General features: G+C 52.4%; 9 protein-coding genes, 2 long non-coding RNA genes, 1 other non-coding gene and 1 pseudogene across 26 annotated transcripts; 8 read left to right on the top strand and 5 right to left on the bottom strand.

The window, feature by feature from the left end:
* Nucleotides 1-25627: 25627 nt before the first annotated feature.
* Nucleotides 25628-26463, bottom strand: LOC123642177 (putative uncharacterized protein DDB_G0291608). The gene is given in 3 exon segments (XM_045557080.1): nt 25628-25708; nt 25710-26010; nt 26042-26463. Coding segments are annotated over 3 exon segments (804 nt in total).
* Nucleotides 26464-29937: 3474 nt separating this feature from the next.
* On the bottom strand, nt 29938-37871 carry LOC123642902. Of its 3 annotated transcripts, XR_006736552.1 has the most exons (6): nt 37026-37871; nt 34971-36814; nt 34664-34800; nt 33198-33551; nt 32516-32906; nt 29938-30856 (listed from the first exon to the last, which is right to left on the bottom strand). It is a non-coding gene; the product is annotated as an uncharacterized LOC123642902 (long non-coding RNA). The 3 variants fall into 3 exon arrangements; XR_006736551.1 differs by having other exon boundaries at nt 33198-34800; XR_006736553.1 differs by lacking the exon at nt 34664-34800 and having other exon boundaries at nt 36703-36814.
* A 14592-nt stretch (nt 37872-52463) lies between these two features.
* Nucleotides 52464-56695, bottom strand: LOC123642176 (annotated as a pseudogene).
* An 18282-nt stretch (nt 56696-74977) lies between these two features.
* On the bottom strand, nt 74978-82186 carry GAL3ST3 (galactose-3-O-sulfotransferase 3). The gene is made up of 3 exons (XM_045556838.1): nt 82022-82186; nt 78380-78615; nt 74978-76713 (listed from the first exon to the last, which is right to left on the bottom strand). The coding sequence occupies exons 2-3, from the start codon at nt 78502-78504 to the stop codon at nt 75543-75545; spliced, it is 1296 nt and encodes a 431-aa protein (XP_045412794.1). The 5' UTR covers nt 78505-78615; nt 82022-82186; the 3' UTR covers nt 74978-75542.
* Nucleotides 82187-85363: 3177 nt separating this feature from the next.
* SF3B2 (splicing factor 3b subunit 2) lies at nt 85364-99470 on the top strand. Of its 2 annotated transcripts, none has more exons than XM_045558429.1 (22): nt 85364-85552; nt 85709-85755; nt 86041-86118; nt 86892-87131; nt 87366-87416; nt 88517-88634; nt 89270-89376; nt 89709-89805; nt 89997-90088; nt 90477-90692; nt 90805-90942; nt 91117-91197; nt 91416-91643; nt 92279-92428; nt 93070-93159; nt 93272-93379; nt 94163-94270; nt 94556-94698; nt 94781-94882; nt 98546-98645; nt 98750-98935; nt 99246-99470. In XM_045558429.1, the coding sequence occupies exons 1-22, from the start codon at nt 85420-85422 to the stop codon at nt 99315-99317; spliced, it is 2685 nt and encodes an 894-aa protein (XP_045414385.1). In that variant the 5' UTR covers nt 85364-85419; the 3' UTR covers nt 99318-99470. The 2 variants fall into 2 exon arrangements, with proteins under 2 accessions (XP_045414385.1, XP_045414384.1); XM_045558428.1 differs by having other exon boundaries at nt 89267-89376.
* A 1322-nt stretch (nt 99471-100792) lies between these two features.
* PACS1 (phosphofurin acidic cluster sorting protein 1) lies at nt 100793-225029 on the top strand. 3 transcript variants are annotated; one of them, XM_045558426.1, is made up of 25 exons: nt 101069-101226; nt 101436-101444; nt 189729-189816; nt 198453-198542; nt 199320-199445; nt 200202-200346; nt 200556-200647; nt 200735-200815; nt 203431-203490; nt 204270-204430; nt 205106-205199; nt 210566-210646; nt 213185-213300; nt 213437-213572; nt 214699-214803; nt 215431-215537; nt 216240-216394; nt 216515-216625; nt 217344-217446; nt 217902-217944; nt 220184-220226; nt 220484-220619; nt 222140-222366; nt 223471-223590; nt 223703-225029. In XM_045558426.1, the coding sequence occupies exons 1-25, from the start codon at nt 101171-101173 to the stop codon at nt 223816-223818; spliced, it is 2601 nt and encodes an 866-aa protein (XP_045414382.1). In that variant the 5' UTR covers nt 101069-101170; the 3' UTR covers nt 223819-225029. The 3 variants fall into 3 exon arrangements, with proteins under 3 accessions (XP_045414381.1, XP_045414382.1, XP_045414383.1); XM_045558425.1 differs by lacking the exon at nt 101436-101444 and having other exon boundaries at nt 100793-101226; XM_045558427.1 differs by lacking the exons at nt 101069-101226; nt 101436-101444 and adding an exon at nt 143512-143576.
* A 5182-nt stretch (nt 225030-230211) lies between these two features.
* On the top strand, nt 230212-230273 carry LOC123643101. The gene has a single exon (XR_006736665.1). It is a non-coding gene; the product is annotated as a U7 small nuclear RNA (small nuclear RNA).
* A 2908-nt stretch (nt 230274-233181) lies between these two features.
* Nucleotides 233182-235063, top strand: LOC123642899. Its single transcript, XR_006736550.1, has 3 exons — nt 233182-233423; nt 234234-234341; nt 235049-235063. It is a non-coding gene; the product is annotated as an uncharacterized LOC123642899 (long non-coding RNA).
* A 411-nt stretch (nt 235064-235474) lies between these two features.
* On the top strand, nt 235475-245022 carry KLC2 (kinesin light chain 2). Of its 5 annotated transcripts, none has more exons than XM_045558422.1 (16): nt 235475-235540; nt 236297-236571; nt 238809-239039; nt 239184-239253; nt 239869-240091; nt 241052-241139; nt 241248-241349; nt 241444-241617; nt 241726-241825; nt 242433-242482; nt 242568-242635; nt 242976-243084; nt 243169-243327; nt 243403-243527; nt 243757-243814; nt 244151-245022. In XM_045558422.1, exons 2-16 carry the CDS (start codon nt 236344-236346, stop codon nt 244232-244234), a joined length of 1869 nt encoding a protein of 622 aa, XP_045414378.1. In that variant the 5' UTR covers nt 235475-235540; nt 236297-236343; the 3' UTR covers nt 244235-245022. The 5 variants fall into 5 exon arrangements, with proteins under 5 accessions (XP_045414378.1, XP_045414376.1, XP_045414377.1 ...); XM_045558420.1 differs by having other exon boundaries at nt 235521-235687; nt 236333-236571; XM_045558421.1 differs by having other exon boundaries at nt 235521-235687.
* Nucleotides 245023-245603: 581 nt separating this feature from the next.
* RAB1B (RAB1B, member RAS oncogene family) lies at nt 245604-252703 on the top strand. 2 transcript variants are annotated; one of them, XM_045558419.1, is made up of 6 exons: nt 245604-245771; nt 247362-247434; nt 247724-247819; nt 247930-248025; nt 251051-251182; nt 251277-252703. In XM_045558419.1, the coding sequence occupies exons 1-6, from the start codon at nt 245758-245760 to the stop codon at nt 251469-251471; spliced, it is 606 nt and encodes a 201-aa protein (XP_045414375.1). In that variant the 5' UTR covers nt 245604-245757; the 3' UTR covers nt 251472-252703. The 2 variants fall into 2 exon arrangements, with proteins under 2 accessions (XP_045414375.1, XP_045414374.1); XM_045558418.1 differs by lacking the exon at nt 245604-245771 and adding an exon at nt 245835-247240.
* Nucleotides 252704-253419: 716 nt separating this feature from the next.
* Nucleotides 253420-259297, top strand: CNIH2 (cornichon family AMPA receptor auxiliary protein 2). Of its 2 annotated transcripts, XM_045558417.1 has the most exons (6): nt 253420-253782; nt 257389-257457; nt 257842-257889; nt 258134-258246; nt 258342-258485; nt 258664-259297. In XM_045558417.1, exons 1-6 carry the CDS (start codon nt 253702-253704, stop codon nt 258689-258691), a joined length of 483 nt encoding a protein of 160 aa, XP_045414373.1. In that variant the 5' UTR covers nt 253420-253701; the 3' UTR covers nt 258692-259297. The 2 variants fall into 2 exon arrangements, with proteins under 2 accessions (XP_045414373.1, XP_045414372.1); XM_045558416.1 differs by lacking the exons at nt 253420-253782; nt 257389-257457 and having other exon boundaries at nt 257466-257889.
* A 361-nt stretch (nt 259298-259658) lies between these two features.
* On the bottom strand, nt 259659-263926 carry YIF1A (Yip1 interacting factor homolog A, membrane trafficking protein). Of its 3 annotated transcripts, XM_045558414.1 has the most exons (8): nt 263715-263926; nt 262814-263025; nt 262556-262660; nt 262352-262430; nt 260800-260857; nt 260479-260634; nt 259958-260051; nt 259659-259861 (listed from the first exon to the last, which is right to left on the bottom strand). In XM_045558414.1, exons 1-8 carry the CDS (start codon nt 263743-263745, stop codon nt 259715-259717), a joined length of 882 nt encoding a protein of 293 aa, XP_045414370.1. In that variant the 5' UTR covers nt 263746-263926; the 3' UTR covers nt 259659-259714. The 3 variants fall into 3 exon arrangements, with proteins under 3 accessions (XP_045414370.1, XP_045414369.1, XP_045414371.1); XM_045558413.1 differs by having other exon boundaries at nt 259659-260051; XM_045558415.1 differs by lacking the exon at nt 260479-260634.
* A 2231-nt stretch (nt 263927-266157) lies between these two features.
* Nucleotides 266158-270926, top strand: TMEM151A (transmembrane protein 151A). Of its 2 annotated transcripts, none has more exons than XM_045556836.1 (2): nt 266158-266365; nt 268552-270926. In XM_045556836.1, the coding sequence occupies exons 1-2, from the start codon at nt 266294-266296 to the stop codon at nt 269881-269883; spliced, it is 1404 nt and encodes a 467-aa protein (XP_045412792.1). In that variant the 5' UTR covers nt 266158-266293; the 3' UTR covers nt 269884-270926. The 2 variants fall into 2 exon arrangements, with proteins under 2 accessions (XP_045412792.1, XP_045412793.1); XM_045556837.1 differs by lacking the exon at nt 266158-266365 and adding an exon at nt 267500-268071 and having other exon boundaries at nt 268269-270926.
* The last annotated feature ends 7958 nt before the right edge of the window (nt 270927-278884 follow it).

The following is a 278884-nucleotide window of genomic DNA, read 5'->3' as shown; positions in this document are numbered from 1 at the left end:
AAACCCCATTGCAGCCCCTCAGTAAAGCCCGCCTCACTGTCTTAGATGAAGAGAAAAAAGAAAAACCCGAGAGGGAAGACCCAGGACCTGTGTGTGTAACAAAGCATCCTTTTCCCAAGAGAAAACGTTATTTAAAATGGCCAAGTTTTACCATGGAAGCAGGAAAACTTGCTTTTAGGCTTGAGAAATGTTTCCCGGCAGGAGTGAGAGTTGGTAGACGAGAGCTAGAAACACTGTTACTGTCCTCGGACTCTACTGTCGCCCACTCCTCGCAGGACACAGTGCCTTCTGCCATGGCCGTAACCTGTCTTCGCGTGCCCCGAGAGCACCTGCCATGCCCGGTCTCAACACACGCCTGCCTCTGCCTCTCAGAACACGCACATGGGCTTCTCCCCGCACCCCGCGGCTGAGCCCCCTCCAGGCGGCGGGTCACACCCCTCTACAAGTAGCAGCTGCAGGGTGGGTGGTTCTTAGGATGAAATGGTGTATTTTCACTTAAGACAAAATGTTTCAAGACACAAATTTTAAATATAATGTAATATAAAGTTCCAAAAGTCACCTTGTTGGAAGGCGTTGTGGCCTTTATAGCTCAGTGCAGGTGGTGGCTAAAACATATCAACAGCTGAGCATGTCTGAGCTTCCAAGCGCAGGTAGAAGCCAACGTGGGGTCACTGCAGGATTCTCAGAAGGAGGATGAATCTGAGTGGTGTCCCCAAATTTCCACTCTGCCTGCATGGTGGGAAATGCTTGGGAAGAAGACATTAAGGTCAGCTCATCTTGAAACCAATTTTCTATCTTGAAAAAATTAAAAGAAACAATGATTCTTTTGTACAAAGGAGACGTTACCATTAACGCATTGGTGGATGTCCTGTGCACACACACAAGCACACACACACGTGAACACGCACACGCACATGCACACACGCACATGCAGCATTTCAAGCTGCTGTCACTTGTCAGGATTGGACTATTGCCTCATAATCAATTAACAGTCTTCGTAATTATGGGGAAACATCTGCTGTCTAATACTGCGGCTTGACTAACAGGCTGATTCCTGGGATAGCAAATCACTCAGATTTTAATATTCTAATGTAAGCTCTAAGAGTTTAGAAAACATCATTTTGATGTGATGAGTAAGTCTGTAATGTTTAAAACTCCTTGTAGAATCTACAAAATGCAGATTTCGAGGGGAAAGGGATTGGGAAAAAGGCAAAGAAAGATGCCATTGGACGTCCGCATCCAGGCATGACAGAGCGACAGGAAGACAAAACCTCCCAGGTAGACAAGGTGCACAGCCGCTGTGCTCGGACACTGGCAGCACAGCACAGTCGAAGGTTTGCCTAAGAGAGGGTGGCCTTTTGTCGTCCCAGCTTTCTCCCTGGAGTCAGACTGTGGACTCTGGGTACAGGGAGGGGACCCTTGAAAGAGGCCCTGAATCAAGTCCATGCTGAGTCGAGGCAGGAGGACTCAGAGCTCTGGCGGCCACAGTGGCCGGCAGTGCTGTGCAGGGCAGAGCTTGCGAGACCTCGGAGTGTCCCGACCGCGCGGGCCAGGAGTGGGACTACACCCGTGTGGCCAGCCCGGGCACACGGAGACGTGTGCTGAACAACCCCAGAGCTCACGCAGGACAAAAAGACGTTCAAGGTTGACCCATGAGAGCGGAGAGTCCCTGGTGGCCACCCGCTATTAATACAACTGAATTAGCCCTAAAGTAAAGGCAGTTCTAGAACCACCCTCACAATGGTGAGAAAATCAGCGGCAAAAAGCCACGGTGATTTGCAAGTAGCTTAACCGCCTGACAAGACGATTCCAACAGTCTCTGAAGACAGACGAGACACAGAATGGAGCAATGCTGTCCCACCTCTCCAGGGCGCAGAGTCATGTCGTGTGGTGTCTCCTCGCTGTCCCTTTTGTGTCAGCAGGACCAGCGTCAACGTCCCTGCTCCATTCGCTGTGTCTTCCCTCCTCTCTCGCCGGTCAGCCTGGCCCGGTACTTACCAACTTTGTGGCTCCTACTCAGAGCCAACCTTTGGTTTCATGGACATTTTCCATTTTCCTGTTTTCAATTTTATTGGTTCTGTCCTAATCTTTATTTTTTCCTTCCTTCAGCTTGCTGCAATTTAATACTCTCCTTTCGTTGGCCTCCTTATCGGTGTGAATCTTTCTTCCTTTCTAATTCACACATTCAGTGCTAGAAATTTCCCTCTGAGCACACCTGTAGCTGCATTTCACAGATTTTGATATGTTACATTTTCATTTTTACTTAGTTCAACATATCTTTAAAATTTCCACTGAGACTCCGTCTTTGACACCTGGGTTATTTAGAAGTGTGTTGGTTATTAATAGTTTCCAAATAGGTGGAGATGTCTTTATGTTATCAATTTTAAGTTTAATTCTGTTATGATCTGAGAACGTACTTTGTATAATTTCTGTTTCTGAAATTCTGTGAGGTTGGTTTTATGGTCCGGAATATGGCCTGCCTGTGTGAAGTCTCCGTGTGCTTGAGCAGAATGTGTTGTCGGATAGAATGTTCTGCAAGGTCAAGCAGGTAAATTCCTTGACGGCGCTATTTGGGTTTTTATGTTCTTGCTGATTTCCATGCACTTGTCCTGCCAGGGGCGGCGCTGAGAGAGGAGGGCTCACAACCCCAGCGATGACTGTGGCTGTGCCTGTCACTCCCTTCGGATCCAGTTTTTGTCTCTTGTATTTATTTCAAAGCGATTATCACGTACACAAATGTTTGTGGTCACTTTGTCTGCTTGGTGACTCCATCCTCTGTCTCTCTAACACCCCTCGTAGCATATTCTCACCCTGTGTCTCTTGGCACCCCTTTGCTTTTGGCCTCACTCAGGTGTGACGCTGAAGTGAGTTTCTGGTGGGCGGCATGTGAGAGGGTGACAATCCGTCTTTAACTGCCATGTTTAGGACACTCGCAGTTACAGAAGTTACAGACCTGGTCACATTAAAATGTGTTATCTTGGTAGCTGTTTTGTATTTGTTACATTTGTTCTTTGTTTATTTTCCTTTTTCTGACTTCTTTAAATTTAATTGAGCATTTTTCCCATTTTATCTCTTCTACTGACTTATTTCTCTCTCTTTCTGTCTCTGTTTGGGGATGGGATCTTGCTATCATGCCCAGGCTGCAGTGGCTGCTCACAGGCGCCATCACGGCTCACTGCAGCCTCCAACTCCTGGGGGCACAAGCCCTTCCCACATCAGCCTCCCTGGTGGCAGCAACCACAGGCCCACCCCACCACACCTGGCTCGACTATTCACATCTCTTTTTTAAAAACCTTTTTTCGCGGTTGTCCTAGGGTTTGCAATACACATTTCCAAATTCTGAGTCCACTAACACGTGACATTATCCCGTGTCGTGTACAGGGCGAGGATCCTGTGTTCCCGCAGTTATCACATGTGCTTTCATGGTTCCACTTTCACATGTGCTGTCCTCATTCAGTTCATGGCTACTGTCATTCGTGTAAATAGTCAGTTACCTTCCAGAACAATTAAAAACAAAGAAAATACATTTACCTTGGTTTTTTCCATTTTTGACACTCTTTCTTTTTATACTTCTACAATTTTGACCTCTGTCGTGTTTCTTCTGCTAAAAGAATTTCCTGACACATTTCTTGTAGCGTCCATGGTCTGCCGGCAATAAACTCTCTCTGTCTCTAGGGGTCTGAGAAAGTCTTTCTCCCCTACTTCTGAAGGCGTGTGCGTGGGTGTGCGTGGGAGTGAGTGGGTGTGCGTGGGTGTGCGTGGGAGTGAATGGGTGTTATTCCATTTCTGCATTATTAAACCAGCCGTGCACACCTGGAATCAATCCCACTCACACCGGAGCCCTGTCGATGTCGTGGTGAAGTGTGGGGACAGGAAGTCTTCTAGTCTTTTGCTTCAATCTCAGTGTATTAGTGGGCCTGTATCCTGGGACCGGGACCCTCACAAGTATTTCCCAGTGGTGTCGCCTTTACCCCTTGGGGGGACAGGAAGGTTAGAGGGGCTGGAGCTGGGGCAAACCCCATCTCGCAGGTGGAACAAGGCTCTGGAAAACTCCAGACGCCAGCTCTGTGAGTGAGGACACGGAGGGCGGCCTGGGAGGCCCGGTGGAGAGAGAAATCGGAACAGCCTCGGGTGGGGCGGCGAGAGGAGGCTTCGGGAGTTAGAGAGGGTGGGAAGGAAAGACCACAGGCCAGGGGCTTATGCTACACAGTGTTTATTCAGGGGTCCAGGGCCAGGTCCTGACACGCAGAGGGCCGCAGAGATTCAGGGTTGGCCAAACTCCTGAAAGATGGGGCAGCTCTCGGGGTCCCAGGAGTCTGAGCCACCTCCAAGGCCTCTGCGGGCCAGTTTGGATCTTCAGTGAGGGGGAGCAGGGAGGGAAGTTCAGGAGGAGACGTGGGCGAATGAGCCAGAAGGGGCGTCAGCCAGTAGGCAGGCAGCCCTGCGCCCGCCGCATCTCGACGACGTGTTGCAGGAGCTGCTGCGTGGAGAGGACGACACCAGGGAGTGAGGGAGGAGCAGCACGAGCCCAGGGCAAGGACGGGTGGCCTGGCACCTGCATGAGTGCGGGCCACCTGGGGCCTGGGGTCAGAGCCTCAGATCTTGCATTGGCAGCACACGGGGACACAGCAGCTGGACTGGCAACAGGGCTTGCAGCAGCTGGACTGGCAGCAGCTGGACTGGGAGCAGCAGGGTTTGCAGCAGCTGGACTGGCAGCAGCTGGACTGGGAGCAGCAGGGTTGGCAGCAGCTGGACTGGCAGCAGCTGGACTGGGAGCAGCAGGGTTTGCAGCAGCTGGACTGGCAGCAGCTGGACTGGCAGCAGCAGGGTTGGCAGCAGCTGGACTGGCAGCAGGATGACCCACAGCCCCCCTTGGAGCCCCCACAGGACCCACAGCCCCCTTTGCCAGAGCCGGAGCAGGAACAGGCTGGCACACAGCAGCACACGGGCTTGCAGCAGCAGACAGGGACACAGCAGCTGGAGCCACAGCCCCCACAGCCGGAGCTGCAGCCCCCACAGGACCCACAGCCCCCTTTAGAGCCTCCGCAAGACCCACAGCCCCCCTTGGAGCCCCCACATGAGCCACAGCCCCCCTTGGAGCCCCCACAGGACCCACAGCCCCCTTTGCCAGAGCTAGAGCAGGAACAGGCTGGCACACAGCAGCACACGGGCTTGCAGCAGCAGACAGGGACACAGCAGCTGGAGCCGCAGCCCCCACAGCTGGAACTGCAGCCCCCTTTAGAGCCTCCGCAGGAGCCCCCCTTGGAGCCCCCACATGAGCCACAGCCCCCCTTGGAGCCCCCACAGGAGCCACATCCCCCTTTGCCAGAGCTGGAGCAGGAATAGGCTGGCACACAGCAGCACACGGGCTTGCAGCAGCAGACAGGGACACAGCAGCTGGAGCCGCAGCCCCCGGAACAGCTAGAGCAGCCCATGGTTCTGGTGGGTGAGGAGGAGCAGGTGGGAGGAGCAGGTGGGAGGACGGTGCAGGTGTGGAGCCTCCTGAGCCCGGGCCCTTTATACCCCGGCCCAGGGTCAGGTGTGAGGCTGGCACATGATCACTTCCTGGTTCCTGTTTGTGCCCCGGGTCCAGGGCTCTCTCCTGCCTTGCTTTCCTGAGCACTCCTGTTGTCACTGTGCTTTTCTGGAATGTGCTGCCAGGTGGGTCCCGAGCACTGCTCCTCCGTAAACAGTCGCAAGGGCGCAGCTGCCACGGCCCCTCCTCACGGCACCGTGAGCCGCACAGGGAAGCCGCCCCGCCCTGGGGACGTGGGTCCTGCTCAGGGACTCTGGGCCCAGGGCTCTGGACCCGCCTGGGCTGTGCCGTCTCCGGAAGCCAGTCCCGCGCTGGGGAAGAGCCCGCGTGTCCCTCCTCTCAGGGGGGCCTGGCGGGGCTGTTTCTTCGGATCCGGGGACCCGGGCTCAGCTCTCAGGTCGGCAGCGTCCTTTTCCGTGTAAGGCTGGGCTGGAAGATTCCAGAACTGACTGAGACAACGGACTGTAAGTGCTTTTGCCAAAACGTTGCTAGTTGTTCCCCGAGGAAGGTCCGCTCCTGTGATAACAGGTGTCCGTTCCAGGGCTTTCCCACAGTCACCGGGTGGGAGGGTGGACAGACAAACACAGGATGCCCAGTGACACTCGAGTCTCAGATAAGCAAAGAATACCTTTGAGTATAACTGTGTCCCGAGTGTGACATGGGGAACTATCACATCTGCACTCAGGACAGTGGGACCCGGCAACGCGCCCAGTGCTGTTCCTCCTGTCGCCGCCTGGCGTCACTGTTGGGAGCCGTCCCCACAGTCCCGCAGCTGAGGGGGCTTCCAGGCAGCTGCAGGGACCCTGGCAGAGGCCCTCCAGGGAAGAAGAGAGGGTGCCCCGCCGGGCTCCCTGCCCGCAGATCCTTGCCACCTGCCCTCCAGGTCCGCTCACGCTGAGGAACGCCCCTGGGGAGCAAGTTCCCAAACGGCCATTGCCCGAGGTCAAGCAGTCTCGGTGAGCCCCCCTGGACCCAGGCCAGCAGGCTCGGGAAGGGGTGTAGACACTAGCTGGCAGGGGTGACTACCTCCTGCGGGGTACGTTGGGGACCCCCGCCCCCGTGCCCTGGGGCCGGATCTCAGGGAGGGACACAGCTGACCAGAGAGCAGTCCTGGGTCTGCCCCACTGGGGCCGAGGCAGTTTCCTGCAGCCCCTGTGCCGCGGGCACGGCAGGTGCGTGGGGGTCCGGGCTGGACACAGCTCGTTACACGCTGCAGCCGACTCCGGGAACGGCCCGCGGTCAGCCCCTCCCTGGGTCAGGGGAGGACTTACTGACTGACTTACTTTTTCACTTCGGGGACTTCTTGACATTTGTGGGCCTTTGTTCTTCTCAGTCCATTGTTTACCTGTAGGGTCACCACCTTGCACAAAGTGGACCAGGACAGAGCAGGCAGGAGGGACTCCCAGAACCTTCCAGCCACTCCATCAGCACAGCAGCGTCCTGGTACCCCCACCAGCGAGCAGTGTTGGAGCGTGTCCCCTGAAATGCGTGCACAGGAGTAACGCACCCGCATGCCTTTCTAGTCAGGCTACATATTGCTAATTTAGTTTTCTCATCTTTTTGGCTGAGAACACACATAAATTTTTTCAGATGTTCTCCTGTGCTCCACTTAGGGATGAAGCAGGGAGACCCTTCCTTAACTGTTGTCGGTCACAAATTGTTCTTTGACATTTTGATGAGCCTCCTCTGAGCAGGTGCACACGAATGCACACACGCACACAGCTCTGCACAAAGTCGCGAGTGTTCACACAGGGCCTGAGTCCAGGCTTGGCCCGTGGATCCCAGAATACGAACCCAGTAGAAGAGGGGCCCCTGGGAAGACAGAGCGGAAGTATTCCTGCTCAGCATTCGTGGTGGCCGTCCCAGGAGGGGGGGACAGATCACAGGGTTCTCCCTCCTCCACCCCCTGACACCACAGCACAGTGGCCGACAGGCGCAAGGGCAGCGTTTTTCTACACAGTAAAGGGCTCAGTGCTTGAGCACAGAGAGTGACAGTGTAAGGACCCGCAGACAGAGCTGCATGTGACAACGTCAGCGACACAGACTTGCGTGTAATGGAGGGAACAGATGGCACTGATGGCATGGGGCTGGACGCTGGGTCACAGAAGGAGTGTGACACCTCTCTCTCCCCCTGTCATCAGGCCCCTTCTGTGTGAAACCAGGTGCCACGCCAGGCCCACCCGCCAGCACCCACGGAGGCGCATCAGGGAAGCGGGTCCCAGCCCCCTCGTGCCCGCAGGAGATGCAGCCCCTGCGACATCTTGACTAGAACCTCGGGAGAGACCCCAAGCCGGGACCCCCAGGAACACAGAGAGCTTGACAGAAAAGACCGAGAAGGAGGTGAGCGCCCACAGGCAGAAGCTAGAAACAGCAGCACACGGGGAAGCCAAGGATGAGAAGGAAGGAGAACAAACGTGACAGACTGGAACAAAGTGGGAGCTGCTACCTGACAAAAGGTAACAGACAAGTCTCTAAAAATCTGCGCTGTGAGAAGGAAGCAAGATACAGACAAACAACACGCCAACTGGGAAAGGATAAATAATCCCTATGCACCAGTGTTTATAAAAAGGAACACTGGGAACAACTTTTGCCAGTCATTTTGAAAATCAGAGGAAATGGATGACCTCCGAAAAAAGGTAAAATGGTAAGGTTTATACAAATAGATATTGAAAACTGGACCAGACCGATAACCACTAAGGACGTTGATGACCAGGACGTGTCCTGTGCTCCCAGCGTCCAGGCCCGGATGGTTACAGGTGGATCCAACACAGCCTCCTCCCTTCTTTCAATCTCGGGGTAAAACAAAAGGCAAAGCTGAGCACGTCCTTCCACGAGGCTCCTCTGCCTCAGATTTCAAAACTCAGTAAGGACCATAAAACAAAGAAAATTCATCATTAACAATGCACAATTTCTAAACCGAATATGAGAAGAACCGATATGGTCATTAAAAATGACATCAGAATCAAACAGTGTTCACTCCAATAATACCAGGGTGGCTCAGCACCAGATCATGTGATTCGTAACAGCAGAAAAATGGCTTGAGGGACAGAAGAATTCGCATGATCCCTCTCAGCAGGTGTAGCAGAAAGTTTGATAAAATCCGCTGTGACGTCCCTGCCCAGAAGCTGAGGGACAAAAGGTCCCTTTAACTTGATAAAATCTATCAATCAAACCCCCATAGCAAGCATCATGTTTAATTAAGGAACTTTAGACACATTCTCTCTAAATTTTTAAATAAGATCTAGATACCTTCGTCACCGCTGTGGGAAAGGACAGATTATTAGTCACTTGCAGATGACAAGTTCACCTATGAAGGAGACCCTCAGAATGGACAGAGATAAAATTAGAACAGGAATTCAACAAGTTTACAGAAAAGCAGGTCAATATCCAACAACCAACAGTCTCCTACAGAAGGGACTAAAAATGAGATAATGTCGAGCTGAAAAAAAGGACAATTGTCCTCTGTGTAGCAATGTTCCTAATCTGCCAAGACCTCACCCGAACTGCTGGGCAGGGCAGAGACCTTCAGGGATGGGATGCACCTGGTGAGAGACGTTGCCACAGAGACAGCAGGAAGCATGTGTGACGGGGGACATCGCCAGTCCGCGACGATAGCTATGGTGACAGCTCACAGACACGGCGTTCCCCTCCCCCCCTCCCCCGGCAGGAATTCTGACTGTGTTTGTGCATTGCCTCGTTTAATCCTCACAGCAAACCCCCCAGACAGGTGCTGTCTTTACTCCTTTCTTACAGATGGGAAGACTGTGGCACCCCAAAAGCCTGCACCCCAGTCACACGATGCCACAGGAGGGAGGTCACGCTGGCGTGGACCTCGCGGCGGGCTGGTGGGGGCCCGAGTGGGCCCGTGACTCAGGGTAAGGAGAGCGTGGGGTCGCCTGTGTCGGCCAGCGCCACACACGAGGGAGAAATGGGACTAGGTTTATAGAAAGATGTGATTTAATTTTTAGGAATGTAAATTCAGTATTCTGCAAGAGAAAGGAATGAAATAAGATCTGTTGCACAACACGTATATCAATTTAAAGCTAAATTTTAAAAACAAAATGTTTTTGAGGATGTACAAATACATACGGATGTATTTGAAATATATTAGAGTCGGTTATTGGGTTCATTTTTAGGGCAGAAAGGGGCAGGAGTAGGGACTGGGGAAGACAGGGGGACCATGGAGTGAGAGACCTTGCGAGGACAGCGAGCCCCAAATGGCAGGGGTGGTAATTAGGGAGCGTTAAAGGTGTCTTGCTCCTGCTCTCCTGGGGACAGTGAGATGGCAAGGGGCCCTTCCAGAAGCCCCTGCTGGGCGTGGCCATGTGATTGGCACGAGGCAGTGGGCGGAGAGCCCGTTGTGCCTCTGCAGTTTCCCACATTCTCTTTCTCGCCCACGGGGACCAGCCGTGTGCCCAGCAGAGGCTGCAGCTCTGGTCTGAGTCCCAGAGTGAGGAAGCCCAGAGCAGGGCCACCAGCTGACCTGCAGTGGCTGTCACATGAGCAGAAGGAAACCTGTGTTGTGGGAAGTCACTGAAATGTGGAGGTGGCTTGTTTGGGCGGCATAATTGGTCTGTCCTCATTGACCCAGAAACCTCCCAGACAAAGCACAGCGCGGTGGCTGCAGTTACTGGCAGGAGGTGGGTGGAAGGGAAACCGCCCAGAGGCTGGAAGGTGGTTGTGATGCACTTGGGGAGACTGTCACAGGCCACGCATCTCTCGGGAGAGGTCAGAAGGCATGGTGCCACTTCTGTGTCAGTTGTTGCAGCTGCACTTGTCAACGCATTCTGAGAAAGGGGCTGGCAGAGAAGAACTGGCTGCTTTGCAGGCAGAAGGAAAGATTAGAGAACACCTAGAAGTTTGGGAACCCACAGAGTTGGCAGTCCTGGCTGGTGCAGGGTGACACTGAGAAGCCTTTGAGCATCATAGGACAATGGTTGTGGTGTTAATTAGTCATTCCTGTGCCTAAGGACGAGGGACATCCTAGCCCGAGCCCAGGGCTGTCCGTACGTCCTCCTCGGTCTAAGGTCTCTGCACGTCTTTGCCGTTTCCTCATTGGGTTGTTTTAGTTTGTTGATTTGTTTGTTTTCATGCATGTTTTGCTTTTGAGTGTGAGAGTTCCTTGTATATTCTAGACTTACATATTCTAGGCCTTTGTCAGAGATGTGCCTTGTGACTGTTTTGGCCGTGGGGCCATGGTGACGGGCTGCCCGAGTCACAGAGTAGGAAGCAGACCCCAGGTGTCTCGTGACGGGAGGAGCAGGAGCCGTTTCCACCTCTGAGGTCGTGTCTGGCTTGTTCTGCAGCATAACCACCCGCCCTGCGGGCACTGGGCAGGCCACGGGCTGGCAGAGACGGTGCCAGGAAAGGCGCTTGCCATGTGGATCTACAGCAGCCTACACTGTGTGAGAAAGCGTTCTCCAGAAAGCCAGAACACGTCGCAGTGTGACAGGTAGATGACAGATTTACTGTGGGGAAGGACCTCATGCAGCCCCCGAGGCTGAGGAGTCCCGTGCCCTGCTGTCTGCAGCCAAAGACATGGGTCGGCTGGGGTGTAACTGAGCTCGGGTCCAGGGGCACCAGGGCAGTGGGTGGTGCGAGTCTCCATCCACGGGGAGGAGAAGACGGATGTCCCTGCGCAAACAGTCAGGCAGAGGCCACGTTGTCCCTTCCTCTGCTTCTGTTCTGTTCAGGCCCCCATGGATGGGACGAGGTCTGCCCACGTGGGGACCATCTGCTTCACTGCATCACGGACCCAAATGCTTATCTCATCCAGAGACACCGTCACACCCCATAGACAACGGTTGGCTCGATACCTGGGCACGCCACCATTCACTCAAGTTGACAGGTGGACGTATCCATTACATACACCACCCTGATCAAAGACTTCAATATGGATGACAGAAGTTTATAACTCATATAGAAAAATGCATTTATCATCTCAGAGAAGTATATCCTAAGTAAGGCCCCAAATTTTCTAATTATGAAAATAAAGATGGATGAATTGGTAAATTAAAATTTAAAAAACTCAAGAGTTTCTGTTCGACAAAGGAAACGGTCAAAGGAACGTCAAGACCAGCCGTCAAGTAGGAGGTTCTTGCATAGAAACCACCAACGCTGGCTCAGCACGCAGACGGCACGCTGAGCTCATGCAAACCAGCAGGAAAGGAAACAACTCAACAAAAAAACAAGGAACAGATGTGGGCAGGCAACGTCCACAAGAGACAAAGGCCTTGTTACTGTGGTCACTGTCCCTGAGCCAGACTCCATCTCCCCGGGTGCAGGGCTGCAGGGAGACCGTAGTCCTCAGTCAGAGCTCCAGCCCCGCTCCGGCCTTCTCTGCCAGGTGCACCACTGAGGCTCTCTCCGGGCCCTACCGTGTGGCTGGTCACATGTCCCTGTGTCTGGTGCACCATGCTGGGCTCAGGGTGGAGACAGGAAGGGCTCTCTGCTGTCATGGTCCAGCCACAGGCCTAGGGGGGCTATCGGTACCTGAGCCTCAAGAATGGGGCTTTTAGAGCAGCTCTTGACATCCAGCCTTTGTCCTAGTTCTCCACGTGGCCCTGGGCAGCAGTGTCCACCCTTCCCATGGCACTAGGACATTACCATTTGGCATTAGGGTTGGGTCCTGGCCCAGGACCCGTTCCTGTCCTATCTCAGGCATTGAGAACTTTTCCATTTTCTGGTATGTCCCTGTCCTCAGCACATGTGCCTGTGCTGGTGCCTTATGGAAAAGATAAAAAGACCCAAATTGAACTTCCGGGATGAAAATGACAATGTGTGAACTTAAAAATACATTGGATGGAACTAACGGCAGATTCTATTTTGCTTAAAGAAAAATACATGGATCTTGCAGAAAGCAATAGAAACTGCCCAGAATGAATCACGGAGACAAAAGAGAATAAAATATCTGAAAATGCAATCAATAGGCTGTGTAACAACTGCAGTCTATCTAATGCACTGGGAGTTGGACCCGGCAAAAAAAGAAAAGACAGAAAATATATTTAAGGAAATGTTCCTACATGCTCCAATATTCATGAAAACAGCAAACCCATAGTTCAAATAAGTTTGGGAAACCCAAACACTAAAAACATGAAGGAAAAAAACTTCAGGCACAAAATGATTAAATTCTTTAAAACTGGTGACACAGAGAAAACCCTACGGGCAGCGGGGGAAAGGCATGAGGCCGTGGGAGGCGGGGCAAAGGCACAGGACAGCAGACGTCTTCACGGAAACAGTGCCAATAGCAGGACGCTGGAACCCGGTCTCCAAAATACTGAAGGAGAAAGTGGCAACCTAGAATCTGACACTAAGCAGACGTGTCTTTCAAACGCAGGTGACAAGGACTTTCCAGACACTGAAATGCTGAATTCGTCATCAGATTTACATTTCCAGAAACAACGACAGATGCAAATATGGTCCACACAGTGACAGACAGACCTAACATGATAATTATGTGGGAAACACATGAGAATTCTCTTGCTACTTAAACATCTCCTTAAAATGTGATTGTTTAAACAACAGCAACCATGAGGAGTGTGGGTTTATAACATGTGCACGTAATGTGTACGCCAAGATAGCACAGAGGCATAGCAAGGACAAGGGCAGGTGTGTACAGGAAATGCATGGCGCCGTGTGCGAACTCATGTAGGAATACTTGGCGCTGGGCTGAGATGAATTAAAGATAAATGCGTTCAAATTTCCATCAGGAATTTTGTTTCTTTAAAAGTTCGTTGAGACTCCCACTTCTGCCCAGAGAGGGAGAAACAGAGACCAGCTTCTCAGAACATCTCAGCCAGTGTCCTCCATCGCGTTCATACCCCAAAAAGAAAACTCCCATGATGCTCTCAATGTCTGCAGAAAAATCCATTCCTGATAAACACTCTCAGCTGACCAGGAGGAGAAGAAAAGTCCTCAACTTGATAAACGGCCTCTATGAGAGGACCCCAGCTGAGGTCCCCACCCGCTGTGACAGCCAAATGCCGTCACCACGACAGCGGGAACAGGGCCAGGACGTCTGCTCCCCCCCATCTGCTCCAGGCTGCACTGGGGCCCGGCCGGCGCGGTGGGGAAGGACAGAAGCAGGTTGGGAAGCCCCAAGGCTGTCTCCACAGCAGACACGTCAATCTGTAGAAACTCCCACCCTCTCTGTTCAACACCTGTTAGAACCAATAACAGCAAAACCAGAGGGTACAAAGTCAAGACCCAAGAACAAATGCTATTTCTACGTACTAACAATCAACCTAGGAAAATAAAACTCTAAAACGATATAAAATACTTAGGAAAAAAATTAACAAGGTACGTGCAAGAACTCTATATTAAGAAGCCCCAACAATTGCTGAGAGAAGTTTCAAAAGACGGAAATGAATGGACAGAGACACATCTCGTGCCGTGTGGAGGGCTCCTTGTTGCTAAGATGTCATTTCCCTGGTTGACACGTAGACTCCACACAATGCTGCCCTAAGTCACAGATGGATTTTGGGGGGTGAGATTGGCCAGTGGGTTGTAAAATTTAGTTAGAAAAGCACAGGAACTGGAAGAACGTAACAATCTGGAGAAAGAAGAGTGCGGGTGAAGGTCTCAGAGTCCTCGACCCCACAGCTTCCCATGGCGTCTCAGGACAGCGTGTCCTGGCAACCCCACAGCTTCCCATGGCATCTCGGGACAGCGTGTCCAGGCGCCGGGAAGGGGCGAGTGCATGTGCGGAACAGAAACAGGCTCACACGTGTGTCCTCACCTTCCTTGAAGGCCCTCAGGACTTCAGTGGGACAAGGAAGTTCTTGTCCTCAAATGCCGCGGAAACAATTGGATAAATGTGGCAACACGAACACCGGCTGCCTCCCACGGCACACAAGAATTAGTTTCAGATCCATCCTAGGACGAAACACGAAACCCAAACTCCACCGTTTCTAGAAGCAAAGCTAGGAGATTTTTCAGAGAGGTCACATCAAAGACAAAGTGTTCAATCACACTTCACAATCAAAAACTCTTCCCTATCAGAAGAAATTATTAATAAGCTACTAATAAGGTAACCCCCTTCGAGGAGAAAATCACCTGTGTGTGTATCTATCTATCTTTGCCAAAGCGCTTTATGTTGCCAGAACTAAGAGCTCCAACTCATCAATAACAAAAGTGGACAGTTTTAACAACCCTATTTAACAAGAAATTTGTATACATAATAACCACGCGAGAAGATTCCCACAAACATGACTCATCAGAGAAAGGCAAACCGACACCACCGTGTGACACGGTTTCACCCCCACGCAGACGCTGGAATGTCAAAAGCCGACGGCAGCCACGCTGACAGCCACATGGAACAACCGCGGCTCCACCCGTGGCTGGGCACAGTCGGAAACGGCATCACCAGTTTGAAAACCGTCAGTGTCCCATAAAGTTAAACTCACGCCCGCTACGGTCCAGCAAGTCCAGTCCTACGTATTTACCCAAAGAAATAAAAACTAAGTTCACAAAAGGACTTGCACACAGATGTTTCATCTGTCACAGCCCCGAAACCGAGAGCAATTCACGTGTCTGTGCACAGGACACGGGAACACTACTCAGTGATTAAATGACGAAGGACACGTCACGGATGTGCAGAACAACGTGACAATGTCACGAGATAGAAACCAGCGCGAATGTGTGGAGATCTCACGCACACGGTGCTGGGTGGCAGACCAAAGGCGGCAGAGGGCCTGGCCTGGCTGGGCAGGAGGGGGACCTTCCGGGTGACGAAATGGTCGGGGTCCCGTGAAGGCCACATAGGACACGGTTCGCCAAACTCATGAGCTGTGTTCTCGAAAGATGTGCACCTCATGGATGTAAGTTTTAACTCAAATAAAAATTAAAAGTGTGTTTTTGGAAAACTAAAGTCATTAGAAGGGTTGGCTGATCACACATTGTCCCTTCAAAGACAGTGAATCTCAAGTGCGCGAGTTGACTCATGGCATTTGCAAACATTCCAAGGAAAACTGCCACTCCCAAGCCTGGAAGGCGGGTTCGCACCTGCGCGGAGCTGCCACGAGCAGGTGAGTCTGCTCCTGCCTGGGATGGGGGGCCAGCCAGGAGGGAGGGAAGAGGAGCCGGGAATGTGCGATTGGAGTAAAGCCCACATTCCTCAAAGTTTTGTTTTGCAAGTTTAGCAAAACAGGTACACAAGTAGTGTGGAGTGCCGGAACTAGAGATCGTCTTCTTCCAGCTTAACGCCTTTTTGATTTTTTACAAAAATGATAACGAATTGATTTTTAAGGAGGGAAATAAAAACACCGTGCCCAGGAGTTAGAGGATCTATTTCAATAAGGAGAAATGGGACACTGAGGACAGTGGGTCACCAGCCAGCCCAGCCACGACCGTCCCAGGGGTCCGGGCAGCCCCTGAATGGGCAGCTCAGCCGCTTCTCCAAAGGGAAACAGCTTCCAGGAAAAGCCCAAATTTAGACACGAAAGACAGCGGTCATGGCAGCTGACGCCACAGTGAAGAGACAAAAATAACACTTGTGCAGGTGAAATGGCGTAAACACAAGAGGGAAGTAATCATGGGTTCAGTGTAAACACCTGGGCCGGGGTATAAAGGGCCCGGGCTCAGGAGGCTCCACACCTGCATCCTTCTCCCACCTGCTCCTCCTACCTGCTCCTCCCAACTGCTCCTCCTCCACCCACCAGAACCATGGGCTGCTCTGGCTGTTCCGGGGGCTGCGGCTCCAGCTGTGGGGGCTGCGGCTCCAGCTGTGGAGGCTGCGGCTCCAGCTGCTGTGTCCCTGTCTGCTGCTGCAAGCCCGTGTGCTGCTGTGTGCCAGCCTGTTCCTGCTCCAGCTCTGGCAAAGGGGGCTGTGGCTCCTGTGGGGGCTCCAAGGGGGGCTGTGGCTCATGTGGGGGCTCCAAGGGGGGCTGTGGTTCTTGCGGAGGCTCTAAAGGGGGCTGCAGTTCCAGCTGTGGGGGCTGCGGCTCCAGCTGTGGGGGCTGTGGCTCCAGCTGCTGTGTCCCTGTCTGCTGCTGCAAGCCCGTGTGCTGCTGTGTGCCAGCCTGTTCCTGCTCTGGCTCTGGCAAAGGGGGCTGTGGGTCCTGTGGGGGCTCTAAGGGGGAGTGTGGGTCATCCTGCTGCCAGTCCAGCTGCTCCCAGTCCAGCTGTTGCAAACCCTGCTGTTCCCAGTCTAGTTGTTGCCAGAACAGCTGCTCCCAGTCCAGCTGCTGCAAGCCCTGCTGTTCCCAGTCCAGCTGCTGCAAGCCCTGCTGCTCCCAGTCCAGCTGTTGCCAGCCCTGCTGCTCCCAGTCCAGCTGTTGCCAGCCCTGCTGCTCCCAGTCCAGCTGTTGCCAGCCCTGCTGCTCCCAGTCCAGCTGTTGCCAGCCCTGCTGCTCCCAGTCCAGCTGTTGCAAGCCCTGCTGCTCCCAGTCCAGCTGTTGCCAGCCCTGCTGCTCCCAGTCCAGCTGTTGCAAGCCCTGCTGCTCCCAGTCCAGCTGTTGTAAGCCCTGCTGCTCCCAGTCCAGCTGCTGTGTCCCCATCTGCTGCCAGTGCAAGATCTGAGGCTCTGGCCCCAGCCCTCGATGTCCCCTGCGAGTCCACATCTCCCGACAATGGCAGGAGACCCCCAAGACCCCTCCAGCTCACCTCTGGAGCCTTCCTCTGCCAGCATGTGAAAGCTGAATCTCTGCACTGAGGGAGACCCAGTGCTCCTGCTGTAGGAGACAGACAGTGTTCACCTGGCGGGGTCAGGCGTCTCCTGTCCTCAGGGAATCAGGAGTCCCATTTCTTGGCTCCCCATGTCCTGCCTCTGAGGCCCCGGGCCCTGCACCCTGCCGAGCTCTGGCTGGACCTGGACTCAGGGACATGAGGGGCTCCCGGCCACGCACCCTCTGGAGCTGCTCCACCTCCCAGACCTCCTCCCCGCCTGCCTGCCCTGGGACACCAGCGAGACCCCCGTGCTGGGGCAGGCGGCAGCCAGTGGAGCCCCCAAACCTGGGACCCCCGGAGCTGTCAGCCCCTTTTGCCACAAGAGCTGGTCGAGCCCCAGGACATCTCTGCTCGCCCTGCCCTTTCTGCCTGTGTCTGTTGCGGCAGGAGCCGCAGCCTTGAGTCCTTAATAAACCTCCTGCGCCCACACTGCTGTCTCCTCCTTGTTGGTTATTCTAATGTCTTCTGCGGAAGTCGCCAGATTCAAAGTAGCACCACTTGTATGAAACTGGCAAATGCAGCCAGGCGGCCATCAGGGGGTGGGGGCTGTTGAGCCCAGTTTTCCCGATAACAGGGACTAGTTCTAGATCCCAAACCGCAGGACCCTGCGTGAGTCACACGGCACAGCTGGCAGCTCAGGGACAGCTCACCGCTGGGCAGGACACTTGCCCACAGAGTTCCTGACGCCGGGGTTCCACGTCCTGCCCAGCAGCTGCCGACTGTCCCCAGGCAGCAGCCCTCGGCCCCGTGCGTCACTGTTGGCGCCAACGAGCTTCCTTTAGAACAACCTGTGCAACCTCCTCCTTCCCACCGAAACCCCACGGAGCTCTGGCTTCTCTGCACTGACCGGAGCACCCTGGTCGGTGCGGGCGTCCCGGACGCCCCCTGCTTCCTGGGTCCTGTCCCAGATGAAACGCATCTTCCTTGGGGATTTGTCTTTCTCTGTCTTTATATCGACATTGATCAGAGTCCTCCCGTCCCCGGCCTGATTCCGCCCGTGACGCTCCGTGTGCAAGGCACGTCACGAAGCCTCCGCCGGCCCCTCCGCTCCTGTGACCGCCCTCACGGCACCTGCACGGGGCAGGCAGAGGACGGGGCCGGGGAGGAAGGAGCAACACCACCTTGCGCCAGAATCTCAGGGCGTTCGGGAGAATCTGGAAACTGAGGCAGCAGAGAGAGCACAGGAGACCAGTAGCCCCGTGCTGTGTGGAGGAGGTTTGCCAAGAGAATGTGCGGTTCAGGCTCCAAATGACCTCCGTCTGGCGGGGGACAGGGCCCTGGGCCACGTCTCGGCAGAGAAGTTCCACCTGTGGCCTGAGGGCTGCGGAGGGTTTGGCCAAGCAAAGGGAGGCCGAGTGTGGCGCGGGGTGGGGGCTGCAAGCTCTGGGGGCGTTTGACTTGTCATGAGGGGTCGGGCAGAGTCTGAACAGGCTCCTTCTCATGGATCGGGAGCCTTGGTGTCACAGGAAGGTGTCCTGAGAACTAGAATCCAACCCGTGGAGAGCACTGAGAAACTGAGGCGTGGCACCGAGGTGACCAGGTGCAGCCGTGCAGACGCCAAGCTGGGGGCCGGTGGGGAACGGAGCAGAGACGCTGCAGGGACACGGAGGTCAGCGGGGGCACAGTTTGAGCAGCCAATAACCGACAGGACCAGGAGAGGTGGCAGGAGGTAAGCGCAACCCAGCAGGACAGACCGCAGGCTGCTTCGTGTGTGGCCGGGTCCCGCCAGAGGGGCAGAAGCAGGAGAAGGACATACGTGGACACACACACTGTATTACTGACAGGTGGATATGCACCCTGTACTATAGCACGTGAACACGCACCCTGTACGGTAGACACATGGACACGCACACTGTACTACAGACACGTGGACACACACCCTGTACGATAGACACGTGGACACACACACTGTACGATAGACACGTGGACACACACACTGTACTACAGACACGTGGACACACACACTGTACGATAGACACGTGGACACACACACTGTACTACAGACACGTGGACACACACACTGTACGATAGACACGTGGACACACACACTGTACTACAGACACGTGGACACGCACACTGTACTATAGACATCTGGATACACACACTGTGTTGTAGACACCTGGACATGTGCACTGTACTACAGATACGTGGACATGCACACTACAGTATAGACACACGGATACACACACTGGACTACAAACACGTGGACACACACACTGTACTACAGACACGTGGACACACACACTGTATTGCAGACACACTCACACACGTGCATACATAAATATACACTCACTTATGTATATGCATTTTGCTACAGGACGTTGACTTCCACAGTCTTGGGTGTGGTTAAGCAGTGTCCCTAAGGCTGTCCCCATAGCCGACGTGGAACACGGGGTCCAGAGGAGGACCTGTTTTAAGACATTCAGTTTGCAGGCATGTGTGACGGCAGCCACGTAAAGGCATCCGTGCATCACGGCTGGTGGCTCTGCAGCCAGCTCCCTGCTCACGTGACGGAGGATGTCTGTGCCCACGATGGAGACAGTGGCCCTGACCCCAGGAACGATGGCATCCTCAAAACTTACTCAAAGTGTTTAACTCATTTCATTTTATTTTTTTACTTTTAAAAAAAATTTTAATCATTATCTTACCATTTAAACATCAAAGTTATGTCAATGTTTAAGGATAAAGAGGGTATTTAAAATAACACATCTTGGAAACGGAACCACAGTTTTAATTGCCAACACTATGGTTTGCTCTTGGTAGAGTCGTCTGTGTTTCTTCTTTTACATCCCAGTTACCAACTGTGGCCATGCTGACTGCTGTGGTAGTAAATCGATCTCAAGGAAAGTCAGGTCTTCCTCAAGAGAGTCAACATTCGCTGTGGCAGTCGATGAATCCTTTCCAGCAATGCCTGAGCTCCATGGATGCCACAGTGCAGCGTTACACTGGCCCCAACCACGGACAGGCTGTGTCGGCAGGAGCCCAGCTCTGCAGCCCAGCTCTGCCAGCGAGAGCCTGCTCTCCAGTGGGCTGGTGGACTCTTCTCTTGTGCATGCAGTTTAGAATTCCCAAAGTCTGTTTAATTTCAGCAATCTGACCTTTTAGCCTCCTTTTCTTGAGCAAGGTTGAGCCACAGACTTACACTTCTGTTACTGCTCGTCTCCCTCCCAGGAGTTTCACGAAGCATCTGCGTCTTCCACCAACACGGCCGCAGGAACCCCCAGGTGGAGCCGCCGCCCGTTCCCGCAGCCACCTGTCCTGGGCCACAGCCGTCCTTCTCCACCGCCATCTTGGGGGTGCGGGCGCGCGACTCACTGCACTTAATTTAATCCATTTGAATTCAACCCACCCGGGTGGCCAGTGCAGACCACGTGGGCAGCACACGCAGCCCCTGAAGCGCCTTAAGTCTGCCCTCAACGGGATTGAGAAGCTTCCAGAACAAGGACTGGGAATTTAGATGCCCCAAGGTGTGTGCTCAGGCCCCACATTGTAGAGCCAGACGAACACGGTCATGTGAGACACCAGGAGGTGCCGCGAGGCTGCACGCGTGGCTCCGTGGGACTCCGTGACACACACTGGACTTGCGGTGCTTGCTTTTGACTCACTGAATTTTTAAAAATTCCCCGTGGGCTGCGTCTCAGTTTCCACATTCTCCAAAGGTCCCCAACACCCTTGAAGCAGGTGCCGTGTCCCCTGTCCCCTCTGCCCGGGTCCTCAGCCTGTGCACGGCAGGTGTCGTGAGGGTGGTCACAGGAGTGGACGAGCACACAGAGGAATCGTGGCTGAACTAGGACACGGGGCTCCACAGGCAGGACTGAGGCGAGGGCGGCGGGAGGAAAGTCGCTAATCGATACCAGAACAAGGATCCACCGTGAGAACAGCAGTGTGGGCGCAGGAGGTTTATTAAGGACTCAAGGCTGCGGCTCCTGCCGCAACAGACACAGGCAGAAAGGGCAGGGCGAGCAGAGACGTGCTGGGGCTCGACCAGCTCTTGTGGCAAAAGGAGGTGACAGCTCTGGGGCTCCCAGGTTTGGGGGCTCCACTGGCTGCCGCCTGCCCCAGCACGGGGGTCTCGCTGGCGTCCCAGGGCAGGCAGGCAGGGAGGAGGTCTGGGAGGTGGAGCAGCTCCAAGGACGCGTGGCCGGGAGCCCCTCATGTCCCTGAGTCCAGGTCCAGCCAGAGCTCGGCAGGGTGCAGGGGCCGGGGCCTCGGAGGCAGGACATGGGGAGCCAAGAAATGGGACTCCTGATTCCCTGAGGACAGGAGACGCCTGACCCCGCCGGGTGAACGCTGTCTGTCTCCTACAGCAGGAGCACTGGGTCTCCCTCAGTGCAGAGATTCAGCTTCCACACGCTGGCAGAGGAAGGCTCCAGAGGTGAGCTGGAGGGGTCTTGGGGGGCCTCCTGCCATTGTCCGTAGATGTGGGCCAGCAGGGGACATCGAGGGCGGGGGCCAGAACTTCAGATCTTTTACTGGCAGCAGATGGGGACACAGCAGCTGGACTGGGAGCAGCAGGGCTTGCAACAGCTGGACTGGGAGCAGCAGGGCTTACAACAGCTGGACTGGGAGCAGCAGGGCTTGCAACAGCTGGACTGGGAGCAGCAGGGCTGGCAACAGCTGGACTGGGAGCAGCAGGGCTTGCAACAGCTGGACTGGGAGCAGCAGGGCTGGCAACAGCTGGACTGGGAGCAGCAGGGCTGGCAACAGCTGGACTGGGAGCAGCAGGGCTGGCAACAGCTGGACTGGGAGCAGCAGGGCTTGCAACAGCTAGACTGGGAGCAGCTGTTCTGGCAACAGCTGGACTGGCAGCAGCAGGGTTGGCAGCAGCTGGACTGACAGCAGGATGACCCACAGCCTCCCTTGGAGCCCCCACATGAGCCACATCCCCCTTTGCCAGAGCTGGAGCAGGAACAGGCTGGCACACAGCAGCACATGGGCTTGCAGCAGCAGACAGGGACACAGCAGCTGGAGCTGCAGCCCCCACAGCTGGAGCCACAGCTCCCCTTGGAGCCCCCACAAGACCCACAGCCCCCCTTGGAGCCCCCACAAGACCCACAGCCCCCTTTGCCAGAGCTGGAGCAGGAACAGGCTGGCACACAGCAGCACACGGGCTTGCAGCAGCAGACAGGGACACAGCAGCTGGAGCCGCAGCCCCCACAGCCGGAGCCGCAGCCCTCGGAACAGCCAGAGCAGCCCATGATTCTGGTGGGTTGAGCAGGAGCAGGTGGGAGGAGCAGGTGGGAGGAGCAGGTGAGAGGAGGATGCAGGTGTGGAGCTCCCTGAGCCTGGAGCCTTTATATCCCTGCCCAGGGGTCCTCGTGGCCACAGTGGCCCTTCCTTGTGTCTATTTTTGTACTTTCCCAGGAGAAACTGTGTCTCATTTAAAATAACAAAAACATTCCTCTGTCCTTGTGACCCACTTCCTCCTGACAGGTTGCTCTGCTGTCTGAACCCTCAAGGCCCCTCTGCTCTGGGCTCTGGGGACCCTGGGAACAAGGTGAGCTTGACAAGTTCCTGCCGTGTCCAACCTGCATCTCCTGCTTTGGGGGCTCCGGTGGGGTGGTCTGCATTTCTGTTCCTTCAGACCTGAGATATTCAGGCCCTGGCGTGGGTGCGTAGGGCGGTCGCGTGGGGCTGAAGCCAGAATATTCTCCAGACCGGCTGCCTCAGGGGGTGTCCTGCAGGAGGGAAGGCAGCCCACTCAGGGACCCTCCTCTTCCCACCTCCTGTCCTTGTCCTTGACGTTCAGAGTTTGCTGCAAAGAAATGCTGTGCGTGTCTGAGGAGCAGCCCTGGGGTGCGGGGCCAGGCCCGTCCCAGCCTCCCGTGCAGGAAGCCCCGGGTCCGCTCTGGGCGCGTGGACTAGGTGTTCACAGCCTGCGCTTCGGAACCCTCTCCTGCCTGTTTCTCAGGGCGCAGAAATAGCCTGTTTAGTGCAGAAAATATGGAGTCACTCACCTGAGCCCAGCGAGAACGCGCACACCTGCAGGTTCCCGGCTCAGAGCCCAAGTCCTCCTTCCCTCCAGGATGTGCCCCAGACTCTGGGACCTTGGTCCTTGTGCTGCTGTAGCCCCTGTGTCCTGCCTGGGGGACTGGGGACATGGCGGGTCTGCCCAGGATGCAGGCTCCACCCCCTGCTTGCAGACTGGGGTCTTCCTGTCACTGCTGTGCTGCTCAGAGCCCCGGGCTGCTGGGGAGGGAGCCTGAGTCCTGTCGCTGCCCCACATTGGACACCGCGTCCCTTTGCAGGGGCGTGGGGGGCACCCGCTCCGCTGGCAGCACCGACCCAAGGATCGGGGACAGTGCAGGGGACGGGCCCACAGCCCCGTAGCGCTCTGTGAGGGACCCCTGGCCATTACCACGCCCCTCCCCTTGGCCTCAGGGTCCTCACCAGGGTCCTCCCTCAGGCCTCCCGGACTCTGTCCCCTCCTCGTCCGAGCCTCCGCTCTGGGGCCTCCTGGTGCTCTGAGAAGTGAGAGGTGGGAGAAACGTCATCGCATAAGATGGGAAGTCAGGCCACCCCCAGGGATCACTCACGCCTGGTGCCATCGGACGCCCATCTTGGTTGCAAGGAAAAGAGGTTTCAGGCCAGGGCCGAGGGTGTCGACCCCCCGGCCATGCCAGGGCTGAGGCTTCAGCCTCCTGTTGCTCTCTGCATGCCGAGGGGCCGAGGCGTGAAGGCTCGCAGCGTGGACTTGCACCTGCAGCAGGGCGCAGGGGACAGGGGACCCTCCCGAGGCTCAGAGGAGCCCTCCTCTGAGACAGGAGCCTTCTCCCAGGGCTCCTGCGTCCTTCCTCTCCCCGTGGTGGGCAGGTTCAAGGCCAGGTGCCCGGGACAGGCCCTGGCTCGCAGGCGTGTGCTCCATATGGGGGTGGAGCCCGTCCACCCGCCAGAGCGGACAGCGCTTGGGGGAGAGGGGAGGACACGAAGTCCCTCCTCCATCCAGCCCAGCGCACGGATGGGACTGGGCTGTACTGCGGGGATGGCTCACAGGTCCCCCAGGGACAAGGACAGCCAGGGCAGGCTGGCTGTGGGGACGGAAGCAGGGCTGTGGGTGCAGGCCAGAGTCGGGGGAGCCGCTGGCTGTGCGCGGAGAGGCCCAGAGAGGGGACAGCCCCTGCTGGGCTCTGAGCGGAGCAGGGAGGCGCCAAATCCCTCGTCCTGCAAAGCCGAGACAGTTCACACACACTTGCGTTTGGAGGTCACCTCGCAGGGCACGTTGCGAAGACGGTGCAGACCCCTGTGCCCCCTCCCAGGCACCGTGACCATCTCCTTTTCTTGGTGCTAAAGCTCAGCTCCCCTAAGGTTTCCCGTCTTAACCGTTTCTAACCGTGCGTCCAGCTCCGTGGCCTCAAGCACAGCCTCGGTGCTGCGCCGCCACCTGCATCTGCAGAGCTTCCTCATCGTCCCACACTGAGACTCTGTCCCCTGGAGACACCAGCCCCACCTCCCCACTATCACCTCTTCCAGCACCCCAGCACGCGTCCCTCCTGGGAGCTGGGCTTGGGGACAGCACTGTCAACGCCATCGCAGAGCGGACGTGGGTCCCCCCAGGGTTCACGTGCATGTTCTTAGGCATCGTTCCGTGAAATTTGGTCACATGTGAGGATTCAAGGAACCATCAGCACAGTCCCAACACTTAACTGTTTGCCACCTGAAAGAAACTCCTTGTCCTCAGGGTCCTGGCTGGAGTGTCCTCTGTCCCTCGGCTACTCTTTCACCTCCTGCCAGGGCCCGGCACCACCTCCGGGGCTGTTCCTCAGAGGGAAGGGCTGGACCACGCAGTGGCTCCAAAGCAGGACGCAGATCTGCTCACGTGTCCGCTGGCAGTGCACTGTGTCAACTGCCCTTCTGGGGTCGCAGAGCCACTGGCCGGCCAGGGGGCCTGGTCCCGGCGTGGGGAGGAGGGAACAAAGGCTCCTCCCTGCTGCTGAGAACTTGCCCTCGGCTGCCGCAGGGCAGACACTGCAGCCCTGGGCAGGCAGCAGGAATCAGGTGCGGAGGGCCCGGCCCTGCAGGGGAGGGACGGCCGAGGACCCTGAGCACCGTCCTGCAGAGGCCGAGGGGACTGTGGAGGGCTCAGGGCAGAGGTGGTCTCGGTGATTCCCACGCAGCCCTCGGGGGCTGGTGTTACCAGCACCACCCTGCAGAAGAGGAAACTGAGGCTGGGACCTATGGGACCCACCCAAAGGCACAGGGAGACTAAGAGGTGGCCAGGGACGCTGTCTGGGCCGAGGGGAGGCCACACATCCCGCGAAGGTGAGCCTACCTTGGAGCTGCCTTTTCTTTCAACAGGAATTCCATGAGGAAATGTCTCATGGGGAAAAGCCCATGTTGGATTCCAGAAAACACCGACGTAGCCAAAGAAAAACAAGGAACATGTGCCTCCTGGACATGCTGCCAACAATAACAGGGAAGAGACACTGGTCACGGGGTCTTCCCAGTGGGGTATAAAGGGCTCGGGCTCAGGAGGCTCCACACCTGAACCTCCCTTCCACCTGCTCCTCCCACCTGCTCCTCCCACCTGCTCCTCCTCAACCCACCAGAACCATGGGCTGCTCTGGCTGTTCTGGGGGCTGCGGCTCCGGCTGTGGGGGCTGCGGATCCAGCTGTGGGGGCTGTGGCTCCGGCTGTGGGGGCTGCAGCTCCAGCTGCTGTGTCCCTGTCTGCTGCTGCAAGCCCGTGTGCTGCTGTGTGCCAGCCTGTTCCTGCTCCAGCTCTGGCAAAGGGGGCTGTGGGTCCTGTGGGGGCTCCAAGGGGGGCTGTGGGTCCTGTGGGGGCTCCAAGGGGGGCTGTGGGTCCTGTGGGGGCTCCAAGGGGGGCTGTGGGTCTTGTGGGGGCTCCAAGGGGGGCTGTGGGTCCTCTGGGGGCTCCAAGGGGGGCTGTGGGTCTTGTGGAGGCTCTAAGGGGGGCTGTGGCTCTAGCTGTGGGGGCTGCGGCTCCAGCTGCTGTGTCCCTGTCTGCTGCTGCAAGCCCGTGTGCTGCTGTGTGCCAGCCTGTTCCTGCTCCAGCTCTGGCAAAGGGGGCTGTGGGTCCTGTGGGGGTTCCAAGGGGGGCTGTGGGTCATCCTGCTGCCAGTCCAGCTGCTGCAAACCCTGCTGCTCCCAGTCCAGCTGTTCCCAGTCCAGCTGCTGCCAGAACAGCTGCTGCCAGTCCAGCTGTTGCAAGCCCTGCTGTTCACAGTCCAGCTGCTGCAAGCCCTGCTGTTCCCAGTCTAGCTGCTGCAAGCCCTGCTGCTCCCAGTCCAGCTGCTGTGTCCCCATCTGCTGTCAGTGCAAGATTTGATGCTCAGCCCCAGATCTCAGGTGGCGCTGGCTGAGCTGCAGTCCCCAGGTGAAGGCCATCCACACGCCGAGACCCGCGGTGTGAAGTCCTTAGCCTGCAGTCCTCTGCATCTCTCAAGCCAGAAACCGAGCTCTCCAGCTCATGCTCTGGCTTCACCCTGGAAATCCACCCCCGTGTGTCACTTCCCATCACTGCTGCAGTGATTCTGGGGTGGGCTGTGTCCTTTGCTAGTCATGACAAGGTTCACACCACTGACCGGGACCAAGCTGACCCTGCCCTTCCCAGCCCCTCCTGCCGCCTACCTCCTCCTCCCCTCCACCCCAGAGAGAGGCCCAGGAAGGGGCGGGCACAGGCCCAGCCTAGACCTGTGGACCCTCCGGAGAGACCCTGTTCACCCTGTCCCTCGGGAGCTGCCACTTGTGTCCTGGTCATCTTCCCCAGAACATTCTGTTATTCAGCATCTGCCAGAGCCCAGCTGGCTTCTCTGACCCTCTGAATAAAGACACCCCCTCCCGAGCCCTCTTCTCCACGAGGTTCTTTCCCCACCGGCTCCTCCACTGAGCAGGCGCCCCCAGGACCATGGCACTTTCCAGCACTGCCGAGTGCCTGGCAGTGGGCAGGGGGTGCCCGTTACACTAGAGTTCAGATCAGGAGGTATCTGTACCCTAAAATACGTATGGGGGAGGGGCTTGTCGTGAAAAGGTTCTGGACCCACCTGGGCATGTCTGCTCTGCTCAAGGGGCCCCTGGGATCCACCCGGGAGAGGGGGTGTGTGTGAACAAAAGCCCCGTCTCCAGACAGTACAGGAAGCTCCACCCCATCCTGTAGCCGGGAGTGGACCCCTGTCTCAGAGTGACCCTGCAGGGGCAGGGGGCGGCTGGAACATGCCCTGCCGTGGTGATTTTCGTGTGTCACCGTGGCCAGGCTATGCTGCCCAGCTGTTTGGTCAAACACTCATCCAGCTGTGGCCATGAAGGCATTTTGCAGATGGGATTAACATTTCCAGCGGCAAACCTCAAGCGAGGCAGACTGCCCTCTGTGCCATGAGCTGGCCTCGTGCACTCTGCTGCGGGGCTCAGGGTAGGTGAGTGTCCCCAGGCAAGAAGGCCTGCCTCGAGACTAGCACAGGGACCTTGCCCATGTCTCCAGCTCACCGAGCCTGCAGGTAGCGCACTCCCCAGGGCCACGATCGAATGGCTAACTCCTTTGCACATGTGTACGGTTATGCATCCATATACACACACCAACCCTAGTGGCTCCTTTCAATCTGAAAACAGAGATTTTAGAAAGTATCACATTCACAGAAGAGGAGCAGGTAGCTGTGTGATCAGGGAGACCGGGAGCAAGGTTTCCACAGGTGAAAAACCTGGCAGCTGAGGAAGACCCCAGACCCTCCCCCGAGGGGCTCAGACCCAGTAGGGCGGCGGGACCGCGGAGGCACGAAGGCTGCCTGAGAGTGCAGGGGGCTGAGGGACACGCCCACAAGGCAAAGGCAGAAGCCATCACGTTCTGAGGCCCATGGGGACCCCTCCACCCCCCCACCCTGTAGCCTTCCTGGGACCCAGGACACTGGATGCTGTGAGAGGCAGTGACCTGCTCGAGGTCCTTCTCCGCAAACCGTGAATTATTGTCACACCCTTCTCACCAGGAAGAGCACTCAGGACCGTCCATCTGAAGGGTCCTGCCACACCGCGCCCCGGGGGGCCCTCCAGGGAGAGTGGGGAGGAGAGTATAGTGGCTGCAGGTCTCCCGGGGGGAGCTCCAGGATTCAGTGACCCCGGATGTGTAAGGAGCCTTCCCTCCCGCATGCCCCCTGGCAAAGCCTCGGTAGAGGATGAGTTCTCAGGGACAATGCGCCCCCTTCTGCTGATGGCCCACTAGTCACCCCCTTCTGGAGCTGGCCTTTTGGAAACGTCTTTCTTCCAGACTTCTATGTTGAGTTGCGTCGACTAAAGGAAAAAATCTACCTTTTAAAGAATTAAGCTTAGCTTTATTTAGAAGTCTTGCTGAGGACCACAGATGGAGGCGCAGGGCCTGGGAGCAGCCCTTCGGAGAGGCCCTTTCGGGCTGCTCTGGGAGCACACAGGTGGCACCGCCTCATCGTGTGCTCAGACGGCTTGAGAAAGCAGTCGCATCAGGTGTGGGAGTGAGACTACATCCGGTTAGAGGTTACGGAGGCAGGACCCCTTGCCCATCAGACCTCGTCTCCAGGGTAGGAAAAGGTGAGGACCACAGTCCTGTGTCCTTTAAGGAATACGGTGACCAGGGCAAGAGACGTGGGGCTGTGTGCTCTGTCCTGTCTTCAAAGCGTCTTTCTGGAGAGCTGCATGTGGCCACAGAGCTGGGGCTTCAAGCAGACATGAGGAAACGTAGCTTCTTACTTGTGCTGTCTTGTCTCACAAATTGTCCCTTTTGGTGGTAAATGTATTGTCAGGTTGCACTTACAAGACCAAAGCTCGTGGTCCCCCGTGGCCAGGAAGGCTCTCCCAGGAGGCCAACAGCCTTCACTGTGGTTGTGGGGGATGGGTGCCGGGTGCCACGAGCACACTTGCCTGTTTACTGGAAGACAGTTTGGATCCCACCTAATTTTCTAATTAGGATGATCTGGGTTCCCCAGATGTTGCCTTTTCCTGTACCCAACACGACCCCTCAACAGGACGATCACGAGGATACTACAGATTGTACGTAGCACGGCACACTTAATAGTGTCAAAGTGAGTTACAGGTCGAGAAAGACATCACAACCATTTAACAATACCAGAACGTGCATTTGTGTATTCTTTTATTAATTGTATTATTTTTCCTCCTTGTATGCATACTTTAATTAGAGTCTTTTCCATGAAATGCAATTTTGGACGAGAGCTAATTGCAAATGTTTTTAGAGAAGAATTTAGAACAATATTGTGGGTACAAAACTTAGAATAGCCACGGTTAAAATGTGCTGGGAGCGGCTGGGCGCGGTGGCTCACGCCTGTAATCCTAGCACTCTGGGAGGCCGAGGTGGGTGGATCGCTCAAGGTCAGGAGTTCGAGACCAGCCTGAGCAAGAGCAAGACCCCCGTCTCTACTAAAAAAAAATGGAAAGAAATTATCTGGCCAACTAAAATATATATATAGAAAAAAATTAGCCGGGCATGGTGGTGCATGTCTGTAGTCCCAGCTACTCGGAAGGGTGAGGCAGGAGGATCACTTAAGCCCAGGAGTTTGAGGTTGCTGTGGACTAGGCTGACGCCACGGCACTCACTCTAGCCCGGGCAACAGAGCGAGACTCTGTCTCAAAAAAAAAAAAAAAAAATGTGCTGGGAGCTTTCAATTGATAAGGAAATTTAGTTGTTTCTGTTACATGAAGCATTTTAAGATAACAACCAGAATTATGACTCACAGCATCACATCACAGTCATCAGACTTTTATAAATTTAATCTTTAATAACATATCCACATAAATATAATTTTAGAAAAGATTTAACATAATAATCAAAATTATGGCAACACACTTTGATGAATTTATATATTTTTTGAACATTTATATCAATCACACACCAGTTAACTGTAACTGAAGGAGTATATACTATCCTTCTCCATTTGACAGTGCTTCCTATACAATTTTATCAAGTAACTATGGTCATTTAACCTAAAAAGACTGAATTTAGAATTCTGATCCTGGGGACAAGCACTCGATCCCAAGTCACGGAGCGCCGTGAAACAAGGTCGTTCTTGCGGCCGCACTGAAAGTTGCGTGGGTGTCCAACCGCAAGCCTTTTGAAGCTCAGTTTCCCTAAGTAATCAAAAACCTAATAAAGACAACACAGGAATTACCTTCCTAAAACATAACATCTTTGTTTTTTGGGCCAGTTGCCCAGAGGCAAAGAGCCCTGCCGCGCCGCGCCGGCGGCTCACGGGAGGCCCAGCTGGGTAACCCGGAAGTGAAACCCGACGGCGACGGCGCTGCCGGAAGTGATCAGGCGCAGGGAGAACAAGCCCAGGGTCGCGAGCGCGCGGTGTGTTATAAAGGGACCCAACAAGGACGCGGGTCCTCGAGGGCGAGAGCGCGGCTCGGCTCGCGGTGTCGGAGCGACTGAGACCCGCCAGGACGAGCCGGGCACAGGGTCGCGCCGCGGAGACCGTCGCCGACGGGCGGCCTCGTGCTTTGTCCCGTGCGGCTTCCTTCTTAACCAGCCGGTCGCGTTACTGCAGGACAGACATTTACCGTGCACGGTTCTTTCTCACACAAAATTATTCTCTTTCCTTTTTAACCGTTCTTACCAAATGACATCCCCATGGCCGTGACTTTCTCCACCTCTCTCCGCTCGCTGCTCCCTTCTGGCTTCATGTCTCCTTCCTAAGTCCACATGCTGAATCAGCCTTTAAATAACCTTGCAATTAAACAAAAGGATGCTTTTGCTCAATAAGGGACACATTTTTGTGCCTTTCTTATAATTTTTTCTCATTAAAACCACATCTCATTTTGGCATATTTTACATCTAGAGTTATCTGTATTAAGAATTGTAATTCTTATTCCTGGTAACCGTAAATTTTGGTGAAAACCTAGGGAGCAAGATCTTGGTATCAATATTTTATAGATGGGAGCCATTTTATAATTTCCAGAAACATGTTTCCTTTTAACATACGGAACGTCATTTCCTCTTGGAAATGACTCAGATATTGAATGAATGTTTTTAATTTATCATAACGTCGAGATTTCAAATTATATGAAAAGTTCATTTATAAGCATTTATCCTATTTACATTTACCTAATTTATTTATTTTTAACAGTTTACATAGATTACTTATGAAAATGGAGACATTAGATAAATCTAGTCATCATTTCAAGTCATTTATTTCCCTATAAACCACTTTTATAGCCTGTGAATGTTCACAGTATAGAACTGTGAATGTTCAGTGTTCACCTAAGGAAGGGCCTTAGAGCTAAACATGTGATATCTGCTAATCACGCAGAGATACAGCCGTTTCATTAAACCAACTGATAAATTCATCTCACTTATCAAAAATTACACAAAGATCATTCTGGTTTTAGCTGGGTTTATAGTTTTATAATCTTCATGCCAAACCCTGACTCCTTGAGATAGTTAGCAGAAACAAATATAAAACCATCTGGTAAGTAAACCAGGTAAAAATGTGTGCTGACAATTTTGAGGATGTTTCAATTTTTATCGATGATTTTAAAGCTATTTCATTTTTTAAAAATTTACTTGAAAATCATGTAAACATGGAAAGTATTTGGGCTGACTAATTTATGAGCACTCATTTATTTATAAGTTAATATGGTACCGTGTAGACACAACATATGACAATACTTGTACATATATGTAAACACACCTAAACATACACACCTTATTCATTTTTGAATTTTAGCCATGAGATAATAATACAAACTCACTGGCTTATAAAAGACAGATGGGTCCAAATTATTTCTGACAAAATCGAGACCTGTTCACACGGCTAAATTTTATCTGTCTGGATGGGTAATAAGGTGAAGGCAATGAACCAAAATTTTGGGTAAAGCACTTTCTATGGTTTTGATTTTAAAAACCTCATTTACCTTTTTTTCTTCCATTTCAAATGAGTTTAGGATTAAATTTTCAGGGTTTACATTTTGACTAGAAGTGACTACATTGTATAAGAAAAACAAAATCTCCAAGTAACTTTGAATTAGTAATACCACAAACAGTGAGTTTTACCTCCACACCAGTAGAAAAGTCAGCAGATCTGACATAGACAGAAACAAAATAGAGAACTTAGAAGATTTTACATTTTAACTCTATGGTTGTAGGTGGGCCATCTGGGCTCTGAAATTTTTTGATATAATTTGCTGGTCGGTTTAAAATGTGCACAAGAACAAGCCGCAACACGTAGGCAGCTGGAGTCCCAGAAATCCTGGCTTGCTTAATGTTTGCGGATCCCACCTTGGCCATTTCAGGGTTAAATCTCCTTCAGCCCACCCCTCCCATCCAGGGGGGCACTTGCATGTGCAGGCTGTGTACACACACATCATACATGTCATACATACGTACGTGCACGGCACACAGGCATGTCATACATGAAGCCTGCTGAGTGCTGCTGCGGGCGGTTGCCTTCTCCCTGTTGGGCCAGTGCTGGGTGGTTTATTTCCCTCCGTGAGTAAATCGAGAGGGGAAGCAGCGGCCCCACCTGCCAGCCAGGCCCACTCCTTCCTGGTGGTCCTTCTCGGGAAGGACTCGCCCCTTTGTCCGGGAGTGAGACCAGCTATCTGAAAACAGCTCAGGCCCGTCAACCTTGCGGGAGGTCCCAGACTGCTCAGGAGGGAACCCCGGTCCTCTGCGGCTGGAGGGGCTGGAGGGGCTGAAACGTGGGCGGGTGCCAGGTCCCTGCCATGTTCCAGACGGTCCCGGGCAGTCTGTGCCGAGTCCCTCAGGGTCACCATGACTGTCAATTAAAGAAAAAGAATCAGGCTTTTAAAGAGCTAAACTTAATTTCAGTAGGAGTCTCACAGGACGGCACACCGAGGCCCGCGGCCCAGGAGCAGTGTGTCAGGCGGCCCCGGGTGGCGCACAGGCGGTGGGTGGCAGCACCTGCTCCTCGGGTCACTGGCGCAGAGTCGCAGGAAGCAGGGCCACATCAGGGTTTGCGTGAGAGCACACCTGGTTACAGACTGGGGGCATAACCACCAGCCTTGTCGGACGCTGTGCAGGAAAAGGCAGGGACGGGACCACGTACCTTGTAAGGAGCACAGTGACTCGGGCGAGAGACGGGGGCATCAGCTCTACCCAGGTTTGTCTTCAGAGCACCTTTTCGGAGAGCGTTACGTCACCACGGCGCCCGGGGTTTGTGAATTCTGCAGGCTTCTACATCTGTGGCTTTGTCTCACAGGTCATTTCTTCCGTCCCATCACAGTCGGGGAGGAAATGACGGGGCAAGAACAGGCAGCAGCCTGGACGCTCGTGTGGGGCCGGTCCCCTGGGGCCGTGTCTCGGGGGCTCACTGGGCAGCTCCGGGAAACATCCAGGACTCGTGCAGCACCGGGGGTGAGTTTCCTGTGGCTGCTGTAATGAGCCACCACAAAGCCTGTGGCTTAAAACAATAGAAATTTCTCCTCACGGCTCTGGAGGCCAGAAGTCGGACACCAAGTTGTGAGCAGAGCCACGTCCCCTCTGGAGGCTTTAGGGGAGCGTCCTCCCCGCCCTCAGCCTCCGGGGCCCAGGCTTCCCTTGGCTTGTGGCCGCATCGCTCCAACCTCTGCCTCTGTCCCCGCGGCACCTGCTCCCCTGCCTGTGTCTGTCCCTTCGTCCCACAAGGCACCAATCCTGTTGGATTTGGGGCCACCCTAAGGGCTTCGTGTTAGTTATATCCACCAAGTCCCATTTCCATATGAGGTCACAGTCCCCTGTGCAGGGCTGAGGACATCAGTACGTATTTGGGAGGGGCACAGTCCAGCCCCGGCACCTGGCATGTGGCTCACAAACCCCCTTCTGTCCCGCAGGGAAGGTTCTTGGGCTCATGGTGACCACAGGACAACTGCCTGGCTCTGCTCTTTCTTTCCCAACCTCGGAGAGCCCGCACCACCGGCTGAGATGGCTTCAGGCGGGTGGCTCCCCCCGGAGCGCCCTCAGGCCAGACAAGGGCCCTGTGGCCACCCCCAGCCCCCTGACACTTGTGCACCCCAGTAGAGCCCGTGGCCTGGGTTTTGCGTCCTTGTTGGGACCCAGGAAACAAGCAAATAAACATCCTCGCAGGGCCGTGCGGGGAGGGGAAGAAACCTGGGGCCCCGCAGGCGCGAGCGCCAGGCTGGAGCCTCGGCCGCCGCTCGGCGGCTGTTCTGACCCACAGACGGCAAGGCCGCGTGGGCCGACCGCCCGTCTGGGTGTTCCAAGGGCAGAAACGTCTGATTCCGAGGACACACGCAGGGAAGGTCCAACACAGGGACATCTGAGTGGGGGCCTGAGACAACGAGGGAGCAGGACAGAGACGTCTGGGACAGACCCAGCGTGGCATCAGTCAGACCACAAGCCACACCCCGACGCGTGGACAGGCCACGAACCGCGAAACACACCAGTGAAACGCAAACAGCAATACAGCAGAGGCCACACTGGGCGGGGGTGGGGGGAGACAGAGACAGAGAGACACAGAGACGGGGAGAGACAGACAGGAAGGGCGACTGTGGTGCCACGCTAACGGTCTCATACCTCAGGGCAGGGCGGTGGGGAGAGCCCCTGGCAGGCAGAGTCTGACCGCCGGCACCGCCACGCCGTCCCGGGGGTGCCCTGGGCTGGCTGGCACCCCAGCAACCTTTCCTTGGCCTTGCACGGCCGGGGTCGCGGGGCTGGCACGAGGGACTCGCGTTACCGTCGGAGGCCGTGGGCCATTCTCCCCAGCGTGACACCTGCATGTGTGCTCCAGGCCACCCGACTGCGAGTGAGGGGACATCCGCCCGGGAAACTCTACATCAACCGTTAGCTGTGCAGCCCTGCACCCGCGGCTCCCCCAAAACACCTGGATTTCTGTCCGCTGACGCTCTGACGTTGGCATGTCCCAGGAGGTGACGGGGTTTCCACGCACGTGTGGGGGGCTGCTCGGACTTGCACAGGATGTGCCCAACACGCACGGGAGGAATCCCCGCCGGCAGGAAGCAGCGGCCAAGCCCAGGGCCTGCAGGGCCTGTCACTGCTGACGGTGCCAGCCGGCCCGCGGGCAGGGCTGCGGTGCCCACGGGTCCCTCAGGTAAGGGGCTTTGTGTTGGAGCCGCCTCCCCGTGGCAGGGCTTGTAGGTGGACGTGATTGAGGCCCTTTTCCCGGATCCCTCTCTGCTGTCCTGTTCCCAAGGCTGAGACCCAGGCCGCTGTGCCCAGGGACCAGCGCCCAGCCCATCTGAGCTACAGGACTCCCGCCGCCCTGCTGCTGCCACTGTGTCCTTCTCTGCATCACCCCCCCCACCATGGTGCCCCCAGCTGCAGCCGGCGCCTGGGGCCGCAAGGGTCTCTGGTCCCCAAGGCTGGGCTCTGTTAGTGCTCAGCCCCCAGGGCAGCGCCCATCCTCCCTCTGCTGGCAGCTTCCCTCACCTGCTCTCGGTCTGGGTGCCCCCCCCAGTTCACCCCTGAGGCTCCACCAGGTGCTCTGTCCTCGGGGGCGGGGGGAGGAGGGCTGTCCTGACTCGCTCACCTGAGGGCTGCCCAAGCAGGCCTGCAGTGTATCCCGATGGCAGCTGGCTGACCTGGTTGGTGTCCGTGGGGACAGGGCTGGCCACACGTGTGTCCACTGACCTCCCTGTCCTGGGCTCGCTGCCTGGCACTGGGGGCTCTCAGAGCGTCCCCCACCCTCAGGGAGGGAACACATGTGAGGCCCAGGCAGCGTGGTGAGGAACATGCCCAAGGCCACTCCCCGGCAGCAGGGACCCAGAGTCCAGGTGTGGGCGATCGAGCTGGGACGCCCCTACCCTCCACACCACCCAGCCCGGCCACAGCCGGGAGAGGAGCGGGAGGGGAGGTGAGAGGCTGAGGCCACACACTTCCCAGGGACCCCCGCCCCAGCCGGGCCCCTCGTCTCTCCACCCTTCCCACAGCTTCGTTGCCCCCGAGGGGGACTGCAGCAGCTTCCCCCAAACACTCCGGGTCACTGCCTCGTCTGGACCCTGTGAACAGAGGGCTTCCCCAGCCCACGTGCAGAGGGGCCAGGGTGGCCGAGGGAATGGGCTCAGGCAGATGACAGAGGAGCTGGTCCCTCCAGCCCAGCCCACGGGGGACCACAAGGACACTTTGGCGGGGAGGGAGGGGCTGCAGGTCCCCAGGTCCCGTTGGGGCCCAGGAGAGAGCCTGCGGATGGGCACAGTCGCACCAGAGAGCGGGAACACCACGGGGAGTAATGTCACCGAGGCTGGGTGGGAGGGTAAATGCATTATACTAACATACACACACCCCGCGCTTTTCTCTGTGTGGTGTGTTTCCGCATCTCAAAACCCTTTCTGGCTGGAGAGGCCGCGCCCCTCCCTGGACTGCCTGGTTCTGGGGTGGCCGGAACCCACCTTCCCTGTGCAGACCAGCCCAGCGCCGGGACCCCCGGGCCCCACCTCAACCCTCCCCTGTCCCCCAGGGCCAGGTGCCAGGCACCCCGTGGTTAGCGCCATCCAGAACGACTCCAAGGAGCCTGTCGAAGCTGCTTGCCCCCGCTGCTGTGTGGCCCTGCCCGTCTGCTGAGCACCTGCTGTCCCCCAGGGCACGGTATGTCCTACCTCCTGTGTCCAGAACCTGGGAGTAAGATTAACTTTGCTGCGTCTCTCTTGTGGCCACACCTGACTCGCTGTCTCACGGAAGAATGCAGAGCGGTAAACACACCAGAGCTTCCTGTGGACGAAATGTTTATGTGGTTGTTTTAAAGCATAGAAGGAAAAAAAAACGAATTTCCCTGAAGAAATGGCGTTAATAGCAACAGGGAAGTGACCATGTGACCCTGGGTAGGAGTATAAAGGGCCCGTGCTCAGGAGGCTCCACACCTGCATCCTCCTCCCACCTGCTCCTCCCACCTGCTCCTCCCACCTGCTCCTCCTCAACCCACCAGAACCATGGGCTGCTCTGGCTGTTCCGGGGGCTGTGGCTCCAGCTGTGGGGGCTGCGGATCCAGCTGTGGGGGCTGCGGCTCTGGCTGTTCTGGGGGCTGCAGCTCTGGCTGTGGGGGCTGTGGCTCCAGCTGCTGTGTCCCTGTCTGCTGCTGCAAGCCCGTGTGCTGCTGTGTGCCAGCCTGTTCCTGCTCCAGCTCTGGCAAAGGGGGCTGTGGGTCCTGTGGGGGCTCCAAGGGGGGCTGTGGGTCATCCTGCTGCCAGTCTAGCTGTTGCAAGCCCTGCTGCTGCCAGTCCAGCTGCTGCCAGTCCAGCTGCTGCAAGCCCTGCTGCTGCCAGTCCAGCTGCTCCCAGTCCAGCTGCTGCAAGCCCTGTTGCTGCCAGTCCAGCTGCTGCAAGCCCTGTTGCTCCCAGTCCAGCTGCTGCAAGCCCTGTTGCTCCCAGTCCAGCTGCTGCAAGCCCTGTTGCTGCCAGTCCAGCTGCTGTCAGAACAGCTGCTGCCAGTCCAGCTGCTGCAAGCCCTGTTGCTCCCAGTCCAGCTGCTGCAAGCCCTGTTGCTGCCAGTCCAGCTGCTGTCAGAACAGCTGCTGCCAGTCCAGCTGCTGCAAGCCCTGCTGCTCCCAGTCCAGCTGCTGTGTCCCCATCTGCTGCCAGTGCAAGATCTGAGCTCTGACTGCAGACCCAGGTAACACTATCTAGTTCAGATTTCTCGAGCTGTGTTCCAAGGTGCATCTCATAGCCTTGAAGCTCTAATCCCATCCTACCCTCCAGAATATTCTTCCCTCAGTGCACAGAGCTGGGCACTGCACAGTCTGGCTACAGAGCAGGGCAGATAAAGGGAGGACACTGGCTTGCGCCCAGCAACCCCCCATGGGAGGCGCAAGTCCCCATCCCCGTGCTCCCCACCCCCACCCCGAGGCCAGTGCGAGTTCCTCCTGTCCTGTCTTCAGATCCGCAGCCTCTTCAGTGCCCCAGCCCCTGAGCCCCCGGCCGTCCCTGACTGTGGCCTCCCCTACCAGCCATGCCCCACACTGGCCCGACACCTGCTTTCTTTTCCTCCCTGCATATTTTGGCCCCAAACAGGCATTGTGAAATGCAAAAATAAAGACTTTTCCTCTGCAGCAGACACAGTTCTCATGGTGAATCTTTTCCAGCTCCTGTCTAATAAATGAAATCCACCAGCTCTGCCTACACCCTGGCGCCCGACTCCCTCCTTCCCCACAACTGTCCAAGACTGCTGCATGCAGGCCCCGCACACGCCACGGGGGAACGGAGGCCGGGAGTCCGGACCAGGGGAGGGGACTCCGGGGAGACACCAGCTCCTTCTGGGAGGAGGTGGGAGCCCCAAGGGAGGTGAGCGGGGAGTGGGTGGAGGGAGAGGCTCTGCTCAGGTAAAGGACGCCGTGAAGGTGTGCGGGGCTTGGGGACAGTGCCACGTGCGGTACCAACATGTTGGCAGCTAATTGTCCTCTGGGGGCCTCGGTTTCCTCCCTTGTAAAATGGGGATATGGGCCCACCTCCCGGCGTCATTTGCGGTCCGTGCACTGAGCTTCCCGTGCCGTCCCACACGCACAAAGCATGGGGTAGAGTCGGCATCGTTGACACCACGGCTCACGGAAGGTGCATGCGTGGGGGCTGGGGGGCCGTGTGGAGGGGTACGCAGGACATGCAGACAAAGGAGTTCCATCTTTTTTCTGGACGTGAGGAGCCCGGAAGGATCCCAAGCAGGGGGTGTCTGGAAGCTCCACGGGGCTGGGCGGGATCGCTGAGCTGCTAAAGGGGGCAGTGCCGTCCCAGGCAGAGCAGCAGGACAAACAGAGACCCAGGACGGGGCTTGACGGGGCTGTAGTGGGATGCGGCAGGGTGTCCAGGAAGCTTCCGGGGTCCGTTGGGGTGACTGAGTGGAGGGTGCGGGTCCTGAAATGCGGGACACCGAGTGGCGCATCTTCTTCACCTGTGTGACAGATCACTGAAAACCCAGAGACCTGAACCCACAACAGTTACCACTGCACAGTGTCTGCAGGGCCCAGGCCCAGGCACGGTGCAGCGGGGTCCTCTCCTCGGGGTGTCCCAAAGCCACAGTTCAGGCGTCAGCCTTGCTTGGGCTCCTGTCTGGAGTTCAGGCCTCTCCAAAGCTCATCCAGGTCGTTTAAACCATTGAGATCCCTGGGCTATGGGCCCGGGGCCCCCAACTTCTTGTGTGCAGAGCCAGTGACTGTCTCAGCTGCTGAAGGCCTCAGTCCCTTGCCCTGCGGCCCCATGGGGCATTCCCAGCACGGCTGTCGCTCCTGCCTGGACCACAGGGACACGTCTCTGATGCTGGGTGTCGCCAACATGCAGACTCCCTTCGTAAGAACTCACGGGATCAGGACGTTCCACCCAGGACAATCTCCCTCTCGGGTCACTGGACTGATGAGGGGCCTGAGCCACGTCTGCAAACGTGCCCTGCCGTGGCGGAAGAGGACCACAGCAGTGCCGTCTGGCCACGACCCCAGGGTCCGCCCAGGCCCAGGGGAGGATTCCAGAGGACGAGGGTCTGTGAGGGCCCTTCTGCGGTTCTGCTTGTCACGGGAGGGGAGGCAAGTCTGGGGAGAGGAGGACAGGACACGGCCACGGGACATCCAGACGAAGCAGGGCAGACGTGCAGGTCTGCAGGGCGAGTTCCACACTGATCCGGCGCCACCACCGAGACAGAGCGGCACCCGGCACGAGGACGAGGGTGCAGCGTGCCGGCTGCAGGGCAGACCGCAGGGCCTAGGGCAGAGCAGCACGGACAGAGCCTCGGGAGCGTGGACGGTGAGAACACGAGCCGGGGAAAGCCGGCCCCGGGGCCTGGGAGAGGGCCGGGCTCCTGGACCCCACACAGGGAAGACATGCTCGCTCGTCTGCGTAAAAACTGCTAGCGACTCTATAAAAACAAACCCCGGAAAACAAAACAAAACAAAAACAAACAAACAAAAAACCCTCTTGAAATTAACCAGTAAGTTTGAGTTTAGCAAAGTCGCAGAATGCAAGGTCAACACACAAAATACAACACACTTCTATATATCAGCAATGCATAATTAGAAACCAAAATTTAAAGCACGATATCATTTACCCCCACTGCAAAAATTAAAATATATAAGCATAAATTTCACAAAAACCACATGGAATCTGCATGTTCAAAACTACAAAATGTTCCTAAAAAAATCAAAGACCTATGTAACTAGAGAGACACACCATACTCATGGATGGGAAGACACAACACAGTACCTATACCAATCTCTCAAATTGGCCTATAGTTCTAAAGAACTTTCCATCAAAATCTGAGCAGAATTCTTTGTAGATATAGAAAAACTGAATCTAAAATTTATATAAAGAAGATAAAGGAATTAGAGTAGCCAAAGCAATTTTGAAAAAGAACAGAGAGGAAAAACACTACCTGATTTTAAGACTCAATGTGTGGCTCCAAAAGCCAAGACCCTTGGCAAAGCGAAGCCACGTAGGCCAGTGTCACAGAGCAGAGGACGCAGGGACGGCCAGGGCACAGCAAGAGCAGTTCCGTGGTAGGAGGGTCTTTCCAACAGTAGTGCTGGAACAGGTGAACGTTTGCAGGGCGAAACGAAGCCCGACCCAAACCTCATTCACTTAATATCAAATATTAAATTGAATTAACATTAAATAGTAACTCAAAACAGATCATGAGATGTAAAACATAAAACCATAGGACATTTAGGAGATGACATAGGAGAAATATCTCCGTGACCTAGGGTTAGGCGAGGTGTTCCTAGACATGGCACCAAAGACACAATTCACAAAAGAAAAAATTGAACTGGACGTCGTGAAAATTAAAAAGTGCTGCCCTGGAAAAGACCCTGTTAAGAGGGTGAAAAAAGAAGTTGGACTGGGAAAAAGTATTTGAAAGTCACATATGTAACAAAAGATTTGGATCCAAAATATAAAAATGACTCTCCAGACTCAAGAGTGGGAGACACTCTCCACTCGGAAAGCAAAGACAGGAGGAGATGAGCCCCGTGAACAGGCGGCCACTCAGTGGCCAGCAGGACGGTGCAGACCCACGGGTGTGGTGGGACACACGACGCACCAGACCCTGCGGGAATGCCGGGCGCTGGCGAGGGTGCGCAGCCATGGGCGGGAGCGCCCAGCAGTCCAGCCACTCTGGAAAACGGTGTGGCAGTGTCCCGTAAAGTCAAACACTTCCTATGCGACCCAGCAGTCACATTGTGAGTATTTGTATCCTAAGAAAGAAAAACCTCCGTGCACATAGGAACCTGTACGTAAGTGTGGAGACCTGTTTCACATGTTGGCCCATCGGAGACAACATGACCGTCCTTCGGTGAGTGAGCGGCACACACACCGCGAGAGCCCGGCTTCACTTTCCACTCGAGACGCCGACAGATTTTTAGACCCCCCCCCACCTCCCCCCGGTTCTGCCCCCAAACCTGCACAGGCTTACAAGAAAGCCAGGGCCCCTCCTCTGGTGCCGGCAAGAACGGTAGCCCCCGGGAGCCCTCAGGCCGACCCCCACCTCTCAACCACCGTCAGCCCAAGCCTAAGTCCCCCCCTGCTCCTCGAGCCACGTCAGCTCTGCATGGAGCCACCTGCGCCCACCAGAAAGCCTCGTCACGGAGTGGCAGGCCTTGTCACATGCTATGTGTGGGGCTTCATTAGTCTTGACATCCCAGCTGAATCTGGGGTGGCCGTCTACCCTGTCTCTGTGGGGCTGGGGAAGGAACAAAAATTGCCAAGAATCCACATGACAGATGCCACCTGGCAAGGAATGGGAGACCCACTGGTACCCCTGACAGTGCGGACAGATCCCAGGGATGTCACTGCAAGAGCCGATCTCAGAGAGTCACTGTTGTTCTACCCAATGACGTGACACTCGTGCTGAGACACAGCCACACTGAGATCACCCGCATGATGGCCAGGGGTCAGGACTGAGGCAGGGTTTGACTATTAAGGGCTAAAACAAGGGACTTTCTTTCAGGTGACAAATAGTTAAGTGTTGGGACTGTGCTGATGGTTCCTTGAATCCTCACATGTGACCAAATTTCACGGAACGATGCCTAAGAACATGCACCTGAACCCTGGTGGGACCCACGTCCGCTCTGCAACGGTGTTGACAGTGCTGTCCCCAAGCCCAGCTCCTAGGAGGGACGCGTGCTGGGGTGCTGGAAGAGGTGGCAGTGGGGAGGTGGGGCTGGTGTCTCGCGGGGACAGAGTCTCAGTGTGGGACGATGAGGAAGCTCTGCAGATGCAGTTGGCGGCGCAGCACCGAGGCTGTGCTTGAGGCCACGGAGCTGGACGCACGGTTAGAAATGGTTAAGACGGGAAACCTTAGGGGAGCTGAGCTTTAGCCCCAAGAAAAGGAGATGGTCACGGTGCCTGGGAGGGGGCACAGGGGTCTGCACCGTCTTCGCAACGTGCCCTGCGAGGTGACCTCCAAACGCAAGTGTGTGTGAACTGTCTCGGCTTTGCAGGACGAGGGATTTGGCGCCTCCCTGCTCCGCTCAGAGCCCAGCAGGGGCTGTCCCCTCTCTGGGCCTCTCTGCATACAGCCAGCGGCTCCCCCCACTCTGGCCTGCACCCATGGCCCTGCTTCCGTCCCCACAGCCAGCCTGCCCTGGCTGTCCTTGTCCCTGGGGTACCTGTGAGCCGTCCCCGCAGTACAGCCCAGTCCCATCCGTGCGTGGGGCTGGATGGAGCAGGGACTTCGTGTCCTCCCCCGTCCCCCAAGCGCTGTCCGCTCTGGCGGGTGGACGGGCTCCACCCCCATATGGAGCACACGCCTGCGAGCCAGGGCCTGTCCCAGGCACCTGGCCTTGAACCTGCCCACCACGGGGAGAGGAAGGATGCAGGAGCCCTGGGAGAAGTCTCCTGTCTCGGAGGAGGGCTCCTCTGAGCCTTGGGGGTGTCCCCTGTCCCCTGCGCCCTGCTGCAGGTGCAAGTCCACGCTGCGAGCCTTCACGCCTCGGCCCCTCGGCATGCAGAGAGCAACAGGAGGCTGAAGCCTCAGCCCTGGCATGGCCGGGGGGTCGACACCCTCGGCCCTGGCCTGAAACCTCTTTTCCTTGCAACCAAGATGGGCGTCCGATGGCACCAGGCCTGAGTGATCCCTGGGGGTGGCCTGACTTCCCATCTTATGCAATGACGTTTCTCCCACCACTCACTTCTCAGAGCACCAGGAGGCCCCAGAGCGGAGGCTCGGAGGAGGAGGGGGCGGCAGAGTCGGGGAGACCTGAGGGAGGACCCTGGTGAGGACCCTGGGGCTGGGGGAGAGACAAGGCCAAGGGGAGGGGCGTGGTAACGGCCAGGGGTCCCTCACAGAGCGCTACGGGGCTATGGGCCCGTCCCCTGCACTGTCCCTGATCCTTGGGTCGGTGCTGCCAGCGGAGCGGGTGCCCCCCACGCCCCTGCAAAGGGACGCGGTGTCCAATGTGGGGCAGCGACAGGACTCAGGCTCCCTTCCCAGCAGCCCGGGGCTCTGAGCAGCACAGCAGTGACAGGAAGACCCCAGTCTGCAAGCAGGGGGTGGAGCCTGCATCCTGGGCAGACCCGCCCTGTCCCCAGTCCCCCGGGCAGGACACAGGGGCTGCAGCAGCACAAGGACCAAGGTCCCAGAGTCTGGGGCACATCCTGGAGGGAAGGAGGACTTGGGCTCTGAGCCGGGAACCTGCCGGTATGCGCGTTCTCGCTGGGCTCAGGTGAGTGACTCCGTATTTTCTGCACTAAACAGGCTATTTCTGCGCCCTGAGAAACAGGCAGGAGAGGGTTCCGAAGCGCAGGCTGTGAACACCTAGTCCACGCGCCCAGAGCGGACCTGGGGCTTCCCGCACGGGAGGCTGGGACGGGCCTGGCCCCGCACCCCAGGGCTGCTCCTCAGACACGCACAGCGATTTCTTTGCAGCAAACTCTGAACGTCAAGGACAAGGACAGGAGGTGGGAAGAGGAGGGTCCCTGAGTGGGCTGCCTTCCCTCCTGCAGGACACCCCCTGAGGCGGCCGGTCTGGAGAATATTCTGGCTTCAGCCCCATGCGACCGCCCTACGCACCCACGCCAGGGCCTGAATATCTCAGGTCTGAAGGAACAGAAATGCAGACCACCCCACCAGAGCCCCCAAAGCAGGAGATGCAGGTTGGACACGGCAGGAACTTGTCAAGCTCACCTTGTTCCCAGGGTCCCCAGAGCCCAGAGCAGAGGGGCCTTGAGGGTTCAGACAGCAGAGCAACCTGTCAGGAGGAAGTGGGTCACAAGGACAGAGGAATGTTTTTGTTATTTTAAATGACACAGTTTCTCCTGGGAAAGTACAAAAATAGACACAAGGAAGGGCCACTGTGGCCACCAGGACCCCTGGGCAGGGATATAAAGGCTCCAGGCTCAGGGAGCTCCACACCTGCATCCTCCTCTCACCTGCTCCTCCCACCTGCTCCTCCCACCTGCTCCTCCTCAACCCACCAGAATCATGGGCTGCTCTGGCTATTCGGAGGGCTGCGGCTCCGGCTGTGGGGGCTGCGGATCCAGCTGTGGGGGCTGCGGCTCCAGCTGTGTCCCTGTCTGCTGCTGCAAGCCCGTGTGCTGCTGTGTGCCAGCCTGTTCCTGCTCCAGCTCTGGCAAAGGGGGCTGTGGGTCCTGTGGGGGCTCCAAGGGGGGCTGTGGCTCATGTGGGGGCTCCAAGGGGGGCTGTGGGTCTTGTGGGGGCTCCAAGGGGGGCTGCGGCTCCAGCTGTGGGGGCTGCGGCTCCAGCTGCTGTGTCCCTGTCTGCTGCTGCAAGCCCGTGTGCTGCTGTGTGCCAGCCTGTTCCTGCTCCAGCTCTGGCAAAGGGGGATGTGGCTCATGTGGGGGCTCCAAGGGGGGCTGTGGGTCGTCCTGCTGTCAGTCCAGCTGCTGCCAACCCTGCTGCTGCCAGTCCAGCTGTTGCCAGAACAGCTGCTCCCAGTCCAGCTGTTGCCAGCCCTGCTGCTCCCAGTCCAGCTGTTGCAAGCCCTGCTGCTCCCAGTCCAGCTGTTGCCAGCCCTGCTGCTCCCAGTCCAGCTGTTGCAAGCCCTGCTGCTGCCAGTCCAGCTGTTGCCAGAACAGCTGCTCCCAGTCCAGCTGTTGCAAGCCCTGCTGCTCCCAGTCTAGCTGCTGTGTCCCCATATGGTGCCAATAAAAGATCTGAGGTTCTGGCCCCAGCCCTCGATGTCCCCTGCTGGCCCACATCTACGGACAATGGCAGGAGGCCCCCCAAGACCCCTCCAGCTCACCTCTGGAGCCTTCCTCTGCCAGCGTGTGGAAGCTGAATCTCTGCACTGAGGGAGACCCAGTGCTCCTGCTGTAGGAGACAGACAGCGTTCACCCGGCGGGGTCAGGCGTCTCCTGTCCTCAGGGAATCAGGAGTCCCATTTCTTGGCTCCCCATGTCCTGCCTCCGAGGCCCCGGCCCCTGCACCCTGCCGAGCTCTGGCTGGACCTGGACTCAGGGACATGAGGGGCTCCCGGCCACGCGTCCTTGGAGCTGCTCCACCTCCCAGACCTCCTCCCTGCCTGCCTGCCCTGGGACGCCAGCGAGACCCCCGTGCTGGGGCAGGCGGCAGCCAGTGGAGCCCCCAAACCTGGGAGCCCCAGAGCTGTCACCTCCTTTTGCCACAAGAGCTGGTCGAGCCCCAGCACGTCTCTGCTCGCCCTGCCCTTTCTGCCTGTGTCTGTTGCGGCAGGAGCCGCAGCCTTGAGTCCTTAATAAACCTCCTGCGCCCACACTGCTGTTCTCACGGTGGATCCTTGTTCTGGTATCGATTAGCGACTTTCCTCCCGCCGCCCTCGCCTCAGTCCTGCCTGTGGAGCCCCGTGTCCTAGTTCAGCCACGATTCCTCTGTGTGCTCGTCCACTCCTGTGACCACCCTCACGACACCTGCCGTGCACAGGCTGAGGACCCGGGCAGAGGGGACAGGGGACACGGCACCTGCTTCAGGGGTGTTGGGGACCTTTGGAGAATGTGGAAACTGAGACGCAGCCCACGGGGAATTTTTAGAAATTCAGTGAGTCAAAAGCAAGCACCGCAAGTCCAGCGTGTGTCACGGAGTCCCACGGAGCCACGCGTGCAGCCTCGCGGCACCTCCTGGTGTCTCACATGACCGTGTTCGTCTGGCTCTACAATGTGGGGCCTGAGCACGCGCCTTGGGGCATCTAAATTCCCAGTCCTTGTTCTGGAAGCTTCTCAATCCCATTGGGGGCAGACTTAAGGCGCTTCAGGGGCTGCGTGTGCCGCCCACGTGGTCTGCACTGGCCACCCGGGTGGGTTGAATTCAAATGGATTAAATTAAGTGCAGTGAGTCGCGCGCCCGCACCCCCAAGATGGCAGTGGAGAAGGACGGCTGTGGCCCAGGACAGGTGGCTGCGGGAACGGGCGGCGGCTCCACCTGGGGGTTCCTGCGGCCGTGTTGGTGGAAGACGCAGATGCTTCGTGAAACTCCTGGGAGGGAGACGAGCAGTAACAGAAGTGTAAGTCTGTGGCTCAACCTTGCTCAAGAAAAGGAGGCTAAAAGGTCAGATTGCTGAAATTAAACAGACTTTGGGAATTCTAAACTGCATGCACAAGAGAAGAGTCCACCAGCCCACTGGAGAGCGGGCTCTCGCTGGCAGAGCTGGGCTGCAGAGCTGGGCTCCTGCCGACACAGCCTGTCCGTGGTCGGGGCCAGTGTAACGTTGCACTGTGGCATCCATGGAGCTCAGGCATTGCTGGAAAGGATTCATCGACTGCCACAGCGAATGTTGACTCTCTTGAGGAAGACCTGACTTTCCTTGAGATCTATTTACTACCACAGCAGTCAGCATGGCCACAGTTGGTAACTGGGATGTAAAAGAAGAAACACAGAGGACTCTGCCAAGAACAGAGCGTAGTGCTGGCGGTTAAAACTGTGGCTCAGTTTCCAAGACATGTTATTTTAAATACCCTCTTTATCCTTAAACATTGACATAACTTTGATGTTTAAACGGCAAGATGATGATTAAAATTTTTTTTAAAGTAAAAAAATAAAATAAAATGAAATGAGTTAAACACTTCAAGTAAGTTTTGAGGATGCCATGATTCCTGGGGTCAGGGCCACTGTCTCCATCGTGGGCACAGACATCCTCCGTCACGTGAGCAGGGAGCTGGCTGCAGAGCCACCAGCCGTGATGCACGGATCCGTTTACGTGGCTGCCGTCACACATGCCTGCAAACTGAATGCCTTAAAACAGGTCCTGCTCTGGACCCCGTGTTCCACGTCGGCTATGGGGACAGCCTTAGGGACACTGCTTAACCACACCCAAGACTGTGGAAGTCAACGTCCTGTAGCAAAATGCATATACATAAGTGAGTGTATATGTATGCACGTGTGTGAGTGTGTCTGTAATACAGTGTGTGTGTCCACGTGTCTGTAGTACAGTGTGTGTGTCCACGTGTTTGTAGGACAGTGTGTGTATCCGTGTGTCTATACTGTAGTGTGCATGTCCACGTATCTGTAGTACAGTGCGCATGTCCAGGTGTCTACAATACGGTGTGTGTATCCACATGTCTATAGTACAGTGTGCGTGTCCATGTGTCTGTAATACAGTGTGAATATCCATGTGTCAGTCATAGAGTGTGCATGTCCACGTGTCTGTAGTACAGTGTGCCTGTCCATGCATCTATCGTACAGGGTGTGTGTCCACGTGTCTGTAGTATAGTGTGTGTCCATGTGTCTGTAGCACAGTGTGCATGTCCATGTGCCTATAATACAGTGTGTATGTCCACGCGTCTATCGTACAGGGTGTGTGTCCATGTGTCTGTAGTACAGTCTGCGTGTCCATGTGTCTGTAGTACAGTATGCATGTCCACGTGTCTATAATACAGTGTGTGTGTCCATGTGTCTATAATACAGTGTGTGTGTGTCCATGTGCCTATAATACAGTGTGTATGTCCACGCGTCTATCGTACAGGGTGTGTGTCCATGTGTCTGTAGTATAGTGTGTGTCCATGTGTCTGTAGCACAGTGTGCGTGTCCATGTGCCTATAATACAGTGTGTATGTCCATGCATCTACCGTACAGGGTGTGTGTCCACCTGTCTGTAGCACAGTCTGCGTGTCCATGTGTCTGTAGTACAGTCTGCGTGTCCACGTGTCTATAATACAGTGTGTGTGTCCACGTGTCTATAATACAGTGTGTGTGTCCACGTGTCTACCATACAGGGTGTGTGTCCACGTGTCTGTAGTACAGTGTGGGTGTCCATGTGTCTGTAATACAGTGTGTGTGTCCACGTGTCTGTAATACAGTGTGCATGTCCATGTATCTGTAGTACAGGGTGTGTGTCCACGTGTCTATCGTACAGTGTGTGTGTCCACGTGTCTGTAATAGAGTGTGCGTGTCCATGTATCTGTAGTACAGGGTGTGTGTCCACGTGTCTATTGTACAGGGTGTGTGTCCACGTGTCTGTAGTACAGTGTGCGTGTCCATGTGTCTACCGTACAGGGTGCGTGTCCACGTGCTATAGTACAGGGTGCATATCCACCTGTCAGTAATACAGTGTGTGTGTCCACGTATGTCCTTCTCCTGCTTCTGCCCCTCTGGCGGGACCCGGCCACACACGAAGCAGCCTGCGGTCCGTCCTGCTGGGTTGCGCTTACCTCCTGCCACCTCTCCTGGTCCTGTCGGTTATTGGCTGCTCAAACTGTCGCCCCCCGCTGACCTCCGTGTCCCTGCAGCGTCTCTGCTCCGTTCCCCACTGGCCCCCAGCTTGGCGTCTGCACGGCTGCACCTGGTCACCTCGGTGCCACGCCTCCGTTTCTCAGCACTCTCCACGGGTTGGATTCTAGTTCTCAGGACACCTTCCCGTGACACCAAGGCTCCCGATCCATGAGAAGGAGCCTGTTCAGACTCTGCCCGACCCCTCATGACAAGTCAAACGCCCCCAGCGCTTGCAGCCCCCACCCCGCGCCACACTCGGCCTCCCTTTGCTTGGCCAAACCCTCCGCAGCCCTCAGGCCGCAGGTGGAACTTCTCTGCCGAGACGTGGCCCAGGGCCCTGTTCCCCGCCAGACAGAGGTCATTTGGAGCCTGAACCGCACATTCTCTTGGCAAACCTGCTCCACACGGCACGGGGCTACTGGTCTCCTGTGCTCTCTCTGCTGCCTCAGTTTCCAGATTCTCCCGAACGCCCTGAGATTCTGGCGCAAGGTGGTGTTGCTCCTTCCTCCCCGGCCCCATCCTCTGCCTGCCCCGTGCAGGTGCCGTGAGGGCGGTCACAGGAGCGGAGGGGCCGGCGGAGGCTTCGTGACGTGCCTTGCACACGGAGCGTCACGGGCGGAATCAGGCCGGGGACGGGAGGACTCTGATCAATGTCGATACAAAGACAGAGAAAGACAAATCCCCAAGGAAGATGCGTTTCATCTGGGACAGGACGCAGGAAGCAGGGGGCGTCCGGGACGCCCGCACCGACCAGGGTGCTCCGGTCAGTGCAGAGAAGCCAGAGCTCCGTGGGGTTTCGGGGGGAAGGAGGAGGCTGCACAGGTTGTTCTAAAGGAAGCTCGTTGGCGCCAACAGTGACGCACAGGGCCGAGGGCTGCTGCCTGGGGACAGTCGGCAGCTGCTGGGCAGGACGTGGAACCCCGGCGTCAGGAACTCTGTGGGCAAGTGTCCTGCCCAGCGGTGAGCTGTCCCTGAGCTGCCAGCTGTGCCGTGTGACTCACGCAGGGTCCTGCGGTTTGGGATCTAGAACTAGTCCCTGTTATCGGGAAAACTGGGCTCAACAGCCCCCACCCCCTGATGGCCACCTGGCTGCATTTGCCAGTTTCATACAAGTGGTGCTACTTTGAATCTGGCGACTTCCGCAGAAGACATTAGAATAACCAACAAGGAGGAGACAGCAGTGTGGGTGCAGGAGGTTTATTAAGGACTCAAGGCTGCGGCTCCTGCCGCAACAGACACAGGCAGAAAGGGCATGGCGAGCAGAGACGTCCTGGGGCTCGACCAGCTCTTGTGGCAAAAGGGGCTGACAGCTCCGGGGGCCCCAGGTTTGGGGGCTCCACTGGCTGCCGCCTGCCCTAGCACGGGGGTCTTGCTGGCGTCCCAGGACAGGCAGGCGAGGAGGAGGTCTGGGAGGTGGAGCAGCTCCAGAGGGTGCGTGGCCGGGAGGCCCTCATGTCCCTGAGTCCAGGTCCAGCCAGAGCTCAGCAGGGTGCAGGGGCCGGGGCCTCGGAGGCAGGACATGGGGAGCCAAGAAATGGGACTCCTGATTCCCTGAGGACAGGAGATGCCTGACCCTGCCAGGTGAACGCTGTCTGTCTCCTACAGCAGGAGCACTGGGTCTCCCTCAGTGCAGAGATTCAGCTTCCACACGCTGGCAGAGGAAGACTCCAGAGGTGAGCTGGAGGGGTCTTGGGGGGGCTCCTGCCATTGTCGGGAGATATGGACTCGCAGGGGACATCGAAGGCTGGGGCCAGAGCCTCAGATCTTGCACTGGCAGCAGATGGGGACACAGCAGCTGGACTGGGAGCAGCAGGGCTTGCAACAGCTGGACTGGGAACAGCAGGGCTTGCAACAGCTGGACTGGGAGCAGGTGTTCTGGCAACAACTAGACTGGGAACAGCAGGGTTTGCAGCAGCTGGACTGGGAGCAGCAGGATTTGCAGCAGCTGGACTGGCAGCAGCTAGACTGAGAGCAACAGGGTTTGCAGCAGCTAGACTGGCAGCAGCAGGACTGGCAGCAGGGTGATCCACAGCCCCCCTTGGAGCCCCCACAGGACCCACAGCCCCCTTTGCCAGAGCTGGAGCAGGAACAGGCTGGCACACAGCAGCACACAGGCTTGCAGCAGCAGACAGGGACACAGCAGCTGGAGCCACAGCCCCCACAGCTGGAGCCGCAGCCCCCACAGCCGGAGCCGCAGCCCCCCTTAGAGCCTCCACAAGACCCACAACCCCCCTTGGAGCCCCCACAGGACCCACAGCCCCCCTTGGAGCCCCCACAGGACCCACAGCCTCCCTTGGAGCCCCCACATGAGCCACAGCCCCCTTTGCCAGAGCTGGAGCAGGAACAGGCTGGCACACAGCAGCACACGGGCTTGCAGCAGCAGACAGGGACACAGCAGCTGGAGCCGCAGCCCCCACAGCTGGAGCCGCAGCCCCCAGAGCAGCCACAGCAGCCCATGGTTCTGGTGGGTGGAGCAGGAGCAGTTGGGAGGAGCAGGTGGGAGGAGCAGGTGGGAGAAGGATGCAGGTGTGGAGCCTCCTGAGCCCGGGCCCTTTATACCCCGGCCCAGGTGTTTACACTGAACACATGATTACTTCCCTCTTGTGTTTACGCCATTTCACCTGCACAAGTGTTATTTTTGTCTCTTCACTGTGGCGTCAGCTGCCATAAGCTCCACCAAGGTCCGCTGTCTTTCGTGTCTAAATTTGGGCTTTTCCTGGAAGCTGTTTCCCTTTGGAGAAGCAGCTGAGCTGCCCATTCAGGGGCTGCCCGGACCCCTGGGACGGTCGTGGCTGGGCTGGCTGGTGACCCGCTGTCCTCAGTGTCCCATTTCTCCTTATTGAAATAGATCCTCTAACTCCTGGGCACGGTGTTTTTATTTCCCTCCTTAAAAATCAATTCGTTATCATTTTTGTAAAAAATCAAAAAGACGTTAAGCTGGAAGAAGACGATCTCTAGTTCCGGCACTCCACACTACTTGTGTACCTGTTTTGCTAAACTTGCAAAACAAAACTTTGAGGAACGTGGGCTTTACTCCAATCGCACATTCCCGGCTCCTCTTCCCTCCCTCCTGGCTGGCCCCCCATCCCAGGCAGGAGCAGACCCACCTGCTCGTGGCAGCTCCGCGCAGGTGCGAACCCGCCTTCCAGGCTTGGGAGTGGCAGTTTTCCTTGGAATGTTTGCAAAATGCCACGAGTCAACTCGCGCACTTGAGATTCACTGTCTTTGAAGGGACAATGTGTGATCAGCCAACCCTTCTAATGACTTCAGTTTTCCAAAAACACACTTTTAATTTTTATTCGAGGTAAAACTTACATCTATGAGGTGCACATCTTTCGAGAACACAGCTCATGAGTTTGGCAAACCGTGTCTTGTGTGGCCTTCATGGGACCCCAACCATTTCGTCACCCGGAAGGTCCCCCTCCTGCCCAGCCAGGCCAGGCCCTGGGCACACGCTCCTCTGCCGCCTTTGGTCTGCCACCCAGCACTGTGTGAGTGACATCTCCACGCATTCGAGCTGGTTTCTATCTCGTGACATTGTCACATTGTTCTGCACATCCGTGACGTGTCCTTCGTCATTTAATCACTGAGTAGTGTTCCCCTGTCCTGTGCACAGACACGTGAATTGCTCTCGGTTTCGGGGCTGTGACAGATGAAACATCTGCGTGCAATCCTTTTGTGAACTTAGTTTTTATTTCTTTGGGTAAATACGTAGGACTGGACTTGCTGGATCGTAGCGGGCGTGTGTTTAACTTTATGTGACACTGACGGTTTTCAAACTGGTGATGCCGTTTCCGACTGTGCCCAGCCACGGGTGGAGCCGCGGTTGTTCCATGCGGCTGTCAGCGTGGCTGCCGTCGGCTTTTGACATTCCCGCGTCTGCGTGGGGGTGAAATCGTGTCACACGGTGGTGTTGGTTTGCCTTTCTCTGATGAGTCATGTTTGTGGGAATCTTCTCGCGTGGTTATTATGTATACAAATTTCTTGTTAAATAGGGTTGTTAAAACTGTCCACTTTTGTTATTGATGAGTTGGAGCTCTTAGTTCTGGCAACATAAAATGCTTTGGCAAAGATAGATAGATACACACACAGGTGATTTTCTCCTCGAAGGGGGTTACCTTATCAGTAGCTTATTAATAATTTCTTTTGATAGGGAAGAGTTTTTGATTGTGAAGTGTGATTGAACACTTTGTCTTTGATGTGACCTCTCTGAAAAATCTCCTAGCTTTGCTTCTAGAAACGGTGGAGTTTGGGTTTCGTGTTTCGTCCTAGGATGGATCTGAAACTAATTCTTGTGTGCCGTGGGAGGCAGCCGGGGTTCATGTTGCCACATTTATCCAATTGTTTCCGCGGCATTTGAGGACAAGAACTTCCTTGTCCCACTGAAGTCCTGAGGGCCTTCAAGGAAGGTGAGGACACACGTGTGAGCCTGTTTCTGTTCCGCACATGCACTCGCCCCTTCCCGGCGCCAGGACACACTGTCCCGAGACGCCATGGGAAGCTGTGGGGTCAAGGACTCTGAGACCTTCACCCGCACTCTTCTTTCTCCAGATTGTTCCGTTCTTCCAGTTCCTGTGCTTTTCTAACTAAATTTTACAACCCACTGGCCAATCTCTACCCCAAAAATCCATCTGTGACTTAGGGCAGCATTGTGTGGAGTCTACGTGTCAACCGGGGGAAATGACATCTTAGCCACAAGGAGCCCTCCACAGGGCATGAGATGTGTCTCTGTCCATTCATTTCCGTCTTTTGAAACTTCTCTCAGCAATTGGTGGGGCTTCTTAATGTAGAGTTCTTGCACGTACCTTGTTAATTTTTTTCCTAAGTATTTTACATTGTTTTAGAGTTTTATTTTCCTAGATTGATTGTTAGTACGTAGAAATAGCATTTGTTCTTGGGTCTTGACTTTGTACCCTCTGGTTTTGCTGAGTTATTGGTTCTAACAGGTGTTGAACAGAGAGGGTGGGAGTTTCTACAGATTGACGTGTCTGCTGTGGAGACAGCCTTGGGGCTTCCCAACCTGCTTCCGTCCTTCCCCACCGCGCCAGCCGGGCCCCAGTGCAGCCTGGAGCAGATGGGGGGGAGCAGACGTCCTGGCCCTGTTCCCTCTGTCCTAGTAATGGCATTTGGCCGTCACAGCGGGTGGTGACTTCCCATGTGAGCCGACATTATTCCGTCCACAGGGGCCTGAACAGAACAGAAGCAGAGGAAGGGACAGCGTAGCCTCTGCCTGATTGCGCAGGGACATCCATCTTCTGCCCGTGGATGGAGACTCGCACCACCTGCTGCCCTGGTGCCCCTGGACTCGAGCTCAGTTACGCCCCAGCCGACCCACGTCTTCGGCTGCAGACAGCAGGGCACGGGACTCCTCAGCCTCGGGGGCTGCGTGAGGTCCTTCCCCACAGTAAATCTGTCATCTACCTGTCACACTCCGACGTGTTCTGGCTTTCTGGAGAACGCTTTCTCACACAGTGTAGGCTGCTGTAGATCCCAGAATGGGCACCGCCTTTCCTGGCACCGTCTCTGCCAGCCCGTGGCCTGCCCAGTGCCCGCAGGGCGGGTCGTTACGCTGCAGAACAAGCCACACACGACCTCAGAGGTGGAAACGGCTCCTGCTCCTCCCGTCACGAGACACCTGGGGTCTGCTTCCTACTCTGTGACTCGGGCAGCCCGTCACCATGGCCCCACGGCCAAAACAGTCACAAGGCACATCTCTGACAAAGGCCTAGAATATGTAAGTCTAGAATATACAAGGAACTCTCACACTCAAAAGCAAAACATGCATGAAAACAAACAAATCAACAAACTAAAACAACCCAATGAGGAAACGGCAAAGACGTGCAGAGACCTTAGACCCAGGAGGATGTACAGACAGCCCTGGGCTCGGGCTAGGATGTCCCTCGTCCTTAGGCACAGGAAAGACTAATTAACACCACAACCATTGTCCTATGATGCTCAAAGGCTTCTCAGTGTCACCCTGCACCAGCCAGGACTGCCAACTCTGTGGGTTCCCAAACTTCTAGGTGTTCTCTAATCTTTCCTTCTGCCTGCAAAGCAGCCAGTTCATCTCTGCCAGCCGCTGGCAAGGAGCTGCGGGCAGGGAGCCCGGCGGGGCACCCTCTCTTCTTCCCTGGAGGGCCTCTGCCAGGGTCCCTGCAGCTGCCCGGAAGCCCCCTCAGCTGCGGGACTGCGGGGACGGCTCCCAACAGTGACGCCAGGCGGCGGCAGGAGGAACAGCACTGGGCGCGTTGCCGGGTCCCACTGTCCTGAGTGCAGATGTGATAGTTCCCCATGTCACACTCGGGACACAGTTATACTCAAAGGTATTCTTTGCTTATCTGAGACTCGAGTGTCACTGGGCATCCTGTGTTTGTCTGTCCACCCTCCCACCCGGTGACTGTGGGAAAGCCCTGGAACGGACACCTGTTATCACAGGAGCGGACCTTCCACGGGGAACAACTAGCAAGGTTTTGGCAAAAGCACTTACAGTCCGTTGTCTCAGTCAGTTCTGGAATCTTCCAGCCCAGTCTTACACGGAAAAGGACGCTGCCGACCTGAGAGCTGAGCCCGGGTCCCCGGACCCGAAGAAACAGCCCCGCCAGGCCCCCCTGAGAGAAGGGACACGCGGGTTCTTCCCCAGAGCGGGAGTGGCTTCCGGAGACGGCACAGCCCAGGCGGGTCCAGAGCCCTGGGCCCAGAGTCCCTGAGCAGGACCCACGTCCCCAGGGCGGGGCGGCTTCCCTGTGCGGCTCACGGTGCCGTGAGGAGGGGCCGTGGCAGCTGCGCCCTTGCGACTGTTTACGGAGGAGCAGCGCTCTGGACCCACCTGGCAGCACATTCCAGAAAAGCACAGTGACAACAGGAGTGCTCAGGAAAGCAAGGCAGGAGAGAGCCCTGGACCTGGGGCACAAACAGGAACCAGGAAGTGATCATGTGCCAGCCTCACACCTGACCCTGGGCCGGGGTATAAAGGGCTCGGGCTCAGGAGGCTCCACACCTGCACCGTCCTCCCACCTGCTCCTCCCACCTGCTCCTCCCACCTGCTCCTCCTCACCCACCAGAACCATGGGCTGCTCTAGCTGTTCCGGGGGCTGCGGCTCCAGCTGTGGGGGCTGCGGCTCCAGCTGCTGTGTCCCTGTCTGCTGCTGCAAGCCCGTGTGCTGCTGTGTGCCAGCCTGTTCCTGTTCTAGCTCTGGCAAAGGGGGCTGTGGGTCCTGTGGGAGCTCTAAGGGGGGCTGTGGCTCCTGTGGGGGTTCCAAGGGGGGCTGTGGCTCCAGCTGTGGGGGCTGTGGCTCCAGCTCTGGGGGCTGTAGCTCCAGCTGCTGTGTCCCTGTCTGCTGCTGCAAGCCCGTGTGCTGCTGTGTGTCAGCCTGTTCCTGCTGCAGCTCTGGCAAAGGGGGCTGTGGGTCCTGTGGGGGCTCTAAGGGGGGCTGTGGGTCCTGTGGGGGTTCCCAGGGGGGCTGTGGCTCCAGCTGTGGGGGCTGTGACTCCAGCTGCTGTGTCTGTTGCTGCAAGCCTGTGTGCTGCTGTGTGCCAGCCTGTTCCTGCTCTGGCTCTGGCAAAGGGGGCTGTGGGTCCTGTGGGGGCTCCAAGGGGGGCTGTGCGTCCTGTGGGGGCTCCAAGGGGGGCTGTGGGTCCTGTGGGGGCTCCAAGGGGGGCTGTGGGTCATCCTGCTGCCAGTCCAGCTGCTGCAAGCCCTGCTGCTCCCAGTCTAGCTGCTGCCAGTCCAGCTGCTGCAAGCCCTGTTGCCAGTCCAGCTGCTGTGTCCCCGTGTGCTGCCAATGCAAGATCTGAGGCTCTGACCCCAGGCCCCAGGTGGCCCGCACTCATGCAGGTGCCAGGCCACCCGTCCTTGCCCTGGGCTCGTGCTGCTCCTCCCTCACTCCCTGGTGTCGTCCTCTCCACGCAGCAGCTCCTGCAACACGTCGTCGAGATGCGGCGGGCGCAGGGCTGCCTGCCTACTGGCTGACGCCCCTTCTGGCTCATTCGCCCACGTCTCCTCCTGAACTTCCCTCCCTGCTCCCCCTCACTGAAGATCCAAACTGGCCCGCAGAGGCCTTGGAGGTGGCTCAGACTCCTGGGACCCCGAGAGCTGCCCCATCTTTCAGGAGTTTGGCCAACCCTGAATCTCTGCGGCCCTCTGCGTGTCAGGACCTGGCCCTGGACCCCTGAATAAACACTGTGTAGCATAAGCCCCTGGCCTGTGGTCTTTCCTTCCCACCCTCTCTAACTCCTGAAGCCTCCTCTCGCCGCCCCACCCGAGGCTGTTCCGATTTCTCTCTCCACCGGGCCTCCCAGGCCGCCCTCCGCGTCCTCACTCACAGAACTGGCGTCTGGAGTTTTCCAGAGCCTTGTTCCACCTGCGAGATGGGGTTTGCCCCAGCTCCAGCCCCTCTAACCTTCCTGTCCCCCCAAGGGGTAAAGGCGACACCACTGGGAAATACTTGTGACGGTCCCGGTCCCGGGATACAGGCCCACTAATACACTGAGATTGAAGCAAAAGACTAGAAGACTTCCTGTCCCCACACTTCACCACGACATCGACAGGGCTCCGGTGTGAGTGGGATTGATTCCACTCCGGTGTGCATGGCTGGTTTAATAATGCAGAAATGGAATAATGTCGTCCGTCAAGCCAACACATTACAGAACAAATGTCATCTGATCATGTCCGTTGATGCAGAAAAGTACCCACTCGTGGTGACATTTCTTAGCAGCCTGGGGTCAAAGGGAGCCTTTCCTCAGCTTGGTGAAGAACATCCGTGAAAACAAACACAACAGCTCACGTCATAATTAACTGTGACAAACTAGGTCCCTTCTCCCTAAGACCGAGCACAAAACAAAGACGCCCTCTTGCCGTTCCTGTCAACATCGTACTAGAAGCCCTGGCTCTTGCAATAAGCTTAGAAAACAGAAATAAAAGACATACCAAATGAGGAGGAAGAAATAAAAACTGTGCTTTTTGTTGTTGTTGTTGTTGATGATGACAGGATTATCTCTATAGAAAATCCCCAAAAAATGGCTAAAAACTCCCACCTCCTCCTGGAACTAATAAGTGATTATAGCAGGGTTACAGGAAACAGGTTTATATACGAGAATCAATTGCTTTGCAATATACCAATGTTAATGGAGGAAAAAATTAACTCTGTAAAATAATTTAAAGAGGTTTATTCTGAGCTGAGCTGAGTGACTGGGGTCTGGGGACCGTGTCCAGGAAGCCTTGAGTAAGTGGTCCCGAGGCGGGCAGGGTACAGTTTGGTTTTATCCATTTCAGGGAGACGGGAATTGCAGCTACAATCACTAATCAACACAGGGAAGGTGCACATTGGCTTGACCCGAAAGGTGGGACATTCGAAGTGGGGGCTTTTATCATAGACCTAAGTTAAAGCACAAAGTTATAAAACTCCATAAGAAAAAGGAGAAAACCTAGGTGACCTTAGGCTTAGCAATAAGGTTTTAGATACAAAACCAAACCCAAAATCATGAAAGCAAACAATTGTTGAGTGAGACTTTATTAAAGTTACAAACTTCCGCTCTGCAAAAGACACGGGTGAAGAGGATGAAAGGACAATGGTCCCCCGTAACCGGGGGGACATTTACAAAGCACATATCTGACAAGGACGCACATCCACGGTATTCAAGGAGCTCTCACAGCTCAACAATGCAAACACAAACAACCCAGTTGTGAAAATGGGCAAAAGCTGAACAGACACCTCACCAGGCAGGATATTCAGACACACAGAGAAGCAGCTAGGAGAAGCTCCGCGTCCTGCATAACCGGGGAATTTCAAATAAAAGAACAACGCGCGCTCACTGCCCCAATGGCCAAACTTCAAAGCACCGACAGCGGCGAGTGCGGCGGGGACGCGGAGCGGCGGGGACGCGCGTGGCCGGCGGGGACGCGGAGCGGCGGGGACGCGCGTGGTCGGCGGGAAGACGAGAGGGCGCGGAGGCTGGGAGCAGGCTGCGGTTTCCTATAAAGCTACACGTGTTCTTCCCACGCGATGCGGCCGTCGTGCGCCGAGGCGTGTACCCAGCTCCCGCGAAGGCTTCAGCGCGCCGCCAAACCTGCGCAGCAATGTTCACGCCAAACAGCAACCCTACTGCTGGTCCCCGGCTCGGGACGCGCCACCGCGGCCATCCGCGGGCCAGTGGGTCGGCGGACTGCGGTTCGCCCGGGCCTCGCGACGCTGCTCCGCGACGGAAAATGCGCTACCAGGACTCGAGCGACAGGGGCGCACCGCAAATGCGCTTTGCAGAGGGAAAGAAGCCGGTCTGGGGGGCCGCGGTCTGCGTGACTCCCGCTCCCTGTGACGCGCTGGGACAGCAAAGCTGCGGAGAGTGGACAGACCGGCGGCTGCCGAGGACTCACGGAGCGAGGACTCAGGAGGGGAAGCGCGCGGGACTTTAGGTGCTGAGACATTCCGCATGTCACAGCAATGTGGCGTACGTGACACTGCGCTCTGTCAACCCACAGTGCCTCACAGCGCAAGGAGCGAAACTCGGTGTTTGCAAATGTTAGAAAAACCCATTTAGCAGATCAGGGTCCCAGGACGGAACACAAAACGTGACAAAACAGTCCCACTGCACTGATGGATCAAATGCCCCCACTGAAGGGCGGGGACAGGCGCCGCCTCAGCGACGTTAGGGCGAGCGCGTGTGCAGCACCGCAGGAGGAGGAGCTGTGTCCTGGGTGCTGGGCTGTGTCGGTACCGCCGCCCGTCGGGGGGCTGGGTGGAACCCAGGCAGGGAGCACGGGGCGACCTGAGCAGCCCTGGTCCCAGGAAGACGTGCTCACACCCACTCACTCACACTCACTCCCACTCACACCCGCTCACTCCCACTCACTCCCACTCACACCCGCTCACTCACACTCATGCCCACTCACTCCCACCGACACCCCTCACACCCACTGACACCTGCTCACTCCCGCTCACACCGACTCACACCCGCTCACTCCCACTCACTCCCACTCACTCCCACCGACACCCCTCACACCCACTGACACCTGCTCACTCCCACTCACACCGACTCACACCCGCTCACTCCCACTCACTCCCACTCACTCCCACCGACACCCCTCACACCCACTGACACCTGCTCACACCCGCTCACTCACACTCATGCCCACCGACACCCCTCACACCCTCTGACACCTGCTCACTCCCACTCACACCAACTCACACCCGCTCACTCCCACTCACTCACACTCATGCCCACCGACACCCCTCACACCCACTGACACCTGCTCACTCCCACTCACACCGACTCACACCCGCTCACTCCCACTCACTCACACTCATGCCCACCGACACCCCTCACACCCACTGACACCTGCTCACTCCCGCTCACTCCCGCTCACACCCACTCACTCCCACTCACTCCGGCTCACTCCCACTCACACCCACCGACACCCGCTCACACCCACTCACTCCCACTCACACCCACCGACACCCCCTCACACCCACCGACACCCGCTCACACCCACTCACTCCCACTCACACCCACCGACACCCCCTCACACCCACCGACACCCCCTCACACCCACTCACTCCCACTCACACCCATGCACACTCACACCATCTCACCCACTCACACCCACTGACACCTGCTCACTCCCACTCCCACTCACACCCACTCACTCCCACTCACACCCACCAACACCCGCTCACACCCACTCACTCCCACTCACACCCACCAACACCCACTCACTCCCACTCACACCCACTGACATGCCCTCACACCCACCGACACCCCCTCACACCCACTGACACCTGCTCACACCCACTCACTCCCACTCACACCCACTCACTCCCACTCACACCCACCAACACCCACTCACACCCACTCACTCCCACTCACACCCACTGACATGCCCTCACACCCACCGACACCCCCTCACACCCACTGACACCTGCTCACACCCACTCACTCCCACTCACACCCATGCACACTCACACCATCTCACCCACTCACACCTATGCACTCCCACTCACACCCTCACACACCCTAACACAGACTGTCACACACACATGCACACGCTCATACACACACACAAACTCAGACACCCTAACATACTCTCTCACAGTCACACACATGCCCTCACACACTCTCACACGCTGCACTCACAGGCACACACGTGCACACACACACACACAATCTCTCACACACGTACACACACATGCACACACATGTGCACACACACGGATGGGAACATGCCACAGGGCACAGGAGCCAAAGGAAAGAGCTCCCAGTGCCCCAAAATGAAACAATTAGATCAACAAAATAAAGCGTTATTGGATTCTCACCCAACATGAGAAATAAATATCCCTGAGTCCAAATTAGTATAAATAAGTGATCAGATAAATGAATTGGAAAGGACAGACAGACCTCCCACACGGAACCCCAATAATTGAGGAGCCTCTGCCCTGCGGGAAGACGAGGTCCAGCCCCCGTGGGCTGCACAGTGTGACATCCTCCCGGAGAGCACAGCACGGGAGGAGGAGGCTGAGCGCAGCGCCACAGCCGAGAATCCACAGACGACCTCGGCCAGGAGGTCAAGGTCACCATCAGCAGTGGCAAGTGGTGTCCGTAGCGCGGACCCTGAAGAAGGTGTGATGAGAAGGGCAGGTCACCACTGGGGTCGGAAAACTCCCAGTGAAGCGGCATCCTGCAAAGTACTGCTCAGTCCTCCCCAAACTGTCACCGTCACCGAAACAAGACAAGCCTGAGAAACCGTCACACCCAGGAGGGGCCTGAGCAGACAGGGTAATGGCGAGGCTCGCAGAGTCTGCTCGGTCCTGGTGCAGAAAAGGAGCAGGAAACACCATGAAATGCTTCGGGAGTGTGGACGGTGGCTGACAGTAATGTCTCAATGTGGGTCCGTGTGGCACAGGCACCGCGAGTGCCGGGTCTCAGTAAGAGATGAAACTGGGTGTGAGGCACATAGAAACCTTTGTAATTTCTCCGTAAATCTAAAACTACTCCAAAACCTGAAGTTTATTAGCAAAATTAATTTAGACCCACATGAAACTGATTTATATGAAGGCAATTTTTTTAAGAAAATTTTTTCCACAAGAAACATCCCATCTAGGTGTAGTAACATTTATATTTTGAAACAACATGTCAGAAACTTGTCCTAATGTGGTCACAGCCTATAAAATACCTAAAATGGCCCCAGTAACGTTGCATCTGCAGAAAGAGCCTCGTCAGACGCCACCAGAAACTACTTGAGCTCTCGCCTCTGCCGAGAGAGGCTGCAATCACTTGAGTCATAGCAACTGAAGATGAAATTGCTAAAAGTATGACCAACACCTAATAAATAAATCTGTAGCAAAGTGAACCAAAAAGTCTTAAGATCAAACGAGATATCACACTAATAAGTTATAATTCATTGTATTATATAAAATTGACCCCAAAGTTATTGTGATGTTGTCGTTATGCAGTTTGTCAGTTTACGTTGTCCCTTGGGCATCACTATTGCCCCTGTGACTTTTTTTTTTTTTTTTTTTTTGAGACAGAGTCTCACTCTGTTGCCCAGCCTAGAGTGCCATGGTGTCAGCCTAGCTCACAGCAACCTCAAACTCCTGGGCTCAAGTGATCCTCCTGCCTCATTCATACGGGACAAAGTGGTTTCTAAGGGGAAGAGCGTTCAGCGCAGTCCTGGCTGCCTTTTGAGCACGGACTGGCAGGACGTGTGTGCCAGGCGTCCCTCCGTCCCAAACATCCACTAGAGAGAAATCCCCAACACATTTGCTTGGAGCTTGGCTGTAGCTACTGCACAGGCACCCAAAAATTAAAAGTAAAGAAAGAAGAAAATAATGAAACGTCTGAATCAGTTGCAACAAGTTTGAACTGTATGTAGCAGAAGAAATCGTTGCTGTGGCTAAACCTACCGGCTTTATTCCACCAGGACCAAGACAGTGGCTGCGTGGCCGGCCAGTCAGAATGACCACAGCACACAGGGCAGCATAGGAGGAGCCGGGAAAATGGAAGCAGAAATCTGTGAATCCCAGAGCAAATGTGAAGACTAATACATAACCCAGGAGTTGTTGCTTTGTTGTTCTGAAAAATAAAGTCAGGAGAGGTGCGGTGGCTCTCGCCTGTAATCCCAGCACTCTGGGAGGCTGAGGCAGGAGGATCGCTTGAGGTCAGGGGTTCGAGACCAACCTGAGCAAGGGCAAGACCCCGTCTCTACAATAAATACAAACGTCTTCCAGATGGCACAGCCCATATGGGAAAAAAATGTGACAGATGTGTTCCCAAATTTGATGATAATGCTAAAAGTTCATGTAGTCATCCCTAGTAAGTGATGAAATTAAAAGCAACTGTCGTCTGCAGAGGTGGACCGGAGGGAGAGGGCTGGGGCTGCCAGCCCCGGTGCGGAGGGCGGGGACACACTTGGAACTGGAAACAGCTCGCGAGCCAGGACAGCAGTCAGGCCGTTCCGAATGGACTCGTAGGAGCACGTGCCTCGGAGGGCTGGAAAACGTGGCGACCGTGGACAGTGGACACGGAGATCAGGAGAGCCGCCCACTGCAGAAAGGTTGGTGACATCGACCAAAATGTGAGCACTCGAGGGATTGGGATAACAGGTGATTTACTTTCTTCTCTCATCTTCTCCTAGCATTTAACTAAGACCTCAATGTTAATATTAAAATGTTGAAATTTTAAAACAGGAAATGTTTTGGTGCAGAAAACAGAGAAGCCGGGATAGGCACCCAGGTCCGTCAAACACAGGTGGCCCAAGATGATCGGCCCCAAGAGACAAGAAGAAGCTTCCTGGAGCTGGAGCTGTCCTCACACAGGACAAGCAGATGGAGAGGACGCCAGCTTTAGAGCCTCCGGTAGAATGTGCTGGATTAAAGCCAACAGGAGCCCACGGACTCTAGAATCACAAACAACACGTGGCTGCAGAGAAATGGCTCAAACAGGAACCAGGAAGTGATCATGTGCCAGCCTCACGCCTGACCCTGGGCCGGGGTATAAAGGGCCCGGGCTCAGGAGGCTCCACACCTGCATCCTTCTCCCACCTGCTCCTCCCACCTGCTCCTCCCACCTGCTCCTCCTCCACCCACCAGAACCATGGGCTGCTCTGGCTGTTCCGGGGGCTGCGGCTCCAGCTGTGGGGGCTGCAGTTCCAGCTGTGGGGGCTGCGGCTCCAGCTGTAGGGGCTGCGGCTCCAGCTGTGGGGGCTGTGACTCCAGCTGCTGTGTCCCTGTCTGCTGCTGCAAGCCCGTGTGCTGCTGTGTGCCAGCCTGTTCCTGCTCTGGCTCTGGCAAAGGGGGCTGTGGGTCCTGTGAGGGCTCCAAGGGGGGCTGTGGGTCCTGTGGGGGCTCCAAGGGGCGCTGTGGGTCCTGTGGGGGTTCCAAGGGGGGCTGTGGGTCCTGTGGGGGCTCCAAGGGGGGCTGTGGCTCCTGTGGGGGTTCCAAGGGGGGCTGTGGCTCCTGTGGAGGCTGCAAGGGTGGCTGTGGATCATCCTGCTCCCAGTCCAGCTGCTGCAAACCCTGCTGTTGCCAGTCCAGCTGCTGCCAGCCCTGCTGCTGCCAATCCAGCTGCTGCAAACCCTGCTGCTGCCAGTCCAGCTGCTGCCAACCCTGCTGCTGCCAGTCCAGCTGCTGCCAGCCCTGCTGCTGCCAGTCCAGCTGCTGCAAACCCTGCTGCTGCCAGTCCAGCTGCTGTGTCCCTGTGTGCTGCCAGTGCAAGATCTGAGGTTCTAAGCACAGACCCCAGCGGCTCCAGCAGATTGGGATCACTTGAAAGTAACAGTGCCTCCTATCAGAGTCCCAAACTGCAATCTGGCCCCCTCTCTTTCAGAACGGATGCCCCAAACTGGCATCCCCGGTGCTCTGGCTTCCCACATCCTCAAGGAGAAGAGGGACCTCCTCGTACACATTCTGGAGCCCCCGCCCCATTTGCTTTGGGGATGAGGAATTCCCCCTCCCCATGCTCCCTCAACAATTACAGTCCCTTGAGGACTGACACCCAAAGCTCAGTGTCCCTCCACGGCGCTAGGTCAACCCCATGAGGCTCAATGTCCGATGCGTAGCCCGGGAGCTGCACCCCACATGTCCCTGGCACAACCCTGGTGCCTCCTTCCCTGGCGAGTCCCGACTGGCCCCGGTGACAGCTCTGGGTAAGCACATTCCTGACTGAGGACCGTCCCCAGAACACCTCCCAAACAGACACTCCAACGGGGGGTTCCAAATGTGACTCAACGTGGTGGGTGTAACAGCAGATGAAATTTCTTTTTCTGAAGATAAATTTGGCAATATTTACTAACATTTCTCTCGTGTCACTATTATTTGACTTGCTTCGGTGGCTTATCCAATACAATCATAGAAGAGAATGACACAGAACATGTAACAACTGGAAGGAGAAAGCAAAGTGCCACTATCTCTGATGGATCCACGGCACACCGGGGGGAGAACACAAGACAGTCAAATGGAAACATGAGAAAGAGCAAGTGATCACAGGGGGAGGGCCGGGCACGTAAGCCCCGCATGGAATCCACAGGCTTTCTACACACGCATGACACACGCCACCCCAGCGTGAACTTGGGAAGGAACGTAAATCCGTGTGAAGCATTTCTAGTGCTAACAACTGGGAACTGCCCAAATGCCCATTAATAGTAGAAAAGAAAAATTCATTGTGGTAAATGCACTGAATGAAACACGACGCAGCGACGAGAATCTCAGGGACACGCTGGGTGGAAGCCTCGAGCGCAGGACACTCATCTACGCCACGGGGTCAGCATGGGGCCTTTGGGGCAGGGAGGGGACACAGAAGGGCTTCTACCCTCTGGGGACATTGCTTCTGGGTGCCAGCGACATAGGGGTTCCGTTTGTGAAAACTCATCAGGCTGTGATCCCACATGCATTTTTCTCCATAAAATTAGACCTCAATAAAATTTTTAATTAAAAAAATCTCTAAAAATCTACTTGAAGAAAACTTTAAAATGCTGAGAGACACAAAAGAAGTTGTGAATAAATAAATAATTCCTATTTGGGTAGCATATTCAAAAGTACAGGCTGGGTGTCGTGGCTCACGCCTGTGATCCCAGCACTCTGGGAGGCCGAGATGGGAGGATCGCTTGAGCTCAGGAGTTGGAGACCAGCCTGAGCAAGAGTGAGACCCCGTCTCTACTAAAAAATAGAAAGAAATTATCTGGATAACTAAAAATATATATAAAAAATTAGCCGGGCATGGTGGCGCGTGCCTGTAGCCCCAGCTACTCAGGGAGAGGCTGAGGCAGGAGGATCGCTTGAGCCCAGGAGTTTGAGGTTGCTGTGAGCTAAGCTGACGCCACGGCACTCTAGCCAGGGTGACAGAGTGGGACTTTGTCTCAAAAAATTAAAAAAAAAAAAAAAAAGCAAGGAGGTTCTGACACACGCTACACTGATGAACTGTACACATTGGCTAAGTGAAGTGAGCCAGACACCAACAAACAAATAGTCCGTGAATCGACGCGACTGCACACCTGGAATAGGCAAATCCGCAGAGCTGGAAAGCTGAAAAGTAGTTGCCAAGGGCAGGGGGGAGGGGAGTGGGGAGTTGTTGTTAAATGGATGGATTTTATGCTATGTATATTTCACCACAATACATTTCTTTTTAATTTTAAAAACCTTTTAAAAAGTGATGCATAAAAACACGGACAAGGAGCACAGACATTTCCTACCACACATGGAAATCTGGCAGCTCAGCATTTCGTACGTGAGTCCATTGAGAAAGCACCGCTTTGGCCGGGGAGAGAGGCTGCGTGATTCTGTCGCAAGTGGTCTTACCTGGTCACTGAGGGCCCTGCACAGACCGCCCTCGGCTGGTCACGTATGTGGGCATCTTTCCATTCTGTGAGCATCTCGAGAAGCCGTCCGCATGCCTCTCGTCCAGACCGTCTTGCCATCCCGCTCCGAGTTGTGTTCTTCCCAAACCTCTGCCGTGGGCCAGCCCGTCAGATACTGCTGCTGAGTCCGTGTAAATCTGCATGTCAGACCCCTTTCCTTCCGCACAGAGTATCCACAGATGTACGGCCACCACGTCCTGCCCTCTGGGAGGATTTTCCTTCGCCGCTGTCTCGTAGGGCCACGTCTGAATGGGGCTGCAGAGCAGCAGTTGTCCACTCCTGGCTGTCACTGTCTCATGGTGCAGTAACAGGTAAATCGTGCCGGCACTTTTTCCTTCTCCCCTTGATGCCGGGACTGTAGGCTGAGTAGAGGAGGTGAAGGCAGAAGCAGATCCCACGGGAGCACGAACCGTCTGCTGGGACTCACCGCGCAGGGTATTTGTGCCCTCTAGATCTGCCTGAGCCCGGTACCGTAGACACCACGTCACTGTCTAGTGAGATAGAGCAACTTTATGACTCTGTGGGTCGCGATGAGTATTTGGGGCCTATAATCACGTGGCGTTCCATAGGTCAGGCAGCCGGTCGTCACCAAGGCCCAGCAGCAAGACAGAGTTGCTTTTCTGAATGAAGAGTAGTCACCGGTACTATTAGGATAGCGTGGCCACCACCCCCAAGTAGAAGCGAAACAGGAGTCGCCTCCTTTTTCCAATAGAAAAGTGGGTGTGGAGGCACCCGAGGCAGCTCACACGCGTGGCCCTTGGTGGCCAGCTCGCCGTGTTGGCATGGAGCAGCCGCTGGGCCCACAGTCCTGCCAGCGTGGGCCGGACCTCTCTCAGCGTCCGTGAGTCCTGGCCCAGGAGTGTGTTTAGCTCCTTGTCAGCGTGCCAGCTCCTTGTCAGCGTGCCAGCTCCTCCGCCCGTCATCCGAGTCGTCAGAGTTGGAGGCTCAGGGAACAGAGAGACTGACATGGGTTCTGGTCCATCCTGTGGGTTCTAGCTCATCCTCAGGTTCTAGTGTGTTCTTGCCTGTCCCAACTCACATCCATTCCAACTGCCTGCCTGCTGTCTTTAGGCTCCGGCACCAGATAAAAAGAACAACAGTATTTTGTTTTGTTTTATATGCTGTTTTATTTTATTTATTTTTTAAATTTTATTTTAGGGCCTCGGACTCCTGGCCCCAAGTGATCCTCCTGCCTCGGCCTCCCAAAGTGCTGGGATTACAGGAGTGAGCCACCACGCTCAACCTAAAAAGAGACATTTGGATTGGATTTTGCTAAGGCATTTTGAGCAGATGAGAGAGCATTTGCAAAAATGAAAGTGTAAATGGGCCTGCGCTGCAGGCAGTGGTGTGCACTTCTCCGTAGGTCTGATGTGAATGTTGGTTGATATTTTTGTTTTTGTTAATAAGTGAGGTGAAATGAAACAAAGACGACGTATGTCAGAACTTTGCTCATGGCTGGGTGCGGTGGCTCACACCTGTAATCCCAGCACTCTGGGAGGCTGAGGCAGAAGGATCACTTGAGGTCAGTAGTTGTAGACCAGCCTGAGCAAGAGTGAGACCCTGTCTCTACAAAACATAGAAAAATTAGCCAGGTGTGGTGGTGCAAGCCTATAGTCCCAGCTACTTGGGAGGCTGAAGCAGGAGGATTGCTGGAGCCCAGGAATTTGAGGTTGCTGTGAGCTATGATGACGCCACGGCATTCTAGTATGGGCAACAGAGCAAGCTCTGTCTGAAATAAAAAAAATTCTCTCATTTGTCAGTGATGTGAATGACTTCTTTGTTGACGAGGATAATAGTTTCAAGTATTGAAGACAACTTCCCCTACTTTTTTTGTACTAGTCACAAAGTAACAGCTACAGACATGACATACTTTAAGTTTAATCTGCATTATTAACATTTTCTCCATAGTTTTCTTAAAGTGCAGGCCAGGGGTTAGCAAACTTCTTCCATGAAGTGGTCAATGTTTTAGGCTTTGAGAGCCACGTGGTCCGTCTCGCAGCTACTCAACGTGGCTCTTGCAGTGCGTGAATCGCCGTGGACAGTGAGGAATGGATGGACGCTGCTGTGTCCCAGTAGAGCTTTATGTACAAAAGCAGGTCGTCGGACAGCGTTGGCTTGTGTTAGTAGTTTGCTGATCCCTGATCTAGACAATCAGCAAAACAGTAAATCAACCTCTAATTTATAATGTTTGTTGATCTGTCATGTAGACAGTCCCAGCACGGCTGATGTCAGGCTAGGGATGTGACATGACTGTGTGGTAAACAGCACACGGTTACATAGGATCCCACCGGACGAACACAGTAGACACAGAGAACCTTAGGAGCATAAATAATAGTGAAATGTAGTAAACTCATTAGAAAGTGATGAGTTTTGAGTATTCATTATCTTTATTCTCAATATAGTCTACTTAATTGTAATTTTGTATAATTTAGTTTTTAATAATAGTTATGTTCAACTATTCAAAATTCAGTTTTCAAAAGCCAGTAAGAGCCAGCCCCAGCATGGCATGCACTGGGATCACACTGCGTCACCCAGGGTGGCTGGAATATGCTGGGGGGGCAATGGAGATACAGCTGGAAGGTTTTGGGGGATCAGATTAGGCTGGCCCTTGTGGGCCTGGTGAAAAGGCTGGCTCGGGGACAGGCGGTGATGGGATCAGACTGCTTAAAGAAGGATCACTCTGAAAGCAGAGTGGAAAGTGTTTGCTGTGGGGAGCTCAGAGGGGCGGGCGGATCCACTGGGGGCTGTTGATGTAACCAGGGAGAAACTGCTGGACTAAGGCAGATGTAGGGAAAGAGAGGTGTGCAGATGCCAGAATTACTCCGGAGTCGGGATCCACAGACGTGGTGACAGGTGGCGCCGAGGGAAAGGTGAGTCAGGCATTAGGCAACAGGAAGGTGTGCTGTTCAGTCTGCTCGAATGAGGACACGGGTCACCGAACCCGAGAGCGCTGGAGATGGAGCCAGTGTGGGTAGATCAGATGTTTGGCTGTGAACACTGGGTTTGGTGAACCTAGGGGACGCCCACGACGGGAACTCTGGGCTGGAGACAAAGTTGGGTCAGAGGACCCAGCATCCTGACCCTACAGGCCCCACTCATGGGACTGTCCTCACTTCCAGGGCCCTGGGCCACCTCTGGAAGCCACATCCCCTCTCTAGGGCTCAGTCTTCCCATTTGTATTACCGTCTGACTCCTTCACCCGCTGCTGCCTGGGTGTTGTGAAAAACCATGAGCTTAGCATGGGGGTGGAGGATATGGGGGAGCATTCCTGTCCCGTCCTTCACCCACTGGAGCGTACCAGTGGGACTCCCGGGGAGGAGATGGCGGCCGGCTGGGATCCTCAGATTCCCGTAGCCCTGCTGGGCCAGAGGCGCTAATCCAGGGTCTGTGAGGCTGGGAAAGGGGCTGCCACGCTGCCCCCTCCCCCGTGCCCTCCTCTGGCTGGGGCTGAGGGTCTCCCCCTGTCCTCAGACACCCCTGCCTTGCTTCCTCCCCTCCCATGGCGCATCCTGGGAAGCCGCCCAGTCGTGTTGGCAGATCACCAGCTTCTCTCTCCGTGCCCTGCCTTGCCTCGGGCCCCGCAGCGCTCGGGCTCTCTGCCCTCCCTCCCACTCCAGCCCACTCTCAGGAGGCTCTTTAATGAGGAGGCCGCAGGGACTGCTGGACGTGTGTTTGAGGGTGCCAGGCAACGTCTTCCGATGGCAGGAATTGGGCCTCGGCGCCTGAGCACTCCGGCTTCTGTCCTAGCTCGGCTTCTCCTGGCTGGGGAAGCCTGGGCGCTTCAGCTTCCTGTACCTCAGTTTCCTCTTGTACAAGAGACGGACAAGAGTAACACCCACCTCTGAGGGCGGCTGTGAGAATCGGGCAAGTTAAAATACCTAAAGCACAGAGAAGAGTACTTAGCATATAGTAAGTGCTCAATAATGTTAGCTAGCATCATTGTTCTTATTTTTTTATTTTTATTTTTTACACACAGAATCTCACTCTGTCACCCAGGCTACAGTGCAGTGGCATCATCATAGCTCACTGCAGCCTCCAACTCAAGCGATCCCCCTGCCTCAGCCTCCCGAGTAGCTAGGACTCCAGGCGTGGGCTCATTGTTCTTGTTAACATGCCTTCTCCTACAGACATTTGCAGCTGCTTATTAAAGGCCTTTCTCCTGCCTACCTCACTGACTTCCCATCACCTACAGCAGAGGTCCCCACCTGGTGTGCCAAGGCACAATGCTGTCCAGGAACGGGCTACGGATGGGCCGAGGCAGTGACCCCGCAGCCCTGGGGACGGCCCGGCCCCCTGCTGCTCATCTCTGCCGATTCCACTTGTTTCAGAGTCCCATGCAAGACAACCTGAACTTCAAAACAATTTTTACAAATCTCCCTCCAGATTTGGTCCAGCAAATGAGGTTGAGTGACATATTATAGCCCTTTGACTCCTTTCTGAGGAATTGGGCTGGGGTGGGAGGACCTCTGGGGTCTGGCGGTGACTCGGTTGGGGGAATGGATTAGTGACTTTGGGGAGAAGAGATGGTGCCTGGGGTAAGAGCCTACCCTCAATGAAAAGGATGTCTTAAATGTTCACAGTTCCTTCTTTTGCCTCAAAAAGTGACATTTACTAAAAAAAAAAGGTAAAAGAAAAACAATGGCAAGAGTCCATCCCTTGGCTCCCTTCCCTCCCACCTCCTGCTGCTTCTCACACCCCCAGGATCGAACCCCGGCCGGGGCTGGGGAGCAGAACAGTCCCTCTCAGATGAGGTCAGCAACCCCAAGGGGCATCTCCCCAGTGGGGGTGTTGAAGAAGGTCTCAGTGTCATGAAGAGTCCTCTTCTTCTGTCACCAGGTTCAGAGCCGTACTCTCACGACCAGAATGCCCACATGACTGATTCTGTGGACACTGTTTTCCCCGTTGGTGGGAAGGTCGCAGCTGATGACCAAAGAGACCTGCTGTACATCGCTGCCCCTGGCCAGCGGGACTCTGCTAGAGGCAGGACGGGACTCCCGCACGAGCACATCTTGTTCCTTTTGGTCCACATCTCCGTGCAGGGCAGAGACACACACGGAGGTTAGGTCTCAGGGGAGCATCTTCTCAGTGAGCCAGTCGACCTTCCTGCAGGTGGAGACGAAGAGGACTGCCTGGGCGACCGTCAGCGTTTCACGTGAGTCACACGGTGTGTCCAGCTTCCACTCCTCTCATTCCACGTGTGACAGGAGACCCACATGTAATCTCCTAGTGGCATGGCCACCTTTTCTGTCTACTGAGCCAATTGTCCAGTGGGTGCCAGAACCAAGGCCTGGGTGGCCTTAAGATCCAATTCAATCTGCTACAGAATGGATGTCACAAATGTGGCTGTCTTCCCAGTTCCAGACTGCGCTTGAGCGATCACACCATACCCTCGATACAAGGATGAATCACTCGCAGTTGGATAGCAGGGGGCGTCTCAAAACCACGGGCACAGATGCCACAGAGGAGGGACCCCTGAGAGGTTCATGTCATCAAAGCTGGTGACAATCTCGTTCCAATTATCCTTGATGACCCCTTTAGGCGCCATCCCACGGGGGCCATTGTCTCTGGATCGGGACTCTTGACTCACAGACATGATGCTTAGAAAGTAGCCAATCTAATCTTGACATTCAAGGCCTTTGATAACCTGACACGGGTGTATTTCTCCCCCCCCAGATGGCCCCGCTCCCTGTCTCACAAGTGCCCCGGCTTTCTCACATTCGGTACCTCTGCATGTGCTGTTCCTGCTGCCTGGGGCACCATCCCAGTTCTCAGCCAGGATGTCCCTCCTCCAGGAGCCTCTCCTGACCTGACACCCTGTCCTCCCCTCCCCCTCTTTGTGCACCCTTTTACATTCATAAAAACTGAGGATGCTCGTGGCCCACACTGCGCCTTTGGGCAAAGTGGGAAAAGGTGCTCCTTCCTCAAAATGTTTTCTTCCATCTGCTAGGAAACTCTTGCAATAGATGTGCCAATTTGTAATGTCTAAACTATGAAGGAGGAGCCCTTCTGTAGAAACCAGAGATGCCACCTGGGGAGCACTTCCATAGGCCAGGCACTGTGCTAGGTGCCTTATCTCAAATATTGTTCACCAAGCCATGCAGGAAACTGTTTATTTCACAGCTAAGGAAAGTGGAGCTCAAAGGCTGAGTTCAAAGTGTGTAATCAGTAGGTGGCAGAACCAGAGTTTGAACTCCAGAGCGCCTGTGGTTAATCACTGGGCAAGATTGTCACCATAGTGTTGTTGCCCAGACTGCTGTCTCCACATCTGCTCTAGACCTTAGAGTGAGCTCCTTTTTTTAAATATGTTCCAGAGAGAGTGGAATAGGTCAGTCTCCACAAGTGGAGAAAGACCTAGGGTGAGCTCCTTGAGGCAGGGACCACGTTTCACCCACTGCCAAAGCTCTGGGACCATGCACAGTAGGCACAGATGGGGCAGCACCAAGTGTGTGCTGGTGGAAGGAGCCTCTCCGCAGGGCGTGAGGTTCCAGGGGCTGGGGCTTGTTCCGCTGGGTTGTGGCCAAAGCTGGAGATGTTTGGACCAAAGAGCCCCTGCTTAGGCCTTAGGGCCTGCCCTTGCCCCAAGTCACACAGAGAAACCCTGTCTTAGTGCCCAGTAATTCCGTTAGTCCCTGAATCCAGGTTTTTCTGAGTCCACAGTTGTGCTGTCTGCTGAAGTGGGGTGAGGTTTATAAAGGGGGCTCACCTGCCTGAGGGTTGGGAAGCCAGCAGAGGCCTATAGCTATGGTTTGGATGTTTGTCCTCTCCAAACCTCATGTTGAAATTTGATCCCAAGTGTTGGGGTGTCCAGTGGGAGGTATCTGGGTCACGGGGATGGATCTCTCATGAATAGATTAATCTTCTCCCTTGGGGGTGAGCTCTCACTCTTAGTTCCTGAGAGCTGGTTGTTACAAAGAGCTTGGCACCTCCTGTCCCTCTTTTGCTTCCTCTCTCATCACGTGATCTCTGCACACACCCGCTCCCCTTCACCTTCCCCATGAGTGGAAGCAGCCTGAGGCCCTCACCAGGTGCAGATGCCCAATCTTGAACTTTCCAGCCATCAGAATGGTGAGCCAAATAAACTTTTTACTTGTTAATTATCCAGCCCCTGGTATTCCTTTATAGCAACACAAAACATAAAGGCATGTCTGAGTTTCCCAGGCAGACCCGGGGCAAGGTGAAGGATGTTCCTGGCAACGGTAGAGCCAGAGGCTAGGGCAGGGGGTGGGGGGAGTGGTAGATACCTTCTTGTCCTGGGGGCCAGAGGACACCTGGCTTTGGATAGCTGATTCCGAGTCTAGTACAATTCTTTACTGCTGCTTGATGCCAGAAACCTAATTATGCCTTTGCATGATTCTAATTATCATCTTTTCCAGAGCTCTGCCAGTAAAAAGTGGGGAGCTATGCAAAGAGCCCCTTTCAAGGCCAGGGTGCGTCTCACAACCTGCCAACCGAGCGCCCCCATTGCAATCTCCACTGCCCAAACAGGCAACGCCGTCTCCGTGAAAAATAAGAGAAAGAGGAGCTGAAGGCATTGTGCAGGTCTCTATATTTTCGGGAGGAAGGTCCTGGAGTCAGCCGTGTGATCTTTCTAAGTTGAATGGCACTATGCACAGCACTTACAAGCACAGGCTCAGAAGCCACACTGTCTGGGATCAAAGCCTAGTGGTCACTTTCTGGCTGTGTGACCTTGATGTCACCTAACCTCTTCAAGCTTCAGTCCGTCACCAGAAAATGGCACCTATCTCATAAGTTAATGTGTATAAAGCCCTTAAACAGCGGCTGGCACATAGTAGACCGGGACAGCTATTACTTTTATTACTTGTCCAGATATGTCAATGTAGCTCTGAAGAAAGTGACAGAAAAAGTCCTTATCCTCTGCTGGTCTTCAGGGAGATTCCATTTGAAAGTGCTGGGTATCTTGCTGTGCTGAAGGAAACTGGGGGGAGGGATTGGTCCTCACCTGAGTCAGAGTTGTCTCCTCCTTGAGAGGGAGGACGGCAGTGGTGAGGTCATGACTCACAGCAGGAGGAAAATTCTGAGTTAAGCACCTCCCTACCTGAAATGACCCGCCTGCCAGCCTTGCTCTGCCCAAGAAGGTGCAGTTTTGTTCTAACCCCTCCAGTGCTTCCTTTGCTTACGTCTTGCTCCTATTTCAACATCTCCCCATGCGCTCCATGAGACAAAAGCCCCATCTGCCTGTTCACGTGTATCTCCAAATTATAGACATGATGCTCAGTACATGTTGATGAATGAATGAAAAGGAACAACTTAGAAAATGAGTGGGGTTGAGGAAGGTTGGAGGCCTTTGCGGAGGGCGGGCAGCAGGGAAGCCCCCATCCTCATTGCTACAGCCACAGTTCCTCCTGGCAGCTGCTGCATCCGCAAACATGGGGAATCTGGCTTTCAATGACTGACATACAACTTGCATGTTTTAAAGATGTTTTATTAAAAAACAGAAAAACCAAACAAACAAAAAACCCAACCCAAGAACTCTGGGTTCTGGGAGTCTGGGAGCAGCTTAGGTCTGTGGGGAGGGCAGAACCTGGAAGACACAGTACAGGGGCCTCTGAAGCCCTGGGAGGAGAGCAAGAGCCCCGCACAGCAGACAGGAAGAGCAGCCTCTCCTCGGGGCTCAGCCTGTCTCTGGGGCCTGGGCTTTTCCCACTTGCAAAAGACACGTGTGGGGCTCAGCCCCCAGAAAAAGGCAGGGGGGCAGTTCTGGACGGCCCTCAGGCCTTTTGTCAAAGTCACCAATCACTTGGGAAGGAGAGGGTGGCCCAGGGCTCGATCCAGCCTATCAGCGCCATCCCCGACGACGGGGCTCAGCCCATGATAGGAAGGTGGGCTCAGAGACACCCCAAAGTTCAACATGGGGCTCAATCAATCCCCTTGGAAAGACAGGGCCCTGACGGGGGGGGGGGGGGCCTTGGAGGCAACCCCAGGCCGACTCCTGGCGGGCAGGGCAGGCCCTGGGCTCCTGGAGGCCGGCCGCGCTCAGGGGCCCTGGGGGCTGCGGGGCAGCGCTCGGATGGGCCGCGGCGGGGGGTTGTCCAGGACCGGCTCGGGCCGGGCCCGCGCGCCGCCGCGGCGCTTCTGCTTGCGCAGCAGGTAGTTGGAGTACTGCACCTCGGGCATGGCCAGCTTGAGGCAGGCCTCGGTGGCCGGGCCGGCGCCGCCGCTGGGCAGGTCGTAGCCCATGATGTCCACCTTGCGGCTGGGCTGCCACGGCTGCAGCTGCTTGGTGCGGATCTGCGCGGCCGGCCGCAGCGCGGGCTCGTCGCCGAAGCAGCGGCGCAGCAGGCGCTGGCGGGCCTCGCGCAGCTCGCGCGCCTCGCGCTCCACGCACGCGCGGCCGGCGCGCGCCACGCGCCGCCAGAAGGTGGCGTTGAAGTGGTCGTAGAGCCCGGCGTCCAGGGCGTTCCACGCGCGCGCCGCCCGCGCCAGCGCCGCGGGGATGGCGGCCAGGCGCGAGCTGGCGGCGCGCGCGTTGAGCTTGGCGTAGAGCACGTCGTCCAGGTCCCAGGCCAGCAGGCGCCGCAGCAGCACGAGCGACTCGTCGAAGTACTCGGCGATCATGACGAGCGAGAACACCTCCTCCACCTGGCGTATGAGGCGCGCCAGGTAGGCGGCGTCGTCGCGCGGGCTGCGCTCGTTGTCGCCGCCCAGGTCGTAGGCCAGCGTGTTGTGCGCGAACATGGCGAAGTGCTCGCCCGCGCGGTAGTAGGCCTCGGGCGCGCGCAGGAAGGCGGCGAGCGACGCGTTGGGCACGCGCCGGAAGGCCGGGCAGTACTGGTTGTAGTAGCTGAAGAGCGACTCGAACATGGCGGCCGGCTCGCGCAGGATGGTGACGTAGACCGTGCCGGGCGGCATGAGGCGCGCGAGCTCGTCGCGGTCGAAGCGCAGGTGGCTGGCCAGCACGTGCGGCGGCCGCGTGGCCGGGTGCACGAAGTGCGCCGAGAAGTTGCGCGGGTAGCAGAACTGGTGCTCGCAGCTCGGGTGCGGCAGGGCCACCGTCAGGTTGTGGCGCTCGGCGAAGCGGAACAGGATGTTCTGCACCGTCGTGCCGGCCGTCTTGTGCGTCTTCAGGAAGGCCACGGTCGTGTGCTTGGGGCGCAGCGGCGAGTCCCGCAGAGGCGGGCAGCTCAGGGGGAACAGCTTGGGGTACCTGCCGGGCCGGGGGGTGTGCGGGGAGGAGGGTGTGAGGCGGGTGCTGCTCGCCCCCTGCCCCTCCCCGAGGGGCGCCCGTCGTGGGCTTTGCTCGTGCAACAGTAGAGGGCAGTGGCCGGGAGCCTCAGAGATGACCCCATGGCCCCTGCTGGCCTCCTGGTAGTCACGCCCTCGTGTCTTCCCCTCCCCTGAGTCTGAGCCGGGCTTACTGGTGCTTCTAAGGAATAGAAGAGGGCCGGGATGATGGGATGTCACTTCTGAGATTATACCGTAAAGACTGTGGCTTCTATCTTGGTCTCTCTCAATCTCACTCAAAACAGGGTAACTCACGCTGAGGGAAGCAAGCTGCCATATTGTGTGCGGCCCTATGGGGAGGTGCCACAGTGGCAACAGCCCCGGAGGAACTGGCCCCTCAGCCCCTCAGCCTGCTAGAACTGAAGTCTGCCAAAACCACGAGTGAGCTTGGAAGCAGGTCCCTTCCAGTCAAGCCTTCAGATGAGACTGCATCCCCAACAGACACGGTGGTTGCAACCCAGGAAAGGCCTTGATCCAGAGGGACCCAGTAAAGCCACCCCTGGATTCCTGACCCACAGAAACTGTGAGATAATGTTCGTTGTTTTCAGCTGCTAAGTTTGTTTATGCAGAAATTGATACTATTTAACAAAAGGACAAAGGCCTCTGGAGATCCTTGAGGAATCCCACTTTACGAATGTAGAAACCGAGGACTGGAAAGAGAAAAATCACCTACATAAAATCTGGAGACAACTCAGTCACCAAATTCTCTTGCTGTCTTTCTGTTTTACTCTTTAACTGGCCCCTCACTTTGTAGATGGGTGGCACTGGGCTTTGCAGCAACCCATCTGTTATGTTTTTGTTAAAGCGTCTGGAGCCTCATTCATTCATTTAATAAATAGGTTTCAGTTGTCCACTATGTACCAGCCACTGTTCTAGGCTCAAGAAATACAGTAGTATATAAAAACAGATAAAAACCTTGGCCCTCTCGAAGCTTCTGTTTCTGTTCCTTGTTCTTGAAACAGGGATGTTTGGGATTTCAAACCAGCAAATCATCTGGCAAGGGGGCTGGACCCATTCGCACCATTTGCAGGGGCAGACAGTGTAGAAAATGGGGAGTCGGAAGCCTTGAGAGGTGCAGGGATTTGTTGGGTTCACACAGTGAGTCAGGAGCAGGGTCAGGGTTCCCCTTAGTTACCACTTGGTCTCTTGTGTCAGGGTGACCAGCTGGGCCACACATGGCATCAGTCCCACTTTATAGATGATTAGACCGAGAGAAATGAGGGGCCTTGCCCTCACCCAGCACAAGAGAAGCGGTGAGAAGTTGTTTGAAGTCCACGGGGGAGGCGCTCAGCTGTGTGCTGTGGGATTCGGGCTGGATTTGAATCCCAGGTAACCCTAACTACGACTTTGAGTAAGTCACTCCACCCTTTCAGTGAAGACCTGTCCTGTGTGGCTCTAGAGGGATGTAAGGAAACACTTTCAGAGTAGGGGGAAGGAGCAAAGCCCAGCAGGAGGCTCTGCTGGCAGGTGGAAGGATGGGAGGAGGCGCTCCCAGTTTGCTAAGCCAGGCAGCAGCCGCTGGAGGAACCGCCTCCCTGGGCCCCGCCCCTCGCCGAGGCCCCGCCCCTCGCCGAGGCCCCGCCCCTTACCAGCTGAGCTGCGCCCCCTGGTGGACAAGGAGGCTCACAGTGCTGCACCCCAGCACCAGCAGCAGGACTTTCCTGCGGCTCATCATCTTGGTGGCCTGCTGCAGGCGCTGTACGATGGCTGGCATGGTGGAATGTCCACCCTGGACAAGCCAGGGACTTGCTATCCAGGACTCCCTTTGCAGGCACTCATGGGGGCTCCTGCGGCTCTGGTAGCAGGGCCAGTGTTCCTGAGAAGCCTGGCAGGAGAAGGAGGCAGACAGGTTTGCAGTGGGCAGGGGCGATGGGCTCCGTGCCCCAGCAGGACTGCCGCGAAGGCGAGCTCCAGTGGGTGGGGTGAGCAGAGAGGCCAGGGCAGATCAGATTCCTCCCTCTCATTACCAAGAACCTATCTCCTCACTGCTCCAGATAACCTAGTCTTGGGTGGAATTACAGGGTCTGGGGTGTGGCCAGGCCTTCAGGTTTGTAGCCGCTCCCTCCCTTGAGTCCTGTCTCTGCCCCTCCACCTGCCCCTAACTCTTCGCTGTCTTGTGGTCATCTGTTTCCCCGGTAGATTGGCCTCGACACCAGGGCCTGGCTCAGAACACAGAAGTCTCCACTCAAGGTTTCCCCCTCTCCAGGACGCCCTGCCTGATTGCTTCGGCCAAGAGTTGGTCCTGACCCCAGAGAGACTGAGCTCCTCAGAAACACTGAGCAGGCCATCACCTCCTCGAGTCTCAGAGCAGTACTGCGGGTGTACTCTGAGTGTCACTCTGCCACATGCTTAATCCCATTCAGTATTCACTACACATTCCCATATTCCCTAACATATTCCCACTTTACAGATGAGGAAATTGAGCCTGTAAGAGATGATGTCACTTGTTCGTGGTTACACAGCTGGTAGCAGTAGAACTAGGATTCATACCTGCTTTTTGTGGCTCCAAAGTCTGTGCCCTTAGATGCCACGTGTGCTGTCTCCATAAAGAACTGATTTCCCCATCCCTGCCCTAGACTCTGGCAGTTCTGCATGCTTCTAGCCTTAAGCCCTCCCAGGTGGGCTCCAGCCCTGGGGGCCTAAGAGCAAGAAATCCACAAAGGAAAGGGGGACTTGAAATCCTGGAACTCTATCTGGATTCCATCCCCAGACACCTGAAACCCAGGCGGCCGTCAGCTGACTGCTGAGGTGCTCGGCCAAAGCAATGGGCCGGCAGCCTGGGACAGGAGCCGGGTCGGGTGGGGAGGGGTAAACAAGTGGCTCCTGCTTGTCGCCCTGCTGAGAATCTCCAGGATAAGGTGAGCCTCCATCTCAGGTGAGCAGCAGGAGCCAGGGCGGGAGAAGGGCTGGTTTCCAGCCATGGCTTAAGGGTGGCCCAGCCCTTGGGAAGTCAGCTTAAGCAGAGATGCCTGTCCCCCGGCTAGGGTGCGGTCACTGTCTCAGAAGCCTCAGTCTCCAGGTTCAAGTTCAGCTTCATCTGTCACAGACACCCCTCTCCAAAGGGCAGGGAGGGGGGACTGGAAACGTACGGGAATGTGCATGTATGTGGAACTGGAACTAGGACACACCTGGGTCCCAGGAGGGGTGAGGTAATATGAAAACCCTTTTGACCATCACCTTCCCCTGGGGCCCTCGGCTTGGCTTCCAGTCTCTCCTCTTGCCCCCCCCCTGCATTAATCCTGGATTACACTTAAACCTGTTTGGGTGGAAAGATGTCCTGGTTGTGCCTCACCTTCTCTCTGGGCCATACCTCTGGTTTCCTCCACCAGCCTACAGACAGACTTAATCCGCCTGGAGCCGAGTGGTGAAGGGTCCAGCTGCAGAGGGCAGGCAGGGGCATAGTGGAGGAAGCCTAAGGCCCTCCTGTCTTTTCAAGGATTGCTGGGCACAGAAGGGCTGGCCCGGCCTGGTTGGGGCAGCCTGTGGGACGGAGCGAGAGCCCTTGGCTCTCTAAGGATACACACCTTCTTCCTTTGTGTCACTCCTCCTGCCTAGAGGACTTGGTGACCAGAGGGAAGTTTCCCAAGGGGACAAAGTAGGGGACAAGTCAGTTCCCACCTCTGCTAAACTTGCTGAAACCACCTTATTTCTTGGAGGAGTCAGGGTCAGCCAAGGAGGCCAAGCCTGTGGGGCACTACAGCCAACCTCTCCTGGGGAGAAGCTTCCCCCGGCCACAGAGTGCCTGGTGCCCCTGCACCCCGCTCCAGATCTTTCCCCTCTCCCCTCCATGGCTTCACTCTGGGGAGACAGGCAGACCCCAGTCCGAGGCCCACTCGGGGACACCAGCCCTTGGAGGTGGGCACCAGCTTCTGTTTGTCTCCCCCCAATGACAGGCTGCTCATCACCTCTGTACACAGCCTGGTCCATTTCCGAGCAGCTTCAGCTGTTCCAGTTCTTTCTGGGACAGCTAGGAGCACCCTGCTACTCACCGTGCCCTCCTCAGCCTGCCCTTTCCACCTCTCTGCACTGCTGCGTGTGCTGCCCTCCTAGGGCACACACATTTTTCTCCATGACGGACCTTCAGGTATTTGGAAGCAGTAACCCTCTGCTCTGGGTGGGCACTCAGCCAGGCTAAACATTCCAGGTCCTGAGAGAGGTGCCCTTGGACCCTGGAGGAGGCCTTCCTTCCCTTGGCAAGTGCACTCCGGGATGCCGCTTTTGGAGACCGGGTCAAGGCAGTGGTACCCGGGGAGGGGCTGCCTGGGGCTGGGTTTCCCTCTGACCTTTAGGCTGCTGTGGGATGGGTGGCCTTGCTGCTGGGGCCAGGCTTTAGAGCGGTGGCCCTGGCCCCTGCCCTCGGATGCTTCCAACTATTCCCCATTCTTCCTGATGTCTTCTCCATGGAGAGAGGTCCCCACAGGTCCCCAGGCAGGTCAGACTGCCCAGCCTCATCAGAGTGTCAGTGCTAATTTTAGTCAGAACAATCTACCTCAGGCTGCTGTCCCGTTTTGCAAATCGCTTTCCTTTCTCCAGGGAACCGAAGAAGACATGTGGAAGACATGGTGTAGCCAGCTGGAGCTTTGAAAACGGCTGGGGTGCCCACCCACTCCTAAATGAGCCCTTTCTCCTCTGTCCCCTCTGAGTTCTGGACTGACGCTGATGTGCTTAGAGGAGGGGCGCCCGGACCACTCAGACCTGCCGCGCCGTGACCTGGAGACTCCCTCCTGACTCGCGGGGTGCCACGGCCCAGTGAGGAGGCAAACTGACCCAGGGCACTTGAGAGGCAGGGGTGAAGGTCTGAGGGGGTCTACAAATTAAAGGCCTGGGAAAGCAGACATCTTTCCACCTCCCTCTTTTTCCTCCTCTCTCCCCTCCAAGCCAGCACTAGGTCCCCCCCACCCCCCAGCCCTTCTCTGTCATCCACCCCCGCGTCATCCCTGCCTCCGAATTTCTTTCATCCTCTTCTCTCCATCACTACCCACCCCCACCCCACCTCCCATTCCCTCGATTTCATCCCACCCTCACCCAGGGATCCAGCCACCAGGATCTGGTCACCCTTCGGGATAGGCCAGATTCACCCTCCCGCCGGGTCCTCTCCTGCTCCGCAGGGGTAGCGCGCCCCCCGTCCTCGTGCTCGCCAGCGCTAGGCCCCCAAGACACTCTCCCACCCCCTCGGCCCCCATCCCGCTGTGGTACACCCCCAGCCCCAGGCCGGTCACTGCAGTACTCACTCCCCACGCGCGGGCTCTGCCTCCAGCCCGGGTGCGGGCGGCCGCTGCTGCCTTTCGCCCCTAGTGCCGAAATCCGCACCTGGTCCGAGGGCGCTGGAGGCCCTGCGCGCCAAGTGCCGGCGGCTCCTCGCTGCGCCTGGATGGGATCAGGTGGCGGCGTCCGCTCCGCTCCCTTCTCCCCGCTCCGCCCGCCCCCTGCCCCCCGTAGCACACTGGAGGCAGGGCAGGGGCGGGGCCAGGCTGGGAGCAGGGGAGAGGGAGGGGAAAGAAAGCGGGAAGGGGAGAGGGATTCCCTGGCTTGCTGCTGCCAGTGAACACTCTCCCCGTGGTGGCTTCGGAAGCAAGCATCTTCCTCCCGCAGCCTTGCAGCGTCCGGCGCCGATGTGGCCAGCGCCCTTCTCTCACTCAACAGAAGGGGAAACTGAGGCCAGGAAAGTGTTTGGAGACTCTGGCATTGCTGGGTATTCCTGGGCCCCACTGGTCATCCTTGGGCTAGTGGAGCCTTTTTCCTGGTTGAGTTAGAGACACGGGTACACTTACAGGCACCCACATCTTCCCTCCCTCCTCTCCTCCTCTGTCCATCTCCCTAGAGGAGCACAACCCCAGCCTTGTCTGGTCCCATCTGCCCTCGTGCACGAGTTTCCTTCCAGCCTGTCCCCAACACCCTCCAAGGCCACCCCATGCTGCTTACCCACTCCTCCTCACTGGGACTCCAGACCCACTCACTAGTGACTAGAGCTTTGGTGAGACTGGAAGGGACCCTTGCCCAGGCACCTTGTACCAGGAATCAAGAGAACCCAAGTTCAATGCTGGTTCTGCTATTAAGTCTCAGAGTCAAGAGGCAACTCCCTGAGCCCTGTTGCTTCCAGCTCTAAAATGGGAAGCTGTTCTTGGAGCTGTTCAGAGACAGCAGAGGTGATGCTCATGAAGGCTCCTTGTGAATTCCCATCTTGGTCCTTAGGTCCTATCACCTGGGAGCTCAGCAGCAGCACCTCCCAAAGCCATGCCAGACACCAAGAGCCCCACATTTAGTTCTGTGGCACCCCTGCTTTCTCCTTCACTCTGGGCCTGGTAAGTCAAGGATCCTGGAGTGGGGGCAGCCACCCAAAGCTGGGACTGGAGGGGGCTGGATGCCACCTTTTAGGCCCACAGGCTATAGGTAGGTATTTTATGAGGGTCCTTGTTAGGGAGGGGAAGGGAATGGAGACTCTCAGCAGAAGGAAATGCTCGTGGCCCCAGTTTGGCCCCTAGGGCAGGTCGTCTTCTCTGTGCCCCTCAATCTTCCCCTCTGTGCAATGGGGAGCAGGGTACCCTGCCTGCCTCCCAGGGCTGTGGTGATAAAATGAGGCCCCACCCTTAGCCCGTAGTTTATTCTGCCTCAGAGACCCCTCCCACTTCCCCAGCACCTACTTGTACCTTGGGGACTCCAGCCTCAGGTGACCTGCCCTGCGCTGACCCAGGTACAGGGAGCAGAAGAGCCTTCCTTTGGGCTACAAAGGGTCTGCCTGAGTGGGCTGACAAGCTGGAGGGAAGGCACTGTTCTTTCTTCTGTGCTGTCCTTTCTGGGTTTGGCTTCTCCTCTGGGAGTGGCAGCAGGATCCTGGGATAGTGATGTTGACAGAAGCGGGCGGGAGGGGGGGGGTCAAGTCTTGGGTAGGAGGAAGAGAACTTCCCAGTCAGTGCTAGGATGTGAGCCACCCTTTGCTGCTTTCTGCTCCAATACCTCACCTTCCCTAGATCTGGTGCCCTATTTTTTTTCCAAAATATTGAGGGGGTACAAATAGTTTTGGTTACATGGATTGCTTTTGTAATGCTTGAGTCATGGCTACAGGTGTGCCCATCACCCAAATAGTGTTTATTGTACCCATTAGGTAGGTTTTTGCCCCTTCTCTCCTCCCCCCTCTGCCCCATTCTTTTTTTTTTTTTTTTTTTTTTTTTGAGATAAGGTCTCATTCTAGCCCTGGCTAGAGTGCAGTGGTGTCATCATAGCTCACTACAACCTCAAATTCCTGGGCTCAAAGGAGCCTCCTGCTTCAGCCTCCCAAGTAGCTGAGACTATGCCATGTGCCACCATGCATGGCTAATTTTCCTATTTTTTGTAGAGACAGGGTCTCGATATGGTATCCAGGCTGGTCTCAAGTGATCCTCCCACCTTGGCCTCCTGTAATGCTGGGATTACAGGTGCGAGCCCCTGCACCTGGCCGGATGCCCCACTCTTTTTTCCTTGCTCCCAGCTACTTCAGTTGGTGAAAAGAAGCTAGCTAGAAAAAAGATCTGAAGGGTGTGAGTGTGGAGGAAATGAGACCATTTCACTTGAGTCTCGCAGCTCCTTAACCCAACCTAACACACACACAGTGAGCCTGGCTGTCAGTCAGAGGACAGGGCTAGTGGCAGAGGTGGGGAGGCAAGGATCAACGGCAGATGCCACCTCGGCCCCAAAGGCCACAGGGAGTGGAGCGGGGAGTGGGAGGCAGAAGGGGCCAAGCAAAGAAAAAGGTCCAGATGTATTTTCGAGACAAAAAAAAAAAAAAGACACAAATTCTGTCGCCAGAAAGTTTCTTTCTTTCAGTGATCATTTATTGGGCGCCTTTTGAACGGCAGGTGCTGCGAGACAGAAAAGATCAAGTCCCTGCTCAAACGTTTTGCAGGTGGAGCTAGGGAGGAAGGGCAAGAAAGACCTAACGAATGGCGATTTGAATGTATTACGGGAGCTCCAAGGAAGGAGAGGAAAGCGGGAGAAGGCTTAGCGTAGGAGACCACATTTGAGCCGGCCTGGGCAGTGGAAAAAGGGGCTTTAGTGTCGCCCTTCCCCCCGGTCGGCAGCTGGAGCTCAGCCCGGGCGGGCCGCTCCTCTCGCGGCTCCGATCCCCTTTCAGCCCATTCATACATGCGTGGGCCGGGGTGCGCGGGAGGACAATCGCACACTGTTTTGCCACAGGCGTCGGCTCCAACCTCCCGCCTGGCGCCCGCAACGCGCGGCCGCCGGGGGACGCGTCCCTCGGGACTCGCAGGGCGCGCCAGGGCCCGGGCCTCCCTCGCCCGGCGGGGAGTCGCGCCGGAAGGCCGAGCCTGCGCCCCGGCCAGTGAGCCGCCGAGAGCGCCCCCTCCGGGGGGACCGGCTTTCCCGGCCCGGCCGGCAGCGCTCGGGTGCCGCAGCCCGGCGGTGGACCCGCAGGGGCTCCCGGAAGGGTACGCGACCGGGCCGCCGAGGGGCCATCAGCGAAAGGGCGTCGGGGACGAATCTCGCCTGTCCGCGGACGGCAGGAGGCAGGCCTCGGTGCGCACAGCCCTCCAACCATAGAGACGAGGCGGCGTACGCCGCCGCCGGAAGTTCCGGGAAGTGGGCCCGGAGGTTGGTCTGAGCTTCCGGGTGGGGAGCGCGCCTTCCTGCGGCTAAGATGGCGACCGAGCTTCCCGAGCCCCCGAAAGCCGAATTGCAGTTGCCGCCGCCGCCACCTCCCGGGCATTATGGCGCCTGGGCTGCCCAGGAGCTTCAGGCCAAGTTGGCAGAGATCGGAGCTCCGATCCAGGGTGAGGAGCACGGGCGGTCAGGAGGGGGCTGCGTGGGCCTGCGGAGAAGCGGAGCCCGGTTACCCGGGAGACCCGGGGGCGGGGGGCGGAGGCGGGCTGCTGGGCCCTGACCTGGCCAGTCCGCCTGCCCCGTTGATCCTGAGCTTTGTTCCGCAGGGAGTCGCGAGGAGCTGGTGGAGCGGCTGCAGACCTACACTCGGCAGGTAAGTGTTGGCGGGACGTCAGGATAGACCGAGCTTCTGCAGTAGGCCTTCAGCACCCCTCCCGCCTCTGTTTTCGTTCTTCCCTCGGCACAGCAAGCAGAGGCTTGCCTTTTTTCCCTTGTTCTTGCCTTTGCCAGCTTTATTGTAATCACTTCTATCTATCTTGGTCGTTTCCAGCGCTCAGTCCGAGACAGGCACCGGTAAATTTTGTTGAATGAGAGAGAATGACACTTAGGGGAAGAGCTCCTTTTGGGCTGACCTAGAGTCCTCTTTTCTCTTTTGCAGACTGGCATCGTGCTGAATCGGCCGGTTTTGAGAGGGGAAGATGGGGACAAAGCTGCTCCCCCTCCCATGTCAGCACAGGTAGAGAGGTTGTTCCTCTTCATGGGATCCCTTCCGAGCCCCTCCTCTCACATGCAGTGTACTTGGGATGTGTAATAAGTAGCAGATGGCACAGGGAAGAACAGAATTGGAAGCTCTTCAGTTCTCTCTTTAGTGCTGATGTTTGTCTTCTTACTGTCTGCTCCTCAAATTCTGTCATTTAAAATTCAGTTTGAATATCAGGAAGCCTGATTTGATCCTCCCTCACCTGAAAGCAGTCACTCTCTTCTTTGCCCTCCCAGGGTACAAGTCCCATGTTATTCAATGAGACATAGAGGGCTTCCTGATTTGATTTCGTACCCCTGCATTTAATAAGTCATTGGGGTTTGCATTGCCCTAGCACAGTGATTTCTATTTATTTAAGTCCTCTCAACTTCCATATTTCTTTCAATTCAGGATTTGAGTCTTTTTTTCTAAAGCAGCAGCTCTGACCTGGGATCCACTGATCTCTGTGTGTGGGTTGAGGAGTTCCTAGATGGCCTTTAGAAGTGTCCCCAAGTCTCCTGGAATTCTTTGCAAAATCTGTGTTCATAATATTTTTCTGGGGAGACAGTCGATAGCTTTGTTTGGTTGGTGCCCCAAAGTTAACATTCTCTTCTCTTATACTGCTATGGAGTGTGTTGTCTCTTATGGAGCAAAAACTATGTATCATTTGACTTTGAATCCCAACACCTGGCTCATAGTAGATCCCCAGCAAATGTTTGTGGAATGAATACATAAATATTTCCTAGTTTATGGTGATATTTTCTCCACAGCTCTCTGGCATTCCCATGCCACCACCACCAATGGGACTCCCCCCTCTGCAACCTCCTCCGCCACCCCCACCACCTCCACCAGGCCTTGGCCTTGGCTTTCCTATGGCCCACCCCCCAAACTTGGGGCCCCCACCTCCCCTCCGTGTGGGTGAGCCTGTGGCATTGTCAGAGGAGGAGCGGCTGAAGCTAGCACAGCAGCAGGCGGCGTTGCTGATGCAGCAAGAGGAGCGTGCCAAGCAGGTAGGGCGGGTAGAAACCTGGGCCTGGGCCTCATCATTAGGTCCCCAGAGGGGGAGTGGAGTCTCAGGGCTGAATCCTGGGGCCAAGTCTTCTGGGAAGGTCTGGACTAGAGACTAGAACATAGGCCCTTGGCTAGAAAAAGATCTCAAGAAGTGAGAGTTGTAGCACATCATCCTAGTGGAGTATTGGCATTGGTATGAGTTTGTTTTTTTGTGTTTTTGTTTTGTTTTTTAGCAGGGAGATCATTCACTGAAGGAACATGAGCTTTTGGAGCAGCAGAAGCGGGTAATGCCCCTCCCCCTAACCTTTGACCCCCAACATCAAATCCGTTGACTATCACTAATTATGCTTAGTGATCAAAACGAGGTGCACCATTCATGTTTTCCTTGGAGGTTAACTCATCCCTCACTAAGTTTCAGTGTCTCTCAAAGAATTCCATTTTTCCCATGCAGGGGTGGAAAACCTGCAGTCTTCTGGTTTCAAGATATTTCTTTTTTAAGCACCAAAGGAGGCAAGAAAAGCTTCATCTTTCTCTGCTGCACCCTTTTTAATAAACGGTTTGTTCTGTAAAACTTGGATTCAGTCAAAAGGCTGCACTTAAGGATCTAGAAGGCCACATGGTTCCCCACCCCTGATTGGTGGACTATGACCTATGGCTTGTTTTTGTATGGCCTCTGAACTAAAAATGATTTTTATATCTTTAAAGCGTTATAAGAAAAAAAAAACTCAAGCCGAGAATATGTAACAATCCATACAATAACCCATAAAGCCTAAAATATTTGCTATTTGGCCCATTACACAGAATGTTTGCTAACCCCAGCTGGTCCTACGTGATGTCATTCTAGGTGCTCTGAGGAGGTCTCTGAGCTAGTTCAGTCATTCATATTGTTGTTAGACAAAATATGATGAGTGTAAGTTTGAGAATGTTATATAAGATGTTTGGTCCCAGAGGTGTGTTGTGTCAGTTGTTACCCAGTGGATTACTCAGGAGTATTGAAAAGTAAGTGTGAGAAGCAACAAGTACGGAAATAGGTATGAAGTACTGTCTGTGCTTAGAATGTGCTGGATATTGAAGGGTAGATATAAGAAAACGACCCAAAAGTTTCTTCTATATAATTTAATCTTCTAAGGAAGAAAGCTGTCATTGAAAAAGAGAAGGTAGTGTTTTCCTTGGCGTTAGTTCTAGGACTTGCCCATTGTGATGAGAGGTCTGCTCCATTTGGATCCGCAGCTTGGGAGTGTGGGGGTAGAGGGGATGTCAGAACCCCAAGTGGTTCCTGATTATTCTCCTTGGGCCCATTAACCCAGCCGAGAGAATGCATTTGCCAGGGGCTGCCTGCCACATGCATGTTCAAGCTGTTTTCACTCCCACTTCCCTCCCCTAGGCAGCTGTGTTACTGGAGCAGGAACGGCAGCAGGAGATAGCCAAAATGGGCACCCCCGTCCCTCGGCCCCCACAAGACCTAGGCCAGATGGGTGTGCGCACTCCTCTGGGTCCTCGAGGTGAGTGAGGCCCTGGAATGGAAGGGAGGGGCAAAGAAGGTGATTTAAAAGTTTACAAAAAAAAACCTTTTTTTTTTTTTTTTTTTTTGAGACACGGTCTCTCTCTGTTGCCCAGACTGGAGTGCAGTGGCATCATCATAGCTCACTGCAACCTCAAATTGCTGGGCTCAAGCAATCATCTGGCCTCAACCTCCCAAGTAGCTGGGACTACAGGCAGGTGCCACCATGCCTGGCTAACTTTTAATTTTTTTTTTTGTAGAGGCTTTGTTACCCAAGCTGGTCTTGAACTCCTGGCCTCAAATGATCCTCTCACCTCGGCCTCCCAAAGTGCTGGGATTACAGGCATGAGCCACGGCACCCAGCCTAAAAATCTTTTTAAGTATCTATCACATTTTAAAGAGTGCACATGTTGTAAATGTACAGTTCAGTGAATTTTCACGAACTGAACACAGCATATAACCAGCACCTGGACCAAGACCCAAAACATTACCAGGACCCCAAAAGCCTCCCAGGCTCCCTTCTCATCGCCCGTCCCCCTGCACGGTAACCACCGTGACTTTCAGCAAGGAGGGTAGTTTTTAGATAGGTGTTTTGTTTCTTCTGACATTGTATTTCTTTATCCGGTCTCTCAGTAGCTGCTCCGGTGGGCCCAGTGGGCCCCACTCCCACTGTTTTGCCCATGGGAGCCCCTGTTCCTCGGCCTCGTGGTCCCCCACCACCCCCTGGAGATGAGAATAGAGAGGTGAGACTGATGATTTCTTCCTAGGGACAGGAGAGTGGTGGTTCAGATTGGGGCTATTTCTGGATTTTTAGAGAAGGATTCTATGTGAAGAGGGGGGACTTAAGTTTTTGGGGGCAGGAGGAAGCCCTACTTAGTTAAAATACATTTAGAGTAGGGCAGAGGGATTGGCGAGACATTTCTGGGGCAGAGTTCCGGGGTCCTCCCTGAGGGATGCCAGACCTCACTGAGTCCAGCTGGCGTAGCCCACTGCTGCTGCTCACCTGGTAGGAGAGTGGACATCAGAGGGAAAGGGCATTGCGACTCCCCTCTTCTGACTGGATGGTCTCTGGCAGATGGATGACCCCTCTGTGGGCCCCAAGATTCCCCAGGCTCTGGAGAAGATCCTGCAGCTGAAGGAGAGCCGCCAGGAGGAGATGAACTCTCAGCAGGGTGAGTGCGAGGTGTCCTGAGGCTGCCACGGCAGAGCCTGGAGAGGCTGAGGCCGAGTCCTCGCTCCTCCACCCCTTCCCCGAGGAGGGTTTAGAGAGAGAATGGCTCTCGGGAAAGGTAGGTTAATGTGGCCAAGTGTCAGGTCAGTGGCACTGAGAAGAGACTCTGATCACCACCGTCCTTCCTTGCAGAGGAAGAAGAAATGGAAACAGACACTCGCTCATCCCTGGGCCAGTCAGCGTCAGAGACTGAGGAGGACACAGTGTCCGTATCCAAAAAAGAGGTATGTGCCGGAGCTGGGTCTGGACTGCGTGTCAGGAGTCGGGGCTTGGGTGCTGAACACCAGCCGTCAGTGTTCAGGGAGTAGCAGCTGCTGTTTCATGCCAGTTCCTGTCCTAAGCATCTTAGATGTTTTTCACGTAACTGCCCTTTAGATTCTGAGTGCCATACACACCTACATTTTACAGCTGAAAAAGCTGGGGTTCCAAGAGGCACGCAGCTTGAGAGGGGCAGAACTCTGGAGTCTGACCATGAGGCCCCTTCCCGAGACTGCCTCCTGGGGAAGAGACTGGGCATCCAACTGTTGGGGACGCTGAGTGAGGAGCTTGGCGTTGGAAGGCAGGCACGGTGCTTAGATTCTCTGACCCAGCTGGTTTGTCTTGTCTCAACAGAAAAACCGGAAGCGTCGGAACCGAAAGAAGAAGAAAAAGCCCCAGCGGGTGCGGGGGATGTCATCTGAGAGCTCTGGGGACCGAGAGAAAGACTCAGCCCGGTCCCGGGGCTCTGACTCCTCAGCTGCCGATGTTGAGATCGAGTATGTGACTGAAGAACCTGAAATCTACGAGCCCAATTTCATCTTCTTCAAGAGGATCTTTGAGGCTTTCAAGGTACAAGGAGCAGCGCTCTGAAGGGGCGCAGCTAAACAGGGAAGGCGCGGGGACGAGGTGAGAGAGGAGACATCTTGCAGGGTTGGGGTTCCCATATGGTCTGCCTCCTCAGCTCACCGATGATGTGAAGAAGGAGAAAGAGAAGGAGCCAGAGAAACTTGACAAACTGGAGAATTCTGCAGCCCCCAAGAAGAAGGGCTTTGAGGAGGAGCACAAGGACAGTGATGATGACAGCAGTGATGACGAACAGGTCAGGTCCAGCCCTCATGGTGGCAACGGGCTCTGGGCACTGGTGGCTAAGATACATCCTGAGAGGGACCGTGCAAAGTCTTGTGGGCTTTGATGGCTTAAGTTTTGGGGTGGCCAGGGCAGTTTGATTCACACCTAAGAGTCCTGCTCGAAAGAGGTGATTGTTCTGTTCTAGGAAAAGAAGCCAGAAGCCCCCAAGCTGTCCAAGAAGAAGATGCGCCGAATGAATCGCTTCACTGTGGCTGAACTTAAGCAGGTGAGGCCCGAGACCACCCGGCAGGCCCTGGATGGAGCCTGGCCGGGAGACCGTGTGAGGAGTCCCTGGAACCCCACAGTGGCTTTGCTTTGGGAGGTGTCGAGGAGGCCTTTGAGCAGCTTGGGTGATTCGGGTGTGGGTTTATTGAGGAAGAGAAGGAGAGCTTTAGACCTGAGAGGTTGGGGCTTTCTAGAGACGTGTTGCTGTGTGTTTTCCAGCTGGTGGCTCGGCCTGATGTCGTGGAGATGCATGATGTGACGGCACAGGACCCTAAGCTCTTGGTTCACCTCAAGGCCACCCGGAACTCCGTGCCTGTGCCACGCCACTGGTGTTTTAAGCGCAAGTACCTGCAGGGGAAACGGGGCATTGAGAAGCCCCCCTTCGAGCTGCCAGACTTCATCAAACGCACAGGCATCCAGGAGATGCGGGAGGCCCTGCAGGAAAAGGTGGGGCTGGCTGGGGCTCGGACCTGCCCTCGGGATCTCTGCCGTTCACAGCAGCCTCCTTCAGAACTGGAGCCTGGTTCCCAAAACCCACCTACTTTTACTTGTCTCATTATCCTTTTGTTTTCCTCCCCCTCTCTTCCTCCCCTGCCTTCACTCTGCCAGCTCACCTGGTGACTCCTTTCCCTGATGTGCTTTGTGGCTGGAAATTCATGGTGGTTGTGTAACTTCTTAAATGTAAAGGTTTTGATTAGGTACTCTGAGCAATAATACTTGCCTGTAGTGCAAAAATTTGGGAGTTAACAAAAGAACATGGGAAGCCTCTGCCTTCCAGTTAGACACCAGTCAGCCAGTCCTTTCCAGAGACAACTGATGAGCTCCATCTCTTGATGAGATGGCTTAAAAAGTAGTTACTGACTATCATTGACTGTATAGCCAAGGCTGATTTTGTAAGATCTATCCTGTTCAGTATGGATTATGTAATTCTGGGGGGGTTGGGCAGGAAGGATTTTGATGACTTTCAGAGTGAGAGAATTGAGGTTTCCCCTGATCTCTTTTGGGAGTTGGGAGCCAGGTTTCTCTAATGAGGTGAACTTGGCGAGCACCTGTTAAGGCTTGTCTCCTGCCATTCTCCACAGGAAGAACAGAAGACCATGAAGTCAAAAATGCGAGAGAAGGTTCGACCCAAGATGGGCAAGATTGACATTGACTACCAGAAACTGCATGATGCCTTCTTCAAGTGGCAGACCAAGCCAAAGCTCACCATCCACGGGGACCTGTACTATGAGGTTCGGGAGGGGCCTAGGGGAGGCCTGCTGGGCCGTGGGGTCATGACAGGCTAACCCTGGGTCAGAAGGGCTTTTGAAGCTGGTAGAGCAGCTCCTCTGCCTTAGAATTGCCCATAACTACCCTTGGATGAGATGGAATTTGCAATTTTAAAGTGAAGTCCTTTTTTGGAGAAGCAATGCAGACCATGTCTTTGAAATGATAATACTTTGTGGTGAGTGCATTAGGGACAAGGGGCCAAGTGGCAGATGCTTTTAGGAAACATTTAATATTGGGGGTGGGAGAAAAGTTTTTATTTTTTCTGGTCCTTGAAATATTAATCACTATGATGTCATGGAATTTTGGGGGTGCAAGGATCCTGGAGACCATCCTACCGAAGGCCCTCATTTTATAGTGGAGAAAGCCCGTCGTAGCGGGCCATGTTCTCATGGTGGGTCAGTAACAGCACTGGGGGTCTGGCCTTTCCCCTCAGCACTGACCTTTATTCCTCCCCCCTGGCTTGGCCCGGGAAAGAGCAATGAGCAGCGGGGTGGGAGCCTGGCAGCACAGAGGGACTGTCATCCTCGTTCTCATGTCCTCTTGCCAGTGAGCGGCCAGCATGTGCCTGGCGTCCACAACACAGCTCGCTCTTCCTTTTCCTCAGGGGAAGGAGTTTGAGACGCGACTGAAGGAGAAGAAGCCCGGAGATCTGTCCGATGAGCTAAGGATTTCCTTGGGGATGCCAGTAGGACCAGTGAGTGTCAGTCAGCTGGCTGGGGAAGCAAGGAAGAAGGTGGCAGTTGGGGCGGAAGGGAGAGCCAGGGATAGGGTTAGGCAGACGGTATCCTGTTCCCTTTCTCCTGCAGAATGCCCACAAGGTCCCTCCCCCGTGGCTGATTGCCATGCAGCGATACGGGCCACCCCCGTCCTACCCCAACCTGAAAATACCTGGCCTGAACTCGCCCATTCCCGAGGTGAGTGTTGTCCTCCCCTTCATTCTCGGCTGCCTCTGCTTTGTAACTGGAGAATGATTTTATTTATTTTTCAAATTTTTTATTGACATAATATTTGTATACTATGTCTCTCTTAAAAAAAAACAGTAATGGTTTTTGTTCTTTAAAAACATTACATGGTTATGATAAAGGATTCAATCAGAATTGACAGGTACAAAGAGGAAAACAATCACCCACAGTTTCACCACTCAGAAACAGTGAAATTTAACATTTGGTGGATATGTTTGCAAGTGTCTCTGGTAGATACATGGACAGACAGAAATGATTTTCTCTCAATGGCATCAAATTTATTCTTATTTTTAAATAAAAAGTATTAAGTTAAAAAAATTAACAGCCAATAAAATCATTAAAGTGAAAAAGTAGTATTGTTAAACTTCAGATAAAAATTTCTGCTCTTTAAGAGAAATAGATTCTAAACAAGCCAGCTTCCCAAAGTTAGGAAAAATCAATAAGAAATTGGAGTCATGTTTTTAAAGTACATGTTTTGGTTTCAGACAGCATAGATTTTAACGTGAAAAATGGTTATTAGTATACTTCTGCCTCCTGTCTCCCCATCATGTTGCCTGCAGATTTTAATTGCTTATTAATTTTGCTTTCTAATGCTTTCTGACATTTACTTCTATTCTGCAATCATAATTTCCAGAGTTCTCAAGTGTGTGTTCTGTACTTTGGAGTGTGACTTTCCTCTAGGGCTTCCGTGTTCTGGAGCCTCAGTGGAACCAATTCGTGCTCCTTCTCTTGCAGAGCTGTTCCTTTGGGTACCACGCTGGTGGCTGGGGCAAACCCCCAGTAGATGAGACTGGGAAACCACTCTATGGAGACGTGTTTGGAACCAATGCTGCTGAATTTCAGGTATGGGGTGTGGACTGGCAAGCTTGGTTTTATTTAATGTCATGAAGGTTAGAGGTAGTTGGTTTAATGGCTTCATTATCAGGGAGCTGGGTGTTCTGAGATTTCAAAGTCTGAAAACGGGTGTACATTCTCCTGAGATATTAATGCAAGCTCCCGACTAGAATATGAGCCCTAGGTAAGTAGGGCTTATTATTTGTGTTTACTCTTATATCCCTTCAGCTTACAAGCCTTCACATAATAGGTGCTTAGTAAACATTTGTTGAATGAATGAGTGATCTCTTTCAGACCAAGACTGAGGAAGAAGAGATTGATCGGACCCCTTGGGGGGAACTGGAGCCATCTGACGAAGAGTCTTCAGAAGAAGAGGAGGAGGAGGAAAGTGATGAAGACAAACCAGATGAGACAGGCTTTATTACCCCTGCAGACAGGTGGGGAAACAGAGTCTGCCTTTCTGAAGTGGCCTCTTTGGGGGCTTTCTCTGTACTCCAGCACTTGTTTCTCTCTTTACAGTGGCCTCATCACTCCCGGAGGGTTCTCATCAGTCCCAGCTGGAATGGAGACCCCTGAACTCATTGAGCTGAGGAAGAAGAAGATTGAGGAGGCAATGGATGGGTGAGAAAACCAGGCAGGCTGAGAGGGGAGGACTTTTACTTCCCTTCAGCTTCTAGGTTGGCTGGCTTTCATTCCTTTTTTCTCCTTCTTTAACAATTATTGAACACCAATTCTGTGCCAGGCACTACTCTAGGCAATTGGGAGTCAGTGGTGAAAGAGACAGTTGAGGTAAACAGGTAATCAGAGAACCAGGTAATTTCAGGTATGGATGAGGACGGTGAAGCAGAGGAAACTGGGTAATGGGCTATAGAGGGAGGTGGTGGTGGGAAGGCCTCATTGAGGAGGTGGTGTTCGAGCTGAGACCTGAAGGTTAGGAAAGAGCCAGCCACAGGGTGACCTGGGGGCAGGGGTAGCAATAAGCGTGAGCAGGGGCAGAGGCGCTCAGACAGGCCCCGCGTCGTGCAGTCATGCATTTTGAAGCTCTATTTTTAGGTACATTAACATGCAGGATTGTTAAGTCTTCTTCATGAGTTAATCCCTTTATTATGAAATGACCTCTTTATCCATTCTGTTCTTTGTTCCCTTTTTCCTGGCTTTTTTTTTTTTTTTTTTACCTTTTGAATTAATTGCACATTTCTTTATGATTCCATTTTATCTTCATTGTCAGCTTATTAACTGTAAGACCTCGTTTTGTTATTTTAGTGGTTGCTTTAGGGTCTATATATGCATTTTTATCATGATCTAACTTCCTGTGATAGTAAACCACTTCTGGGTAGTAGTAAGAGTCTTACAACACTATACTTCATTTCTGTCCTCCCACCTTTGCACTATTGTCATATATTTTACTTTTATATGTGTTATAAGTCCTATACTATGTGGTTGTTATTTTTGTTTAACTGGTCAGTTATCTTTAGAGAGATTTAAATAAGAATCGTGTATGAACCCATGTAGTTACCATTTTTCGTTCTTTCATTTCTTTGTGTATATCCAGGTTTCTATTTGGCACCGTTTTCCTTCTGCCTGAAAAGCCTCCTTTAACATGTCTTGGTGTATGGGTCTGCTGGTTTTGAAATCTTTCAGCCTTTGTACTCTTAAAAAGTTCTTTATTTAACCTTCATTTTTGAAAGATTTTTGCTAAGTATAGGATTCTAGGTTGACAATTTATTTTTCCCTTTCAGTGCTTTTAATATGTTGCTCTAGTGTCTTTCTTGCATTGATTCTGATGAGAAATGTGTTATTATTCTTACCTTCGTTCCTTTGTATATAATGTGTCATTTCTTTTTTTCTTTTTTTGAGACAGAGTCTTGTTCTGTTGCCCGGGCTAGAGTGAGTGCCGTGGCGTCAGCCTAGCTCACAGCAAGCTCAAACTCAAGCTCAAACTCCTGGGCTTAAGCGATCCTCCTGCCTCAGCCTCCTGGGTAGCTGGGACTACAGGCATGCGCAACCATGCCCGGCTAATTTTTTCTGTATATGTTTTAGTTGGCCAGATAATTTCTTTCTATTTTTTAGTAGAGATGGGGTCTCGCTCTTGCTCAGGCTGGTCTCGAACTCCTGACCTTGAACGATCCACCCGCCTTGACCTCCCAGAGTGCTAGGATTACAGGCATTAGCCACTGCGCCCGGCCTATAAATGTGTCATTTTTATCCAGCTGTTTTTAAGATTTTATTGCTGGTTCTGAACAATTTGACTATGATGTACTTTGGTGTGGTTTTCTGAATGTTTCTTTGCTTGGGGTTTGTTGAGCATCTTGGATCTATGGGTTTATAGTTTTTATTCATTTTGGAAAAATTTAGGCAATTGTTTCTCCAAATATTTTTTCTAGTCCCTTTTTCTTCTCTCCTTTGGGAACTCCAGTTACACATCTGTTAGGTCTGTTGAAGTTGTCACATTCTTCACCGAAGCTCTTCTTTTTTCTTTTTTTGAGACAGGGTCTCACTCTGTTGCCCAGGCTGGAGTGCAGTGGCACCATTCTAGCTCACTGCAACCTCAAACGGGGCTCAAGCGATCCTCCTGCCTCAGCCTCCTGGGTAGCTGAGACTACAGATGCATGCCACCACGCTGGGCTAATTTTTTCTATTTTTGGTAGAGACGAGGTTTCACTCTTGCTCAGGCTGGTCTCAAATTCCTGACCTCAAGCGATCCTTCTTAGCCTTCCAGAGTGCTAGGATTATAGGCGTAAGCCACGGCGCCCAGCCATGCCCAGTAATTTTTGATTGAATGCTAGGCTTTGTGAAATTTACCTGCTTGGGTCCAGGATATTTTTGTACTCCTGTACATCTTCACCTTTGTTCAGGGAGACAGTTATTTTTAAACAGTTTGGTCCTTTCATGTCTTGCTTTTTGGGTTCATCAGGTGGGACTGAAGCAGTGCTCAGTCCTCCCTGCTACAGGCACAAGGCTCTTCTGTAAGCTCTACCCAGTGCCTTGTGAATGAGGTTTTTCTTTCTGGCTAGTGGGAATCATCACTATTACCAGTGCTGACTGAGTGGCAGGTACTGTTACTGCTAATCCTTTTGGGCGATTCTTTCCCCAGCCTTGGTAGTTTCCTCATAGGCACATGCTGCCCAGTACTCACCTGAATACTTTAGGACACTCTGTAGGTCTCTCAAGTTCTCTCTCTCTGCTGTGTTCTCCATTACTCTGTCTGCAAATTCTAGCCGCCTTCCTCTCCCTGGACTTTCAGCTTCATCTTAACTCACCGAGAGCCCTCTGGGCTCTAGGTGGGTCTTGTTTGTTCTGTGGCTTAGAAACTCTCAATGCAGGATGCTGGGCAACTGAAGGGCTCACCTGGAGTGTTTCCTGTCTTGCAGGAATCACTGTCCTTCCTTGCCCTATGTCTAATGTTTTGAAAACCACTCTTTCATATATTTTGCCCATTTTTTGGTTGTTTCAGACAGGAGGGTGAATCTGGTTCCTGTGAGACTTCTCAGAAGTCTCAAGCTTTGCATATTTAAGGAAGAAAAAGAAGCGTAGTGAGGAGGGAAATGACCTCTTTAGGGCAAAGGCCCAGACTATGAACTCTTTAGGTCTTGCATGGTAAGGAGCTTAGATTTTATTCAAGCAATGATCAGAAGCCTCAGGGTTTTGAGCAGAGGCCTGACTGGATCTGAATGCTGTTTTAAGGCATGCACTGTGGCTTTTTTAAGGAGAATGTCACCTCTTCCAGTGGGAGAGGTAGAGATGAGGACATAGTCTGGGGTGATAGTGGTAGATTTGCTCATGTTCCCAGTGTAATCCCTGACATTGGTGAAACTGGCTGGGGATGGCTCTTGCAGCATAGGAAGGGCTGGAGTGTGGGTCACCTGTTAATACATTAGCACTCCACAGGCCAGGTTTGGGCAGGAACTGTTGTAGCCTATTCTCTCTTGCCAGCTTCGCTGGACCAAAGTTCTCTTGTAAACTTGCCGCCTCTCTTACCTTTAGCCTTTCGTTGCAGGCAGCATTCCTGATCTCTGATCCCCTAACTTGGTTCAGGGGGCCCCTTAGCTCTGTCTCTGTATCCCTTCCAGGCTCTGTCCCCTGGAATTAGCACTGTGCCTCCACTCCCCGACCCAATTCTTTTCTCTCATGGGCCTCCATGAACTGCAGAGGCTGCACCCCTGGGTATTGCTAAATTTCTCCAAGGAGCAGTGTGGAGGTGCCACCTATGTTTTTTTTAGCTTCCCCTCCTGGAGACCCTTTTGTCTCTTCCTTTTTTGGGCTTGACCCCATTGTCCTTTGCAGAAGTGAGACACCTCAGCTGTTCACTGTGTTGCCAGAGAAGAGAACAGCCACCGTTGGGGGAGCTATGATGGGATCAACCCACATTTATGACATGTCCACGGTGAGCACTTGGAGGACACTGATTTGGGGGGACATGAAAGGGGGCAGAAGCTAGGGCTTCTGGGACTCTCTTTGGAGATGATAAGGCCCTGGTCTCCTTTCCAGGTTATGAGCCGGAAGGGCCCGGCCCCTGAGCTGCAAGGTGTGGAAGTGGCCCTGGCACCTGAAGAGTTGGAGTTGGATCCCATGGCCATGACTCAGAAGTATGAGGAGCATGTGCGGGAGCAGCAGGCACAAGTGGAGAAGGAAGACTTCAGTGACATGGTGGCGGAGCATGCTGCCAAGCAGAAGGTGGGTGCTTCTGGGGAACTGGGCTGGGAGAGTGCCCAGGGCAGGGTCTGCCTTTCCAGCGGAGTGGTGCCCTCTGGTGGTGAGAGCGGGGAGACTCCATGCTTGCTGCCTTGGAAACCTGCCCTTTAAGGATGGTTAAACTGAGTCACAGGGAGAGAAGGGACTCATCCCAGTCGGAGAGGGAGGTAGAAAATCCAGATTCAGCACTTCCTCCAGAGACTTCTATAACTATGTGAGGCTGCCCACTCTTGTTTTGGGATTCAGGGGATTGTTCAACCTGTTGTAACCTGTTTCTCTTTCTCCCCTTTAGCAAAAGAAGCGGAAAGCTCAGCCCCAGGACAGCCGTGGGGGCAGCAAGAAATACAAGGAGTTCAAATTTTAGGTCCCTGTCACACACCTGGCCCTCCTTTAGGCCCTTTGGATGTCGGGGCTTCACACATGGGTCCCCAAGAGCCACCTTGCCTGCATTTCCCAAAAGCTTGTCATTTCATGTTATTTTAGACCTGTTTTGTAAATAAAGCTGTTTCCAAGGAAAGAGATGAATATGTAGCACTTCTGATCCTCCCTCATCTCCTTTTATCCCCTTCTGCAAAAGGACTAAAATAGCCTCTTCCTGCAGCCGCTGGGCTGCCCCAGTGACCACAGGCCTGTACCGGATCCGATGCTGCAGTCAAGAGTGGTGGCGGAGCCAAAGCCACGCTGAAATTGTGTGTTTGCCCCTGCCCGCCTTGGTAGGAAGGCTCTGGGGAAGGCATCTCTAGGTCTGGTTTGACCTTACTATTTTGTCCTTGGGGAGTAAAAATAGCCAGCTTAGCGCCCCGGCTGGGCTGGGGAAGTAACAGTGGGCTCGGGAAGTAGGCCAGGTCGGCCTTGCTCGTTGACCTTGTGGCCAGAAGTCCAAGTCCTCACCTGTGAGAGCACAGCTCAAAAGCCAAGTTTCTGAGTCCGTGTGAGCCCGTGGTGGGTTCAGCAACACCAGTCCCTAGGATTTGGGGCGTATGCGGGTGTTGAGAGGACTTGCTTTCTCCAGGTTCTAATCCCCCGGTCCTGAGAAGTCTCCCTGACAGGCGGGCTAGACGGGCCACCGCGCCCCGCGGGCATTTGCTGACAGTGGGGAGAGAAGTCACGTGCTGCCTCTACGGCTGGAGGCTTCAAGGTGGTTTCTGTGGGAGACCCCGGGGAGGACGTGGCTAGGCCTTGGCAGGAACGGAGTTTAGAAATTCAGTAAGCAAGGGGCTCTCTGGGACTCTGTAAGGAAGGTGTTTTGGGGAGGGGAGCCGCAGGGAAAAAAGGGTTGGCTCCAGACGGCCAGGGCTTAGCTTGAGAATCCGCCGCGGGGAGGCCTTTTGGACTAGGTCCCTGAGCCCCGGCCGGCCCTCGGGCGGGAACCCAGCATCACTGGCACCGCGGCGGCGGCGGCGCCCGGCCTGGCCGACCGCGCTCTGGGGCCGCCGGGGTCAACAGGCTTCGGCGCAGGCGCCCACTGCAGGCGGCCGGCAGCCCCTTCCGCGCCGCGCGGGCCCGAGGGGCCGAGGCGCGCTCCCGCGGCAGCCCCCTCCCTGCCGGGCGCGCCCGGGAACAGCGGAGCTTCGCGAGGGGCGCGGGGCGGGCAGAGCGCCGGCCGCGGCCCGCGCGTCGGATTCGAGGGCAGCGCGCGCGCGCCGGCCGCGAACCCCCCGCGGGAGCGAGGGCGCGCGCCACAGCCCCGTGCGAGCGAGCGCCCGGCCCGCCCCCCGGCGCTGGGTGGGGCCGCGCGTGCCCGCCGGCCGCCCCGCCCCGGACACGCCCCCCGAGGCGCGGCGGGGCCGCAACAGGCGGCGGCGCGGACCGCGCGTGCGTGCAGCCGGCCGCGCGGCGGGCCGAGGGAGCAGTCGCGCCGCCGCGGGAAGCCAGGGCGCCCGCCCGGCGTCGCCGTCCCCGAAGCCCCGCACCCCCGGCCGGGCCATGGCGGAGCGCGGAGGGGCGGGCGGTGGCCCCGGAGGCGCCGGGGGCGGCAGCAGCCAGCGGGGATCTGGGGTCGCCCAGTCCCCGCAGCAGCCGCCGCCGCAGCCGCAGCCGCCGCAGCAGCCGACGCCCCCCAAGCTGGCCCAGGCCGCCTCGTCGTCCTCGTCCACCTCGGCGGCCGCCGCCGCCTCCTCGTCCTCGTCCACCTCCACCTCCGTGGCCGTAGCGGTGGCCTCGGGCTCCGCGCCTCCCGGCGGCCCGGGGCCAGGCCGCACCCCCGCCCCGGTGCAGATGAACCTGTACGCCACCTGGGAGGTGGACCGGAGCTCGTCCAGCTGCGTGCCCAGGTGAGCGGCGGGCGGGGCCTCCCACCCCCGCGTCCCGGCGCCGGCCCCCGCCCCGGCCTCCCCCGCGGCCCGCCTGGCTCCCGCCGGGCCTCTCCCGCAGCCCCGCCTCGCCCGGCCGGGACCACCCCTTCCCTCCCCGAGCGGGAGGGTCCTTCTGGCCTCGGCCCAGGGCTTTCTCTGAGTCTGGCCGAGCCTGGCCTTCCTGACAGTTTTCTCGAGTAAGTCACTCTTTCCTGCCTCGCCGGCGCCCGTGGGCTGTACATATGTTCCACAGATGGGGTGTAGATGGTCTTGACATTGTTTCCCAATGTACTCGGCATGTGCCAAACTCCGTTGTCACCCCTTCCAGGTAAAGCCTGTGTAGTAACCCCGGGGCTTCCAGTTAGCTTTCCGTACACATGTTCTTTCCCACTTGGTATCACCCACAGCTGTCCGGCACTCTGTGCCCGTAGTTTTTGAGTCCTGTTTAATGTGTCCTCAAAGTGTATTTTTTACCCCCTCCCCTGTCTGGAGACTGGTCGCACATTCTCCCAGCCCTGCAGGGCCCTATGAAATTCCTGCCTTGTTCCTACATTCAATGCATCCCTCTGTCTGTGGGAGCCATCTGGGGACTTTCCTTCCATTGGCAAAGTAGGCCTGAGTTTGGGGATATTTCCTGTGTCTGTATTGGCAGGGCAGTCTGTCTCCAACTGTTTGAGGACAGTGCACAGGGTCCCATAGTGACCCCTTGAATAGACAGCCTGTGGAGCTGGTTTCACCCAGTAGGCCCAGAGAAGTGCCTGGAGGTGTTCTTTCTGTCACCGCAAAACTGATTGTGTTGCCTTGAAGTCTTGGGCGCTCTCCTTACTGTGTTAGCCCAGCCGGGCAGATGGGTGTGTGAGTCAGAGGCGGGGAGCGTTGCTGCCTTCCACCCGCAACTCTGTTTTCCTCCCCCCTCTTAATGTTATTTCATATATATATCTCCTAGATAGGATGTGAAAAATGATGAGAAGTACATCTTTATATTTCACTCAGCTTAAGAAACAGCATTACCAATTCTGCTGAAGCCCTCACAGGCCTCCCCTCCTCCCCTACCAGGTAAACACGCTTCTGAATTGTGTTTATCATTTCTCTTGTCTTTTAAAAAAAATTGTAGTTTTACTAAGTACATGTATCGCTAAACAACATTCTTTGTAGTTCTGAATGCGCTTAAAGTTTGTGTAAATGCCTATCATACAGTAATATGTTCCGTGACTTGTTTTTTTCTTAAACTTAACATTAATTTGTGAGAACCATCGCTGTTGTAGCTCTAGTTTGAATATTTTCCCTAATGGATAGTATTCTGTTGTGTGAATGAATATATCATAATTCTCCTCTGGATGAACATTTAGGTGGTTTCCTGTTTGTTGACGCCAACAGTAATGCTTAAGTATTTTTTCCCAGGATTCCTCGTGCTCTCGTGCAAAAGTTTCTTGAGGGTGTGCTTGTGCGTAGGGGTGGCACTGCGCTAGCAGGGCACAGACCGGGGACTCCACTGCACTATGCTGGGTTGTTTTTCACTTGCCTCTGCTCTTCATGCTCTTTGTGTTTCAGCATTCACTCCGCTGATTTACGCTTGCTTTTTCCTCTGTCCTTCCTTTAGGGAAATGAGGAGCCACATTGGTTTGGTTTGCTTTGGCCAGAGCCCTGGCACAACACCAGACTCAGGTGGGAGTCCATGTGTGATGGTGTTGCTCTCTCAGTCCTCAGCAGGCCTCTCTTCCTCTTTCTGTATAGGCCATCGATCGCCTAAGTATTCTAATCCACCTCTTTCAAACGTAAAAGTATCGTGTGCCTTCCTGTGTGGGTCCAATGTTAGTAATACCTGCTTGCCTGTTATTCCTTCATATCCGTCACTGCGTTTGACTGGTGACGTTTGGACAGCTGCCTTCTAGCTTGTTAGACTGAAAAAGCATGAGCCGACTGGCAAGAAGCTGCAACAGAGGGGGTTAAATAAAATCACTGATTGCTGTTAATTTTTGCCCCTAGATCTCTTGGTCACTGAAAAGTCCACATTATAAATTATTAGCCCAAGAAACAGCCAGGCATCCTGATCAAATGAAGAGTTATTATGGTGACTGGGTGTGAGAAGCTTAGGCTGGCCTGTTTTCATGTGCGGAGAGCGTGCAGTTGTGTCGCGTTCACTGACCAGTCCTTGAGCCTGACTGCTGTCCTGCTCCGACTTTATTTTCCAGCCATCACCCTTGTACCTCCCCGCTCCTTGCGGAGCACTTGTGCTCTTTGGAGCATGCTGTGGGTTGGAAAATAATACCCTGTGGGGAGAAAATGCCTGCTGTTGGCCCTTCCAGTTATTAGAGTCATCTGGTTAATTTGAGGTCTCCCAGGGAAACTTGTTCATGTTGTTTCATATATATCACAAGGAGCAGCACTCTGAGTCGAGTGTAGGAGTAAAATTCTTGTCTTGTTTCAAATGAAACACAGACAGATAAATGCACTTAAGAAACATAAACAGGATTGTGGCTCTGCAGTTGGTATGCGTAAGAATGTCATGGGATTCAGTCTCCCTAGTGCGTGGAAGAAGGGGTTGAACAGTAGAGTGTTAGGAACATCATGCATCTTTTCTTGACGCCTATAGAAATATAACTTGCTTTTGAAAAAAAATACTGTTTCCTTTATTAGCAGTCAAGGTTATTAAGTATGAAACGTCCGATTTCCTTACGTACTAAGTTTGACAGTTGATATCTCTGACATTTCACTTTGACACTTCTTGTTTTATTTTTACTGCGAAGGTATATCCTCAGTCTTTCAAATGCAGATTTTGGCTTGTGATTATCTTTCAAATTTTTTTTTAGAGCAACTTTTGTGAAACCACGGATAAGTCAAAAATTCCTGTTATTTTCAAATATGAGTTCCCTTGTGGAATCAATGCAGCGCAGACAGCTCAAAATATCAATGAAGTGTTTGAGAAGGATGTAGCTAATGAACGCACAGTACCTCGACAGTTTGAGAAGTTCCATTCTGGTGATTTTAATCTTGAAAATGAGCCACGTGGGTGACCTGAGACCAAGGTGGATAATGATGAGCCGAAAGCTATAATGGAAGCGAATCCATCTCAGCCTAATCGTGACTTAGCAACAAGGTTTGATGTTACTATTTCAATAATATTGGACCATTTGAAACAAATGGGCAAGGTAAAGAAGCTGGATAGATGGGTTCTGCATGAATTAAACGAGCATCAGAGAAATCATCTCAAAGCTTGCCTTTCTTTGCTGTCACAACATAAAGGCCAACCATTTCTACACCGTATTGTTACATGTGATGGAAAATGGATTGTTCTTGACAATGGCAAGCGTTCAGCACAATGGTTGGATGCAGATGAAGTGCCGAAACACAGTCCAAAACCCAGTATTCATCCAAAGAAGCTAATGGTGTCTGTTTGGTGGTCCAGCACTGGTATTATCCACTACAGCTTCATGAAACCTCCGTCAGTCCTTTACAGCAGATGTCTGCTGCAACCAGTTGGATGAAATGATGTGGATGCTTGCGATTAAGCAGCCAAGATTGGTCAATAGAGACAACCCAATCCTCTTGCAAGACAGTGGTTGAGCTCATGTGGCACAAACAAGTCGCACAAACAACGCTGCTCAAACTACAGAAGCTGGACTTAGAAACTCTCTGTCATCCACCATATTCACCAGACCTTGCACCAACTGACTGCCACTTCTTCCAGGCTTTGGACCACTTCTTGCAAGGAAAAATACTCAGTTCTCAACAAGCTGTGGAAAACGCCTTTCGTGATTGCATCGCCACTCATTCTCCAGGCTGCTTTGCTGCTGGCATAAACAAGCTACCGTTAAGATGACAAAACTGTGTTGACAGTTTAGGTGCATACTTTGATTAATTGTACTGCTTCTTGTTTGAGAGATAATAAACTGCACTTTTGATTCAAGATCAGACATTACATATTTAATGACCTAAATATTTAAATAAAGATGAGCATTGTAGTTATTTCTCAGGTACGTCTCTGCTCTTATTTAACATCTACTAAATTCCCTCGGAATCCATAGTATTTTTTTAACTTTTTATAGATTAATAGCATACCTACAATTGGTTTTAAAATGACTAAGTTAAGCTGGTATCCTAGCTACTTGAGAAACTGAGGTGGGAGAATTCCTTGAGTCCAAGAATTTAAGGCCAGCCTGGGCAACATAGCAAGACCCTGTCTCTGTAAAAAAAAAAAAAAAAAAGTTTTTAAATTAGGTGGGCATGGTGGCAGGGGCCTGTAGTCCCAGCTACTTGGGAGACTGAGGTGGGAGAATCACTTGAGCCCAAGAGTTTGAGGCTGCAGTGAGTTATGACAGTGTCACTGCACTGCCACCTGGGTGACAGAGCTAGACCCCATCTCTAAAAAAAAAAAAAAATGAAATGAAGTAACTAAATTGTTCAATTGACTGCCATTTTTACCAACTTTTTTTAAAAAACAAAATACATGTCCGTGATTACAAATTTGAGCAGTATGGAAACATGGAAAATGTAGAGGAAAAATACCCCAATCCCATCCCTGTTCTCACTCCTCAGAAGTAATCACTGTGAAATACAGTTGGCTTTTAGCATTCTGTTACAAGAAGCCAGTTCTACTATGGTCCCTTTATGAAATTCAAGCTTTCGAAGTTGGCATTGTTCTCCCACCATGCTAGGCAGCACTTCCTCTGCTATGGTCTGATACGGCGTGAACAGTGTGTGGGGTTGTGGGGACCAGGTGCGTGTTGCTTGATGTAGAAGGAAGGGTTTTAGAGTCTCACTGTTGATCCCTTCCCTACAGTCTTTGTATGGTGAGGTTTTCCCTGATATTCTTTTCTCTTTTTCTAAGAGAGGCAGAAAAAATTATTAACTTTTGGAAGCGTGCAAAATTTCCTTAGTGGTTCAAAAGTGATTATTAAGAGCTGAAATGTGCTGTGCTGTATCGCTCACAAACCACATCACCATTCATGTCTGTCTCTCACTACAGAGCACATTTGCGTGTCTTTGTATGTGTACTTAGGGAAGGAGTTCAGCAGTTATCGGTCACATTTCTCCTTCAACCATTTTATTTAAGCAAGTACTAAGATTATGCCTTATCGGACAAAAGTGTTGGAGCCGAAGGAGGTGGTCCTAGCTGAGGTGGCATAACTGGCGTGCACACTTGGGGGCAATTGCCCTGTAACCACAAAAGCACTGGGCAAGCCGGGCTGTATCGCTGTGTGTTCTTACTGTAGACGGGGACAAACACTTTCATGCCTTAGTTTTTTCATCTGTTCATTGGGAATACTTTTACTTTATCCATTCTGAGATACAGAAGAAATAAATATAAAATATGACTTACAGAGCCACAGGAGAAAGTACTTCTTAAATGATAGGTATAAAGTAAGTGTAATTGACCAAATAAGAAAGACCTAGAGAAATTTCTGTTATTTCCCTAGCATGAAAAGTCTTAAAAGCATGTTTGTACCTTAGGAGATTCGAATTTCACGTTGTGAGTGTTGTAATAGAATATCCTCTCTGTCGGGGTAATATTATCTGTCGTCCCCGTGGAAGCTCAGATTCCTTAAGTTAGAAAGAGAATGACTTTCACAGAGTCCATTTTACGCGTATCGATTTACAGATCTTTTGGACACATTAGCGGTTATGTGATTTCTTTTTAAACTAGTTTTCCAATTTCTTAGCGAAGCCAGTAAGTGGCCCCTGCTTCTGTCAGTGCTCGCACGAGGCGGCATCTGTTCCCCGCCCCCTCCTCCAGGCCTGTCCGGTTTGGGCCTGGGCTTGCAGGTGTTGATGTAGACTCGGGCATGCTCAGTGGGTCCTGTGAGATTTGGAGTTGGCCCGGCCCGCATCGGTGTTGTCTCTTTCTGGAAGTGCTTTGGGGATCTAGGGTGCTATGGGAATGATTTGCAGTTGTTGGTCTCTTCCCATTGCGGGGTTTGAAGTGGTATTGAGGGCTCTTGAGAAAAGTCAGAGTTTGGAGTTGGCCAACTTCTTTCAGAGGGCTGTGGAGCAAGGCGGTTTGGTTCTAGATCCGCCAGCACCAGCAGGACCCTCCCTTCTGTCGGCCCTGCTGGAGGAATACACGGCACGGCTTCCGAAGATTCCAGAGTTGGCCTCAGCGCCAACCCTACCAGTGAGAGTGTTTCCTCTACGGACATTCGCAGGGCGATTGGTCAGAAAACCGCCTGGACCTGTGTCCCTTTTACCTTGTTACAAACCAGAGAATGGCTTGGTCACAGCTCAGGGATCACCACGCAGGCACACCTGTGCCTGGTCTCTTGAGGGGAAGCACCGTGGAAAAGGGAATGAAATGATGACACATTGTTACTGAGCTTACATAGCTTACAGAAAATAGGCTGTTCACACGTTTCATTGATAGTCAGTTATGTCTCAAGATCACGAGACAGCTTGATCATGAGCTGGCCGATACAGCGGCCACTGGCCACATGTGGCTACTTAAATTTAAATTAAGTAAAATTTAAATTCACTTCCTCAGTTGCGTTAGCCCCATCTCAGGTCACACTGGTCACGTGTGGCTGGTGGCTTCCATATTGGACAGAGCAGATCGACATTTCCAGGACCAAAGAAAGTTCTATTAGATAACACTGTTTGAGAGAGAAAACTGTCTAAAGGTGGCATTTCTAGTGTTAATATTTTTGGTTTATCCTTATGCATTTGATTAAATGGAATACTTTTGCCCTCTTCCAAATTATTTAAAAATGCCCCTTTTTCTGTGCTGTTTCAAGGGCCCATTAGTTTTCTTCTGTTATTTTCTCTTTAAACATTGTTACCTCTGGTTTGCTCCTCTTCCTCCTGTCCCTATTTGCTCCTGGGGCCTCCCAGCCATTTGATTCCCATAGTGTTAAGTCTGAGTCAGCATCTATTGAGAAAACTGACTAGAGGCATTGACTCTAAAATGGCTTTTAAATGGTAGAATTGTGTATGATTTTGATCATTTTAGTGACTTCTAAAATTTCTACAATAAACACGTAGTACAGAAGAGACTAATAAATGTTCTTTTAAAAATATATATTGATTCTGTGAATATACAAAATGCTGCTGAATTGTACACTTCAGAAGAGTGAACTTTATGATTTTTCTATTTGCAATAAAGCTGTAAGAAAAGTACATGTGAATGAACATGAGTGGATGAGGAAGTGAGGCACTTAGGTTTCACTCCACTCATTACCTTCCTTTCTTGGTTCTAGAGTTGCTTGTTCATTTTTGTTGGTAGCAAAAATGGTGAATGGAGAATGTTCTAGACCATTACTTCCTTTCTGATGGGGTAAGTGGTGAAGCATAGATGGTAAGAGTGTCGATGATGAGGCCAAGGCAGGTGGATCATTTGAGCTCAGGAGTTCGAGACCAGCCTGAGCAAGAGCGAGACCCCGTCTCTACTATAAATAGAAAGAAATTAGCAGAACAACTAAAAATAGAAAAAATTAGCCGGGCATGGTGGTGCATGCCTGTAGTCCCAGCTACTCAGGAGGCTGGGGCAGGAGGATTGCTTGAGCCCAGGAGTTTGAGGTTGCTGTGAGCTAGGCTGATGCCACAGCACTCTAGCCTGGGCAACAGAGTGAGACTCTGTCTAAATAAAAAAAAAAGAATGTCGACGATGACAAGTTTATTTATTTAATGTTTGTGCAGATTCCTTCAGACTGTAAAATTTTAAAGATACACTAAAGGTTAGAATAGTTGAGTTTAGTTGTAGCTTCACCAGTTTTTCTGAACCTTGAATATTGTTCTTCCTTTCTTCTCTTTGTGAGTAATGATCTTTGTCAGCTCCTGGGTTTCATTCATCCTCTCAGCACTTCCAGTACTTCTAGTTCTGTAAACATCGACCTACGCTAGGTGGAACTCACAGGTTCTTTGGCAAAAAACGTTTTTTAGAACTGTGTGCATCTTAGAAATTGCCCTGTGGGTAATTTACTCTGTGTACTTTTTTAGTGACCTGATCTAGGTAGATAGGAGTGATGTTTTAAAACTTATTTCCTACTGCAATAGCTGTTCCTCTCTTGGTGGGCTGTGTAACTTGACAGTCTGCCTCTCAAAACCTTACTGTGAGCAGGATTTCCGCCAGGTCACCTTTTGGGTATAATCAGCACATCAGCTGTCTCTGGGGCATTTTAGACTTGGTTATTGTGCTCAGACATGGGAAGCAGTTGTTCTTCAGAACGTATGTGTGTGCACATGCGCGTGTCTGCCTGTCTTTGAGTTACCTTTTCTTCCTCTCTTCACAGGTGAGACATTCTTTGTAGCAGTGTTTGTTTGTTTTTAATAGTTTAGAACACACAAAAGCCTTAGGACATCAGTGGTCATTTATTTGATCCCTCCTCACTAACCTTTTCCTGTCTGTAGTTGAAAACCACCAGATGGCTTCGGGGTTCAGGGAGCAGCTTTTCCCTCCCGTTTCCCCGTTCCCAAACACACTGCACGTAAACTGTTCACGATTCTGCCCATTCCCTGCCACTGTAGTCTCTCCTGAAAGGTAACCACTAGTAGCAGTCCAGAGTGATGTTTTCAAAATGCAAATCAGATCATGTCACTCCCCTCTCCATAATATTCCAATTCATGCATTCAGCAAATGCTCATAGACCAGCTTGAATGTGCCACAAACAAAATCCTTGATCTCAGCGTACGTTCCCGCGGGCAGGGACAAGAGACACTAGCAAATGGCTTTCCATCACACTTCTAATAAAACCCCTTTTCATGGCTTAGGAGACTCTTTGCCATGTGGCCCCTTCCCGAGTCTCTGATTCCACCTTCTGCTGGTCTCCACTGTGCTCCCTCGGCTGGGGGAGCTGGGCCTAGCCCTGCCCTAGGGCGTTAGCACTTGCTGTTCCTCTACCTGGGAGCCTCTTTCCCGGATCATTGGGTCGTTGTGACTGGCTCCTGGCTATCGTTCCTGTCTCAGCTGACTTGCCACCTTGGAAGCCTGTCCTCACCTGCCCAGTCCATTCCGGGAGTTTTTATAGCTGCTTCACAGCTATCCTCTTTATCTGAAATAATCTTGTTCTTTTATTTAGTTATTTATAGGTGCTCAATAAATACATTTGTCAGGTCAATCACACTGATTTTCGTATAGTGTCTTTGTTTATGATGTTTATTGAATGAATGTCTATTATACACAGCTCATCCGTTCAACAAATATTTACCGAGTGGTCCTGTGTGCCAAGCACTGACCTCAGTGCTGAGGAGCCGGCAGCAAACAGACTGACAAAGTCCCTTCTGTCCTACAGGTGCTTTCTAGTGGGGGAGACAGATAAGGAACAACTGAATGCGTAATTAGATCTGTGGTAAGTGGTCAGACCGTATTGTCAGGGGAAAACAGAGTGTGGGGCAGGGCTGTCCTGGGCAGGGGAGGGCTCTGGTGAGGCGACAGTTGAGCTGATGCTGGATGAAGTAATGGAAGGGACTGGCCAGTTACTGTGTGCCCGTCAGAGGCAGGTGCTGAGATCCGAGATCCCTTTCCCCAGAAGGGGAAACTGAGGCCCAGTGAGGGGAAGGCATTTTTGTGAGACTGCACAGTTTCGAGGTGGGTAGAGCCAGGATTTGTCTGATGACTCGTGATTGTCTGATGCAAGAGCTATTTCACTGTTTAAACGTGGTCCCCCCAGCCCTGTCTGGTTCTCGTAGCTGACAAGCGATTCTTACTGCCTTACTCTCTGTTATGGGAGTCACAGAGTGTGGCTCTGTCGCCGTCCTCGGCGTGAGAGGCTCCACAGCTCAGTGGCTGCGAGTTTGGGTTCTGGAGCCAGTTTGCCTGGATTGAATCCTGAATCTACTGTTTACTATATAAATTATCTTGGGCAAATCATTTAACCTCTGTAATGCTTCAGTTTTCTCATCTGTAAAATGGGCATAATAATTATCCCCTCATAGGGTTATCATGAAAATTAAATGAGACTAATACAGGTTAATTGCATATGTGGCACACAGAAAGCACTTAATAAATATTGGCTATTATTATTGCTGTCTTTCTTGACAATCCACTTTCTCTGTCTCCCCTTGCCCTTCTCAAAACAAAACAAAACAAAACAAACGTGCTTTCTTTCTAGAATTAGGATGATACTCATATTTCCTAATTGAGACCATCGCAATGTCTTGGACTCACCTTAGGCACAGATCCTGCCAAACCCTAAGCTTCTTAGGCTAGAAAGTCAAAGCAAAATATTTTGGTTCTTAAGCAGTGGCTGGGTCGGGATCCTGTTTCTACATCCTGCCCGCTTGCATGAGCGGAAGGGATGGTGCAGGCCCCGCCTGCAAACCACAACTCTGTTTCGAGCCAGCTTGACTTGACAGCTTCCCCTTTCTACCTCCTGACTCCTTTAGCTCTGGTTTGGCAGCCAGAAGAGCAACTAAACCGGTTTGCAGCTCGCCGTTCATCACCAGTAAAAACGGAGCAACTCCTAGGAACATGAGGATTTAAATGTAGTGGATATTTTTCTCCTGAAGTTTTCGTTTTTATGTTTATACTACAGAAAGACTTTATTCTTTTATTCTACTTTTACAGCAGAAACCTGGTAATACCTTTATGGCCTCTTCTGAAACTTTTGGATCTTTGTATGTTAATTTTCACCTTTAATAAGCACCAAGATTTTATTTTTCCGTTTTGGATGGAAATCTACAATTTATGTACTTGTTTCTGGTTCTTCCTTGTGAACGTCTAGAACACAGATCAGCTTTTCCCTGGTTCTGGAGCGTAATGAACCAGACCCTCCAGGCCTGATGAACAATGCAGACCAGGGCGTGGTGGGTAACCACGCACAGCTCTTTAGTGCCTGCGTTTGCTTATTCAGATTAGTTTTTATTGTTCCCTACTGGGCCCTCTTTCTCCTTTGTTGCTTCTAACATGCCACAGGCCGAAGCACCAGGTAACTAAAAGTGGTAAGAGTGAGTGGCTCTGGATACCGGGCCAAGGGCAGTCAGCCGTGTTCTAACGAGAGTCAAAGCTGGTGTTTAGGGGTCAGTAAGAAACATTTTTGCTCATCTTATCGTGTAGGTTGTGCTTCAGAGAAAGGGGGATGCTGGTGTTTTAGGGGAGACAGTTAATCTTCTAAAATCTTAGGAAATCAAAACCCCTCTTGAAGACATATTTAGAGATACAACTCAACTTTTGCATTTGATTGGAGTGTTATTAATGGATTAGCAGATAAAGCACTCTAGGCTTGGTTAAACTTGTTCTGATGATGTCTGGTCAAGTTGCGATTCCTTTTTTTTTTCCCCTTCACCTCATTGATTTGTTATGAAGAAAAACAAAACATATGTAAAATGTTTGAGCATCTGTATTCGTGGATGTCGTTGCCACCACATCTTTGGAAAATGCCAGTGAAACTATGAATCGGATGGTGTAGTGTTTGCACTGTGGTAGACCTGATTTACATTAGTCATCGTTTACCCATTTGCAACTAGGGTTTTGTTTGGTGCTTTCAGCTCATAGACAATGGGATTGGCAGTGTAATATACCTTCAGTCTATTGTTTAATAAAACTGTCTCCTCAAAATTAAAACGTGTGGAGAGTCCTCTGTAGCATCCTGTCATCTCTCCCGTGCAGAGATGACATGCCCTGTTTTGCTGTGGATAAAAATGAATGAGCAGCTCTGGAAACCAAGGTCCTCTGGGAACATAAAAAACTCTTGTGGCTATTAATGGATTTAATTGTATTTCCTCTCTGCCACCAAAATGTGCAGTAAATTGTTTATGCCCTTGCCTGTAATGGAGAGAATTGTCCATTAAATGCACATAATATCATTATCGCTTTGTTTTTATTGTAGATAGTCCTCTATCTTGCCTTTAAAAAAACTTATAAAAAGGGATGGCTGTAATTATTACACATCGCCCATTAATCCCTCTGGTCGACTTTTCTCTTCGTGGATAAAAGGGAAAGTATCGTCTCACTGGAGAAGCAAACTTGGCTCGAAGTGGGCCCTGGCCTCCTACATCCAGGATTTGGCGTAGGGTTAGATTGGTGTGCTTTGGGCTGCGGCCAGGTGATATGTTAAGTTCCCGAAGGGCCTGGTTCTAAGGCGGCCTTCACCGGTAAGTGAATGCCAGGTCTCGGTGTGGCGAGGCTTCGTTTCATTTAGATCCGTTTAAGAGAACATTTAGAGAAGAATGACTGCTCGGGATTATGGCTGTTTGTTTTTTGTGTTTGTCATTTAGGTATTTCTTCCTATATTATCATAAATCTGGAGGAAAAAAGTCAGCAAATTGCTTTTTAAAACCATACGCCAAAAATGCTTTGACATTAACATTTGATTTCCTGGCTTTACCTCGCCTTGTGGGCTCGGTGAGTCTCTGTACCTTCCCGTACATCCCTCTGCCCAACTTCCTCATTTAGTCCAAAGATACAGGGCAAACATTAGAGGCCAGTGGCTGCTGCGGGTGCGAGGGAGGGCCAGGAACAAGCGGACAGAAACCCCAGCCTTGCGCAGCCACCTGCTGGGGCCCAGCGGGCAGCAGAGAGTGAGCCAGCTAGTGGGCAGATGCAGCATCTGTGACGGGAAGAGTGCAGCAGGAAAGGGGGGCGAGTGCTTGGAGGGAGGAGCCTGTCTAAGAAGACCTGAGAAGGTGAGCGCACCATGGGGAGCACACAGGGAGGCAAAGCCCAGTGGATTTTATGGGGAGAGCCTTCCCAGCGGAGGGAGCAGGAGTAGTGGTAGGTTCCATGAACATCTGGAGGCCAGTGTGGCTGGAGCCACGTGAATGAGGGAGAAAGTAATAGATAAAAGCAGAAAAGTGGAGTGGGCAGACCTTACAGGCCAGTGCAGCACTGCGGCTTTGACCTTGAGCGAGCTGGGAAGCCTCTGGGGTTTGAGCCAGAGAAGAGGCGGTGGCGACGTCCACCATGAAAGATCCATGGGCCACGTGTGTTGTCTGCGAGGAGGGCCGGCGGAAGCAGGGGGTCCGGTCTGGAGGCTGCTGTGGGGATGTGGGTGGGAGCGGGTGTTGGCTCGGGCCAGCGGTGGGGGGTGGAGAGGAGAAAGTGGATTCTGGGTATATATTCAAGCCTGAAGGATTTGCTTATGGATTGGGTCTGAGGTATGACAGAAGAGAAGCATTCAGGGATGACTCCAACGTTTCATTTAACTTCTGTGTGTCAGTTTTCCGTTTCTCTTTTAAAATCATTGCTATTGTCATCTCGTTATCTTAGTGCCTCTGTGAGAACAGCGTCTGTGTAACAGAGCTCTTGAAGGCGCTTGTTTCCACTTTGGTCATTTGTAATTAATTGGAAATAAATTTCCTTGGGAATTTACTGGGTGAGAGAATAATCCAGAGGTCGGCAGCTGATTGTGTTAAAAATCTAGGTAAGTTCTTTCTGCTCTTCCGCCGAGATGACGCCTTTGGAGCAGCTGAGCCTCAGCATTCCTGATTACTTGTGGTCTGGCATCACCTCTGATCCTTATTTATTGGATGGTTTGGAAGAGGGAGATCTGTTACAGAAGCCATTAATAGCCATAGCCCACATTCTTTGTCACTAACCCAGTGAGATGAAAAATAAAAAACATCGTGGTTTTTTTCCTTCTTAAGTGATTGGTTTGCTGTAGCAGACAGGAGTCTGGGCTTCCTGGGAGCTGCTCTGCGGGGAGGAGTCCTGCAGAATGATCTAATTTGTGTAATCTTGAAGGTGGAGCTATTTTTGAAAGAGAACAGAAAAATAATGGAACCCTTTGCTCGAGAACGCCAAACTGGATCTTACTGATATAAAAAGAAAAGGACTCAGTTAGACCTTGTAGTTTGAGCTCCCGTTTCCCTGTTCTGCCCACCAGGTCTAAACGCTCAGTGATGGCTGGACTTGGGCAGTGGCTCTTGAAAATGGCAGCTGCCTTGTTCTTTTCTTTTTCTTTCTCTGTCTGTCTCTCTTTTTTCTTTTTTCTTTTTCTTTTTTTTTTTTTTTTTTACATTTTAGATAAGTATATTACTTGTGATTTGGATGAGGTGAGTCACATAAAAGAACAGTTACCAAGGTCAGAATTAGAATTCTCTTTACAGTTCTTATAGTGGACTGATAGTTTACAACTAGTTCTCAACCCTAAACCCTATCGGACCCCATGGCCCCTCTTCTATCTGATATTTCTACAGTGTCTTAACTAATATAAAGGAAAAAATAAAAGGAACATTATTTGTAATAAAATATGTACTTCTATATGTAAATTTTCAGAAGACAAATGTAAATGCGCACAGCACATTAGAAACCATAGCCGTCAGGTGCTTGCAGGTAAACATGGCTTTATCTCTGTGAATATGACACCTATAAATAGAGACTGATACAGGTGTGTTATGTTGTTGACTCAGACGAGACGAGATGCCATCAGTGATAGAATTTTCTGAAACGATGAGTAAGGTGAGGTGCGGTGGCTCATACCTGCAATCCCAGCATTTTGAGAGGCCAGTGTGGGAGGATCACTTGAGGCCAGAAGTTCCAGACCAGCCTGGGCAACAGAGTGAGACCCTGTCTCTACAAAAATTTTAAAAATATATAAAATGCTGAATTAATAAGGTTCAGTCTTTTCTCCATATAGTAGTTACATTCCTGGAAAATGCAGTGTATGCTAAATGGTGAAAAAAATACTTTTGTTTCTTTGTAAAATCTGAGATAATTATAAACTGCTTCCTACATATATGTCTGGCAGGGCCAAGGGCAGATTTGGTAAGAAACTGAAGAACCTTACGCTTCAGGGCCCTTCACCTACACAAGCTACTTCCATGGCCCTGGACCCAGGTGTAATGTCTTGTACATTCAGAACAGTATACATGTAATAAGTACACCTTGGTGAATTTTTACAAACTGAACATACATAGCTAGCACCCACGTCAAAAAACAGAGCATTAATAACATCCAGAAGAGTACCATGCCCCTCCTAATTGCCAGCCCTCCCTCTCCACCAAAGACAACTGGCATCCTGACTCTTAACAGCATAAATTAGTTTTGCGTTAATTTTGTACATTTGTATCCAGCTTCTTTTCTAAACATTATATTTATGTGATTCACCCACATCATTGCATGTAATTGTAGTTCATGTAGTTCTTGTTGCTGTGCAGTACTGTATTCTGTTATATGAATACATTGCAGCTTCTGTAGCCATTCTGCGATGATGGCCATGTGGGAGATTTCCAGTTTGGGGCTCTTATGAGCAGTGCTGCTGTGAACATTCTTGCACATGTCTGTTATAGACCTAAGCACTCCTTTGTCTTGAGCATATAACCAGCAGTCGGAGTGTTCCTCATGCTCCACACCCACCAACAGTTAGTATTCTTTGCAAAGAATAGGGGTGGGGATAAAATGGGGTCTCCTGCAGTTTTAATTTGCATTTCCCTAATGATATTGAGTGCCTTTTATATGTTTGCTGGGCATTTGGACATCCTCTTTTGTGAATTGTCTATTCTCTGTTCAGGTCAGTTGCCTATTTTTCTATTGAGTTGTCTCTGTTTCTTATTTACTTTTCTTTTTCTCCCAAATATCTTCTCATCCTCTGTGGGTTGCCTTTTTACTCTGTTTAATGGTATCTTGATGAACAGAAATTCTTAAATTCTTAATATAGTTCATTTTATCAATTTTTACCTTTATGGTTGGTGCCTTTTATGTCCTGTTTAAGCACATTTGCCTACTTTAAGATCATGAAGATGTCCTCTAGTGTCGTCTTCTGAAAGCTTTACTGTTTGCTGTCCTCATATATGAGTGCGAGGTGTGAGTCAAGATGTTTCCTCCATGTGGGTATTCGGTTAACCCTGCACTGTTTATTTACAAGGTCATCCTTTTCTACTGCACTGTCACTCAGTCATAAATCCCAGGACATGTAACATTTGATTCTATTGATAGACTTTCTGTCCTGTAGCGTTGGTCAGTTTGTAAATCCTTGCACTGATGTTCCCCACTCAGTTACGGTATCTTTCTAACAGGCCTGTTCTTGTGGTATGAGTCCTCCGGTTATGTGCCTCTTCATAATTGCCTTAAGTAACCTTTTTGTCCTTTGCATATCCTTAGAATTTTAGAGTCAACTTTTCAGTTTCCTTAAAAACCCTTTGTGGGGAGGTCGGGCACTGTGGCTCACGCCTATAATCCTGGCACTCTGGAAGGCCGAGCCAGGAGGATCGCTCTAGGTCAGGAGTTCAAGACCAGCCTCAGCAGGAGTGAGACCCCCGTCTCCACTAAAAATAGAAAGAAATTATCTGGACCAATAAAAATATATAGAAAAAATTAGCCGGGCATGGTGGCACATGCCCCCGCTACTCAGGAGGCTGAGGCAAGAGGATTGCTTAAGCCCAGGAATTTGAGGTTGCTGTGAGCTAGGCTGACACCACGGCACTCTAGCCTGGGCAACAGAACAAGACTGTGTCTCCAAAAAAAAACCCTTTGTGGGGAGGGATTTTATTTAGGATTGCATTAGATCTATAGATTAATTTGGGGAGAATTGAAATCTTTAAAATATTGAGTCTTTCAATTAATGGGCATATGTCCATTTATTTAGGTCTTTAATTGGCTTTGCACTTTTTAGCATATTCTACATCTTTCTTTAGATATATCCCTATGTATTTGATATTTTTAAATCCTAGAGCTAATTTTGTTAACAGTAATTTTGTATGCTTTTTCTTATATAGAGTACTCTTTTTTATAAGCTATAGGCCCTACAAAACCTGGTTCTGTCCCTGGGCAGAACGTTTTCAGCTTCACTTACGTGTGGGATACTAGTCATTTCTTCATTGTGCAGGAGTTGAAGGTTCCCATGACTGTGGGTTGTGGGATGTCTGGCATTCTTGTTTTTGCTGCCACTGAAAGTCAGTGAAGTTCTCCGTCATTATGACAATGCAGAAAGCACCCTAGAGGCATTGTCACAACCATCTCTCTCGAGACTCACTCGTTACAGACATTTTGCCCTTATTACCGTTATTATAGTCCATAATTGTAAGTGTGCTTGAATGTCCTCAAGTATGTATGACATTTTGCTTGCTTGTTTATTTTAGGAAAAGACCTGAAATAAGCCAGCAGTTTCCAGTGTTGCCGTCTGTAACTTTAAAAGTTAGCAAATGGTTAATCTTCACAGACTCCTGTTTACAGCCCTTCCCAGAGAGTGGATTTCTGACCTTGGAGCCAGAAAAATTAAATCCTTCCTTTAACAATTAAAAACTCCATGATTTGGGGTCAGTAACCTTTTTTTTCTTTTTAAAGACACAGTCTTGCTCTGTCACCTAGGCTGGAGTGCAGTGGTGCAGTCATAACTCACTGCAGCCTCGAACGGGCTCAAGCGATCCTCCTGCCGTTTAGCTGAGTCTACAGGCACAGGCCACCACAGTCAACTAATTTTTAAATTTTTTATAGAGATGGGGTCTCACTGTTGTTGCCCAGGCTGGTCTTGAACTCCTGGCCTTAAGCAGTCTTCCCACTTTGGCCTCCCAAAATGCTGGGATTATAGGTGTGAGCCACTGCGCCTGGCCTCAGTTACCTTTTGAGCTTCAGTCTTCTCATCAAAAGAGAAAGCAATAAAAATAACTGTCTGGCTGACTACTCAGAGCTGTTAAGAAGAACAGATGAAACAATTTATAAATGCTTGTAAGTCTTACAGTACTGTAGAAATGCCAGTGGTGGCTGGGCACAGCGGCTGTATAAAAAGTAAAAAGAAATTAGCCAGGCGTGGTGGCGCACGCCTGTAGTCCCACCTATTCAGGAGGCTGAGGCACGAGGATCGCTTGAGCCCAGGAGTTTGAGGTTACAGTGAGCTGTGATGATGCCACTGCACTCCAGCCTGGGTGACAGGGTGAGACAGTATCTCAAAGAAAAAAAAGAAAGACAGAAAAAGCAATGCCATTGGTGTAAATTCACATATTTGTTGACTGTTCTTCTTTGCCAGGACATTAGGCATAATTACCAAGATGAAACCTCCTAAATAGTTTGGATCTGCCCAGTTTTGGGGTTCTTTGAGCATGGTCACTATAACTGTAACTTATTCATAGGCAGTGGCATCTGTTTTCTAAAAGTGTGTGTGCATGTATAGGAAGGCAGCAGAGTGCTAGTCTGTTGGGATTCCTATGTCTTAATTCTGGTTTTGTAAATAAAAGCTGGCAAACCACTCACTTTCCATTTTCTTCATTATCTCACTGCTTAGAAATGCTTTGAGGATTAAGATAAAATCACTAAACAGCTTTATGTTCCTCAGTGAAACGTACCATATGAATGTAGGGGATACATTTTTATAATTAAATTCTCTTCCATATTAATTCACTGTAATCTTGGCCTTCTAGCCAGTGGATTGGGAAATTCTTGGCCTGTTTGTGGATAGAAAAGGTGACAAGACCTTGGAATATAAGTTGTGAGGGAGAAGGGTTACTGGTTTTGCAGTTTTGATATGCAATATACTTAATAAGATACTGAATTTCACAGTGATTTTCCCTCCCAATAAACCTTAGTCTCCATAATTAGTGTCACCTCTAGAATGCAGCTTCTTACACACAAATGCTCTTCTTAATTGCATTTTGGTTTCATTTGAGGTTTTAGCATTTGATTATTTTCCTCCCTGAGTTTTATTTTTTGACAGTCCACTTACTCCAATAGTTTTTTTCTCATTGTTGTTTTTATTTTTAATCAATGTTATACGTACATTTTAGAGAGTCAAGTAGTTCTGCAGGCTTGTTTAGAAGACCGTCTGTGGACATCGTCTGTGAATCCCAGCTGTGGAAGACTGTTGGCTTTTTCGTCATCACCCCCATTTTCCCAATAAAATCATGACTGTGGTTAGAGTATTATTCGGAGCTTTTATTATTATGACCATAGAAAAGCAAGTCACAGTTGAGCCATGTAGCAAACTATGATGTTTCCTTTCCTGGCCAACTTTTTATTTTTCCTAGCATTAATAAGTGTCTTTCTAGTTTGGTTTAATAATAGCTAACATTAATGGAGTAAACAACATTTTCCAGGTGCTGTTAATTGTTGTCTGTGTGTTAACTCCTCTAATCGTCAGGGGATTGCAGAGGCACAGAGAGGTCAGATAACTTGTCCAGAAAGCACAGCAGAGCTGGCCTCCTGCAGTCCGGCTCCGTGACCTGTGCTCCTGACTACTGTGCCGCACTTTCTTAGTCTTCTGTTCACAGGTACTTAAACATTTTTTTATTGAGGTAAAATTTAAATGCAGTGAAAATCACAGATCTTAGGTTTATAGTTTGATGAGTTCTGACAAGCATACGTTCATGTAATCAATACCCCAATCAAGATACAGGACTTATCACTTCCAGTCAGTCCCCACTGCTCATAGTCGGTTACTGGTCTGGCTTCCAGCCCTGCAGGTTCATTTTGTCTGTTCTTAGACTTCACATAAATGGACCCGTGCAGCATATATTCTTGTGTTGCCTTTCTTTAGCTAGGTTCATCATGTCGTGCTGTGTGTTAGTAGCTCACTCTTTTTTATTGCCTAGTAGTATTTCATCGAAACAAATATCACAATTTGTTTATCTATTCTCCTGTTGATAGACCTAAGGGTTTTGTTTTTTGTTTTTTGTTTTTTTTTACAGTTTTTGGCTTTTCTGAATAGAGTTTCTGTGAATATTCTTGTACAAGTCTTTCTTAAGACGGGATCTCACTTTGTCACCCAGGCTGGAGTGCAGTGGTACAACTATAGCTCACTGCAGCCTCAAATTCTCAGCTCAAGCAATCCTCCTGCCTCAGCCTCCTGAGTGGCTGGGACTACAGGCATGAGCCACCACGCCCGACTTATACTAGTCCTTTTATGGACATCTATTTTCATTTCTTTTTGGGTAAATATGTAGGAGTGGAATGGTGTGGAATCGTGGGTCTTAGAGTATAAGTAGGTATACTTAGGTATATATTTACATAGGTATATGGTTAACCAATAGTTTTAACTTTATAAGAAACTGCTAGTTTTTAAAAGGTGGTTGTATCAGCTGACATTCCCACTAACTGTGGCAGATGATTCTGAGTGGCCCCCGTGATTCCTGCCTGCTGATATTATTTATGCCCTAGTATAATCTCGCCCCCTTGGGTGTGGGTGGGACCTGTGACTTGCTTCTTACTAATGGAATATGGCAAAAGTATGTACATGGGTATGTGTGATTATGTTACATCAGACCGTAAATGCCCATCCTGTGAGTAGACTCTCTCCCTGGCTGGCTTTGGAACAGCAGTTTGCCACATTGTGAGCTGCCTGTGGAAAGGGCAGCAAGAAACTGTGGCCCTCGGTCCACCAGCCCACAAGGAACTGAATGTGGCCAACATCATGTGAGCTGGGAGACAGATCCCATCCCACTCACGCTTCAGAGACCATGGTCCTAGCCGACACCGTGATTGCAACTGTACAGAGCACCTGGCTAAGCTGTGCTTGGACTTCTAACCTGCACAAACTGAGATGATAAACATGTACTGTTTTAAGCTGCTAATAAGTTTGTGCTAATATTGTTACACAACAACAGATAACTAATACTAGCATATATACAAATGTTCCTGTTGCTCTGTATCTCCACCAACATTTAGTTTTGTCCGTCTTTTTAACTTTAGCCACATTAATGGGTATGCAATTATAATTCCTTGAGGCTTTAATTTGCAGTTCCCCTAATGACTAATGACATCGAATACCTGCTCATTGGCCATTTGGATATCTTCTTTGGTGAAGTATCTGTTCAAGTATCATTTTTCTGTCGAAAAAATTAGCATGTTTGTCTTTTTATAATATGTTTATAGGAGTTCTTTATATATTACAGATGGAGTCCTTTATCAGATATACGTGTGTGCGCGAGTACGTGCTGTGTGAGGTGTATCTGATATGTACTGTTTTCTTCCATCTGCTCTCACCTCCGCATCGCTCTCCCCTCCCCCAGCTTCCCGCGCTGCTCCCGCTTTACTATAATACGTTTACTCTGTTGTGCTCGTTCTCTCTCCAGATGAGTTTTCTTCAAGCCATTGGACGCCAACTTATGCATGTGATGCCCTGTCCTTAAATATTTCAGTGTTCCTTTCCCCCAGTCACAGGCAAATAGCCAGATAGTCACTATATGTCCAAGCCGGGTGACTTGCGGTGATAAAACTCCATTGTCCAACCCATAGACCCACTCACGCCTCGCCGGCTGCCCCGGCTGCGTCTCTCTCCTGTTTTGTTCCAGGATCCCACCGAGGAACGTGTGTTGCACGTCGTTGTCACGTCTCTTCCTGTCCTGCAAACTGGGGATGATCGCTTGGTCTTTTCCTGCCGTTCTTGTCCTCCACCAGTTCCTGTTCTGGAGGATGATCTGCGAGAGGGATCCCTTAGTATTCCCTCATGACCAGACCCAGGTCAAAAATGTCTCAGCAGTGGAGCTATGATAATCACAGCACGTCGCCTCAAGGGGCCCTGTCACTGCCAGTGCTGACCCTGCTCACGTGGCCGCGTTCGTGTCTGCCAGGTGCCAGTTTTTCTCCACTGTAACGTCATTGTTTTTCCCTTCATCACTGACAAGTGTTTTGTGTGGAGACAGTTTGAGATCATGACAGTAATACTGTCCTCACCAGGCATCCCTCAGTCACCACTGTGTGGGTGCCAGGTGATGGCTTTTTTGTTTTCATTATTCCTTCTACATTTATAAATTGGTAAATCCTTCCGTATAAGGATAAACGTGCCCTTCTCCGTCCTTCCGTATGGACTCATGGATTTGCGTTCTGTTCCGTGGGCTGTAACTTCTGAGCATCGTTATTTATTCTGATGCTCAGATTACTCTGGATCTCGCCAGTGGGAGCCCTTCAAGCTGCTGCTCCCTTATGTGTCTTTGTCCTTCTTTAAACACTTCATGATTTTTTAGAACAATAAGATGTACCAGGTTCATCTTCTGTTTTCTCTGCCCTGGCTCTGGAATCAGCTCTTTCTCTAAGGAGTCCTGGGCCTTTTGGCGGAGGGTGGTATTTAGAACCCAACATCTGGGAGTTTGCTGTGCTCATTTCTTACGGGCGTCACTGCTTCTCAGTGCTCTCTGTAGACAGAGCCAGAAAATACAAGTGCATATACCGTACTTACCCCACTCATCTCTTTCTATATCTATTTCTGTATATATTTTTAAAAAATCATGAATTCAAACTGATACCTTCAATTCCAATTTAATACCTAAGGGTTCGCTCAGCCTTACCCTTCCCCGTGTTTATGAGTACCTTTTCCGACAGTGAGGCATCTGGCTTTCACTGTGCTTGGCATACCTACTTCCGTGCTCTTTGTAACTGGTCTTTACCTGGCCTTCTCTCTCTGCCATATCTACGCACTGCCCACACCCCCGCCCCAGCGCCCTGTGTCCCTGGGCACTAGCTAAACTTTTCCGCAATGACTTCTAGGACAACTGAGGTGGAAAGTGAGAAACAATCCAGTTTACTCTGCAAAATCTAAAGTCGTATTTGTTCCATTATCTACTGTTATGTATAAAAGCCCCTCCACAAGTTATTTGCTTAAGATACGGACAATAAATAGTATTTTGCATACAAACTGCATTTTGGGCAGAGCTCAGCAAGGATAGTCAGTATTCTCTCTGCTCCCCTCAGAGTTAGGTGGGGTGGCTCAGAGATGGGGTTGGGGGCTGGAATCATCTGCAGACTCGCTCATGCACACGGCGTCTGGCAGCTGATGCCAGCTGTTGGCTGGGACCTCTGCGAGGGCTGTGGCTGGAACACGGCCGTGGCTGGAACACAGCATAGGTGGCCCTTTGCATGTGGCTGTTTGGCTTCCTCACAGCATGGTGGCTGGGTTCCAAGGGCGGGGCGGTACCAAAAAGAGCAGCCAGCGGAAGCCGTATCACCTTTTCTCACCTGGCCTGGGAAGTCACACGGTGTCATTTCTAGTGCATTCCACGGGTTAGAAGTGAGTCACTAAGGCCAGCCATATTCAGGGGGAGCATAATTTGTTTCTAGCTTTTCATGAGAGAACTGTCAAAGAATTTGTAGACGTGTTTTAAAACTGGCACAGAATTTTAAAACGTTTTGTTTTCTGAATGATGGAAGATTCATTGGTACCATTGGATTTGTTCAATACTTTTAATTCATTTTGTTTAAAAGTTTTAAAACCTATCTATATCTACTTCTGTAGATGCCTAAAAGAGATCGTGTATATGTTTATTTTAGTAGAGTCTATTGTTTTGCTCTTTTGCTTTCCTCATTTGCCCCTTTTCACTTCTTGTGCTGCATCCTTCCATGTTTTTCTCCGTTCTTGTATAGTATGGAAGTGTAAATACCTATACATGTGGTGTTTTGGGGATATTATTTTAAAAAATGGAATCATATTAAAACTAATTTTTGCATCTTACCTTTCTGAACACCTGTAGAAATCCCTGTAAGTCAAGAGGTTTCGTTCTAATTTGTTCTTCATATTGGCCACACATACTCTATTTTCTGATTTGGCTATTTGATCGTGAAGGGATAAGAGACTGGACTCGGGGAACAGGAGTAGAGAGGGGCAGGATTGGAAGGGGTGGGAGTCAGGCATGAGGGAGAGAGAGGAGTACCAGATATTCCTGGGGTCTCAGACCCGCCTGATGTGCCGTCAGAGGAGAGGGGGAGTTGGAAGTACGGTAGTGGAGAGGAGTGCTGGTCGGTCTTGGTGGGAAATGAGTGTGTTTTGCATGCATTAAAATTACCTACCAAGCAATTGAAGACACAGGACCAGGGCTTCAGTCCAAGGATAGGACTGGAGCTGGCAGACAAAGCTGCGAGAGAGGTGGCCCCTTGGGGGAGGCCTGTGTCTTGCTCAGCACTATGTGCCATTGGTGGTAGACCCAGAAAATGACTGAGACATCTTCATTCCAGACCAGGGTCACGTATTCACACATGGTGCATTACTTTCTGTTCTTTAAAAAGCTGTCTGTTTTTCAGAAGCAGAGTTTTTATTTTTATTTTATATCATATGGGCCAAGGGAACCTTTTGCTAAATATGGCACTGTGAGTTTACTAGTCTTTCTGAGGCACTTAAGACATTTAAAATTCCCTGATCTCTTCTCCAAACCAAATTAACCTAGGCTATGTGTGGTGTAATTAGCACCACTGACTGGCTGAAGAAGGATTTTTTTTCCTTGTCCTTTTCACGTTAGAGAGGAGATTTGTAGCACAGCTAAGTGACGATGCATAATGAGTAGGATGGACACGCGATTCCAACTGGAACTCTTGAGCTAGGCCAGCCCTAAAAACCACTGTGCTCCCCCATTGGGTTTGTTATTATCCTTAAAAATACTGGTGGCCTTGAAATCAGTAGTGGAGAATAATAATGTCATGTTTTTAGGAACAAAAATCTTGTTCTCTGCACGCCCTACCAGGTCAGAAAAATTGAGAGAGATGGTTGTTGTTTCCTACTTTTAGGTTGGATTACTGAAGCTCAGCTAGAGATGACCCAGGAGCTTTGTATAAATGGTGCAGTTGCAGTGGTAGACATCCTTAGCGTTTAATTTTGATCAGAGGGGGAGCTGGGTGGAAGGTGCTTTTCCCTCCAGTCTGTTTGGTTTGGTCTTTTTTCAGATAACTTCACCGGCACTTCAGATCTCAGTTACGCGTAAAGTACTCTGAGAAAGCCACCAGACTGTGTGAGGCGGGCCTGTCCTTAGAGAGCTCACTGTGACACAGAGCAGATCTACATAACCAATGAGCAGGGAACCTGCCGAGTTAAGACAGGAAGACAGGGCATTAATTCCCCTGTAGAATCTGGCATTTGGACTGGAATTTTTGTTTTCATCTTTTTGTTGAAAATTTTTAAACTATATAAAAATAGAGAAAAATATGTAATGACTCCCTTATGAACTCATCACCCAGCTTTATTCAGAGCTCCAGGTCAGTGTTGTTTCATCCACGTCCCCATTCTCTGTCCCCACGGCCACCCTGGAGTTATCTTGACGCCAGTCCCGGACATCATAGCTTTTTTTTTGAAGATGATAATGAGGGGAATCATAGCATTTCTTCTGTAACAATTTCAACACGTATCTCCAAAAGCTAGGGACACTTTTAAAAAATACATAACCACAATACCATTGTTCCTAAAATAATTAACAATAAGTCCTCAATTTTATCTAACTTATAGTCAGTTCAGCTAGACTTTATGAAGAGAAGATTTTAATAGGTAGTGAATGGGAAAAAGGGAATATAGGTTGAGGGAACAGCATGTGCAAAACCAGGGAAAGTGTATAAGTGAAAGGTTATAACAGTCTGACTTAGAGCTGTGGGCATGGAAAGGAAATTATAAATATTAATATGAGTCATGGCAGAGGTAAACTTAGTGGAATTTTCCAGTTGAGGTTAGCATGTGTCTTCCTTCTATTTCTAGTTAAAAGTGTTTAAGTGGTTATTTTGAACCATATAGAACAGGTTGACAGACTATGGCTTGCAGGCCAAATCTGCTCCCAGCCAGTGTTTGTAAATAAAGTTTTATTGGAACGTGGGCACACTTCCTCACTGATGCAGTGTGTGTGTCTGCTTCCGCCCTGGAGTGGCAAGGTTGAGTAGTTGCAACAGAGACCCTGTGACCTGTAAAGCCTAGAACGTTTACCGTCTGGTCTTTTACAGAAAAAGTGAGCCAACTCCTGATCTATAAGAAACCAAGCCTTGGGTTAGAGCTGTCCGGGGAGCTGTGTAGAATGTATTCATTAGAAACAGCCATGGTTTTGTGGTGTTTAGGAGTCAGAAGCATTGGATTTTGTTTTGCTCTGTCTTACTTGATAAAGTAAGTCCAAGAATTTTTCTGCTTGTTTGGTTATTATTTGGTTTTATCTTGTGTATTGTCTTTCTCCCCCACTAGAATGTGAGCCCCCTGAAGTCAGGGGTTTTGTGTCTTTTGTTCACTTCCCTCCCTACTGCCTGAATCAGTGCTAGACACTTTGTAGGCATCCAGTAAGTAATTATTGAATAAATAAGCAAATACTTTGGTCTTTTTGCTCCTTTTCTGCATTTCGCATATTTGGAGCTGCTTGGGGGAACAAGAATGGCGTATTTGTAGGTGGCAATGTTGCTGTTACGTAAATGTTAGAATTTTCCCCTAACAAAGTTTAGAAAATCATCTCACCGATACAATGGAGTATTAAGCAACACTTAAAACTAGTAATTATGAGAACCGTAGAAGTGTGGGGAAAGGTTTATGATGGGTCAGAATGCTCTGCATCTCTAATACATATAAATATGAACAAAGACTGGAAGATCATGTGAAAATGAAATCATTTTAAGACAGTGAGTTTTGGGTGGTTTTTCTCTCCAAAGTTGTCTTAATACTATTGCTTACTCATCTTTTCAATAGTGATTTTAAATGTATATAAATTTTCCCTGCCTCGCCACCCCTCTGCACCATGTCCAGAAATGTGTCCTTCTGGCGGATCGCAGATAACACAGTAATCAGCAGTGAGAGGCTGTGTTGACCCTCAGCACCCAACAGGTGCTGAGCACTGGGGGTGGGTCCGCGGGACCCTGAGCTGGGCCGCACGGGGCACTTCCCAGGAGGAGCTGTGCCTGTCGGCTCCTCGGTCGTCGCCTGATTTGGGTTTATAAGCTTATGTCTACACAAAAGCCTGCTGTCGCGATGGAGCCTGAACAGCCGTGGCAAAAAGGAGTGGTCGGGTGAGAACGCCTTGCATCTGGGTTTTCTCAGAGCAGCACCCCCCCTTCCCCAGTGAGACTCACGTTCTGACCAGCTTTCCCACAGTGTGTTTTAGGGATGCAGCGTTGGGAGCAACGTTTACTTTTCTTCTCATTTCCCCTTCAGCCTGCCTTTAACAATGTGGATAAGTGTTTCCTTTGTACCTCAGTTTCTCCATCTACGAAGCTATGGTTCTTTATACATCTCCCAAGGCTGTGGTGAGTTTGCAGTTCTTTCAGTTAAATAGGTCTTTTGTTTCTACCAAACCACATTTCCAGCATAGATAGAGTTGGTGTCCACACTTTTGCCTCTAGGCGTCACGTGATCATGCTTGCCGGGGGCTGGAATTCTGCGGCACAAAACAAAATACAAAAAGATTCCACAATTTCAGAAGGCTTCTCCTTAAGGGAATATCAACTCCCAGGTTTAGCAACTGGGAAGGTGATGAAGTACCTATCTTCATTTAATTCAAAGGAAAACCCACAGTCCTTCCAGGGATCTACAGGAGTCTAGTGAAATGACTCCCTGCCCCCAAGCCCAGCCCCCCAGTCTGACCACCTGCTACTACCTCCTAGGTCACCCCATTGGAGTCACCTGGGCCTCTCTGCTCTTCCTTGAAAATGTCAGGTGTGATCTACCTTGGTCTTTGCACTGCCTCCGCTGGGCAGACATGGCTCATTTTTGCTCAGAGTGTTTGCTCGAGTGTCCCCTTCCCCGTGAGGTCTCCCCTCCCCACATCATCCCTGCTTTTCCGCAGCACTTGTCAGCTCCTAACTTACTGTGTCGTTCCCTTGTATGTTATGGTTGTTACTGTCTCTCCACCCCAGCTGGAATGGACGCTCCACCAGGGCCAGGATTTTTGCTGGTTTCCTTCCCAGTGGTTGGATTAGGGTCAGACTCATAGTGAGTGCTTAGTAGATATTGGCGGAATGAATGCAATGGCTGGGACACTGGGTTTCACCTTGCACTTGGAATTCTGCTACTTCCATGATTGTCGCCACTACACCACGTTGAGCTGGGAGTGCTCTGCTCCCGCTTTAATGCACAAGGACAAAAACAACTTCTCTGATTCTTTCTCCGCAAGACTGAGACAGGCTGGAGAGTTTAAGGAGATGCTTTGGGTACTAAGAACAATAGCGAAATCAGCACTGAGAATGCAGCAAGTTTCACCACTGTCTCGCTTGCAGCATTGACTCTTGGAGCTGTCATAACTAGTTCACTCTTACAGGCCCTATCTTAATCTACCCACTGATCATAAGAAATCTAATCTCAGCTTCAAAGGACTAGTACTGACCTTGCCTCGGTGTTGTCATTTTGTCACACACGGCACAAACACGCAGGTCTGACGGGTTCTCTGACCCTCCTCTTTTCTGTAGGTTCTTCCCAAGCATTTGTCTGCGATGTTTCTTGTCCTCGGACTGTAAAGTTCCCAGATAGGTGACCTGCTGATGTGTAAGTTGAATGTATTTTCAGTAGCTTTTATAATTGTGTAGTGGAGGCTTTATAAAAAGTTTAAAATCTCTTTTTCTGTCCCGTTATCCTCCCTTTTATCTTTCTGTCCCAGGTTTCCTTGTTCATTCATCCGTCTGTTTGTCTGTCTTTCCATCTGTCCTTCCATCGATACTTACTGAGCATTCCTGATGGTCCTCTTGGCCGCAGCCCTGGGGCTAATGTGTGTTTTTTGTCTCACTCCACTTTCTTCTCCTCCCCACCTGGAATGCTTTCCAGTGCTCCGACCGCTGAGTGACAGGTACACTAGCTGTGGAATTGTACCTGCTTTGCTTTGTAGGGAGGTCTGTCACAAAGGCCATTATACAAACAGGAAGCAAATGTAACTTTTCCCTTTTTCCTTCCTTTCTCATTATTATTACTGTAACTGACTCACTGTAACTTTAGCCACGGAAAACCCTAGAAGAGTGCTGTCAAATAAAAATACAGTGCGAGCTACGATGCACTTTTTAAAAACAGCTTGACCGAGATGTAATTTGAATACCATGTGGTTTACCCATTTAAAGCGTATAGTTCCATGGTTTTCAGTATATTTGTGGAGGCAAATAAACTTTCTACTAGTCATATTTAAAAAAAAAAAAAGCTGAAATTAATTTTAATAATTTTATTTAACTCAATATATCTAAACTACTGTTTCAAAATGTAATCAACATAAAAATTTTCCACCATGTCAGTTTTTAAATTTAAATTCATTAAAATTAAGTAAAGGGTTAAAAATATAGCTCCTCAGTCGTGTCAGCCTCCTCTTTAGTGCTCAGTAACCACGTGTCGCTGATGGGTGCGCAATTGGACCGTGGAGTTGCTACAAGATAATCCTGCCTCGGGCAGTTGTAGTGTTTTTATGAAAATGCAACTTTTCTGTTTGGTGATGAGGCTCTTTTGGAACATGCATCTGAACTCTTCGGCTGACTCGTTAAGAAACAAGTGTGGTTTCTTTTCCATTGGACAGTGAAAGGACGTAAGGTGGGAAAAGACTTCTGTCCAGAGTTCCTCAGGGCGGAGAGGGTGGCAGAAACTGAACTTTCCCACATGAATACTCGCCCTCCACACCTGTGTGTGCTTAATTGACGTTAAGCACTTCTTTCTCTCCACGTAAATACTAACTTTCCCACACGGACACTCACCCTCCACACCTCCATGCACTTAACACTATGCACTTCTTTCTCTCATTCCACATAAATAGTAACTTTCCCACACGAACACTCACCCTCCACACCTGTGTGTGCTTAATTGACATTAAGCACTTCCTTCTCTCATTCCACATAAATACTAACTTTCCCACAAGTACGCTCACCCTCCACACTTGTGTGCACTTAATTGACATTAAGCATTTATTTGTCTCCACATAAATACTAACTTTCCCACACACCCACCACACCTGTGTGCACTTAATTGACATTAAGTACTTCTTTCACTCATTGCACATAAATGCTAACTTTCCCACATGTATACTTATCCTCCACACCTGTGTGTGCTTAATTGACATTAAGCACTTCTTTCTCTCCACATGAATACTAACTTTCCCACACACCTGCCACACCTGCATGCACTTAATTGACTGAGTACTTCTTTCTCTTATTCCACATAAATGCTAAATCTCCCACATGGACACTCACCCTCCACACCTGTGCACTTAATTGACATTAAGCATTTCTTTCTCTCATTCCACATAAATGCTAACTTTCCCACATGTATACTCATCCTCCACACCTGTGTGTGCTTAATTGACATTAAGCACTTCTTGCTCATTCCACATGCTAACTTTCCCACAAGTACACTCACACTCCACACCTGTGTGCACTTAATTGACATTAAGCACTTCTTTCTCTCATTCCACATGCTAACTTTCCCATAAGTACACTCACCCTCCACACCTGCGTACACTTAATTGCCACTAAGTACTTTCACTCATTCCACATAAATACTAACTGTCCCACACCAACACTCACCCTCCACACCTGCATGCACTTAATTGACATTAAGCACTTCTTTCATTCCACATAAATGTTAACTTTCCCACAGGAACACTCGCCCTCCATACCTGTGTGTGCTTAATTGACATTAAGCACTTCTTGCTCTCATTCCACATAAATGCTAACTTTCCCACATGTATACTCATCCTCCACACCTGTGTGTGCTTAATTGACATTAAGCACTTCTTGCTCTCATTCCACATACTGACTTTCCCACACATGCACTTACCCTCCACTCCTGCGTACACTTAATTGACATTAAGTACTTCTTTCACTCATTCCACATAAATGCTAACTTTCCCCGCATGTATATTTATCCTCCACACCTGTGTGTGCTTAATTGACACCTCTCACTCCACATAAATACTAACTTTCCCACACACCCGTGACACCTGCGTGCACTTAATTGACCTTGAGCACTTCTCTCCTTCCACATAAATAGTAACTTTCCCACAGGGAAACACCCTGCATACCTGTGTGTGCTTAATTGACATTAAGCACTTCCTTCTCTCATTCCACATAAATACTAACTTTCCCACAAGTACACTCACCCTCCACACCTGCATGCATTTAATTGACATTAAGCATTTATTTGTCTCCACATAAATACTAACTTTCCCACACACCCACCACACCTGTGTGCACTTAATTGACATTGAGTACTTCTTTCTCTTGTTCCACATAAATGCTAAATCTCCCACATGGACACTCATCCTCCACACCTGTGTGCACTTAATTGACATTAAGCATTTCTTTCTCTCATTCCACATAAATGCTAACTTTCCCACATGTATACTCATCTTCCACACCTGTGTGTGCTTCATTGACATTAAGCACTTCTTGCTCTCATTCCACATACTAACTTTCCCACAGGTACACTCACACTCCACACCTGTGTGCACTTAATTGACATTAAGCACTTCTTTCTCTCATTCCACATGCTAACTTTCCCACAAGTACACTCACCCTCCACACCTGCGTACACTTAATTGCCACTAAGTACTTTCACTCATTCCACATAAATGCTAACTTTCCCACATGTATACTCATCCTCCACACCTGTGTGTGCTTAATTGACATTAAGCACTTCTTGCTCTCATTCCACATAAATACTGACTTTCCCACACATGCACTTACCCTCCACTCCTGCATACACTTAATTGACATTAAGTACTTCTTTCACTCATTCCACGTAAATGCTAACTTTCCCTCATGTATATTCATCCTCCACACCTGCGTGTGCTTAATTGACATTAAGCACTTCTCTCTCCACATAAATACTAACTTTCCCACACACCTGTGACACCTGTGTGCACTTAATTGACATTGAGCACTTCTCTCCTTCCACATAAATACTAACTTTCCCACAGGGAAACACCCTGCATACCTGTGTGTGCTTAATTGACATTAAGCACTTCTTTCTGTCATTCCATATAAATACTCTAATTTTGCTTTTGTATCTGTCCCACAAAGCTTTTCAGTGCTTTCAAAGAGCACATAAAGGGGTGGTGTCCTCTTTCTGGCCTTCTAATCTGCTCTCTGTCCTCTGCATGCTTACCTTCTCCCCCAGACACTTCACTACAAACTTAAAAACCCTTAAAGAATTTGAAAGTATGAGAAGGGCTGGTAACTTCAGTTGCCCAGAGATGTTAAAGGCAGAATACTTGGAGTTAACCAGATTGATTCCAGCGTTAAGACCTTCACCTAAAGCAAATAAAGATGATAATCTGAAACCTCCTGGCTCTATTGTTAAAGTTTTTAGCAGAGTTTGCTTCTAATGCTGAGATTTTTGTTAGTCCCTACTGATTTAACTGATAAGATGTTCTCTAGGCCTGCAGTTCCCAACCCCCAGGCCGAGGACCAGTGTCCATGGCCTGTTAGGAACCTGCCGCCGCTCCTCCAATCTCCGCACCTCCCACCCTCTCTGTGGAAAAATTGTATTACTTGAAACCGATCCCTGGTGCCAAAAAGGTTGGGGACTGCTGCATGATCTGTGGGTACCTTCCCTGTTCAGCCAGTCAGTAGCTAACTGTTGAGTATATGTAGGGTGTTTGGCTCACAGACCTGCGTCAGAACAGTTCCCATTAACTCGAATGGGAAATTGGTTTCACTAAACTTTAAAAATCTTATGACTGAAGTGGACCTTGAGAGCCTGTGACCTCCAGCTGCCTTCAGGATTCAGTCCAAGCACCCTTCCCTGGCTGTCTGCGCATCCCAGCTGTCCCCACTCTGACCCTCCCATGCTACTGTCAGGCTCTGCGGGGCCTGGTGCAAGGCACGCGGGCCGTAGAGATGCCCGGACCAGGCGACACTGCGTCTTGTCAAGGCGTGTAACTTCCCTGTTTCTTCATCTGCAACGTGGAGCTGGTAATCATACCCCATGGTGCCGTGCTGAGGAGCAGATGAGCTGATGTGTGGAGATCCCGCAAGGTAATCGGGGCTGTGACGCAGGTGCTCATGCTTTTGTGAACTGAGGGAGCCGAGTAGACATTTCTCCGAAGAAGGCAGACAGACGGCCAGCAAGCCCGGGAAAGGTGCTCAGCAGCCTTAGCCGTTAGGGAAATGCGAATCAAGACCGCAGTGAGGGCCAGGCGTGGTGGCTCACGCCTGTAATCCTAGCCCTCTGGGAGGCCGAGGCGGGTGGATCGCTCGAGGTCAGGAGTTCGAGACCAGCCTCAGCGAGACCCTGTCTCTACTAAAAATAGAAATAAATTATCTGGACAACTAAAAATATATATATAGAAAAAATCAGCCGGGCATGGTGGCGCATGCCTGTAGTCCCAGCTACTCGGGAGGCTGAGGTTGGAGGATCGCTTGAGCCCAGGAATCTGAGGTTGCTGTGAGCTAGGCTGACGCCACGGCACTCACTCTAGCCCGGGTAACAGAGTGAGAATCTGTCTCAAAAAAAAAAAAAAAAAAAAGACCGCAGTGAGATACCACTGCACACCCACTAGGCTGGCTCTAATCAAAAAGTCAGACAACAAGTGTCTGAGGGGAATGTAAAGGGGGCAGCTGCTTTGGGAAACAGACTGGCAGTTCCTCAAAAGATTTAACAGAGTTTAGCCCTAAGACCCAGCAATTCCACTCCTAGGTGTATACTAAGGGAAATGAATGCCTGTGTCTACACAAAAACTTGCATGGGAATGTGCCTAGCAGCGTTATTCGTGGTAGCTAAAGAGTGGAAACAACCCCAGTGCCCCCCATCTGATGGACAGATACCCAAGACGTGGTCTAGCCGCACAGCGGGTGAAGGACCAGACGTGCTGCAACATGGCAGCGTTATGCTAAGTGAACGCAGCCACACACGTGTGTACTCTGTTGTTGAAATCCCTCCAGAATAAGCAAGTCCGTGGAGGCAGGAAGCGGATGAGGGGTTGCCTGGGGCAGGTGAGGCTGAGGGGAAACAGGAGAACAACAGCTAGGGGGTGTGAAGTTTCTCTTTGGGAGGATACAAATGTTCTGAAAAGGCTTATGGTGGTCGCACAACTCGGGGACACACCACAGATGACTAACTTGTGCGCTGTGAGTGGATGAATTGTGTGGCACATAAATTATATGTAAGTGAAGTTGTTTTAAAAAAAGAACTAACAGACAAGAATTCTCACTAAGTTGTCAGTAAATATTCTCTTCTCTACATCAGTTTAGCTTCTTCCTTTCTTTATCTATTTCCCCTCAAATAAAAATAAAAAGCGAGAAGCTAAAAGCCTTCCTGTGTCTGTTAATCGGTCTTCTTCAGCCCGAGCGGCCATGCTTCCTGGACCACTCCTGCCAACCGTGTTCAGCATTTTCAATATGCAGCTTATATTGTCCTTTTATAAATGTGTGTCTCGTAGATCTTACTAGACAGTGAGAGTCTGGACAGAGATGTTGAGGGTTAGCGTTTAATCAGGGACTGTGCTCAGGTGCGTTACACGCATTCTCACGTTTAATCTCGGCAGTGAGCTGTGAGGGGCTTTGCCAACACAGGTGACACGCAGCAGAGGTCGGGTTTGAACCCAGGTCTGTTTGACTCTGAAATTATGTGCTAGTGCACGTCCGTAACCGTTGTACTGTGCTGTCTGTCTGTAGCCGCCACGGCTGTTGGCACAGTGCTGCGCGTCAAGCATTTGCTCATTAGTTGCTGTGTATTCAGATGCCTCTGCAGCATTTTTGCTGAAATACTCCAAGACACGGATGAAGATTTATCTCTGGGGTCTTGTAGTGCAGTCCAAAGACTGTGTGCTACAAACACAAAATTTCTTTGAAATCTTGTTTAATCTTAAAAAATTGTGTAAATTCAGCATTTTGCTCTTTATGTGTATGTGTTCAAATATAAATTTCATCCCTCCATACCAACCCCCTCGCCAACTCTGAGTAAAGTTGATCTTGGAGTCGCAGGACCTATTTGTCTGGTGTGATCCTGGTGCACTGCCAGAGGGGTGTGTGTGTACCCACAGTCACGCGTCACTTAAGGACAGGACTGTGTTCTGAGAAATGCATTGTCCGTCAGTGTTGTCTTGTGAACGTCATCGAGTGTACATGCACAAACCTGTCACAGCCAGCACAGCCTGCTACTCAGTGAGGCCTGTGGCTCCCGGGCTATGAGCCTGTGCGGCCGTGGTGACACAGTGGTGAGTATGTGTGTGTCCAACCTATCTAAACATAGGAAAGGTACAGTAAAAATACGGTATAAAGGATAAAAAAGGTACGCGTGTATAGGGCGGCTCCATTAGAATCTTACGGGACCACCATTGTATTTGTATTACGTTGTTCACCAAAACATCTGTATGTGGCACACAGCTGTACTACTTTTAGAAGCAAAATTGTCTATATAATCCACCTCTTAGCTTCAGATATTATTACCTAATATTATATGTCTGGCAATGACTTTTCCTCTTAACTCCACACTCACGTGTTCGAGTGCCTGTCTGGCATCTGCGTTTGGACTAGAGCAGAACTCTTGGTTCTCCCTACAGCTGCAAACCTATTTTTCCTCCAATTTTTCTTATCTCGGTAAATGGTACTATTATCTACCTGGGTGCCTAAGCCAAAACCTTAGGAATTATCCTAGATTCTTCTTTTTTGTACCTAGCACATCTAGTGCGTCAGCAAGAACTGTCGAATCCAAACTCTCCCCATCTCACGTTTCCTTTGCTCTTCCTGCAGCCCAGGCCCCCTGTCCTCACGGTGCAGTGGCCACACTGCACCTCGCTGATCTGGTCCACTCTCCTGGTCAGTTCTCTGCACCGCTGGCAGGGGGATCTTCTGAAATGCAGATCTGATTGTTTTACTCTCCTGCTTAATACCCTCCAGTAAAATCCAGACTTCTCACCATGGCTGCAAGATTCTGTTTGGCTGGGCCTCTGCCTGCCTCGTCACCTATTCACTCCGTTTCTGTCGTGCGGCCTCTTCTCTGCTGCTGGAGTAGGAGAGGTCCGGCTCTCCTTGAGGCCTTTGCACTTGCAGTTCTTTGCCTGGAACCCTTTGATCTCAGAAGGTTACAGACCTGTCCCCTTTGTGTCATTCCGGTTTCACTCAGCTCGGATAGGCCTTCCCTAAACGCCGAATTAGACACATGCCTCTAGTCAGTTTTGTGTTATTTCACTTTTACCTTTTTTCCTGTTACATACACTATGCGAAATGACTCGTTCATTTATTTTTATTTATCCCCACTTCTGACCCACCCACCCCCCAAAAGAATGTGAGTTTTACAAGGAGAGGGATTATGTCTGTCTTGTTCATTGCTGTGTCCCCGGTGCCTGACCGGTGGGCATCCAGGAGGTCTTTACTCTATATTTGTTGGATAAATGATTACTTTTCCCATTCTGCATGGGCCAGTGTGAGGGTCAGCGTTGTGCTGGACTGAGAGTATGTGGACAGTGCTGACTTATGAAATGAAAATTATCAAAGCCTCTGTCTGGTGCGTGGCATGTTCATAGCAGATTTGTTCATAATAACCCAAAACTGGAAACAACCCAAATGTCCGACAACATGTGAATGAATATACAAATTGTGCACTATTATTTGGCCATAAAAAGGAATGAAGTATCAGTGCATGGGGCAGTATGGTGAACCTTGAACACATTATGCTGAGTGAAGGGAAGCCTTACATAAAAGTGCACATTACTTATGATTCCATTTATATGAAATTCTAGAAAAGACTAATTTAATCCATAGTGACAGAACAGAGTTTCAGTGGAGCCCGAATGGGAGAGGATTGACTGGGATGGAACACGAGAAAACTTTTAGGGTATGGAAATGTTCTGTATCTTGGATATGGTAGTAATTACACAGGGTGTATAAGTTTGTCAAAACTTAGCAAAATGTACAGTTGAAATCAGTCCAGTTTGGATTTCTTTTGAATTGTTTACCTACCCACTTCTTGAGCATATGACTTTTCTTTTAATTTTAAAATCTCCCAGCTACCTGCCGACTCATCCTAGATGCACTTGCATTCCTTTTTCTGAATCGGTGCCAGCATCCTTTGGGTCTCTTGTCCCCGTCTCTGATTGGCAACGCATCTTTCTAATTGCTGGGTAATTAGTTACCTTCAGATACGCCATTAGAACGTGCCGTCAAGGGTAGCTGGGTTTCAGAATCAAAGAGTAAGTACTTCCAGCAGAAGTATGGCAATTTTATAACAGAGTAAGAAAAAAAAATGTTTGCGCACATTTAGCTTGACAGGAAGACATAAGAAGTGTAGATTTTAAACTCTCAGTTCTTTCAGATACGAGGAGTTATGTGCTTTGATCATACTTAAACCATTTCAGAAATCTTATCCTTTATGTCGATTTATCCTGTTCCTGGTAATATTGTAGCTGAACTCAACTGCATTGAGATGTGGTGGATAGTAGGTTGTCTCATGATCAAACTCATGCTTTGACCTTAATGTATTGTACTTAGCATCAGGTAGTTTTCACCTTTTGTTTTTCCTCCTTTTAGTTCACAGGCTCACCCAGTCCTTTCTTCCTTTATCAGTACTCCATTTCACAAGTGGGCTGTGAATACAGCCTTGTGAAACACTCAAGGCGTAGGTAGGGTCTGCTGTGCCAGTTCCCCTAAAGCTCCCTCACTGCTCTCCCCCTCCCCAGACACTAGTAAGAGTTTGGCGGATATCCTTCCAGATCTTTCCCTGAGCATTCACTTACAATCCATGTGCACATACACACATTTTACGTAAGCAGAATCACTGTGAGTTACTCAGCTTCCTCTTTTCATATAACTGTGTGTCTTGGGGATTTTCCCATTTCTGTATTTATCTATCTTGTACTTTTTAATGTTTTAAATATTCCTTAGAATGTAGAAAACACAGTTTATTTAACTAATCCTACTAAATGGACTTTTAGTTGTAATTTTCACTCCAATAGTGAAAAAGTGAATTTAGACTAATGTAAATAATTTGTGTTTTAAGAGCTTTTCATTTCTTATTTATTCAGTTATATTATTATTTATACTACCTTTTTATAGGTCATTAAATATGAAATGTCCAATTTTGAATCAAAAGTATAGCTTATTATCTCTCAAACAAGAAGCAGTACAATTAATCAAAGTATGCACCTAAACTGTCAACACAGTTTTGTCATCTGAACGGCAGCTTGTTTATGCCAGCAGCAAAGCAGCCTGGAGAATGAGTGGCAATGCAATCACGAAAGGCGTTTTCCACAGCTTGTTGAGAATTGAATATTTTTCCTTGCAAGAAGTGGTCCAAAGCCTGGAAGAAGTGGCAGTCAGTTGGTGCAAGGTCTGGTGAATGTGGTGGATGACAGAGAGTTTCCAAGTCCAGCCTCTGTAGTTTGAGCAGTGTTGTTTGTGTGACTTATTTGTGCCACATGAGGTCAACCATTGTCTTGCAAGAGGATTGGGTTGTCTCTGTTGACCAATCTTGGCTGCTTAATCGCAAGCATCCTCATCATTTCATCCAATTGGTTGCAGTAGACATCCGCTGTAATCAATTCACAGGGTTCATGAAGCTGTGGTCGATAATACCAGTGCTGGACCACCACACAGGCACCATTAGCTTTTTTTTGATGAATATTCAGTTTTGGACTGTGTTTTGGCACTTCATCTGCATCCAACCATTGTGCTAAATGCCTGCAATTGTCAAAAAAAAAAAATCCATTTTCCATCACATGTAACAATACGGTGTAGAAATGTTGGCCATTAATGTCATGACAGCAAAGAAAGGTAAGCTTCAAGATGATTTCTCTTCTGAAGCTTGTTTAATTCATGCAATACCCATCTATCCAGCTTCTTTACCTTGCCCATTTGTTTCAAATGGTCCAATATTGTTGGAATAATAACATCAAACCCTGCTGCTAATCCACGCTTAGGTTGAGATGGATTCGCTTCCACTACAGCTTTCAGCTCATCATTATCCACCTTGGTCTCAGGCCGCCCACGTGGCTCATTTTCAAGATTAAAATCACCAGAATGGAACTTCTTAAACCATCGAGGTACTGTGCGTTCATTAGCCACATCCTTCCCAAACGCTCTGTTGATATCTGGAGCTGTCTGCGCTGCAGTGGTTTCACGAGGGAACTCGTATTCAATAATAACACAAGCTTCTGACTTATCCATGGTTTCACAAAAATTGTTCTAAAAAAAATTTGACAGATAATCACAAGCCACGATGTGCATTGGCAAGATTGAAGATGTACCTTCACAATAAAAATAAAACAAGAATTGTCAAAGTGAAACATCAGAGATATCAACCATCAAACTTGGTACTTAAGGAAATAGGACATTTCATACTTAATAACCTAATAAAACTTACTGGGGTGGGAAGTACCTCACTGATGTTGTAATGTTGAAACAACACCATTTGAAAACCTTTATTTTGGACGAAAGAGTAGAATGTAAGTTTCTCTGTGTTTTTGCGCTTTCTCTTTAGGTGTGATTATTATAAATAAATAGCACTATAAGTAGTTACAAAATTATCTTACAGTTTTTACCTCCTTAATAGTAGTTGCTCTAGGTTAATATTTTCCCTTGGAGCTGGAGCCAAGCGTATGTGAAAATGTTTTTTCTCTCTCTCCCTTTTTCAACTTTAAATCCTGTTAATACATTGCTGTGGAACTTTCTACCAGGCTCTGTCGAGGTTGTCTCCCAGGCTGCTGGTGGTTTATCAGCACTCAAAATACTAAAAACAAAAAACCTGTTTCTTCACATCTCCTTGCCCTGTATGTATGCAGATGCACAAATATGGAAAATTTTGATGTTTAAGCAGAATTAGAAAGTTATCTTTCGGGAAGATGTGTTTGAATCTCTCAAAGACCTGTGTGTGACGTAAGTCCATTTCTTTAGCTCTGCTTTTTGACAGTGGCAGTGGGGGGCAGGCTGGCCTTGTCTCTGCCACCCAGGAAGGACCAGCGATGCCTTCCTGTTAGGTGCTGATGGCGTGCTCAGTTATGAAACAGTCTCAGACCCCGTTTTCTTTCATATTAACTGAACTTAGTATCAGCCTCACCTTCCCTCCTCCCCTTTCTCTTTCTGGTTTCCGGTTTCCCTTCTCAATATGTTAGTACACTAAAGCGTGAAGGCGTGCAGACAGCAGAAATTACATGTTCTCTATGTTCTCTGGTGGTTTTAGGTGTCCTGGCTTTAAGCTTCCTTCCTCTTAAACAAACAATATGGGCAGTCTGTCAAGTCTGAGGGTTTAAATTCTTGTTAGCCTTTTAATTTATTGTGATTAAGATGAATTTTAAAAGAAAACTATTTCCTCTATTTAAGAATTGCCCTGACAAGAAGTTGGAAATCCTAGAACCTTGTTGCAAAGGAATGTACAGCTATTTGTCACGAATGCGTCTGTCTCATTGTCAGTATGCAGTTAGATATCTTCAAGAGAGAGGCAGGCACCAAAAGCTTTGGGGCCAAGCATAACGTGGAGGGGTGGTGTTAATGTCCAGGGGCCTGGCTCGTTGATTTTGTTCACTGACTAACCTCGAGGCATTTGACCGCTCTATCTCTTATGGTTTCTTTGCCCTCAATCATTAGATATTAAATTTACTGTGGATGAATGAGACTGTTTACAAAAGGGTTCCAGTGTCCACCAGGAAGGTGTTTATAAATATGAAGTATTGCATATTTTTAGTATCTTTCTTAAGGATGACAGAACCTAGTAGAACTGCCTTTGATTCATCTTAGAGAGCAGCTCTTAGGAGACAAAGTTCATTTAATACTTCAACAAATACTTACTGAGCTTATCTGCACAATAACCTATCTGTTATATACCAAGCATTTTCTAAGTTTTGGAAATAGAGTAATGAACAAAATAGATGAACGTCTCTGCCCTCGTGGAACTTAGATTCTGGCTGGGGAGACATACTGCATAAGATAACACATACGAAGGGCAGTATGTAGCAAGTTAGATAGTGACGAATGCTGGGCAGAAAAAATAAGCAAGGAAAGAAGACAGGAAGTGTCAGGGGTAGTAATGTGGCTTAATTATTACTGCAGCTGGTTTCCTTTTTAAAACCATGCACAACTTTCTGCATTCAAAAGCATTGTTCTGTGAAGGGGTCCTCTGGCTTCCACAGGCTGCCAAAGGGACCCTGGCATGGAGTGCAGGGAGCCTACATCCGAGGGTCGTCCCTCCAACCCTCCACGTGGGATTAATAGATACTGATTTCCCTCCTTCATGCTTTATGTGATAAAGATGTGGTAGACTTTCCACGTAGATTTTCACATTATGTCTGGTAATTGTGGCTTTAAATTATTTGAAGTCAACATTCACTTTTTTTTAAAGAGAAAATTCTTAAGTCTCACTGTCATTCACAGGTTAGTATTGTAGGAGAGTTTTTCCATTTGTGTTCTGCAGAATCCCGGGGTACCCAGAAGCCTTTTGGGAGACTCTTTGATCATTTTACATTTATGTTTGGATTAGTCTTATCCATGTTAGTCTGAACAAGTTCGTCGGATGCCGGGCCTTGAGGGAGGTGTCAGGAGAGAGCATAGACTGCGGGGTCAGTGCGAGTTCATGGGCTGGAAACAGCACACAGTTAACAGATGCAAGAAGTGAGCGAACCACTGATTTAACTTCTTAGGTGTGTATCATTGGACCACCGGCAAGACCTTGAGCTGATACCTAGTGTCTGTATAAAGATAAGAATTTCTGAACTTATTCCTCTTTTGTTTTCCTTCCCTCCTTTCCCAGATTTTTTTTTTGAGCATCCATGTCAGCTAGGGATACGGAGACGAAAAAACAAACAAAAGCATTGCTCGCCCTCGTGACTGGGGAGAGACAGACGACTGAATAATCCAGCACAGTATTTTTAAATTTTTAAAAATTTTTAATTATTATGGGTACACAATAGTCGTGTATCTTATCCATCATAATATATTTTGGTAAGTGCTAAGATAGAGATAGGACCGAGCGTCAGTGAGAAGGCATAAGTGGGGCACCTAAGCTGAGTGGGATGGTCCAAGAAGCCCGGACCTGTGGCACCAGAACGGGTCGGGAAAAGGGCCACACGCTCCCTGCTTTTCCTTGGCTTTCTTCCGACCGATAGTACTTCTGGTTTAATGCAGGGTCACCAGGCTCTCTGGCCCACTACCTGTTTTTGTGTAGCCTGTAAAACAGACCTTGCTAAGTACTGTAGTTGAAAAAGGTCAAAAGAGTAATGGTGTGAAAATCATATGAAATTCAGATTTCTGTGTCCATAACCTTAATGGAACACAGCCTTGTCCGTGCATTTGCATGTGGTCTGTGGCTGCTTTCTCTCCCCAGCAGTAGAGTCGAATAGTTGCATCAGAGACCTTACGGCCTCCAAGGCTGAAATATTTAGGCGCTTTACAGGAAAAGTTTGCCGGCTCCTGTTTTCGTGCTTTGCATGCCCTCCTGAGACGCAGGGGGGCAGGCTGGAAGACGATGGCGTCAGAAGGAGTGCATGGAACCCTGTTTCCTCCTGTTAGCTGGTTGCACGCAGCGCACAGGAAGTGTTTGAGACTTCTCTTTTCCGATCTCCCACCGAAGCGTAATGCATGTACACCTCAATGCACAGAAACAGGTATTTGCCTTGTTCTTGTTTTATCTGTTTTGAATTTAGTTATGGGAAACATTTCATATTTCTCAAAAAGAGGGTATCTGGTATGAGTCAAAATGATTGCAGGATATGCTTGCCTGGAGAGTAGGAGGTCGGGGGTCCACTCCCTGGTGGGCTGTAAACTATCTGAAGGACATCAAAATCGTCCTTTCGCCTCCCTGCAGGTCTCTGAATTGTGAGAGTGATTGGCGGGTGCACTAGATCATCTCTAGACACCCTTCAGCTCAGCGGAGACATTGCTACATGGTGGAAGCAGCGCTGGGTGTGAATCCGGCTCTGTCACTGCCTACCAGGTGACCATGAGAAACTTATCTAAATGCTTTGGGCCTTTGTTAGCTCATGTGAAAATGTGGCTATAAGAATGAAATGACGCTGGGAGTGGTGGCTCATGCCTGTAATCCTACCACTTTGGGAGGCCGAGGTGGGAGGAGTTCACGACCAGCCTGGGCAACAGCAAGACCCTATCTCTATGAAAAATAAAAATAAAAAAAAAATAGCCCGGCATGGTGGCGCATGCCTGTTGTCCCAGCTACTCAGGAGGCTGAGGCAGGAGGATCACTTGAGCCCAGGAGTTCTAGGCTGTGGTGAGCTATGATTGTGCCACTGTACTCCAGCCAGGACAACAGAGTGAGACCCCATCTCTTAAAAAAAGAGAGAGAGAGAGAGAGAGAGAGAGAGAGAGAGAAGAAAATCTCCCAGTAGTTTGTTTTAATGAGTGGCTAAAATAGTCATCAACTGTGATGATGGGCAGATGCTGGGCAGAAAGTACATTTGCCTTTTTGCTGATAACTGGATTCCTAGACAGTACTTTAAACCAAGATCTTCTCTAACAGGTAAATTCTAGCTCATGTTTTAACTCAAATTGACACCTGGAGGCCTTCGTTTTACCATTCTTAAGGCAGATGATAATGCGGAAAAAAGATTTCACGTGTCCTACGTCTTCCCTCTGTATTAACTACTGTCTTTGCTTTCCACCTGTTCTCAATAAGTGAGTTATTTAATGAATAATTTAAACTCTCCATAGGAAGGTTCCGCCTCCCCCCCAGACACTGTGATGACTTGTGGAAGGTTAGCATTGATGAGGCTTCTACGGAGAAGTTGCTTATGTTTGCTTAGCATAATTTTTGACAGTTTAGAGGTAGCATCATTCTAGAGACAATGTTAGACTATCAGTCAGGACACTACATTTTTTGTCTTGGAATAATACTCCTTTGACATTCATTTATAAGTGTCTACTGAATAATAATTATATACTTCATCTTAAGCCAACTTATGAAATATCTGTGTTTATGATTTGCTTAATGAAAAGATACAGGGTTCCTTTAAATGGCCAGCTTTTCTAGTAGAATCAGCATAATTATTTGAATCGTATGCAACTCTATAAGATCATATCATAGTAAGCTAGACGTAGATTATGGTTAAAAGCATAGGCTTTGGAGTCACGTAACAGCTACAGTGCAAAGCCTGGCTTTGCCATTTACTTACTAGCTGTCTATGATCTTGGCCTTCTAGTTCCTCGTGGGAATAATAATACTCAGGGCTGTCGTGAAGATGAAATGAAATTATCCATGGGAAGTGCCTAGCATGGTGCCCAACATACCGTCAGTTTGTCTATCATATCCACTGTTAGCAGATTATTGTAGAGGTCTGTGCAGCATATTGCTTTCTTTGGATACAGAACTTCATCGTCCTATCTCTTAAGCTTCATTTTTTGCTACCTGATATCAAACTCCAGCTCTCCTAAAGTAGTAGTAGCCCCCCTGAAGTTTCATGGCCTCTTTCCTCTGTATACATACCTATGCTTTGTCTGCCTAGAGCACCTCACCTTTTCTCCTGACTGACTTACCCTTCAGAGCCCAGTTCAAGGGACATACCGTGCAGTCCTCCCTCACCGCGGCCGAGTTTCCACGCGGCCCATGCAGACCCTCCCTGCTTCCCGCCTTGTGCAGACGTGCCTTCCCGTTTTCCTGTACGTCACTTTCTTGTGCTTTGCAGATACTGCCTTTTTTTACAAATGGGAGGTTTGTGGCAACCCTGCATCGAGCAAGTCCGTCGGCACCGTTTTTCCAGGGGCACATCCTCACTAAGTGTCTCTGTGTCACATTTTGGTAATTCTCGCAACATTTCAAACTTTTTTGTTATTATTATATCTGTTCTGGTGGTCTGTGATCAGTGATCAGTCAGTAGCCATCAACATTGAGGCAAGACTCTCCACCGGCAAAAAGGTTAGGACTTGCAGAAGGCTCAGATCGTTAGCATTTTTTAGCCATAAAGTATTTTAAAATTAAGGTATGTACATTGTTCTTTCAGGCATAATGCCATTGCACACCTAACAGACTACAGTATAGTGTAAACGTAACTTGCAGATGCACTGGGGAACCCACAAACTCATGTGACTCAGTTTATTGTGGTGGTCTGGAACAAAACCTGCGACATCTCCGAGGAGTGCCTGTATCGTAAGCAGGTATATACTTGCTGTCTGTCAGACTGTGAGACTCTTAAGGGCAGGCGTCTGCGCAGCTTTGGGAATCCCGCCTAGCGGCAGACGGCGGGACATGCATTCTAGAGGGGAAGACGAATATTAAACAGTCCCAAGTGTGCGAAGCGCTGCTGTGGAGCAGCAGTGCAGGGGGCCCGGCAAGGGCTTTGGGCTTCGTCTGAGCACATTAAAGAAGCCTTTTCTAAGGAAGAGACTGATGTTTGTTTAAGTCGAAGCCTGAAGGATGTGTAGGAGTTAGCTACGTGCATAGGCAAGAGTTCCAGGTGCGGAAAACTGCATGGACACGGTGGCTTTGGGCAAGTTACTCAGCTTCTTGGTGCTTCAGTTTCTTCATTCATAAAATGGGAATGATATAACCATTTCAGTGGTTACAGTCGCTGTAAATGTAAAGACTGTATTTCAGGTCATCATCTTCTAATTAATATTTCTGAAATGAAGCATAATCGGTTGATTCAGGAGAGCTTGTGGGTTTATTTACTGAATTGCTAAATGTGTGCATCTACCTACTGCACTTTTCCTGTAACCTTGTTTTTTTATCTGCCCTAAAGCCTTTCTCACATTTTAATGACAAGAATAGTGTGTTTTATTTTGCCTTTTAGTTTGCATGTTTTAATTACTGAGATCAAACTCTGCCTTTCTTTGCTGCGTAAGTCTCACGGTATGTCAAACTTCTTAGGTCAGTGAGTTACCAGTGAGAATGCTTTCTCCTTGTAGAAACAGAAAAGCCAACTCAGCGACTTAAGCACACAGATGTTTGCTATTTCAAATGACAAGAAGTCAGGGCAGGGTGACTAATGCTGGTTAATTGAGCAGCTGGGCAGAGACATCAAGGACCCAAGTTCATTTCCTCGTCCATTTGGCCGTCTTCAGCACAGGCTCTTCCTCGCTGGCTCCCCGTGGGCTCAAGCAGTCAATGCCATTCCCGGAGCCCAGGCAGACACCAGAAATCCAGCTGAGGAAGAGAAACAGTGTCTTTGTGTGTGTCTCTCTCTATGGAGGAACATTGGGTGGTTTGCGCCATTTGTCTATTGTGAATAATGCTGCTTATAAACGTTGGCATGCAGTAAATTCTCTTTTACAATACAGCATCATTTCATTAATACATAGACCAAATATTGTTGGAATTAAATTTGTGTTTTTAGCATCATTCACTGTAATAAAATTCTAGTATTTAAAGTATTTTGAGCCACTGGTTTGATGTTTGATGGAATTTGGTCCTATGGTAAAGGAAATATAAACCAAGTAAGTTAAAGGGATCTTAGAAATAATTTTATTTCATCTTCTAATGAAGATGCTCTGGATTCAGAGTGATTTTCATGGTTCCGAGAACTAAGTCACATTAAATTCAAAGTGAATGAAAGGATACATTAGTCACAAATTCAAATAGAGTTACCATGTGTATCTTTCTTACTCTGCCCGATATCTAACTTCGCCTGTGGGCAAAATGAAGCAGAAAACTGGGATAGTTTAGATATCCAAGTAACTGAAGGAAATTAGTCCTGCTTGAACTATCCAGGTAACTTTAATACGTACTTTTCAGGTATTAGCTTCAGTTGTCCCTTGTGTGTGTTAGTGTTCAGAGCTACCACTGGGATTTTGTTTTTCATGCTCTTTCTGGTTTCTGTTGGCAGTGGTTTCATAGCTGTATACGGTAATCTTTGTTGGAGACAGAAGCAGTGGCCAGCCGGGGGACACACCAAACCGGGAGTGAGAGTTCCTAGGTGTTTCCTTGTCCTGAAACTCATTTGTGTTAGTCATGACAGAGTCAACAAAAGACAGGTAATCCCTGAACGAGCAAATCCCAGTGGAACCAGAAAACTGGGTCTTGCTTTCCTTAATTGGAACCTGACTTAGAGTCCAATATTGAACTGAAAAGGCAGCATTAGCCATTAGAAAAAGAATTTAAATTACTGGTCTATCCATATTTAGAATTTCTTGCAGTCATTTCCACTGTATGTAACACTGAAATCCTTTGTGGCTGTCTGCTGCAAAAGTGAATCTTTGACCCAGCAACTTTAAATGCTTTTAACACCTTTGGGAATTTTGAGAATTCTTAATTTAATATGTGCTTGTCCTGGGTGGGAGCAGGGATGAGGGAGAAACTATATCCTTTTGCATTGAAGGTTATGATGTCTGTAAGCAGAGGCCAGTGCTTCTGCAACCTACGTTTATCTATCACTGAGCGATTATTGACCTCATCAGTATCATATTCTAACTTTTATTTCTGGGGGCAGTGAGCAGCCAGCCGGGCACGCTGGGCCGCAGTGGGCAGCATTTCCTGCAGGCGGGAGGAGGCGAGGCCGATGCTGTGCTGAGGACTCTGACTCCTCTGCGTCCCCGCGGTGGCATGCCTGTCCTCGACACTGGCTGGTGGGGAGGTTGGGATGCGACTACTTCTCTTTCCTTCCCCATCCTAAATGTCATAGATTGTCTCTCTTTAATTTAAATGATTCTTGTTTGCTCGGTAATCATTTAGCTTTTGTCAAGCAGGGACTTGTCCTGCCAAAGAGAACAGGAAGGTCACTCTACTGGGCCCTCTGCTTCCCCGTCCAAGCGGTGTCTGTGGCCCTTTCTCCCAGACTCACAGCGATTAGACGCCTGTGTCTCCCTGAAGGGAAGGAGGCGGCGTGAAAGTAGAAACACTTGACTCAGCAGGTTTTCCGAACGACCTGTGACCTTTGAGTTCCCCGTGTAGCCTTCGTGTTTCTTCTGTGTCCCTCTGTCTTCTGGTTGGCAGAGTGGGGCTGTTCCCGACTCTGGAGGAGGGCGGTGAAGAGGTAACAGGCCCACCTGCATCAGGAACACAGAAGGACTCTGCCTGGCAGAGAACCTCGGCGCCCTGCTGGGTCGGGAGTGCTGTCTGTGTGCCGGGCGTTGCTGGGCGGGGTTGAGAGGAGCGTGAGACTGAACTTCTCTCGGTGAGTCAAAAATACAATTGGGAAGCTATGACATGTTCAAAAAGATGCATAATGTGACGGGCAGAGCCAGCCAGGTATTTCAGACAGTGACTCAAGGAGTCTCTGTAGGGACACCACAGCCCAGAATCAGTCTGTTAAATGGGGATCCATGTCCTGTTGCACTTCTCTAGATTAAACGGTCATAATACACTATAATGCTTCCATTTTCAGTGTGTTGAGGAAATAGTGTTTTTCAAAAAGTAAGACAAAAAAAGAACGCGGGACATTGTGTGTGTCTCCTGACAGACGTGCACAGCACCACCTAGGAAATAGCCTTGCCGACTACAGTAGAGTCTGCATTTGGTAAAAACTCTGGATCTTACTACGTGTTTATGGGAAATACAAGGGGCAGAGAAACATGGGAAATTTGGGGATGAAATCAGCAAATTCCAACCTGCAGGTGCTTTCCAGGATAAACAGATAAAATCCTAAGGCGAAAGAAGGGGAGGAAATTGCTATAGATAAAACGAGACTTAAGAGATGGATGAACCCGTAGTCACATGTGGATCTGATTCCGACAAATGAGGTGACAGGTTGCGGCAGTCCAGGAAATGTGGATGCTGACTGTTTGGTGGTATCAAGAAATATATTGTTAATTATTTTAAGAGTAAAAATGGTATCGTGGATATTTTTTTTAAAAGAAAATCCTTTAGAGAGATATATATTGAAATATTTACATATGAAGGGAAGTGATGCCTGGGATTTGCATATATATGTTTGAAAATTTCCAAATATGAGTTAGTATTTTTTTCCTTAAAAAATGAAGGAGATGACTTGACACAAGATTAGTGGCTGCCTAGAGCCAGGAGTTGAGGGGTGGCCTGGCTGCAGAGGGGAATGAGGGATCTTTCTGAGTCACGGAAATATTCTGTGTCTTGACCGTGGTGGTGGTTACATGGGTGTATACGTTTAAATACTCATCAATCTGTTCATTTAAAATGGGCCCATTTTATTGTATATAATTATACTGTAATAAGATTGATTTTAGAATTGAGTAAAATGGGTAAGAAGGGTTTTTACGTATCGTACGTGTAGTGTCGAGGCAGTAACTTCAGAGGTCGGATGGCACCTAGCACTGCCAGACAGGGGGGTTGTCTGACTTGTGCTGTGTCTGAATTGTTCCCCCACTTAAAGTTAACTTTTATTATTTGCAACTCTGCAATAGGTAATTTTACATCCCTCATCCTCCCTTACGCTCCCTCTTCTAAGTCTCCAAAGTCCATCATACTGCTGTGTATGACCCTGCCGCCCATAGCTTAGCTCCCACTTATAAGGAGAACATGTGGTATTTGGTTTTCCGTTCCTGAATTACTTCACTTAGGATAATGGCCTCCAGTCCATCCAAGTTGCTGCAAAAGACATTATTTCATTCTTTTTTAGAGCTGGATAGTATTCCATGGTGTGCACGTCTGTGTGTGTGTGTACGTGTGTACACATGCACATTTTCTTTATCCACTCATCGATTGATGGACACTTAGGTTGATTCCACATCTTCACTAGGGTATGCATTTTGAAGGTAGATGACATGTTAGGACATCTACCCATTTACAATGATTTTTTTTGAACATTCAACTGGCTACATTATAATAGTCAAGACTAAGGATTCACCTGAGCTGAAAACAATTCTGTAGGATTCTAAGTTTGATCTTTTAATTTATTTTTCATCCAGTCTACCAACCAACCAGCCAGCCAGTCAGCATTTAGTAAATGTATCCTTTGCACCATCCGCTGCGCTGAGTTCTGGGCTCACGAGGGTGAGTGTGATCCAGTCCTGCCCTTCAGGGCACAGTTCTCAGGGTGGGAAGACAGCTCTGTGTGCATGTCACTCAGCAGCGTGACGTGTGCCTTAGTAACAGTGGGTGCACAATGTGGTGGGCCACGTTTACACACTCCTCCCTCCCTCCCAGCTCCCTTTGCGGCTAAGTCAAGGGATCAACTGTCAGTCAGCCTGGGAAGGACACCTGGGACAGGGAACCTTCCTTTTGCCCCTATCAATTTACTTTTTTCTTTTAGATCTCAAGTGCAAAGTTATATTTTTCGTACCATCCAGTTCACAGAACATTTGATTGACATCGCAGGGCCCCTCCCTCATTTCATTGCTGTCCATTGTTGCCGTTTCCGTCCCCTCCCCTCCCCTCCTCTCCCCCCCACCCCCGTCAGCCTCTTCTCTAACGTGTGACGTTTGTCCTTAGATGCGTATGTATCCTTGTATGATGTTTTCCGTAAGTTTATATAAGTAGCATTACATCATAATTCCCATTCTGAACCTTTTTTCATTTAAAACTGTAACTTTAAGTTCCGTTCATGTTGTGTTTATGTGTTGCTTTTAGCTACTGTGTTGTATTTTGTCACTTGGATCTACCACGTTATTTATTCCCTCCCCGCATCACGCACAGTGCTCTGATGAAAGTCCTCACATACATCTTCTCGGTAATGTGTACAGGAGTTTCTGTGTCCAAATACCAACACGAGTAATTGTAGGGTCACAGAGTAGACTCACACTTAATTTCACTAAGTATGGCACAACTGCGGTGCTTATATTCCTCCTCTAAGTGCAGCACTTTAGCATCTGACTTTCAAACTTTTGTCAGTTTGGCAGATGTAGCATGTTGTCTTGTATTAACTCGTATTTCTCTGATAACTGGTGAGGATGAGGATTTCTGTAAATACTAGTTAATCTTTGGATTTTCCTGTTATGAATCACCTACTGTGTCATTTTCCCACTCTTCAGTCCAGTTCCTTGTACGTTCTAGCTGTTGAGCCAAAGTCACAAATGTCACAGGTGTCTTCTCCTGCCCCACCTGCCAATTTGTTCAGTGTCCTTTATCCAGCAGAAATCCTTCATTTTGATACAGACTTTCCCTTTGTTTTTTTCATTTATTATAAAGATTTGCACTTTTTGATGTCTGTCTTAAGAAATCTTTTCCCATCCTTGAGGCACTAAAAAATTATCTTTCTTGTGATTAGGTTTATACGTGTCCTTGAAATTGACATCTCCAGCATGGTCTCTTCCCTGCTCTCTAAATTTACGTACCCACTGCCTCCCTGACAGCACCTCCTAAATATCTGAGAGCAATCTCAAACTTAGTGCTGCTCAACAGTCTCTGTTTTATCCCTTCCCCATTAAAAAAAAAAAAAAAAAAAGCCCTGTTCCTCTCCCAGTCTTTAGTCATCTAAGTCAAGTCATCCCTCAGTATCCCTGGGGGGTTGGTTCCACGACACCCCCTGCCCACGGATAGCCACATCCACAGCTGCTCACGTCCGTGACATAAAATGGTGTTGTATCTGCACGTAACCTACGCACACCATCCCACGTACTTCAGATCATCTGCACATGACTCCTAGTGTAACTCCTAGCACAGTGTAAATGCCGTGTAAATAGCTGTGAGCTGTGTTGTTCAGGGAATAATGACAAGGAAAACAGTCTGCACGAGACCAGCATTAAACCAGCCTTTTCTCCCCCTGAATATTTTCGATTGCAGTTGGTTGAACCCGCGGACGGGGAAGCCACAGAGCCGACTGCGAGTGGCACCACCATCCACCCTGTGGCTCAGCCCAAAAACCGAGGGGTCATCTCTGCCTCTTTTCTGTTCCAAGCTTCTGTGTGCGATCCATCACGAGTTCTATGCATTCTGACTCGAGAAAATACCTCGAGTCTGTCCTTGGCCTGTGCGTCCACCAGCTACTCCCCTGACAAGTCACTGTCATCTGTCCTCTGGGCTGTGGCAGTGGCTTCCCACCAGCCTCCCTCCAGGCTTCCTCCAGCGTGTGAGCAGCCAGAGTAACCGGCGCAAACTTGAGTCACCACGCGTCACTTTCCTGCTTGTAAAGAATCCTCGCAACATTCCCAGTCGCAGCCAGAATAAAATGCACGGTCTGCCTGTGCCTGGAGGCCAGCGTGGCCTGGCCCTGCGTCTGTCCAGCTTCCTCTCTCGAGCTCTCCCTTGCTCTGCCGCAGCCAGGGAGCTCTGTCCTCTGTGTCATCACAGGCCTGTTTGTTCCTCAGGGCACTTGCTTGCAGTTGCCTGGCCTGGAAAGTCCTGCCCCTAGCTATTTGCTTGGCTGATTCCTGCCTTTCATTTCTCAACACTGGTTACCCCCAGCGTAGCCGTCCGCAGTCACGCGTGTGAAGAGGGACCCTTGCCCCACTTGCCTGTGGGCCCAGGTCTCATTTTAGCTTAGTCACTGTTACTCTGATGGTGTGTGGTTTGTTTATTGTATTAATACTTATTCATGCGTCACCGCCTCACCCAGCCTCACAGCTAGCTTTGCGACGGGCCCCGGGTATGTCTCCTGCATAGTTACGTTAGTGTGTGCAGCAGTGCTCTGGCGCACGCACGGTGGCAGTTGGCACTGCGCTACCCTGCCCAGGGCAGAGGCTACGTCCCTGCAGTGAGGAGAGTCCTCAGTGGCCCATATGCAGCCAGATAGAGGGTCTGCTTTTTGTTCTTCAGGGAGAAGAAGGCAACTGTCATTTCAGAGGGTTTTAGATTTGAATCCGGCTCTGCCACTTACTGCTCTTGAGACCTGTCTTCGCTAGGTGTGTTTTTTCCTTTATGGAATGGAGGTAACAACACATACCATTTTCGTGTTCTGTGAGCCATAGACGAGATAACTTATGAAAATGCCTCCCGAAACACAGCAGACACCAGCGGAACGTGGGCACACCTCCCCGTGGCTCAGAACTTGATATCGTTCCCTGCCTCGGGCAGACTCCTGAGCATCGAGTGTCTGAAGTGCCGTGGGTATTGCTAAGGCTGCTTGTATTTATTGGTTTGGCTGTGTTATGTAAACAGGAAGCCAGGCCAGGTGGTGGCTCACGCCTGTAATCCTAGCACTCTGGGAGGCCGAGACGGGTGGATCGCCCGAGGTCAGGAGTTCGAGACCAGCCTGAGCAAGAGCAAGACCCCGTCTCTACTAAAAATAGAAAGAAATTATCTGGCCAACTAAAAATACATATAGAAAAAATTAGCTGGGCATGGTGGTGCATGCCTGTAGTCCCAGCTACTTGGGAGGCTGAGGCAGTAGGATCGCTTAAGCCCAGGAGTTTGAGGTTGCTGTGAGCTAGGCTGATGCCGCAGCACTCACTCTAGCCCAGGCAACAGAGCAAGACTCTGTCTCAAAAAAAAAAAAAAATAGGAAGCCAGTATTGTTAAACCGGCACAGATAAGTGTCTGTTCTCACCCTGGGGGTGGAGCAGGTGAAAGCGCCAGATGCCACTCCCGGCGGCTGGAGCACTCTGTGGGGCCCTGAATCCTCCAGCCCAGCTTTGCCCTTGCTTGTCCTGCTCTTCCTCCTCCCCACGTCCTGCTCCGAGACTCCACTCGTGGCCACTGGAGGCATCACTGGGGACTGACACTCAGGGCTAAGGATCTCGCTAACCCCGATGTGGGTCACTGGAACAGCCAGTAAAGACCATGGTTTCCTACGTGATGCAGGGCAGTTGTCATAGGAAGAGTTTTGCCTGCCAGCAGGGCTGAGTCTGAAGGCCACACAAAGTAGCTTCTGGAGGAACAGATTTGCCTGTACATATTGTCTGTCTAGGCCCAGGAGAGATTTGGCAGATCTGTTTGTTAAATATACCTTAAGTTCAGGCGCAGTGGCTCAGGCCTGTAATCTCAGCACTTTGGGAGGCCAAGGTAGGAGGATCGTTCGAGACCAGGAGTTTGAGCCAAGCCTAGCAACAAGCGAGACCCTGTCTCAAAAGAAATCAGCTGGTCCTGGTGGCGCACACCCGTTGTCCCAGCTGCTCGGGAGGCTGCAGTGGGAGGATCACTCGAGCCCAGCCTGGCGCCAGATTGAGACCCTGTCTCTAAACAATAAGTAAATGTGCCTTAAAATGCTTTCTTCTTTCTTCTTCTTCATTGCAAATCAATGTCTAATGGGAAAAAACTGGACCGAGACAAATGGGTGCTCGGCCTGGTTAAGTGTGATACTGAACAAGCCATTTAACTTTTCTTTCTTTTCCAGATGCCTGTGGTAATACACCCCACGTTTATTCTAATCTCTCAGAGATAGGAAAAACTAGCTTCAACATACCTAAAAGATATTTATTCCTGAGGTGTACATCAAATTGTCATTGTTCCAGGTTTCTCTCTGCCCTAGCCTGAGTCCCTGTCTGCTTACTTCCCTCACTCCATGCCTGGTGTCGGGCCCCCAGCCCCGCCGTGCGCAGCCACCCTCGGCCTTCCCAAGGCCTGCTGAGTTTCGGGAGCAGCAGGAGCCCTTGGGGGACTCCTCAGCTTTCCCTGGCCTGCCGTCTTGCTGGACACCAAACGATGCACTGTTTGTCATTGCCATTTCTGATCTGGAGACACCAAGACAGAGATAGATGGCAGATAACTGTGTGGGGGGGGGGGGTGTATGTCTGTCTCTGTTAACCCGGCTGCAAGAGCGTTCCTGATGGTTCGTAGGTTAGTGTAGTGCTCCCCACTTGGGAGTAGCCTGTGAATCTGACGTCCAGGCAGATGCCTCTCCCTGGAACCAGCCCTTGTCCTGACCGATGGTGCCCCCTGATGGCCTGTGTAGAAACTTGGTCACGGTGTCATCTTCCTCTCCTTCCCACCTGCATGGGGGATTTACTTCCCTCCCTAACCTTTGCTCAATTTTATTTTATCTTGAATTTTAGGTAATTATGCTTGAGATAATTCTTATCTTCTCTTTGGGTTTCTTATTTCCTCTCTTATTTATTGCTCTCTTACCTCAAAAATATCTTATTTCTTCTCCCCAGTCATTCTTTTCATTATACTTTTAAACTAAAAGCCTTCCCCAGTCATGGCCAGGAAGTATTCAGTGGCATGCCCACATTAAGGAGAACGGAAGCACAAAGTCCTGGAGAGAGATGGGGTGCGGCAGGAGACTCGTGGTGCTAACGCAGAGCTTTGGGGCACCTGAGGCTAAGGCTTGCCCTTCTGAGTCCTCACAGGGGTGTGTGAACCTCCTCTGCCCTCTCCAGCTACATTTGCTTTGTCTTAAGCTTTAGAATTCAAGGTAAATAAAACAGTTCTTTATCTTACTTTACTTAATAAATTACTGACATTCCGGCGGTATTTCTACTTGGAAACGTGCTGTGCCGGGGTCCCGGTGCACTGAGGGCCGCCCGGGCCCCTCCTGTCTGCTTTCCTGTTAATGCTGTTTCAAATTCTATGCAGCGGACTTCCAAACTAGCTTCTGGAATGCAGTCCGTCTGTAAGTTGAATTCCTGTGCTATTTATTTGTCTGTGCTTTTTAACTCACAATTGCACCATAGTGAAAGCGGTGCAGATATGAAAGTATCCCCCACGGATTGCGCTGTGCAGCAGACAACCGTGCCACTGAGAACGCATCTCAGCCCTCCAGCCCCAGGTCGTCCTTTCGAAGTTGTGCTCTTGCTTTTAGCGTCTGAGGAGCCCAGGGGAGGCGTGTGAAGGAGCAGGACTGCCCAGCCCCGTGACCGCAGAGAAACCCCAGATACTCCTGAGTGACGGGAGTCATGATTCAGCAAATCATTCATGTCACTTTCCCCCTCCAGAGAACACTGTACTTACACTAAGAAGTTCACAGTGATGAGCACCATGGTTTCCAGTCCTTTTGGAGTTGTGGGGACCTGTCGTTAATTTCAGCCTCCTGACTGTTCCAGAGCTGGCGCAGCCTCTGGATAGAATTGCACGATTTTCAAGTTTCAGGCGCCCTCGGCAGTCACGCAGTTTAGTTTCTGGTCTTCCCTCCCAGACCTGCTCTAAGAGCTGGCCGTGGCCTAGCCTTGCCACGCGCTTCCACTGAGCGAGAATTCAGCACTTGTTAAGGAGGCCCGTTCCCTCTGTGGGCTGCCCTGACCGTTTGGAAGTTCTGCATGTTCTGAAATTTAACTCATGGGCATTTCCACCGTCAGGCCTGATTCAAGCATTTGTAGCAACAGATGAGTCCGTGATGTGACTCTCACAAGAGTGCCTGACAGCTGTTGGAGGGCAGCTCTGGCTCTCCGGCTCTGCAGGCTGGGCTTTGCCCATTTTTCTCTCGGCCTGCTGGGCTTTTTTCTTCTCGATTTTGGGAGTTTTTGAAAATAGCCCCATGTGTTGGATATGACTGGCAGACTTCCCGCTTGTCAGTTGTCTTCAGGCTTTGTTTACAGTGGTATTTGCCATGCAGAGTTTTTTCTTTAATGTAGTAAAATTTATCAATTTTTTTATTGGCCTCTGGATTTTATTCATGCTTTTAGATTTTATTTATACTTAGAAAGGTCTCGCCTACTTGAGGCTGTTTAAAAAATATTTTTCTCATATTTTAGTACTTACATGTATTTGTTTTTGTGTATATGTGTATTTAAGTCTTTGATCCATCTGGGATTGATTTTGATATAAGATGTGAGGTAAGGATTCAAATTTATTTTTTTCCAGCTAGCTGCCCAGTTATCCCAACACTATTTGTTGAATTATTCGTTTTCTCCTACCAATTTGAAATGCCATTATATTAAATTCGTGACAGGCTTTTGGATCTAGTCCTAGAATTTTTCATGTGTTTTGCTGCCAAGCAAACTGCCATACATCTTATACCTTCATTACTGAAATTTTTAGCCTAAATGTGCTCAGCCTGTCACCTAGCTTGTCAGGATGGTCTCTGTTACTTCTCGCATTAGCAGCCCCTCTGTGCCACCTACAGGCCATGGACTAAAGGAGTGAAGGTAACACTGGCCAGTGTAGCACCGTCCCTTGGACTCCAGTGGAAAGCCAGCACTCCTGTCCTGTACTGGAAGTGCAGCGTGTGTTAGAAAGCACTCAGCATTTTAGTATCAATTGCAACACTAAATTTGGGCATCCCTTCTATCATTGTTTCTGCAACTTTAATGTGAGTAGGAATAACCAATTGTTAAAAGGTTTAACAAGGAATAACCCTTGTTAAAATGCAAATTCTGATTCGGTAGATCTGGGCTTGGGCTGAGATTCTGCATTTCCTATAAGTCCCAGGCCCTGTTGATACTGCTGATCCATGGGCCACCGTACACCCGGCAGGCCCGAGGCCAGGGTGAGTCAAGTGGGATTGCCCTGGATGCAGCTTTTAAGGAGGCACTTACTCTCAGGCTCATGCAGGGTTGGCACTTCCTTAAATCTTGTGCCCTGGGTGTCTTGCTTGCCTCATCCTAATCCTGGCCCTAATATCCTGTTTCTTAGGATTGTTAGAATCACTACTAATGAGCCTACTCTTGAGGACTCTTGAGAGGTGAGGGCTTGCTATCTGCATTTTTAAACAAGTTCCCAGGTGATCCTTGGGCACGACAAAGCTTGAGAAGCACTGAAAAAGAGAACTTGTGACTTTAGGATTAATTTCTTAAGTAAAGCCTTCTGTGAAACCAATGCTTACAACCTGAAAACATCATGGTACTATTTACATTTAGTTTTTATGAGTCACATGAGATAGTAATGGCTGAGCCCCAAATGTTGCCAGTGGTTACTCAGGTGGTACCAAACCACAGGTGAAAAGCCTGCTTCATTTTGACAGAACCAACCTTCTCCCCATGTACTGACTCTTCTTACTGCCCCAAATCCAACTCTTTTATGTAGTCAGAAGCTTAATTGAAAGTGTGCCCTAGGAAAGTGCTTCTCAAACTCTGATGTGCCTACAAATCTCCGGGGTATCTTGTTAAAATGCAGATTCTGGTTCAGTAGGTCTGCAGCGAGACCCAGGATTCCTCATTTCTAACAGGCTCCCGGGTAATGCTGAAGCTTTGGGCCTGCAGCTACAGACCACAAAAACAAGGAGATTTGAGCTCTCGTTAAGAACTTTTTCCTAAAGTATGAGAGCGTTTTGGTTAGGAATATTTGGAGAAGTTCTTGATGGGTTTTACTTGAGCACACAGGGAAAGATGCCTGGTATTCGCATGGCCCACCTTACTGAAAAAAGCCGATGGGAGGCCAGGCGCGGTGACTCACGCCTGTAATCCTAGCACTCTGGGAGGCCGAGGCGGGTGGATTGTTTGAGCTCAGAAGTTCGAGACCAGCCTGAGCAAGAGTGAGACCCCGTCTCTACTAAAAAAATAGAAAAGAAATTATACGGACAGCTAAAAACATATATATATAGAAAAAATTAGCCGGGCATGGTGGCGCATGCCTGTAGTCCCAGCTACTCGGGAGGCTGAGGCAGGAGGATCGCTTAAGCCCAGGAGTGTGAGGTTGCTGTGAGTTGGGCTGACGCCACGGCACTCACTCTAGCCGGGCAACAGAGCGAGACTCTGTCTCAAAAAAAAAAAAAAAAAAAAGCTGATGGGAGATTCTGAACCGTAGACAGCCAGACACAGACTCTCCTTGTCCTGTGCAGCTGCAGTGGTTGGCTGGGAGAGGAATGCTCACCAGGTAGAATGCTTTTCATTTTGTTTCAAGAAACTTGTGAATAAGCAGTACATTTACATGGTAGAAAACTTAAAAGATATATAGAGATACACAGTGAGTAGTGTCCTCACCTTAGTTCCCAGTTTTGCTCTCGCTCCCCACCCTGCCAAATCAGTAAAGCACTTTCTTGGCTTCTTGTGTATCATTCCAAATGTTTTAATGTATATATAAGCAGATATGAATATATTTGTATATAACTGCATATATTATCTCTACCTCTTTTTAAAAATATTAATGTTAACATACTATGGACATTATTCTGCACCTTGACGATTTTTTTTCATTCATCAATCTTGGAAATCTTTCCACATTTCTGCATAAAGAGGTTTCTCTGTTTTCTTTCAACAGCTTCATAGCAAGTTAATTGGATGCATCCACCATAATTTAACTAGAAATTTATAAACTGATGGACTTTAGATTATTTCTGATCTCTTACTATGAAAATGCTGCAAAGAATAAGTTCACATTCATATATTTTATATACATTGCACATTGTGTTATCTTTTATTCAGCAATATTATTCCATTTTTTCCCAGAATATTATGGGGGTACAAACATTTTGGTTACATGTGTTGCTTTTGTACACTTTGAGTCAATGTTATAAGTGTGCCCATCACCCAGAGAGTATGCATTGTCCTCGTCGGGTGTGAATTTACCCAACCCCTCTTCCTCCCTCCCACCTGCTTGATTTCCTTTGAGTTTTTCTATATGTGCACATAAGTGTTGATCTATTAGTTCCAGTTTAATAGTGAGTACATGTGGCATTTGTTTTTACCATTTTTGCAATACTTCAGTTAGAAGAATGTTCTCCATATGCAGATCTATAAATGTGATTCACCACATAAATAGAAGCAAAAACAAAGACCATGTGATACTCTGAATAGACGCAAAAAAAGCATTTCACAAAATCTAGCACCCTTTTATGATAAGAACACTTAATAAAATAGGCATAGATGGAACATACCTCAATATTATAAAAGCCATATGCAACAAACCCAAGCCAGCATCATACTGAATGGGAAAAATTGAAAGCCTTCCCACTTAGAATTGGAATAAACAAGGGTGCCCACTGTCACCACTTCTATTCAACAAAGTGCCGGAAGTCCTAGCCAGAGCAACCAGGCAAGAGAAGGAAATCAAGGGTATCCAAACAGGGAAAGAAGAGGTCAAACTGTTGCTCTTTGCTGATGATATGATCTTGTATCTAGAAAACCCCAAAGATTCTACCAAGAGACTCCTGGAACTGATAAATAAATTCAGCAAAGCCTCAGATTACAAAATCAATGTACACAAATCAGTAGCATTCCTATACACCAACAACAGTCAAGCTGAGAATGAAATCAAAGACTCAGTACCTTTCATGATAGCAACAAAGAAAATAAAATACCTAGGAGCATACTATTTCACCAAGGAGATGAAAGACCTCTACAGGGAGAACTACGAAATACTGAGGAAGAAATCGCAGAGGATGTAAACAAATGGAAAAACATATCATGCTCGTGGATCAGCAGAATCAACATTGTTAAAATGTCTATACTACCTAAATTGATTTACAGATTCAGTCCAATCCCCACTAAAATACCAACATCATTTTTCACAGATCTAGAAAAAATAATTCTGCACTCCATATGGAACCAGAAAAGACCTCATGTAGCCAAAGCAACCTTAAGCAAAAAGAACAAATTGAAAGGCATCAATTTATACTCCAAGGCTATAGTAACCAAAACAGCATGGTACTGGCCCAAGAATAGAGACATAAACCGATGGATCAGAACAGAGAACCCAGATATAAAACCATCCTCATATTGCCATCTGATCTTTGACAAAGCAGATAAAAACATACCATAGGGAAAATGGAAAAACTCATAGATTCTTTGCTTCTCGGCCTAGGCAAAGAATTTATGAAGAAGACCCCACTGGCAATCACAGCAACAACAAAAATGAATAGATGGGACCTGATCAAATTAAAAAGCTTCTGCACAGCCAAGGAAGCAATCAATGGAGTGAACAGACAACCTACAGAATGGGAGAAAATATTTGCATGCTACGCATCTGATAAAGGGCTAATAACCTGAATATATAAAGAACATTTTATAAAGTCTTAAAAGTTTATTTATCTTGAACTTTTTATATGCTTAATTAAATATTATTAGTTTATCTTTAAGCTCTCCTTGGGTGAGTTTAGAAAGTGTTTTCTCATTCCTAATGTTATTAACACCGAACAGATTAAAAATATATATTTTTTCTATAACCCAGGTAAAACGTGTTCATCTCTTAAGAGTCAGCATCTTATAAGAAAAGAGAAAAGAGATCATTGCTGTCAGATGGAAACTGATTAAGCCAAACGGGAGTGGGGCTTCTGAAAAAAAGAGGGGAGGGGGCTCCAGCAGGCTGCGTCTGACACTGCTCTTGCAGGAGAGCAGCCCTGTGAGTCTTGGGGGTTCTGGATGATGTCCGGGTTTTTACATTCCGCCCCCTTACATATTAGCCACCTTCACTGAAAAACCCCACATCCGTGAATGATACTTGTATCTGGCATGCCATCGCTGAGAAAACAAAATGAATCACAAACTGAAGTTGCCTCTGTTGACTCTGGCTGTATAGCTCGAATAGAAATTCCATTATTTACAGATAGGTCAGATCAGTCTATCAGGAAGGACTGTAAAAGAGGCTATTTTTCCTGATGCTGCTTTTTAAATTGCAGTGAGGTGATGATGTTAATGAAAATGCCAAACAAAAAGAGTGATTTCCCTGCCATGAAATATTAGATTAGAGTGTTGTCAGGAGTCTTGCAATTGAATTACCTTCTTGTAATCAATCCCACCTTATCAGGTAACTCTACTTGTAATGGACTGCTGGCGTCAAGAGACTTTGTCTGGATTATTTAAAACTTCTTGCTGTCCGGAAGACATCATCCGTGGCACTTTCACCCTCCTCAGGTGGAGCATTCCTCATTCGAGCATGCTGGAGGCTGTAGCATAGTGAGCTTTGCTTTTGCCAGAAAGGTGCTCTGGAGCAAGCGTGGGGCGTGCAGAGCAGCGGATTGTGTTTGGCCAGTTGTGACCGATGCGCCGTGTGTTCTCAGCTACACTGGCTCTGGTTGCTTCTGAGTCCTTGTTAATGTAGCTATTGCTCTTCCCTTCCGTGTGTCCATCACGTTGAACCACTAACCCACGGGAAGAAATGAATGGGATGATGTTTGCCTGACTTATTGTATAATACTTAGTTTGGGAAGCCATTTGCTGTTACAGATTTTGATGAGGGAAAAAAGCATTGCAAGAGGTTTCTTAAGTGATATTGCAATTAATTTAGGGTGGGTTGTGTGGAATAAATGCTTTGTCACAAACTTACAGTGTCACCATAGCAACAATACTGAAAAAATGCTTTTAATTTTGTCAAGTGCATATTCATAGAACTAAGAGTCAGACATTCTTGAATTTTGATTCCTGTTTGCCTGTTATTGATAACTGGCTGCATTTAGCTTTTTCTTGGGTTGGGGCCTTGTCAAGGAATGAAAAGACTAACTAATAGTAACAATAATGCCTGTTTGCTGAATGATAAGAGCTTATCAAGTAGTATTTTGCAATCTTAGTAGGGTACGGCACAGCAGTATGAGCCATTTCTGTAGCAGAAGGAAACTGTGTCATGTCATGTTGAGGGAGTGAAAAAGGTGTTTTAGAACAGAGGAAAATAAATCTTGGGTTTATTGTTTGTACAAATAAACATAGAAGTGTACTAGGGCCTTCACTAGGGATTGGGTACCCAGCTTTCAGTAGCTTGTCAGTGACTTCAGGGGCCAGCCTAGAGAGAACGTATGACTTCCGGAAAGGAAAACAAAACATAGCCAAGCAGTTTTCTGTCCTATAAGAATCAAAGTAAAACCTACTCCTGATACTTGGATAAGACTTGAGGCAGACACAGGTGTTTGTTTGGTTTATTTTAGACCAGGTGAAGTTGTATAGCCATCTTTAAAAAGTTATGTTTTGCTCTCTGAAAACCTAGAAGAACGTAGTGTAATAGCTTAGGAAGACACTGGACATGAAGAATGTTCATTTTTCTTTATGATTGCACATGTGACTCACGGTGTAGTTTCATGTCATGTGACAGGGTGATGTACTTGCAGATGGAAGAGAGGATTTGAAGTAGCTAAGGATAGAATCAGGACTTTAGTAGTCAGAGTGAGGAAGTCAGCAAATCTTTCTCCCAAAAACAATAAGACTGAACAAAATTGTCAGAAACAGCCCCTTCAGAGCTCTGGAAATAGAAAAAATGCAAGCAACAAATTGAGAAGCCTTTATCCATGAGAAACTGCTGAACTGCAGGTAGGAACAATGGGAGTCTTTGATGTTCTTGCCTGGGGTTACTCCCATGCCCTCCCCTCTCCTCCGTTGGTGTGGTAGGTAGTTCTGCAGGTGGGGCAGGCCATGAAAGCTAGCAGCTGGGCTGCAAGAGGGAGCTCACTTGATGTGGAGCAGAATGTGAAAAGCCCTTGTCCAGTGGTATTGACAGTAAAAGAAATTATCTCAGTGGCAAGTGAACAAGGAAGGCCCGCAGTTCTGGATGGCCCGAGAGAGCTATCCCAGGTGGGTCAAGCAACAGACTCACAGACTAACCAAAAACTTAACAGAGGTCCTGGAAGTGAGACAGCCGTAGAAGGGTTTAAAGAGCTATTTACGCATTCCTGGCTGACTTAGAAGCCTGTGCACACATGCAGGTAAGACTGGGGAGATCCCAAGCTCCCCATGTGTCCCTGGTTGGCTGGGAAGCTGCGTGAATGTATACAGGAGATGAAAGAGGACTCATTGTAAAGTAGAAGTTGGGGTAGCCTGAAAACTGCATGAACTTTGTGCTCCCTAACCCCCAACATCCATGGGCAGAGCTTGGAAGCCTCACAGGCTCAAGATGAATGATCACAACCTTAAACCAATCATTGGCTGATCACTAAGCTGTTTAGACATAGCACAGGGACAGTCCCTAGCAAATCTGGCTTAAAAATAAAAAGAACTTGAAAAGAGAAGAAATTGGAAAAAGAAAAGAAAGAAGCAGAGACATCAAGTGGCCACATACTACAGGGAAGACAAATTTTGTAGATTTAGTCAAGGCAGATTACTAAAGAAATAAACAAAAAGCACAACCACAACCCTCATGGAAAATTATATAAGTATGGCATGCTGATTGTGCAGCTGAAGCTCCTCTCATGGAAAATTATAATCCAGAGTTGCCACAGTATATTCTCTGAGACATCTAGTTTTTAACAAAAAATTTTGATACAAAGAAACAGGAAAGGGTGAATCATATTTAGAGGAAATAGTCAATAGAATCTCTCTCTGATTGAGCCCAGATGTTGGATTTAGCAAACAAAGACTTGAACACAGCTATTACAAATATGTTCAAAGAATAAAGGAAACCATGTTTAAATATTTAAAGAAAAGTATGATGACAATGACTCAATAAATCTCTATAAAACATGGAAACTGTAAACAGAACCAAATGCAAATTCAGGAGATGAAAAATACAGTAACTAAAATGAAAAATTCACTATAGGAATTCAGCAGCAGATTTGAGATATAGAAGAATCAGTGAACTTAAAGGTAGATCAATAGAAATCCAATCTGAAGAACAGAGAGAAAAAAAGTTGAAGAAAAAAGTGAACAAAGCTTGAGAGATCTGTGAGACAACACCAGGCATACCAACATAGCTGCAGTAGGAATCCTAGAAAGAGAGGAGAGGAAAAGACAGAAAAGAAATATGAAGAAATGATGGCCAAAAGCTTCCTAAATTTGATTAAAATCATTATAGAGCTAAGAAGAGAAACTTAAATAGGATAAATGCTAAGGGATCCACACCTAGGCATATCCTAGTCTAGAATATCTTGAAAGCAGCAAGACAGACAACTCATCAAGTTTTTTATTCTAACAATATGAATTTTGATTGACTTCTCAGCAGAAACAATGTAGGGCAGAAGGCAGTGGAATGACATATGCAAAGTGCTGAAAGAAAAAAACTCGATCAAAATGTTTACATCTAGCAAACTTATCCTTCAAAGGGGAAGGCAAAATAAAGACACTCTTAGATAAACAAAGACTGAGAGAATTTGTTGCTAGCAGATCTACCTTATAAGAAATACTGAAAGAAGTCCTTTTGACTGAAAAGAAAATGCTGCCAGTGGACAGTAGTTTAAATCCACAAGAAGAAATGAACACCAAAATTGCCACATATGTGAGTAAATGTAAGACAATATATACAAATAGCTGAAGCTCAAAGTAGTAAAGAGCGTTCTTCTGGCAAAAGAAAAACGGTTATAACAATGGAAACTTGGATGTACTTAAAGAAGGAATGCTAAAAATAGTATGTAGGTAAACATTAAAAAAAATTCTAATGTTTTAATTTTTCTAAATGGTAATTGACAGTAGAAAGCAAAAATAATAGCAATGTATTGTGAAGTTAAAACATGTAGAAATTAAATATATGGTCACAATAATGCAAAAAGACATAAAAAAATACCTGAGGCTCTCTCTTATAGTTTGTTGAGTGCGATTGGCATAACCCTTTTGAAAGCTAGTTGAGCAGTAGCCATTAAAAATTTAAATATTTCATCCTTTTTACTTAGCACTTCTAGTTCTAAGAATTTATATAATGGAAACACTACAACAGCTGTTTGTAATTGCCAAAAATTATAAATAAGTCAAATGTCCATCACAAAGGGACTGATTAAGTAAATAGTCATATATTTATTTCAACTAAATACTATAATCAGTAAAAAGAGTGAAGTCAGTCTATATGTTCTAACATGGAAAGATGTCCACTTAATGTTAGTTGCTAAATATCTGGTTAAAAAGGGAGAGATTGAGAATAACAGAAGTTTATGCTCAAAGGTTTGTACACATATATACTTTTTTTTCCTTCAGACTTTTAACAGTGATTTTCTCTAGCAGTATTTATAGGATTGTTCCACTTTATTATGTATTTCCAAAATAAAAAAATTTTTCTAGAGTGTATACTCATAATACTTTGTGAACACACACATTTTGGAAAAGCAACTTATAACATTAACTTTGTGATTTGGAATTGTGAGGTTAAATAAATGAGGTACTCAGCACTTAACTTTCTACATCCATTCCACCTCCTGAATTCCTCTTTAGTGCATGTGCGTGTGCGTGCATGCGTGTGTGTGTGTGTGTGTGTGTGTGTGCGAGCAAGCACGTGTTTTACATGTCTGTTTAGTATTATACATTATAAAATCTTTGGGGAGGAAACCTGATCTTGTTAATATTTGTTCGGCTTCTCTCCCACATCCCATCTCTCTTTCTATCATATAGTGCTTTGCACATAGCAGACCATCTGTAAATATTTATACTTTACTAGAGACATATAAAATAGTAATTCACACAGCAATTGGAATCAAATACAGTAATCTGTAGTACAGTTATTTGATCCACTGACATATGTTCTTTTTCCTCCTCCCCCCCAAAATAACCACTGAGACTATCAAAACAAAGCAAAACACAACCGGAACAAGGAGCCCTGCTTCTCCCTTCTCCTCCAGACACTAAATCTAGAACAGACTGAATTCTGCTGACTTCTAGGCAGGAAAAAGATTCAGCTTCTAGGAAGAGAATTCCTGTTTCTAACTGAGCCACTCTTTCTTTTATGTTTTATGTTTCCTTTTCATTAAAATAGAAAAAACCAATCCCAAGTCTTTCTACCTGCGAGACTTTATTGCACGCAATATTTTGAGTGTTTGACTTTAATAAATTTCTGAAACAATTAGGATTTGCCATTGAGGTGTTTTTGTTTATTATTTTAAAACTTTTACTGCTTTTTAAAATGTTCTGTATATAGCACTGTGCTTTTAAAAATAAAGTGTTATTTTTTACAATCCAAAGAATCTATTTACTTGTAAATTATATTGAGTTAGGGTAGAGGAAATTTCTAGTAAGGGAGGGTTGCTCCAACCCCTCCCATAGATAACAATTAGAAGATTGGACAAAGTATAAGAAACAGCTAAAAGCATCTAAAAGCTTTCCACTGAACCTGGGGGACAGTTGACTGCTGAAAAACTGTAATTGGAAGGAGCAAGAATTGCAGGTTTGTGGCTTTTTTTTCCCAGAAGGTATGCTCCAATCCATGGCGGCTGCAGTAGACTGAAATGACAGTGGAAAACTGCAGCCTTGTGGGTAACAGGTGCCAGAGAAAAGAGGTCAGGGATGTGAGAACAGCTGAAACTTTCAGGGGGGAAATCCTGGAAGCAAGAGAGGACTGCAGAAAGGGTGAGGCCCAACATCTGAGTGAGAACTCTGCCCAAATCCCTAGTTGATTGTTAAACTCACTCCAGATGTATAGGGGAGACCCCCAGGGAGCCCAGCAAAAGAAAAACAAAAATAAAAACCAACCAAACAAACAAAGAAACAAAAAGCAGGCAGAGACCAGAAAGGAATCTACCCTTAAGACACAGACCAATGCTAGATGAGATTTGTGGGTCTGATGCTTTTTAACACTGAGTCTAATCCTAAACTGGGCACAGTTCAGGCAGTAGAAAGCTGAAGCCTTACTGGTTTGAGGTATCAGAGGACAGACTCTGAGACTGGCGGAGCAACTGGAAAATTAGGGGTAAATCATAAAAACACAAAAATCACAGAGAGTGTGAGCCCCTAAATCTGAGTATGATCTGTCCAAATCCTTGGCTGTCTGCCAAATTACACATGGATAGGGAGATCCCAGGGAGCCAGGCTAAAAAGGCAGCAGCTAGAAGCTGTAAGAACTGAGCAGAGAGATCAGATGCTGCATACAATAGGGGAGACAATTTGCAGTTTGAATCTAGGCAAGTTAACTGCCTACGAAAATAAAATAAAAAATCCTCAGAAGAACACAATAGAATCCAGAGTTGCTACAACATCTTACCTACAATGTCCAGTTTTCTATGTACAGTTACTGGACATGTGAAGAAAGAGGAAAGTATATCTCATACTCAGAACAGCAATCAGTAGAAACTGATTCTGAGCGTCTAAGAACCCACGGTATTGGATTTTGCAGGCAGACTTAAAAGCAGCTATTACATATATGATCAAAGAGTTATAGGAAAATGTAATCAAAGAATTAAATGAAAAATAAGTGAACAGGTAGGAAGAATCTGAAGACATGGAAGATGTAGAGCTGAAATAAAATAATAACTGAAATAAAAACTCACTGGATGTGCTCAACAGCAGTTTTGAAATGACAGAGAAAAGAGTCTGTGTGCTTAAAGATAGATCAAAAGAAATTAACCCATTTAAAGAAGAGAGGGAAAAAGACTGAAGAATATTGAGTGGAGCCTCAGAGCCCTGTAGGACAGTATCAGGTAGTCCAATTTATCTGTAATTGCAGTCCTAGAAAGGGAGGAGAAAAACGGGCAAAAAACAATATTTGAAGAAATAATAGCCCTAAACTTCTCAAATTTTGTGGAAAACATTATACGTTCAAGAAGTTCAGTGTATCTAAGCACAAAGAAAAAGTGCTTACTCCTGGGCACACCGTAGTCAAACTGCTGAAACTACCGATGAAAATCTTGAAAGCAGGTGGAGAAAAGTGACGCATCACACAAACAGGATCAGCGTCAGATACGACTGACTTTTCATCGGGAACTATGGAGGCGGGAAGACACTGGAACAGCACTCAAATACTGAAAGGAAAGCTTCCAACCAGAAATTCAATATCCACAGAAACCACTTTTTCAAAAATGAGGGCTATTCCCTCCACAGCTTGGAGGAAAAAAAGGTGCTAAATAAAGCCATTGTGAGAGAAACAAAAACTGACAGAATTCGTCACCGGCAGACTTACACTAAAGATAGTTTTCAGAATGAAGCAAAGCGACATCGGATGGTGACTCACGACTACAAGAAGAAATGAAGGGCACTGGCAGTGGTGAATATGTGGGTAAATGTAAAAGGCTCTGTATTGTTTTTCCCTTCTCTGATTTCTTTAAAAGACGTGTGGTTTTGTTTGAGACAGGGTCTCTGTCACCCAGGCTGGAGTACAGTGTCATCATCACAGCTCACAGCAGCCTCAAATTCCTGCACTCAAGGGATCCTCCTGCCTCAGCCTCCCAAGCAGCTGGGACTACAGGTGAACGGCACCATGCCTGGCTGTTTTGTTTTTTATTTTTTATGTAAAGATGGGGTCTTGCTTTTTTGCCCAGGCAGGTCTTGAACTCATGGCCTCAAGCAATACCCCTGCCTCAGGCTCCCAGATTTCTGGGAGTATAAGCACAAGCCACCACACCTGGCCCATATGTTGGTTGTTATTGTTTTTGTTTTTTGAGACAGGGTCTCACTGTGTTGCCTAGGCTGGAGTGCCGTGGCTGTTCACAGGTGAGATCATCACACCCTACAGCCTCCAACTCCTGGGCTCAAGTAGTCCTTCCTGCCTCAGCCTCCCGAGTAGCTGGGACTGCAGGTGTGCACCACTATGCCCGGCTAATTTTTTCTATTTTTCTAGTAGAGACAGGGTCTTGCTCTTGCTCAGGCTGGAATTTTTTACTTATTTTTTTAATATTTTCAATCCATGGTGGGTTGATTGTGCACGTGCAGAACTGTGGATACGGAGGCCACTATACTGAGATTACATTTTGTCATTGAAAGGAGAGTGTTCCTAGCATAATGAGCAAATGGGTTTTCTGCCATAAATTTCACCAGTTACTTAAAATCATGTCATTTTTCACTTTGCCTCAGATTTGGATCATTTCTTTTATGGCTTTTTTTTTTTTTTCCACCAGGATTTTTTTCTTGGTGGCAGAAGAACATGCTTTATGATAGCCTCAAGTTTTTTTTAACTTCTCATTTAGACTTTTTATTACACGGAATTCCCCTTCCAGAAATTTCTTTCTTAGAGTCTTCCTTCCTCCTAATCTGAACCACTTGGGGTGTGAGCCTGCCCTCCAGCTGTCACTGTGGGGTCCCCGCAACTCCCATCCTGCGCTTTCCCAGCTCCCGTCCCACCTGTTCTGGTGACCACATTGGTTTGTTAATCCTCCAGAGTAACTTTGAGCGCATACGAGCAAATGTGAATACATATTCTCCTTTTCCTCCTGCTTGTACAGAACTGCCACGTTCTGTACACTGTTCCGTACCTGTTTTCACTTAGCGATCTTCTCACGTCATTACAGAGTGCTTCCTCGTTGGTTTTGATGGCTGCATAATTGTCCATCACTGATGGATATTTTAGGTTTTCCAATCTAATGCTATTACAGACAACATACATCTGTGAAATAAATTCCTAGGGTACAAGTATCGAGTCAAAGAGCATTTGCACATGCAAGGCGGGTAGACATTACCGGATTGCCCCACGTAACTGAGCGCTCCAGCTCACATCCCCCCTCACGAGCCACGAGGACCTGCTTCCCCAGAGCCTTGCCCAGAGATCGCTGCAGGTTCTTCAGTTTAGGGAACAGCACGCATCAGTTTAGTGGGTAGTGTGTGCTCATCTGGGAGCGAAGGATGGCAGCTGTTTAACGATGAGTCCAACTTACGAGAATGATGTGGAAGATTACCCCACGTTCACAAAATAGAGAAAGTCCAACTCTCTTTACATTTAACCAGCTTCAAGGAAATGCTAACCGATTAAGAAATTAACCACAGGACCTAATTAGAAAAAGATTTGGCAATGTGCCCAGCTCATCCCGTGGCAAAGGGAGAAAATATTCTGCATTTGTGACACTGTTTAGAAAGGGGTAATTTAAATGCCCTCTAATCTGGGCTGCTGTTGTCCAATTAAGAAGTCTGCTAGAATGAAAACACTTAGATTTTTTTATACTTAATGTAGGGAAGCAGATTTTTTTTCTTCCTTTAGTATATTTACATTGAATGGTAAAGGTTACAGTTTAATTAAATAAACTACACATTTTTTGTTTTCTTTGAAGCCACTGCTGGGAGTTGGAGGGATTCGTCCGTCAGCGCGTGCAGCGTGGGGAGACTGTGACTCAGGAACACAGCGAGGGCTTTCAGGAGAGAAGCAGGGTGGGCCTCAGAGTAGGGGGCAGCCTAACCGGTGGCAAGGAATCAGGGAGGACGTGGGATTTGGGGTGACCTGAAATAATGAGCACACTGGCACAGAGAGTTCGCGGCTCGGGAAGGTCTTTTTACCTGGTTTGGGCTGTAGGATGTGAAATGTCCACTGTATTTTCTTGGCATTAGCGCACCCTAGCAGAGCGTCAGACTGGAGTTTGACACAGAAGTTTTATGTCTGATTTAAGCAGCCTGACCTAGCTAAGAACACACTAGCTGTGTGACCTCAGGCAAGCTACTGAACGCACTGAACCTCAGTCCTCATCTGCAAAATAAAGATGTAATTCCTTAGAGGATTAATTAGTGTATTTAAATCGCATATAGTAATGTCTAGCTCATTAGTGTGACATGCTTGCCATTATTATTGTTGTACCCTCACAAATTGATACTTTTTTCTATTTAAAAGAATATTTTTCTGATTAAAAAATTAACATACCATCATTGTAGGAAGTGTGGAATATATAGAAAAGCACATTTAAAAAAAATTTTTTTTGAGATGGGGTCTCCCTATGTTGCCCAGGCTGGTCTTGAACTCCTGGCCTCAAGCGATTCCCCCCACCTCAGCCTCCCGAGTAGCCGGGATTACAGGAGCATGCCAGTGCACCTAGCTTAGAAAAGCTTTTTTAAAACTCGCCACTAATAAAACAGTATTAGCATTCTGACATACTGCCGCAGAGGCAGTCCTGCTTGCACAGTGGTTGAGAACACGGACTCTGAAGCCTCCTGCCTGGGTTCATACTCTAGTCCCTCCGTTTACTGATCTCTCTTGATCTCTCTTGGTTTGCTCATCTGTAAGGTGCAAATAATCGAACCCCTCGCAGAGTGAGGATAAAATAAGTTAATATACATAGAACAGCTAGAATAGTGCAAGGCAGAGTTAAGTGTTATGTGTGTGTGTTGCTGCTGTTACTCTCCTCTCTGTGCATATGGCCAAGGCTTAAAGAAATTTTGGCCAGATGTGGTGGCTCACACCTGTAATCCTAGCACTTTGAGACGATGAGGTGGGAGGATTGCTTGAGGCTAGAAATTCAAAACCAGCCTAGGCAACATAGCAAGACCCGATCTCTACAAAAAGCTAAGGAAAGTGAGCTGGGTATGGTTGCATGCACCTGTAGTCCCAGCTACTAGGGAGGCTAAGGTAGGAGGATCGCTTGAGCCCAGGAGTGGAGCTGCAACGAGCTATGATCTCATCACTGCACTCCAGCCTGGGCAACAGACCAAGACCCCGTCTCAAAAAAAAAAAAAAAAGGAAATGAAATTCCATCAGCCTTTGAAATAGAGAATGCATATAGGCAGCACTAATGCTGGTGAAGGCAGGTGAGTGGTGCAGTGCTCCAGGGAATAAACAAATACATTCACATGCATGTGTGATTTGCATGATCTGGCAGAAGGAAGGGCTTAAGGAAAGGTACTAGAGTGGAAAAAGGGAACTAAAATAGTTATAAATTGATTATATGGAATTTCAGTTCTCCCTAACTAACTGGAAAGTAATTTCTTCCTGGGAAATTGGGGGAAAAGTCAATAAATCCATGGTTTAAAACTCAAGAAGAGGCCGGGCACAATGGCACATGCCTGTAATCCCAGCACTCTGGGAGGCCAAGGTGGGAGGGTCGCTTGAGCTCAGGAATTCGAGACCAGCCTGAGCAAGAGCGAGACCTCATCTCTACAAAAAATAGAAAAATTAGCTGGGCCTAGTGGTGTGCGCCTGTCTTCCCAGCAACTCAGGAGGCTGAGGCAGGAGGATCACTTGAGCCCGGGAGATTGAGGCTGCAATGATGACACCACTGCACTCCAGCCAGGGCAACAGAGTGAGAGTCTGTCTCAAAAAAGAGAGTGAGAGAGAGAATAGAAATGTCTATATTGTGGGTAATAGTAATAATAAAATGATCTTATTAATCTAATTCCATTGGGACAATGAATAAATTCCCACTTGAAATCTCAGCCAGATAAGAAAGTAGAGATTCAATTGGCTACATTCTTTTCCTTTGGAAAAACTCTTATTCTGGTCTGCAAAATAGATAAATTAGGGAGGGAGCATTCGTAGCATCAAGAGATTCACTATTGACTCCCTATAAATAATAGCTTTTCCCAAGTCAAGTTGGATTTTAGGAAGCGTATGGTGAATGCCATGAGAGGCAGACACACGTTACTTTAGAAGCCCGGCCAGGTGGATGTTAATCGACCCTCGGGGTTGAATAGTGGCCCCCAAGAAGACATGTTCTGGTCCTAACCCTTATACTTATGAATGCGACCTTGTTTGGATCTAGGGTCCTTGTGGATGAGACCATCCCGGATTTTGGGTAGACCCTAAATCTAATGATTGGTGTCCTTGTAAGAGGAAGGAGAGGGAGTTCTGAGACACAGAAACAGGGGAGAAGGCTGTGTGAAGACAGTGATGCGAGCCACACATGCCGGGGTTGGTGGCGGCCACCGGGACCTGAGAGAGGCAGGGCAGGATCCCCCTTAGAGCCTTCGGAGGGGACACAGCCCTGCCAGCACCTTGCTTGTGGTCTTCTGGCCTCCAGAACTAAGAGAGAATAAATTTTGTTCTAAATCACCAAGTTTGTGCTAACTTGTTATAGCCCTAGAAGGTGAAAATAAGGCATATTTGAAGTTGACAATGGCAAAATTATTTTACGCACATACCCAGAAATGTATTTGGTAAGACTTGTGCATGTATTGTGTAAAACCAAGTAAGGAATCTTCAAATTTTGTAGGGAGCAAATTTGAGGTAGTGGAAATCAAAGATACCATTTTAGATATAAACAATCCTGTCAGGTATGTGACTCTTTTTATTTGGAGCCTCAGAAAAGTCGAAGACTGTGAGAGTTTGCACACACCTGCGTGTATTGGGCAAACTTACAAGCATATCCATTAAATTGGCCACTGGAGAATAACTACAAAACTAAAAATGGTACAGTAAGTTCTATTTTATATTAATACCAAAAAAATTTATTGCAGTTTCTCCTTATAAAAAATAGTTATTGGTAGAGTCTGACCCGATGCTCTTCTTATCCCAGTATCTCATTTATAATTCCTTGGAGACCATGCTTAGTTTATTTTCATATCGCAAAGCTAGACGATTATTCAGATCTCAGGTCTAAACTTTGTACTTCGTGTGTCAGGGTCCTCGTGGTGGACTTAAAGATGCTCATTCGTATCCCAGAGTTGTTCTTTTCAAGGTGGAAGGTCTTTGAATCAAAGGAATTCGTATCAAAGGACGTGAATCAAATTTTTGTACTGAAGTGCTGTGGTTTCAAAAGGAAGATAATGGTGTTTCCTCTTTGTGAAGTTCTTTATCAGGAATGCCTGAGGATTATTCTGTTTCCTCCTGAGTACAGCTGTTTGCTTCTGGAGCAAAATACAGGTCTTGCTGTGGGGTGGGATGGGCAGGAGCAGGAAAAGATGGAATTATATCTGGACAAAACAGAAGAGCATGTGGTTACGCGTGCTGCACAGTGTACCATTTAGAGGTAAAATGGCAAGCTGCTTCAGCCCCCAGCGTGACCTACTTTTTTAACTGTTAATTATCTTTGTAGAGAATGACATCTTGAAACCAAATTGTGCGGTTTTCTTGTTTTGTTTCTTTAAACGTCTTAGGAATCTGTCTGAAGCTGAACGTTCCGGGGAGGGACAGAGGGAGGCGTGAATGTGAGTAAGAAGGGAGGGAGCCGAAGTGACAGCTCCGTGTTTCCTTTCTTGGCTCTTCGGCTCACGGGAAGTGGCAGTGTCCAGATGGCCGTGATGGCTCCATATTTGGGAAAAAGGCAGAGATCTTCATATTTTCACCTCTTGCTGTTCCTGCGCTTCTTTTGAACTTCACAGAGCTAAAGATTTCTTCCATGTATGTTTTTCAGCTTTGTCACCCAAGTCTCATTAGAGGAGATACAGATCACCTCACCTATGCGATTTCGAAAAGAACACAATGGTCCTAGAATAATGACATGGTAGGACATAACTGAACCATTCTCAGCACTTGGGTGCTGTTTCATTTTTCTTGTGTGTAGTTCTAGAGTGACACTAGAGTTACTTTTTAAAAAATCTTTTAACTTATTTTTTTTTTTGCTTTATTACATTCAGGTCCCCAGTCACCTCTCTTCCCTACATTCTCAGATAAAACCTCACTTCTCTCTTAACAGGGACCCTGATAAGCACAAGGGATCTTAGACAAAACCATTTGGTCCCAACATCTTAACAAGCAGCCAAGTGCTGGAAATGTGAACTGTTAGACTCGCTGCTGGCCAGGACGGAGGCTAAAGTGCAAAGTCACGTTCCTTCTGCTGCACCACAATGCCCTTTTTTCAGCTCGAAATCTTGTTCTCCATCCTCACCTTCACCCGCAACTGTGTACATTTCCAAGCAGAAAAGAGCCTTCAATCGAGTGTTTGTTTTTTGTACTCCACTAAAAGGTGATCACCTTTATTCTCTATTTTGCCAAATTCAGGATCAGTTTTTTTTAATTTATTATTTTGAGGTCTATTCATTTTTTTTTAATTTCAAAATACTAAGGGGGTACAAGTGTTTTTGGTTACGTGGCTTGCCTTCGTAATGCCTGAGTTGCGGCTGTACGTGTGCCCAGGACCCAAAGGATCAGTTTTCTGTCCTTGGCACACCACTTGCCGGCAGCATTTGACGCAGCTCCTTAAGCACCTTCTTCTCTAAGCCTGTGAGGGCGCACCCTTTGGTTTTCCCACCTCCCTGGCAGCTCCTCGGTCTCCTTTGCTGGGCCTCTCTCCTTCACCAGACTGCCGAGCACGGGATGGCCAGCTCCCATCTGTCTCCTTTTCTCTTTTTTATCTGAACTCTCCTCTGGAAGATCTCAGCCAGGCCCATTGCTTTAAATGTCTTTGTGCCTTGACTCCTAACTCGGCGTCTCCAGTCTGCCCTTCCCCTTGAGCTCAGACTTACAGAGCCAGCTGCCCACTCGTAATTCTCTCCTTGGATACTGAAGAGGTCTCAGACCTTAGACTCCTGAGTTTTCTGCCCTGTCCACCCCAAAACTTGCCGCAGCCTCCTCCGTCTCATTGAACAGTACCACCGTCCATCCGCCCTGTTGTGCAACCCGAAAGCCCAGAAACATCTTTGAGTCTTCTGATTCCCCATACCCTGCATCGAGCCCGTCACCAGCAAGACCTGTCAGTTGTACCCCAGCGTTCCTGAGCTCCGCACCGCATCCGTCCCCACTGCTGCTGCTCCAGACCAAACCGTCCTGTCTTGCCGGGACCACAGCCACAGCCCCTGACTGGTCTTCCTGTTTCCATCCTCCCCTCTGTGGTCCATCATTCACCCAGCAGCAGAGCGACCTGCACAAATCATTCTGTTAGCACATCCTCCTGTTTGTAATTCTCAGGTGGTTTTCCATCGTAAGCAAGGTAAAGGTCTCTACTGCAGAGTCCAGCCTGCGTCTGCACCTCCAACCTCACGCCCAACGCCTCCGTCACCACCACGGCCCTTCCTGCCTCTGTGCCCTTCAGACCTGCTCGAGGTCTCCTCCTCCTCTTTATAGTTTTACCTCATTGTGCGTCCCTGCAAAATTTATGGTTTATTTTTGCTTAGCTTTGAATTTGATGTAGTAAACGCTGTATGTAGTCTTCTGCAACTTGGGTTTTTTCCACTCAATATTACATTTTGAGATTAATTCATCATGAAATACAAGCTTAGTTCATTCATTTTCACGGCTGGACAGCATTTGATTGTGTGAATAAACCGCAGATTATTTCCCTGCCCATCTGACGGTGTTCATTTGGGTTCTGATGAGCACAGTACAAAATAATATCTAGTATGTAAGGAGCTTATTAGGGGCCAGGCAGTGTTCTCAGGGCTTTTATGTACAGGGGTCCTCACAACAAGCCCGTGCGTTGGTGTTATTCCAGTGCTCATTTTGCAGGTGAGGACGCAGAGGCTCGGGAGACGGAGTAGCTTACCCAGCGTCACCCGGCTAATGCATGAATTGTGGGACCGTGGACTCCACATATGTTCCGCTTCCCAAGTGACGCCTCGTGGCGTCCTAGCACGGTTGTGCCAGTTGATACTCCCACCGGCAGCATGCGAGTTCCCGTGGCGCTGCATCTTCCCTCACACCGAGTTTTGCCAATTTTGTGGGTGTAAAATGGTATTTTGATTTCAATTTGCATTTCCCTGATTCCTAATGAGGTTGAGCATATTTTTGTATATTTATTAGCCATTAGTGTTTCCTCTTCTGGAAACAGGAAACGTCTGTTCATGTCTTTTGCCCACTTTTGTCAGCCTTTTTCTTACTTGATTGTAGTTCTTTCAATTCTGGGCCCTTTGTCAGTACCTTCCCCAAGTTCACGACTTGTCTGTTGACTCTCTGCATCGTGTCTCCTGAAGAACAGAAATTCCTTACTTTAATAGGCCCCCTGGCCCAGCAGATCCCAGAATCTTTGTCTAGCAAAACTTCTCTTCAGAGGACTTTTGCTCAGGTTTTCATCTGCTGCCTCTTGTGCCCTCAGGATTCACCTCGTGCCCGCAGAAGAAACTGGAAGTGCGCTTGAGCCTCCTGTTGGCTGGTGTCCTTCCCCCTGGGACACAAAGTGCAGATTCACAGCCCCCGGCTGTCAGTGGAATCTGTGATTTGCTGCAAAAGTCGGCTTCCTTTTCGAGATTCTCTTTCTTGCCTCCTCCAGCTCTCGTTGCCTGGAAGCTCTGTACTGCCTTAAAATAGACGATGCCTGTGTTTCAGCTGCGTTTTCACTAGTTCCTGGCGGGAGTGCTGGTCTCGCGGCTGCGCTGTCTTGCTAAGTGGAAGTCCACCTTCCTTTCCCAGAAGCTTTTTAAGAGTGGCAATTTTGGGTGTTGTGTGTCCCCTCAACCATCAGCACAGTAGTCCACAGTGGGTGCTTAAGAAACACGTAGTGAGTTAGTGCGTCCAGAGACCCTGGCCCCATTTCTAGTACTTAGAGCTGCTCTGTCTTCTCCAGAGAATTGAACCAATACGATCTCTAGTTGTTATTATTAAATGTCAAGTATTTTGCTGAATATTGAGTAGATACCTAGGAATATTTAGTCTATAAATGATATAAGGAATCGTATTACAACAAACACTCAAGAACCTACCACCCAATTTAAGAAAAATAATTTAATTTTTAGGAGTTCCTTGTGTGACCTTTTTTTTTTAATCCTTTTCTCTTCTCCTTAGAGGTAATTGTTATCCTAAGTTCTGTTTTTATCGCTCTCTTGCTTGTCTTCCTAAACAATATATTGTTAGTGTTGCGTGTTTTGAGCTTTAAGTGCCTGGAAGCGTGCTGGATGTATTCTGTTTTCTTACTGTTGCATGTGGCTGCAGTTCATTCCTTTGGCTGCATGCGGTGTTCCGTTCCATCACCATGTGTGCGTATGCGTATGTGTGTGTGCGTGTGCGTGTGTGTGTGTGTGTGTGTGTGTGTGTGTGTGTGTTGGTTGGTTGATATTCGCAGTGTTAGCCATTGTTTTGTTTTGTTTTTTTGCTTTCTGCGAAGAGTAGTGCTAAAAATTCTTGTGTATGTTTTCTGGTGGATTATATCTGTCAGTATTTACTACATTAAAATTAAAATAGATGTTTTAAATGTTTGCTTAATTCCATAAAAATAAGAATAAAGATAAAAAGAATTAAAAATTAACATTGTTATGAAAAAATGTTTTCCGAAGCAAAACAGAAAAATGGAAATGTAACACTGTTGTATGTTTTTTCCAAATCTTTTTACTGTCCTAGCTTAATGGAAAACACCTGAATTCTCCTACCTACTTCCGCATTCAGTCAGTTACAGTATCAACAACAGCGGGAGGCCCCAGTGTGTATGCAGGAGAGAGTAAGAACACCCCCTGCCCTGGAGTGCTCACACAGGGAGCCCCAGGGACGTCTGTTCTCCCACTGTGCTGAGTGAGGCCAGACCCTTCCACCAGCAGTGTGTAGTTACTGCAATCACTCGGGTCCCATCACTTGTCACTTGGTGATGTCAGACTATAACTGTTGCCAGTCTGGTGAAAGGGGTCTGGAAAAATGTTTTTTGGTAAAGTACTCATTAGAGGGTTAAATCAACCATTCTCATTACATAATTTTTTTAAGATACAGAGTCTCACTGTTGCCCAAGCTGGATTCAAACTCCTGGGCACAAGCGATCCTCCCGATTCAGCCTCCCAAAGACGGTAGGCATGGGCCACCATGCCCAGCTAAGCAATAACTTTAACATGTGGGGAAATGTTTGAGCTTTAAAATATTGTTTAGGCTTTTCCTAGGTTTCCTTAGGAGCCCGTAAGTAGTGCTTTTGCCAGGGGAAACTTGTGTTCTGTTTAGTTCAAATAGTGTTCAGCATAGCATATATATCCATTCTACTCAGAGAGACTGTGTCTTGCGTGACGTCAGTGGTTTTTATTTATTTAACACATTAACTGCCATGTGAGTTGTATTTAACTCACACTAGTTTTGAGCCTGGGGCCTCGTGAAGCAAAACCCTACAGTTGGTTCATAAAAATCTTACTTGTTGATGTTCTTATTGTTACAATTAATACTGACAAATTGATTCTAAAAACATGGATTAAATGAATAGAAATCAATAAATTTTGTTTTTCATTAAATTAGAAACGATTGTTTGTTTTTGAAGATTTTATTCTATTTTCATAATAAAGCACCATGGCCCCAAGGAAAAAAAATTTTCCAGTGTGGCAGTCAGTGTGCTAAATCTCACCTCTTTGGCCACAGTTTCCGTCTGTAAACTGGAAGTGGTACTTTCGGCTCCGGGATTCTGGGATTCTAATTGACTTTGTTTAATCTTTACCCTTCTCTTCAGTTGGCTTGGAATTAATTTGAATCATAGAAACTTTTCCTTTAATTTTCTTTAACGATTAATTGTGGCCCTCTGAATTCTGTCCAGCCTGTTCCTTTCATTCCTGTTGTTTATCTTCTAACTTACGAGTTTTCAAAGTGGCAGAGAAGATGGCACGTAGTGATCCCCCGGCACCTGTCACCCTGCTTCAGCAGTCATCAGCATTTAAAACAGTGTTTCTTCTAAAATTAAAATAGTTTTTTGGTAATAAAAACAGATATTTTTTTAAATGCAAGCAATATCAGAAAAGTAATTTATTTCTAATTACTTCAGCCAGCTTTCCAGAAAAATTTTGTGTAAGTAACAGAGATAGGCCCTTATGTTGTTTCTGCCTTCAGAAGGAACGTTCTGGTCTCTCATCGTTAATCCTGATGCTGGCTATTTATGGAAAGTACGTATTTTTAAATTTTATGTTAAGGAAGTATTATTCTGTTGCTCTTTTCCTAAGGGTCTTTTTTAAAATTGCTAATTCACCAGGTGTGGTGGCTGTAGTCTCAGCTACTGGGGAGGCTGAGGCGGGAGGATCGCTGGAGCCCAGGAGTCGAGACCTGGGCGATACAGTGATTCCCTGACTCAAAAGATAAAGTAAAAAATAAAATTAGTATGTTGAATTTTATCAAATGCCTTTTTTAGCATCTAATAAAATAATTATATTATTTTTTTCTTTTGAACTTAATATAATGTGTTAATAAGTTCCTTATAGTCAAGCATTCTCGCCTTAGGGGTCTCTCTGGGATATGATCTATTTTTGTTTTATTGGTTCTTGTCCATTGGTTCTTGCCTAACTTGGTTTTGGTTGGACACTGGAGGGGTGTTGTTTCTTTGCTTGCTTTTGTTCTTCCCACACACGCCCTCTGCCTCAGTCACCGAAACACATGCACTCGGGTTGCCATGAAGGGAGGACTGCAGTTTAAGTGAGGAGGGTTTGTCGGATGCTGAGGGCGTGTGGGGTCCTCTTCAGCAAAGTTTAAGAAAAATGCTTGACCTTTTGAGCACTTGTGTCATGCCAGGCTCTGTGAGGGGAACTTGTCACGCTTGTTAGTTCACACAGCAGTTGTTTTACAGATGAGGAAGCTTACATTTTTAAGTCTCTCCAACGATACTGAAGGAGCTACTTTGGAACTGAGAGTTTGTGTGTTTGGTTTTAGTAGGAAGCCCCCTACACCCCCCATTCGAGGCTTATTTTCCCATCCAGAAGTTTCATGTCAAGGAGCTTGCAGGAAGGGAAAGGAAATGTTGTAAATTCTCCTGGTCTATGCAAGTAATTGGCATTCATCCCCTGAAGATAAACATGTGCTCAGTAGCCGAAAATTAGGGGTTTACTTATAACCTTATGTCCCTCTCTTCACAGAAAGTCACATACTATGGCTCTGAGATAAGATATCCCTAAGCATGTTCCTTGGTTCTGGTTTTTGTTGGCGTCTGAGATTTTTCTCATTCTCCGGTGTTTCCCCATTTGAACAATTTCAGGGTCACTGATTTTAAAATAATGTCTTAGTTCATTATTTCACAGTCAAAATTGTGTATTTCGTGAATAAGTGTCACATCTACATATATTCAAGTAAAAGTACACTGCTCACAAATTGTTTCCGAATCTCATCTAGACTTGTACAGGTGCCTGGTAAAATAGAAACAGTTTCGAAACGGAGAGTTACTCTCACAAAAGAAAACCTTTCACATAATTTTTTTACTGGTTTGCTCTTTGTGCTGATACCTGCTGTTGAGGGAAGAGGCAGAGCTTATCCTTCCTTTCTTATGATTAAAGAACACCAAGAGAAAAGTGACTTGCTCGTGTGACACAGCTATTTCTTTGTAGGACAAAGGACTAACCCAGGTGGCGTGTCTTCTATTCCTGCATTTATCTGCTCTGGTCACAAAAGGACCATCATTTTGATTCAGGGTCTGACTATTCAGTTTTTTATTTCTTCCAGATCTTTGTTTCTCCCTTCTTCCCCTTTTTTCTGTCTAAATTGTGGCCACTTCACTGTTCGTTGATATCCTATTAGAAAGGAGATGTTGCGGGGTGGGAATAAAACCTCACCATTTCTCTCTTGGCGAGCCTTTCCAGTTGTGATTTGCGTGGGAATAAATTTGAAACAACTGTGAAATGCAGGTTGAATATCATTTGTATTAGGTTATTAAGTGTGAAATGTCAGATTTCCTTAAGTACTAAGTTTGACAGTTGATACCTCTGACATTTCACTTTGACATGTCTTGTTTTATTTTTATTGTGAAGGTACAGCCTCAGTCTTTCAAACGCACATTGTGGCTTGTGATTATCTTTCAAATTTTTTTAAGAACAAGTTTTATGAAACCACGGATAAGTCAAAAATGTGTGTTATTTTCAAATATGAGTTCCCTCATGGAACCAGTGCAGTGTAGACAGCTCAAAACATCAACAAAGTGTTTGGGAAGGATGTGGCTAATGAATGCACAGTACATTGGTAGTTTGAGAAGTTTCATTCTGGTGATTTTAATCTTGAAAATGAGCCAAGTGGACAACCTGAGACCAAGGTGGATAATGATGAGCTGAAAGCTGTAGTGGAAGTGAATCCATCTCAGCCTACGTGTGAGTTAGCAGCAAGGTTTGATGTTACTGTTCCAACAATATTGGACCATTGGAAACCAGCATGGTAAAGAGGCTATATAGATGGGTTCCCCGTGAATTAAGAGAAATTGTCTCGAAGCTTGCCTTTCTTTGCTGTCATGACATAAAGGCAAACCATTTCTACACTGTACTGTTAGGTGTGATGAAAAATGGATTCTTCTTGACAATCGCAAGCATTCAGCACTGTGGTTGGGTAAAGATGAAGTGCCAAAACAGAGTCCAAAACGGAATATTCATCAAAAAAAAGCAAATGGTGTCTAGTGGTCCAGTGCTGGTATTATCCACCACAGCTTCATGAAACCTGATCAGTCCATTCCAGCCGATGTCTACTGCAGCCAGTTGGACATGATGCTTGTGATTAAGCAGCCAAGAATGGTCAGTAGAGACAGCCCAATCCTCTTGCAAGACAATGCTCCACCACATGCCACACAAACAGTGCTGCTCAAACTACAGAGGCTGGACTTGGAAACTCTCTGTCATCCACCGTATTCACCAGACCTTGCACCAACTGACTACCACTTCTTCCAGGCTTTGGACCACTTCTTGCAAAGAAAAAATATTCAGTTCTCAACAAGCTGTGGAAAATACCTTTTGCAATTTCATTACCACTCACTCTCTAGGGTTCTTTGCTTCTGGCGTAAATAAGCTGCCGTTAAGATGACAAAAGTGTTGATAGTTTAAGCACATACTTTGATTAATTGTATTGTTTCTTGTTTGGGATATAATAAACTACACTTTTGATTTGAAATTGGACCTTTCTTATCCAATGACCTAAAATAGATATCATTAAAAGCTGTTTCTCTTTTTTCTTACAGTCAAGTACAAATTAGAATAATTTAGGTTTCAAAAGATTTTTGTTTTTATTCTGTTTGCTACCCAGTGTTCAGGTAGACTGCCTGACTCTTTCAGACTAAGTCTAATGAGATCTAAATAAAACAATTTCATGAGAAAATTTGCTTGTGCTCAAATTATATGTCCTCACTGAAGCCTTAGCCCAGTTATTCAGTGATCTCCTTCTATATAATTTAGAACTTAATTATGCACTGTCAAATTTGTTGGCTAATTGTTTGATATACTTAACTCTTGTCCCCTCAACTAGGTTATGAATTGCTGAAAAGCAGAGATTATGCCTCATTTTCTCTGCATCTCACAGCTCCTGGCATAGAGCTGAGTACACAGATGATGCCCAGTAAAAAGGCCGATGGGAATCTTGCTGGGAACACGGGCCCCACAGTGTCACTCTCTGTCCTTCCTGTTGGTGGCAGTGAGGCTATTCTCTGCAAAGGCTCGTGTGCCCATCAAGTGCAAGAAAAATGGCTTAGGGTGCAGGTAGTGAAGGTACGAGCCAGGAGCTCCCTGCCTGGTTAGTAATAGCATAGCCACTGTCCCGTTGCTCTTATTGGAAAGAAGCTGCTCCCAAAGAAAAGAGCGCGGGCAGGCTGAGACAGCGAACAGATAGAGCTGATGGTGGCTCCAACCGCGGCACTTGCTGCATCTCACCACATGCCGGGCCGGTGCTGCCGTATGTTCTCAGTTACTGCGTATCACAGTGCAATTAAGTAGGAACCGGTATCTTTATGAAAAACCTAAGACAGAGTCGCTGAAGATTACCCAGCAAGGGAAGTGAGGGGCAAAATCAGATCAAGGGACCATGATTTGTTGTTTTGTTGTTTTATTATGATGGGCTTGTCTAACATTTCCAAATTAAAAGATGATGGGGTCTCACTCTTGCTCAGGTTTGTCTCGAGCTCCTGGCCTCGAGCAATCCTCCCGCCTCGGCCTCCCAGAGTGCTGGGATTACAGGCGTGAGCCACCGCGCCCGGCCTCCCTCAGATTTTCTTCATAGATGATCATATCATCTGAAAATAAAGACAATCTGGATAACATTTATTTTTCTTGCACCAATTAGACTCTTTATCACAATATTGAATGGAAGTGGTGAGAGCGGACATCCTGCCTCCTCGTCCTGGAGGGAGTGGTTCAGTCTTTCACCTTTAAGGACGGGGGAAGCTGTAGGGTTTTCATAGCTGCCTTTATCAGGTTCTTTGTATGGTAGTTTGCCAAGAGTTTTTATCAGGAATGGATTGGGATTTTTCAAACAATTTTTCTATACCCACTGCAATGATCATATTTTTTTCTTTTTAGTATGTTAACGTGGTAAATTAATTCATTTTTATAATGTTACACCAACCTTGCATTCCTGGGATAAAACCCACTTGGGAGCAGGCACAGTGGCTCACACAGGCAATCCCAGCACTCTTGGAGGCCACGGTGGGAGGATCACTTAGAGCTCAGCAGTTCAAGACCAGCCTGAGCAAGAGCGAGACTCCGTCTCTACCAAAAATAGAAAAGTTAGCCGGGCGTGGTGTCGCACACCCAGCTACTTGAGAGGCTGAGGCCGGAGGATTGCTTGAGCCAGGAGTGTGAGGTCACAGTGAACTAAGATGACACCACTGCACTTCAGCCGGGACAACAGAGCAAGACTCTGTTTCAAAAAACAAAAAAAAACCCTACTTGGTTCAAGGTGTATTATTCTTTTTACATATATTTTTAATATATTATTTACAATATTTTGGACCTACTGGGTTAAATAAAATACATTATTAAAATTAATTTTACCTGTTTACTTTTTTTAAACATGGCTACTAGGAAAAATTTCAATTACACGTGTGGCTTGTGCTGTATTTCTTTTGGACAGGAACTTTACTGCTTAGGATGTTGGAGTAAATCCAGGATTGGACAGATTTGTCTGTATTTGCTGCCTCCGGCTCCCTCCCTCCGTGTTCTCTCCGTTCCACGTAGGCTTTCGTTCCTGCTGCTCCAGGGAAGCTGCTCTTGTCGGGGGGCCTCGGCGACTCTGTGTTGCCCAGTGTGCTGATCCGTTCGCAGTCCGCATCGGAACCCGGCAACAGCCTTTGACACGCCGGCTGCTTCCCTTGGCTTCCGGGACATCCCGCCCATGGGTGCTCCCCTGCTTGACCTGTGCTGGTTCCCCCTTGTCCCCTCTGTGTCTCGTGTGTTCCTGGGCTCAGTTCTTGTTGTCTCTCTTTGTGTACACACCGTCTGGGTGATCTCGTCCAGCCTCGCGGCTTTCAGTTCCTCCTCCTGTCACGCTTGGCGTTGCCGTCTCAGCCCAGAGGCAGACTCGTGTGTGGAACTCGGCCTCTCTGCGCAGAAGTCTAACGGGCATCTCACATTTAAAATGTCTGTTACTCAACTCTTGATCTTAAACTCCCCACACCTGCTCTGCCTGGAGTTTTCTGCATCTCGGTTAATGATAACCTCCTCTTTCCAGATGTTTGGTCCAAACCCCGGGGGTGAAACTGTGTCCTCACGACATATCCGGGATCAAGCCATTTCTGCCACCCTCCCTGCCTCTGCCCTCCCAGCACCCAGGCTAGTGCGCGAGTTGCTGCGGTCGCCTCCACTTCTCCCCTTCCCGCTCTGCTTCCCTCCATTCTATTCGAGCAGCACAGCCAGAGAATGGACAAAAAAATCCTGGTAAACAGTGAAGCCTGTCACGTCTCCCAGTGACAGTGGTGCCTCCCGGTTTTTGTCAGAGCAAAGCCCAGATCCTTACTCTGGTTTACAAAGGCCGGCGTGGTTGCCCGCCCAGCTCCCCTGGCCCCACTGTCCCGACGGTCCGGCTGTGCTGCCACGCCAGGTCTTTGCGCTTCCTTCCCTCAGTCTGGAGCTTCTCAAGGAGCCCTGCCCTGGCTGTCCCACCTAAGGTCACCACCCGCCTCCCTCCCGCACCTCACGCCGCAGCACCTAGCCCTGTTTGCACGGTCTGACCCGCTACACTCTTTGCTCAGTTATTGTGTTGTCCTTTATGGACTGCGTCCTTTCGCTGGAGTGTGAACTCCGGAACAAGAATTTTTGTCTGCTTTGTTTACTGATGTGTCACAAGTGACCAGAGCAGCGCCTGGCTCGTTGTAGGGCTGACAGACGAGTGACAGAGTCACGTGGCTCTGCAGCCTTTATTCCAGCTTGTGTTTTACTGATGTATAGTTTGCGTACAGGGGAGTGTGTGGGTTTTGGATATAAAGTTTTATGGGCTTTCATGTGTGTACACCCACCCATGTGGCCACCGTGGGTGTCACCAGTTACCCCCCAGGGTTTTCTTCTGTCCCTTCCCAATCAGTGCCTCCCCGGCCTCGGTTCCTGTGCTGGCTCCTGTCACCTGGGTTGGTCTTGCCTGTTCTTGGACTTCTCGTGAATGGTGCAGGGAGAAGTCTTCCGTGTCTGGCTGTCAGGCTCACCGTAGTGTCCCTGGATTTCGTCCGTGTTGTCACGTGCATCAGTAGTGTGATCTCTCCTGTGTACCACATCTTGTCCAGTCTTCTGTTGGTGGACGTTTAGTCATTCACTGTAGAGGACTGTGATGAGCACAGCGGCTTTGAACATGCCTGTGTCTGTCTCTGTGGTCTGGGCCTTCATTTCTCTGGGGTTCTCTTGGGAGCCGGGGGTATGAGTAGATGCACATACAGCGTCTGCTGCTCACCTGTCAGATAGTTTGCTTGAGTAATTACACCATCTCCAGTCTCTCCAGCCACATGCGGGAGTTCTGGTCATTCGACATCTTCACCAGCGATCAGCCTTTATGATTTCAGTGTAAAGTTATATTCTGCTATAGGAAAACTGATTAACACATTCGCTGCCATGTGAATTGTATTTAACTCATACTAGTTTTGAGCCCAGGGCCTCATGAAGCAAAACCCGGGCAAAACCCTGCAGCTGGTTTGTGAATGTCTTACTTGTTGATGTTCTTATTGTTACAATTAATATTGGCAAATTAATTCTAAAAACGTGGACCAAATAAATAGAAATCAGTAAATTTTGTTTTTCATTAAATTACAAAAGATCACTTTGTTTTGCAGTTTTTATTCTATTTGCGTAATAAAGCACCGTGGCCCCAAGAAAAATCTATTTTTTCTAGTGTGACAGTCAATGTGTTAAAGCAGGAGTGTCATCAGGGAAGGACCCTTCCCTTCAGGCCTCGGATCTTACATTTTCACCGCTTGGGAAGTGCCCCAGCCGTGAAGCACGGGGTGGCAGAACCACAGGCTGGGCCTCTAACTCAGCTTTGTAATCCCTGGGACACCCCCAGTCACCACCTCTCGTCAGACTCAGTCCGAGTCAGCCTCAGGCCTGTGTCTGGAGTCTTGCCATCTGTTGTGCGTGAACGTGGGTTTAGGGAGAAATTTATCTTATTTCCTTAGAGAGCCGGGCCCTGAGTGAGAAGTGCACCCGCGTCTGACTACTACCGTGACAAGTGGCCGTGAACTAAAGACTTCAAACAACGTACAGTTACTATCTTGCAGTTCTGCAGGTCACAAGTCCAGAATGGGCTTCTGGCCTTCCTGCCTCTTACAAACACGCCTGTGGTTATGTGGGGGCCACCCATAGTGCAGGATAATCGACCCATCTTGGGATCCCTGACTTAGTCCCGTCTGCAAAGACCCTTTCGCAGTGGGACTTTGCCGAGGTAACACAGTTACAGGTTCTAGGGATTAGAACGTGGACAACATTTGGGGAGGGGTATTTGTTCTGCTACACGGAGGTTAGAGTTGGAATCCAGTTCCGTCACTTACCAGCCGTGTGACTCCAGGTGGGGCAGTGCTCTGCTTGGAACCTGCCTTCTGTTGTACGGGTAGAACTGAGGCCCCGACACACACGGAGCCCTGGTTTTGAGGTCTAGATGGAGCATAATAGTATATATGGAAAGACCTGATGGGCTGTCGTATACTTCAGTGCACTCTGGTTATGACTTAGAGAAGGGAAAGAGAAATTTGTTTTCCTCTGTGTTAGCAGATCTTAGAAAGTGCCGAGGCCAAGGTGAATGCAAAACCAGAATTCAGTTATCCGGATTTGCCCTCCTTTTTTGACAAATTACATTAATTTCTTTGCATATTTTTGTTCATCTGGTCTTAGCTAGAGGCCATTTTAGGAAACTGTAAACTTCACCTAACAAATATTTGCTGAGCAACTGTGCTGTGCCCAGCGCTTGGGCACTGGGGAGACGGGCGGGTGTGGCCCGTCCTCAGGAAGCTCCACTGCAGAGGCCGGAAGGAAACTGGGGGGCATCGCAGGCTTGGCAAGGGCTGGGGGAAGCCCTCCTGGCAAAAACACGTCATCCAGGACCGCAAGGCGAGGAGGCGTTAACTGTAGGCCGGTGACCGACCATGGGAGCGTTGCTAGTGGAAGAAACAGCAGCCTGAAGGCCGGGGTGGGCGAGTGGCACCTCGGGGACCTGGGGCAAAGTCAGTGTGGTGGGGCTTCCGTGAGAGGAAGGACTGGCCCGAAGCAAGTCCGAGGCATGAGCAGGGCCTCGAGGGCTGGAGCACCAGGAGGGAAGAGGCATTAAATCCACACGGATTCTCAGGGCTTGCCCTGGCTTCCGTCAGAGACATCCCTCGTGTGTCTCTGGCTCTCCAGAACTTTCCAAGGAACAGAAAATTTTAAAAACTTTGACCGATTGGGTGTGGTACCACACACCCGTGATCCCCGCACTCTGGGAGGCCAAGGCAGGAGGGTCGATTGAGCCCAGGAGTTTGAGTTTGTAGTGAGCTGGGCTGACGCCACAGCACTCTGCCCAGTGCAGAGTTCAAAACAAACAAACAAAAACAGGTTTTGACCCTTGGCGCCAGCCGCAGAAAGGCGGCACTGGAGTCTCCCTCCCAGCGCCTGCTGGAAGTCCAGGGTAGCCCTGCCTCGGTACCTTGACCTTGGAAGGGGCAAGCTCAGGTCAGATAGAGTTGCTGAGACTCCAGAGTGAGGAACAATCCTGTCACTTTCAGTTAAGGGAAACTTCCTGATTTGTGGCACTGAAAATTTCCTGCATACTTCGAGCAAAATTCAGCTGAAATTGAATTTGTGATCATTTAAACCATTTCCTGCCAAATGGCATCTGTTTCCCCCGGTTGCTACAGATTCACATGTGTAGATGTGTCAGGTGCGGCTGGGCGTGTGACGAGGGACAAGATGATTCCCCTCCCTTAGGCTCCTCCTCCTCCCCTCAGAAACTGCTCCCACGTATCAGGGGTGAAAGCATGTTGGTTTCAGCTTGACATAAGTGGGCATCCACAGAAGTTCATGGAGTAATGTGCCTGTAAGTGCCTTGTGATTGACAGGATGTTCTTTCTCCATGGTTTTCTAGGCTGTTCAGCTTGACCTTGAAGAAGCTCGTCATGCTGAAAGAAATGGACAAAGACCTTAACTCGGTGGTCATTGCTGTGAAGCTGCAGGTGAGTGGAGCAGGATCGTTTATTTGGGGTCCAGGGACGCTGGTGACCATTTGCCTGTTGTCGGGCTTCAGAAAAACCTCTGGGGACCTGTCTTCCTTCGCTCAGCAGGGCCAGGGGCAGCCGTGGAAGGACAGTTGAGCTCATGGGACCCACTGAATCCCAGCTCTGCCTCTGAGTTCAGACACTCAGTTTTTTTAAACCTTACTTTCTTGTGTGCAGAACAGAGATGGTTCTTCCTGCCCTGCCCATCTGACGGGCTTAGGACTCGGGTCGAGCGATACAGATGCTACAGGGTTTTGTAGGCCACTCAGCAGTTACCACAGCGTTTAGTGTTGGTTTCGGTCCCAGGACTTCTGGATCCACGCAGATGCCGACGTTGGGAAACACTTTGAAGGTTTTCTATCAGGCAAAAGAAACTTACAGATTGTTATCTTAGAGTCAGCAATTTAAAGTTTACTAGGATATTTTATCTTCTGGGTGAATCCCACGTACAACTCCGTACACCTAACTCAGTATTTTCAAGGGACCCAAAATATTTTACAAACATTTGTACTCTAAAGTATTCCTGAATTTGGGGGAAGGGGGAGGGAGAAACTGAACTATAAAAGCGTTCAGGAATTTTCCTTTTGCCAGCTAATGGCCAAGTGGCAGAACTGGGACCAGAAACTATAGAGTAGATGATATGTGTGTTAATTAAACTCATGGCCAGACCTTCCGTGGCTGACAGATCCTTTCTAGCGCCGACTCCCTGGAGCGGAGGGAGGTTCGGAAGTGCCTCCGCTGTTGCTAAATAATGACCGATGCTTCAGCCAAAGGTGGGTGTATGTATCGAATTCTTACTCACTGAGAAGGAGCAAACTCCGTGGCACCTCCCTGCGAACCAGTATGTTTCATTGCCCGGCGCACCCACTGTGCAGCAGGTTGTCGTACTCACGCTGGCTCCGTCAAAACCCACGTCTGCAGCACTCACGCTGCGTGAGTCGTACATCCTGGTCCTCAGGTCTCCTTCTGGGATAAATACGTTATCTTAATTTAGTCCTCGAAACTTAAATGTTTTAATTACCCTCCATCGATTCCTGTGTGTCCCACCTTGTTTCCTAATTCCCTGTTCACTTCTGCACATAGCTCCTCCCAAATGTGCAATGTCCCTGGACACTGTGGGTTGGAAAAACAAGAAACAAGTGTGGGACAATGACGGTGACACGAAGTGGCAGCTGTTGGTGTCTTGTCCTCCTTTCCTGACGTCGCCCTCATTTCTAGGTCACGAGCAGTGTTTCCAGGAACTGTCTCCTTTGCTGACGGCCGTTGCTTTCCCGAGCAGACGCTGCTGGTGTGGCTTTGAAAGTTCCTGCTGCTTTTGCCAGCCCTGCAGTTCAATGCTTTTGCCAAAAGAAATAATTTCTTCTATTTCCTGATTAAATATTTAACATTCCGTAAACTTTTTAATTATACCAAAAACTACAAATATCCTGAATTTTTTATTGCGCTATTTCTAAGCAGCTGAAACTAATTACAGATGTTATCGCTTTCATTTATTCAGTCACTTATTTATTCATCCGCATAATAAATACTTATTGGCTCTATTTTGTGCCAAGCGTTCTAGGCACAGGGATACAGCAGTGAACAAAACAGACGAAAATCCCTGCCTTCCCGGAGCTTGGCGTTCTAGCGGAGCAGCAGTTCAAGATAAGGTCCACAGACCATGAGTCCCTGAGACACTTTCAGAGGGGCACAGGAGGTCACAACCATTTTCATAATAACACTGTGGCATTATTTGCCTTTTCCACTGTGTTGACATTTGCACGGAAGATACAAGAGCGACAGGGGGTGAAGCTGCCAGCGCCTGAGCACAAAGCCTCAGGCACGTACCAGTGGGCATCGTAGTGTTTGCCGCCACACGCGTGAAGTGAGAGAGAACAAGCCGGTTGCGCTTAAGAATGTCCGAAGAAGCAGTAAAACCTGTTACTTGAAAGGACTTATAGACAAACTGGTTACTCAGTCTCTGGTATTTGCAAGGTGTTTTCTTGAAAATGAGCAAAGTGAGCCTGTCACTTCAAGGAAGACAACTTGGTATTTGTTGCCAATGATAAGTAAAATTTGAGCTTTTAAGTGGAAACTAAAATTTTGGAAAACTTGATACTGTCACTATAAGCTTAACAGCTTCCCAATTCTTAAAGACTTCCAAAGAGATCAGAAATGATATTAATGATTTTGAGTTTTTCGTGTTGTATAATGAAATGTGTAACATTTGAAAAATTTATATAACCAAATCAACCAATATTTTCCAAATGACCAGTGCGTGAGATTACAAAATCATGTGGAATAAAAGGTCCATTCAAAGAAGAAAATAGACCAATGGATTAGATTTTACTTTTAACTTTTTATTTTGAAATAATTTTAAACATACAGAAGAAATGCAGAAACTGGGCAGGGTGATTTACACCTGTAATCCCAGCACTTTAGGAAGCTGAGGGGAAGGATCACTTGAGGCCAAGAATTTGAGACTAGGCTGGGCAACATAGCAAGACCCCATCTCTACAAAAAATTTAAAAATTAGCCAGGTGTGGTAGTCCCAGCTACTCAGGAGGCTGAGGTGGGAGGATCATGTGAGCCCAGGAGTTTGAGGTTGCTGTGAGCTATGATCTTGTCACTGTACTCCAGCCTGAGCAATAGCGCAAGACCTTGCCTCTAAAAAAAGGAAAGAAGACAGTCTGGTGGCAGTCCCTTAAATGGTTAAACACAGAATTATTAATACCATGTGATCAAGCAATTCTACTCCTGGGTATATACCCAAGAGAAATGAAAACACACAAAACCTAACATGCAAATGTTTATAGCAGCATTGTTCACAACAGCTAAAAAGTAGAAACAACCCAAGTTCATAACTGATGAGTGGATAAATAAAATATGGTATAGTCACACAGTGGATTATTATTTGCAATAAAAAAGGAAGAAGTGCGTCCACACCACAGCATGGGTGAGCCTTGAATACGTGCTGCCAAGTCAAAGAAGCTAAACCCAAAAGACCATGTGCCGTCGATTCCATTTCTGTAAACTGTCCAGGACAGGCAGGTGCCCAGAGCCAGAAAGCAGGGTGGTGTTGCGAGGGGCTGGGGCAGACGAGGGGCAGGCCAGGGAGGGGAGCAGCTAAACACGGGGTGACGAGAACGTTCTGACACCGGCTGTGGTGACACTGCCCAGCTCTGAATGTACTAAAAACCATTGAATTGGACACGTTAAGGGAGTGAATTGTGTGGCATCCCAGTAAAGCTGTTATAAAAAGAACTATACTATCTTCTTAATTATTTTTGTTTTGGAAAATGTGTTTTTCTTAAAAACATACTTGTATATAAATACATAATAGGTTTATTATTGTTAATTTTAAATGAATTAATATTTTAAAGTATGTGTTTTAATTATTAATATGGTAAATACTGATAGATGTATCTACATAGACAAAAACTATTTGGGATCCTTAATAATTTTTTAAGAGTGTAAAAAGTTTCTGAGACCAAAAATTTGAGAATTATTATCATAGAAAGAAAGAAACAGTAAACAAAATAAATAAGAAGCTTATATACAGGCATTCCTTGAAGTCTAGCCCATGCCTGAAAATATGTTGAATGGCAGAAGCCTGTCTTCCATTAATTAAATGGAGAAAATTACAGTATGTTTTTAGACATCAAAGAAACTTCAACCAATTTCCTCAAATACCACTACAGTACTCTTAAATATTTATGTGACAATCCACCAAGAATTTTTTTTTTACACCAAGGATTTTTCATTTAAATAAGAAGCATTTAAAACACTAGTAACCTAAGTTTTAATAGTTTAATACTCACCAATGGATATTTTATGTGCTGTAATACTGTGGTGTTAGATATAAATTGTTTTGCTTCTATACTGCAAGTAAAGACACGGTTACAGATGAACGGTACGGAAGTGTGCAAGATGATTTTGAAATTGGACTCCGGTTGGTGGTGCTCCAGGCACCTGGAGGAAGCAAATGCCGGGACCCATGGCGGCCAGATCTTTGGGGCAGGGCAGGAAAAATGAGAACAGTGGTGCAGCACGGTTGGAAAGAGCCGGAACTAGCTGGGACCCTACGATGCAGAGGCACCTCACTTCCTGCTACCTGCACATGCAGGTTCCTAACAAGTTTGTGGTTCAGATAGTAAATTTGGGATGAAAATGTTTCCAGGTATTTTTAGCACGTATTTGGGTGGCGAGAGTTTCAAGTCATGAGGAAGATGATGTGCCTCGTGGGGAAAAATCAATAATCAACGCAACGAAGGGCTGGAGCGTGCGGGGTGGAGGAAGGTAGCAGATCACCTGCGGCGGCAGGCAGGGCTGCCGAATTTCTGCGAAGGCTCTGAGGGAGGTGGCGCGCTCCTGTCTGGAGGAAGAGCCTTGGGAGAACCGTGGGAGCGGTTCGAGGCCATCTAGCTTCTCTGGCAGCATCGAGAGCAGGGTGGACAGGCGTGAGAGGGACGGGAGGGGCAGGGGGTGTGCAGAGAACTGTGAGGTCTCTGGTTCTTGTGCTGGATGGGGGGTTTTGAGAAGAGAATGAGAGGATACTTTGGCTGCTGAGTGGGAAAGGGAGGAATCGGGAGGACAGTTAACAGGCCGTGGCAACGATCAGCAAGAGACGAGGGTGGCGCCAGTGTTGTCTCCAGGAGCTAGTAGAGTGAGTTGCCACTCGGTGGGGCAGGAAGACCGTGGGTAAAGCAGATTTGGAGGAAAAGATCCAAAATTCAGTTCCTCGTGTAAACTTCCCAGAGGAGATGTTTGGCGTGCGGGCGAGGGTCTGGGGTCCAGGCATGCTTTGGGGAGTCGTCAGAACACTGCAGACCAGGACTGTGGGGTGAGCGCATACCCAGAAGAGAACGGGGCCTCCCGGGCGCTGGGATTCCAGGCGTGAGCCACTGCGCCCGGCAGGAGACGGTTTTTCTTTTTAAGATGATAGAAGTAACAGCATTTTGCTAATGAGAGTGATCCAGATCGGGGAGGAAAGTTGGTCATGTAAGAGGAAAGAATGACTGGAGCAGTGTCTTGAGTAGGTGAGAAAGGCGGAGGTTAGCGCCGAGTAGCGTGCTTGACTCTGGGTAGGAGCAGGGGCGCTCACGTGCGTGACACGGGGGAATGGCAGGGCGACGGGCCAGCCGTCGGGTCGACGTGGGAGCTGTTCAGCTTTCTCATGGGCAGGAAGCGGCCGTTGGCACAGGTGAGGGGAGGGTGAGGTGTTGGAGAGGTAAGGGAAGTGGAAGGTATGAAACTGTTCTCTGGCAGTAGAGTGGGAAAGTGCGAGACGTGGGAAAGTCTAGCGTGGTTACCAGGTGGCCCTCAAGGCCACTTAAGATTTGGGTCATAAATTTAGAGTCAGACCAGTAGCCTGGTTCTGTTTCTCTGCGGGCATGGTCAGCCGGTGCAGCGGGAGTTCAGTCAGGCTGTAATTTGTCCAATGGGCACAGGGAGCGGGTCAGGACACTGAAGCCGGTGAGAGGGACAAGGGGCCTCAGGGGCGTGAGGAAGAGTGTGGGGCTGTGGACAGCAGGCCCCGGGGCTGTGACCAGCTGTGGACTGGAGAGAATGAGCTGGAGGGAAGGGAGGTGGTCACCAGAGAGTGGGCACATGAAACTGAGGTTAGGCCGTGGCTGTAACTGTTGCCAGCGGTGAGGTTCGGAGTGTGGACGTGGGTGAGTGGCTGAGGTGAGTGTGAGGACGCGAGGAACTAGGGGACCTAGAGGCCAGGATGTTCGGAAGAACAGATGTTGAAACCACGAAGACCCATGCCCAGAGTAGTGCTGGGGAACAACGAGGCAGGCAGGAGCTAAAATCAGGAAATGATGCCTGGCGTGTGGCTCACGCCTGTAACCCCAGCACTCTGGAGGCTGAGGCATGAGGATCGCTTGAGGCCAGGAGTTCAAGACCAGCCTCAGCAGCACAGCGAGACCCCCCCATCTCTACTAAAACTACAAAACAGTTGGGCACACTAGCGCGCAGCTGTAGTCCCAGCTACTTGGAAGGCTGAGGCAGGAGGATCACTAGAGCCCAGGAGCTATGATGACACCACTGCACTGTGGCCCAGGCCCTGTCTCAAAAAAAAAATGTGTGGTGCAGGTTGAGGGTCCCTTATCCGAAATGCTTGAGACCAGAAGTGTTTTAGATTTCAGATTTTTTTAGGTTTTAGAATATTTGTATATACATAATGAGATATCTTGGAGATGTGACCCAAGTCTAGTCGTAAAATTCATTTATGTTTCATATACACCTTGTATACATAGCCTGAAGGTAATTTTGTACAATGTTTTTAATAATTTTGTGCATGAAACAGTTTTGACTGCATGTTGACTACAACCCATCACATGAAGTAAGGTGTGAAATTTTCCACTTACGGTGTCACATTGGCGGTCAGTTTCGGATTTTCAGATTAGGAAGGCTCAGCCCGTACATTCATAAGATAGAATTCAACTTGGCAGTAAGGAGTGAACTGCTGATAAACACAGCAACCTGAGCCTCAGACATGTCGTGCTGGGCAAAAGAAGCCCGACCAGAGTGGCACATGCTGTGTAATTCCATTTCCGTGGCATTTTAGTGCAGGCAAAACTGCTCTGCAGGGAAAGAGAGGAGAACAGTGCTTGCCTCCGGGAGAGCGGTGCGGCTCGCCTGGGAGGACTGCCAGGCTCTCTCTGGAGCAGTCAGGCATTCCGTGTCTTGACACAGACGTGGGCTGCACGCGTGCGTTTGTCAGCTCAGACTCATCCAGTCGTGTGGACCTGAGATCCGGACCCTGCGCTGTATTTAAACCTCAGTCTAAAAAAAGTGTTGTATATGCCTTTACTGACATTCCTCAGACCCTCCTGCTCTTCTGTTTTTGCAGCTTGAAAATAGTTTAGCCCAACTTTATTTTTTAGAGCTAGATCTGTTTGTGTTCATTATATTGTGATTTCTTCTGCAGGAAGCAATCTATCACTTATAATCTTCTCAGTTTAATGCAACCTGTGGTTAGCAGCAAGTGCTACCATTCGCACTTACCCGTATCAGCTTTGGCCCTGGACTTACTCCTGTTTGACCTACTCCCATCCGTAACAACTCACAGCACACACCACACTCACGTCAAGCACAGCTCTTTCTACCCCGTTGTGCCACACACAGGTATGACGTGCTCTAATCATCAGCCTTTCTACTCACAAATGTCAACTGCGCAGCTCTTTTACGCCGCTGTTTCCAGTAACACCGGAGCCACATTCACGTGCAGCCTGTGTATTTCAGTGTGGGGAGGAGGGTCCACAAGTGGGGACCTGTGGCACAAAGCCACGGAGCCTGAGGGGTTTGTAGAGTGCAGCCCTAGATTCGGAAGAGCTGACAGTGAGCGTCCACCAAGCTGTTGGACCGTGTGACTTAAGCTTTCTAAGAAGCTGAGTTGTTGAGATGAATACAATAGCTACTCTCGAGCTTTTGGCCCTAGGACCCCCTCACAAAAATCACTGTGGACCCCAAGGAGCTTTTGTTTATGTGAGTTATATCTAGCAATTTTTATAATAATAAACCTATTATATGTTAACAGAATCACAAATTTTTATAAAAAAAAAACTAAATTTTCAAAAATAAAAAACATGCGGATCACTTTATATTTTTGCAATTCTGTTTAGTATCTGCTGGATTCCCCCAGCTGCTGCAGCACTTGGTGTGTTGCAGCGTCCCACATAATGTAGCCTCTGGAAAACTCCACTGTGAGAGAGAGAGAGGCGAAGGTTGTCCCAACGTTGTTACAGAAATAGTTTGACCCGCAGAGCCCTCGGAGGACCGGCCGCCTCACACGGAAGCAAGGAGTGGACGTGCTCCGCCAGGTTGAGGGAGTTCTTTCTGCCAGTCCCCTGCTTAATGGCACAGGACATGTTCCCTTGGAAAACAAATAAACGTGCGCATCTCTGACTTTAATTCATATGCGGAAACTTTTAATTTTCCTTTAAAAAAATTTAAGGAAGTAGGGCATAGGTTATGTGGCTTCTTAGACAAATTCCTTCCACAGCATTTATTTACCGTCTATGATACGCCAGCATTCTTAGCAAACAAGACACATCTGTCTCTCCATGCTCCCAGTGAGTGGGAGAAGTAGCTGGCAGAAACGGGGTGTCTCACCCCCGTGTCAGGTCGGAAGAGTGGGGCTGAAAGGGAAGGTTCCTGGGAGAAGAACCTCATCCAAGCTGAGACCTGAAAGGCAAGTTGCTTAGCTGTGTGCACAGACAAAAAAGCGCCTAAGAGGAGAAGGAAAGCACGTGCAAAGGCCCAGGGGTAAGGCCGTGCAGCTGGAGTCAGGCCAAGGAAGGGAGGCCCGCAGGCGGGGAGGTCACACGCGTCTGAGGGTGACGCTGCCCACCTCTTGCCCAGAAGTGCTGGGAAACACCTGCAAAGACAGATCATTTTCCTGCGAAAACCCTGTCTGAACCCTACGGCATAATACAGTCACATCACACCTATGCTGGTGGCTTGGTTCAGATAAGTACAGCAAAGACTGATGAAATATTTGGACTGGGAAGAATGTTTGTAGGTTTAGAAATAGTTTGCAAACCTAGTGTTTCTTTTGGTCTGAGTTTTGGTGACATAACTTTGACAGATTTTTTTCTTGGTTTCAGGGTTCAAAAAGGATTCTTCGTTCCAACGAGATCATCCTCCCAGCTAGCGGACTGGTGGAAACAGAGCTCCAGTTAACCTTCTCCCTTCAGGTGAGACTCTGCTGAATCTTAGGTCTCTAATATGCCACGTCCAGTGTGGCCCGCAAGCAGCCCTCTGACCGGGAGACCGTTTTATACAAGAGCAGCTATTGCCCAGCTGGGGCGGGAAAAGATAGAAGTCACCTGGAGGTTGATGGCTGGCCTGGAAGGACAAGGCAGTCCCTTAAAGCCACAGTCGGGCTCACCTTTCCCTGCCTTAGTAACGCTGTTGGCCACCTGCTGTGCCGTCACCTGTCCTTGGTGATCCCAGCACCCCGGTGGCGTGGCCACCTGCAGTCTCACTGCACCCCCACATTGTGATCTCCATCCTCCCCTTATTAGCCCTCCCAGCAGTCTCTCTCTCATCATAGTCCAGCAGCCCAGCTGCAACACACGGAGAAAACACGTGGTCAGATGGCAAGGAAAGAGGCAGTTTTCTGAACACGTGTGCGCCCCAGGCAGCACGCAGAATCGGCTTCTCCAGCCTCACACCCTGACTCCCCCATTTATAGACAGGAAAAATGGAAGCACAGAAAGACGGTGTGTCCTCTAGGACTGCGGTTCCGGTCTGTGGCCTGTTAGGAAACAGGCCGAGCATCACTGCCCGAGCTCCGCACCACCCCCCGCTCCCCGTGACACACACCCACCCCCAGTCCGTGGAAAAACTGTCTTCCATGAAACCAGTCCCTGGTGCCAGAAAGGTTGGGGACCGCTGCTCTAGGAGGACCAGAACCCGCCAAGGACCTAGGTGCTTACTGACCGTGCTTGACTCTATTCTGCCCCCGACAGTACCCTCATTTCCTTAAGCGAGATGCCAACAAGCTGCAGATCATGCTGCAGAGGAGAAAGCGCTACAAGAACCGGACCATCCTGGGCTACAAGACCTTGGCTGTGGGGCTCATCAACATGGCCGAGGTGAGCAGAGCATGGCTGCCAGCTGGGCCTGCTGTGTAGGCCCAGCCTGCCGGCCAGGCGCTTCAGCTTGCGCTGCAAGTTAATTATTTTATTAGAAATTCAGGATATACCTCTTTTTATCAAGTACTCTCTCCCTCATGGAAAGATTTCTTTAATTATTTAAAAAATAAAATTTCAAACTTTTGAAAAAGTTAAAAGACTGTATAAGAATTCCCAGCTGGGCGCAGTGGCTCACGCCTGTAATCCTAGCACTCTGGGAGGCCAAGGCAGGTGGATCGCTCGAGGTCAGGAGTTTGAGACCAGCCTGAGCAAGAGTGAGACCCCTGTCTCTACTAAAAATAGAAAGAAATTATCTGGACAGCTAAAAATCTATATAGAAAAAAAAAATTAGCCAGGCATGGTGGCACGTGCCTGTAGTCCCAGCTACGGAGGCTGAGGCACGAGGATTGCTTAAGCCCAGGAATTTGAGACCAGCCTGGGCAAAAAAATGAGACCAGCTCTGTCTCTACAAAAAACTTTTTTAAAAAAATTACCTATACATGGTGATGCACCTATAGTCCCAGCTTCTTGGGAGGCTGAAGCAGGAGGATGACTTGAGCCCAGGAGTTGGAGGCTGCAGTGAGCTACTACACCACTCACTCTAGCCTGGGTGACAGAGCAAGACGCCATTTCTTAAAAAAAACAAAAAAGGAAAGAAAGAAAAGAAAATGACAGCTCCTCCGTGGGCCTGTCCGTAGTAAGACCTTGTGACCGCAGGTGATGCAGCACCCCAGCGAAGGTGCCCTGGTGCTTGGCCTGCACAGCAACGTGAAGGACGTGTCCGTGCCTGTGGCAGAAATAAAGATCTACTCGCTGTCCAGCCAGCCCATCGACCACGAAGGGATCAAATCCAAGCTCTCGGGTAAGACGTGTGCAGCGTCCGGGACCGTGTGGATGAAGAGCCCATCCCGAGCCCACCCTGGGAAAGCTGAGCAAGACGGGGCCTGAAATGTCCCCAGGCAGGAGAAGGTTAGGGACCCCTGAAGACAGAGGTGGCCGGCCCTCCTCCCTCTGCCCCAGCCCACCAGATCTCCCCACGGCAAGGTCACCTCACCAAGGTGTCTGTTCCAGATCGTTCTCCTGATATTGACAATTACTCTGAGGAGGAGGAGGAGAGCTTCTCCTCGGAACAGGAAGGCAGCGACGACCCACTGCACGGACAGGTAACTCCCACAGCCCCGCGCGTGGGGCTCGGGGTCCGTTCCCTGGACTCCCGGCCTCGTTCCCCTCACCCTCCCCCTCCCACTCAGGACCTGTTCTACGAAGATGAGGATCTGCGGAAGGTAAAGAAGACCCGGAGGAAACTGACCTCAACCTCTGCCATCACCAGGGTGAGCCTTGAAGGTCGGGAGCATGGGCATCTCCGATTTTTAATTTGGTGGTAGGATGGGAACAGAATCTCAAACTTCATGGGGCTTTTGAAAATCTGTCAACACGTGGCCACCCTGCTTCAGGATCCCAGTGCACCCCTCTGTGTCCCCACTGCCACCACCCCTAGCAAGGAATCACTGTCCCAGGGAACCACTGTTACCGACGGGAGTACACTAGGTTCTTCAGGTTATCCTAGGGTAGGAAAAAGGTTCAGACAGATAAAGGTTGGAACAGATAATGGTTCTTCAGGGCGCAGAACACCCCAGACACCCTCCTACCCACCCAGGGGCTCGCTCCGAGTGACACGCTGTCCCACTGCAGAGATCAAGCCGGTCCCCTCTGGGGTGTCACTGCTCCTTTTTGATCATGTGTTGAACTTACCCAGAAAGAACCGGCTGCTACTGGGTGCCCCTATGACCCTGGGCCTGCTAGAGTTTGAGTCCGTTAGCTATAGTTCCTGCCTTAATGGAGCCTCAACCCCAGAGACCAGATGCCTTTAGATGCATCTCCGTAAGGTTTCCTCAGCAGTCACTATTTGTGGTGAAATTAGGGCTGGACTGAAAAGCTAAAAACGTGAATTCCTAGCTGAACTTCGACTGATTCTGGAGCTCCTGGGCCCAAGTGTAGGAGGGTCAAAGTGCTGGGAGCTTTTCAGAAGAGGGACTCACAGCTCCATGTCCCCTGCAGCCTGACTCCTGCCGTGCAGAGCTGGCCCCAGGGCCGACCCTGAGAGCAGAGCCCCCCCACCCACCCACCCCGTCCCGAGGTGAAATGTGGCGGCAGCTGGCGTGGCTCCAGCCACCCTGAGGTGTGTGTCACTGGGCTTTGGGGCACATTCTCCAGACTATGACCTCCATGTCCCCATCAAACACTGAGGAGAGGGCTTGAAGGCTGTCTCCTTGTCCTTGGGTTTCTAACCTTGATGGGTGCTCCAGAATAGCGGGGTGTGGCGCGTCCCCAGCCCTGAACACTTTGCCCCTGCTATGCTCTGGCAGCGGAGCCACCGTAGGATCGCTCCACTCCAGCTGCTTCTGTGGGGTTTTGCTTCTTCCTGTTCTGTAACCGGAAAGTGGCCTAATTGGCTTCCCACGCTGTGCCCCGGGAGCTTTATAGGTCACCCCTTCCTGTACGGGGTCTCCCCCACAGCCTCGCCCTGGCGTGCGGCCGGAGCTCCGTGCCCCTGCTCGTATCCCCTCCCCCAGAGGCCTTTTCTAAGCTGCAAGCATGTTCCAGTCCTATCTCCAGAGAGTTAGTAACCGCCCTTCAGTCCTCGTCCCCTCTGTGCACGTGCATTCTTCGCTCCCACCAAGAACTTGTTACCTGGACACACGGGTCCTCTGGCTCCTCTCCGAGTGTGTCTCTGTGAGCTCGAGTGTTCTGCCCACTGCGCACACCCTCCCCCTCCTGTTGGGGGCCTCTCAGTTTCCCTCGCAAGTGAGTTGTTTCCATTCCCAGAGGGCGAGTCTGTTGTTCAGGCAGGAAATACATGTGGCCACAAGCTGAGCGGCCACCTGGAGTTGGGGACAGAGATAAGTAAGGCCCAGTCCATGCCATCGAGGAGCACACAGTGTCTCATGACACTGACACGTCTCAGCAAGGAATGACATGAGATGGCACTTTGCATAAGGGACAGCAGTGACACTAGAAGAAGGTGGCCACGTCTGACTGGGAGTGCCAGGACAGCTTCACAGATGAGATGCCCAAAGATTGGTTTTTAAAGACAGAATTTCACCGAGTGGATTTGGGAAAGATTTTTACTGAAGGCAGGAGATGCCACATCTAACAGCCCAGGACAGCGGCAGGCGGTTTTCCCGAGAACTGTGAGCAGCCGCTTTCCAGGTGGCTGTGGGGCGTGAGGGGCGAACGGTGGGACCCAGCCCTCAGACGGTTAAACTGGACTGACCTTCGGGCTTGGGTCTCCAGGCGGTGGGGTCGGGGGAGCCTTCTGAGTGGGAGGGAAGGTGGCATGATCAGATTTGCACTTGAACAACTGCCATTAGCTCTGGAGGGAGCAAGACTGGAAAGGGCCCGGCAGGGGGTGGGTGTCAGTTGAAGGCCATTGTCATGATCCCAGAGATGCCAGGAGAAGGAGAAGGGCCTGGACAGAGTAGCGGGTTCCGGGTGGGAAAGGAAGGGCAGGAGTTCTCTAGCAGGGGCTATGGGGAGAAGGGAGGGAGAGGGACCCCAGGTGAGACGTGGGTGTGCGTGTGCCTTGGGGACGTCGGTGCCTTGGAAGTGTGCGGTTTGAGACGCCTGTGCCGTGCACACACGTGGGAATGCCCAGTTGGTGCCAGGGGGCTAGAGGACGAGAGAAGGGGGTGGGCTGGAGGGGCAAGGGCCTGGGGAGAGAGGGGCCTCCTCCTCCCAGCCGTGTCTGGAGCTCTGGGACTGCACAGGGATTAGTCAGCACGTGCTGTCTCCCCAGGTGGGCTTGACGTGCCGAGGGCGCACGCCGCGTCTTCCTGTCTTTGTGTCCTCCCACGGTCCACAGGAGTGGGCTCTCGGTTGTATTTGTTGACTTGGCTTGACCACAGTAGAGGTTGTTTGAGAACAATTGTGCAATTTGTCCCTACAGCAACCTAACATCAAACAGAAGTTTGTGGCCCTCCTGAAGCGGTTTAAAGTTTCAGACGAGGTACGACCCCTTACTCCCCAGGTTGATGGTGAGTAGAACTGAGTTTCGCGCACCGCCCCTGGGGTGCACTGTGTTGCCACTGAGAGTCAGGGTTCTGGGATTATGCGTCCCGCCCCCCTTGCGTGCCTGGTAGGGCCCCAGGGGAGAGGGGAGCGGGGAAGGGCCCTACCCCTGAGAAAAGAAGGAAGGGCTTGCACGAAGGCGTTTGCAGACGGGGTCACGCCCAGCCTTTGGCCAGTACCCAAGCCTCTGGTGTGGGTGTCAGAGGAACGTTCCTCCTGTCCCAAGAGGAACGTCAGTGAGCAACGGCCTGTGAAGTAGAATGTTCTCAGTGGCCCGCCCTCAGGTACCCAGGAGTTGGCCGTTGACAGAGAAGCGTCCCCCCTCCTGGGCTGTGGGAGTCCCAGCACCAGTTTGCACGGCTTCTCGGTGGACTAGGAAGGGATGAAGGTGGAAGTAGTTGAGAGAGGCTGTCTTTCCGTGGACCCTAGGGGAAGGGAGAACAGCCCACACGGCCGTTGCTTGGAGAGGTCCACGAGCACTTCAGCTCTCCTTCCTGGGGCAGCTCTGTAGTGTGACTGTCAGGAGAGACTGAGGGGGTCCTCCCCACCCCCTGCCCTCAGGGCTGGACCACGTTAGGACTGCTCCACGAGGCCTGTCCCTGCAGGGGAGTGTGAAGGAGGTGGGTTGACATCTGGCCCAGGAGGAAGGAGTTGCTCGGCTACCAAAATCGTTAACAGGGATGACCCAGATTCAGAGGTTTTGTTTCCCCCCTACAGGTGGGCTTCGGCCTGGAGCATGTATCCCGGGAGCAGATCCGAGAGGTGGAAGAGGACTTGGATGAGCTGTACGACAGTCTGGAGATGTACAACCCCAGCGACAGTGGCCCTGAGATGGAGGAGACGGAAAGCATCCTCAGCACGCCCAAGCCCAAGCTCAAGTGAGGCCCGGGCCTCCCGCACACCTCTCCTTCCCGAGCCCTCCCCTCCCTCCCTCGGTCCCCGGGCGTCTTGCTCCCATCCCTCCCGACCCTGGGCAAAGAGCACTGTTCTCTCCTCTTTTTTTTTTTTTTTTGAGACAGAGTCTCGCTTTTGTTGCCCGGGCTAGAGTGAGTGCCGTGGCGTCAGCCTAGCTCACAGCAACCTCAAACTCCTGGGCTTAAGCGATCCTACTGCCTCAGCCTCCCGAGTAGCTGGGACTACAGGCATGTGCCACCACGCCCAGCTAATTTTTTTTTTCTATATATATTTTAGTTGGCCAGATAATTTCTTTCTATTTTTAGTAGAGACGGGGTCTCACTCTTGCTCAGGCTGGTCTCGAATTCCTGACCTCGAGCGATCCACCCGCCTCGGCCTCCCAGAGTGCTAGGATTACAGGCGTGAGCCACCGCGCCCGGCCTGTTCTCTCCTCTAACTGACGACAGTCCCAGCGGGACTCTGTGGAAGTCCCTCTGCCCAGGCCCTGCTCCTCCACCCTCCGTCCACCGTGTCCTCCTCCCGGGCACCCGAAGCCCGGGCGGCCGATCCTTTCTGCGCACCGGCTCTGCCCGGCTCTCCGCGATTGGCTGCTCTGAGCCGTGGCGGCCTCTGACCCCGGCTGTGCTTCTCCGCCACAGGCCCTTCTTTGAGGGGATGTCGCAGTCCAGCTCGCAGACGGAGATCGGCAGCCTCAACAGCAAGGGCAGCCTCGGCAAGGACACCGCCAGCCCTGTGAGCAAGGCCGCGGGCCGGGGCAGGGGCCGGTGCAGGGGGGCTTCGCACCCTGGGCCCTCCGCCTCTCTGACCCCGGGCCCTCCGCCTCTCTGACCCAGGGCCCTCCGCCTCTCTGACCCTGGGCCCTCCGCCTCTCTGACCCTGGGCCCTCTGCTCTCTGACCCCGGGCCCTCCGCCTCTCTGACCCCGGGCCCTCCGCCTCTCTGACCCTGTGCCCTCTGCTCTCTGACCCAGGGCCGTCCGCCTCTCTGACCCTGTGCCCTCTGCTCTCTGACCCCGGGCCCTCCGCCTCTCTGACCCTGTGCCCTCTGCTCTCTGACCCAGGGCCGTCCGCCTCTCTGACCCAGGGCCCTCCGCCTCTCTGACCCCGGGCCCTCCGCCTCTCTGACCCAGGGCCCTCCGCCTCTCTGACCCTGGGCCCTCTGCTCTCTGACCCTGGGCCGTCCGCCTCTCTGACTGCGGCTCGTTTTGTGACCTCAGAAAACCAGTCTCGTCTTGTTTCAACCTCCGTTTTCTCATCCCAGTCCCGGCTGGGAGCTCAGTTCTCTAAGGGCATCGCTGTGTCTGGTCGGGGGTTCTTTTTGCCCTGTTCCCGACATGGCAGGAGCCTACCTCCCAGAACACCAGCGCCTCAGAGTCTGCCCCTCCGCATCCGCCAGGTGGCAGCGGGGAGGACGTGGCACAGGGTGGGCAGTTGGCCAGTGGTACGTGATTCCAAAGGCGGAGAAGCCCGCGAGACATGTTCAGGAGACAGTGGGTGGGCTTCGCTGGGTAGAGGATTCACAGGGGAGCAGTGCCCCAAGAGAATTTAAAATTGAGTCAGGAGCTTTCCGTTTCGCCTGGTGAGCAAGAGGAGAGAGGTGATGTCTGCTGTCGCACAGAGAGCCCCACGGCACCCGGGGAAGCCTCTTCCCCCAGCAGCGGGTCCCGGGCAGGACCCCAGGGTGACGCTGAACTTACCCAGGCCTTCCCTTCGCTGACAACTGAAGGCCAGTGGACGTTTTGCATGATTTTAGTGCAGAGTTTAGGGTTTGCTGTTGAAAGCCCCGAGTCTTTCTGTAGATCAGAGCAGCTGAATCCGTCGAGTCCTCCCGTCCTAGCCGATGCAGCTGCAGCCGCGTGTTCACTAGTGGGGACGCACAGCTGGCCCTGCGCTAGGTGCTGACTGGGAGGAGCCTGGGAGGGCGGGTGCCTGTCCTCAGGTCTGGAGGCCAGAAACTGTCCTGGGGCGTCCGGGCTGCCTTTCGGCCTGCAGCCGCCAGGTGGGGCTCTCGTCCCTCGTCAGCGAGGAAGCGTGGGTAGACGCGGCGGCCTGGAGCTGCGTTTCCTTGAGGGGCCTGCTGAATTGTCACTGTCCACGTGGGCAGACCTTTGGCCACTAGAGCCAAGTTCATTTTTAAACGTAAGGAATAATTCTTCTAGAAAGAAACCTGGGACCTGGCTGAGGGAGGGCTGTGTCACGGAGTTCTGGAGTGCAGAGCAGGTGTTCTACAGTGGAACACGGTACCAGGTTAGTCACTGACTGAGACAATGCCCAGCAAGCACTCGGCGTGACCCTAACAAACTGTGAGTGTTCCGTAAGTGCTAGTGACCGTTGTTCGTCGTTCGGTGAGAGAAACTATTTTGTACTAGTGAAGGTATTTCTGGGTTAACAGAATTTGGCTGTAGGTTCTACTTTAGTCTCAGTTACATGGTTTACAAAGTTTAGAGAAAAAAATCCCTTTGATGCCCTGAGGCTCAGGCGCCTGGTTTGTGAAGTAGCGAGTTGGCATGGGGCCAGTTGCTGGTGAAGCCGGTTGAGTGCCAGTCTTTAGGATACGATGGCCTGAGGGCCACCGTGTAGACAAAAACCACACTGGGGCAGGGTGGAGTTTCTGAGTTTGAATCTTGACTCCCTCACTCCACTGAGTGTGCTCTTAGGCAAGTTACTGAGCCTCAGTTTCCTCATCTGCAAAGCACTTGTAAAAATCACATGCTCGCTTGGGCATGGTGCCTGCAATCCCAGCACTGTGGGAGGCCAGCAGTCACTGAGCCCAGCAGCTCAAGACCAGCCTGAGCAAGAGTGAGACCCATCTCTACTGAAAAATAAAAAATTAGCTGGGCCTGGTGGCACATACCTGTAGTCCTAGCTGCTTAGGAGGCTGAGGCAGGAGGATGGCTTGAGCCCAGGAGTTCCAAGCTGCAGTGAGCTGTCATCATGCCACTGCTCTCCAGCCTGGGTGACAGAATAAGACCGTGTCTCTAATTAAAAAAAAAAAAAAGCACTTGCTTCACTAGGTGGTGTGTGAGCTGCAGCAGGAGGTCAGACCCCCAGCATGGTGTGTGCTGACCGACTAAGGAACATTGCTCATGGCTCGATACGTGCTACTGCTTTTATTATTATAATTCCTTAGCGCCATTTCAGTTTTGGACTCCCAAAATTGGTAGGACTTAGATGTCTTTTTAGTGAGTCCTTCAAATTCTGGTTCCATTGGCCAGATTTCAGACTCACTTTACTGGTTTTCTGCTGATACTGCTATTTTTTTAAGAGCCCATATGTCTTAATGTGGGTGTGAAACTCTGGAACCCTTTGCTATGAAGGCGCTCTGGGAGCCGCAGAGCGAGGCTTGCTCTTAAGTGGGGAACTTCTGAATGGGTTAGGAGAAAACGTGAGATGGTACCTGCGTAGGCGGACGTGTACATGCTGCTGCCACTTGGTGTCCTATCTTCCCAAATGTTGTAACGTTTGCTATTTATTTATTTTTCTTAATCTTCCTTTTTGTTCCTCAAATTTTTAGAAGATTCAGTTTATCACTAGAACCAGAAGGAATTTTTGCTGATGCAAGTCATTGCAGTTATTGAGTTTTCGCAGGACTGGAGCACACAGGAGCGACGTGATTTGTTTCTATAAGCTGTTAGCAATAGGCCCTGACGATGCTTTGGGTAGGGTGCCACGAGGGCAGGCCTCAGCCAAGACTGCCTGCTGCTGAGGGTCGCTACTTCCACAGCATCGTAATAGCACTGTTAAAGACCAGTCCTTCGTAAAAATCATAGCCCAAGTAACAGCCAGCCCGGCCCCTCCTCCCCACGCATGTGCGCCTGCTTCTCAGCGGCTGACATCGCCCCGCGGGCACAGCGTGCCGACTGCTGGGACCTCGCGCTGCCTCGGCCTCCACTGCCGAGCAGGCAGACAAGCCAGAGCAGTTGGGACGTTGTCTCTGTGGGGATTGCCTAGGACATGTGACAGTGTCAGTAAATGGCCAGCAGGCACCCTCTGAACCAGTCCAGCTACACGTCTTCTCAGGAGATGGTGAATAACCCAGATCCAGTCATTTCACAGCGCACACATGCAGCAAAACTTGTTGCACACCATAGATAACACAGCTTACATTTGTCAGTTACGCCTTAATAAAGCTGGAGGGGCCAGGCGTGGTGGCTCACGCCTGTAATCCTAGCCCTCTGGGAGGCCGAGGCGGGTGGATCGCTCGAGGTCAGGAGTTCGAGACCAGCCTGAGCAAGAGTGAGACCCTCGTCTCTACTAAAAATAGAAAGAAATTATATGGACAACTAAAAATACATAGAGAGACAAAAAATTAGCCAGGCATGGTGGCGCATGCCTGTAGGAGGGTGAGGCAAAAGGATTGCTTGAGCCCAGGAGTTTGAGGTTGCTGTGAGCTAGGCTGACACCATGGCACTCTAGCCTGGGCAACAGAGCAAGACTCTGTCTCATTCATTCATTCATAAATAAATAAATAAATAAATAAATAAATATAAATATAAATAAATATAAATAAATATAAATAAAAAAATAAATAAATAAATAAATAAATAAATAAATAAATAAATAAATAAATAAAAAAAGCTGGAGGAAGTAAAATCTTATTAAATGTTGCAGTTTTGCCATGGAAACGATGCTGTGGCTGTCACGGGGCCTGACAGCAAGGCACGCTACCTTACAACCTGGCAGAACTGTGTTAACACCCCAATTCATTCTTTCTAAACGTGTCCAATTCATTTGTCATACTGAGACCCAAAAGTGAGTGAAATTGTCTTTACTCTTAGGTCTGGCCCAGGCTTTTCCATTGACTCTAGACTCTGTTAATGTTGGCCAATCTTGCAGACAACGTGTAAACAAACTAGTGCTGCGGGCTGGAGGCAGCCCGTTGTGTGTGGCCGTGAGCCGTCGCCAAGCCAACGGTCTGCAGGCCTGAGGGTCGCAGGGTACGGCCGAAGCATGTTGAATTAGTCCTGCAGACGGCTTAGCACAGTGGTTCTCAGCTAGGTGATTTCGCCCCCCAAGAGACATCTGGCAGTGACTGGAGACACTCTTGGTTGTCACAGATGGGCAGTCTGCTCCTGGCATGCAGTGCGTAGAGGTCAGGAGGTCAGGGATGCTGCCAAGCATCCTGCAGGGCACAGGACGCGCCCACAGCACAGAGTGATCCAGCCCGAAACGGCAGCAGTGCCAAAGTGGAGAAACCCTGGTCTAGGGTGGGACAGGGGGAGCCTGCTTTTGTGCTCTTTGCTCGTCAGTTTGCCGAGTGACCCCTGCACTCGTCAGCCTGCTGCTTCTCAGTACTAGCCGGTTTACTCAGAGAAAGGACTTTGAGTCGCTGGGGCCGAGTGGGGTATCCTTCATATTGCCTGGTTTCTGTGGTTCCCTGTAAGAAACAAGAGACTCACTGAGGCCGGTACCTTCTCTACATCCAAGACCTACAACCCACGACAAGTCACTGCTCGCGGCTTCGACTTGGTGTCTGCACAGCCAGAAGCAATATTAGCAAATTTAAAAATCTGTTATATATCTGTATTTGTAAATTTTTAATATTTATGAGAAATGCTAAGAAGTGTTGGGGACAAATGGAGAATTAATTCACACCTAAATGGCTTAACGTTGGTGTCTTTTTGCATAATATATTCTGTCAGAGGGTTTTCTGGATGTTTCTACTGAGCAAAAAGCATTTGGCTGTGGCGAGTGTCTGTAGTCCCAAAATCAAACACCTAAACGATACCCTCCTTCCTCTGACAAGCAGAGGAGGCCCCCGTGTGTCCCCCTGGGCAAGGGTGTTCACTGCATCCAGGGCGAGAGCCTCACGGCCCAGCAGCAAAGCTATCTGACCTTTGAACTTCTCTCCCCATGACATCTCGTGGGAGGTAGAAGTTCCGGATTCCCCATCTCACCGTGCTGCCCGATCACAAAAATAACTTATCACTCCCAAGCTTCATTTTCACAAAAATATGGCCCCTTAAAAGATAAAAGCCCTAAAGATTTCATGAGGTTGAAGATTCAGTGAAAGTATGTTAAGCTTCTTGGGGAACTGGTAAAACAAGTTAGAGTGGCAGCTGTTTGCGTCAGTGATAAGTAATTATTACCATTTTTGCAGATGGAATTGGCTGCTCTAGAAAAAGTCAAATCTACTTGGATTAAAAACCAAGATGACAGCTTGACTGAGACAGACACTCTGGTATGTACAGTTTGGTTTCCTGTTTCTGCCGTTTCCAACAGCATCTGTCCCTTTAGAAACAAAGGGGGAAAGACCCTCAGAACTGCCTGGAACTGACCCTCAGCCTGGGGGCGACTGCATGTCCTGCACTCTTTCTCCTGAAATCTTTCCTGTGGAATGTGACCTCCCCTGAATACGAGGTCCTTCCCCAAATTAGCAGACCAGAAATGTCCGCATTCCGCCCTTTATTTAGAGGGGTCAGATGCTAGTTTGGATAGTTTCTCACTGTCTGTCACCCTCATTTGCTCCCAAGCGGTGAGCACCCTCCCACCCTCAAGTGTCTCCCAGTGTCTCCCCTGGAAAGCCGTCCTGTCCTCCTCGCATATTGTCCTTTCAGTGGCCAGGCTGCCCAAGTTCAGTCCCCAAGGGGGTGCTGGTCAACTCCTTCCTCTAAGAGGCGTTGGAGCTGCTGGGGCACGTGCCGGGATGCCGAGTTAATTACGCGCTGAGTCACACGCACGTCCACTGTGCACCTGCACGGGGATGCAGAGGCGAGTGCGCATGGTCTGCCACCACGGCCCCTGCCCGGGAAGCCCCCGGGCACACCTAGGCTGAGAGCCGGGAGGCTCAGGCAGGTGCTGGGGGGTGCAGGCTGGGGAGGGCACATCTGAGCTGGGTCTCGCAGCATGTCCCTGGGACCAGAGGCTGGACACTGGGCAGGAGGAAGCAGGGAACTTCCCGGAATGCCACCTGGGGTGTGCTGCATGTGAGCCTCACAGTGAGACCTGCTGGGGGTTGAATGGGATCCAGGAGAATGATTCTAGGCCTGTTTTCTGTAGTAAATGATTCCTCATTAAAGATCTCTTGTATGACAGAACATTAGGGTTGATTCAGAGATGAGTCCAAGGCGTGCCATGCTGACTTACATTTTACAGTTCACCGGCAGTCTGAATAATCCAGCTTCCACTCTGGCCCCACTGTGGTCCCCGCTACCTGTGGCAACTGTCGTGGTCTTTCCAAAATGAAATTCCAGTTGTGTCATTTTCTGATTAAACTCTTCAGTGATTGACCAAATCTCAGGGACTTGATGCTGAACAAAAGAAGCCAAACACACAAAAAAATGGATCTGAGTTTGCCCAGAACACAAGAAGGGTTGAGGCCGGGCACGGTGGCTCCCGCCTGTAATCCTAGCACTCTGGGAGGCCGAGGCGGGCGGATTATTTGAGATCAGGAGTTCAAGACCAGCCTGAGCAAGAGCAGGACCCCGTCTCTACTAAAAATAGAAAGAAATTATGTGGACAGCTAAAAATATATATAGAAAAAATTAGCCGGGCATGGTGGCACATGCCTGTAGTCCCAGCTACCTGGGAGGCTGAGGCAGGAGGATTGCTTGAGCCCAGGAGTTTGAGGTTGCTGTGAGCAAAGCTGACACCGCAGCACTCTAGCCCAGGTAACAGAGTGAGACTCTGTCTGAAAAAAAAAAAAAGAAAAAAATGCTTGCTGTAGGATTCCATTTCTGTGAAATTCACACGCAGGCAAAACTAACCCATGAAGGCAAAGTGAGAACGCTCGTTGCCTGTGGGAGTGGGACAGGGCCTGTGGGACCCTTCGGGAGTGCTGGAATATTCCATCTTGAGTGGTTAATGGTCACCTAGGGCTACACTTGTGTAAAAATTCAAGTTCCCTGCTTTAGATCTGTGCCCCTTACTTTGTGGGCATTATGCCTCAGTGAACACTTTGAAAACACAAAGCATGGGCAGAGGCAGAGAGGCAGGTAAGCCGGCACGCAGGTGGGAGCATTAGGGAAGGGGGGGGCCTGGGGAGGATATGGGGGACAGCAATGTAGGAAGGTGAACCGGGCCAGGTCCGGGAGGGCCTCAAAGGCCCCGCTGGGGAGCCAAGACTGGGTTGGAGCAGTGCAGAGCCGTCCGCACCGTCGGAGCCGCGCTGGGCCTGGAGACCTTTGTGTGCCAGGAGCAGAGCCAGGAAGGCTGCGCTGGCCTGAGCAGCAGCGGGGCCTGTGGAGATTGTCAGACGCGACCCAAGGACAGGCAAAGGCCTGAACCCAGGAGCTGGGATGACCGGGTGAGTGTGAGTGAGCCAGGGAGGTGTGGCCCGGAGTCAGCATGAGGATGAGGAAGGAAGGGAGGATTCCAAGGTAGACGCAGGGTGGCTTTGGCTGAGGTGAGGAACGGAGCTGCAGACCTCCCTGGTCCCCAGACCGCAGCCCACACCCTGCGAGGCCAGGCCGGGAGCTAGGGAGACGTACAGATACGGTCCCCTTCCCTCCTGGAGGCGGCCGGTGGTCAGTCCGCCCATGCGCGTTGCTGACAAATCGCTCGTAAACGTGGAGGGCAGAGCCGGACGGCAGCGTGCAGGGCACACTCGTTTAAACAGTAGCAGCCCCCTTTGGTTGGGGAAGGAGGTTTGGAACTGCACTCGCTCAGAGAAAGAATGAACCGCGCTCTCGCGGTGGCAAGGGCCCTGGCAGGACTCTCAGGAGGCTCTTGGTGGTCGCTGCGTGAGCGGTGACCTCACTGCTCCGCCTCCTCCATGCAGGAAATCACTGACCAGGACATGTTTGCAGACGTGAGCACCAGTCTGGTTGTGCCAGAGAAAGTCAAAACTCCCATGAAGTCCAGCAAAACAGATCTCCAGGGCTCTGCCTCCCCCAGGTACTCCATCTGGGCAGGAGGCAGGGGGCGAACCCGCAGCCATACTTAGCGTGGGCTCTGGGGCCTGGGGAGAGCTTGGCTGGCAGCAGCTTTGGGGTCGGAGGCTGTTTGAGCACGCTTTCCGCATCCCTGGCAGCAAAGTGGAAGGGGCGCACACGCCGCGGCAGAAGAGGAGTACGCCCCTGAAGGAGCGGCAGCTCTCCAAGCCGCTGAGCGAGAGGACCAACAGCTCCGACAGCGAGCGCTCCCCGGACCTGGGCCACAGCACGCAGGTACTTCCCGGCCCCAGCACGGCCAGGGCCCCCTGAGAGTCCCTGGACTGCAGGCTCTGTGCAGTCACCTTCCTTGGACAGTTAGCTGGAGAGGAGAGGAGAAACACTTTGAAACGCTCTCCATAAAAAGTCTTGAAGAAAGACCAAAATTAGAGAGCTCCCCCGTGTTCGTTATCATTATTTCCTGCCAGGGGGAACGAGCTGACCTGTGGGAGCGGGGAGGGAGCCAGGAATGCTGGCGTTGTCCTTGTCCTGCCTGCTGTCACTCTCGTTGGCTGTGCCTCCTCGGCCTCCACCAGACAGTCTGGGGTTCGTGAGTCAGTTGTCCCAGAGGACAGCAGCCACCAGGTCTCGGGGGACATCCCCAACCTGAGTGCCAATCCTTTAGTGCATCTGTGGGTCAGTTACTGTGATAAGTTAACAATATTGAAGTATTTCTAATGAAATTCCCGAGAGTGGCTGGAAAGGAAGTCGGAAGAAACGGGCCTCAGGGGTCGTGTTCTCTTTGAAGGCCGGGGGTGGGAGGGCGGGGGTCAGAGCTTCGGGGCAGGGGCTTCCCTGGACTGCCAGGTTCCGGAGTGAGGCAGCAAGGCTGTTCATTTCCCTGATAAATATTGTCAAGAGGAAGCGTGTGTCAGCGTGGCCTCCCAAGTTCGGTGCTGTTACCCAGCTGAAAATGAGCCGGAGCCTAGAATAGCCTAGTGCCTGGGGTGAGGTACTGTCCTTCCTGTTAATCACTATTCCTGAAATACCTTTTGTTCCCGCAGACAGCAGGTGCCCACACAGCACTGCTGCCACTCTCGTTGTGTCTCTCCCGCTGCCTGGCTCTGTCTCTCTGAGCCACGGCCGCCCTCTCCTGCGCCTCCTTCCTCCATCCGCCGTGCCTCCCGCCGCCTCGCCGGCAGGGCGACCACATGACTTTGTTCTCATGTGTTCCCGTGTCCTCTGCTCATTCTCTCTCCTCTCCTCCCCGCCGCGGGCTGGCCAGCGGGAGGCTGCGTCTCCTTCGCAGATTCCATGTTCTCGGTTCTCTCTGAACACCCTGCCCCAGGGCTTCTCCACGCACCCGGCCCCAGCCCCAGGCTCCCCGGGGACTGCCCGACAGGAGACACTTCTGTCCCTGCAGATTCCAAGAAAGGTGGTGTATGACCAGCTGAATCAGATCCTCGTGTCAGATGCAGCCCTCCCTGAAAACGTCATCCTGGTGAACACCACTGACTGGCAGGGCCAGGTGAGGGCCGGGACAGGCCGTGCCCGGGGAGCGCGAGCGACCCCTCCCTCAGCCCGTCCACCCTGAACCGAGCCCAGAGCTCGGTCCAGGGCTCCAGTCCTACTCCTGTCATTGTGCCACCTGTGGGATCTGAAGCCACTAACTTTGCCACCCTCGGCTTCCCCGGATGTGGAAGAGCAGCAGTCGTCCTGCCTGGCGCCAGAGCACGCCGCGGGCACAGGCAGCACAGTGGGGCCAGGGCACTTGGAGAAGCTCCAGGTGCTGGGACATGCCGGGTTGGTCCTAGTTCCCACAAAGGTGACTCGGCGGGGCCGGAGCAGCCCTGCCTGTCCCCAGCCTGCCCACCCCTTAGATGCTGGTGCCAGGACCCCCGGAGCACGGGCTACAGGGGAGCACTAGTGTCAGAAACCCCCTCGGCCTTCCCGCCTATGATGGTCAGTGTGTCTCGTGGGTCTGGCGCCACCTCTCCTACCCTGAGTGGCAGCCAGGAAACCTGGCCACGTTTGCCCACCTCAGTCTGAGCTACAGAGGACAAGGGCCCTGCGGCTCAGCCTGGGCCTTGCTTGCCCTCCTGGGGGATCGACGTGCCCTCACCTGTGTCCCTTCCCCTTCCCCTCCCCACCCCAGTACGTGGCCGAGCTGCTCCAGGACCAGCGGAAGCCTGTCGTGTGCACCTGCTCCACCGTGGAGGTCCAGGCCGTGCTGTCCGCCCTGCTCACCCGGATCCAGCGCTAGTAAGGGCACCGCTGCCCCGCTGCTGCCCGCACCCTCCACCCTGACTTCCAGGCGAGGACAGGGCCTCCTGGCCTCATCAGACTGAGAAACTGCAGGGGGTGTGCGGTTGGGGCACAGCACAGGCTGTAGGGCGTCAGGCAGTGGAAACAGCAGCTCCTGCCCCCCTCCCGACCCCCTCACCCCGGCTCCCTGCCTCCACCTTCTTCATCCTCTTAACCTGTGACAGGGAAGAGAGAACCCCGGGTTTTAAACGGACCTTTTACTCCTTCCTTCCAACTGTAATGCGCTGCTTGACAGTCGAGAGTTGGGGATCCCCCAGGGCCTTCTCAGAGGGGCCCAGGGGCCCCTGCCCTTGTGGTCGCTATGGATTCCAGAGTCACAGGGCACACACCCATGCAGGCCGCCCCAGTGGTGCTGCCGCGTTGCACGTCAGCCTCAGCTATTCCATCTCCTTCCTGGACAACGTCCTGCGCTGTGATCCTGGATTTCCCCTTAATTGCAAAAGCTCTGTGGCTTATTGTCCATGGTTTTCCCCTTAATTGCAAAAGCTCTGTGGCTTATTGTCCACGTTTTTCTGTTCTATTTTGTGTATTGTTTTGCTTCCCCTGTCGGTTGTTGAAATCGTGGAGAGTCTGCCCTTGGGGTCCCCCTGAGCAGGATCCTGGTGACCCCGGGTTCTTGATGCTCCTCTTCCTCCCCAGCTGCAACTGCAACTCTTCCATGCCCCGGCCGGTGAAGGTGGCCGCGGTGGGGGGCCAGAGTTACCTGAGTTCCATCCTCCGGTTCTTCGTGAAATCGCTGGCCAGCAAGACCCCAGACTGGCTGGGCTACATGCGTTTTCTCATCATCCCCCTCGGTAAGGCCGGCCGCCGCTGGGAGCCGGTGTCGGGCTATGCGCTCCCACCAGGCAGGGGGTGGGCCGCCCCCCCACTTCTCCCCCAGACCAATTCGCCTTCTCTGGCTTTCCACCTACCAGGTTCTCACCCAGTGGCCAAATACCTGGGCTCCGTCGACAGCAGATACAGCAGTTCCTTCCTCGACTCTGGCTGGAGAGATCTGTTCAGTCGCTCGGAGCCCCCAGTGTCAGGTAGGGGCCCCTTGGCAGGGAGCTGTTCCCCAGGTTCACGGAGCTGGGGGTTGTGCTGCTCTCCCCGCGCTGTCGCCTCCCAGGCACTACGCACGTTCGTTTTTCCAGTAAGTGTTCGTTAGCGGAGGCTCGTTACAGGCTGCCCTTCCACTCTGGACGTTTTGAACCTCTGCACTGCACGTCTGGAAGTGAGCAGGGCCATGTGCAGGGAGGGCACTGGACATCTCTAGTTGTAGAGATGAAATCTAAGAAGCAGAGAATAGTTACCGAGTCATCTCTTAATAAACGACAGACACTGCACCAGCCGGTGTTGCCCTGAGTGCCAAGTAGAGGTGGCAGGATCAGAGTGAGGCTGAGTTCCCCCAGACAGAGCGAGCGATGGCTTGGCAAGGCTGTGACGAAGGGCTGGGCAGCGATCGGTGGGGTGAGGCTCCTGTGGGTTGACAGATGGCCGTGAACACAGGTAGGAGCAGGTGGGTGTGACAGGAAGGCCGTGGTTAGCCCAGGAAAGAGCAGGACGTCGAGAACTGGAACGGAGAGATTGGAGGGAGAGGCCCATCCTTTGGTTCACGCCTCCTTCGATTCAAAACCAAAGGGCTGTCGGCCCTTCCTTAGCCCGACCCCCAGGGCTCTGTGCGGGGTCCCAGGAGGCGCTCTGCGAGGGGTCTGCAGGTTCACAGCTGAAACCCACGGCAGCTGTGGCTTGTCTTTTCCACAGAGCAACTGGACGTGGTGGGGCGGGTGATGCAGTACGTCAACGGGGCGGCGGCGACGCACCAGCTTCCCGTGGCTGAAGCCATGCTGACCTGCAGGCACAAGTTGTAAGCTTGACTTTGGGGGGTTTCTGAGAACTAGGTCGGGCAGGTCACAGGAATATCGAGTCTTCAGTGCATTTTCACACTTTCGCTCTCTGCACCCCATGTCCCTTTGCGGGAACCCTGGAGGGTGAGAGGGATTTTACCGCCTCCCACTGGCACTCCTTCCTGGCCGCGGCCTCCCGCTGCAGGGCCAGGCGCTGAGTGCGGAGCAGCCTGTCTAGTGGCCGAACTCAGATGCGGGAGCAGAGAGTGCAATTTGCACAGTCAGCTCTTTTGCCCCATTTTATGTGCTCCATACGGACAGCAAGTGATAGACCCTCGTGCCACCCTGAGATGTGATGGGACGATGTGTAGTGTTCTGGGCTCCTTTGAAGCCACAATAAAACAGGAAGAGCTGACGTCCCGGCGGCCCCCTCAGTCTGACCTGCTAACTGCAGAGCTTCCCTGTCTCCCAACAGCCCTGATGAAGACTCGTACCAGAAGTTCATCCCCTTCATTGGCGTGAGTACTGACTGCCCTCTGCTCCGTACCCCACCTGTTCTCCCGGCCTTCCCATCCCGCCCTCCCTGACACCCACACAAAAATAAAATATTGATCTAGAACAGTGGTTGAGGGGGTGTCCCCAGGGGACACCAGACAGTGTCTGGAGACATTTCTGATTATCACAGCTGGGGGCGGGGCCTGGGATTTTGGTGAACACCTGCAGTGCACGGGACAGTCCCCAGCGCAGGGAATGACCTGGCCCCACGTGGCAGCAGCACCAAGGCAGAGGAGCCCTGGGCTGGGACATGTACTGGGCTGCCCCTCTTGGTGTCCTCCCTTTCTGAATCACGGACTGTCCCCAGAATCATCCCTGGTGTCTCTGATTTATTGCACCAGGCCCTGGACTTGGTGCCTTGGCCCAGGGAACGGCGTCCAAGCACAGCTTCCGCAGGCTACGGGGAAGAGGGAGCTGCCTCAAAATAATGAAAGACAATATTTTGAAGAGTAGTAGAGAAATAGATATTTCTGTTTTCAGGGTCAGATAGACCACTGAGAGGAAGGGTTTCTAGTCTTTCTTTCTGTTTAGTTGAGGAAAATCTCTATACTAGTTAATTTTGAAAATAAAGAAAAATGCCAGACATGGTGGCTCACACCTATAATCCCAGCACTTTAGGAGGCCGAGGCAGGAAGATCATTTGAGGCCAGGAGTTCAAGATCAGCCTGGACAACATAGACCCTATCCCTGTGGAAAAAAAAAGTTAGCTGGGCATGGTGGCACGTACCTGTAGTCCCAGCTACTCAGGAGGCTGAGACAGGAGGATCACTTGGGCCCAGGAGTTTGAGGCTGCAGTGAGCTACAGTCACACCACTGCCCTCCAGCCTGGGCAACACACCCTGTCTCTGAAAAAAAGAAAAGGAAGAAAGAAAAGAAAGGAAGAACCCCTTGGATGTCTTTGATGTCAGGTAGACTGGCCATCAGTCTGTTTCATTTGATGACATCTGGGCCACAGACACAGAATGACCTAGAGGGGCCCAGAGAGATCAAGCTTATAGCCCTGTGAGGGACTGAAAACTCAGATTTCCGTTTATAAGACCTTCTAATTTCCCTTCCAAACCAGCTTGTGTCTTTTCTCTCCTCTCTTTGAGGATCACTCAGAGCTTCTAGAGAGAAAGTGTGTGTGCAGGTGAGGGGCCGGCTCCTCGCTCTCCCTGTCTCTGCGCACCAAGATGCTGCAGGTCTGCAGTGGTCTTGGGAGATGCCTGAGCTGGGGAAACTCGGTCCCGCCAGTTCCCGGCGAGCCCCGGGGCTGCTCCCATGGCCGCATCACAGGCCCCAGGACCACGGCCCACAGGCTGGGCTGGCGGTTTGGCGCATCTCATTTCGCTGTGGGTTGCTGCTCACTCTGGCCTCACAGCTGAGAGAGATAAAAATTCTTCTAAAACCAAAGGAGCTAGCATCGTCACAGAACGCCAGGGCAGCGAGGCGAGAGGGGAATTGTATCCAGGAGGGCCCAGAGTGTCAATTTGTTCTCCGGGAACCAAAGTCAGGTTGCGTGGAGAATTGGGGCAAACCTCAGGAGTGCAGCCATGTGCTCCCGGCAGCCCTGGGGACCATCTGCAGGCGGCACGTGTCCTGGCTCCTCCAGCCGAGTGCAGCCTCTGGCCTCCCGGCTCCGGCTCCGCTGCTGCTTTGCCTGGGGCTGGGCTGGGCGGGGTGATAGGGCACAGCACTAAGTCACCGGGCACTTCAGACACAGCCTGCATGGTCACATCATCTGTCTCAGGCTGCGTCCCTTTCTGGCCACTGGAGGGCGCCCTCTGTCCTTTCCAGAATTCTCCACAGAGACTCGAAAATCCCTGAGGACCACCCCCCACCCCAATTCGGTAGGGTGATTCCAGGAAGGCCAGAGGGGGGAGGGCTGGTGTCACCCCTTAGCATGGGGCACGGTCCCTGCCATGAGAGCTCCTGTCCCGACAGGTGGAGCCCTGGTCCCCTGCCCCTCCCCACGTGGTATCCCCAGGGCACTGAAATGGCTCCTGCCCTGGACCGTCATCCCCGAGAAGGGCTGCGCATCTCACAGGCCCCGCGTCATGTTTGGAGCTGGGTTGTCTGGCCGTTTTCCCCACGTCTCTCAACGATCGGGCTGCTCTGGATTTGCAAAGGCTTTAAAGGCTGAGATAAAACAATGTGTAGTGGTGGCTGCGGCTCTGACCCCCTGCTGCGGTGGGCCTCTAACGTGTGTCTCTCTCCGTGCAGGTGGTGAAGGTGGGTCTGGTTGAGGACTCTCCCTCCACCGCAGGTGAGCTGGGCTCCGTGTCTGCCGTGGGGTGGGAGTGGTGCCTGCCCCGTCCTCTGTCTGGTCCAGTTGGAGGCCCTGGATGTCCTAAGGGACACCAGCGTGTGAGCAGGAAGGACGTGGGCACCCCGGCCCCCAGTTGTAGTGGTGGCCAGGGGAGGGGAAGGGGCCGAAGCCCAGGGAGGAAGGCCAGGCTGCCGAAGAGACGCAGGGAGGTCAGGGTGGCTTCCTCCGGCCAACTGTGTTTGTCTCCCTGCCAGGCGACGGGGACGATTCACCTGTGGTCAGCCTTACTGTGCCCTCCACGTCACCACCCTCCAGCTCAGGCCTGAGCCGAGACGCCATGGCCACCCCGCCCTCCTCCCCGTCCATGAGCAGCGCCCTCGCCATCGTGGGGTAAGGCTCCCGCCGTGCCTGCCTGGGCCGCATGCGCCTCCATCAGCGCCCGGCAGCCGCACTGATTCCAGGGACAGGCACGTGGGCTTGGGATGTGGCAGCAGGGCGAGGGCACTGGAGCTGGAATTCAGGGGCGAGGTCCGGCCGCCCAGGCATGAGCAGCGCAGCAGAATGGAGGACACTGTCCCCCTGCCTCGCGGAGTTGCGGGCTCAAGTGAGATGGCGTTGGCAGCGAGGCCTTTTCAAGCTGCGAAGTGCTGTGCAGCGTCTGGTTACGGGGCTTCCTAGGCATGAGGACGAGCGTGGGCTTGGGGATGAGACGCAGCTGGGTTTGGGTGGCTCTGTCTCCCGGACACTGCGTCCCTGTACCCATCACTCAACTTCAGTTCTGTCTTCTGTGTGGTAGAGGTGAAACGGCCCCCTCACAGCACTGTCGTGTGGCTTAAATAAGAACACGCGTGTTCGTGCTGGACACGCAGGGGCATCCCGCCCTCCTGTCAGGGGCGCTGGGGCCGGAGCAGCCACCCAGCTGGGCAGCACCCGCCCACCGAGCAGTGACGGAGACTCAGACCCGAGTGGCGATGGGGGGCGTGTCTTCAGGATCCCACCCCTCTAAAGCTTGGACAAAGCTAAACACCCGCTGTCCCAGGAGGGTGCTCTGCCGTGAGGGGCTCTGCAGAGAGGAGAGCGGGGCAGGGCCAGAACCTTCCATAGGAACAGCCTCTGTCTTCACCCCCGCTTCCCGTTCTTCCGCCTTCACCTCTTTCTCTCCTTATAGCAACAGAGAGGGAGGCACTGGCCAGGGAATTTTCCAGAAGTGCCAATGGCAGCGGCACAGCCTGGGCTGGACCCCGGCCCCAATTGCCCACCCTCTCCCCTTGGCCTGCTCCGCGGCGCCTGCTGCTTTGCTGGGAGGGACGGTGCGGAGGAGGCGGGATCCCCGCACGGCCACGCCACGCCCAGGGACCTGGAGGTCCCTGTCCCACGGTGGGGTCTCGAGCACCTCCACCTCCCTTTGCCTTCCAGTTGAAGTCGTTTCTTAGTGGAAATGGGGCAGGAAGAGAAGAGCGAGAGCCTCCCTGCCGCGTGCCTGTTGTGTCTGCCGCTCCCTTCGGGACACAGCAGCCGTGCTCCCCTGGGAGCTAAAACTGTCACCGAGCTGGAAGTGCCATAAATATGAGGAAGCCGCAGGCCACCCCCCTTGCTCCCCCACCCCGGCCTCTGCTTAGTGTTGTCAGGCCTTGCTTGCGGGCACATGTGTGTGCACACATGTACATATGTGTGCGAGTATGTGTTCTCCTTTCTTTGCATCCCTCGTCCTCCTGTGCCATTTTTATTTGGTTCCCTTTCCGTGTCCTGTGCCCTCATCCTCTTGGCTTTGCCCTCAGGCGCCTGATGCTCCGTCCTACACGACTGGAGGGCCCGCGGGCCGAGGCTGCCCTTCCTCCCTGCCACGGTCCGGCCCGCGTATTGGGGAGCCGGGGCAGAGCCGAGCTCTCACCTTTGTCTCCCTGCCCCAGGAGCCCCAGCAGCCCGTACGGGGACGTGATCGGCCTCCAGGTGGACTACTGGCTGGGCCACCCCGGGGAGCGGAGGAGAGAAGGTGACAAGAGGGACGCCAGCTCCAAGAACACCCTCAAGAGCGTCTTCCGCTCGGTGCAGGTCTCCCGCCTGCCCCACGGCGGGGAGGCCCAGCTTTCTGGCACCATGGCCATGACTGTGGTCACCAAAGAGAAGAACAAAAAAGGTAAGTGCCCCCCCAAGGCCACGGCAGTCCAGGGCCAGCAGGCCTCCCGTCTCCTCTCGGGGTCTGGGACAGAACCCGTTCCTGGGAGACACTGGATGGGGGTGCAGCCGGGGGTCCAGAGGGGACAGTCCCACGTCCCCTGGGGGACGAGGCCATTCTCTGTATGATGCGGGGAGCTGAGGCCTCGGTGGCCATTGGTCACTGTGTGCTGAGCACCTGCGCCCCAGGGCCGAGGCAGTTACTGCCGTGCAGAGAAAGGAGCCTTCTGGCCACTGCCCTCCAGGGTGGACTGTATGACAGGGACGTCTCCAGGCCACAGCACCCCTGTGACACTGGGAAAGCAGAGCATCTGCTCCCAGCCTTGGGGGCCGCTCCAAAGAGGCTTCATGAGCAAAAGCACACAGTTACTTTTTAAGAATTGAGGGGCATCCGGTCCACTCTGGCAAGAGGGTGGCCTAAGGCACTGGAGGTGGAGTTGGAGGGTGGCCCTGCGTACTGTGCTCTGGGACAGTGAGGCAGGGATCCTGTAGCAAGGCCACTGTCGGTGCCAGCTGGGGACCTGCAGCACTGGCGTGGCCCCAGACCCTGCTCCTGCGGGCGCTCCCGAAGCAGCTGTGCCCATTTCTGCAGAGTTCCCCGGGGGTCAGTTAGGGGATCATGCCAGGCCCGCAGCCAAAACCCAAGGACTGAAGCACAGAGACTCACCAGCGGCGGCCGTCAGCCGAGCGGGGGTGGAGCGGGGAGCACCCCAGCGCCCCCGGGGCCGGGCCAGTATGAGCCTGCGTTGCGATGGCCTCCCTCTCAGAGCACGCTCCGGACACGGCGGCCAGCCCCTGCCCCACAGGCTGCTGGGACATTCCAGCCGAGAGGGACCGGAGGGACCACCTGGCCCCAGGTCCTCACTGCACAGAGGAAGACAGCGAGGCCGGGGGAGCAGGATCTTAGCCAAAGTCGAGCCCAGTGCCAAGATCCTGACCTGCAGCCTAGAGCCAGGCCATGCCAGGGGAGAGACGGCTTCTGGCCAGCTACCCCCACCACAGGACGCGGGGAGAGGGTGGCTGCTTCTCCAGGGGCTGTGACAGGCGGGTCCCGCTTGCTTTACAGTCCCCACCATCTTCCTGAGCAAGAAACCCCGAGAAAAGGAGGTGGACTCCAAGAGCCAGGTCATCGAGGGCATCAGCCGCCTCATCTGCTCTGCCAAGCAGCAGCAGACCATGCTGAGAGGTGCGGGGAGGGCGGAAGAAGGGGACCTGGGGAGGGAGGCGGTGGCCCTCCCCAAGGGGCCCTGGGAGATGGCCGGAGCAGCCCTGGTCACTTGCCTCTCCCTGCCACCTAGTGTCCATCGATGGAGTGGAGTGGAGTGACATCAAGTTCTTCCAGCTGGCAGCCCAGTGGCCCACGCACGTCAAGCACTTTCCAGTGGGTCTCTTCAGTGGCAGCAAGGCCACCTGAGGCCTGTGCCCGGCCACTCTCCCTCCTGGCACTGCCACCAGCCTCACCGCCTGCGGGCAGGGGGAGGCCAGCAGGCCCGGGCCAAGCACCCCCTTTCCCGGCACTGGGTCCTGCCTCTCCGCTGGCCAGGCCTGAAGGACACTGCCACTGCCCAGGCCACCCCTGTCCAGCCCCCGACCCGCCTCTCTCTGCTCCCTCCTGCTCCAGGCCGAGGGCCTGTTGGTTTTGCCTTCTGGTGCCCATAGTCCCTGGAGCTGAGTCCTCCAGGCCTTCCTCAGCCGATTCCAGCCTCTTCCTCACCTCGCGGCACCAGTTCCCTGCTGCAGACAGGAGGCCTGGCAGCCTGGGCCTCGGCAGCAGAGCCGTCCTCCCCGCAGCCCCTCCGGCCGCAGGATCTCGTTCTCTGAGGCCCCGCTGCCAGATGCCACCCACTCTGCCCACCCGAGGTGGGCCCAGGCCACTCCCCGCTTCCCACAGCTTCCACTGGGGGGTGGAGAGGCCCCCCGAGCCTGTGGGACCCTCCCCCTGCACACAGGGCTGGGAGGCAGCGCCCTCACCCCAGGACCCCGTTACTGTGGCAACACGTGTGTTTCCGGGATGGAAGGGCCGCCCAGTCTTCCCCATGCACGACTTCTTGCCCCCTCCAGGTCCCCTGCAGGTGTCACGTGTGTCCTGAGTGTTTTTCAGTTCTGTGCACGGCCAGTCTCTTGGTGGCTCTGTGCGATGCGCCCGTGCTCCGCCCCGCCCTGGGGCTTCCGCCCTTGTGGCTGACGCTCCCTCCGCCTCCCGGCCCCACCCAGCCCACTCTGCCTGGACTCTGGACCCCACCAGCACATCGCGCGGCCCAGCCACCTCCCTCTTCGCACCGTGTCCTGTCGTCCGTGTGCCTCTCCCTGCCGTCCTTCCCCTCCCCCGGCTGGGCCTCCCTGTCCCGCCTCGGTTGAGCCGCCCGGGCCCGGACCACCGTGCAGGAGAGGCTGGGGACCTGCGTGTCCTCCTACCGCCGGCACCGCCAGAGCTTTTCTCTCGTCCTCCCACTCCTTCCCGGAAGTTTTTGCACAGAACTTCATTTTGAACACACCGCCCCAGACGGCCCTCCAGCCCTCCCCCAGCCCAGCCCTGCTGTCCAGAGCGTCCCTGGGCCGGAGACGGGGCGGGAGGGACTGAGGTGATGGGTTTTTCATTCAATAAACCGGTGATTTCTTACCGACCGGGCTTCTGCGCCCTCACTGTGCCAGGAGCCGCCCGCACGCCCATGTGTGAGGTCCCACGTTCTCAGTGACGGAAACAGGCGTGGAGGTGGCCCGCCCGGCAGGAGGCTGGCAGAGGCTGGCAGAAACAGATGCCATTCCCACACCAAGATCCCCCTGTCCCCAGGACCCGCCATGCTCAGGTCCCAGCTTCCGGGGCAGTGACGAGTTGAGGGTGGTTCCCTCTCTTCTGGTCGAAGACCAGGACTTGGCTTCCCTGCCCTGCTCGGCCTACGTCCTGGCACAGTGTCCGGAAGTCGCTGACCTCTCAGCCAGACGAGTCTTTGGCTCTTTAGGATGAGGTGGGGCTGGGGCCCTTCTGTAAAGTTCACTCTCCTGCCTGCCCTTGACCTCAGAGATGGGAAACAGTCACAGCCAGTGTCCTGGGAGCTCCCGGGACAGCGGCCTGCACGCAAAGCCCGGCGGTGAGGGCTGCGGCCGGACAGCCCAGGTGGAGAGGCCGTGAGTGCTGCCACGGAGCACAGTGGGGGTGGCCTGAGGCCTCGCCGGAACGGGGCAGTCAAGCAGGGCAGCGAAGCCCGGAGTCCCAGGGCAGGAGTGGGACAGGTGGACTGGGACCCCCGGCTCCTGGTCCTCTCGGGCGCTGTCTCAGAAGCTAGTGGGGTGAGTGTGACGCCTGACTCCACACCCAGCCTCCCTCCTGGGGCAGGAAGTGCCCCGCCCTGCTCTGTCCCTCGCTGCTGTCCCGCCTCTCCTCCACGGGCTCTCTCCCACCCGCGTGCAGACATGCAGAGCAGCTCCCATGTTGAAGGCAAAAGACTCCCGGGGCCCAGATTCCCTCCAGCTGCCACATGCGTCTGCTCCCCTGAGAGCTAAACCCCAGAAGAGCTGTTTGTGTTCCCACCCCACTTCCTCCCACTCCACGATCCCACCAAATGTTCCCTTACCAAGGTCACCAGTGACCCCGGCTGCCAGATCCTATCAGCAACATCCGGTGCAAATAATCACCCGCTCCTGGAATCTTTCTCCGCTTGGCCTGTGGACAAAGCTCTGTTCCCCCAGCTGCCCAGCCTCCTCTGCCCACGCACAGCGGAGCGCGACGTCTGCTCCTCCCGTGGACGCGACCCCCAGTGCGGCGAAGCTCCCTTTAGCTGCTGAGGCCAAAATCTTCGGGATCCTCCTGGCTTCCCTTTCTCCCACACCCAGCACCCAACTGGCAGGTCCCGCCCTCCTCGCCACTGCTGGCGTTTCTCCTCCCTCCTCTGGACATTGCAGTAGCCTAGTTACCTCTCTCCTTCCCTCCCCACCCCCTCGGGCTCTCCCTGCGGTGTTCTCCGCACATAGCCAGAGAGGGCTTTCTAAAATGTTGACCAGACCATGTTACATTGCTGATCCAAACTGTCCGGTGCTTCCCATCTCACTAAGAATATAATCCAAAGCCCTCGGTAACCTGTGAGGCCTAGCTGATCCGACTTCCCTCTAGTACCTGGTCTTACCTCCTCTTACTCTTCCCCTCCCCACGGCCCCTGGACATGCCTCGACTCCCCAGCACAGCCTGCCTCAGGGCCTTTGCACAGCTGTGGGGCCTGCCTGCCTGCCTGCCTGTGCCTGCCCCCAGTTCACGCAGCTGCTCCTCATTACAGTCTCAGCTGAAACCTCACCCCGGGAGGCCTGCCCTTGTCTCACCCTGCTTTTTCTTACTAGCACCTCTCCTTGGCACGAATAACTTCTCTCCCACTAGAATGTGAGCTCCAAGCAAAGAGGGACTATTTTTGCCCTGCAACATCCAGGACACCCAGCATATGCCTGGCCCCACCACAGGGGCACAGTAAATACTTGTTGGCAGTGAAGATCCCTCTTGCTGCTGGCACGGGGTCCCTCATCCATGTGTGCTACCTGAGGCGCTTGAGCGGCTGCCTCAGCAAATGACACCTGAGTTTTCTTGCAGGCCCTGGAGCAAGAAGAGGGACTCCCAGCCTGAGCAAGGGGAGGAGAGGCTTGTGTGGGACGGTTTGCAGGACTCCAAGCAGGAGGCCACTGCGGGGGGAGGTGCTGACTTCGACCTTGAGGCGGCTCTGCCCAATCACCAGGACTGCCCACGGCCGCCAGAGGCAGTGTCTAAAGGCAAGGGGGTGGCATTTTGGTGCAGAAGGTGGAAGACCCTGTGTAAGTGGCACATGGCTCCAGGCTGGCTTTATTAAGTCAACTTTTATTTTAGAACAGATTTACAGAAAAGTTGCAAAGACACTGCAGAGCAGCTGTGCAGTCCCCGCCAGTTTCCCTTGTTGTGAACAGGTTACGTCCGTGTGGTACGTTTGTCACCACTAAGTAGCCAGCAGGGCACATCATTCACTAGAGTCCATATTTTATGCAGATGTCCTTCGTTTTTCCCTAAAGTCATTTCTCTACTCCAGAACCCCATGCAGGACACCGCCCTGCCTTACTCATTCTGTCTCCTGGGCTCCTAGGGCAAGGAGACATTTTCTCAGACTTTTTCTAATCTTTTTTTTGAGACAGAATCTTTTTTTTAATCTTTTTTTTTATCTTTTTTTTTGAGACAGAATCTTTTTTTTAATCTTTTTTTTTTTTATCTTTTTTTTTTTTTGAGACAGAATCTTGCTCTGTCGCCCAACCTAGAGTGCAGTGGCCTCATCACAGCCTCAAGCTCCCGGGCTCAACGATCCTCCCACCTCAGCCTCCGAGTCACCGGGATGACAGGCACAAGTGTCACAGACCTTTCAATCTCTAGATTTGATGACCTTGACAGTTTTGAAGCATCCTGGTCAGGCACTTTGTAGAATGTCCCTCGACTGGGGTTTGTCTGATGTCCTTGTGGCTAAACCGAGGTTGCGGGTTTCGGGAGGGAGACCTAGCAGGGAAGCGCCATTCTCAGGGCATCCTACCAAGGCACATGCCAGCAACGTGACCTCACTGGTGTTGACCTGGATCACCTGGCTACGGCAGTGGTGCCAGGGCTCCTCACTGTGGAGTCACAGCCCCCTTCCACACTGTCCTCTTCCGAAAAAGTCCCAAGCGCAGCCCACACTCGGGGGCGAGGAGTGATCCCCAACATGCATCAGTTGAAATTCTTCTATACAGGAGATTTGAGACTCATGTTTGAAATGACGTCTTTCATCACCTCACTGCTGTGTCCCAGGACGGACGGCACTAACACTCTCACTGTCACCCGCTGGGCGTTTCAGCCGGGCTGCTGTGGGTGTTTCATGTTTCACAGGGTGTATTTCACTGAGTCCTCAGAACCACCCTTTGAAACCATTCTCCTTTCCACAAAGGAGACAGCTACAGGCAGAGCCTCCCTCCCAACTCCAGACCCTGTACCTAACCACTCCCCTGGCAGCCTGGACACCCTCAGACACCCCGAACCTCGTGTGGCTAAATAGGACCCTGCGTTCCCTCGGTCCTCCCCGTCTGGGCACAGGGCACCAGCATCCATCCTGTTACTCAGGCCAGAAACCAAGGAGTCATCCTGTGTCACCCCCACTCCCTGCCCGTCAGTGACGCCTGTCCATGCTGCCTCCTAACCCCACTCCCAAACGTAGACCAGCGCCCCTGCCCGGTGCCGCCCCAATGCCCTGCGAACACAGACCCGCGTATGCCAGGCCGGTGCGCTGGCTGACCCCGCCGCTCCACCTTCCCCTCCAGTTGCCTTCTGCCCCCCTCGTCACCCTCGAGCCACACCTGACCTTGCAGTAATCAGGTCCCTCTCTCCCACCGCGCGGAGCAACTCCTCCTTTAGGACGCGTCTACACACCACCCGCCCCACGCCCGCCCGGCTGTTGGTCTCTATCTCAACCCTCCCCCATGGAGTTCACCGTCATGGCAGGAAACTTCTTTGGGCCACATTCGCCTGAGGCTGCAGGAGGCTGGGCTGGGCTGACGTGCTCCTAGCTGCGGCTCTAGCACCCGGCACCCCGCATGTGCAAACCCTCGATCAGGGCTAAACAAATGAGTGTGGGGTTAAGTCACTTGTCGCGTGCACACAGATCGGCTGAGAGGCCAGGTTTCTACCCAGACAGTCGTCTGACTCCAGGCCGCCTCTCCAGGGCCTGCTCCAGAGGACCCCACCCACCCAACCGTCCATACAACGGGCATTTATTAAGTTCCTACTATGGGTCAGTTCCTGTCCTGGGTGTGCTGATGCCAGGACAAACACACGGTGGGGTCCTAACCTATATGGCTAGCCAGGGAGACAGAAAAACAGACCACTGCCACACGCAGGCCGGGCTGCACGGCGCACACAGAAGGGGCATCTCCTCCAGCCTGGGGGAAAAGGTGTCCAGGAAGATGTCCCAAAGGAAATGACACCTGAGCAGCATCTTAAAGACATATGACAGGACAGGTATGCTGAGCGTAGGAAACAGCATGTGTCAAAACCAGAGATACAAGAGTGTGGCCTGTCCCATAAACCACACAGGCCTCGGGGCGCTGATGAGGATGGTGAGGGATGGGTGGGGCGGGGCGGGAAGCAGAGCCCAGGGTGCTGAGAAGCCCTGTGGCTGTTGTCACTGCTCTGCCAGAGCAAGGACTGCTGCTGTATCCTGAGATAATGGGGCGCTGATAACGGGTCTTAGGCAGAGAAGTGAGACAATGGAATTTAGAAAGGTCATTTTGCTACAGATGGGAGGAAACCAGACCTGGTCTGCAAACCAGATGGGTTTGAAGGCTGCTGCAGCACTTTAGAAAAGATGTGATGAGGACGTAGCCCAAGGGACGGTAGAGGGTGGGAGAGGAATAGGCGAGCCTGAGAGTGGTTGGATTTATAAGGTAGAATTAACAGGTTTTGGTGGCTGCTTAGAAAATGGGGTTGTGACCGGGCACGGTGGCTCACGCCTATAATCCTAACACTCTGGGAGGCCGAGGCGGGAGGATCGCTCGAGGTAAGGAGTTCGAGACCAGCCTGAGCAAGAGCGAGACCCCGTCTCAACTAAAAAAATAGCAATTAGCCAGATAACTGAAATATATATATAGAAAAAATTAGCTAGGCATGGTGATGCATGCCTGTAGTCCCAGCTACTCGGGAGGCTGAGGCAGTAGGATTGCTGAAGCCCAGGAGTTTGAGGTTGCTGTGAGCTAGGCTGACGCCACAGCACTCCAGCCTGGGCAACAGAGTGAGACTCTGTCTCGGAAAAAAAAAAAAAGAAAGAAAGAAAATAGGGTTGAGAAGTGTTACAGCTCCTTTAGAATTTGTCTAGCAGGTTTGCCTGTCCTCACTGGAAGACCCCCACCCACCCACAGAGGAAAAAAAAAAAAGAAAATGGGGTTGAGGCTGGGCGTGGTGGCTCACACCTGTAATCCTAGCACTCTGGGAGGCCGAGGCAGGAAGACTGCTTGAGGTCAGGAGTTCGAGACCAGCCTGAGCAAGAGTGAGACCCTGTCTCTACTAAAAATAGAAAAAATTAGCTGGGCTTAGTGGTGCACACCTGTAGTTCCAGCTTCTCGGGAGGCCGAGGTAGGACGATGGCTTGAGCCCAGGAGTTGGAGGCTGCAGTGAGCTATGATCTGGCCACTGCACTCCAGCCTGGGCGACAGAGTGAGACCCTGTCTCAAAAAACTAAAAAGTCAAGGACAAAGGCTGACTGCTCTGCATGAACAGGCAGGCGGCACGACCTCCCCACAGATTTGGACAGGAGGGGTGAGATGGGTTTAGTGTAAGGAGGTTGAACTAGGACTCAGGGGAGTGACCTGGCTGGAGATGGGGGATTGGGGCCTCCTTCTCGGGCGGGGGAGCTGCCACTGGGTGGAGGTGAGCGGGCTGATCTCCCCCGTCCTGGCCGCGTGGGCACCTCCTGTGAGCACCAAACAGCACTTGGCTGTGCTCAGACACCTTTCTGTTTGCTCCCTCGCTGCGGCCCACTTTCCTTCTGACGTGTCTTCTCTCCAGCCACCTGCAAGCAGAGCTGCCCCTAGGTCGCGTCCTTTCTCCCCACCTCCACTCACCAGCGTGGGGCCTGCCAGCACCAAGCTCGATGGTGAGGGTGAAGAGGAAGAGAGTCCGCGACGTCCACAGCGGAGTGTTAAGACTTCACACCACTTTATTCTGTTCTCTCGATGACCCAACCATGTGGCCATTTACAGACGAGGAAGCAGATAAAATAGCAGCAGACCGTGCCTAAACCACAGCACTGGCAAATGCAGACACGCGGCTCTGAACCTAGCTGGGTGTGACCCAAGGCCCGCGTCCTTGCCGCTGAGCAGGACAGGGCCCCTCTGGCCTGGCCGTGAGGCCAACAGAAAGGCACGGCTTCCCGCATGCTGCCAGGACTGCACAGGAGCCTCTCAGGAGAGTTTTCAGCAGCTCGGTCCTTGCTCGGTGCCATAAAGAACAACCCCCAGAGGTGTCCAAGGTGGAATAAACCGGCTCCTCGGGAAGGGGGGAGACGTGGTCTCCATGGAGCCTCCAATCTTGATCACTTACAGGTTAATCTGCTGACATTCCAAGCGGGATGACGTCCTCGGTGGAGGTGCCCCCAACCACTTCAAAGAACAGGAGGGAAGCCAGCCAAAGGACAAGAAGAATTTAAGAAAGCAGATTTCAGTGGGACGAGTGCATCCGAGGACCCAAAGGGTGGGGCAGGCACAGTAGGAGTGATTTTCAGGGAGAAAACAATAACATTAAAAGGAGCAAGAACAACTTCCCAGGCATCAGATGGGGGACGGGGGCACTGCTGAGCTCTGCAGAAAATGGGGTAAGGCTGTGGTCCCCAACCCCGGGCTTCAGCCTGTTAGGGACCAGCCACAGAGCTCTGCCACCGTGCCCCCGTCCCCCAATCCATGGAAAAATTGTCTTCCATGAAACCAGTCCCTGGTGCGAAAAAGACTGGGGACCACTGGCATAAGGAGGTGAATCACCACTGGGCATGGATCCGTCCCTTTATTCTCCAGTGACTGAGAAGCCTTCAGCAGCCTGGCACATGGCCAGCAGCCATGGGGGGAGTGCAGGACAGTGCAGCACGAAGTAACTGTCCCTTCCCTTGGGAGACACAAAGGACAATCCTCAGAAACAAGATAAAAAGCCAAGTGGCTGCAAAGGCTGAACACATGCAAGGTTGAGCTCCGAAAGCAAGATAAGAGATGAGGCCGGCGGGGGACGCATCCCTCCCCGGCACACAGGGAGGAGCCAGCCAGCCGCCTAGAGAGACCACACAAGCCACCAAAGCCGGCAGCTGCAGGAGTCATAAAGGGAAGTTGAAAAATGTTCTGTTTATCTAGGAAAAGGTGGTAAAAGAAATGTGCTCCTTAATTAGCGAGAAAGCAGAGCAGTGGATGTGTGCTCACCCCTGCGCAGCACGTGGGCCTGCACACACACATGTGCACACACACGTGCACACACACATACATGGAGGTGGGTCAGGGCACCAGGTTCTCTGCCTCTGGGTGACCCTGTCTCAGGCTGTACGTAGAGGGTGTGTGGACTGTGCTTTGTGTGGGTGTGAACAAGCGTCTCCCCTACACACTGCGACACAATGACTTGGACTCTAGGTTCATGAAAGACACAGCAGACAGGTGCGGTGGCTCACGCCTGTAATCCTAGTACTCTGGGAGGCCAAGGCAGGAGGATCATTTGAGCTCAGGAGTTCGAAACCAGCCTGAGCAAAAGCGAGACCCCATCTCTGCTAAAAATAGAAATTAGCTGGACAACTAAAAATATATAGAATAAATTAGCTGGGCATGGTGGTGCATGCCTGCAGTCCCAGCTACTCGGGAGGCTGAGGCAGGAGAATCCCTTGAGCCCAGGAGTCTGGGGTTGCTGTGAGCAAGGCTGACGCCACAGCACTCCAGCCCAGGCAACAGAGTGAGACTCTGTCTCAAAAAACAAAACAAAACAAAACAAAACAAAAAAGGACGCAGCAGTCACCAGGAGCCTGCTCTCTCACGGGGCGCAGCCGCCCCTCTCTAAGCCTCAGTTTCTTCCCTGTAAAACACAGATGTCAGAACAGCAGCTTTCAATCCCAGGTGCACATTGCAGGCGCTGCTGAAGCGTTCTAATCACAGGGGGTGCCCAGGACACACCCTGGCACCACAGAATCCCAATCTCCAGAGAGACAGCCTTCTAATGAAGTTCTTCCCCCAGACTGTTTGGAACCCAGCCTCATCAAGAACAAAGCTGCCCTGGGCTCCAGCTGTCGTTTCCCCCTGTGACCGGGACGTGCTGGCAAGTTGGGCGTGGAGCGAGGGCTAATGGGCTCTGCGGACTGGGGCAGGCCCGCCAAACTGCGGCCAGTGCTTCTCTCTGCAGGTAGGGCCAATGTGAGGACTGAAGGACAACAGACCCCGAATGCAAAAGACCCCAACCTTCAGGGGCCCTGGAGAAAAGCTGATGAGCTGACATCGACAGGGATAAACACAGCTCAGCACTGACGCTGGGAACGGCAGGTGCCTCTGGGGAGGGGAGCTGGACGGCTGAGGACAGTGGTTGGGGGAGAAGTACGTTTCATTTTAACTTGTTTGTAAGCTTCTTGAATGTTGTACCACATGGAAATATTAGCTATCTGGGGAAAAATCACCGGCAGAAACACAGGATTGAGAAGAACCCAGGCAGATGTAACTGAGATGTACATGATCTGGGGTCTTAGCTGCCACAAGCCGCACTGTAGTAGCTGTCAGCCTCATGGGTGGACAGGTGGCATGCTCCTTGGGGGACTGGCCCTCTGTGATCTGTGCAGTCAACTCCTTGTCCGGGCCATTGGGCTGAGCACTACTTTGTGAGCAGGGTCTGTACTGATACACTGGACTACACCTGGAAGGGAGAAGTCGCGTTTGGGAAGGGTCAGGAAACCGCAGCAGGGCTAGGCAGAGAGAGGACAGGGTGGGCCCGCTGCTGTCTCCAGCTATCTGCACTGGCACCACGAGCGGACTTCGTCCTGAAGGCAGAGCTGCAGCTGTGGGTGAGCTCTGTAGGAAGGCGCTCTAGGGCATAAGGGGAAACTTTCTAACCTCGAGAGTTGTCTAACATCACAATGCAGCAAGCTCAGTCACGGGATGTGCTTGAGCTGAGGGTGCCAGACTGTCCCTCTGTCAGAGACGGTGCTGAGAAGACTGTCCCCCACCAGCATGCTGAACTGGTGAATTCTTAGCCTGAACCCTCTTGACCCATGAGGAATGTCCTAGATCCTTGGGGTGCCAGCACCAGACCTCGCTGTGCAGCTTTTGTCCCTAGGGTGGTCATCTTCTGTCACCTCCTAGTGCCATCAACCCAGAAATGGTGGGAACAGTGCCAGGTGGCCACCAACCCAAGGCTGCAGGGAACCAGACCAGAATCCGGGCTTTGGAGGGACTTGGCAAGGCCAACAGGTGTGTTCTTCTGCTTTTTAAAAAAACTAACATTTACTGGCCAGGTGTGGTGGCTCACGCTTGTAATCCCAGCACTTTGGGAGGCCAACTTGGGAGGATCACTTGAGAACAGGAGTTCAAGACCAGCCTGGGCAACACAGTGAGACCCCATCTCTACAAAAGATAAAAAAAAATTAGCTGAGCATGGGAGCTCGCGCCTGTAGTCCCAGCCACTCGGGAGGCCAAGGCAGGAGGATCGCTTGAGCCCAGGAGTTAGAGGCTGCAGTAAGCTGTGATCACTCCATTCACTTGGACCTACGCGACAGAGTGAGATCCTGTCTCTAAAACGAAGAAACCCTAACATTTCCTGAGTGCCGCTGTGTACCCCACCAGAAGCTACTCTGGGAGAGAACAAGACAGGCAGGCCTTGGCCCGCACTGCAGGGGCAGAGAAAGCAAACCAACAAGAAGGGCTAATGCCGCAGAGAGAATGACATGGGTGTGAGGCAGGGAATGCAGGGCTGCTCTAGGTGGAAGCCCAGGAATCAAGGAAGGCCTCCCTGAGGGGGGACATTCATCTGAGCCCGAATGACATGACTGCAGACCAAAGGGGCCCCACCTTGTCTGGATCCTCTGGTCAACCGCATTGCTGTGGCGTGCGTCCTCTGGGCGCCAGCGGCTGTCTCCGCGAGGCCAGACTGCCCCTGGGCTCCCCTTTCTCCCTTACAGCCAGAAGTGCCACGAGTTCCCCACAGGGACACGGAAGGCTCAGAAGGGAGTGCGGGACACGCGTCTAAACACAAATGAGCCGGGGGCAGACCTGCGAGGCACCCACTCCAGCGGTGTTTGTGAGCGCTAAGTCGGTGCACGTAGCGCCCAAGCACCCGACACACAGTAAGCCTCGGTGCGCGGCCACTGCCCCATCAGTGTGGACTGTCTCGCTCGGACGCAGAGCGGGCCGGGCCTCTCCTGCGCCTCAGTTTCTCCTGCCGCCCTCGGGGGCCGCCACCCGCGGTGCGTTGGGCTCACAGCCTCCGGGGACCTCCGGCGGAGGAAATCCCGGCGGGAGGCGCGTGGGAGGCGGCGGCTGGGAACCCATCCAGGTGGCCCCGCCCCGCCCCGTGCCCGGTCCCCGCCCCCGGAGCCGGCCGGCGGGCGCGCTCCTTTAAGGCAGCCCGCGGGCCGCGAGGCGAGCGTTTCGCCCCCTCCGACGCTGCCAAGGTAGCGGCTTCACCTTTAAGGCGGCGCGGGGGCTGCTGGGAAGGCCGGCGGGATGGAGGCGGCGGGACCGGCTCTCGGCTGCGGGTCCGGGTGAGGCGGGCGGCGGCCGGAGCCGGAGCGGGAGCCGGGCCCGAGCCGAAGGCGCAGGTCGGCGCGGGCCGATCGGGCCGGACAGGGGGTCAGGCCCTCAAGGGAATGGGGCTCCGGGTCGGCCCGGGAGGGGTCGTCGTGGGCGCGGCCTGCGGGAGGACCGGGCAGCCCGCGGGGAGGGGGCGCGGCCCTGGGCGGCCGGGGCGGGGGCTGCAGGGCGTCGCGCCGGCCCGTGGAGGGGTCGCCGTGGGCGCGGCCCGGAGGGACCCGGACGCGAGCTCTCAGCCCCTCTCGGGGGAGGGTCCGCGCAGGGTCGGCCTGCGGGGGGAGGGGCCGTGCGCTCGGCCTGCCGGTTGGGGAGGGGCTGTCTGAGGGCCCGGGGTCTCCTGCACGGGAGCGAGCCCAGGCCCCCCACACCTGCCCCCGTTAGCGGAGTCCCGGGGAGGCCCGAGACTGTGCCGCCGAGCCGGTCCGAGCTGGTGGGCTGGGGCCGAGTCAGGGTCCGGCCTCAGCGGCCGCACCGCATTGCGTCTCCCCGGCCAAGGCGAGCCCGGCGCGCCCCCTGCAGGCCGAGCGTGCGGGCATGGTGCGGGCTGCGCCCGGGGGACCGGGCACCCGGGGACCGCCGTGTTTACCTGCTCGGGGCGGACGGCGGTGTGGCCCCAGGCCCGGCGCCCGCTGCTCGCCCCCTCGCCTTCGCAGGCGGCACGACCATGGCCATGATGGTGCTTCCGCGGGAGGAGAAGCTGAGCCAGGACGAGATCGTGCTGGGCACCAAGGCCGTCATCCAGGGCCTGGAGACCCTGCGCGGGGAGCATCGTGCCCTGCTGGCGCCTCTGGTCGCGCATGAGGCTGGTGAAGCTGAGCCTGGCTCGCAGGAGCGCTGTGTCCTCCTGCGCCGCTCCCTGGAGGCCATTGAGCTGGGACTGGGGGAAGCCCAGGTAGGTCTGGGTCACTGCGGTGGGAGGTCACGGGAGGGCGTGAGCCTTCCAGAGGAATCCCAGGAGCGAAAGAACAGAACCTGAGCAGAGAACCATCTGTTCCCTGGAGCTCCACGTGAGGACCCCAGCAAATATCTTTTGAAGAGATGAATGCACTTTGGAGACCCGGCCCTGCCCCAGGAGATCCTGACCACCCTCAACCCCACACGGAACCCTGTTCCTGGCCCCCTCTACCTAACAGAGACTGAGTGGCCTAGAGCAGAAAGGGAATCCTTACCGAGTCACAGCCCCCCTTCAATTCATTCTTTATTCATTCATTAACAAGTAAGCTATCAAGGCAATGTGTTAGGGGAGAGTGATACAGGGTCCAACAAGACAGACAAGATCACTGTCCTAGTATGTAGGAAAAGAGACAGAAACACACATACAGAAATAACTGTTACAAATTGTAATAAGTTCGCCAAAGAAAAGAAGGAGATCTTGCAATAGCTTATAGCAGGGAATCTTGTCTGTTGGTCAGGCAAGACTTCTCTGAGGAAATGACAAACTAAAACCTGAAGGGAAAGATGAACCAGCCTCCAGAAAAGAGAAATGGGGAAGACACTGCATGTGTAAAGGTCCTGAGGTAGGAAAGAGCTTGTTGTGGGGGAATCCAGAGAACTGTGTGACTAGAGCTTGATGGGGAAGGAGAGAGGGACAGAAGAGGCCTGTGGAGAAGCCAGGAGCCAGACTATGGCCTTGTTAGTTTCGGTTTCAGTCTCAGGAAATCAGAAAGCCTTTGGAGGGCTTTAAGCAGGCAGGGGACACAGTGTGACTTAGGTTTTTAAAATCCCTTATGGCTGAGTTTTAAAATGGAGAATAAACCTTAGTGGGTAAAGGCTGGAAGCAGGTAGCACTTGGTTAGGAAACCACTGCTGGAACCCAAATGAGAGATGGCGTTTGGACTAAAGGGGTGGCTATGGGGGCGACAAGAAGGGACTAGTTCTGGATGTTCTGGAGGTAGATCCAGCAGGACCTGGGGAGGGAGTAAGGGAGGGAGAGGAGGGCACATCACTCCCAGGTTGGGGTTTAAGCAAGTTAAGGGACGAGAGAGCCTGGTTGCAGCAGGAGTTCTGGCTCCGCCTCTGAAGCTGGGGCTCTGGGACCACATGCAGATGGAGATGTCCAGGAGGTGCTGGATGTACAAGGAGACACTACAGGAAAAGGTTTTGTTCCCCTCGGATCTTGGCTGAGCTACTGCCTGGCACAGTGAATCCTGGGCATGTTGTATCATCTTCGTTTCCTTGTCTTTAAAATAGGGATCATGCCATCTGCTGTATATACTGCCATGCTGTTTAGGGAATTTTTTTTAAAGCTAGTGGTTATGAAAGCACCTGTCACTGGGTGTTTGCTCACCAGCCAGAAAGCACAGGCCCTAGAGAGCCTGGACTCTGGAAGAGCAGTCACTTCTCTGCCGCTTGCTTCAGGGGCAGCGAAGACCACACAGGCCCCCAGTGGGGCACGCTGCCCTCACGCGGGAACAGAGTGCTCGGAGGGCCCGTCAGTGCGGCCGTGTGTGGAGGGGCAGGCACCACTGCAGAAATGACCCTAGACCACAAAGGATGGAGGAAAGAGGGTGGAGCCTCTGCCAAGGCCCCTAGGCAAGGAGAGCCTGGAGTCCTACAGGTTGGGGGGTGGGGGCGCTGAGGCGGAGGCCCCTTTCCTGGCCCTGTGGTCCCCCAGACCATCTGGGGGTTTGGGACACATGCCCTGCTCTATCTTGGAGCTGCAGAAAGGCAGGGGGTACCATGGATCCTCAGCAGAAGTGGGATTGGGGTCTCTTGGTGGCCTTTCAGCCACCTATGAGGGTTCTTTGGGCAGGTGCTAGACTGGGGGCAGGGAGCAATGGTCTCGTGGCTGCTGTCACAGGGGCTTGAGTGCAACCCTAGGGAGAGACAAAGGAAGGGTCGGTAGCTCAGGGAAGACACAGCACCCTAGCTAGCCCTCTTCCAGGGTCCTCCTGATCCCAGAAGGAAGGAATCAGGGACCTCCAAGCCTCCTGGGTTTGGGCCTTGGACTGTGTGGTCTGCTTGTGGCCTTGGAGGGAGTCTCCCTTGAGGAGGAGAGAACGTCAAGGCCCGAGGCTGCAGCTCTTCCCAGGAAGGGCCAGGCCTGGCTCTTCAGTGGGTCCCAGAGCCCCCAGAGGCCCAGGCTAGCGGTGGACAGGGCTTGGACCCTTACCCTGGCTGGCTGCACAGGTGATCCTGGCGCTGTCTAGCCACCTGGGGGCCGTGGAGTCAGAGAAGCAGAAGCTTCGGGCGCAGGTGCGGCGCCTGGTACAGGAGAACCAGTGGCTGCGTGAGGAGCTGGCGGGGACGCAGCAGAAGCTACAGCGCAGTGAGCAGGCCGTGGCCCAGCTGGAGGAGGAGAAGCAGCACCTGCTGTTCATGAGCCAGATCCGCAAGCTGGACGACGACGCCTCCCCCAGCGTGAGCCCCCACCTTGGCCGCTGCTGCCACCAGGCAGGGGGCCTGGGAGCAGGGAGGGGCAGCATGGAGCATCCAGCCCAGCCCACTGACACCCCCGCCACCCCCTGCCTCCTTCCCTCATGCTTGTCCTGTCTTCCTCGCCAGGAGGAGAAGGGGGACGTCCCCAAAGACTCCCTGGACGACCTGTTCCCCAATGAGGATGAGCAGAGCCCAGGTGCGGATGGACACTTGGTTCTGGAATGGGGGGAAGAAGGCTTGTGTGAACCCTTGGTCCTTGGGACTCAGAGACCCCACAGTCCGAGTGGCTGCCATGTTCCCTCCTGCCCCAGTTCTGACCATAACCTCCCCCGAGTGTCAGAGCTTCCAGGCAGGTCTTAACTCTGCTTCTCGCATCCCATGAGCTCTGTGAGGAGCAGACATCACAGTTAAGAGCTTTGGCACTGCCAGTCCTGGCTTCAAGTCCTGCTTCTCTGCAACCCCTGGGAGAGTTTCCTTCCTCTCTGGGCCTCTCCTAGGGTGACAGGAACTGCACACGTGCACAGTGCCAAGTGGGGGCCGGTGCCCCCAGCCCGTAGGGTGAGCACACGTCTCCACACCGCAGGGGAGGAAGCTGAGGCTCTGAGGTTAGGTGACACACAGCTCTAGGACACACAGCCTATAGTATTGGCGGTGGGACTCTACCCACTCTTTCTATGGGGTAACTAGACCCACTCTGTAAATGAGAGAACTGAGGCAGAGTGATTAGTGACCTGCCCAGGGCCACACTGTCAGGTGGGTCAAAGGCACAGTGGGCACATGGTACATCTGACCTCCTGCCCTTGGCCCGCAGCCCCCAGCCCAGGAGGAGGGGATGTGGCTGCTCAGCACGGAGGCTATGAGATCCCCGCGCGGCTGCGCACCCTGCACAACTTGGTGATTCAGTACGCCTCGCAGGGCCGCTATGAGGTGGCCGTGCCACTCTGCAAGCAGGCACTCGAGGACCTGGAGAAAACGTCGGGCCATGACCATCCTGACGTGGCCACCATGCTCAACATCCTGGCACTGGTGTATCGGTGAGGGCTCCTCTGGCCATCGTCATCCCGGGAAGGCCCGGATCACTAACTCGGGGCCTGCTGTGGGCCAGGACTTGGGCTGCACCAGGCAGCTGGGTGGCAGGGAGAGAAGGGCCTGCATGGAACTCAGAGTCGGAGTGCAGGAGGGAGGCTGAGACAGAACCAGGGAGGGGCCGCAGGTGTGAACTCCAGGGGTTCTGGGGAGTTGGCGCGGTTTCTCGAGGCACTAAGCTTGAGTTGGTGCTTTGGTGAAAAGTGAGTTTGCCCAGAACACAAGAAGGGTTGAGGCCAGGTGTGGTTGCTCACGCCTTAATCCTAGCACTCTGGGAGGCTGAGGCAGATGGATAGCTCGAGGTCAGGAGTTCGAGACCAGCCTGAGCAAGAGTGAGACCCCCCGTCTCTACTAAGAAATGGAAAGAAATTATCTGGCCAACTAAAAATATATATAGAAAAAAAAAAATTAGCTGGGCATGGTGGTGCATGCCTGTAGTCCCAGCTACTCGGGAGGCTGAGGCAGTAGGATTGCTTGAGCCCAGGAGTTTGAGGTTGCTGTGAGCTAGGCTGACGCCACGGCACTCACTCTAGCCCGGGCAACAGAGTGAGACTCTGTCTCAGAAAAAAAAAAAAAAAAAAAAAAGGAAGAAGGGTTGGAAAGATTCCTATGGCAGAAAGCCAGCATGAGCAAATGCCGGGGGACTAGAGGGCAAGGCACGTGGCAGGAAAGTTGCATGGGGCCCAGGAGCACTAGGCGTGGGTGGTAGCTGGGACCCCAGCACTGCATGTCCCAGCCAGCTGTGAGCCCCTGGAGGGCAGGGGCTGACCAGGTCTCCCCATGCTCTGGATCACACTCCATCATGCCTACTCCCCAGTGAATACAGGAGTGACCATGGGGATCACAGGCCCCTGGGGTAGGGCCTCAGGCTGGAGGATAACCTTGACCATGCTCCCACCTGCTCACAGGGACCAGAACAAGTACAAGGAGGCTGCCCACCTGCTCAATGATGCCCTGGCCATCCGGGAGAAGACACTGGGGAAAGACCACCCGGCCGTGAGTGGGGGTGGGTGGGGGCTGCCTTCTATCCCCTGCAGCTCTCAGGCTCCAGAGTTCCCTGCCTGGCGGGGCCTGGGTCAGGAGTTTCCATTCTCTGCCCCTTAGGTGGCCGCAACACTGAACAACCTGGCGGTCCTGTACGGCAAGCGGGGCAAGTACAAGGAGGCCGAACCGCTGTGCAAGCGGGCGCTGGAGATCCGGGAGAAGGTGGGAGCTGGGGGCGCTGGGCAGACGGTGGTGCTGGCCAGCGGGGGCCCCGGACAGCCCTGAACCCAGCCCCTGGCTCCTTCTCCCATCTCAGGTCCTGGGCAGGTTTCACCCAGATGTGGCCAAGCAGCTCAGCAACCTGGCCTTGCTGTGTCAGAACCAGGGCAAAGCGGAGGAGGTGGAGCACTACTACCGGCGTGCGCTGGAGATCTACGCCACGCGCCTCGGGCCTGACGACCCCAACGTGGCCAAGACCAAGAACAACCTGGTGCCTGGAGTGGGAAGGGCTGGAAGATGGGAAGGGGGTGAGGGAGGAAGGAGAGGAAGAGGCTCAGCTCTCTGCGTCCTGCTCACCCTCTGGGACCCGCCTCTCCAGGCTTCCTGCTACCTGAAGCAGGGCAAGTACCAGGATGCAGAGACCCTGTACAAGGAGATCCTCACCCGCGCTCACGAGAAGGAGTTTGGCTCTGTCGATGGTGAGTCCATGGCCGCCACATGCCTCGGGGCATCCAGCATGGGCCACTCTGCCGTCAGTACCCAGGACAAATGCAGCTGGCCAGGCCCTGGGGCCAGGCTCTGGCTGGTCCCCAACCTCGCTTTTGGGTGGTGCCAGCCACTTGTGCTCACGATTGCAACCCACACAGCCTCCCTGGCCTGCCTGTGCCATGCACAGCTTTGTCTACCCCATGCTCTGGACCCAGAGGCTTCCCCCTTCTCTACCGGGAATTCCTGCTGGCCTGGAGGGCCTAGCCCCATGTCTCCCACTCTGGGAGACCAACTTCTGGCCCCGATTCCTACTCCTGGATCCCCAGAGCCTGGCCCATCGCTCAGGCCTAGCATACATCCTGCGCTGTGGGCCTGAGGTGGGCAAGGGTCTGTCCTTCCCTGCCCCCCCCACCTCAGTCACAAGTCCCGCACTGCAGCCTGTGCCATGCTCACCTCTGTCCAGAGGTCAGCAATGTTTGGGGTCTGTTTCTTGTTCATTCAGTGAAACCCAACCCTGGGCCCCCTCCCCAGTCCTGTGTCCAGCCCAGCCAGGAGGCCTATATGGCAGACTGGTGACCATCCCCTTTCTTCTGCCAGGGGACAACAAGCCCATCTGGATGCACGCAGAGGAACGGGAGGAGAGCAAGGTAGCTCCATGGGGTGGGTGTCCGGAGTGGGGAGGGGCACGCGCAGAGCAAGTGCGGTGCCACATGCCACCGTGCTTTCCCCCAGGATAAGCGCCGGGACAGTGTCCCCTATGGGGAATATGGCAGCTGGTACAAGGCCTGTAAAGTAGACAGGTGAGAGCAGCAGTGCTGGGCTGCAGGTAAGAGCAGGTGGCCAGGCACCTCCCGGGCTCCACATTCCACTCACCACGGACACACCTCTCCTCTGCCAGCTCCTCTTTCAAGGCCCAGGTCACAGGCCACCTGCCCCAAGAAAGCTCCCTACACTGGGACAGCCTAATTCTCTTGCTCCTAGTTTTTAGTCCTGGTGGCCCTGGGGTGATTTTCCCCAGGACAGGCGGGCCTAGGACAGGGCTTGACACAGGGGCGGGGCTGGGTTCTGGTTGGCGAGATGGTTCCTCAGGGCCTAGTGTGGGCTGGGGGAACATGGAGTGTGAGACTGTCCTGTCTGCAGCCCTACGGTCAACACCACCCTGCGCAGCCTGGGGGCCTTGTACCGGCGCCAGGGCAAGCTGGAAGCTGCGCACACACTGGAAGACTGTGCTGGTCGCAGCCGGAAGCAGGTGGGGCTCCAGGCAGGAGGTGGGTGGCAGGGCCTGTGTGGCCTGTGTGTGTTCCAGGGCCTGACGCCCTTGCCCCTCCCTCAGGGCCTGGACCCCGCGAGCCAGACCAAGGTGGTGGAGCTGCTGAAAGACGGCAGTGGCGGGCGGGGAGACCGCCATAGCAGCCGGGACATCGCCGGGGGTGCCGGGCCTCGGGCTGAGTCCGACCTGGAGGAGGCAGGGCCTGCAGCCGAGTGGAGTGGGGTGAGTCTAGGGGCTGGGATGGGCTGGGAACCTGTGTGGCCAATGTGGCCTAGAGACAAGCCTGTCCACCCCCAGGACGGCAGTGGCTTGTTGCGGCGCAGCGGCTCCTTTGGGAAGCTCCGGGATGCCCTGAGGCGCAGCAGTGAGATGCTGGTGAAGAAGCTGCAGGGGGGTGGCCCCCAAGAGCCCCCTAACCCCAGGTACGCCCCTCCCCCACTGAGACTCCCACCAAGGTGAGCCTCTCAAAAACCATCCAGCAACCCCAGATGAGCCCCTACCCCAGATCTAGGGTGACCTTCCATCCCTCTTAGGCTCCACCACCCACCACTTCCACTCCCACCCCAGCCCCAGCCCCAGCCTCAGCCTGACCCCTTCCCCCATCCTCCCCCAGTTCCACCTTGGCAAATCCCAGCCATCCCTTTCCCTCAGGATGAAGCGGGCCAGTTCTCTCAACTTCCTCAACAAGAGTGTGGAAGAGCCGGTCCAGGTAGGGGTGGGCGGGGGTCTGGGCACGGGGCAGCTGAGGCCAGGCCCGCCTGCGTTCCCGCCGAGCTTCCCAAGCATGTGTGTTCATCCAGCAACAGTTCCTGTCTCCGTCCAGGCCTAGTCTGGGCTCAACAGCAGGGAGACAGCTGGGGGGGACCCAGCCTCTGCCACGGGTGGACATGAAAGCAGCCAGTGCCAACACAATGGCGTGGAGGTGGGCAGGAGTGCCAGGGCACCAGGGCATGGCCTTGGGCCAGACCTGCCTCTGCTCTTCTGGCCTGGGAAGCACAGACTAGCACAGGCATGAGGCTGAGCCACCTGCCCCCTCTGCCCGCAGCCTGGAGGCCCAGGTCTCTCTGACAGCCGCACTCTCAGCTCCAGCTCCATGGACCTCTCCCGACGAAGCTCCCTCGTGGGCTAATCCCGAAGGGAAAGCCAGTTGCCAGAGCCTCCGCCGGTGTTCCCCCACCCCAGCCCTGCGCATGGGCTCCCTGCTTGTCCCGCCTGTCTTCCCCAAGGCCCCTGTCTTTTCTGTTCAATCTCAGGGTAACCTCCTCCCTTGTCATCTCTGCCTGAACCCCCGAGGCTGGGCCAGCCCGCTCTAGCTCTGTCCCTTATTTATTCCTTCCAGCCGGGCCCCCTTTCCCCTAAGGTCCCAGCCTGCCGGAGGAGCTGGCTGGAGTCTCCAAGATACTCAGTGGCCCACCAGCCCCAGACCCCAGAGCCAAGAACACTAAGCACCTGCCGCCCCTTCAGCGCCCTGCCCTCTCCCCACCCCACCCGGCCGTTGCTTCTGTATATAGAGAAATAAGTTATTGGCCGCGCCCCTCCCTTCAGTCCGCGTACTGCCCGGGCCTCCCCTCGCCCCGCCCTTCTCTGTGGTACCGCCCAGGCCTTAATCACCCCCATTCCGCGCGGTGGTATCTCCCAGGCTCCGCGTTCTCGCAGCGGCGCTTTCTCCGAGGGGTTCCCTGGGCCTGTTAGCGCCCCTCCCGGCCTCCGAGGGACGAGCCCCACCCCACCGCGGCCGCGGGACCGAGGGCCTGCCCCGCGTCCTCCCGCCGGCCCCCGGCCGCGCCACCTCCGCGCCTGCAGCTCCCGCGAGGGGCAGTGGTGGCCCGCGGCAGGGGGAGCTGCCCCGGATGGGGCCGAGGCGGTCGCTCTTTATTTTCAGATGTTGCTGTAGAAATAAAGACGGTTTGAATCTGAGCCGGTCTTGTTTTGAGGCGGAGGTCGAGGACCCCAGCGTGTCCGGATGGGGTTGGAGCGGGAGTGGGGTGTGCGTGTGTGTCGCTCGCGTCCTGTCACGCGCAGCCGAAGCCGGGACACGGCCCCTGCCCCGCAATTGTTCGGGGCTCCACAGGCTCAGGATTTCTTCCCAAACCTTCGCTCCTGGGGTGCTAGAGGGCGCGGGCGTGTCTGCTCCTTGCTCAGTGGTGTGCCTTGAGCGAGTTTCCTGAGACTCGATGTTTTCATCTTTAGAACGTGGGTGATAACATCCTGCTCGGATGAGTTAAGAGTGCCCAGCACATGAAGAACCCTTGACAAGGACTTTTACTAGTCTGTTATTGGCACCCACCTTCTGGTTTAATGCTGGCAAGCTGGGCGGGGAAGGATGACTGCCTCCGTCAGACTGAAGCGCCGCCCGCCCCAGCGCGGTCCTGGAGCCGGGTCCGTTTGGGGAGCAAACTACAAGCCCCAGAAGGCACTGCGCCGGCGGTGAAGGGCGAGAAGGCACAGGCCTCCGGGCTACGCCTGCGCAGCGCGGTGAGTTGGGCGGCGAGGGAGACTACAAGTCCCGAGAAGCAGCGCGACGAGGCCCCAGTCGGAGTCATTTGCGCCTGCGCGGCGCGGGCGGGGCCTCGGGGCGGAGCGGCCACCATCTTGGAACGGGAGGCGGAGCAGAGCCGACTGGGAGCGACCGAGCGGGCCGCCGCCGCCGCCATGAACCCCGAATAGTGAGTGAGCCCCGCCCGCGCCGTGCGGCGCAGCCTCGATCCCGAGTACGGGGCTGTACGCTTACCGGGGTTGTTTGGCCCGGATCAGGGCTGCGCGGCGCCCCCACATCCGGGTCCGTCTTCCGCTGCCCCCCCTCACATCCGGGTCCTGCCCCTCCCCCCGGGGGCCCTAGGACCCTGGCTAGACACCCCGACTTCTCGTACCCCGGGCTCAGACACGGCGACCCCGAGAGATAGCACTTGGAGCCCAAGGCACTGGCCCCACAAGGCATTATCGGTCAGGTGACCCTGCAGCTCCAGTCACTCCGGGCCTCAGTTTCCCCACCTGCTGCTTGACCACGGTCCCGGCGTTTTGGAGCCCGTCACGATAGTTTCTGTTCGTGGATTCAGACTTGGGCCCTTTAGGTTGGTCAGTGAATCCATCTGCCCTTATCTTCCTCCTGGAGCCTGGTTTTTGGGGTTGGGCTGAAGGAACACTTGGGCCACATCTCCCGCAGGTCCTCCCCTCCAGGGCTGCTTCCTGCCCCTTGCCTGGGCCATGCCGTCCTGCCACCCTGGCGTTCTGTCCTTTCCCGCTCTCACCTTTGCTCAGGCCCCAGCACCACCGTCACACACACTAACCTTTGCTGTCACACTGCCGATGAAGTTCACGTGAACGTGGAATTTGCTTTCCACCTTCCAGTGGGATTCTTTGGTCCTCAAACTTTCCTCACTTCTTGGTTACTCCCCCTGCGGGTAGGTGGCCCACGTCTCATGCCCAGGGCTTGCAGTTTTCCCCAAGTATCAGTTATCTTCTTCCTCTTCAGCCACTTCCTTTTTCTCCCCAGATCCGGGCCTCAGGTTTCCTTGGGGAAGGGGAAGGTCTGAGCTGGATTAGAAGGGGAACAAAGGAGGGCATCAGCGGCTCCCACAGAGTCCTCGGAGTCTGACAGACTTGGTCTGAAAGTTATCTCTGGGCAAGTCGCTTCCCTTCTCTGACCTGTGGTTTCCTCATTAGTTGGAAATAACAACACTCACTTCATCGGACTGTTGTGAGGATTAAATGAGTTGCATTTGGAGTGCTTCATCACAAGTAGGAACTCAATAAATATTAAATGTGATTATCATCCCCACTTGCTGACCACCTCTTCTTGGTGACTTCATATCAGGCTCTTTATGTAGTTTTTTCACTTAATAGGTCTGGGACTGGGCCCTGCTTTCCACTGGCCTCCCCTGCCACGCCAGGCACACCACAGGGTGTGCAGTGGGGGTTGTCTGAATAGCCCATCCTGGACAGACCCAGGGAATCTATCAGGAATCAGGGTAGGATACCCAGCTTCGTCACCTTGGCAGGTCATGTCCTTCTCTGTGCCCTGGTTTCTTTCTCCATAAAGTGGAACTTCAGACTTGGCAAGCTGAGAGCCCTTTGAGCCAGCTGTGCTATGTGAGGGGTCAGCCCCCCCCCAACCCAGAACCTGGATGAGGATCTGGTGAGCACCATTGTGCTCTAAACCGAGGCATGCCTCATGGTATGGGGGGATGCTGGAATTGTGACCCTAGGATGATGCTAGTGGGCTCCTGCCTTCATGCCTTCTGATCCTCTCTCTCCAGTGACTACCTGTTTAAGCTGCTTTTGATTGGTGACTCGGGCGTGGGCAAGTCATGCCTGCTCCTGCGGTTTGCTGTGAGTAAGAAGCCTCCCATACCATCCATCTGGGGTCCTGGCTGGTGGCTGGGGGGCAAGGGGCAACCCGGAGCACAGCAGTTACAAGCCCTGGGAACCAAGGATGAAGTTGCAGGACCTGCCAGCAACACATCTGACTGAACAGTGGCCCAGGGCGGGCAAGTAGGGGTGCTGAGAACTGGGGCTTGGCAGTGAGGAGCCCACCTGGGACAGGGAGCTGGAGGGAGGCTGTCCCAGTGGGCCTTGGGCTCATTTACTCAGGCCATTTCACTGGCCCTTGACCTTCCAGGATGATACATACACAGAGAGCTACATTAGCACCATCGGGGTGGACTTCAAGATCCGAACCATTGAGCTGGATGGCAAAACCATCAAACTTCAGATTGTGAGTGTCACTCTTCCCAAAACCCCTGGTACAGAGGCATTGCCTTGGGAGGGAAGGGGCTCTGGACACGAAGCCTGGGACTGACCTGCCCTCTGCCTAATGTCTTATAGTGGGACACAGCTGGTCAGGAGCGGTTCCGGACCATCACTTCCAGCTACTACCGGGGGGCTCATGGCATCATCGTGGTGTATGACGTCACTGACCAGGTACTCGTGGACGCTGTCCTCAGCTTTGCCTCCTCAGCCTGAGGCCTTTGACTGAGGCCTGAGGGTGCTGCCCTCCCTCTTTCCTGACGCCTTCTGGAAAGGAGGCTGTTTGGCCGTATGTCACAGGGAGAGAAACGCACAGAAATGGATCTTCCCGAGGTCCTGCTAAGGGTCTTGGCAGAACCAGGCCTCACACCTCCCTGCCAACCTTGCCACCGTGTTGTCAACCTTCCGCACACCTGTGTGTTGTGGGGGTTTAGTCAGGTGGTTGGCGGCTGTGCTGGGCTGTGGCTTCCTGTGTGAAGACACTGGAGGAACAATTGGAGGGCCAGACGAGGAAGGGAGGGAGCCCTGAGCGCTGGGCCCAGCGTGAGCAGAGGTCTAGCAGCCCTGTGTCTCCCGAAGCAGCTTTAGTCACATGTCACTGGCAGCAGTGGTGACAGCAACAGCCAGAAATGCTCCCATCGAACCTTATAATTTATAGAACCTGTCACACAGCCTTCAAGTTGCCTTTTGATGCTCCTAAGAGGCCTGCGTTACGTCCCTATGTTATGGATGAGAAATCGGGTTCAGCATGGTGAGGTGACGTGCTGAGGGTTCAGTGGTGGAGGCAGAAAGCCTGGTCTGCTGATTCCACCTGCTTTGTTTTTTCTACCAAACCTTGTTGCTTAACAGGGGCCAGGCTCTGGGGACGTGGAGAACCTTACGTCAGCGCTGGGCTGGGAGGAGTCCCTGTCTGAGGGGCAGCTGGGCTCCAGCTCATGATGCCTCCACCCCGCTCCCCGCAGCTCTGCACAGGCTGTGGGTGAGCTGTGCACCACCCAGACAGAGGTCACCAGGGCCCTCCTGACTGCCAAATCCAGTGACCTCATTTCAGCTCTTGACCTGAGTGACCTCTTGTGGCTTTTAACTCCATTGTCTTTTCTCTCCTTGAAAAGTTCACTATCCCCAGCTCCCAACCTTCTCCAGCCTTCGGTTCTGTTTTCGCAATGTCCTTTTACTGGTTTAGCCTGTACTGCCCCCCACAACCCCCTATTTTGTACCTCCTGACTCTGCCCCAAGTGTCTTCCTTACTCCCCTTGCACGGTTCTGGTCGTTCTCATGCTTTGGCTTCTGCCCTATGTTCTGTGAGCCCAGAGTCCAAATAGCTGTCACTGTGGACTCGCTCCCTGTGTCCGTGTCTGTGCTGGTACTTTGTGTCTGTGTGATTTCTCGTCCTCCAGTCTTACCCAGGGGACTAAATGGTGGGCTCCGTGTTCTCCAGAGGAGGAAGCTGTTCAGTAACTCGCCCTCGTCTCAGTTAGGAAGGGCAAAGTCAGTGTTGGGACCCAGGGCTCCTGGCCCTTTCCTGTCCTCAGGCAGCCTCTCCCGAGCTCCAGACTGTCTGCAGTTCTCAGAGGTTCAGCACTGGCCTCACTTTCTCTCCCCAAACTGGTGCCTGCACCCCCATCTTTGTAACAGGGTCCCTGTCAGCCTGACCAGAAAACTCTTCCTCCCCAATCCAGTCAGTCTCAAGGTTCTCTTCTCTCCCCATCCTCTCTCAAATCTGTCCCCTCGTGATAATAGCAGTGATGAGGATAATAGCAGCTCTTGCTAATTAAGCACTTGTTAGGAGACAGGCCTGCATTCATTCTCATGCTCACAGCAGCCCTGCCAGGAGCTACGGTTTTATAGAAATGAGGAAACTGAGGCCGAGAGACATCAGGTGACATGCCTAAGGTGACACGCACAGTAAATGGCTGAGCAAGGGCTTAGCCTAGGATGGTCTGATGCTAGGTCCTGTGTGCTTCCCTGGCTCAGGGCACGTCCTCTCTTCCCCTGATTATTCCCGTCACCTCCCACTTGGTCTCCATCTTGCTGCTCTCGTCTGGTCTGCAGACGCCTGCTGGGACTGTCTTCACAGACCATAGGTGTGATCCTGCCGCCTCTTGCCTGAGAAAACCTCTGTCCCACCCAGGATCCTAGCCCCTGGCCTCTGGCACAGCTGCCTCCTGCCAGGCTAAGACACTGTGCTCTGGCCCGCCCGCTCCCTTGCCTTCCCTAAGGGTCTGCAGCCCAGCAGTGGGCCACTTCTTCCCCCTCCCCTCCTGTGACCTGGCACACACTGTCCCCTCAACTGGCACCTGTCCTGCACAAGGCCAGTTCCTGCCTGCAGGCTTAGGTCAGCTGTAGCCCCTCAAGGTAGAGATGGTCCTGGGGCTCCCCAGCCTCCACCTTCTGTCTTGTCTTGCCATATGTGTCCTGCTCGGTTCCTCCAGTGTCCTCTGAATGCCTTAGGGCAGGGCCCAGGCACGATTCCCTTCTTTGTCCCCAGCGCCCTGCAGAGGGCCTAGCTTGGCACAGGGCAGAGGTCTAAGTTTGAGCCTAGTATGGTATCACCTGGCTGCTAAGAATGAAAGGTGGCTCTAGCTTCAGTACTTTCCTAGAAGTCTTGTCACCTGTCTGGGGGTGGGGGGAAGTGGGGCCCCCAGTGATTAGACTGTTGGTGCCAAAAGTAGGGTGAACGTGGGCTCTGTTCTCAGGAGACCTGTCTCCCTTGTAGGCCGAGGCCTTTGAAAGGACCCTCCACCCCCCACTGGGTTCCAAGGCTTCAAACTTTAAAGGGATTTTAAGGCCCCTGTGGGAACTTTGAGAGTCTTGTGGACCCATTACTCTCTGTTCCTGTCTCCCCTCTGGCCCTTTGATGCCATTGTTCCCCATGTGTGGTTCAGCCTATAGGTGTCTCAGGGAGAGAGAGCTGCAGGAAGCGGATCTGGCTGGCCTGTAGGCCTAGGCAGCTGCGGAAGTGTTAGGGCCGCTGGCAGGCAGCTGGGGCTGTGCTGGGCCTGGCTTTTGAGGTCCAGATGGAGGAGGTCAGGAAGGAATGCTAAGCCTGGAAGAGAGGGTTTCCTCCACACCCCTGAACCCCTGCCTCTCTCAGGGGCCCCAGGCAGCTCACTTCCCCTCAAAGAAGCCCCTGTTCTCCAGGCCTTGGGTGGAGGTGGGAGTTAGGAAGAAAATAACTTTTGACCCTGGTCCCCTCTAGGAGTCTTACGCCAACGTGAAGCAGTGGCTGCAGGAGATCGACCGCTACGCCAGTGAGAACGTCAATAAACTCCTGGTGGGCAACAAGAGTGACCTCACCACCAAGAAGGTGGTGGACAACACCACGGCCAAGGTGAGCGGGGCCTGGGCCAGGCTGCCCATGGGGGCCTGGGGCCTACTGCCCCTCACCCTTCTCTCCCCTCTTTTCTCTCCTCTCCCCTTGTCAGGAGTTTGCAGACTCTCTGGGCATCCCCTTCCTGGAGACAAGTGCCAAGAACGCTACCAATGTCGAGCAGGCATTCATGACTATGGCTGCTGAGATCAAAAAGCGGATGGGGCCTGGGGCAGCCTCGGGGGGTGAACGGCCCAACCTCAAGATCGACAGTACCCCTGTAAAGCCAGCTGGTGGTGGCTGTTGCTAGAAGGGGCATGTGGAGTGGGACAGGAGGGGGCATCTTCTCCAGATGATGCCCCTGGAGGGGGCAGGAGGTGCCTCCCACTCCCTCTCTTGGGGCATTTGAGTCTGTGGCTTTGGGGTGTCCTGGGCTCCCCATCTCCCTCTGGCCCATCTGTCTGCTGCCCTGAGCCCTGATTCTGTCAGGGCCCCCCAGGGAAGACACCCAGGACCTGTGGCTAGGGTGGGGCTTGCTCTGCTGCTGCCTCTAGGTAACTTTAAAAGATGCCCCACCACACACTTTTCTTTGGAACGAGGGTTCCTCTGTCTGTCTCCCTCCTGCCCCCCATGTATGCTGCACTGGGTTTTTCTCCTTCCCCTTCTTCCCTCTCTCCCTCCTTCCCTAGAGCTGAGGGCCTCCCTGCAGTCAGTGGCTGGGGCCAGGAGTGTGGCCAGGAGATCCAGGATCTGGGATCCAGGGTCCTGGGCCGGACCTCAGGATGAGTGTGGGGATCACAGGGGCTCAGCAGCTCACCCTTTCCTCCTCCCACCCCTCCCACGCTCCCAGCTCAAGCCGTCCAGCTGTGGGGGGTCTGAGAGCACATCGAAGGCAGGTGGGCGGGCAACCTTGCTGGGCCTGTGTCTTGAGCCCAGAGGGAGCCTGTTTCTGCCGCCCCCTGCCCTGCCAGAGCCAGGTCCATGTACTGCCTGCCCACCGTGCCCCTTTGTCCCCACGGCAGGCAGAGGCGGAAGGCCCACCGTGCCCAAGGCTGGGCACCAGCCTTAACCCTCACTCTGCCAGCACCTCCTCCCTCCCCGAGGCAGCACATCTGGCTTATTCTCCCTTTCCAGCCCTCAGAGCCTAGTAGGGCAGGTCCTCAGCCCCTGCGGCTACTACTCTGGGGAATGTGGGTTCAACCCAGGGTTGGGGGGCCTCTACTCACCCCCTTCCCACCGAGGATCCTAGCCCCCTGCCCTCTGGCACAGCTGCTTCCTGCGGAAAAACAAATGTTTGGTCTCTACGTAAGAAGCCATGTCCCTTGTGCTGTCTCTTGCCTGTCCCACCCGTGCCCTGCCCTCCAGCTTGTATTTAAGTCCCTGGGCTGCCCCTTGGGGCATCCTCCACTCCCAGGTTCCCCTCTGGTGTCATGTCAGGCATTTTGCAAGGAAAAGCCACTTGGGGAAAAGATGGAAAAGGACAAAATAAAAATCAATAAATTTCCACTGGCCCTCAGGTGAGCCGAGGGTTTTTGCAAGGAAGTTGTGGTGGCTGAGCGTGGTCTGTGGGCTGAGCCCAGCCTTTGGGTGCAGGATGGATTTGGGGCCCAGGGCTTGGTGGGACGCCCTGGGTCCTGGCTTGGGCTTTGTGTGGTGGGGTCGCTGGCGAAAGCCCTTGACCCATTTCCTGGGGCTAGGAGAGCAGCCTGCTTGTGCTTCTGTGGTCTGTCCCCAAGGGCCCAGCACCGTTCTGTCAGGGAGAGACGCAGGCGGCCATCAGCGAGTACCTGGCGAGCCGCTGCCAACACCCACGCAGGCCCACGGCCAAGATGTGGAGTCGGGCAGCAGCCAGAGCCCGAGCCAGGCGCACCTGGCCCACACCCTCACGACCCCCAGTTCAGCCTCCACTCCCTGCTTCGCTCCGGCTTCCAGCCAGGAGTTTCTGCCCTCTGGGACAGTGACAGTGAACAAGTGCTTCCCACTTAAGGCCTCGTAGTGCGGGCTGTCGTGGGGAGGGCGACGCGATGTGTGAGGGTAGGGGCGTGTGCCCGTCCGCGTGGCCGAATGTGCCTGCGGTGGGTTTGTGGCGGAGTAGGAGAAGGGGTGCCGGGGGTGCGCGACCGTGACAGCGTGTCCCCGAGGGTGCGTGGCCACGGGCTCGCCGGGCGGGGGGCGGCGGCCGAGCGCGCGGGCGGAGGGGCGCGCGGAGACCTGGCCCCGCCCGAGGCCGTTCGCACGGCGGCCCCGCCCCTGGCTCCGCCCCGCCGGCTTCGCGGGCTGGAGAGCGAGGGAGCCGCGGGCGAGGGATCGCAGGATGAGCGATCGGGGCCCGGGCAGCCGGCAGCGGACGCGCCCCCCGAGCCCACCGGCCCGCGCTCCGCGCCCCCCACGGCCCCGCGGCCCCGGTCCCGGCCGCGCCGCCCGCGTCCCCCGAGCCCCGCAGGCCATGCCCGGCCGGCCCTAAGCGCGGGCCGGGGGGCGTCCCCTTGCGCCCGGGCCCCGCGCTGGCGCCCCCCGGGCCGCCGCCAGGCGCCGGGGCCATGGCGTTCACCTTCGCCGCGTTCTGCTACATGCTCACCCTGGTGCTGTGCGCCTCCCTCATCTTCTTTGTCATCTGGCACGTAAGGCCGGGCTGGGGCTGGGGCTGGGGCTGGGGCTGGGGGCGGGGGGCGCACGGAGCGGGAGGGGGCTGGGGCGGGGGGCTCAGCGCCCCGGGGAAACTTGGAGCCTCCGCTCTGCTATCCTCCGTGGTCGGCTTCTGTTCGCCCCCATTAGCACCCCCCATGGTCGGCTTCCTTCCCGGGGCCCCCCTTCCTCCGCCGCCCCCGCCTGCCTGTGTGTGTGTTAGTCGGCCCCTGACTCCCCTCCTCTGCCCCATCCAGCCTGGGGTAGGGGGCAAATTCTGGAATTTTTGTTCCTTTACCTTCTAAATGCCCCCCCATCCAGCCGCCCCCGTTTGTCTGTGGGGCAGTTTGTCTGTCTGCTGCCCCCCCCCCTTTGTGGGTTTTTCCAGCCCAGAGATGGAGCCGGTTGCTATGGCAACTGCATCTGTTTACAGGACCCACGTATCTCAGAGCCTGTTAACCCTTTCCCTTCCCAGCCCCCTCCCTGATCAAGCAGCCCCCAGAGACCTACCCCCCCCCCACTGGCTCACCTTGTCTTACTACCCCTTGTTGGGGCTTGCAGCCCCCCAGCTTTGCTCCTGACTTTCCAGCTTCCCTCCTGTTCTGGGTGCACTTCCCCTTTGTCTGGCATCCCCCTTGGTCTGTCCCCCAACCTGGCCCAGCCTCACACCTGCCTCTTCAAATGTCCATTTCTCTTCACATCAGCTCAAATCGCTTCCCCAGGGGCTCCCCCTCCTCGAGGGCCTCCTCTGCCTGGCTTCCTTCCCCTCACTACAGAGCTATCAACCAGCCTCCAGCTCATTACTGGGGGCCCTGGCCCCCCTTTACTGCCCTCTTTCCTCCCCCCACCAGCTGCCCTCCAGGCCTCTGTCTCTGTAGCAGCCTGCCCAGCTCAACCCTGGCTGGCTCACACCTCCCTGGCGTCACCCCGTTTGAGGGATCCTCTTACCCTCTCTAGTCTCTCTCCCATTCCCCTGTCCCCCCTTCCTCCCAGCGCCTCACCTGCCTCTTTCCTGGTCTCCCCATTTCCTCTTTCTCTTCCTGGGACCTGCTGCCGGCTCCATGGTTCTCCCTCACTCCCTTTGCCATCCCTTCTGCCTCTCTCTTGGACATCAGGAGTCATACACTGTCACTGCACCCCTGCCACGTGAGGAGAGAGCCCCACAGGCACCCCACACACCACAGCTCCAGCCCTGTCGCACCCTGGCCTTGCTCCTCTCTCTGTCTCTCTGTCTCTCTCTCTCTGGGCTTCTCAGTTGCTTTTTCTTCCTCCCCTCCCCCCACTGTTTCTCTGACCCTCCATGCCCTGGGCCCATCTTAATCTCTTTGAGCCTCCTGTCCTATCCCCAGGGCCTTGGACAATCCTGGGGGGTAGGGACAGGAGGGCTAGGGTCCTAAGGACTAGAGGGAATTGGGGGCCACAGGCTGGGAAACAGAGCTAACCGGCTCCCGGGAGAAAGGATCCTGGAATTCAAGAAGCCCCTTTTCAGGCCCCTCCCCAACCAGGGGCCTCCCACAGCCCCTATGGCGTCCTTGATCTCAGGGGGTTCTCAGAGCAGTTTTGCACCCAGCACACTTGCACTGGTGTTTCTTGAGGACCAGGCGCTGGGTGATTTTGAGGGAGTCAAGGATGAGTAAGACTCAGACTTGCCCTTGTGCAGCACCCAGGCTGGGGGAAAAGGCCCAGGCTTTGAGTAAGGCCTCTGTCCATTCAACAGATACTTATGGACACCTACTACCCGTGAGGCCCTATGTTTGCACAGCCATTTAACTGGGTGATCTTAGCAAGTCATTTGTCCTCAGTCTGTCTCCTCATTGGTAAAGTGCCCAGAGTGAGGCCTCCTAGGGGATAGGAGGTGTGGTCCTCAATCCAAGGCTGGTAAGAACTAGAATCTTCCAGGGCAGGACCCTAGATCCCACTCCAGACCCTGAGCCCAGGCCCCAATGGTTGCTAAGCAACCCTGGTGGTGAGTGACGCGTGTCAGCTGTCACCGTGGGGGATTGTTTGTTCCAGGGGGCTGAGTCAGCGCCAGGCAGCCTGGGGGGTGGGAGGCGCGACACCCGCCGCCTGCTGGTGGTGCCAGCTCTGGGGCAGACAGACGGCACCCTTCCTCTCCCTGCTGGACCCTGCTGCTGTGCCTGTCAGGCGGGCGGCTGCCCAGAGTCAGTGGCGAGCTGGGGGGGTTCCAGATGGTCCCAGCTCCCTCCAGGAAGCCCATGTTCTTTCCCTCTGAGCTGTCTGGGGTCTGGGATGCTTGGGAGTGGTGGGCCTGCTGCCTCATCCTAGGGCTGGAGCTGAGGGGGGACCCTAGCAGGCCCCTCTGCCAGCCCACCTCCCCCAAGTCACCTGCCAGCTCCCCTAGATTCGTCCCATCATCCCCTCAAACACCTGCTCCCCTCAACAGTACCCCACCTGTGAGGACACTGCCATCCGCCAAACGTCCCCAACACCTGAAGGCACCTTGGGCCACTCTGCCTTCACCTCACCTCCGTTGGAGCCCTCTGGAGTCTGGCTCCTAAAGAGCTCTAGGATCCAGCCACGCCTCTTCACCTCCACTGCCATTCTTCTCACTCACACCACCGGCACCCTCCCCTAACACTCCAGCAGGCCCTGCGCTGGTCTAGGACAAAGTGGTTAGGAATGTCAACCTGGAGTCAGACTGGGTGAGAATCCTGGCTAACCACTAACTAGCTGTGTGGCCTTGGGCAAATCACTTAACCTCTCTGTCCTAGCTTCCTCATCTGCAAAACAGAAATGAAAATAGTACTAGTGCCTATGTCATTAGGTTGTCTCAAGCATTAAATGAGTTAATAAACAGCCTGCAGGCGGAGCGGAAGCACTGTGGATGTCTTGGCCAGGACCCTTAGCCAGCTCCTACCTCCTGCCCTGCCAGCCCTAAGACTCTGCTGCTTTCTGCCCTCAATGGCTCCCCATTATTTTTGCGTTAAAGTCCAAACTCCTGGGCTGGCCTCACAGGGCACCCGTGTCTGGCTCTGCTGACTGCTCCACCGCCTCTCACCATTTCCTCCTTTCTTCCTGCAATCCTCACTCACTCCAGCCCCAGGAACCCCACAGCTTCCTGAATGTTCCTTGTTCTTTCCACCCTCCGTGCCGCTGTAGCTGTGTTTCTGCTGCGTGGACTGCTCTTCTCCATTGTTCACCAGACAAACGCCTCCTCGGAATCGAGCCTGAGCCCTGTCACCCGGACACGGGACTCGACGCCCACCCCGGGTGCCCCCGTACCCCCAGTCCTGATCACCTGGAATGTAGCTCGGAGTTCTCCTCTCCCTAAGCCTGGGTTCCTCCCAGGCAGGGGCTGGCTGCATCCCAGTGCTCCGCACAGGGCCGAAGCGGCCAGGTCTTTGGATGTTTTGGAAGGGTGCGCACTGGACATGCGCCTGCTTTAGGCTCAGGACGCGAGGGTTCCATTCTAGTCTGTTGTGTGACCAGGCCCTGCCCCTCCTTGGGCCTCAGTTTCTCCACTTTTGCAACAAGCCCCATCTGGCTTGGTCCCCTTGTATAAATTCCTGTCCTATGGAAGGACGGGTTGCAGAGGCCACAGCTGCTACCCCAACCCTGACGGGCATGCGCCCTTCCCCCAGATCATAGCCTTTGACGAGCTGCGGACCGACTTCAAGAACCCCATCGACCAGGGGAACCCAGCGCGGGCAGTAAGTGATACATGTGCTGTGCCGAGGTGTGTTCGTCCGTCTGTCTTTCCATCTGGGGGGCGGGGGCGCATGGGAAGGGGAGCGCGGTGCGGGGGCCGGGGGCCGTGCCCCTTCCTCTCTGTCCCCGCCCCCAGCAAACACCTGGCGCGGGCTCAGGGCTCCAGTTCCTTCTCACGGGGCAGTCGTTGCCAGGCTCTGGGCCGTTGTCGTGGAGACGCGGGTGAAGGCCCCTCCATGGTGACGGTCGCCATGGGGACGGCGAGGCTGCTTCCGTGCCGCAGAGACTCCTCTGGCGCCCCCTGGCGGCCACATGCAGGGCGGAGGGGGGCGCCCCGGTGCCCGCTCCTGCGCCTCCCGCATCGCGGCCTTTTCCTTCCCCTACAGCGCGAGCGTTTAAAAAACATCGAACGCATCTGCTGCCTCCTGCGGAAGGTCAGTGTCCGATCTGGGGGCAGGCGCGCTGCCCCCACTCCCTGTGGCCCAGAGCCAGGCCTTCCTCCTCTCTGGGCCTGTTTGATCCACTCAGCCATTTGGAGGGAGTGGGAGGCCAGAGGCCTTTTAGTCCCCAGAGGTCATGGTGGCCAAGCACCTCTCAAACCCTAGCGCCTCTCTGTGCCCTTCAAGTTTGGGTCTGTCTTGGCACCAGGCCACTGACCTCTCGCCCTCACTCCCCCAGCTGGTGGTCCCAGAATACTCCATCCACGGCCTCTTCTGTCTGATGTTTCTGTGTGCAGCAGAGTGGGTGACCCTGGGCCTCAACATCCCCCTCCTCTTCTACCACCTCTGGAGGTGAGGGCAGCAGCTGCCTGGGGAGGCTGCGGCGGGAGCAGGGCAGGCTGGGGTGGGAGCCCTGGCAGTAGGCACTCAGACCCCTCTCTGCCCAGGTACTTCCACCGTCCTGCGGATGGCTCTGAGGTCATGTATGACGCGGTCTCCATCATGAATGCTGACATCCTCAACTACTGCCAGAAGGAGTCCTGGTGCAAACTCGCCTTCTACCTGCTCTCCTTCTTCTATTACCTGTACAGGTGAGGCCCCACCCATTGCAGTCAGAACTCAGGGAAGGGATGTTACAGGTGTCATGTTTCCAATCCCTCATTCCTGCCCTTTGCCCTTGAGGACTGAGGGCAACCCAGGCTGTGACTGAGTGGGCGGCCACTGGCTGGGTTTGCTTGGGACTTGGCTCACAGTGTCATCTTCCCACAGTATGGTTTATACGTTGGTGAGTTTCTAAAGGGGAAGCCGGCCAGGGAGCGAGCCCAGAACGGACCGGACGCCTGTGCACCCCAGCCCTGCCCCTTGGCCACAGAGGCCTCAGTCCTGGGGAAGGAGGGGGCACTGGTGCCCCCAGCCTCTCCAACCCCCAAACTGCTGCTGCGGGGACTCCCCCACCCCCGCCTTCAGGGCCCTCCCCCTTGGACCAGGGCTGAGCAGAGCTCTAAATAGGGGCAGGGGCTCCTCTGCCAGCCCACCGGCATGGCAGTCAGTCCTGGAAGGGCGGGACCTCTGGCCTTGTCCATTTCGGGGGAAACTTGGGCCCTGCCATGGGCCAGAGCTTGACCCTGGAAATTCTGGGCCACCCCCCTCCACCCCCACCCTGAGGCCCCCCTGCAGGTGGGGGGCACCCACACCCAGAATGAGCAGGCTCAGCAGGGGGCAACCCCACCCCTAGTCTGCCCTCCTCCCTCCCCCAGGCTTTTTTTCCAGCCCCCGTCTTCACTCACCCCAGCCTCAGCCCACCCTGTCTCTTGGACCTATTTTCTATGTCGCCTGGAGGAGTCCGGCACCCCCTCCCCAGCCATTTGTGACAAAATATGAATAAACTACTGCAAACACATGGGCCCCAGTTCTGCTCCTGAAAAGGCTGAAGAAGAGATGGGAGCAAGGGGGCTGTATAGGGCACAGGCCTGAGCAAAGTCCTTAGCACAGCTAGTCTGACCCCACTAGCCACAGGCCCCTCTGGGGCCCCTCCCAGATTGACCAGAGGCAGCTGCCCCTCCCATCCTCATTTTCCTGGCTGTGCCTGCTGAAGGCTTTCCATCTGCCTTCCAAGGCAGTGTCAAGGTCACCAACTCAGGAAGCCATCCCAGCATCCCCCCTCTTCCTAGACAGCCCCAAGCCTGGTCCCCTGGGCAACGCAAAGCCTCAGAGGTGTCTGCACCTCCCTCCCCGAAGGCTCCAGGAACGAGGGTCAAACAAAGTCAAGGAAATCAAATCTTCAATGTATGGAAAAATCGGTGCCATCTGGGGCCAGGGGTCACCGGACCAGGTGGAAGGTCAGCCAGTATATGATGAGAGGCTGGAAGGCTGCAGCCCCCAGAGTCAGGTAGAGCTGGAGACGCTGCCGGGGGACGGAGCTGCCCATGCCGTCGGGGCCCAGGGCTGCCGTCCGCAGAGAGCGCACCTGGAAGAAAGGGGAGCTGAGGCTGGGCCAGGAGAGGGAGGCGGGGCCCAGCTCTGCCTCCAGGTGCAGGGACGGGAGGGGCGGCCCCACACTCACGATGAAGTACATGAGCGCAGAAGAAGTCCAGGCCAGCACCACGTAGTAGCCATTGCTGCCGAACAGCAGCCCTGTGAGCACACTGAGGATCATTCTGGAGGCAGGGGGGCGTGGGGAGGAGGGGGTTAGTGATCCCTCAGGGTCCAGGCCTGAGATTGGCCCTGCCCACCAGGACCCAGAGCCCAGCTAGACCCCACTCCTAATCTGTCCCCACAGGGACCCAGACCCAAGAGGGATCTGGAAGGCCCAGGCCTCAACCCCAGGACCTAGATCTGAGACCCCGATCTCTCCCCTGTGTTCCCAGCGTGGCTCTCAACATAGCCCTAACCTCTTGCATGCACCCATGTCCTCAGGAGACTGCTGGTTCCTCTAACAGAGCAGGGCTAGAGGCCGCAGGGTGCTGAGACACGTCCAGGATCATGGCTCAGGGGGTCACAGCTCGAAGCTATACCTACGCAGGTCCAGACCCAAGGCCACAGGCTCCTCCCCAGGCCACCTCTCCCCAGCCCACAGGTGCTCACCCCACATATTTGTAGCCGCTGTAGGCCAGCAGGTGGAAGGTGCTCAGGTCACTGCGCACGGTGGCCAGGTAGAGGCCCAGGAGCAGGGCCAGCACTTCCATCACCACCCACACCAGGGCTGTGCTCGCACACAGGCCCAGCACCTCGGGGGAGAACCTGTGCCGGGGCGGGGGCAGTTCAGAGCCAGCCATCCTGTGGCAGGGATGAGGGTGAGAGACTGGGGGCATCAGCGGACCTGGCACAGGCCCCCTGGGGAGGTGGGGAGAAGAGCCAGGGTGGGGGAGAGCAGTGGGGAGGGAAGTAGAGGGGATTGGCACCAACCTTTTCTGAATGCCCAGTGCCATCCCGGCCAGCAGCACGTAGGTGATGAAGGCCATCGCTGCCAAGAGCCAGAGAGACACCATCAGACTGACTTCCTCATCCAGAGTCCTCTCCCGGCATCCAAGGCCACTACGACCCCCACCTTTTCCCCATACACCTTCCCTGCATGTCCCAACACAGCCTGACCTCCACATTCAGCTCCCCAGTGCCCGGCCTGGGTGCCTTTCTCTGATCAGCCCTCTCTCCTGTGTAAATGTCACCTGACCATTCTCACAGGACCACAAGCCACCTCCTTCCCCACCCCTGTGCTAGGAAGCTCACCAGTTTTCTGCTGTGTCTCAGAAACTACATCACAGGCCAAGGCCACTGCTCATCTTACTCAGGGACTAAACTGATCCTGGTAAGACTACAGGACCAAAATGTAGGTTCAGTGGACAACCGAGGCTGTGCCTAGTGCCTGGGGCCATGGAGATGACCTCACCTCAGCCAGCAATTCTAAGTCTGGCCATTGGCACTGGCTACAGCTCTGGCTGCCCTGACGGTGCAGAGAACTCCAAGTCTGACTTGGGGCTGTTTTCACAAAAGCCCAGGGCCAGTGGGAGCCAGGCTTTAGCAGCAGTTTTAACTCATCAGTCCTGTCCTGGTTCCGCTTTGAAGCACTAGAACTGATGTGACCACCAGAGGGTAGTGTCTAGAGTTAGGAAACCACCTCTACCACCTATAAGCTGTGTGGCCTCAAAGATCCGCAAGTCCCCTCTGAGCCTTGGCTTCAACATGTAAAACGGGGATGCCAATACTAGCCTTACACATGGCTACCAGGGACACGTGGGATGAAGGACAGAAGAACCTTTGTCCTGCCAGGATGTCTGGGATAGCTGCCTTCACTGGAGCTCCTCTGAGGGCTGGTCCCTGACACTCTAAGCGCCTCTGAAGTACCTACTATGGGCCTCGTCTTGCACAGCTGACAGGACAGAGGAGTCAGCTGCAGAGTGGGCCAGACACAGCCCATGTGGACAGGCAGTGTGGGAACCCAGAAAGCAGCCAACACTTGCTCAGGGGGTCAGGAAAGACTTCCTGGAGGAGGGGATGATGGAGCAGGCCTTGGAAGACAAGTAATGATGATAATAACAGCTAATGTTTCCTATGTGCTTGCCAGGTGCCAGGTGCTATGCTAAGCAAACATCACCTCACTAAATCTCTACAACAACCCTTAGAGGTAGGGGCAGTTATTCCTGCTTTACTAAAGAGTGCAAGTAACCAACATAAAGTCCCACAGCTGCAAGTTGCAGAGTCAAGTCTAAACCCAGGGCTCCTGGCTGGGGAAGGATATGGTCCAAGTCAAGAGGCAGGAAGGTCTCAAAAGGGTGTCCCAGGGACACCAAAGGCACATTCAGGAAGATCCTCACTGGTCACCCTGCACCACCTCACTGGTGTCTAGCAACTAACTGCCACACACAAAAAGCACCCAGAGCAGGTGCTGAGCCTCTCTCTTCCCATTCATCCCTCAAGGCACAAGTTCCCCCACGTCCTCCAGCCCAAGTCAGAGACTCACTGGGGATATAGAGGTCAGGGGCGTTGAGGTCTTGCCGAGGAGGCAGAGGCACATCACGGCTGTACTGCACTTCCCAGTTCTGGCAACGGCAGCAGCGGCCAGGGCAGGAGAAGATGAGAAAACAGAAGAGGAGTTTGAGGTCTGGGAGCCAGACTCTGGAGCAGGATGGGGGAGGCCCCCCAGCTCACCTGGTAGGAAGCTCACCTGGTGTGTGTAGGGGAAGACCAGGAGCCCCAGCTTCTTGGCCACATAGGCTGTGTCCACAGCAAAAAAATACTTGAGTTTGTTCACAGACACAAAACGGTGCAGCTGGGAGGAGAGAGAGGAGGCTGTGGGCAAGTCGCACCTGGAGCCTCAGGGTGCTTCTCTGTGTGCTCCTTCCCTGAGGAATTGGGCAGAATCCCATGATGCCCCAGCCCAAGTCAAGAATTCTGCCACCCTTGCCCTGGGGCCAAGCCACACCTCCTTGTGCACCATGTCCTTCCCATGGGATGCGATGGAGCTGCCATAGGCCATAGCCACATTGGCCATTGGGTCCCCAAGCAAGTGGTTGACATTGAAGGCCACGTCTGCTCCTGGGGCTGGGTATCCCCCGGGCTGGCTGGAATAACCACCGCTTGTGTCATCGAAGAGGGGAGGAGGGTCCGGAGCTGCCCGGGCCCTGTGCTTGGAGCCTGCGGGTTTGGAAGTATCAGAGTAGGTGACAGGATCCCAAGCATACCATACAGGAATACCAAACCACAGCCCTTTCCCTAGCCGGGCAGCCCCGTATGGGTCCTGGGGACATCAAGCAATCAGTGAGGGAAACCCAGGCTGGGTGAAGGGTAGCGAATTCAGAAAGAACTTTGATGAGGGGTCTTTGCGAGAAATCCTTTGGTAAGTGTAGGCAAAAGAAGAGCTGAGACAGCGCCTAGAATTGGTTGCCCACCTGGGGCCTCTCAAGGGAAGTGATCTCTGAACTGAGCTGAGGAGAGTGAGTACAAGTATGCCACACGTGGAGAAGATCATTGGGAGGGCACCCTTGCATGACCAAAGATGAGAAAGGCGACAGCTGACTACCCGGAAGCCCTGGACAGTGGTCAGGGACCCCACCAGGGTCTGATGGAAAAAGGAAGTTCTGGAGGCGGACCCCGTTCGTGCCTGGCTCGGGCATGGGGATCCCAGCTGTACCATCACAGCCCGGAACTGGGCCGAAAGAGCGAAGTCTGGGACGCGCTGCAGTCTCACGGGGCAGGGGCCCCAGTGACACCCTGCCCTGGGCAGCGGTCGCTCCCTCAGCGCTACTGTCCCCAGGGCGAGCGGGCCGCGCCGCCGTCTCTCCGCAGGGCCCAGCCGCGCTCCGCCCGCCCCGCACCCCACGCACCGTGGGCGCCGTAGCCCGAGTGATAAGCCATGGCCGCGACGCTCGCTCTCCCCGAGGGCCCGCTGCGCCTCCTGCTGGGTACAAATACTAATAAGGAAGCTGCTCGGCTCCCGGGACACCCACTGAAGTTACTCGGCAGCCCGACACGTCCCCTAGCCGGTGAACTGCAGACGCCATGTCCACAGCGTCATCCTCCGCCGCCTGCCATTGGCTGTTCGGCCGTGCAGGCTCGCCCCTCTCCTCTCCCCATTGGTTACTGACGCGTCGTCGCCAAGGCGGATTCGGCTGCAGTCAACATCCAGGCGAGGGATAGGCGGAGCGATTCGAGGCGCCCTCTGATTGGATAAGGGGCTTGCTAGTTCGCGGTGGGAGCAGCCAATAGATGTTGTAAGGCTTGAGGGTGTTGAGAATTATTTCCGCGCCTGCGCGGTGGGGCACTTGGCGCACCCTGCCACGACTACAGCAGGAGACGCACGACGAGAGCCGCGGCGGGCGTTCGGGGACGAAGCTTCACTCGTGCGACGTGCTCCAGGAGCGAATGGGGCCGTCGGGCTCTGACCAAGCCCTGCCCTCGGGGCCCTGCCGCCCCCTCTCTGCGCTCACTTTCGTCCCCCGTCCCCTACACTTCCCCCAATCCTGGAGCGGAGCCCGGCAGCCCAGTCCTGGTGGGAGGCTCGGCGGGGCGGCGACTGCGCGGCCGAGCGAGCCCCAGGATGCTGACTCCTCCTCCTCCCGCCTCCCACTCCTCCTCTCCGCGCGGTGCTGTCCGTCGTACGGTGCTGAAAACGCGCTCCAGCCTCTGCCTCCGTCCTGGAGACCCCTGGGGGCTTGCTGCTGCGAGGGCCTAGGGTCTCGATCCACACGCTCCTCCGCGAGCGCTCATACGAAAAACTAAGGCCCAGAAGATTCGAAGTCCTAGAGATTCGATGATAGCCGATTTGGGAGCGGAAGTGTGCTGATCCGTTTTCTGAAGCTGCAGCCGAAACTCCTGAGTCGTCGCGGGTCCTGTGGTCTTCCCAAAATGAGGCTCCCAAGCCTCACTCGCAGTTCTGGGGGTCCATTTCTCTCCACCCAGGTTCTCATCACTCCCACCCTCGCTGGAGACAGTCTTCAGGGCCCTCGCTCTCACAGACCTTCAGCCACCGCTTTCCAGAGAGCACAATCAGGTCCTTTGCGACCTGCCTCTAATTACCTAGAGTCCAGTTACACCAGGTGACCTTCCTGCTTTCCAAACTCAGCCCACGTGGTCCAATCGCAGTGCCTTTGCCCAGAGGCCACCAACCCCTGGGAAGCACCTCGCCCTCATATCCAGTTGCCCAAAGCCTAGTTATCCTTTAAGAGTCAGTTTAGCTCTGCCTCTGAGAGGGACAAAAGGAACAGAGGCCTGACCTTGGGGAGAGTGGCGCGGGGGTGGGGTGGAGACCACAAGCTGGGTTCTACCCCAATTTGCCCTGGAGGTAAGTTCCATGAGGAGAGGGCCTGTATCATTCTCTGCTCCTACCCTTGTCCACCCGGTGCCAAGCACAGTACTTGCATAGAACATCCGACTCCAACCAATAAATGATAAACAAACAGATGGAACCTTGGATCCCTTGACCCCTTTCTCTACTTCTCAGTTACCTCTCCTTAAAATGGGTAAATGTGCTTAACTGAATGGTGTTTGAGTTGCCCTTTGCCCAGACACACACACACAACACAAATGAACCCATCCAGCATTGCAGCCCCTTACGTTCCACCCACCGACTGTCCAGCTTGGGGCAAGGCCCAGCCTCTGGCCCAAGTGTGAGGATCTGATGGGCCCTGAGGGCCAGGGAGCAACGCTGGGGCCTTGTGTACCTGGGAAGGGTCATCCCATGCAGGACAGATCCCACTCCCCTGCACAGCATGATGATTGTTGGTGAATTGAATCCAAAACCTTTCTATCCCATTCCGCAGATGGGAAAACAGGTTGGGAGTGGAACGTGCCGGCCCAAGGTCACGCAGCCTGGGGTCCCCGGCATCCTGGCCTCCAGCCTGCCTGCCCTAAGAGGAGCCCAGCACCTCTGCCCAGCCAATGAGATTCATGACGCCTTTCTGTGCTGTAACTGCCCTCTTCCCCAGCTAGTGAGGCTTTAGGGGTGGGGTCTGGGCGGGCTCAGCTCTGGGCCTACTCCTTAGATAAGGGACCCCGCGGGCGCCCACCCACCTTGCAGATTCACCCTCCTTGCTTCACCGGGGAAACTCGGGCGCCAGGGAGCAAGACCAGCCAAGGTCGCGAGCGCGGGGGCTGGAGAACCCGGGAGTCCGGCCGCCCAGTCGGGGCTCCTGTTCTCGCGGCGGCGGCGGCGGGGGCTGGGGGGGCCCTGCGGTGCCAGGCGCTGCCGGCGGCGCCGGCGGCGCTGTGGGGGCGGGGTCAGCGGGGGGCGGGGCGCCGGGCACCACTGTCGCCGCCGCCGCCGCCGCGCTCGGGCTCGAGCTCCGCGCACTCCCTCCGTGGCCGCCAAGCCGAGCGGACGCCCCCGGGGCCGCGCCGCAGCCCAGCGCGCTCCCCCTATCATGCCCCGGGCCCGGGCCTGGGCCGCCCAAGCAGCCAGGACACCATGCCCGAGGGCGGCGGTGGCGACGGCGGAGAGGTGCCCGCGCTCATCCCGGACAGCGAGCTGCGGGAGGAGGTACCGGCGCTGTGCGGTGGGGCCGGACCCGGGCCTGGGAGGCGTGAGGGGGACGAGGGAGGGGAGACCCAAGGGAGAGGGGCTGAGGGGGGAAGTCCCGGAGCCCCTGCGGCCAATGACGTCATTGGGGTGGCCCGCGTCCCGCCGGGGTCCGGGGCCTAGGGGCCCGCGTGGGGGTAGGGGTGGGGCGGCTAGGCAGGAATGTGGGGGACGACTTCCGCCCCCGGCGCCCCCTTATCCGGTCTCGCCCGCCCTATGACGTCAGCGCCTGGCCCCCAGGCATCCCCATTTCTCAGCGCTGCGGGGATGCTGCCCCCACCCCCAGGGCCGCGGGGTCAGGCCCCCAGCCCGGCCCAGCCACTCACGAGGTGCCCGGGTGGTGCCTGCAATGCAGCAGCTGTAGCAGGGACTGGGGGGAGGAGGGGCAAGAGGAAGGGAGGCGGCCTTCCGCGCCCCTTCTCCTTCCCTTCAAGTGAGGGGTGAGGGCCCCCTCTGCTGCTGGGACGCCCCCAGGACGGCCCCTCCTCAGCCCTGGCCAGGAAGATCTGCAGCGCTGGGGGGCCCTGTGTGGTGTGTTGGCATGACAGGGCCTGGACGATACCTGGAGGCCAGCGAGAGTGGGTCTGTGTGTTTGGGTGAAGGTAGCCTACTTGTGTGTGTGTCGTGTGAGTGTGTGAATTCGGGTGTGTGCATTCCTCACACCTCGCGTGGAAACTCTGTGCCCTGTAGTCAGATGAGGGTCCGGAGGATGCCTTGGCTTGGGCCTTACCCAGGGGTGTGTGTGTGCATGTGAGTGCACCCTGTTGCCATGCGTCTCTCTGATGTGGATTCTGGGGGTGTGGCGTTAGGTTGCAGTAGGGGTGGGGGGTGAGGAGATGTCCTCTGTGGTCACGTGAAGGTCTGCTGTGTCTCTGGGCTTCAGTGAGTGTGTAACGTGTATGTGTGTGTCTGTCCTTGTCTGTGGTGCTGTGGTTGTAGGGGTTTGTACTCTGGGGACAGGTGAGGGTCTGGTGTTTCCTGGATGAACAGGCGGTGTGGCCCTCCATAACGGGTGGGTCTGTGATGAACATGTGGGGGTGTGGGCGAGTGGGAGTGTGCATCCGACTGGCCTGCAGGTCAGGGTGGTGGTGTGCACCTGTGGTGGGTGACGGGGGTGCAGGCTGCCCTGGGCTGGGCTGGGAGTGGGTCCTGTCCTCTTGGGCCTCTCAGGCCTGGTGGGGCTGGGGTGGGAGATGTGGCTCCTTAACCCGCCTCTGCTGTCTCCACTTCCTCCCCACCCTCTTCTCTCTCCATAGGCACCTGGGGGTGAGAAGGCCAGGCTGGCAGCCCTGCCAGGGAGGGTGTGCCAAGCCCTCTGGGACAGGGAGTGGCCCCTGCTGCCCAGCAGCTGTGTCTCCCCCAGCACAGATGGGGAGTGGAGGACGGCCCTCCATATGCTCCCCACCCCAAGACTCACACCTCCCCCGTTCCTAGCGCTCCCTCTGTCTTGCTGACTTAAAAGCCTCTCCTGAAAGTCTCCTGCCATCTCTATTGGAACAAGAGACCAGAGGGAGTCGCAGGGTAACCGTAGTAATATTTATTCCCACGGCCAGACCCTGTGCTGAGATCTTCACATACATTATCTGGTTGAGTCCTCACAGCACCCCCAGTTTGCAGATGAGGAAACTGAGGTCCAGAGAGGTTGAGGGACCTGCCCAAGTCACACAGTGAGTAATGGAGCCAGTTCTCCCCTCAGACCCCTGCCGTGCTGGCCTCCCAGACCACCACGACCAGGAATCAAGACCCAGAGAGGGCAGGGATGTGGCCAAGTTCACACAGCAAATCAGGGCAGAGGCGGGACCAGAACTTGGTTTTCTCAACAGCCAGTGGGGGGGTGGGGTGGGGTCCTTTTCTCTCCTGGCAGAGGTGAGTCTGTTGTGTCCTGGGTGCCCTTGGCTGACAACCAGCAGAGCACAGTGGAGGACAGGCTTAGGGCGGAGAGGCCTGGGTTTGAATGGTGCAGTGCCACTGTGACTTAGCCAGACAGGTGAGGCCTGGGTAAGTGGCTCAATCACTGAGAGCTTCAGTTTCCTCTTCTGCAAAGTGGGGCTTATGGATCACCTTCTTCACTGGGGTTAAACCAAGTGCCAGGCATGACTGACGGCCCCGCCCTGAAACGCGCCTCCCGTCTCTCTGCCCCCCTGCAGCAGCGGCCCCTGAAACAGTCCCTGGGAAGCTCCTTGTGCCGAGAGTCGCACTGGAAGTGCCTGCTCCTCACGCTACTCATCCACGCCTGTGGGGCTGTAGTGGCCTGGTGTCGCCTGGCCACCGTGCCTCGGCTGGTCCTGGGGCCCGAGGCAGCGTTGGCCCGCAGCGCGGGGGGCCAGCCACCCACCTACCCGGCCAGCCCCTGCTCCGATGGCTACCTATACATCCCGCTGGCCTTCGTCTCCCTCCTCTACCTCCTCTACCTGGCTGAGTGCTGGCACTGTCACGTGAGGTCCTGCCAGGCGCCGCGCACTGACGCCAACACCGTGCTGGCCCTGATCCGCCGGCTGCAGCAGGCGCCGCCCTGTGTCTGGTGGAAGGCCACCAGCTACCACTACGTGCGGCGCACGCGCCAGATCACCCGCTACCGCAACGGCGACGCCTACACCACCACGCAGGTCTACCACGAGAGGGCCGACAGCCGCACGGCCCGCGGCGAGTTCGACTACTCGGCGCACGGCGTCCGCGACGTCTCCAAGGAGCTCGTGGGCCTGGCCGAGCACGCGGCCACGCGCCTGCGCTTCACCAAGTGCTTCAGCTTCGGCAGCGCCGAGGCCGAGGCCTCGTACCTCACCCAGCGGGCGCGCTTCTTCAGCGCCAGCGAGGGCCTGGACGACTACCTGGAGGCCCGCGAGGGCATGCACCTGAAGGACGTGGACTTCCGCGAGTCCCTGATGGTCTTCGCCGACCCCCGCAGCCCGCCCTGGTACGCCCGCGCCTGGGTCTTCTGGCTCGTGTCGGCCGCCACGCTGTCCTGGCCGCTGCGCGTGGTGGCGGCCTACGGCACCGCCCACGTGCACTACCAGGTGGAGAAGCTTTTCGGCGCCAGCTCGCCCGCTCCGGGGGCCGTGCCCAGCGCGCCCCCGCTCTCCCGCGTGGCCACGGTGGACTTCACCGAGCTCGAGTGGCACATCTGCTCCAACCGGCAGCTGGTGCCCAGCTACTCGGAGGCCGTGGTCATGGGCGCGGGCTCGGGCGCCTACCTCCGCGGCTGCCAGCGCTGCCGCCGCTCTGTCAGCAGCAACTCGCTGCCCCCGGCCCGGCCCAGCGGGCCGCGCCTGCCCTTCAGCCGCAGCCGCCTCTCGCTCGGAGCCGGCGGCCGGGCCACGCCAGGGGTCTTCCGCAGCCTGAGCGGGGGGCCGCTGGGGCGCCGTGGGGAGGACACGGAGCCCCTGGAGAGCCCGCCCTGCTACGAGGACGCCCTTTACTTCCCGGTGCTCATTGTCCACGGGGACAGCGGCTGCCAGGGGGATGGGCAGGGTGTGCTCTGAGCGCCTGTGGCCCCCAGAGTGGCCCCTCCTCGCTATCCCAGCACAGGCTTAGATGCCTGAGTAATTGTCCAAAACGGGAGGGAAAACAGACCAGCCACACACGAGGGTGCGGGTGGGGGCGGGGCCTTAAACAGACTAAAATTCAGTGACCCGTGGTCATTTTGGAGGGAATGGACACCACCCAAGTTGAATCTCTGAACCGTCCCCAGCATGGCTTTCCCGCCCGCCACGTTCCACCCCCTGTGACGGCAGGTGATCTGCTTGGGGGCTTCTCACACTGAGCAGGGAAGGAAGCTTCCAGAAAGCCTGGGATGGGGAGGAGTCCTGGAGACAGCTGCTGTCTGCAGCAGAGGGCTGCCCATGGCCTCTTCCCTGCTGGGGCTGAGGCCACATTGGAGCCGTCAAGTAACCTAGAAGCACAAATTGGTGGTTTGGGCCACGCCCAGCTGGGCTGGCCTCCCTGAATCTGAGAGCTGGCTATGGTGGCACCGCGGCCTTGGCCCCACTACCACCTAAAGTTCCCGTCCTCCTCCCCAGATAGGGCCTTCCCTGCCCGCCCTCTGCCCCTGCTGAGGGCCAGCACCTGATCCGGCCCTGCCCTGGGAGCCTGTTCTCGGAGCGCAGCCGTGCCCCACGCCCATCCCTACTGTAACTCCCGGTGCCTACTGCACCCCTGCATCCTGCTCCCCTGCATCCTGGGGTGCCTTCTCAAGACTCCACCATGGCCTCCACATCCCCCAGTCTCTGCTCCTGCCTCCCAAAGTCCATGTCTGCCTCTGTCAGCCACGCACACGCCCTCGGCTTGTCCCCTCATCGCTGCACGGACTTCTCTGTTCCTCACCTTCCTGATGGTCACTGGGACCCAGGGCCGCAGAGTATCCGAGGGCTCAACCTCGGCCACAGCCTCCTGGACGATGCCCTTGCTCCACCGCGGAGGCCCCTGCCCAGGGAACGCTGTCCCTCCCCCAGGGAGGGGACAGTCCCTCTCAGGGGCCGATGGGGGAGGGAGAGGCAAAGAGGATACAGGTTAAATAAAGGTGTGAAGTGGAGGCTCTTCTCAGTGCATTCCTGAGTGCCGCACTGGCTCCGGGCACAATGATGGGTTCTGGAAGGGGACCAGAGTCATGCTCCAGTGTTCCCAGGAATGGGGTAAGCTGAGAAGAGGGAACCTCCCTGCCCAGCCTGGGGCCTCTGAGCCTCAGGCTTCAGCTGCTCTGAGCAGCCTGGATCACTTCTAAGGCCTTGTCCAGGGTGGCCCTTCATGCAGCTCAGCAGGGGTTCCATTTTCTGCTTCTGGGCATGCAAAGGACCAAGGGATGGTGGCTGGTTCCCAAGGTGGCCTGTGACTCAAATTCTCTTCCCCTGGTGGCTGTTGACATCAGTCTGCAGGACTGGGCACTGAGCAGGCTGGAGGACACAAAACCAGAAACAACCAGACCCAAATCAGGGCAGGCTGGTGTGGGGTCTGAAGACAGAACAACAGGGGCAAAGAAAGGCCTCACTCACTGAAGGAGCTCAGAAAGTTTCTTGGAAGTGGCATCTCCATGTGCACGGCTGTGCAGGGTGTTCACTGTGCAAGGACACTGAGCCGAGGGGCAAGCGTGGGTGGAGTGCAGCTACAGGCCACTCCCAAGCCCTGGCATGGAGCTGTATCCACCTAAAGAAAGGGCACCTTTTTCTAATCCACACAAAGGCACGATGAGGGCCAGCAGTGGCCCTAGAAGGGTGCTGAGAACCGGTGGGATCTCCCAAGCAAAGGCAGGGCAGAGGGTGTTCAGGCAGCAGGGCAGGGAGGAAGACATGGGGAGGCGCAGAAGCAAAGAGCCAGGGCAGAGTGGGCGAAGCCATTCATACCAAACCCCAGAATCTGTCATTAAACGGAGCAAACTGGTGCCATGGAAGGTGGCTGAGCAGGGACATGATAGGGTCAGGGCTGCCTTTAGGACATTTAGCAAAGTCCAGCTGCCTGCTGACCACCTGGGGAAGGTGCTGTCAGAGACCAGAACTTGCCCTGTGCACCTGCCCACTGCCTACTTCTTTGGGAGTGAAGTCAATTCTTTGTTCAGAAGCAACTTAGATGGAAAACCCTATGGTGCCCAAACACTGAAGAAGGCCAGAGTGGGCAGGGGGCCAATGTGCTGGTCCCAGCTCCTTCCCATGGGGAGGAATCTCTGCCATCATTCTGCCCTAACTCCCGAGCCACCAACTGCCCATTAGCCACCATCCATTCTCCTCCCTTCGTCAATAACAGAACCCTAGTCTTATAGCAGATGGCAATGAGCCCGGCCTAAAAAGCAACATTTCCAGTCTTCCGTGCATATATGGTGTGACTATGTTTCTTAATTCTAGGATATGAGATATAAACAGAAGGTGTTGGAATGGATTTCCAACAATGCTCCATGAAATGGAAACATATTGGTGAAGGCCATTGTTGTCCTCTCTGCTTCATCCTGAATTCAGCCTGGAATGCATGTGTGACACCTGGAACTCCAGCAGCTATCTTGGATCAGGAGGAGACCTGGAAAATTGTAGCCATGTGCTGAGACTGGTGGAGCAACAAGGTAACCATGTGCTGAGACTGGTGCGCTACGTCTGCTCCACGAAGGAGTCTCTGTTCAGGATATCAGCTGAGCCTAAAATCAGCTCGTTCTCAGATCCTGGGCTCCTGATGACACCACATGAGCTTCCATATCATCCCTGGGTTGCCTACTCCAGCCTCCAATGAGAAAAGAAAGAAACTTTTATTAATAGTTTGTTTAAGCCACTTTTTTTGGTCTCTGTTACCAGCAACCTTTATTAATTATCTACTGCTGCATAACTATCCTAACCTTAGTGGCTTAAAACAGCCATAATCATTATGCTCTCTCCTGGCTTCTGTGGGTCAAGAATTCAGACAGGACACAATGAGAATGGCTTATCTCTGCTGTGTGACATCTAGGGCCTCTGCTGGAAGACGCAAAAGCTGGGGCTGGAATCATCTGAAGGCTTGTTCACGCACGTGTCTGGCGGTGGATGCCGGCTGGTGGCTGAGGGCCCAAGTAGGGCTATTGGCTGGAACACCATCCAGAGCCTCTTGGCAGGGCTTGGGCTTCCTCGTAACATGGGGGCTAGGTTCCAAGGATAAGTGTACCAAGAGGGTGGAAGCTGTATTGCCCTTTCTGATCTAGCCTCAGAAGTCACACAGCACTGCTTCTGCCCTTCCCATTGGTAAAGGCTATTATGAGGGTCCACCCAGTTTCAAAGGGAAGCAGCATAAGATTTCACCGCTCCGTGGAGGCCTGTCAGTGTCACACTGTAGGAATAGCATGTGGGATGGGAGATATATTAGTGCACATCTTCAAAAATGCAATCAACCCCTGAGCCAAACACCATTTCTAACCCATCGGATTGATACCTCTGGAGTGGTCTGCAAAATGAATACCATCCTATTTATGACGCTGGTTTAAGGGAGGAGGGTGGTGACATGTCAGATGTGGGCCTACTGGAGGCAGAGACCTGCTCAGGTCATTCACTGGGGCCTTCAGGCCTGTGGTAGATTAAATACAACCATAAAGTCTTTGCAGCTCCTCTCCTCAAGAGGTGGAATCCATTTGCCTGCTCTTCAAATCTGGGCTGGCCTTGTGATTTGTTGTGATGGAAGTGACGGTGGCCAGCCAGGTCTCAAGAGACCTTGCAGTGTCTCTTTACCCTCTTGGAATCCTGAGACTGCCAGGTATAAAGATGCCCAGCTAAGCCTCCTGACAGATTTGAGGCCAAGTGAGGGAGAGCTGAGGCCTCAGCCAAGAGCCAGCGTCAGCTTCCAGACGTGGCACTAAGGCCATCTGAGCCACTCCAGCTGCAGTCGATCCACAGATGCCAGTGGCCTCAGGAGTGACTGCAGGTGAGGCCCGCCCGGCATACAAACCAAATCCCATACGTCTCTCCGTCTAAGGTCAGCTCCCTCTGCGTTCTGCCGCTAGCTAGAAGTGGCACTTTTTATTTATGTATGCATGAGTTTCTTTGTTATCTGTTTCTTCTATTAGAATTAAAGCCATGGGAGGCAGATGGCCACAGGTGCAGACTCTTGAGTCAGATATTGTCCTGACTCTGCCACTACAACCTGAGGGGCCCTGGGCAAGTCATTTAGTCTCTCTCTGCCACAGTCTTCTCATATGCAAAACGGAAGATGACAATAGAACCTACTTACTTAAGAGGGCTGTCATAAGGGTTAAATAAGGCCCTATGCGGCCATGCTTAGTCTCAAACATAGGACGTGCTCAATAAACGCAGCTATCAACATCATTTGCACAAATGGCAAATGGGCACACACACACATTTCACCGGCAGCCAGCACACGGCACAGTGCCTGGCACATAATAGATATCCAGTCAATATGTGTTCAGTGAAGGATTCCGGAGCTCCTACAGACACCTCCACCATCGTGTGGGGTCAGCTGGGTCCTCAGGGCCAAGTAGTGGCACTGCCTTGACCAGCCAAAGGAGTTTTCATTGCTCAGCCACACTTGACATGGAGCTTTTCGGATCTTTGGTTAATGGGCGTGAGAACTCAGGGCACCCAGGGGAGTATATGCTGCCCCCCCCAAGCCAGCCAACTATGAAGTTTCACATTTCCTCCTTTGATCTGGGCTCAGGCCACGGGGCCTCTAGAGCTTCCCCAAGGTGACAGGCCCCTGAATTTTTTGCGAGTTTCATCTTCCCTCTTATGACATACCCGCAGCTGACATATCTGTTCTCTAGGGCCCATCAGCATGAAGTCACTGCTGAAGTGGCCTGGGATGTATCTGGAAGGGGCAAGGGGGACACGGCCTCCAGGCAAAAGCCTGACAGGCGCCTGTCCGAGCGAGGACAGTAGGGTGCTCTGCTGCCCCTGCGGGCAGCCGGCGAGAACTCCGGCAAGCCAGGTTCAGCAGGAACCAAGAAAAACAGATCGGCTAGAGGGAAGCCTGCACGGCACACGCAGCTGCACTACGTCTGCTCCACGGAGGAGTCTCTGTTCAGGATATCAGCTGAGCCTAAAATCAGCTCGTTCTCAGGAACCCATGGTCATGCTCCAAAAGCCAGATGTATTTTTTTTCTCTTTGACTGCTTTTTTTAAAAACTTATAAAATGAAACCGACCAAAATAAAAATACTGACTTTTTTCAGGAGAACAGTTTCAATTTTTGTGTTATAAAAGCAAATATGTTGTAAAAGACGATAACAATGTGCGATAAAAGACTGTAAAACTATAAAGACTGAATATCTTAGGGCCGGGCACGGTGGCTCACGCCTGTAATCCTAGCACTCTGGGAGGCCGAGGAGCGTGGATCGCTTGAGGTCAGGAGTTCAAGACCAGCCTGAGCAAGAGTGAGACCCCCCCCACCCCCGCACCATCTCTACTAAAAATAGAAAGAAATTATCTGGCCAACTAAAATATATATAGAAAAAATTAGCCGGGCTTGGTGGCACATGCCTGTAGTCCCAGCTACTCGGGAGGCTGAGGCAGTAGGATTGCTTAAGCCCAGGAGTTTGATGTTGCCGTGAGCTAGGCTGACGCCATGGCACTCTAGGCCAGGCAACAGAGTGAGACTCTGTCTCAAAAAAAAAAAAAACTGAATATCTTAATAAAGATCAAGTTCAAACCTCTAAGAAAAATTTCTGAAATGAATACATGATCATTTAGAAAGTTGCTGTGGACATATATATGGGTAGAGAGTCCCCTTCTCCAACGCTGGTTCCCCAGCCACACTGGAAAAACTCGGGTGGGGGGGTGTTAGGACTCACCATGCTTAAGGTGGGGGCGCTGGTGGTTTCTGGGTCTCTCCCAGCAGCGGGGGGTCTCACAACTGACCTCTGTTGTGGGCTCCAGATTCGGGTAGGGAGGTGCCATCTTGAGCAGTCCACTTGGATGACTCCAAACACTTCCAACTCAACATACGCCAAACCGACTGCATCATCTATCTCCCCGACGTGCCACCTTCTCCCACGTCTCCATGTCTGAGTGGCACCGCCCAGGACATGAGCAAAACCCCGCGGCTGTCGTCGGTCCTTTCCTCCCCTTCCATTCAGCCGGTCACTCGGTCCTTTGCAAATCTACCTGCCAGCCACTTCTCAGCTGTGTGCTCTCTTCATCCCAACTCTGTCTCTGCCTAAGTTCAGGTCACCATCTCCTCTTGCCTGGACGGTGCCCTAAGTGGTCTCACCGTGTGTATTTTTGCTGTTCTCCTGTCTAGTTACTTTTGAATCCTTGATCCCTAAGTGGAGTCTCGGATGCATAGTAGGGTCTCAATAAATATTGGATAAATGAATGAACCATTTATTATTTTAGTGTGCAGAGGGGTCCAGTGTCCTCTACTTGTAATGGCCCTTGGGTCAGGAGCCAATGTGGGAACTCTATGTGTGCAAAAGTGTCCTAGGTGTGCTCACTTCGGCAGCACATCTACTGAAAGTGTCCTAAGTTACACACCTAGGAACCAGGAAATAGTCCTAGGCAGGTGCTTTGTGAGTAAGTCCTGCAGGAGAGCACCTAGGAGGGCAGAAAATGAAATTGATTTTTCATTATTTGCCTGTTAGTGAGAGGAACTACCACTTAAAAGTTGCCTGCTCCTTTATACTCAGCTGGTATTAGGGCACAAGTACTTCTTATGTCATTTAGACCTAACTATTTATTTATTTAGTTTTGGAGACAGGGTCTCTCTCTGTCACCCAAGCTAGAGTGCAGTGGTGCAATCATAGCTCACTGCAGCCTCCAACTCAACCGATCCTCCTGCCTCAGCCTCCAGAGCAGCCTGGCCTATAGGTGCACACCACCACACCTGGCTAATTTAAAAAAAAAAAAATTTTTTAGAAATAGGTTTCACTATGTTGCCCAGGCTGGTCTCAAACTCCTGGGCTCAAGCAATCCTCTCACCTCACCCTCCCACAGTGCTGGGATTACAGGCTTGAGCCACTGCACCTGGCCAGACCTAATTATCTATTAAATGAAACTGTTAGGTAATTTTTTTTTTTTTTTGAGACAGAGTCTCACTCTGTTGCCCAGGCTAGAGTGAGTGCCGTGGCATCATCCTAGCTCACAGCAACCTCAAACTCCTGGACTCAAGCAATCCTCCTGCCTCAGCCTCCCGAGTAGCTGGGACTACAGGCATGCGCCACCATGCCCGGCTAATTTTTTCTATATATACTTTTAGCTGTCCATAAAATTTCTTTCTATTTTTAGTAGAGACGGGGGTCTCGCTCTTGCTCAGGCTGGTCTCGAACTCCTGAGCTCAAACAATCCGCCCGCCTCGGCCTCCCAGAGTGCTAGGATTACAGGTGTGAGCCACCGCGCCGGCCTGTTAGGTATTTTTTGGCCTACAGGCATCACAAACAATTACTGCCAGGCTCAGGACAGGTGAAGGACAATGTTCGGAACCTCTGCTGTAGGGATGAGGCAGGCTTGGGAGTCCGTTTCTGCCAGTTCAGCTCTCCCATGGTCAGTTTCTGGACTCTGTCTTCAGGGCTCCCCGGAGCCAGCTGACACAGCGTGCCTTGCAGCACGTTCCCCTGCACCACCCTGCAGGTCCTCGTTGGCTTCCAGCAGGAAACCTTGCCTCTTCTCATATGGAGCCCTTCCTCCTCTCTGACAGATTATTGTGGGTATAGCAGGTACTGTAGTTGCCTGAGGTTTCCCAGCCAGTGAGCAGTAGAGCTGGAACCCAAACAAGGCTGTCGGTGCAGTGCCAGCTCTTACCGCTGTGCCAGTTGGCCTCCCAGAAAAAATCATTGAACCCACTGAAACCACACTGAAGCATGGGCTGCAGGTGCCCAAACTTGCACCTGGTCTGGGCACATGGTCCAGATCTATGGTCACAGGAAATGCCTTAATTATCAGCATCACCCTCCAAAGCCACGGACAACTAACTATTCCTGGGCGAGGAAGGCTTCACTCCTCCCTGCTCAATCCCAGTGCCACCAGCCTCTCTTAGAGTCCACATCTTGCAGCCTCACCCCTAAAAGTGAGTTTCCCAGGATGTGGGCGTTTTTGGATCAGAGACATACATGGCTGTCACGTGTGGACCGGCTTCACTGCAGGGGTGAAGAGCACAGGATCTGCCTGGGTTCAAGCCTCCACTTACTGCCTGGGTCAACTAAAACAGGTGGCTTAACAAGCTTAGGCAAGTGCCTTCGGCTTCGGCTTCTGTAAATTGGATACGAATGGCACTCACTTCGTGGGGGTTGTTATGAATCTTAAATGAGCTAAGACAAGTAAAGCCAAGTTAAGACAAGTGCTTCAAGCATTCATCATTATTTTCACTAGATTTGGCGCCAACCCTCACCCCCATTTGTAGCTGCTAGAGCACCAGAGCTGCGGCCGGAAAGGAATCCCCCTCCCGGGGCCTGAATTGCCCAGAGGTTGGCCCTGGCTCCACCACGCGCCTGACGCAGGAAGTGAAAGAGCCCGGCTGGCTCGTAGTAGGTGCTAGTTCCCTTCCTCCTCAAGGGCAGCTCCCAGGCTGTCCCAATAAAGTTCAAATCCATTTTGTTGAGCTCCTAGCAAGTCTCCTAGGCTCCGGGGGAGTGAGGAGCTGAGTATTCTCCGCTGTAGCCGTGAGCACTGAGAGAGGTTTCCTCGGGGACACCGTCTCTAGAAACCATGACCTTCAGGTCCCACGCGGGGCTTCGGAGCCCAAAACCCCCGCAGACACACCCTAGGGAGAGTGTCCGCCCTGGAGCTCACAGGGGAGCTCGGCCTAGGAGTTCTGGGCCCCTAGGAGGGTGGCTGTGCTTCGGTCCCTGAGAACAGGATTCATGGGAGGGACGGCGGGAGTCGGACCAGCCACTTCAGAGACTATCAGGGCCGCCTCAGGGTGGCTTGAGGGCCCGTGTGAAGCCCCCTTGGGGACGGACTTCCAAATATGACCAAGGGCACCTGCGAGGGGGCCTGCTGTCCCGCCAGCGGCGGGGGGAGTCGGCAGATACTTAAATAACACAAACATTTGCTACTTACTGAGCGATTAGTGTGCTCTGGGAGCGGAGCCCTACTAA

The sequence above is a fragment of the Lemur catta genome, chromosome 7 (genome assembly GCF_020740605.2).
Source record: "Lemur catta isolate mLemCat1 chromosome 7, mLemCat1.pri, whole genome shotgun sequence".
NCBI lineage: Eukaryota > Metazoa > Chordata > Mammalia > Primates > Lemuridae > Lemur > Lemur catta.
Note: the sequence above shows the minus strand (reverse complement) of the source record. Positions and strands in the feature narration are given on the sequence as shown.

Coding starts and splice junctions, on each gene's coding strand:
- TMEM151A (XM_045556836.1), top strand. CDS start 266,294: ATGCCCGAGGGCGGCGGTGGCGACGGCGGAGAGGTGCCCGCGCTCATC. Junction 266,366..268,551: donor ACAGCGAGCTGCGGGAGGAG/GTACCGGCGCTG, acceptor GCCCCCCTGCAG/CAGCGGCCCCTGAAACAGTC.
- GAL3ST3 (XM_045556838.1), bottom strand. CDS start 78,504: ATGCCAGCCATCGTACAGCGCCTGCAGCAGGCCACCAAGATGATGAGC. Junction 76,714..78,379: donor CAGGGGGCGCAGCTCAGCTG/GTAAGGGGCGGG, acceptor CCGGCCCGGCAG/GTACCCCAAGCTGTTCCCCC.
- YIF1A (XM_045558413.1), bottom strand. CDS start 263,745: ATGGCTTATCACTCGGGCTACGGCGCCCACG. Junction 260,858..262,351: donor CCCTGACCTCTATATCCCCA/GTGAGTCTCTGA, acceptor GGCTCTTGGCAG/CGATGGCCTTCATCACCTAC. Junction 260,052..260,478: donor AGCGGCTACAAATATGTGGG/GTGAGCACCTGT, acceptor CCCTGCCTCCAG/AATGATCCTCAGTGTGCTCA.
- KLC2 (XM_045558422.1), top strand. CDS start 236,344: ATGGCCATGATGGTGCTTCCGCGGGAGGAGAAGCTGAGCCAGGACGAG. Junction 239,040..239,183: donor ACGACGACGCCTCCCCCAGC/GTGAGCCCCCAC, acceptor CTTCCTCGCCAG/GAGGAGAAGGGGGACGTCCC. Junction 243,528..243,756: donor CAAGAGCCCCCTAACCCCAG/GTACGCCCCTCC, acceptor CCTTTCCCTCAG/GATGAAGCGGGCCAGTTCTC.
- PACS1 (XM_045558425.1), top strand. CDS start 100,880: ATGGCGGAGCGCGGAGGGGCGGGCGGTGGCCCCGGAGGCGCCGGGGGC. Junction 203,491..204,269: donor GGTTTAAAGTTTCAGACGAG/GTACGACCCCTT, acceptor TCCCCCCTACAG/GTGGGCTTCGGCCTGGAGCA. Junction 217,447..217,901: donor CTGACCTGCAGGCACAAGTT/GTAAGCTTGACT, acceptor GTCTCCCAACAG/CCCTGATGAAGACTCGTACC.
- CNIH2 (XM_045558416.1), top strand. CDS start 257,527: ATGGGAAGGGGAGCGCGGTGCGGGGGCCGGGGGCCGTGCCCCTTCCTC. Junction 257,890..258,133: donor TCTGCTGCCTCCTGCGGAAG/GTCAGTGTCCGA, acceptor TCACTCCCCCAG/CTGGTGGTCCCAGAATACTC. Junction 258,247..258,341: donor CTCTTCTACCACCTCTGGAG/GTGAGGGCAGCA, acceptor CTCTCTGCCCAG/GTACTTCCACCGTCCTGCGG.
- RAB1B (XM_045558419.1), top strand. Junction 247,435..247,723: donor GCCTGCTCCTGCGGTTTGCT/GTGAGTAAGAAG, acceptor TTGACCTTCCAG/GATGATACATACACAGAGAG. Junction 248,026..251,050: donor TGTATGACGTCACTGACCAG/GTACTCGTGGAC, acceptor GGTCCCCTCTAG/GAGTCTTACGCCAACGTGAA.
- SF3B2 (XM_045558428.1), top strand. CDS start 85,420: ATGGCGACCGAGCTTCCCGAGCCCCCGAAAGCCGAATTGCAGTTGCCG. Junction 89,377..89,708: donor CTGGAGATGAGAATAGAGAG/GTGAGACTGATG, acceptor GGTCTCTGGCAG/ATGGATGACCCCTCTGTGGG. Junction 94,699..94,780: donor TTTATTACCCCTGCAGACAG/GTGGGGAAACAG, acceptor CTCTCTTTACAG/TGGCCTCATCACTCCCGGAG.